Source organism: Trachypithecus francoisi, unplaced genomic scaffold (assembly GCF_009764315.1).
Source record: "Trachypithecus francoisi isolate TF-2019V2 unplaced genomic scaffold, Tfra_2.0 Contig01585, whole genome shotgun sequence".
Taxonomy (NCBI): domain Eukaryota; kingdom Metazoa; phylum Chordata; class Mammalia; order Primates; family Cercopithecidae; genus Trachypithecus; species Trachypithecus francoisi.
In genome coordinates, this window is record NW_022681444.1 from 8,029,566 (window position 1) to 8,311,111 (window position 281,546).

The window sequence follows — 281,546 nt, forward strand, 5'->3', positions numbered from 1 at the left end:
TGTATTAGTTTTCAGCACATGAATCCAGTATACACTTTGTTAGATTTATACCTAATATTTTATTTTGGGAGCTATTGCAAATTATACATTATAATAAATAAATTATATTATTAATATAATTAATTATAATTAATATTATGTTAAAAAATTTTGGATTTCCAATGGTTCCTTACTAGTGTATAGAAGTAAGATTAATTTTTGCAGGTTGACCTTGATCCTGCCACTTGCTAAACTCACTTATTGTGAGCTTTTTGAGGGGTAAATTCATTGGAATTTTCTATTCTGATAATCATTCACTGGAACACGAAAGGCTTTATTTCTTCCTTTTCAATCTATATGCCTTTTATTTTTCTTGCCTTACTGAGCTGACTAGAACATCCCGCATAATGTTAAATAGGAGTGAGGAGCGTAGACATCCTTATCTTGTTCCCAATTTTAGGGGGAAAGTGTTCTCCCACCAGCAGCTATGATGTTAGCTTAGCCTTTTTTTTTTTTTTTAAGATGCCATTTATCAAATTAAGTAGATTCCATTCCTTTCTTATTTGCTGAGAGTTTTTTCATGCATGGATATTGAATTTTGTAAAATGCTTTCTCTGAATCAATTGATATGATTGTATGGTTTTCTTCTTCAGGCTGTTCAGATGGTGAATTACACATTGATTGTTTTTGAAAATTGAGCTACTCTTTCCTTCCTGGGAAAAGCCCTACTTAGTCTCGGGTAGTATTCTTTTTATGTGTTTCTGAATTTGATTTTTATTTTCTAAGATTTTGTTGAGGATTTTTGCATCTATGTTCATCTGAAATATTGGTTTGTAGTTTTTGCTTATTATAGGTCTTTAGTTTTGGTGTCAAAATGAATTAGAAAGTGTTCTCTTCTCCTTTATTGAGTAGAATTGATTTTTTTTTTCTTTAAATATTTGGTAGAATTTAGCAATGATCCATCTTGGCATGAAACCTTCCTTTTTAAAAAGTTTTACAGATTCAATTTCTTTTCTCTCTACCTCCTCCCTCCCTTCTTCCCTCCTTCCCTCCCTCCTTTCCTCTTCCCTTCCCCTTCCCCTTCTTTCTTTTTTGAGACAGGTCTCACCCTGTTGCTCAGGCTGGAATACAGTGGCACCATCATGGCTCACTGCATCCTCAATCTCCCTGGGCTCAGGTGATCCTCCCACTTCAGCCTCCCGAGTAGCTGGGACTACAGGTGCATGCCACCACACCCAGTTAATTTTTTGTATTTTTTGTAGAGACAGGGTTTCACCATGTTGCCAAGGCTGGTCTCAAATTCCTGACCTCAATCTGACCACCTTGGCCTCCCAAAGTGCTAAGATTACAGGTGTGAGCCATTGTGCCTGGCCACAAATCCAATTTCTTTAGTAGTTACAGGATAATTCAGATGATCTATTTCATCTTGGGAGAGTTTCGGTATTTTGTAGTTTTGGAGGAATTCGTCCATTTCATCTAACCTGTTGGGTGTATGTTCTCAGTTGTTCAGACTATTCCCTTATTGTCCTTTTAGCGTCTGTGGGGCCTGTAGTTCTCTGCCTTCTTTCATTCCTGGTATTGATAATTTTTCTCTTTTTCTCTGTCAGTCTTTCTGGAAGTTTATCGATTTTAATGATCTTTTCAAAGAATCAGCTTTTGGTTTCATTGATTTTTTTCTAATTTCTACATTATTGATTTCATCTCTTTAATTCCTTCCTTCAGGTTTATATTTTTGTTTCTTTAGTTTATTAAAGTGGAAGTTTAGATAGATTTGAGGCTTCTTCTTTTCTAATGTGAACATTTAATGCTATGAATTTTCCCCAAACCCTGCCTTACCTGCGTCCTGAACATTTTAGTATTGTATTTTATTTTCCTTATTGATTTCTAGTCTAATTCCACTATAGTAGAAGAACATACTTTATACATCTTAATTATTTTGAATTTCTTAAAGTTTGTTATGACCCAGGATTTGTTCTATCTTGGTGACTGTTTCAGTTGCAATAAAAAAGAATGTGTATTCTGACATTGTTGGGTGGAATATTCTCTGAATGTCAACAAGAAACAGGTGGTTGGTGGTATGGTCATTCTGCATCCTTGCTGATTTTCTATCTACTAGTTTTATCAATAACTGAGAGAAGTTGAGCCACCATATGCAGAAATTGGTCAAGTAGAGGACAAAATGCTACTTCTGAAGGACAAGATGACTTGGTCACCCAGCAGTCTGAGTCAGAGCATGGTGCCGGGTCTTCATGGCAACACTGGGGTCATTAATTGCACCATCTTGGGAGAGAGACACACATTGGTTTAAATCTTGCCAGTCTTCTTGCTCCAATGCTTGAGTTTCAGGCATCACCTATGTATATCCAAACACACGTATGCTTTGTTTTTCTGTTGTTGTTGATTTTTTTTTTTCTTTGAGGTGGAGTCTCACTATGTCAGCCAGGCTAGAGTGCAGTGATGCCATCTTGGCTCACTGCAACCGCCGTCTCCCAGGTTTAAGTGATTATCCTGCCTCAGCCTCCCAAGTAGCTGGAAGTACAGGTGCACACCACCACACCCAGCTAACTTTTGTATTTTTAGTAGAGATGGAGTTTCACTATGTTGGCCAGGCTGGTCTCAAACCCCTGACCTCAGGTGATCCACCCGCCTCGGCCTCCCAAAGTGTTGGGATTACAGGTGTGACCCACCGCGCCCAGCCTGCTTTTTTTTTTGATGAGGGCTGGGTGCAGTCTGGGTAATCATTGCCTTTTCCTCCTGATCTCCTAATGAACATTTTGTTGTTTTCTTTGAAGCTTGGTGGGCTGAAGGAGGGTAATGGGTGGAGAAGTTGGGGCAAGTCTAAAGGGGCTAAATTTATTTGCATTTTAAAAAGAGCTCATTACTATTAGAAGGAGACAATTATATTTTATTTATTTATTTATTTATTATTTAGAGACGGAGTCTCGCTCTGTCACCCAAGCTGGAGTGCACTGGCCAGATCTCAGCTCACTGCAAGCTCCGCCTCCCGGGTTCATGCCATTTTCCTGCCTCAGCCTCCCGAGTAGCTGGGACTACAGGCGCCCGCCACCTCGCCCAGCTAATTTTTTGTATTTTTTAGTAGAGACGGGCTTTCACCGTGTTAGCCAGGATGGTCTCGATCTCCTGACCTTGTGATCCGCCCGCCTCGGCCTCCCAAAGTGCTGGGATTACAGGCTTGATCCACCGCGCCCGGCCTATTTATTTATTTTTTTAGAGACAGGATCTTGCTCTGTCACCCAGGCTGGAATGCAATGGTGTGATCATGGCTCACCATAACCTTGAACTCCTGGACTTAAGCAATCCTCTCACTTTAGCCTCCCAAATAGCTGGGACCACAAGTGCACACCACTATGCCTAGATGATTTTTAAATTTTTTTGTAGAAACAGGGTCTCACTATGTTATTCAGGGTGGTTTTAAACTCCTGGCCTCACATGATCCTCCCACCTCAGCCTCCCAAAGTGCTAGGATTACAGGTATGACCCACCGCACCTGGTTGGGAAAATCACAGATTTGGAAGGGAGAGGAGAGCTGAAGCAAGAGAAGGAGAAGAGAATTTAGAGGAGCAGCTGTAAGGATGACAGGCATTGCGGGGAGACGTGTTGAAAGGGGGTTTTTGGGAGGTTGAGCGGGTGCTTTTGAGGTGTGATTCTGCCTTTGCTAAGATTCCAAGAGTCTTCAATAGGGAACTACTTGACTCTGATGCCTTTGATTCTCACTTGTGTTTCTTTTGGCTATTATGTCTCACTGAGTGAGGCCTGAAGGTCAGATAGAGGCCAAGCCATCATGCTCAATGTGTTGATTTGAGGAACATCCTGCAGAAGCTTTGGGTGGGGGTCAGGGGGTGGGGGGTTAGTCTTTCTCTCATTACAGGCCTCTCAGAAGGTACAGATTTGAGCTCCCCAAGCCAGGAGGGGAGATTTGGCAAGAATGTTACAAGCTGGAATTCAGGGAACTCTTAAATGATTAAAGCACTGTATTTAAAGTGGATTGCTTTCTCCAAGAGCAGATCACCAACTCCCTCAGTGAGCGCGCTTTTCTGGTTACACCAAAAAATATGGCCAGGCGCGGTGGCTCACGGCTGTGATCCCAGCACTCTGGGAGGCTGAGGCAGGTGGATCACTGAGGTCAGGAGTTCGAGACCAGCCTGGCCAACATGGTGAAACCCTGTCTCTACTAAAAATACAAAAATTAGCTGGGTGTGATGGTGGGCGCGTGTAATCCCAGCTACTGGGAGGCTGAGGCAGAAGAATCACTTGAACCTGGGAGATGGAGGCTGCAGTGAGCTGAGATGGCACCATTGAACTCTAGCCTGGGTGACAAGAGCGAAACTCTGTCTCAAAACAAAAAAACACAAAAATATATCTTTCCCTTCTTGAAGTTCACAGAGCTAGAAGGAACCACTTGGGGTGGGGCCTTAGAGATGTTTGGAAAAAAAGGGGCCAAAACCCATCCCAAATCCTGAACCCACCCTTTCCATCCCCTCGTGCCTGACCTGTAAATGGAAACGAACGATTAGCACCAATGCTAATCATAGTTTGTTGTGCCCAGCAATTACTGAATGCTTGCTGGATGCCAGATTAGTTTTCATATGGTGCAAGTGCTTAGGCCAGGCCCTCGACTAAGGAAGATGTTCAGTTAATGTTTGCTGGCTGACTGATGTTGGCCTCTGCTCTGCCAAAGATGTTTTTGTTCACAGGGACTTCGTTTCGTTTAACTGTAAGTCAGTTGTCATCCCAAGAGAAAGGCCCATGAGGCCATGTCCTGAATAAAGCAACATTTCTCCACCTCCATTACTTAGGGCTTTTGTTACACATGGCAAAAATCCAATCCAAATGAGCCTAAGCAAGAAAAGGGAATGTATAGGGCCCAAGTGCAGTGGCTTACGCCTGTAATTCCAGCACTTTGGGAGGTCGAGGCAGGTGGATCACTTGAGTTCAGGAGTTTGAGACCAGCCTGGGCAACATAGTGAGACTCCCCCACCACCCACTCTACAAAAAAAAAAAAAAAAATTAGCTGGGCGTGGTGGTGTGTACGTGGTCCCAGGTACTCAGGAGGCCAAGGTGGGAGAATTGTTTGAGCCCAGGAGTTCAAGGCTGCAATGAACCTTTTTTTTTTTTTTTTTTTTTGAGATGGTGTCGCATTCTGCTGTCCAGGCTGGAATGCAATGGCACAATCTTGGCTCACTGCAACCTCTGCCTCCTGGGTTCAAGTGATTTTCCTGCTTCAGCCTCCTGAGTAGCTGGGATTACAGATGCCCACCACTATGGCCGGTTAATTTTTTGTATTTTTAGTAGAGATGGGGTTTCTCCATGTTGTCCAGGTTGGCCTCGAACTCCTGACCTCAAGTGATCTGCCTGCCTTGGCCTCCCAAAGTGCTGGGATTACAGACGTGAGCCATCGCGCCTGGCCTGCAGTGAGCCTTGACTGCACCACTGTACTCCAGCTTGGGTGGTGACAGAGGGAGATCTTGTCTCCAAAAAAAAAAAAAGGAACTAACAGATTTGCATAATCACACCACAGAAAGTATGGTGGGACCAGGGGCTCAAAGGATACCCGGCTTCTCTTCCTCTCTGCCTTCTTGTCCCTGTTGGCTTCACTCTCTCCTACTGCAGATGACCTCGTCCCTGAGGGTGGGGAACACGGCTGCTGGCCCCCGTGCCCCACTCCGCCCACTGCCCCACCCTTCCCTGTTTTATAGTCTTTGAGTTCCATGACCCCAGAGGGAAAGGGATTCTTCCATAGTACAACCATCCCAGGGAAAGATGTTGATTGGCTCTGTGTGGGTCACATGCCCAACTTTAGGCCAATCACTGTAACTGGAGGGATGAGACACTATGATTGGTTCAGGTTGGGTCGCATGACTACTCCTGCAGGGATTTGTTGGAAGCCACTACTAGAATGGGGATGAGACGCTTTTTTTTTTTTTTTTTTTTTTTTTAAGATAGCGTCTTGTTTTGTCACCCAGGCTGGAGTGCAGTCTTAACTCCTTGCAACCTAACTCACTGCAACCTCGACATCCCGGGCTCAGGCAGTCCTCCCATCTTAGCCCTTGAGTCAGTTGGGACTACAGGCGACCGCTTTTTGTATTTTTTGTAGCAATGGGGTTTTGCCATGCTGCCCAAGCTGGTCTCAAATTTCTGGGCTCAAGTGATCCACCCGCCTCCACCTCTGAAAGTGCTGAGATTGCAGGCTTGAGCGACTGCACCTGGGAACTGTGTTCTTAATTGCAGGCAATAGAAGCCAACTTCTGCTGATTTAAGCAGCACTATGAAGTGCTCACAGGTGAGCTACAAAATTCTGCTTGGCGCTGCCGAGGCAGAAACAAGCCCTTGAAGGCATCGGAGTCCTAGCCTGATGAATAGAGGCTGTGGCTCGCTCAACTGCCCCTACCACGCCAGGAACTTCTGCTTCTACTGCCACTGAGGGGCCATCAACTTCTTTGTGTCTCTGGTTCCAAATCCAAAGGACAGCTCGAGTGTATTTGGTGGACAGAGATTATGACAAGCCTCTGCCTCCGCTGCAGGAGAAGATGGGAAAGAAAGTAACCGTCATCTTAGCATCTGCAGTAGCAGGCAAGTTCTGCATTCCACTAAGCCTCATAAGCAGGGACATTCCCAAACTCGATGTTTGGGTGGCTGAAACTCAAGACAAATGTATATGTTGTATGTGTCTGTGCAGCAGCCACTAACCACTTTGTTTTTGATGCTTTTGTTCCTGGGATGTAGGCCTGTTTCTACTAAATGTCAAGTGAGATGTGATTACATCTCCTTTGCTCACGGAATCCACCCCATAAATCTTGGCCCTTGGCAAGCAGCTCCTCTTCAGGCTAAGAAGGTCACGGCTTGCTGTCTGGTCTGGGAACATTTCTTTCCTTCAGATTTTCCAAATGGCGTTTCTTGGGAAGCAGCTCCAGGCACCATTAATTAAACATCTTTAATCTAATTCCTTTTGCCATTCTCTGCTTTCATCAAAGGTCAACTGTCATGGCCCAATAGTTAGGATTGATCTTTTTACTTGATTGACATCATCTTGGTGACACTGTGGATTCCTTAGTGGAGACTTTACAAACCTAAATTGAATTGACAGGTACTTAAAGGAGACGAGTGGGGAGGGGTCCAAGGAGGTAAGAGAACTCTGGCCTGGGCTCGGAATCTATCACTCCCACTGCAGAGGCTGGGCTCAGCCTCACTTAGACGCAGAGGGTGGCCCCAGCCGGCCTCCCCAGGTCCCCTGGTCATTTGAGATCACCTTACTCTGGTTTTCTAGCCACCCTTCCCAGGCAGCCATACTATTTTTTTTAATGTGATAATTGTTATCCCAGTGCTTTGGGAGGCTAAGGCAGGAGGATAGTTTGAGACCAGGAGTTCAAGACCAGCCTGGGCAATATAGTGAGATCCCCTCTCTACAATTTTTTTTTTTTTTTTAATTAGCTGAGGCTGGGCGCAGTGGCTCATGCCTGTCATCCCAGCACTTTGGGAGGCTGAGGCGGATGGATCATTTGAGGTCAGGAGTCTAAGACCAGCCTGGCCAACATGGCAAAAACCCCATCTCTACTAAAAATACAAAAATTAGCCGGGCATGATGGTGCATGACTGTAGTTCCAGCTACTTGGGAGGCTGAGGCAGGAGAATCACTTGAGCCTGGGAAATGGAGGCTGCTGTAAGCTGTGATTATGCCACTGCTCTCCAGCCTGGGCGACAGGCTGAAACTCTGTCTCATAAAAACAAAACAAAACAAAAAAATTAGCTGACCATGGCGGTGCATGCCTGTAGTCCCAGCTACTCAGGAGATTGAAGTGGGAGGATCACTTGAGCCCAGGAGTTTGAGCCTGCAGTGAACCATGATCGTGCCACTGCACTCCAGCCTGGGTGACAGAGTGAGACCCTGTCTCAAAAAAAAAAAAAAAAAAAAAAAGAAATACGCATAACATAAAATTCATCATTGTAATTATTTTAAAGTATACAATTCAGCAGCATTGAGTACATTCATGATGTCTTGTGGCCATTACCACTATCTAGTTCCAGAACATTTCATCACCCCAAGAAGAAACCCTGTACCCATTTAGCAGTCACTCCTTATCTCTCCTATCCCCATCCCCTAGCAACCACTAAACTGTTTTCCGTCTTTGTGGAATTGCCTATTCTGGGTTCTTCCAGATTCTATTTATATGATTGTGTATAAATGGAATCACAAATTATGTGGCCTTTTACATCCAGCTTATTTTATTTAGCATAATGTTTTAAAGGTTCACCCATGTTGTAGCAGGGATCAGTACATCATTCCTTTTTATTGTTGAATCATATTCTGTTGTCTGGTTACTACTACATTTTGTTTATCCCTTTGTTCGTTAATGGACATTTGGGTTGTTTCTGCCTTTTGGCTGTCGTGAATAGTGTTGCTATGAACACTGTTGTACACATTTTTGTTTGAACACCTGTTTTCGATGCTTTTGGCTATATACCTAGTGGTGGAATTGCTGGGTCGTATAATAATTCCACGATTAATTTTTTTGATGAACCGCCAAACTGTTTTGCGCAGCGACTACACCATCTTTCATTTCCACTGCCCTCGCTCTTGACCTGGCATCTTTAAGTGCTTTGAAATGATTTTTCTTGGCTGTCATGCTTCCCTTCTACTCCCTTGAAGATAGCTTTCAGAATCTTCTGGTTGACAAGAGCTTATCTGTTGAACAGTCCAAGCTAATGTGCTGATGGGAAAAAGGAAGGGATGTCTTGTCTGATCCCAGTGCAGGATCACAGGGGCTTCTGGGGCAAATCTCTCCATTTTTGCTGTTTAACAAAGAGGAAATGGTGCTAATGATGGAAATGTGGGTGGAGGGGGACCATGGCTGTGACAGGAGGGGTCCGAATTTGGGAGCAGGTCAGGCTGTATGGAAATGCCCGTTTTGGCCAGGCACAGTGGCTCATATCTGTAATCCCAGCACTTTGGGAGGCAAAGGCAGGAGGATGCTTGAGCCCAGGAGTACAAGAAAAGCCTGGGCAACATAGTGAGACCCTGATATGGTTTGACTGTGTCCCCACCCAAATCTCATTGTGAATTGTAGCTCCCATAATTCCTACGTATTGTGGGAGGGACCCAGTGGGAGGTAATTGAATCATAGGGGTGGTTTACCCCATACTGTTCACATGGTAATGAATAAGTCTCATGAGATCTGATGGTTTTATTTATTTATTTATCTAGTTACTTATTTTTGAGACAGTGTTTCGCTCTGTCATCCAGGCTGAAGTGCAGTGGTGCCATCTCAGCTCACCGCAACCTCTGCCTCCCGGGTTCAAGTGATTCTCCTGCCTCAGCCTCTTGAGTAGCTGGGATTATAGGCATTTGCCACCACGCCTGGCTAATTTTTGTATTTTTAATAGAGATGGGGTTTCACCATGTTGGCCAGGTTGGTCTTGAACTCCCGACCTCAGGTGATCTGCCCACCTCAGCCTCCCAAAGTGTTGGGAATACAGGCGTGAGCCACAGCACCTGGCCAAGATCTCATGGTTTTATAAATGGGAGTTCCCCTGCACCAAGCTCTCTTTCCTTCCACCATGTAAGACGTACCTTTGCTTCTCCTTTGCCTTCCATCATGATTTTGAGGCTTCCCCAGCCATGTGGAACTGTGCATCCATTAAATTTCTTTCCTTTATAAATCACCCAGTTTTGGGTATATCTTTATTAGCAGTGTGAGAACGGAATAATACAGACCCTGTCTCAAAAAAAAAAAAAAAAAGCTAGGCATGGTAGTGTGTCCCAGCTACTTAGAAGGCTGAGGCAGGAGGATCGCTTAAGCCTAGGAGGTTGAGGCTGCAGCTGCAGTGAGCCATGATCATGCAACTGCACTCCACCCTGGGGACAGAACAAGACCCTGTCTCGAAAAAAAAGAAAAAGAGAGAGAAAGAAAGAAAAAGAAAAGAAGGAAGGGAGGGAGGGAGAAGAAATACCAGCTTTAATGGCCCTGTCCCCAACACAGTGACTGTTCAATTCTGATAACATTCTTCAAACACCTGGAGAACTTAAATAAAGAGAGAGTGTAAATTAAGGGGAGTTATTAAAGAAACTAAGATACCGTTTATGTATTTTAATTGTACTGCTCAAGCTTGCGAGCTTATAATACAATGAATGAAAGGGCTTGGAATTTTCTTGTGCTATCCATCCATTCGTACAACACTTACTTACTGAGCTCCTGCTGTGTTCCAGATGCTGTACTTGGGTTCAAGGGTATGAATGAGAATGAGTCAATTGTGGTCTCTGTACTTTGGAGACACTTTCCCTTGTGGGTCACTTTTGGCACTGCACAATCACAGCCCTTTCCTCAGGGTGCCTCAGCACCTGCCCCAGGGGTTGGATTCCAAAGTCAACACAGGACAAATCTAGGTACAGAAAAAAGTTTAGCAATCCTTAAATTCCACATGAAGGTCAATGTTCATGTATTGTGGGATCTGGTCAGCAGCCCACAATGCAACGGTGCTCTTTCTTTGTTCCCAGGTGGATCGGCAGGTTGAGAAATAATAGACACACACAAGATAGTGAAAGCTGGGTCTGGGGGGGGTCACCGCCTTCTGGTCCCGTGATGCCGCCAATGCACTGGATATACCAGCATTTATTATTAAGTTTAGTGAGGGCGGGGGTAGATTAGTGAGGGATTTAGGGTCATTTGATTATGAGGTGAGATGGTCACATGGGGATGAAGTAATTCTTTAACATAACATCTATATGCAGAAGTACAGTATACAGAGATAAGAATTTACAATATAGTGTGTGCATCAGTAATTTCTAACAGAGCCTTAAAACAGAAACACAGTCTTTCCATAACCTGTGATTAGCAAGATATTAATCAGCAGTAACAGTTGCAGCAAAATCTGGTTACAAACAATCCATAGAAACAGAACATGAAGCCAGACAACCGGTTAGACCAGAAGGGAGTATGCCTTAACCTTAAAGAGGCCTAGAAGAGCCGTGGCAAGATGAGGGCGTTTATAGCCCTATCTTATCCATATGGACAGGCTCCCCTCATGCATCCATTTATAGGCTCTCCACAAGGGTCGCATTCCATTCCCAGAGCTATGAACATCTGCTTTTCTGGGATAGGAATCTTGGTGATGTGAAACCTCCCTGACTGCACGTCTGTTCATAGGCTCTCTGCAGGGGGAAGCACATCACACACTGTTGGCTCATTCTGGCAGCCTGACCTGGCATTGTCTTTACACAATCCTGTATGCAATGTTGTGTTTACAATAATCAGAAGCATTTCCTCTTTTATTCTGTAGCAATAGTTTCAGGGGGTCTCCCTACATTCATGGTTTTGTGTTTATTGCCTGAACATAAATAGTTATGTAAAATTCTACACCATAGGAGGTGAAATGGAGGGAAAAAGAAAAGGACAGGTGTGTCTCAGTGGGAATGCTTTTGGCTGCAAGTAATGGAGAATGCAATGCAGTTAGCTTAACAATGAAGGAAAATGCATCATTGCACATAGCAAGAAAGCCACATGAAGGGCAGCTCTGAAGCTCTTTTCTCTTTCTATGCTGTCCATGGGCTGTGTCCACATGGTTCCAAGATGGCTGCACAGTTCCTCCCTTCCTATGCAGACATCACATCACTAAGTGGAAGAAGAGGGACTCCACTTTCTTTCTTCCTTGTGTCTTTTTTTTTTTTTTTTTTAATTTTCTAGATGCCTTCTAGTTTCATTTTTCCATGGAGGCCTGTAAATCATCTGCAATTAGTCTTTGTGTCTGGTGTGAGGCAGGGATCCAGGTTCATTGTTTTACCATACAGATATTCAACACCATTCATTGAAAAAGACTTTCCTTTCCTTCTTGGCACCTTCCTCAAAACTCAATTGATGGGGCCAGGCACAGTGGCTCGTGCTTGTAATCACAGCACTTTGGGAGACTGAGATGGGTGGATCACCTGAGGTTAGGAGTTCAAGACCAGCCTGGCCAACATGGTGAAACCCTGTCTCCACTAAAAATACAAAATTAGTTGGGCATGGTGGCAGGCACCTGTAATCCCAGCTACTCAGGAGGCTGAGGCAGGAGAATCACTTGAACCCTGGAAGCAGAGGTTGCAGTGAGCTGCGATCATGCCACTGCACTCCAGCCTGGGCAACAGAATGAGACTCCATCTCAAAAAAAAAAAAAAAAAAATCAGTTGACTGTAGTATTTGATAGCACAACAGGGTGACTATAGTCAATGATAGCTGTATATTCAAAAATGACTAAAAGTATAATTGGATTGTTTGTAACACAAAAAATAAATGCTTGAAGCTTGAGGGGATGGATACTCCATTTTCCATGATGTGATTATTACATATTGCCTGCATGTATCAAAACATCTCATGTGCCCCATAAATATATACACCTACTATGTACCCACACAAAAAAATGTCAATTGGTTGTCTGTGTGTAGATCTATTTCTGGACTCTGTCCTGTGCTATTGACTTATTTGTCTTTCCTCTTGCCTTTGTCGTGCTGTCTTAATTACTGTTGCTTTAGAATAAGACTTCAAGACTTCCAGGCAATAGAAGTCCTCTCACCTCGTTCTTTTGTGTCTCTTGCAGACACATGAGGATACATTCTTACATGGCCCATTGACCAAAATTGCATCAAATGCCCATTCCCAGCCCAGTCACTGGCAAGGGGAATGGGATTACAGGGTGACCTAGTCCATCAGGGTTTCCTTTGGGGAGGGGAAGGGGTTACCCTTCCTTAGGTCGTGTGGAGGAAGAATAGTTACCTGAGACAGAAAGCTAGAGGGAAAGCCAGGCTTTCCAGGAAGAAGGCAGGGAAGAATTTAGGGTAGGAAGCCAACCGTGTCTGCCAAAATACACAAAACGGTTAAATGGAATTTTTAATTATGAGACAGAGAGAGAGAGAGAGAGAGAGACAAAGAGGACAGAAGAATAAAAGGAGACAGGCCGGGCGCGGTGGGTCAAGCCTGTCATCCCAGCACTTTGGGAGGCCGAGACGGGCGGATCACGAGGTCAGGAGATCGAGACCATCTTGGCGAACACGGTGAAACCCCGTCTCTACTAAAAATACAAAAAAAAAAAAACTAGCCGGGCGAGGTGGCGGGCGCCTGTAGTCCCAGCTACTCGGGAGGCTGAGGCAGGGGAATGGCGTAAACCCGGGAGACGGAGCTTGCAGTGAGCTGAGATCCGGCCACTGCGCTCCAGTCCGGGCGACAGAGCAAGACTCTGCCTCAAAAAAAAAAAAAAAAAAAAAAGAATAAAAGGAGACAGTAAACTTCAACTCACTGTGGATATTCTTGCAAGCCACTGGTGACAATGATAAAGGTGACAAAATGGCCATAAATGACAACAAGGCTTAGTTTACTGCCCCAGCAGTGAGGAACAACCCCTGCCAATAAGGTGAGCTCCTTCTCCCCTGACTTTAGCATCAGGGGCTCAGTCGGGCATGAGCCCTGTCCAGGGGACACTGGGCTAGGCCTGGGTGGTGGGGAGCGAGTCTCAGAGCGCTTGACCCTGGTTTAGCTTTTACTTGTTTGTTCTTGAAACGTGGGGATGGGCAACAGTTTCTGCATTTCTTGAACTGCCTAAATATTTCTTGGGATGGTCTCAAACCATTCCTTACGGTCCATGTGACTTGGAGGCTGGTCCATAGAGGGGCTGGATTCAGCAGTAAATCATCTAGTGCTGGCTGCCTGGAGCACTTGGTGCAGGCTTGCAGATTCTAACTTCTTGGCTCCTGCAGCCCATCCTCGGTAGCTTCACCTTCCCAGTTGTTTGTCAGTTCCTCCGACTTCCTGCTAGCCTTGTTTTCCAGGCCCCTACTTAATTCTTTAATTTTTCCTAGGGGAACGAAACAAGGATTTGAAACTTTTTAATTCTCAGGCCCTGGGAGGGCAGAACCTCTGCTTTATTCCCGGGGTTATTTCTCTGCCTCCTCTTTTTGCCCAGGCCTTCTGGTGACATATGAGTAGGCTGTGACTTTCCAGCCTTTCAAAGATGCTTAATATCTGAAGCTTGAGTCTGAGTCCAGCGTGGGGAATTGCTCGAGAGGACTAAGGTGTCTGAGGAAGACACCAAGCTCCTGGTTAGTTCTAGAAGTTCTGTTTGCTGGGATTCCTGAACAAATCATTGCCCCATGTTTCTGGGGCAGCATGGAATGGTAGGGTGGGTCACAGGATTTGTGGGAAGGCACACGCCAACACACAGCCCACCCCAGACACAGGACTTCACCTCTCAGAGCCTCAGTTGTCTCATCTGTTCCATGAAGAGGAGATGTTGACATTAGAGGTTGTAGAGGGAGTGCATGAGGAGGGGGTCCTTACGGGGTCTGGCCTTCCTTGAGGCTCTGGCCAATCCTCTCCACTCTTAGTATTTTTACTCTCTCAGAGGAACAGAGAAGATTCTCCGAGGATGAGGGCTGGGGTGAGATGAAGTGAGTGGGGGATGTTAGAATTGCAGATTTATTTATTTTTATTCTTTGAGACGGAGTCTCGCTTTTTCACCCAGGCTGGAGTACAGTGGTGCGATCTCGGCTCACTGCAACCTCTGTCTTCCAGGTTTAAGCAATTCTTCTCCCTCAGCCTCCCAAGAAGCTGGGATTATGGACGCCTGCCACCATTTTTGCATTTTTAGTGGAGACGGAGTTTCACCATGTTGGCCAGGCTGGTCTCGAACTCCTGACCTCAGGTCGTCCGCCCACCTCAGCCTCCCAAAGTGCTGGGTTTACAGGCGTGAGTCACCGCGCCCAGCCTAGAATCACAGATTTAATGTGGCCAAGACTAGAAGGCATTTAGGGAGCAGGGAATCGGGAAGAGTAAGGAAGGCCTATTGGTAGGGAGGAGTCATTTTGCGCGCACTGGCCATGTATTCAGAGTCCAGGGTTTTGATGTGGCCCCTCTGCACATGGATCCCCAGTGCAGACACAGTGCACAGACCTGGGTTCATGAGCCAGGGCTGAACTCGGCAGGCTGAGCCATACCCATGCCTGTTTCCTTTAAGTGGATGGCCCACAGCGTATGTTTGCTCTCTATAGCTGTCTACAACAAATGTGCTATGTTAGGAAACAACTCCACTGAGACTGTGTCTTCTGGAAATAGAGGAAAAGTGTGGGGTTCCCAGGCAGCCTGCAGTCAAGTCAAGGTGGTGGGATGGAAATTGATTGATGAGATGCAGTTGTGTTTTCTCTGGGCCTGCTGCACTGCAGCCTTGCTCACTTTTGTTATCTGACCATGGTTACATTCTTGGGAAGTCCTGGGCACTCAGGGGATGGTGCTTGGGGCAGCACATCCAGCCATCCTGGATGGGCACTGGGGTCAGGTCAGACATTAGTCTTTGATGGAGCTACGACAGACAGGCGACAGGTGCCTGCTCAAGCCTCTCTTCCCTGGCAGTTGGGGGAAGCAGTGCCAAGATGAGCCTAGACTTCCCCTCGCATCCTTCCTCTGTCTCTGAGGGACCAGGGTGGTGGTTCCAGAGTGATAAGGCTGCAAGAAACATCAGAGATTATCTTGTTAGCTCCCTTCCATCTCAAAATCATTTTATGAATGAAGAGACCAAGCTCCCAAGAGGGGAAGGCCTTGCTCCAGGTAGCCAGGCTGCTTCAGGACCCAAATCCATGATTCCTTTTGCTCCTGGTGACCCACTCGGGGAGAGCCATCTTGCTTTTTTTCTTTGGGGCCAGCTCTGCCCTTACATCCTTGATGAGTAGATGTGTGTCTTCCTGGCATCTACAAGGTCCACCCTCTGAACTTCTATGCTGTGACCTCTCTGAAATGCACATCAAATCAGGTGGCTTCCTGGCCTGCATTCTTCAATAGCTCCCCAGTGTCCTCAGAAAAACCCCAAGTGCATTTCGAAGATAACAGAGGTCCTTTGCGATCCGGTCTTTGTTCTCAGCTCGACATCCCCTGACTGGTTACGCAGGGCTACCTGTCGGTGGATGTTTCAGATCTCCCTGCCTTCGCACATGCTCTTCTTGCTCCTCAAATACCCTTCCCTGCTTGTTCCTTAAGACTTCTCAGGCTCATTCTGTGGCCTTCTCTGACCTCTTAGGCTCAGCCACTCCTTCCTCTGAGCTCCCAGAGTGCTTGGTAATTCTTCTATTAGCACTTATCTCATTGACTTAGAATTATTTGTTTACATGTCTCTTCATCCCAGGCTGGGAAGCACGTCTTCTCCATCTTCATCCCCCCATGCCCCGCTGCTGCTCTCACTGCCTAGCAGAGTGCCTGACCGCAGCTTGGGCTCAGCAAATGCTTGTGGTGTGAACGACCGAAGGACCTTTGTCCCCAAATGTTCCCTGCACTGTGCCTGAAATGTCACCATTTGTGAGTCCTGCCTGGTTCCTGGCTCCTGTTGGCTTTTGCCTTCCCACAGCTGGGGCCTCTTCTCTCTCCAACAGCTGGCCCAGCCCTGCCCAGACTCTGGGGGTAATCACAGACTTAGCCCAGGGAGATTTAAAGAGCCAGCATTAAGAAGTGCAGGTGACTCAACTTCCTGTGAACTTGGTTGCAAGTTCCACTCCTTTGCTGGGTCTGGGCACCTGGCTGCACTATATTCCATGAGACTGGTAGCTCTGTAGGAGACCATTTCCCTAGGACCCCAGCTCTGGGCTAGAATGGAGTCCCTGGGGATGTCCCACTGTGGCCAATGCCCAGCTGCCAAGTTTCTCTGATGCCTGCTGGCCCATTCAGGTGGCAAACCTTCCTTGGGCACCTACCATGGCCAGGTGCAGGATCTCACAGCCAGAGTGGAAGGGGCAGGTTCACAGACATGACGTGGGCCATATGGTGTGGTCAGAGCCAGGACAGGGCTCAGAGAAATGTGGGTTGCAGGGCAAGGGTTCAGAAGCAGCCTCAGAAGTGGGGTCTGAGCTGAGACCGAAGGGGGAAGGAGAAGCATAGGGTGAGGGGCTTCCTGGCTGAGAACTCTGCAGGAACAGGGGCTCAAGAAAGCCCCTCCACCCCCCACCATCACTCACAGACCCAGAGCCCTCAGCCATGTCTCTGGGCGCATGGTGTTCTTGGAGGAGGGATTGAGGGGTTAGCTACCTTCTCACACATAACTCAAAACCAGGCATATCCACAAAAGCTGCTGTTTATTTATTCAGGTAACATTAGTGACTCCCCACCATGTGCTTGGATCTGGGCTGGGAACTGGGGGTTCATCCAGTGTAGACCAAGGCTTAGCCCGGCCCTCAAGTGACTTGGAGGCCAGCGGGGAGAGAGGCCTAGAAACAGGTCCTGAGAGCACAGCCTGAGATAAGCAGCCGTGCCTGAGCCCATCTGGATCTGCCGCGGAACAGGAGGCTGAACCCAGCCCCAGGCAGAACCCAGTCCCAGACAGCACCTCAGGTGAGAGCCAGCATCCCCACATACAGCCCATGGGACCGGGGAGATGGATAGGCAGGAGGGTAGCCCTCATCATCTGGAGTCACCAGGTGACCATGTGACAATGTCTTTTAACACAAGGGAGGCAGCAGAGCCCTGGGCCTTTGGAGTCTTTCTAGATCTGGCCTCTGATCTTGTCTTCATTGTTTGAGAACTGAGTGACCTGGGGCAAATGCCTTCACCTCTCTGAGCCTCAGTTTGCTGCTCTGTAAACTGGGTTTAGGGTTAGTATTTCATTCTAGGGTTGCAGCCAGTCTTCAAGCAAATAACTGAAAATGATTAGAACATGGTTAACAAGACTTATTGTTGATTATAATAATAGTAGTGCTTGCAATAACCGGGAAGCACAGAGCCCACCCAGCAGAAGGAAAAGGCATGGAGGAATTTGTGTGTGTGTTGGTGGGTGGGGGTGTAGGGGAGTGGTTGCAGCACTGGGTGGAGGGAGCTGCAGAAGCTAGGGTCCGCTTTGGCCAGGCAGGGATGGGGGGAGTTGGGGTTTGAGGGAGACTGGGGCCTTTGCGCCTACCCCTCCCTCTCTCCTGCCCCCGCAGCGCGGCGCGCCATCGGCTGGAGGCGCAGGTGTCCACTGCATCCTGCGCGTCCCCATCCCTCGCTGCCCTGGCCGGGGCCCCAGCTCCCTTCTGCCTTCCGCCCCGCGTCCTCCCCTAACCTCGGATCTGGACGGGCGAACAGAACAGTGGGGCTGGGAAAGTTTGAGTCACGGTGGGGGGAGCGGAGGAGGCGGGCCCGTGACCCTGAACGGGGTGGGCTCTAGGACCCGCTTCTGGCGCCCAGCAGGGGGACCCGAGGCGCGCCCCTATCCCTCGCGCACTGGCCACGGCCCGGCCCGACGGAGCAAGGCACTGCCTGCAGCCGCTGTGTGCACCGGGTCCACCAGCTCGCTCCGACCTGCACCTCCACCGCAGCACCCGCAGCCAGAGCCGCGCTCAGCATGATGCCCGGGGCGCCGCTCCTGCGGCTGCTGACCATGGTCTCTGCGGCAGCGGCGGTGGCCGGAGCGCCCGGGACGGTAATGCCCCCCACCACGGGGGACGCCACCCTGGCCTTCGTTTTCGACGTCACTGGCTCCATGTGGGACGACCTGATGCAGGTGATAGACGGCGCCTCGCGCATTCTGGAACGCAGTCTGAGCCGCCGCAGCCAGGCCATTGCCAACTACGCGCTGGTGCCCTTCCATGACCCAGGTAGCACCCCCACACCCCCGCCTGCCGGACGCCCCCTTTGCCGTGCACTCACCTGCCTGACCCCCTCAGTTGGCCCCGAACGCACCACAGCTTGGCGGGTGCGCCTTCTCTGCATATCCGCGCTGCGGGGACCCCGGGCACCTGGGCAGTCCTTGAGGCTGTCCCTTCCCTCCCTCCCCCTGGAGCATTCCCTCGCTCAAGGAACCTGCTCTCCCTGCTCTCCCGCGCCGTTGTGAGACTCCAGCAAGTGATCTCACCTTCCAGCGCCTTACCGGCCCCACCTGTGAAATGGTGAGGACGGCCTCCCAGACTTGCTGAGATGTTAAAATGAGGCAGTCCTCTCGAGGACTTGGACGCCACGAACCTTTGCAGGGTTCTTCCTTTGGCCAATTCTTAGAATTCGCTCCCAGCATAGGTTTGGAGACCAGAACAGCACCCAGAGGCAGGCCTTGGGACGAAATGGGGTCCACCACGGACCCTGCAGTGGGGAGCGAACTCACCCTTGCTGGTCTTGCCCCCTCGCCTGTCTTCCCTAGGGAAAGAGCAGCGCCTCTTGTGTGCTGGTCGTGGCCTCCACCTGCTGTATTCTCACAGCTGAGTTCCGCCCTAACTCCTTCTTCCCTGCATGCTGCACCTCTGCTTCCCCTTTAACCCCCTTCCTTGCAGCTCAGTGTTATGGGCGCCCTTTAAAGGGTCCCTGGGGCCGGGCGCGGTGGCTCAAGCCTGTAATCCCAGCACTTTGGGAGGCCGAGACGGGCGGATCACGAGGTCAGGAGATCGAGACCATCCTGGCTAACACGGTGAAACCCCGTCTCTACTAAAAAAATACAAAAAACTAGCCGGGCGAGGTGGCGGGCGCCTGTAGTCCCAGCTACTCCGGAGGCTGAGACAGGAGAATGGCGTAAACCCGGGAGGCGGAGCTTGCAGTGAGCTGAGATCCGCCACTGCACTCCAGCCTGGGTGGCAGAGCAAGACTCCGTCTCAAAAAAAAAAAAAAAAAAAAAAAAAAAAGGGTCCCTGGGCGCTCCACTGTAGAGTCCCAGGGAGAGTGGTTGCTGAGTGAGCTGTAGATTCCCAGTCGAGGAGCAGTACTGCTTTCCACACTCTTTTTTTTTTTTTTTTGAGACAAGGTCTGGCTCTGTCACCAGGCTGGAGTGCGGTGCTGTAATCACAGATCCCTGCAGCCTCAAACTCCTGGGCTCAGGCGATCCTCCCACCTCAGCCTCCCAAGTAACTGGGACTACAAGCATACACCACCATGCCTGGCTGATTTTTAAAATGTTTTGTAGACATGGAGTCTCTCTGTATTGCCCAGGCTAGTCTCAAACTCCAGGCCTCAGTGATCCTCCCACTTAGGCCTCCCAAAGTGTTGGGATTACAGGTATGAGCCACTGCACCCAGCCTCCCCAGCGTGTTTTAATGGAAAATTTGAAACTTACAGTAAAATGGGGAGAAACGTACATGGAACCGTCTACACCCACCACTGAGAGCCTCTGAGTCATGTTTTGCTTTATCACATCTATCATTCACCCCTCTGTCAAGGATAACTTTATAAAGCAAACACACACACACACACACACACACACACACACAGAGATTCCTTGCAAAATTGTACTGCAGAGTGTTCTTGTACTGAGGAAATAGACAGTGGCCATTGGCTGTATGAGCTAGCAAGTCCTTTCAGAAGGATTTGCATTTATGAATCACAATGCCATCACAGGTTCTTAAAAAATGGAGAAAACGGTGAGAAGATATAGTTCTCTACGTAGGCTTCAGGCTGAGTTTGTGGTCTAGGGGCTTGGAGGCCCCTCTGCTTCCAGGAGTTCTGGGCATCACCGGGTTCTGCAGCTCAAAGCTTGGAAACCAGGACTCTAAACAAAGATTTCTAGGAACATCAGATGGACAGCTTCCACCTTGGATTCAGGGGGCAACCAAACTGGGGGGCTGTGAGGAGGCGGGCTGTGAAGTGTGTTCTGGCACTTGAACTGGAACACAGGTCACCATCCATCTCCCCAACTCCCTCACCCACTTTCTGAATTGTTCCCGGGCTTCCGAAGACATCATACTGAAGGAGCTTAGAGATCGTCGAATCTACCCCTTTATCTTACAGTTGGAGAAACTGAGGCACAGGACACTGATGAGACTTCCCCAAGGCCCACCTGCCAGGGTGGCATCATTCCTGAATCATAACCCACATTTGTCTCTGAAATACGTGGCTCCAGTGGCCCAGCAGGATAGCAGCCTTTCGGAGCCACATGTCATGTCCCGAAGCCCAGACCAGGGTTCCTGAGGCCGTCCTCACTGCCCCATCTGTGGCCACCAGCCTCAGGAAGCCCCCCTCCCACCCCTGCCCTTCCCTCTCCTCTGTGGGCACTGAGCTGGCATGCAGTTCTCCAGCCTTCACCAGGCTCAGCCCCCTTACTCCATCCTCTATGAAACGAAAAACCAGTACTCTATCCTGGTTCCCCAAATTAGCTTCCAAGTGACACCCCCAGGTTCAGACATCAGGGAGACTTCAGCATCATAAAGCCCTTGATCTGTGTAGAGCCCAGGGAGGCTCACAGTGTGAAGGGAGCAGGGTTCATTCCTCAGGCTGGTAGCCCTCTGGGACAGGCCAGGTGGGGAATAGAAAGTGACATGTGGTGGCTCAGGTGCCAACTCCTGGCCATGGGCCAGTAAGCAAGGAAGGGGACTAAGGAAAGACCCCCCCGAGGAGGCAGCCTGTGAGTAGGGCTTGAAGAGCATCAGTGAATGTTTACTGGGTTTTGGCTGTTTGCCTGGCAGATGCCAGGTGCTGGGGACACAGCAGGAATAGAGAACTCCCTGGGGCGTGTGGAGCTGGCTGCATAAGGACTGGGGGATGGACAGGAGGGCTGATGTGGAGGGACAGGTGTGTGTGGGAGCTGGGTGTGCATGGGAGGAGTGGAGCGGGAAAGTGAGGAGGGGCAAGATTGGACGCAGCCATGACTGCAGGGCTGATTGATGCCTTGGCGGACTTGGATTTCCTTTTCTTTCTATGGGCTGTGAACAGCCACCGAAGGCTTCTGAGCAGCGTTTGGAGCTGTGATTTAGGCCTGGCTGTGCCTTTTGAATCAGCAAATAGAATCCCCTTTGGTGGAAGAGGAGCTTGAGAAATAGGGGTTTTAGCTGTTTGTTCCGGCTCCCAGAGCTGCATACTGGGAGGGTTTTCTTAAAGAAAGCCCCTCTCCTAAACCCCAAGAAGCTGGTGCAGGGCAAATAGCGGTAGTTCTGGACTGTTCGTGCTTGGAGACAAACTAAGAACCGTGCTTCAGAAATTTTACAATTTCTAAATTAAAAAGTTGTATGTTCCCAGAGTAGAAAAGTTAGAAATTTGCTAATCATTTCAAAAGAACCCTGGTTCCTTTTTTTTTTTTTTTTTGGAAAATAGTAGTAGAAACCAAGATCAAGTGCTAAAATTTAGGTTGTTTTCAGTTTTTCTATATTAAAATGTTACTAAAAAAACTCTCTTGTTAAAATCTTTGTCTGCATCTTTGACTGGTTTTTATGTAGGCTTCAGTTCCTCGAAGTGGAATTCCTAGCCATTTTTAACACAGCGAGTCGGGAGACGACTCTTCAAGTGGTTTTCCAGAATGTTTCAGGAGATTGAACTTCCACCAGAACCATTTTAGGGGCCTGTTTCAGCGCAGTCACCCCCAACACTGGAAATTAACATAAAAACATTTCTTTTCTAATTAAAAAATGGAAAATGATATCTTCTTGTTTCAGTTGCCAGTGAGATTCAATATGTCTTTCAAGCGTTCATTAGATAATTTTGGTGTGAATTTCTTGTTTTGTAAACTGTCAGTTTCTTTGCAAATTTTTTCACTGGGAGTTTTAGTGGTTTTATTTTTAGTTGGGATGAGGACTTTATGTTGATGATGTTATGTTTTGTTTTGTTTTGTTTTTTGAGATGGAGTCTCGCTGTGTTGCCCAGGCTGGAGTGCAGTGGCGTGATCTCTACTCACTGCAACCTCCACCTCCCAGGTTCAAGCGATTCTCCTGCCTCAGCCTCCTGAGTAGTTGGGACTACAGATGCACTCCACCACGTCTGGCTAATTTTTGTATTTTTAGTAGAGACGGGGTTTCACCATGTTGGCAAGGCTGGTCTTAAACTCCTGACTTCAAGTGATCCACCCATCTTGGCCTCCCAAAGTGCTGGGATTACAGGCATGAGCTACCATGCCTGGCCTTAACTTTTTTTTTTAAGTGTGCTTAGTATTTTTCCTGGTTGCTTGTCTTTTAGTATTTGTAATTATTGATGTTTTAAAGTTTTAAATGTTTATATAGAGAAATCTATTGTTTTTCTTTTTTCTTTGTGATTTCTTCACTTTGGTGCTTATAAAGTTTTTTTGTTTTTGTTTTTTTTTTCTATCACACAACCAGTTAGGTAGATTTTCTAGGGTTTGTGTATGTGTGTGTTTTGCTTTATTTTCCTCTCTTCACATTTAATTCTTTAACTTGAAATTTTAAAAATTGGTAGGCTGGGCTCAGTGGCTCACACTTGTAATTCCAGTACTTTGGGAGGCTGAGGTGTGAGAATTGCTTGAGCCCAGGAGTTCAAGGTTGCAGGGAGCTATGACTGTGCCACTGCCCTCCAGCCTGGGCAATAGAGCAAGACCCTGTCTCAAAAAGAAAACAACAACAACCAAAAGAAAAACAGAAAATCTCAATAAAGTGTGGACTTGGGTTAATAATTATGTATCAATATTTATTTATTAGTTGTGATAAATGTAGCGTAGTAATGTAAGATGTTAATAACATCAGCCTCCCGAGTAGCTGGGACTACAGGTGCACACCACCACACCTAGCTAATTTTTTGTAGAGATGGGATCTTGCTGTGTTGCCTAGGCCGGTGTCAAACTCCCGGCTTCAAGTGGTCTTCCTGCCTCTGCCTCCCAAAGCAGGGGAATTCCATACATGAACCAGGGCCCCCGGCCTTCCTCAGTTTTTCTTTAATGCCCTTTTTCTGCTCCAAGATCCCATCCAGGATACACTAATTGTCGTGTCTTCTTCGGCTCCTCAGGTTGTGAGTTTCTCAGGCTTACTTTCGTTTTGGTGAAGTTGACAGTTTTGAGGAATACTGGTCAGCTATTTTCCCTCAATCATTATTTGTCTAATGTTTTTCTCAAGCTAGACAGGGTCATGTTTCGGGAGGAAGACCCAGCGTTAAAATACCATGGTCATCATCGCATATCAAGAGCACACGTTATCACAGTGATGGAACGCTGTTGATGTTAAGCTTGATTGCCTGACTCGGGTAGTAGTTTTCAGCTTTCTCCACTGTGGAGTTACTCTTTTTCCCCTCTCTCTTTCCGTACTGTGCTCCCTGGAAGAGAGTCAGTCACTGTGCGCAGCCCACATTTAAAAAGCGGGGAGCTACGATCCACGTCCTTGGCGAGGGAGTATCTATCTCCACGGACTATTTGGAATTATTCTGCATGAGAATTGTCTCTTCTGCTGCATTAATTAATTAATTCAGTCACTTATCTACATCAGCATAGAATCATGGCTAGCTATTTTATACTTTGTGTTATGATCCTAAACCACTTTATTTTGCTCCTCAGATGTTTCTGGCTGTGGTCATCGGGAGCTCGTTCAGTTGGTTTTTGTGTGCCTTGGACACCCTCATGTTGTGTACATGTTTCTTTTCTTTTTTTTTCCACATTCCTACTTTCTGGCACTGGTAGAGGCTCCAGGCTCATTTTATGTATTTCCTGCCTCAGTCCTTGAATTCACTGTTTCTCCAAGGAGCCCTGGTTCCTGTGATTGGAAACCAGGATATCTGTGCTAAGTGTGTGTTTGTTGGTGCTGAGGTGCCATTACTTCTAAAACCTCCCTTAGCTGACAGGGTAAGGAGATGTGTGTTGTATACATAACCTGTCAATGTACTTGTATCTATAAATAGTTTTCTCTGTAATCATCTGTGTCTATATTAAGCTAAACATGAGTTCATGCTGAAAGCTTCAACTCTAATTTGTATTTGTTATTGGATTAGATATATTAGGTATATGGAGAGTCAAACCTCTTCCCGTGCCTTATCTGTAACCTCCACGTCTAACAGTGACAAACCTGCCTCCTGCTGTCCACCATCCCTTTACTTTACTGTTTAGTTCCAGTATACATTTTTTTTTTTTTTTTTTTTTGAGACGGAGTCTCGCTCTGTCGCCCAGGCTGGAGTGCAGTGGCCAGATCTCAGTTCACTGCAAGCTCCGCCTCCCGGGTTTACGCCATTCTCCTGCCTCAGCCTCCCACGTAGCTGGGACTACAGGCGCCTGCCACATCGCCCGGCTAGTTTTTTGTATTTTTTAGTAGAGACGGGGTTTCACCGTGTTAGCCAGAATGGACTCGATCTCCTGACCTCGTGATCCGCCCGTCTCGGCCTCCCAAAGTGCTGGGATTACAAGCTTGAGCCACCGCGCCCGGCCATCCAGTATACATTTATAGTGGTTTCAGAATTGTTGAGGGGGACCCCCGTGGGAAACAGCTTTATTAACTAGAATACAGTTCTTTTGCCTTTAGTCTTACAGACTCCATTCATTTCCAAAATTACTTAAGCCAACACCTTCTTCAGTTTCTTCTTTTTTTTAAAAAAAATTATTTTTATTTTATTTTTTTATTTTTTGAGATAGAGTCTCACCCTATCTCCCAGGCTGGAGGACAGTGGCTCAATCTTGGCTTACTGCAAATGCCACCTCCTAGGTTTAAGGAATCCTCCTGCCTCAGCCTCCTGAGTAGCTGGGATTACAGGCGTGCACCACCACACCTAGCTAATTTTTGTATTTTTAGTAGAGATGGGGTATCACCATGTTGGCCAGGCTGGTCTTGAACTCCTGACCTCAAATGATCCTCCTGCCTCGGCCTCCCAAAGTCTTGGGATTACAGGCGTGAGTCACCATGCCTGGCCTCTTCTTCTTCTTCTCCTTTTAAACTTTGAGACAGGATCTTATTCTGTTGCCCAGGCTGGATGGCTCACTGTAGCCTCGACATCCCCAAGCTCAGGGGATCCTCCCATTTCACCCCCAGAGAAGCTGGGACCGCAGGCACATGCCACCACGCCTGGCTAATTTCTGTGTGTGTACATAGATTTGGTAGAGGGTCTTGCCATGTTGCCCAGGTTGGTCTTGAACTCCTGGGCTCAAGTGGTCCACCCCCCTTGGCCTCCCAAAGTGCTGGGATTACAGGCCTAAACCACCGCGCCTGGCCGAGCATCTTCTTTTTATTCATATTCTTCATTTGCAAAACCTTCTTGAGAATTTTATCTTTCAGATGACATATAGGAAAACTTGTCAACTTCCAAAAATTTTTTTCTGCTGTGATTTTTCTTGGAATTGTGTTAAGTCTTGATTTTGGGGAAGAGTTATCATTTTCAAAAAACTCCATCGTTCTCATTCGTCAGACATGCCTCTTATTCTGTTCATATTTATTTCTTTTAGTAAAGATTCATAGTTTTGTTTTTTTTTCATAAAGATTCAGGTTTTTTTGTTTTTTTTTTTTTTCTCACAGGTTCCACCCATTTTTTAAAAGATTATTTTAAGATAGTTTGGGTTTTGTCACTATTTTGCCCAGGATTTTTTTTCCATTACATTTTTTACAAATGAGTATTGCTTATTGCTAGTATGTTGGAAAGGAATTTATTTCATATATTAATTTTCTTTCCAGCTTCTTTTACTAAAGTTTTTTTTAACTAGTTCTAAATTTTTGTTAATGTCTTCAGTTTTCTAGGTTGAGAGTCACAGCTTGTCCAAATTATAATAATGTCACTTCTTTTCCAATCAACTGTTTCACATACTTTAAGTGTTTTGTATTATTTATCAGCGAAAATTGTCAGAACAATACCAAATAATGGTGATGGCTGCAGTTATCTTGTCTTTCTTTTCTTTTCTTTTCTTTTTTTTTTTAGACTGAGTCTCGCTCTCTTGCCCAGGCTGGAGTGCGGTGGTGCAATCTCAGCCCGCTGCAACCTCCGTCCCTCAGGCTCAAGCAATTCTCTCGCCTCAGCCTCCCGAGTAGCTGGGATTACAGGCATGTGCCACCATGCCCAGCTAATTTTCATATTTTTGGTAGAGACAGGGTTTCACCATGTTGGCCAGGCTGTCCCAAACTCCTGACCTCAGGTGATTTGCCTGCCTCAGCCTCCCAAAGTGCTGGGATTACAGGTGTGCGCCACCGCCCCGGCCATCTTGTCTTGCTTTTGATTGTGCGCCACTCATCGTATGATGTTGATTCTCAGTTTGAGTTTTTGTTGTTACGTGAACGAAGATGCTTTCATTCCTAATTTTACTAAAAGAAAATAAACTCAAAAAACAAGCAAAAGCAAAAACAAAACAAAAAATCCAAACAAGGATGGGTGTTGAATTTTAGTAAGTGATTTTCTGCTTTGTTGCAATGTTTGTAAGATCCTTCTCCTGTTGATCTATTAATGTGATGCATTAATTTTTTTTTTTTTTTTGAGAGATGGAATCTCACTCTTGTCGCCCAGGCTGGAGTGCAATGGTGTGATCTTGACTCACTGCAGCTTCCATCTCCTGGGTTCAAGCGATTCTCCTATCTCAGCTTCCCAAAGCTGGGACTACAGATGTGCACTACCACGCCCAGCTAATTTTTTTTATTTTTTATTTTTTTATTTTTATTTTTTTTTTGAGATGGAGTCTTGCTCAGTTGCCCAGGCTGGAGTGCAGTGGCGCCATCTTGGCTCACTACAAGCTCCGCCTCCCGGGTTCACACCATTCTCCTGCCTCAGCCTCCCGAGTAGCTGGGACTACAGGCGCCCACCACCACGCCCGGCTAATTTTTTATATTTTTATTAGAGACAGGGTCTCACCGTGTTAGCCCGGATGGTCTCATCTCCTGACCTCGTGATCTGCCCGCCTCGGCCTCCCAAAGTGCTGGGATTCCAGGCGTGAGCCGCCATGCCCGGCCTTCATTGTTTTCGTTAGTTTGCTAGGTGGGAGATGGTGTCCTGCCTTCATCTGAATTTGTCGATCGTTGGTGACCTTCCAGTCTTCTGGAGTTTCTCCCTGGGTGTCTCTGGGGCTCCTGGGGCTCCATCATCCTTCGCAAGGGAAGAGGTGGTTTTCGCCTGTCAGCGGTGAGGATGCAGGCGGGCAGAGAGCAGATGTGTTTGGGCCACACACTTGCCTGGGAGCTGGAATGGCTGGGACTCTGGCTGCATGTTCTGGGTTGTGTGTGTGTACATGTGATTTTTATTGTCACCCTGAATGACATTGCTATTTTTATTTTTTTAATTTATTTTTGAGATGGAGTCTTGCTCTCTCACCTAGGCTGGAGGGCAGTGGCAAAATCTTGTCTCAGTGCAACCTCCATTTCCTGGGTTCAAGTGATTCTCCTGCCTCAGCCTCCTGAGTAGCTGGGATTACAGGTGCCTGCCACCATGCCTGGCTAATTGTTGTATTTTTAGTAGAGATAGGGTTTCACCATATTGGACAGGCTGGTCACGAACTCCTGACCTCAAGTGATCCCCCTGCCTCACCCTCCCAAAGTGCTGGGATTACAGGCGTGAGCCACGACGCTCAGCCGTGACTTTGCTATTAACCAGTCTCGCCTCATGAAATATAAACAATCAGTCCTTCTTCTGAGGGGAAGATTCACTCTCTTAACCTGGCCCTGGGCATATCCCTCCTTGAAGGCCTGGAGGTCTGAGCGGCCTGTGAGGTGTGAGCTGGACTAGGCACGTCCCTGTCATTCCGAGGGTGCCTGACAGTCAGCCAGGAGTGGCCTGGCTGGGCTAGATAACACCTCATCAAAGGGCTTTCCAGGCGAGGATCTGTGCAGGGGAGGGGTGCTACAGAGAGATGGCCCAGGGTACCTGCAGGAGGAGTACAAGAAGGGTGAGGAAGCCACGGGTCTGAGGGCAGGAGGTCCCTGGAGGGGCAGTGGGGGGTGGGTGGGTGTGTCAGGTCAGCCTGTACAGCCTGAGCTGGTCTGGTTCCCGGGGATCCCCCATGCACCCGTTAATCACTTACTCCATCTTCAATTCTCAAGGGGTCCCTGGGGGCCAGGCAGGGTGCTGGCTTGCCTTGGTACCTGCAGTCCAGCCAGAAAGCCCATGGCGAGTAGCCAAGTTCCTAGGCGTCTCATCACAGCTGTGGCTGCCCGCAATGACATTCCGGAGGGAGTGACGTTGAGCTGAGGTGGAGAGAAGCTGGGTAGGTAGGGGAGGATCAGAGCAGGACTGGGAACAGCACTCCAGGCAGAGGGAACAACAGGAACAATGGCTGTGAGGTTGCCGGAATATCTCCTTGATTGAACGTTAGCAGGTGGAGCTGACAGGGACACTCAGGGCGGAGCTAGGCTCCATCTCCGGGTGTTCAGGGAGAGACCCGGGGGTGGAGGTCCTGAGGAGAGTTGCTTTCTGGACTCCTGGACACTGAAGAGGAGGCAGATAAAGATTCTGGAGCCATTTTGGCCCTTTGAACAGAACCACCCACCCAGTTGGCTCTGCCATTGTGTCTGTCCCTTGAAGGTGTCTTCAAGGGAATCACATTTGCCCAGACTGGCTCAGGGGCTATCAGAATTCTAGCAGGCTTGACATCACTTTCTCCAACCCCTGCCCTTTAGAGATGGGATAGCTGAGCCCTGGGGAGGGGAGGTGGTTTGACGATGGTGGTGGCTGAGTGCGGGACCTGCCTGCGGTCACTGCAGCTGGAGGATGGGGATATGTGGATCCAGGGCTGGCTCCAAAATTCCAGCCCCACTTGGAGAGAGAAGCAGGGGCAAGGCAGGCCCCAGGAAGAGGCCTCAGCCTGAGATATTTCTGAGACTGGGTTCTGAGTGCCCGACTGCAGCCTTGATCGTGTCCACTGGGACACATGAAGCTGGGCGAGGGGGTGGGGCACGACGTGGGTGAGGGCTTGGGCTGTTCCACGCATGCGTGCTCCTCACATGTCTGAGACAGTTCATGGGGCTGGCCCCACACCCTCCTCTTGCCCAGTGGAAAAAACCCGGCCTGTGGAGTGATGGTTCCAGGCCAGGCTTCTGGGGCTCATGTGCTGGAAGGCGGCTTGAGTGGAGCCAAGGTCACGAGTTTAATCATCCCTGCAGCCGGCAGGCCTGCTCGGAGGGACTGCACGCCACATCTGCCCAGCTGTTTGGCAAGTGCCCACCCTCAGTCATGAACCTCCCTCCCTCTGCAGGCACAAGACAAGGGTCTGGGGAATGAGTTCTGAGTGTCTGCAGCCTCATGGGTGGTTGACAGCTTGCACTGGGGTCAGATTGACCTAGATGGACTCTCATTTCTACTGCTTCCTAGTTGTAATTCCTTGGGCAGCTCACTTTACCTCCCTGAGCCTCCATTTTCTCATCTACAAAATGGGGATAATAAATAGTAGACCTCATAGGTGTTGTAAGACTTTTCTGAGCAAATGCATGTCAAATGCTTAGCACAAAACTTGGTGCTTAGTAAACATCAAAACAATGGTAACATCACCATCACCACCATCGTCATCATCACCACCACCACCATCATCACTGTTTGTGGTGGCAGTATAGTCAGTGGCAAAGGGAACAGGCATTGGAATGAAACATTTGTGGATCTGGACATTGTACAACATTGAAAAGTGTTCTTCCAAAATCCATGTCCTTCCTGGGACTGCAGAATGAGACCCTATTTTCCTTTCTTTTCTTTTCTTTTTTTTTCTTTTTTGAGACGGAGTTTCACTCTTGTTGCCCAGGTTGGAGTGCAGTGGCGCGATCTCAGCTCACCTCAACCTCCACCTCCCGGGTTCAAGTGATTCTCCTGACTCAACCGCCTGAGTAGCTGGGATTTACTACTACTAATCCCATTTAGTAGTACCACCAAGGCATGTACCACCAAGCCCTGCTAATTTTGTATTTTAGTAGAGACGGGGTTTCTCCACGTTGGTCAGGCTGGTCTTGAACTCCCAACGTCAGGTGATCCACCTGCCTTGGCCTCCCAAAGTGCTGGGATTACAGGCGTGAGCCACCACACCTGGCCTGAGACCCTATTTTCTTTTTCTTTTCTTTTTTCTATTTTTTTGAGCCTGGGCAATAGAGTCTCAGGGCAATGGCGCAATCTCGACTCCTGCAACCTCCACCTCCTGGGTTCAAGTGATTCTCCTGTCTCAGCCTCCCGAGTAGCTGGGATTACAGGCGCATGCCACCAGGCCCAGCTAATTTTTGTATTTTTAGTAGAGACGGGGTTTCACCATGTTGGTCAGGTTGATGGTCTCGAACTCCTGACCTCGTGATCCACCCACCTTGGCCTCCCAAAGTGCTGGGATTACAGGCATGAGCCACCACACCCAGCAACCCTCTTTTCAAATAGGGTCATCTCAGATGTAATTAGCTAAGCCACGATGAGGTCATACTACCATAGGGTGGGCCCTTAATCCAATATGAATGATGTCCTTGTAAGAAGAAGAGAAGAGACAGACACCCAAGGAGAAGGCCATGCGATGATGGAGGCCGAGATCAGACTGAAGTGTCTGCAAGCCAAGGAGCACCAAGAGCTGCTGGTGTTACCAGAAGCCAAGAGAAACACACAGGGCACATTCTTCCTCCCAGCTTTCAGAGCAAGCACGGCAATGCTGACCCCTGGATTTGGGACTTCCAGCCTCTGTAACGGCGAGAGAAGAAATTTCTGTTGTTAAGCCACCCACCCAGTTTGTGGTACTTTGTTACAGCAGCTCCAAGAAACTAGTATAGACATTAACTAGCAATTACTAGCGGTTGGACTGTCACCAAGGGCATTGCTTCTGTACGTTCCAATCTTCAGTTGTAACAGGGAGACATTAATAGGACTGAGCTAAAGCTTGTAAAATAAGAAGTGCTCACTGCATAGAAGCAGTTGTTACCATCACCACCGCCACCACCATCATCATCGGTATCATCAACATCAGTATCGTCATCAACATCATCACTGTCAATATTATTGTCATTTTCATCGTCATCAACATCATCAGCAGCAGCAGCAGCAGCATCAACTTTGTGCTAGGAAGGGCAGCGTGTTAAGACCTAAGGTTTTTGGGACTTTTTGTCCAGGGCCAGCCCTGCCTGGATAGGGTAAAAGAGGGAGATAACAAACCTGCACGTTGTGCACATGTACCCTAGAACTTAAAGTATATTAAAAAAAAAAGGGACTCAGGGCCAGGCGTGGTGGCTCACGCCTGTAATCCCAGCACTTTGAGAGGCCAAGACGGGTGGATCACGAGGTCAGGAGATCGAGACCATCCTGGCTGACATGGTGAAACCTCGTCTCTACTAAAAAAATACAAAAAAACTAGCCAGGTGAGGTGGCGGGCACCTATAGTCCCAGCTACTTGGGAGGCTGAGGCAGAAGAATGGCGTAAACCCAGGAGGTGGAACTTGCAGTGAGCTGAGATCTGGCCACTGCACTCCAGCCTGGGCGACAGAGCGAGACTCTGTCTCAAAAAAAAAAAAAGGGGGGGGGACTCAGTTGACTCCTCTCATGGATGAGCCCCCATGGGGACAAGCCAAGCATCCTGCCCTGTTTGTCCCAGTACCTCACTCTCCATCCTGCTGGAAGATGGGGCTTGAAATGCCGCCCTTGCCAATAGCTAGCTCCCTGTCCCAGGGAAGCTTCGGGATGGTGATTGATAATGGTGCAGCAGGTCCCAGGGATGACAAATGAAGCCATGAGCCAGCCTTAATTAATGACAAGAAGACATCCATCTCTGTCTCGTTGCCTGGAGCTGCAGGTTGGAGGGTGGTAGGTGAGCAGCAAGGAGAACAGATAGGGAGTAAGCCTCCACATCCTCTCCCTTTCTTGCTATCTTGGAAGCTGGACCTGCCCTGGGAATGATGGGAATGGTCGGCAGGAGCTAGCTCCCAGGGCAGGTTTGGGGATTGTCTGTTCAGAGATTGCATGGGGATTGTGTGTGTGCGTGCGTGTATGTGCACGTGTCTGAGTGCACGTCGTGTGTGTGTGTACATGTGCATTCTCCTGAGAAAATTCTTTGTTCATAGCTTGGGGCAGACATCAAAAAGCTCTTGCCTTCCGTCTTTGCTGGGGCCTGCTCTCTATGTCCAGAGGAATCACAGACACCTTTGCCGATCTGGCCAGTGCCCCCTGAGCGTGGCCAATCTCTCCACATGTTCAAGGAAACCGCGTTTGTTTTCCTGCGTTGTTTCAGATCTGTTTCTCTGGGCAAGGGCAGCAACGTCCTGTGGTGGGAGGGCCTGGGGCTCGGGTGGGCCGGGCATTCAGCTGTATTTGTTGAGTGTTAACTGAATGCCTGGCATTGTGTTGGGCACGGAATATAAAGATAAGTGGAACTTGGGTCCCGACTTGTAGCTGCTCAAGCAGGATGGGATTCATTGAGAAGTTTTTCATTCATTCTTTGGACAATATTGATTCAATATTTATTTAAGCACTTACTGTGTGCCAGGCACAGAGCTCGGTATGAGGCCTGCCATGGTGAATGACAGAGATAGGGTCACTGCCTGTGTGATGTATCCAGCCAACTCTTGCCCCAGATCTTCCGCCCGACATGGAGGGGCTGTCTTCTCTCGGGGCCTCAGTTTCTACGTCTTTAAAAAGATGGGGGTCTTCAGATCTCTCCCTCCTCAACATTGTTGTTTTGTTTTTTTGAGATGGAGTCTCGCTCTATCACCCAGGCTGGAGTGCGGTGTCACAATCTCGGCTTCCTGCAATTGCTGCCTCCCAGGTTCAAGCAACTCTCCTGCCTCAGCCTTTTGAGTAGCCAGGATTATAAGCATATGCCACCACGCCCAGCTAATTTTTTTATTTTTAGTAGAGATGAGGTTTCACCATGTTGGCCAGGCTGGTCTTAAACTCCTGACCTCAAGTCATCCGCCTGCCTCGGCCTCCCAGAGTGCTGAGATTACAGGCATGAGCCACCACACCTGGCCCTCAACATTGTTATGTTTGGCACATAGGTTGTGGTCAAATTGGCTTTTCTGAAGTTGATTCTTGCTGAAGGCAAAATGGTGAAAGCCGTGGTAGGGTAGAATGATATCTTCCCAAAGATGTGCCTGTCCTGATACATAGAACCTGCAAATGTGTGACCTGCCATGGTGAAAGGGACTTTGCAGGTGTGACAAAGTCATGGCTCTCGAGATGGGAGATTGTCCTGGATTATCTGTGTGAGCCCTTTATAATTACAAGGGTACTCATAAGAGGGAGGCAGGGAGCTCGGAGTCAGAGAGGGAGCTGTGACAACAGCAGAACAGGAAAGAGACAGACACCCTGCTGCTGCTTTGAAGATGGAGGAAGGAGCCATGATCCAAGGCCTCTAGCAGCTGGAAAAGGCAGGGAAACTGATCCTCCCCTAGAATCCCCGGGAGAAACACAGACCTGCCAACACTTGGATTTAGGACTGCTGGCTTCCATAACTGTGTATTGTTTTAAGGCATGAAGTTTCTAGTAATTTGTCATAGAAGCAACAGGAAACTGAGACAGAGGCCAACCTTAAAATCCTTTCCAGGGCTCTCTGGTCCAGGGGATCCTTGCTATTAAAATGATGTGTGAGCAACTTTCTGGAAATTTGCTCCCACTTGTTCAATGAAAAGAATCAGGTTAGAAATAGTGTGTTATTTATACTTCAATAAAAATTCTGGTTAAAATAGTATGTATTTTTGTAAGTTATATTTATACATTTAAATATATGAATATAAAAATTGAAGATTATACACAAAAATGAAAATTATTATCTCTGGTTGGTAGAAATACAGCCAGTTGGCCGGGGGCGGTGGCTCACGCCTGTAATCCCAGCACTTTGAGAGCCCAAGGCAGGTGGATCACGAGATCAGGAGATCGAGACCATCCTGGCCAACATGGTGAAAACCCGTTTCTACTAAAAATACAAAAATTAGCTGGGCATGGTGGCAGGCGCCTGTAATCCCAGCTACTTGGGAGGCTGAGGCAAGAGCGTGGCTTGAACTCAGGAGGTGGAGGTTGCAGTGAGCAGAGATCGCGCCACTGCACTCCAACCTGGGTGACAGAACGAGACTCTGTCTCAAAAAAAAAAAAAAAAAAAAATACAGGCAGTTGTGCCCCTTCCCTTTTTTGTTTTGCTTTGTTTTGCCTGTCAGGAATTTCTATGTCTAGTTCCCTGAGAGCAGGAGTTAAGAACAGCTCTGTTCTTGAGGTTGTCCAGACCTGGGCTCATATCCCAACACTGCCACTTATTGGCTGTGTGTCATTGGACAAGTTACCATCTCTGGGCTTCCATATTCTCCTCTGTAAAAATGTGGGTAAGACTTGGACCCCGGCACTTTGGGAGACCGAGGTAGGTGGATCACATGAGGCCAAGAGTTTGAGACCAGCCTGGCCAACATGGCGAAACCCTGTCTCTACTAAAAATACAAACAAAATTAGGCAGGCATGGTGGTACACTTCTGTAATCCCAGCTACTTGGGAGACTGAGGCACAAGAACCACATGAGCCTGGGAACTGGAGGTTGCAATGAGCTAGGATCGTGCCACTGAACTCCAGCCTGGGTGATGGAGTGAGACTCCGTCTCAAAAGGAAAAAAAAAAAAGGTCTGGCGCAGTGGCTCATGCCTGCTGTAATCCCAGCACTTTGGGAGGCCGAGGTGGGCAGATCACCTGAGGTCAGGAGTTTGAGACCAGCCTGGCAAATATAGCGAAATCCCGCCTCTACTAAAAATATAAAAATCAGCCGGGTGTGGTGGCAGGGACCTGTAGTCCCAGCTACTAGGCTGGGGCGGGAGAATCACCTGGACCCGGGAGGCGGAGGCTGCAGTGAGCTGAGATTTCACCACTGTGCTCCAGCCTGAGTGACAGAACAAGACTCTGTCTCATAAAAAAAAAAAAGACTTGGGACCTACCAGGTGCTAGGAGGAATTCAGTGAGCTGATACACAGGAAGTATCTCAGGGCATGGCCTGGCGCTTACAAGGTATTTAGTGACTGTCCTTATCATTCATGTCATGTTAATTTCTTTTTACAATGAACACGTGTGATTACCTAACAATGAAATAACCAGCACTGAGTAAAATGATTGCTCTTCTTAGTCAAAGTAGAATTTGAGGACCTCATATTGAAGCGAGACTGTCTTTGACTGCACTGTGTGAGAACACCCGCTGGAGCCTGGCCAAGTGCACGCTCACGTCAGCACATCCTCTTCCCATTTGCTGAGCCTTTGCTCCACACCAAGCTGCGTGCTAAGCTCTGTGCCAGGGGTTTAGCTACCTGGCTTCACTGAATTCTCACAGCGATGGTTCTTGGTCAGGAGAAATGGTGGTGTTACATGCCTCGTTCTACAGATGAGGAAACTGAGGCTTGGGGCAGTGAAGTGAGCTCTGCCTGAGAGGCCCCATAGCCCAAAAAGGATAAATGAAGGATTCCAATCAGACCTGGCTGAGCTCCAAGGCTGAGGATTGAGCTGCTGCAGTCGGGCTGAATTTGTTACTGTGGAGTTCAGAGGAAAGGACGTGGTGGGGATGGCCCGGGCAGGCGAGGGAGGGCAGGGTGGGACGAGATGGAGAAACACAGGGCAGAGGGGCAGGGGCCCCGGGGAAAGCTGGCGTCAGCTCATCCTTGATCATTGTGAGACATGCTGGATAATTCTACAGGCTTTCCTTTCTAAGAAAGACTGAGATCTGCTGACTTGTTGCTGAGAATGAAAGTTTGTTTAGAGCCACTGGAACTTAGAATTGCTGAACCAAAAATAGTCTGTTATTAGAGTTCACTGAGGCTGGGCACAGTGGCTCACACCTGTAATCTCAGCACTTTGGGAGGCTGAGGTGGGTGGATCACTTGAGGTCAGGAGTTCAGTACCAGCCTGGCCAACATGGCGAAACCCCGTCTCTACTAAAAATACAAAAATCAGCCGGACATGGTGGCACGTGACTGTGGTCCCAGCTACTTGGGGGGCCGAGGCAAGAGAATCGCTTGAAACTGGGAGGTAGAGATTACAGTGAGCCGAGATCACGCCACTATACTGCAGCCTGGGTGACAGAGGGAGACTCTATCTCAGTAAATAAGTAAAATAAAATAAAATACATAGAGTTTACCGAGGACTCAAATATTTTCGTAAGAAACCTAATGTCCACACGACCTTGCACAATCCCCACTATGTGCTGATCCGCAAGGCTCTCCGGAACCCCAGCCCTGCTGTCCAGCGCTGGTAGTGTTGTCTTGTGTTGGCGTGGATCTCCATTACTGCTATTTAAAAAAAAAAAAAAAAACTATTAGAGAACATTTCAAATATATACAACATAAGTAGAAGAGAATAATGAATCTCCATGTACCCATCACCCAGCCTCACCAAATATTTAACAGCCCCGTCATTCTCGTCTCGCCTGTACCTCCTCCCACCCCCAACCCCCACTCAGTGATCATTTGTTCTAGTGCTTTGCTTATAGGGTAAATTTACATACATTGAAATGCTCCGATCTTAGCTGCACACTTTTGACAAATGATACACCGAGGAACCCACACTCCTATCACAATATAGAATGTTTCTGTCTCAGACAGTTCCTTCTAAGTCAAGCTCCTCAGGCAACCTCTGTTCTGTTTTTCTTCACCTTAGATTAATTTTGACTGTTCCAGAACTTACTATAAATGGAACCATACTGTATGTGCTGTTTTGCGTCTGGCTTCTCTCATGTGGGAGGCACCTCCGTTGTTGCCCGTATCGGTAGTTGTCCTGTCTTATTGCTGAGGACAACCTGGTTCTGTGAATTTACCAGTTTGTTTATCTCTCTACCAGATGATGGACATCTGGCTCGTGTCCAGTGTTGGACTATTGTGAACACAGCTGCTGTGAACCTTTGAGTACAAGCCTTTGTGTGAACATATGTTTTCATTTCTCTTGGGGACATACCTAGGTGTGGAATGGCTGGACCCATGGTAGGTGCATGTGTAACGTTTTAGAAACTTCCGTTGTCTTCCAAAGAGGTTAAACCGTGTTACATTCCCACAAGCAGTGAATGAAAGTTCCAGTTGCTCCACGTCCTTGCCAACCTCAAATGCAGTCAATCTTTGTCATTTTTATTGCTGTTCTTTTTAAAATGAGCTCATCCATAGATGGGGTTTCTGGAAGGTTTTTCTCTTGTTGAGCAGCTGGTGTTGGAGAGCTGCTGTGTGTCCCAAAATGGATTGTTTGTTTGCTTCTCGTGTCTTTGTCTTCCTGGAATTCCTTCCCCACTGAGTGGCAGCCGGCGGGATGGTGGAGGTGGGGGTTCTTAGGGGAGTCTTGGTGACCAAAGGTTGGGTGCTGCTGTCCGAGGTGCGGGGAGCTGCGGCTTGCCCTCTGCCTCACCTCTGCTTCCCTGGAGCTCGGTCTCTGCTTTGGCGCTGGGCACAGGGCAGAGTGGTCTGACCTCGCTTCCTGGTCTGATCCTGCAGCTCCTAGAGCTGCTTCCTAATCTCTCCCTGTCTTGTGAGCCAGCCTCAGCTCCTCCGAGCATCCATCCTCGTGTCACTGCCAAACCAGCCCACCGGGCTGTGTGTCTAGGAGTCCCAGCCCATCTGGGCATCCCTCTCTCTTCTCCACAGATATTGGCCCAGTGACCCTCACAGCGGACCCCATGATGTTTCAGAGGGAGCTGAGAGAACTCTATGTGCAGGTGGGCACTGTTCCCTGACCCTCTGTCCCACTCTGTGTCCCACCAAGAGGGTTTGGGGAGGTAGCTTCGAGTGACTCCCTCTTGCCCAGCCTCTACCTCTCCCTCCTCCTGGGCAAATGTATGGCTTCCTTAGGCCATCTGTTAGCTGCTCCCATGGCCCCCTCCATCCTTGCCGACTCAAAGTACTCAGCACGGTGCTGGGCTTATTGGTGTAGTGACTGCCTTCCGTGGGGGTGGGCCCGTGTCACTCTTGCATGGATGAATGAATGAATGAATGATGCTGCTTGTCTAGAGTTAAAGCAGGTTGGATGTTATATCATGTCCCTGGGAAGGAAGTGACTGAGTGGGCGGGTGACAGTTCAAGGTGACTCCCAACACCCAATGGTTTTGGAGGTATCCCTGGGTGGGTCTCATCTGGAGGAGGCAGGTGGCAGCTGCTGACACGTTCCTGCCCTCCAGGGAGGTGGTGACTGCCCGGAGATGAGTGTGGGGGCCATTAAGGCTGCCGTGGAGGTTGCCAACCCCGGCTCCTTCATCTACGTCTTCTCGGATGCCCGCGCCAAAGACTATCACAAGAAGGAAGAGCTGCTGCGTCTCCTGCAGCTCAAACAATCACAGGTGGGTGAGCCGGCTTTGGGGGCCTGAGTAGGGTCCCCCAGGGGGTCCTGAGGAAGTTGGGGTCTCTCACACCACCTGAGCCACCACCTGGAGAGAGAGCTGTGCACTTCTCTTCCACAGCCTTGGTCCAGCCTCTGCCATGCATGGCCAGAGCCTCGGAACCAAGTTGGCCCAGGAAGTGTGAGGGTACTCTCATGCTGTAGGCCCGGGCCAGGGTTCACACTTCCCTGGCGCAGCTTGTTCCTGATGGAGACCACACCACCTACTCCTTTCATCTCCATCAAAGTCCAGGCAACCCATCTTCCTCCTGGCATTGCCTGTGCTCCTGGTCTCTGCCATTCACGTCCCCTTTGCCATTGTCTTAGGGTTTGGAAGACCTGTCAGATCCCTTGCTTCTGGCTTTTGCAGTGAGGGCTGTGAGACGGGATGTGATCAAGGGAGGGAGAAGGGCAAGCTCTTTGGCATCCTTGGGCAAGATCCAAAGGGCCGAGACTGCTTCTCTGCCGCCGCGTCTAGAACTTGCTTGGGTTCTTCAAGGTTCTTCTAACTCTGCAGCCTCCAGGGGCCACTCTGAGATGAATCGACTTCCACACCCTTCTTTGTTGTTGACTCAATAGCAGTTCCCAATATGGAACACCTACTGTTTTCCTGGCCCTGTGCTGAGCACTTATCCTGCATCAGCTTCTGATCGCCGTGAGATGGGTACTTCTATTTTCCCTTCTATTCATGTGTCATGTGTCGTTCTATACATGTGCCAGAGAGAGGAAAGGGCCCACTCCAGGTCACTCCACCCTGGTCGAGGTCCTGCTGCTCACCCCTGAAGCAGCCGGCCAGGGAAGTTGAGAGCAGGCTGCATGTCCATCTTCCAGGTGGTCTTTGTGCTGACGGGGGACTGTGGCGACCGCACCCATCCTGGCTACCTGGCCTATGAGGAGATTGCTGCCACCAGCTCTGGGCAGGTGTTCCACCTGGACAAGCAGCAAGTGACAGAGGTGAGCACCGGGAGGAGGCACCATCCCAGAGCCCGTCACTTGGGCATGGTGAGGACATTGACCATCCCTGTGGCTCCAGATGGTTGAACGGCAACCAATCCTCCAGAGATGCAGGGATATGTAGATAGCTGAGCAGCGCTGGGTGCACGCCTGTGGCAGGCACAGGAAGCGCCGTGCTCAGGTACCACCATATCATCTCATCTCGTCAAACCCTTCCACCTGTCTCAAGGGCAGGTGCTTCCCTGTTTCCAGGGAAAATTGTGCAGGTAAAGAGGCTGAGGCTTGACGCAGCCCCTTGGGATGGCCTGGGTTCAGCAGTTAGTCCAGGCTGACAAGGTTGCCCCAGAAAGTGTGGCAGAAGTATGGGTATGGGGCATCTTCTGAGTGTCTCCCCAGAGTCAGGGAACCTGGGGTGGCTGGAGGAGCACAGGAGCTCTCAGGTTCAGGCAGTGGTGCTGGGCACTGGCCAGGGAGGGGCTGGCTTGCTGTGTGGCCTACGGTGCCGGGATCTGGGTTCACTCAGAGCCCAGTGTTCCGCAGGCACCTGCCGCCCAGTCTTGCTGCTGGACAGGGGTCTGTCCTTCCTCCCCTCAGGGCTCCCTGGTATCATCCTGTTCAGGGCTGTCCCTGCATTCCCTCCACCCCACACTCCCATCCCCTCCCAGGAGCACAGGGTCCTTCCAGGAGCCAGCTGGGAAATAATTAACAATGCTTTCTCTGGGAAGGACAAGCACGCCCATTTCCATGGTGTAAATACTCCCACCTCGGCTGATTCCAAGTCAGAGTTGGGAAGTGATGCGGACACGCTTTCCTGAGCCTACACCAGTGGCTCCCACACACCACTGGATCCCGCTCAGGCACACCTCACAACCAGGTCCCTCCTGCTTGTCCCCTGGAGAATATCCAGCCCCTTATCTAACCCCTCTGCCTTTCTGGTCCTCCTGTTATCCCCTTGCCCAAACTTGTTGCTGACCTGCTGGCTTCTCTGCTGTCTCTCCAATGTCCCACACTCCTCCCCACCCAGAGCCTTTGCTGGTGCGGCCCGTTCTTCCAGCTCTTCCTCCCCTGGCTCCTTCTCACCTTCCCAGTCTTGGCTTAAGCGCGCCTCCTCACAGAGACCCTCCTTGATTTCCTCTCTAGATTAAGTCTCCTATCTCTTGAACCTGGGAGGTGGAGGTCGCAGTGAGCCAAGATCACGCCATTGCACTCCAGCCTGGGCAACAAGAGCGAAACGCCGTCTGATTAAAAAAAAAAAAAAAAAAAAGATTAGGTCTCCTTCTGTGCCCCTCACAGCTCCCTGTGCTACTTTGCATAATCGTAACTTTATAACTGCGATTATTAAATGTCACTAGGCTGTGAAGTCTCCAGGGGCTGGACTGTGAGTCCCGATGGCCACGGCCTTCCCAGCACTTTACATTTCCCAGCTCAGAGCAAGTGCTGGGTAAATAGCTGGTGAATGGACAGGGTCCCTGGTGCCCAAGTCCCTGGTAAGAGGAAGGAGAGAGAGGCAGGGTGTCTGAGGCGGGCCTGGCTGTGGCCTCAAGCCAGTCCTGCTTTGTTGCCTCTGGGAGAGGGTTTTGTGTGTGTATATTTACGAGCTGCAGAGAGCTATCCCCAGGGATGTGTTGAGATTAGCGTGCCTTAACTGCCTGTTGACAGATGGCGTTTGTGGTTCTCTGCGACACTTTAGGCTTCATTTTTTGGCATATCAGCCTACCCTGGCACCGAGTCACCCAAGCAAGGGTGGGAGGCATTTCACAGTGGAGGCATGGGTTGGTTCTTGCTTTTGGGGAGAACTATCTGGCCAATTGCATGGGAACTGGGTTCCTGCCAGGGGCAAATCAGACACAGGGCAGCTGGGCAGGTTGATGGGGGCCACTCACCCAGGTGTGAGGCTGGGCTGTCGTAAGCCTCTTCCCTGAGTCTGGGAACCTGGATAAGTCCACTACTCCCGGTTGTGGTGCCAGCTTTCTGCTGTGAGAGTCTGGCCGGGCAGCACGCGCCTGACTCATTGGGACCACCAGTGGCTAGCATTGGCTGCCTCTGGGTAGGGGCCTGGATCCTTCTCCTTCCTGGACACGGAGCTCTGTCGTTCTTTAGCTTAATGCCTTGGACCTAGCCCCTTCCAGATGTTCCCAGACATTTGGCAAGCCTGGGAAGGTGCTGGGCAGCCAGGGCTGTGGTCACCCTCCCAGGAGAGATGAATGGTGTCTTCACCCTAGCCAAGGGGCCTCCAGCTGGGAGAACTCCCCAGAAGTTGCAAAAGGCTCTAAACAGTGCCTGTGTCGTTAATCCTTTTACCTCTTCAGAGCACATCCAGTGCAGCCCAAGAGGCGTCATGCACTCTTTTCCCCTTGTTTACTGAGCCCCAGGCCAGGTGCAGCTCTGAGTGCTGGTGCGGAGGTGGCCATCAGTCACAGCTGGGGCTTACTGCTTTGGAGCATTTCACTTTTTTCAATTGTGAAGTTGGCCTCACTAGTACCTGGATCACCCCTTGGGGTTCTAGGGTAACTAAAGGAAGGTGAAGATCTCTCCCTGGCAGGGGAAATTTGGAGCCTTTACAATCATTAAACAGGCAGGGGATCATGTCAGAGGCAGGTAACGTGGCCTCTTGAACCTGCCCCAAAGGTGTGCATTTTTTATTAAATCTTAGATAAGTCCAAGCACCTGCTGTGCCAGCGCAGCCTTCCCCAAGTTCCCCGGCAGACACACAGCCCAATACAGTCACTAGCCCCAAGAGTGGTGGGGGTGGAGGTGGCAGAGCTGGGCAAACCTGCCTGTCCTGCGGCTCCCCTGTGCCTGGGAAAACCCCTCCATCTTTTTTTCCGGGGAGGACATTGGGCCCCTTGCCCTCCTCTGCATCCCCCACCCCACAGCTCGCAACACACGTTTCAGCATGACCAGTTCTGTGGGCTGGGAGCCCTCCCATGTTCAGCACCAGCAGGCACAAAGGGTGAATTGCCCAGGTTCTGTGCATCTGCTAGGAGAGAGGTGTGCTTCTAAGACAGTAAGGGTGGGTGGAAGATGGGGGGAGTGAGGGGGAGCTGCTGGGGGAGCGTCTGACCAGGTGACTCTGATTAATTGATCAGCAGGAGCCCAGAGATGACCTCATCCTGGACCCCTCCCAGGGGGAGGTGGTTAGGGCTTGGACTCCAGGGCAAGAGGCCTGGCTTCAGGCCTTGCAGCCCTGCCACTTCTCTGCAGTGTGACCTCCAGCACAGTCCTCAACCTCTCTGGGCCGCACTTTCTTCTCGTGTGCAGTTGGGTTAACGAGAGCCTCCACCTGGTGAGATGGTAGCTAGGATGAGAGGAAGCCATGCACGGGAAGCCCTTGGTAAGATGGCTAAATGCCATCCCACCCCCCTGTGCTTCAGTGTGGAGCCCAGGATATGCCCCTCAGTTCCATCAACGCCCCCTGAAGAGTAGGAACTCTCTCTGGAAAAGATTCTCTGCTAGGGTGAGTGAGTGCCCAGGGTACGCAGCTGGCAAGGGGCAAAACCCCCAGACTAGGGTCTTCTCTCTGTCACTTCACCGTGAGCCTGCTGGCACAGGGCCTGGGACCCACAGCCCCATCCTCAGTGTTCTCATCTCTGCCTCGGGGGCCCATTCACCCCCTGGCTTTCTTTCCCTGCTTCCTCAGCCGCCCTGGCTGTCAAGTGTTCTGGGACGATCCTTGGGGATGATTTATCTGCTGTGAAGGGCCGAGCAGCAGCCATCTGGCTGGGGTAGCAGTGCCAGATTTTTCGTTCCTTCCCCATCGGTGACAGAGATGAGCCCCAGTGCCTTGCAGGCTCCCTGGCCCCCCAGACCCTCTAACGTCTGGAAGCCATTGCCTTTGCCAGCTAAACATTGAACTGGCTTAATGAAGGCTCTCTGCGCCGGAACCCTGGGGGCACCACAGGCAGAGAAGGCAATGCCCCCAGGCCTGGCCCTACAGGGGTTCTGGCCCTGCTGTGGGCAAGAGGGTCAACCCCCCAACTCCCAGGTGAGGTTGTGCTTACAGGGCAGGCCATCCTGTGGGTCACTGGCTTTCTGCCTTGTGTCCCAGCCTCCTCTGTGGTTCAGTAGCCTGAATTGCTGAGTATCTTCCCTCCATCAGAACATCCTAGAGCGAGCTTGTTACAGCAGTTATGACACAGTAGCGGGTGTCACTCCTCTGGGTAATTGTCAACTGGTGCTTTGCTCAGTGACACTTCCCTCCTGACCCCTGACAAGGCCTGGCTTGGGTGAAGGGGACGGTGGTCACGGACCTGCTTCTTTGCTGTTGGGGGAGTTGCCTCACGTGCTCGGCTGGCTTCTGTGGGTCTCTCCAGCGGGGAGTCCTCAGCCGCTTCTCCCTTCTGTCCACCCGCACATGGACGAAGAATCTTGTCCTCATTCCTTGGCTAAGACAGGTGGGACCTTTTCAAGAGACACATTACTTAGAAAGCAAAGCAAGACACAACAATGAAGTAGCTCCAATTATAAAAACAGATGCATTTTCAGAATACAGAATTCTTCTCACGTGATAGTTGAAATCTAGCCATAAACTTCTAGGCACATATCTTCTAGCTCAGTCTGAAAAAACAAAACAAAACTCTCATTTTCCAATTCTTTTGATTCCTTTCCCTTTTGTAGAAGATCACATGGTAAGCAGAGCTGAAGGACTATGATATTTAGAGCAAGAATGACCAATAAGTAGCATGCAAGACACCACTTTCAAAACCCACATTCGTGGCAGACATTGCTAATCAATCACAGAACTTTTTCTACTTGAAGCTGAATGTGGCTTTGCCTTTCTTCTTCAGACAGCTTTTCAGGAAGCGTTTCCAGTAGCTTGGAGTTGGCGAGCAACAGTATACCACTGTGATTGTTCAGGTGTATATTAAAGTCACAGCATACTTTTTTGTTGTTGTTGTTGTTGTTTGTTTGTTTGTTTGTTTTGAGATGGAGTTTTGCTCTTGTCACCCAGGCTGGAATGCAGTGGCACGATCTCAGCTCACTGCAAACTCTGCCTCCTGGGTTCAAGCGATTCCCCTGCCTCAGCCTCCCGAGTAGCTGGGATTACGGGCGCCTGCCACCATGCCTGGCTAATTTTTATATTTTTAGTAGAGATAGGATTTCACTGTATTGGCCAGGCTGATCTCGAACTCCTGACCTTAGGTGATCCGCCCACCTCAGCCTCCCAAAGTGCTGGGATTACAGGCGTGAGCTACCATGCCCGGCTGCATACTTGTTATTTTTAAATGACTTTACTTTAATAAAAAAGTACTATGAAGAATTTCCAAGGTACAGAAAAGTAAAAAGAAAACACCTACCAACTAGATTCACCAATTGTTTACATTTCTGCTCGACTTGCTTTATCTATCTCTTTATACTTTTTGCTGAATCATGACACCTTATCCATAAATAATTCAGCATGGATTTCTGAAAAAAGATAGTCTTCAACATAACCCACAATATCATCTAATAAAATTAATGAGTTTCCTAGTATCATCCCATACACAGCCCATGTTCAAATTTCCCTGTCTTCAAACTGTCTTTGATCACAGTTTTCATCAAATTAGGATTTCATCAAGGGCTGTGCGTTTCCTTTGGTTATGTCTATTAAGTCCTCTTTGGTCTGAAGCCATCAGCTCTTTTTTTTACGACACTAAGCTGTTGAAGAGGCATGGATTCGTACCCTGTCCCATGTTCTAGAGGCTTCTGATTATTTCCTCGTGGTGTCATTAACTTTTTTTTAATCCCCTGTGTTTCCCCCAAACTGGATGAGTCCAAAGGCCTGATTCGATGAAGGCTGACCTTTCTGGCAGGAATATATATTTCCTAGTTGGTGCTGAGTGTGTCTTCTGTTGTATCACACCAGGAAGCAAATGGTGTCTGAGCATCCCATTATTACTGATGATAAGTTTGATGACTGGGTGAGGGTAGCGACAGCCAGCTCTCTGCATGGTTGGGCCGTGTTTTTGCCTTTATGACTCAAGTGGTCTGTAGGGTAATGTTCTGGCTCTGTGTGGACATCTAGTTCCCATCAACCTTTCATCTAATAGTTTTAGCATCCACTGAGGACTCTTGCCTGAAATGATTATTTCATTAGGGGCTGCAAAATGATAATTTCCTAACTGCATCATTCCTCCCACATTTATGAGTGGGCATTCTTCCAAGAAGAAGAACTTTTATGCATCAAAAGTGATGGATGATTTGGTTGCTCTGAAGTACAATTTCTATTGAAAAGGCACGGAATCACACTTAATTATTTCTCTTCAATTAAGGAGTCACTTCAGTGGTGTCAGGGGAGGTTTTACTGTTTTGAATTTTGCTTTCTCTTTTTTGAGTACCATTATGTGCACATGGATTATATTATTCAATGTGTTTCAATTGAGTACAGTTATTATTCTCTTTTAGGTTCAAGTTGTCCCAAATTTAGCCAGTGGGGGCTCCTTCAAGCTGGTTCCTATGTCCTTTTGATATGTCCTTATTTGTCTTTGAGAACTTCTTTGTTTTATGGAATAACCCATCATCCCAGCCTCACCTTATAAATTGCCTGCCCCAGACCTGGAATCAGCCATTTCTCCAAGGAACCCTAGTGGGGAAAGGTATTTAGAAACCAAGATCTGGGTACTGGTGGTGATCACTGATATTGAGACTTTGGGCCATCATTGCTTCTGGATCAATTGCTCTATCTATCTATCTATCTATCTATCTATCTATCTATCTATCTGCCTACCTACCTACCTATCATCTATCTATATCTGGAGAACTTATACTGATATTTCCAATTCAAATTTCACATTGTGAATCTTTTGCTTAGCTCATTTGATTTTATACTTGCAGCTCTCTCTTATATTTGTTTATAAGAAAAAAATCTTGATTCTGAAAATATTAACATCTTTGCTTATTTGCTTTATATATCCAACAAGATACATAAAATGGTTTCAAAATCCCAATGCTGATAGTTCTTCCAAATTAAATCTATTAACTAAAGACTTTTTTGTATAGTTCTTGTCCTCCTACTGAGAAAGGATAGTTGAACCACCGGGTTCAGAATTCACTTGGAGTTTTTCTTTTCTTTCTGTGGTTGTGGTATCAATTTTATGGTTGAGATCATTGTGTTTCAGTTTTAGGGTCTGCACAGGATGGACGCTCTTTGAGATAACTTGGCCTGGAAAGAGAAGGTTCAGACTTGAAGGCGCCCCCTTCCTCTCCCTCTTTCTTGGTTTCCTTGCTGGAATCTAGGTGACTTGGCTATTGCAGAGGAGGAGGCGTGAGCTGGGGAAAGGAGGGATGTGGAGTGAGGTGCCTGAGAAGTGGACTTAAGGCCAGCCTGATGGCTCTGCCCAGGAGATGCATGTCCTACTGAACTCACACAGCCAGCAGATGCCTCCCGAGCACCCACTCTGTGCCTGGCAATGAGCTCAGGGCTGAGATACACATGGGTGCAGCAGAGGGTCTGCCCCCACAGAGCTCCCAGGCCAGTAGGGATGAGAAGCCCAAATCCAATACATGTGAGTGATTGGAGTGCAGATTGCTGCGAAATAGTATGTATCAGGGAACAGAACCTTTTCAGGATTAGAGAGGCCTCTTCAAGCAGTGAGCTGAAGAATAGCAAGGAGATGGTCGATGAGGAGGCAGGGCGTTCCTGCAAAGAGCACGGCATGTGTGGGTGGGGGCTGCCTGTGGGAGGAGTGGGGTCCAGCGTAGCAGGCAGGGAGAGGCAGTGGCACAGTGACCTTGGGTTGGCATAGATGCCTAGGACCATAGAACAGAGGGTCTTGAAGGCCATGGTCAGGATTTGGAGAAACTAAATAAGTCTGTGCTCAGTTTTCATAGGGGGAGTATCTCTGAGGGAGTTTGGGAACCTCCTAAAGTCATACCCTAAATGTGTACCTAAGGGATAGGATGGTATCTCAGGCAGAGGGTCCTTACCTTTTATCAGATTCTCAGTGGGACTTGTCCAAAGGATGTAAGATTTTAGAATGAATAATCAATTATAGAAACCAAGGATTTAGGATTTCTCAACATTGCAAAACTCCATCCAGCAATTCCTCACTTCTGTGGATTGGAAAGAGACATGAAGTCATTGCAGCAGTGCCTCTCAGTCCTGCTTAGGAAACATGGTGCCCTGGTGGGAGAACAGTTGGAGGCCCCTGGGATAATCAGTCATGAACTACATGAGTCTGGGGGAGTTTCCAGATCTCCAGGGTTCATTGTGTGTAAGAGGCACCTGGAGGAAGTATGGGTGCTGTGGGAGGAGGCCAGGTGGAGAAGTGGGGAAGAGTCTTCCCAACCAAGGGACACACCCTTGCTCCTTCTGCACTGAGTCCTCCGAATGCTTGAATTCAGGCTTCACAGCTTGGAGCCTATAGAAGCCAGGAGGGTCACATGTGTGAATCGGGCCTGGTGTTGGACATGGGGGAGTGGGGTGGCCTTGGGCAACCTGGAAAGTTTGTATGCTGCCTAAAATCCATGCGAGGGGGAAGGCAGTGTGGGCACCTGCTGGCATCAGCTCCTCATACTTGCCTCCAGGTGCTGAAGTGGGTGGAGTCAGCGATCCAGGCCTCCAAGGTGCACCTGCTGTCCGCAGACCACGAGGAGGAGGGGGAGCACACGTGGAAACTCCCCTTTGACCCCAGCCTGAAGGAGGTCACCATCTCATTGAGTGGGCCAGGGCCTGAGATTGAAGTCCAAGATCCACTGGGTATGGACCACCCCGGGATTGGCCTCCTCTTTGGCCCCAAGACTGAGCTGAAAGCCCAGGATGGAAAAAAGAAAGAGACCAAGGGTGGCCGGGCTTCAGACATGAGGCTCCAGGAATGAGGAAATGTGGGGTGGTGGGGCACGAAGTGGAGAGAGGGTGCCCATGGTGTGCGAGGAAGCAGGAGGGCCGTGGCAACTGACGATGGGAATTAACATAATGGCGGTCCCTGGATCGTGAGGCTCTCCCCAAGTCTTTTCCATGGTACCCCAGTGGATTCTCATGGTGGTGAGAACTCGTAGCACATCGTACAGATGGGAAGCTGGGGCTCCGGGTGCTGAGTGCTCATCAAGGTCAACAGAGTCAGGGGCAGTGTGATTCAGACGTGGTCACCTGGCCCCATGGCGCTCTGAGGATGTCATGAGCACCCAGGTCTAGAGGCCAGACACACAGCCCACCCCTGGGAATCCCTGAGGGTGGAGCGTGGAGTGAGGCAGCGGCTCAAGGCAAGACCCCTTGTCAGTTCTGGGAAGACTGAGGCTAGTGTTTGGTGCACTGTGGATTCCTGGAGACATGCGGGAATCCTGCCACCCCCAGGAAAGGGTTAGGGACTGAGCAGCCCTTGGGGCTTCCACAGGGAGGATCCTGCAGGAGGACGAGGGCCTCAAAGTGCTTCTCAACATCCCTGACTCGGCCAAGGTCGTAGCCTTTAAGCCTGAGCATCCCGGGCTGTGGTCCATCAAGGTAGGGGCACTGGGTTGCAGGAGAAGAGTGGACTAGCTTCACCGGGCTGGAACCATCTTCCTCCTGCTTGCCCTGGGGAGCCTGTGGCCTCAGGAAGCTGATGGCTAGAGTGTGGGTGGTGATATGGTCATATCAATAGAAGTAAAGGGTCAAGGATAGAGGAAGGGCATTCTGCCTTGTACCAGTAAGAAGAAATAGAGTGGTTTGGGGTTAGTTTGGGAACATTTAAGAAGGACTTGGAGAAATGGCTTCAGGGTTCAGAGGTGCATGACCAAGCTGTGAAGAATGTGTAAAAGAAGCAAGAGCAACTTTGCTGGGAGGGCTCAGTGGGACAGGGCTGGCAGGAAGAGGAGGGGCCTGCTGGAATATACAAGGTGCTGGGAGCGAGAATATACAAGCTGTGGGCCAGCTTGACTCCCAACAGAGCATCCTGGGATGGGCAGCTGCTGCCCTGGAAGAGTGGGGGTCTCTGCTGACCAGGCAAACATTTATTGAGCACCTTCTGCAGGCACTGTGCTAGGTGCTGCAGGTAAAGTGGCAGTACCACCACCTGCCTTTCAAACTCTGAGCACCTCTGAGCCAAGAGCTGTAATACCAGTGAGGAGGGCAAGGCAGGGAGTTAGACGTGCAGGGGGACAGACAGGGCCTGCAGGGGTTGAGGCGAGCTGAGGGGCAGCACAGCTTCAAGAGTGCTGCTCAGGTTGGGGTCATAAGCTGGGGCTTCAGCTCCTTCATTTGGGGACCATTGTGCTGGGCCCCTTGGGAGCAGGTAAGTTGCCCATGTGTCTACAAAAGCAGGATTCCAGCTGCTGATGCAGGGCTGGGTCAGGTTGGTCGCCTCCTGCCCTAAGCTGGAGTGCTGGGGTCCTATCCTCTGGTGATGTGAGACCTGGGCATGTGCTAGGTCTATAGCAGTGGCCGCCATTCCGTGAGGATCACAGGCGTCAGCAACATTGACTTCCGAGCGGGCTTCTCCACTCAGCCCTCGCTGGACCTCAACCGCACCCTCGAGTGGCCTTTGCAAGGTATAGTACCCCAACCCTACAGACAGTGCTGAGCTGCCTCTGAAGACCTGGGTCTTGGCTTTGGGAGGTAGGGGGGAAGTGACGGGGGAACACTTGGCTGTGTGTGACTGTGAAAGGGACCGTACAGGAGGCCAAGTGGGGCTGTGCCCCCAGACCACAGCGATGTAAACTGAGCTTCCAGGCCAGCATTCTTTCCATTAGCCCCAGCCAGGTGACATTGTGACATTTACCTTTAGAACATCCTTCCTGCCTCCAAAGTCAGTGTCCTGGAGGACACTTACACTGTGCCCTTTATTATTGAGTTCACACCTTCTCCTTTCTTTTTGTCAAAACAAATCTGCCTAGAGTCCTACTTCTTCAGTTTTCCAGTGAACAGCAGGCCAGTTCAATGAAAGAACATGTGCCAGCGAGTTGATGGCTTACCAAAAAGGAAGCAGTGCCTTACTCCAAAGGAAGGAATGTCCTGGGGGACATTTGGGTGTCCCAAGACTGAGGAAGGTTGGAGGAGCCTAGGGGGATATTGAGAGTGGAGGCACAGGCATCCAATTGGAAACCACCCACGAGGGTCCAACAATGCCTGCATGCTCACTAAGGTTCCACTGGGAGAAGCCTGGGCACTGAGGCAGGCTTCTGGTGCAGGCTGCCTGAGCTCCACGCCAGAAAATACCATCTGGTGGCCAGGTCAAAGGTCTCCATTTGTAGATGGGAAAATGTAGTCCCTGTCATGGGGCCATTTGGAGACTTTTACAGGGACCAGCTCAGCTCAGCTCCTTCTAGGAGGAGCCTGGATCAGGTCAGGCTGACTCTGGACCCTGAACAGTGACCAAAAATGGTGCAAGCCAGACCTTTAGTGCTTTCTTTCGAGTCTGTCTGTTCTAATGTTTGTTTTTCTTGTCAGCCCTTGTCAGTTTTCCTGCCAGGACTGGGAGCCATATCTTGAAAGTGAAAAGGGGCTGCTTGCTCAGTTTGTGTGTTTTGCTGATAGCAGAAAGGGAAGAAGCAGGGAAACTTTGATTCTACTGTTCAGTCAGGAGAGCCAAGATATCCTACGTGTATTGATGGTATGGGGACTGAAAACTGACCTGTCCCCAGGGCCTGTCCCCAATGGAAGTGGTTGCAGGAGGCCACATGTGACCTTGCTGGGTTTCTGCTTTTGATAAAGATGTACATCCAAGATCTTTTTTTTTTAGATGGAGTCTCACTCTGTCACCCAAGCTGGAGTGCAGTGGTTCAATCTCTGCTCACTGTAACCTCTGCCCCTGGATTCAAGCAATTCTCTTGCCTCAGCCTCCTGAGCAGCTGGGATTATAGGTGCACGCTACACACCTGGCTAATTTTTGTATTTTTAGTAGAGACAGGGTTTTGCCATGTTGGCCAGTTTGGTCTTGAACTCCTGACCTCAGGTGATCTGCCTGCCTCAGCCTCCCAAAGTGCTGGGATTACAGTCCTGAGCCACCATGCCAGGTCATGATAATTTTTTTAAAAGAGAAACATGTGGGAGGCCAAGGTAGGAGGATTGCTTAAGGCCAGGAGTTCAAGGCCAGCCTGGGCAACACAGGTAAGCAAGACCTCATCTCTACAAAATTTAAAAAATTAGCCAGGTATAGTGGTGCATACCTGTAGTCTCAGCTACTAGGGAGGCTGAGGTGGGAGTATTGCCGGAGCCCAAGAGTTTGAGGCTGCAGTGAGCTGTGATTACACCACTGCACTCCAGCCTGGATGACAGAAATTTTTAAAAGATATTATGAAATTGGCGTCCAGTTCTGCCTCTTCTGGGATAGTGTGAAAAGTACCACATTTCCATCAAGACAGTAAAGAAAACCAAAGAAAACCTGACCATGGGGAGAGTCTGGTCAGAAGTTGGAGTCCCCAGACTTGGTGTTTGCTTTATCTTAGACCATTCCCTGAAGCCTGTCTGATTATGACCCACACCAGAGCTAATGGGGTGGAGGACAGTTCTACTCCATGGGACTCCAAGTCAGTGCAGACAAAGGGGATGCAGCCATTGGGAAGCCGTGGTTGGACGACTGTGGTGTTTCAGCACCACGGACAGTAGCAAGGTCCCTCTCTACCTATCCACCCCCAGCGTTAGTCAGCACCAGGGTATGCAGGGAAGGAGGAACCAGGTAGGAAGGGCCAGGCAAGCAGGACCCTTGGGGTGTGGTTCAAGGGCCCCTACTTGAGGCAGATCACAGAACCAGACACTGACGCCAGCACTTTGTTCTTCACCTTCCCTCTGCAGGGGTCCCCGTCTCCCTGGTGATCAATTCCACGGGCCTGCAGGCACCCGGCCTCCTAGACTCGGTGGAGCTGGCACAGAGCTCAGGGAAGCCCCTCCTGACCCTGCCCATGAAGCCCCTCTCCAATGGCTCCACCCACCAGCTGTGGGGCGGGCCGCCCTTCCACACCCCCAAGGAGCGCTTCTATCTCAAGGTGAAGGGCAAGGACCATGAGGGAAACCCCCTCCTTCGTGTCTCTGGAGTGTCCTACAGTGGGGTGGCCCCAGGTGAGTGGTTGGCTCTTTTGTCCCCCAGCCCCCTGGCTCACTCCGAGTCCCATTTCTTCCTGGAGCCTTCCCTGATTGGATTAGATTAAATTAGATTAGAAAGTGTTTGTTCATTAAGCTTCTATGCACAGCTATTCCCTATAAGGCATTTTGTTAAATACTAAGATGCTTCAGATGTGGCTCTCGGCTCAAAGATTTAGAACAAAGTCATCCACTCATCCATCTACTCAGTACGCATTCATCCATCTACCCATTCATCCATGCATCCACCCATTCATTCATCCACTGACCCATTAACTTGCCTACCCATCTACCCACCCATTAATCCACTCATCCACCCACCCATTCATGCATCCATTGACTCACCTATTCATCCATCCACCCACCCATTCAATTACCCATCCACCCACCCATTCACTCACCTATCCATCTACCTACCCATTCATCCACTCATCCAACCACCCAGTCATGCATCCATTGACTCACCTATTCATCCACCCACTCACCCATTCACTCACACATCCACCCACCCATTCACTCATACATCCACCCACTCATTCACTCACCCATCCATCTACCCACCCATTCATCCACACATCCACCCACCCATTCATGCATCCATTGACTCACCTATTCATCCATCCACCCACCCATTCAATTACCCATCCACCCACCCATTCACTCACCTATCCATCTACCTACCCATTCATCCACTCATCCAACCACCCAATCATGCATCCATTGACTCACCTATTCATCCATCCACCCTCCCATTCACTCACCCATCCATTTACCCATTCATGCATCCATCCACTCACCCACTCATGCATTCACCCACCCACCCATCTATTCATTCATCCATCCACTCACCCATTCAGTCACCCATCCATCTACCCACCCATTCACTATTAATTCACTTATCTATCCATCTGTTTATCCATCTATCCACCCATTCATCCACCCACCTGTCCACCCACCCATCCACCCATCTATTCAGCATTCATCGTGAGTATCTACTATGTACCAGTCATGGTGCTAGGCACTGCAGACACAGCAATGGGCAGGGAGGACATGGGCATTTGCTCTTCCATAATCACAATCACTGTCATAATCACAATCATTTAAGTCACCATTTGGACACTTTCCATGGGGCAGTCCTGGGCCAGGCTCCTGCCATGTGCTAGCTCACTGATGCTTACAGCTTTTCTGAGGTGTGTCTCCACTTCATAGATAAGGAAACTGAGCCCACCTGGCTCATAGGGCTGCCCTGGGGGTGCCCAGGCTAATGCACACAACAAGACAGCATTTGGGTCCTCAGAGGCCACACTGAGAACGTATCCATTTGTGGGCAAGGGCCCTCCAGTGTGGTAGCTGCTGTTACTATTACATCATTGCAGGAACAGGTCGCTTTGTCCGCTAATCTTTGGCCATCGTCTGTTGGTTCCCATATGTGTGGCTTTTTGCTGGTTTCCTGAGTGTCCCTGAGGTCTCACTGTTCAGGCTGGAAGCTCCCAGGGAGAAGGGTGGATTTTTGGCCTTTCAGATCTGCCCCTGGTCCTAGCAGGGATGTCTAGGGCCACTGGCCATCTGGCCTGCTGGCTTCATTGCCTTTCTCCTGCTCACTGTCTCCCTGCACTGGAGGTGACCGGAGGGGAGCTTACAAAGGTGGATGTCACTAACATTCTAGCACTTCTTTGTGGGGGATCTCAGTGAGAGGCATCCTCCTCTGTCCACTTCAAATAGAGATGCAGGGAGGGGAAGAAGGGCCAGCTCTTGAGGCTGGCCATGGTGCCCCTCGTGCCCATGGTGCCCATGGTTGGTAGAGGACTTTGAGGACCTGGGTGGGGCAGGGCAGGGCTGGGCAGGAGAGCTGGAGACCTATTCTTTCCAGCCTCCCAGCTTCCACTCCCCTGCTGTGGTTCCGGGGCCTCTCTTCCCTTGGCCTTTGCAGCCTTGAGGAGGAACTTTCAGGAAGGAATTTCAGCAGGGGGAATAACAGCCTCTGTTTTCTTCCCCTGTTGTTTCAGATGTATCCAAGAGTTTGGAGTTTAGCTCTGGCTTTTGTTCTCTATCTCAGCTCTAGATTGGAGTTGGGGGAGGGATTTGGTTTGGATTTTTGTTTCCTTCCCTGCCCTCCAGGTCTGGAAGGCTGGGATTTCGCCTTGTAGCAGGTGACTCTGGGTTTGGCGAGATGAGGGCGGTCCCTTTTAGCTCATGGAAATGGAGAGCCCAAGCTGGCTTGGCAGAGGCTCCCAGGGTGCGTGGGTGAGCAGCGACGGCTTTGCACACAGCCGAGGACGTGGCTGGATGGTCGGACGCCCCTCCCCCCCGGGACAGATGTGGCAGGGAGCCTGGAGCATGATGTCACCGCTGCCTGCCCATCCCCAGCCTGGGCTCCAAGGAGGTCTAGTGCATTGTCTCACCCCCGGAGCATCTCTGCTGGGCTCCTCTGCTGGCGGGGATGGGGAGATGGTGACACAAAGATTGAGCCCTTGCCAGGGAGCACCCAGCTCTGATGGGCCACGGCCAACCCTGCGGGGCAGTTTCTCAGACTTCTCCATTGAAGTAATTCCAATAGCCAAGGGAAGGGACTGTGTCACTCCAAGACCAGGCTCAGGCCAGGGGGGCAGTGGCGTCTGATTGGGGTCCCATAGGGCTCATTACAAGCTATGAGATTTTATTGAAGTCTCTGGTTTTATCTCAAAAATGTGTGTGAATGTTGCATTTATACCCATCCTCTAGCTGTGCTTTTTTTTTTTTTTGTTTTGTTTTGAGATGGGGTCTCTCTCTGTAGCCCAGGCTGGAGTGTAGTGGTGCGATCTTGGCTCACTGCAACCTCCACCTCCCGGATCCCAGTTCAAACAATTCTCCTGCCTCAGCCTCCTGAGTAGTCGCTGGGATTACAGGAATATGCCACCATGCCCAGCTAAGTTTTGTATTTTTAGTAGAGACAAGGTTTCACCATGTTGGCCAGGCTGGTCTTGAACTCCTGACCTCGTGATCTGCCCACCTCCGCCTCCCAAAGTGCTGGGATTACAGGTATGAGCCACTGCGCCTGGACTGGTGGGCTAATTTTTAAATGAAAAGGCTTATTTCCAACAAAGTTGGGTAAAACTGATGTTCTAGGCAGAGAAGCTATTGCACAAACCCACCGTACCCTTGGGGAACCTAATCCTAGTTGGTAGCATTTCATCAGATTTCATACAATTGAGACGGTACAGCGGAAGGGCCTGGTCCGGGCTGGCCAGTCTTGAGTTGAATAGTCTAATCAACTGCAAAAGCCCCAGGAGCTGTGCCTAGGGAAACTGGTGATGCCACATGTATTGTGCCACGAGTTCTCCATGCACCACTTCTCACCAGCTCCTCAGGACAACGCAGTGAGGATGGTACCATGATCACCCCGTTTTGCAGAGGTGAAAACTGAGCTTAGAGAGGTGACCACCAAATGGTGGCGCCAGGGGTTGAATCCTGGCCTCCTGGCTGCTGGTACATCCCTACGGGTCTCTGTGTCACCGGGTGTGGTGACGGGGCGGTGGGGAGACATTCTGAGTTCTGGTCCCTGCCTACAGGCGCTCCCCTCGTCAGCATGGCCCCCAGGATCCATGGCTACCTGCACCAGCCCCTGCTGGTCTCCTGCTCGGTGCACAGCGCCCTTCCCTTCCGGCTGCAGCTGTGGCGAGGTGAAGCCAGGCTGGGCGAAGAGAGGCACTTTCAGTGAGTGGCCCATGGCAGCTGATTGTCCCCAGCCACAGGGTTCCTGGCTGCTGAGGCCCAGGAGGGATCTCAGGGGAGTGGGTGGCAGGAGAGAGACCTTGGTCTCTGTCACGGTCCTCTTGGGCAGCCCAGCCTGGGACTTCCAGTGCAGCCAGGGATGGAGAAGTTTGTCGTGAGACTCCCACCACTGCTGGGCCATCAGCTGGTGAAGAAGCCGGGGGCCTTCCTCAGCTCCTGGAAAATTCAGCCCATGCAGGGCCCAGCCGTGGGTGTCAGAGCAGGAAGGATGGAGCCCAGGACTCGGAGAGAGTAAGGCCCTGAGCCACACAGCATGTCATGGACTGTCCATGTACTTGGCGGTGTACATCTTCTTACCGTGTCTCACAGGGGAATTGGGGGCTCCCCTTTGGGCAGGATTCAGGGGACTGAAGTCCTGAGGGACAGATGAGGCCGAGGAGACCCTGACCGGTGATTGTGCGTCTCCTACTGTTCCCTGTTCACAGGCAGTCAGGAAACAGCAGCTGGGAGATCCCGCGGGCCTCCAAGGCCGAGGAGGGCATGTACGAGTGCACAGCCATCAGCAGGGCTGGGATCGGGCGAGCAAAGGCCCAGATTGTCGTCACAGGTCTGTCCCTTGGGGCCCCTCCATGTACCCCTTCCTTACCCTCTTCCTGGGTTCTTCCACCTAGGATTTCCTCCCGGTGAGTCTCCAGCCAACTGCCAGGACTGTTTGTCATCCCGTGTCTGGCTACCCAGGCTGCCACCTGCCTGCTGCCCCTCCTTTGTGGCTGTCTCACCCAGGAACGGCCTGTGGGTCTCAGCTGGAGGAAGGCTGAGGACGCGGCTTGGGTCTTCCTGCCCTGCCCAGCTTTGATCCCAGCTTTGACTTCTTGGGGCTCGGCTTTCAGGGGCCGCTGTCCATCTCGTGGTCAGGACAACCTTCGTGCCTCCAAGTCCTGGCCAGGATGGTGCCATTGAGCTGGGGAGGTTGGAAACACCACAGACTGTCTCCAAATGAAATTGGTTTTATTTTAAAAATTACTAATGCAAGCTGCTTTGTAGAGAAAAAAAAGGAACCCGTAAGTGTGGAAAGATCAGCCATTCTACATAGACAGCCAGAAACGACACATGCTCCTTGTAGGGAGGCTGGAAAAATATAAACAACCAAAGAGAAGATCAAAATAACTTGTAATCCCTCCATTCTGCCATTTGATTTACTTCCTTTCGGTTTTTTTCTATGTTCAGCAGTCTCTGATCTTGCCACTTCTTGTGGCTTTTTGCTATCCAGATAGCAGTTTGCTTAGTGCTTTCCTCCTTGGGGGCATATTTGGCTGCTATAAATAGCCCTGCCGTTGGTACAGAGAATCGTTTTGAACACATTGCTCTCTTCCCCTGGCTGGAGATTTCCAAGGCTTTATTCTTCAGCGTGGCATCTTCGACTCGGAGGCACGAAGATGGGCGTCCGGCTTGTTGCACATTGCACTGGCTGTTATTTGGAGAGCAGGCGTGTATCGTGCAGCCCCTGGCGGGTGTATAACGGTGATGGGAGAAATGACCTCCCACTGGGGTGATGCCTGACGGTGAGCAGATGCTGGTCACCCATGCTGCTGGCTGACACATCCTGAACGATCTGGTTCCGGCAGACCTGCACCTCAGCGTGGGGTCAGAGCAGGGTCCCAGGTCTAGGCAGCATCTGGGCTTACATGATGACCCCCGTCCTTGCCTCAGCTCCTCGGTTCCTCCTGTGCTCATGTCCCTGCAGATCCCCCGCCGCAGCTGGTCCCTGCTCCCAACGTGACTGTGTCCCCAGGGGAGACTGCCGTCCTATCCTGCCAGGTCCTAGGCGAGGCCCCCTACAACCTGACGTGGGTCCGGGACTGGCGAGTCCTGCCGGCCTCGACGGGCCGAGTCGCCCAGCTGGCTGACCTGTCCCTGGAGGTCAGCGGCATCATCCCCACAGATGGCGGGAGGTACCAGTGCATGGCCAGCAACGCCAATGGGGTCACAAGGGCATCTGTCTGGCTCCTGGTGCGAGGTGAGGCTCATTCTGCTGCTGCTGTTCCCTAGTTCAACACTTGACCTAGTGTTTACCCCAGAAGCCGTGACTCCCTCCCTCTGCTCAGACATTGTCTCTGGTAGGCGACAGAAGCCCTTTCAATGTTTTTTGAACTTTCAGCGAGAGAGAACTCTGTAGCCTCCTAGTCAAAGTCTAATGACTCTCACTGCTGGAAAGTTCCTCCTAATATCTAACTTAAATTTCTACTGCTGTAGGCCAAGCCAATTTCACTGTGTCTTGTCCTTTTTTCTGTGCCATCGAGCCCCTCCATTGTTCCCCACTCCCCACTGCACCCTGCCCAATAGGTAGGGCAGGGACTGAATACTGGAACCTTGTGGAAGCTCAGAAGTCAGATGTATTTGGCAGAGATCAGGCAGCACTGACTAGATGGGGGTGGAGGAGGCAGTGCCGAGAGCAACCATACGGGAGTTTTAAGATCCGGGTATGATCCTGGCTAACCCGGTGAAACCCCGTCTCTACTAAAAAATACAAAAAACTAACCAGGCGAGGTGGCAGCGCCTGTAGTCCCAGCTACTCTGGAGGCTGAGGCAGGAGAATGGCGTGAACCCGGGAGGCGGAGCTTGCAGTGAGCTGAGATCCGGCCACTGCACTCCAGCCTGGGCGACAGAGCCAGACTCCGTCTCAAAAAAAAAAAAAAAAAAAAGAAAGATCCGGGTATGGCCTCAGGTCTACCGAGAATCTAGACAGAGCCTCCTCCCCAAGTGTAAAAACAAGGATGTTGAACAAGTGTTCTCTCTTGTGCCAGTGGCTTTTGAGCGGCTGCTGGAGTGTGTTGGGCAGGATTCTGAGGCTGTGTCTAGGCTCTGCAGGAAGGAGGGGATCCACCAGCGGTGTCTGCCGCCAGTGTGGGAGGGCTGTGGTTGCTGTTTCTAGACGTGCGGGCCTGTGAGCTCTGTTTGAGTCTGACCAGCCTGTTGTTGGTAGTTTCCAAAAGGCCAGGTAAGAACCTAAGCTTGGCGCCAATAATAGGGCAGGCCTTGGGGTCAACCTCAAGGTCACTGGAGACAGGAGCCATTCACAGCCCGGGCAGCTGCCTGACATCTCCCTAAGGCTCCCCAGAGTGCTCAGCCTGGAGTGGATGTTCCAGGAGCACAGGGCTCCAGGCTGGGATTGTTGGAAAATCAGTCTCCATGTGGCCTGGGGATGTGCTTGGTGGCCACCTGGTCTACCCAGTTCCCAGAGAAGCCACCCCCGGGGGACTGAAGCCCTCTGGGGTCTTTGCTTTCTCTGTCTTGCCCATCTGTGACTGTGGGAGGGGAAGGGCCAGGGCTGGGTGCCTGGGAAGGCACGGCTGCGCTGATGGGCTCATCCTCACCCGTCCACTTTTTGGGTCATAGAGGCCCCACAGGTCAGCATCCACACCAGCTCCCAGTACTTCTCCCAAGGTGTGGAGGTGATGGTCAGCTGCTCAGCCTCTGGGTACCCCACACCCCACATCTCCTGGAGCCGTGAGGGCCAAACTCTACAAGAGGACAGCAGGTGAGGGGCAGGACTCCCAGGGGACCTCTCTGGGCCTTGGCCTTCCTACGTGTAAATGAAGGAGTAGCATTTGCCTTCCTTGCTCCTGGGATCATTTGAGACTCGGGAGTGAGATGACTTTGGAAACATGATGCCACCGTGTGGGCTCAGTGCTCGGGGACTCAGGCTGTGCGGACCTGCCCCCGAATCCTGCCCCCATCATTCAGGCCGTGCGGACCAGCGCCAGAGTCCCGCCCCCACCATTCAGGCTGTGCGGACCTGAGCCCAAATCCCGCCCCCGAATCCCGCCCCCACCATTCAGGCTGTGCGGACCTGCGCCGGAGTCCCGCCCCCGAATCCCGCCCCCACCATTCAGGCTGTGCGGACCTGCGCCGGAGTCCCGCCCCCACCATTCAGGCTCTGCAGAACTGTATCTGAATCCCGCCCCCACCATTCATGCTGTGCGGACCTACGCCCGAATCCCGCCCCCACCATTCAGGCTGTGTGACCTTGGGCAAGTGGTCTTACCTCTCTGAGCCTCGTGAATAAAATGTACATAAAGTGCTTAGCACAGGCCTAGAGCAAGCCATCAGTACAAAATGGTCGTCGCGAGTGGCAGTTAATTTGTTATTAATGATGACTGTGAAGCAACCCCTTGTGTGACCTGATGTGTTTCTATGGTGTGATTCCAGAATCCATGTGGATGCACAGGGAACCTTGATTATTCAGGGGATAGCCCCAGAAGATGCTGGAAATTACAGCTGCCAGGCGACTAATGAGGTTGGCACTGACCAGGAGACGGTCACCCTCTACTACACAGGTACCCGGGCCACGAGCATCACATTGCAGGAGAGGGGCCTCCTTCCCTCCCTCCCTCCCTCCCTGCCGTCCATCAGTATTTATGGAGCATTTATCTGTTACGTACCGTACTGGGGGCATAGCAGTGAACCATGGTCCCTGTCTGGGTGGAGCTGCTATTCTAAGGAGGAGGCACACACAGGCCAATGGGATGCTTCGTGATGCTGAAGGTGCTGTGAAGAACAGACAGCCTGCTGGTGCGAGGGAGGGATGTGTGCTGGGGGCGAGAGAGAAGCAGCTGCCACGCCCAGGACTCGGTCATGAACTCTCTGAGGCAGTGACCCTTGCCTTAGGGTCACTGTGGGAACAGGGTCGCAGGTGGAGGGACGGGGAGGAGGCATTGAACCTGCAGTGCTCCAGGGGCGGCAAGGAGGCTGGTGTGGCCAGAGTTGGGATGAGGGAGAGTGCTCCCTGAAGCTGTGGAAGATTTTCTTTATGACCTTTGAGGGTTGGTCCCAAATTCTGCATCTTTTCCCCACGCAGACCCACCATCGGTCTCTGCTGTAAATGCCGTGGTGCTGGTGGCCGTTGGGGAGGAGGCTGTGCTGGTGTGTGAGGTGTCCGGGGTCCCCCCACCCCGAGTCATCTGGTATAGAGGTGTGTTGGTGGGGAAGGGTCCTGAAGGAACAGCTTTCCAGAAAGCGGGGGGTTGGAGGGAGATGGGGGGTGTTCTGAATGAGGAGTCTGGGGAGAGCTGGCAGATTCCAGTCCCCCCACCCCGACCCACAGCCAGTGTCAGAGCTGGTGGGTTCCAGCTCCCCGACCCTCACCCCCAGCCTGTGTTGACACAGCTGTCGTAGGTATTCAGAGCAGCACTGAGCCAGACCCAGATTTGAATTCTGGCTTCCCTGGGTGACCTTGGGCCAGTGACTTGGCATCTCTGAGCCTCAGTTTCCTCATCTGGAAAATCAAAGATTGCGTGAGGATTAAATGAGTTCATATGTGCAAAGGTTTATTTTATTTTATTTTATTTTATTTTTTGTTTATTGATTGATTTTTTTGAGACAGAGTCTCACACTGGCTGGTGTGCAGTGGTGCAGTCTCGGCTCACTGCAGCCTCCACCTCCTGAGTTCAAGGATTCTTGTGCCTCAGCCTCTGGAGTAGCTGGAGTTACAGGCGTGTGCCACCAGGCCTGGCTAATTTTTGTATTTTTAGTAGAGATGGGGTTTTACCATGTTTGACAGGCTAGTCTGGAACTCCTGACCTCAGGTGATCCACTCGGTTTCCCAAAGTGCTGGAATGACAGGCGTGAGCCACTGTGCCCGACCATATGTGCAAAGATTTTAGAACAAGCCTGGCACATGTGCCGTGCTTGGCATTCTTAGTGATAGTGCTGACGATGATGTGATTATCTGGAAATGACAGTAATAATGACAGGGTTGTCCTGAGGCCCTGAGGTCATGGGCAGAGCATTTTCACGGTGCCTGCTGCCGGGCTGGAGTTTGACGGACAGGTGCTGGGGTTGCACTGGGTCTTTCTGGGAGCAGTACTCTGGGCTCCCTCTGAAAGGTCCACCGGGGTCAGCAATACTGTCCCCTCCCACCTGGTCGTGCTCCATTCCTTGCAGCAGCTGCTTGGGACCTCATCAGAGCCTCACCCTGACTCTGAGAAAGGCAGGGCAGGTGATACTAGCTCAGCGTCGAGCTTTTTTTTTCAGGGTCACAAGCAAGTGGGCGGCACAGGCTTCTGGATTCCTTCTTCACTGCGTATTCTGGCCAAGAGCCCTATCAACCCAGCCCTAGAGCCCCTCTTTAAAAGGTGACCTTACCATGAACTATTCTTACATCTTCAGAAGGAAGGAGATTCTGACACGTGCTACGTGGATGTCCTGCTAGGTGGACTCTATTCTAGGTGAAGTCAGCCAGACACAAAAAGACAAATACTGTCTGATTCCACTTATGTGAGTTACCTAGAGACGTCAAATTCATAGAGACGAAAAGATGGAGTGGTGTTCACCAGGGACTGGGGAGAGGAGAACACGGGGAGTTAGTGTCGAATAGGTATGGAGTTTCTGTTTAGAGAGATGCAAACAGTTCTGTGGAGGCCAGTGATGGCCACGCAACCGTGTGAATGTACTGGATGCTGCTGAGCTAAAAATGCACACCTAAAAATGGTTCAGATCGTCAATTTTATGTTATACATATTTTTCTACGATAAATAAAATAAAAATTAAATTAAATTTAAAAGGACGGTTAGGATCGGGGTATCCATTAGGCCTCAGGGGTGGATGGAAGTCAGGCAAGAAACATGAGGGAGGGGCCAGGCGCGGTGGCTCATGCCTCTAATCCCAGCACTTTGGGAGCACGAGGTGGGCGGATCACCTGAGGTCAGGAGTTTGAGACCAGCCTGGCCAAAATGGTGAAACCCTGTCTCTACCAAAAATATAAAAAATTAGGTGAGTGTGGTGGTGTGTGCCTATAATCCCAGCTACTTGGGAGACTGAAGTAGGATAATTGCTTGAATCCAGGAGGTGGAAGTTGCAGTGAGCCGAGATCATGCCACAGCACTCCAGCCTAGGCAACAGAAGAAGACTGTCTCAAAAAAAAAGAAAGAAAGAAAGAAAAAGAAAAATGAGGGAGGGCTCAGGGTTCCCCAGGCCCCTCCCAGAACTAACCCAGATCTCAGCCTGGACCTGGGGTGGAGGAGTGGACACCAGCGGGGAGGTCCAGACATGGAGTTCTTGGGCGATGAGCCTGTCATGCAGGGCCTGGCTTAGCCCCAACCCTGTTCAACAGAGAGAAGGCCCAAGACCCCTGCACGACTGGACCCAAGGGTCCAGACCTTGGGGCTTAAACCTGCCTCCACCCACTGTCCCCCAGGCCCCAACCTTGTGCAGCTGCAGGAGCCCAGGGTCAGGCTGGAGCAACCGCCCACCCTGGTCTCCATGGTAACAGGGACAGCGGCCTGATGCTTTATCCCCTTTGGTCCAGGGGATCTTGAAATGATCCTGGCCCCTGAGGGCTCCAGCTCTGGGAAGCTGCGGATCCCGGTGGCTCAGGAGAGAGATGCTGGCATCTACACCTGCCGGGCTGTCAATGAGTTGGGTGATGCCTCTGTAGAAATCCAGCTGGCGGTTGGACGTGAGTGTACACCTTGACTCCCCCTCCCCTGCCCATTCCCCTTTCCCAGCCTTCTGCCTGCTTCTGAGTAGGGAGGGGAAGCTCTCCCACACCAGTGGCCAGTGTGGATGGCATCATGTGGATCCTGAGCATGTGGGGACAGAGGAAGTCCAGGGGAGGTGGTGCATGCATCAGCTCTTGCTGGGTAACACATAGCCCCCAAATTGTGCGGCTTAAACAATAAGTATTTATTTCACAGTCTGAGGATCAAGAATCTGAAAGTGGCTTGGCTGGGTGATTCTGGCTCAAGGTCCATCCTGAGATTGAAATCAATATCTTGGCTAGGGCCGCAGTCATCTCAAGGTTTGCCTGAGCCTAGGGGATCCACTCCAGGCTCACTTATGGGGCTATTGACAGGAGGCTCCCAGAGAAAGAGAGAGAGAATCTCAGAGGGAAGCCACAGTCTTGGAAGTAACAAGCCATTGCTTCTGCCCTGTTCTATTGGTCCCACAGAGCAACCCTGGTGCAGTGTGTGTGGGAGGGGCTACCCACGGGTGTGAAGACCAGGAGGCAGGGATCACTGGGACCAGCTTGGAGGCCTACCACAGACAGTTTGGTTCAGCTCGGGATGAGACCTGAATTTGGGTCTCGTCTCTGTCCCCACCTATGTGCCTTGGTCATGTCATGGAGCCTCAGTTTCCCTCAGTTTCCCATCTGTAAAGTGAGGCTGACTGCACTACTCCCCTCTGTGGGTTGCTGTGAGGATTCAGTGAGGCTCTGTTAGCACAGGGTTGGGCCCATAGTGATAGCTTAGTAAATCGGGGGAGAGGGGTGATCATCCACTTGTTTCCAGATGTGGAGTCCAGATTCCTTGGTGACCAGTGCATGGCCTCAGCTGTGACTTCCGGGATGTCTCTGTTCCAGGTCAGAGTTCCTGGCACTGAGACTTGCTTGGAAGCTGTGGGTACAGCTCCTTGGCACACAGAGCTGGGACAGATCAGGCTCTAAGTGTTTGCTGAAGCTGTGGCGAGAGAGGCGGGTGCTGGAGTTCTAGGGAAGCGCAGAGAATCGAGAATGTGCTGGTCTGGGCTGAATGGGCCAGGCTGGGCCAGGGCTGGGTGGGGCAGCTGAGGAGCTCCCAAGACGGGCCAGGCTCTGGCTGGAGTAGGCATAGGTAGGAGGGTCTGACTTGGGGGAGGGAGTTGTGCTGTCTCAGGGTTGAGATCCTGTCAGTCTTGGGGTGCTCTTAGCCTTCGTTCGCTTGTTCTGTCTTTCATTCCTCCAACACAGAGTCACCAGGTGCTTGTGTGCCAGGCCCTGTGCTGGGGACACAGGGCAGGTGAGACATAGCACCAGCCTTTGTGTTGCTCATGAGCTCAGGCAGAGAGAACAGAGGACAGGCAATGAGCACGCACAGGGCACCAAGTGGCTGGAAGTTGCATCCTCAGGGGCTGTGGGTGCCCAGAGAAGGCTAATCCCAGGAAGACTTCTTGGAGGAGGCGATGTCTAAACTGAAACCAGAAGCACCCAGAAAGATGATGAGCTGGGAACAGTGTTCCAGGCAAAGGGAACAGCATGTGCAGCCCTCCCCATGGCAAGAGAAGTGAGGCAGAGAGAGGGTGGGGAGGGGGCGGCAGGACGGCTGCCACCTGATACCAGTCACTCCCCACCTGGGGAGCTGCAGAGAAGTTTGAGCTGTGCCCTGAGGGGGTTGGTGAGAGGTTTCCAGGAGGAGGGCAGTGTACTCAGACTTTTCCACTGTGGCTGGGTTCTCAGGTAGGCTAGGCAGGGCCATGGGCACAGGAGCCTGATAAGGACAGCCACAGAAACACAAGCTGGCACTTCTGGGGCATTTGCCTGGTGCTGGCGCTAGCCCAGAGCACATTTTGTTGCTGGCTTATGTAACCCTCACAACAACCCTTGGAGACAGAGCTATCATCATCCCCTTTACAGATGGGGAAAACAAGGCACAGGAAAGTTGCGTGCCTTCACCAAGATCACACAGCTGGTGAGTGGCAGAGGTAGGATCTGAACCAAGGGTCTTGCGCCTTCAGCCCCTGGCCTTGCGTCTGATGCTCACCAGCAGAGTGGGCCTGGGTGCTGCTTCACCTCTCCAAGTCTTGGGCTCCTGATTGCCAAAATGAGATGTTGTGTGAGCAAGAGAGAAGGAAGGCCTGTGGCACGTGAGCTGTGATCCAGCTGCTGACACTGGTATTAGAGGTTCTGGGTGAGCAGATAGGGTGCTCCCGGGAGGGCGCACCTAGTATTGTGATGGGCTTTGTCGTCTTTTGCTCAGCATCTGACTTATTTGAAGCAGAGCCATATTTCTTTCTTTTTCTTTTCCTTTCTTTCTTTTTTTTTTTTTTTGAGACGGAGTCTCGCTCTGTTGCCTGGGCTGGAGTGCAGTGCAGTGGCGCAATCTCGGCTCACTGCAACCTCTACCTCCTAGGTTCAAGTGATTCTCCCACCTTAGCCTCCTGAGTAGCTAGGATTAGAGGCATGCACCACCATGCCCAGCTAATTTTTGTATTTTTAGTAGAGACAGGGTTTCACCATGTTGTTCGGGCTGGTCTCAAACTCCTGACCTCAGGTGATCTAGCCGCCTCAACCTCCCAAAGTGCTGGGGTTATAGAGATGAGCCACTGTGCCTGGCCCAGAGTCGTATTTCTTTGGGATCCAAGCTGAGTGCCCGCCTAGACCTGTTCCTTTGCCTGTCTGCTGTTGACCTCAGAGCCATGTCCCTGTGGCAGAGTTTCTGGGCTAACTAGGTCAGGGAAAGGATGGACAATGGCCCAGCACCTGTAGGTCTGGGGTGAGCTGGTCTGGCAGCAGTGGTGGGAAATGAAATTTCCTGCCTATCTGGGTGGCAGCTGTGGTCCAGCCTTCCTGGCCAAGCTGGCAGAGGTCAGGAACGGGTGTGTACTGTGCCTGCTTCCTGCTGTTGAGCTGGGAGCTGGCTTCCTGGTAGTGTCTGGGGCATAGGAAGGGAGGCACTCTACTCTTCTGTGCCAGGAGGACCTGCAATTGTCAACCAGCCTGCAAGGCACTGGTGGATTATCTTCCAAGCCTGGCATCTGCCAGTCAGGAGTCCTAGGCGCCATGCCCAGGTCCACTGGTATTTGCCTGCCTTATTTACCTCTTGGAGCCTCACTTCTCTCGTCTGTGAAATGGGGAGGGTGGTAGCAGAGCTGTGCTCACAGGGCCCTCGAAAGGCTTCCTGAGAACGTGCTTCTCTCAGGGCTTGTATGGAATAAATAATCAATGCATGTGAGCACCCTCCCCCCAAAACCTGTGTCCAGGCTGGGTGAACTGACCAGCACTTGGTGAGGCGGGATGACTCGTCACATGGCTGGTTGCCTGACTGTGGGTGGCACCCCCTCCTGAGTTCAGTGCCCTGAGCTGTGGTGTGTGCTTTACTTGATTCCTCTCTAAATGAATGTGTGTCCTCTTTTTTTTTTTGAGATGGAATCTTATTCTGTCACCCAGACCGTAGTGCAATGGTGCGATCTTGGCTCACTGTAACCTCCGCCCCCCGGGTGCAAGTGATCCTCTTGCCTCAGCCTCCCGAGTAGCTGGGATTACGGGCATGCACCACCATGCCTGGCTAATTTTTGTATTTTTTGTAGAGATGGGGTTTCTCCATGTTGGCCAGGCTGGTCTTGAACTCCTGACCTCAGATGACCCGCCCACCTCGGGCTCCCAAAGTGCTGGGATTACAGGCGTGAGCCAGTGCACCCGGACTAAATGGATATGCCTCCTCTTTCTGTCCTCTCATTTCAGTCCCTGCTTCTTCGTCCCATCCTAGAAGCTCCTGGTTGCTGGGGGCTGAGCTGGGGAACAAGGAGATGTGCTGTTTTAGACACTAAAGACTCTCTGGCCAGCCTTGGGGGAGGGGAGTTGGGAAGAAATGGGCCGGGCTCTGTGATGAAGGGGCCATGGTGAGGTGACTTCTCCATCAGGCACAGCAGGTACTGGCAGAAGGCCCTGCACTTGTAGGGGTCCAGGATGCTTTTCTAATTTTGATTTCTTTTTGAAATCAGAAGAAAAAATGACCAATAGTGAATAAAGACAAATCCAGCCTGCATCGTTCATGTCTTTGTGCCAGTGCACAAAGACATATAATATAAAGAAATATCATTTCTTATATTATATGAATAGCATATAGAAATAGCATAAAGAAATATAATTTTCCATGTTTCTTTACGGAGGAAGAGGAGTAAAGGCATCTCGTGGCCCTGACCAGCAGAGCTGCCACCCTAGGTCCAGTCATAGGATTCTCTCTGTGGGAAAAGCGTTCCCCAAGTCCTCAGGAAAGGGGGCTGTGGAGACCCCTCCCCAGGGTCCACTTTGCCCATCTGCACAGTCTTCAGGCCTGAGACTCCTCCCTCCTCCTGGCAAACTGAGTCGCAGGGGCCCCTTCTGGAGCTGGCTGCACTCCCCCAGGCCTGCCCCCGCGCTCTGAGCCACAGCCCTGGGTGGGGGGCAGCAGCTAGGGGTGCGGGCTGTCCAGGCAGTGATAAGGAGTCCTACAGCTGTAAGGTACTGGGATCAAAGTGAAAATAGAGTTACCGCCTTCCAGATGGGTAAACTGAGGCCCAGAGTGAGGCTGGGGCTCATTCCCGCATGCCCAGTGAGGCAGAGGCAGAGTGGGGGACTTCAGGCCAGTGTCCCTTTCGCTGGGGGAGCAGCAGGGGCAGGGGAGTTACCACCTCTGTCATCTGACTTCACCAGGGCCTTTCCCCTGGAAAATCCCCAGGAGGGGAGTGTGGCCTGACCAGCTTGGTCTGTGCTCTCACCCTCAGCAGCTCTGAGAGCACCTCCTGCAGTTGGTCAGCAGCCTCACCTGCAAGCAGGAAGTTAGTTACCCCTTCCCTTTGAACCTGCCCTAGATGAGCTCCTCCCTTCCTCCCTCTCTCCCTCCCTCCCTCCCTCCTTCCCTCCCTCCCTCCCTCCCTTTCTTCCTTCTGCCCTAGATAAGCTCCTTCCTTCCTTCCTCCTTCCTTCCTTCCTTCCATCCATCCATCCATCCATCCTGGTGCTGGTCTTCATGCCTGTTACTTGGGGATGCCAAATGGTATCCTTTACACTTGAGCCTCAAGGCTGCAGTGAGCTATGATTGCGCCACTGTGCTCCAGTCTGGATGATAGAGCGAGACCCCACCATCTCTCTCTCTCTCTTTGTCTTTTTTTTGGAGACAGAGTCTTGCTCCGTCACTCAGGCTGGAGTGCAGTGGCACTATCTTGGCTCCCTCCAACCTCTGCCTGCTGGGTTCAAGCGATTCTTCTGCTTCAACCTCCTGGGTAGCTGGGATTACAGGTGCCCAACACCGTGCCTGGCTAATTAATGTATTTTTATTTTATTTTATTATTATTATACTTTAAGTTCTAGGGTACATGTGCATAACGTGCAGGTTTGTTACATATGTATTTTTTTTTTAGTAGAGACGGGGTTTCCCCATGTTGCACCCAGGAGGCAGAGGTCGCAGGGAGCCGAGATTGCGCTACTGCACTCCAGCCTGGGTGACAGAGCGAGACTCTGTCTCAAAACAAACAAAAACAAACAAACCAGAGTCAGGAGACAAAGCAGGGCTGTTCGGGGCTAAGGAGGGCAGGGAATTGAAAGTGATCTGGGAGGAGAGGGATCAGAGGCATGCTTGGAGCAGGAGGCTGGAGCTGGGTTCTGCGGTCGGGCTGGGTGCAGCTGGGGAAGGTAGGCTGTTGTGGTGTTCTGCTCGGGGTAGGTGAGGTGTGGCAAAGCTGTACCCCTGGTGGCCAGAGCTCTGCCGGAACAGTGACCTTGTCTAGGGCGGGCCCAAGCAAAGGCTTTCTGGGATTCTGGGATTCTGAGCTTCGGCGGCTGCCAGACCCCAGTGAGAAAGGGTGGTGTCTGAGGTCGGGTCCAAGACTGTCTTCCTCTCACAGTAACTTTCCAAGTTGTGTTTATATCTCCCTGGAACTCCTCTAATCCCTGAGGCCAGGAGGGAAATTTGCTGTCATGATTTGGATGGATGAAGGATATTTCTGGAGACAAATGGAAAGAACAAGGAGGTAGAGGCTTTTCCGTGGTGCCAGACTCAAAGGGTTAAAAAAAAAAAAAAAAAAAGGCCAGGGACCTCCCTGCTGCAGGGGCCTGGGACAAGGACCTGAGGACAGTGGCCAGAGGCTGCTGAGGGAAGGACCTGGACCCACTTGGCTTGGACCTGCTCCTGGCCTGCTGAAGGAGAGACAGGATCTTGAGTTTCTGTTTTGGGAAATAACTTCTTTTTTTTTTCTTCTCCTGATTATAAAAGTCAAATGATGCTTAGGGAAAAAAAAAAAAAAAAAGATGTGGAAGAAACACTGCAAGCTATTGACAGTGGTTACCTTAGGGAAGGGCGTGGGATTTGGGGTGTGTGGAGCAAGAATAAGGAGAATTTCTGCCCTTTGTGTATTATTAGAATGTCTTATACCTCCTGGTTTCCAGGACAGTTCTTGTTTAACCAGTTGTCCTGGGGTCACTATTAATGCAACCCCTTTTCACTCTCGAGTGGCTCAGTTCAGACCCTAATGTATAAGGTCACGTTATTTATAACAAGCAAGTTTAATTCTATATGCTCTTTACAAAAAAGTTCAGCCAACAGGGCAAGCTCTAGAGGAGAGGGCGAAGAAGACCCGTAATCCCCCACGACGCTGGCTGTTTGGGGTGGCGGCCACAGAACGGGCTATGGAAATGGCAGCTGAGTCCCGCCAGGCCCCCCAGGCCATGCTCCCCTCCACAGAAGTGGGCCTGGCTTAGGCCAGGGGGTTAAGCATCAGAGGGGAGCTCAGGACACCTCCAAGAGGAAGCCCCTCTGGCCCAGGAGGAGGCGAGGGGTAGGGGAGGGTAGGCAGGGGTAGAAGTGAAGGCTCACCCTCAGCTCCTGTGCCAGCAGGTCACAGTCAGACTCAGAAACACACCTTGCAGCCCCTCGGAAGGGCTTCCCGGGAGGTGTCGCAGTCAGGAGTGGGCCTGCTGCTCTCCTTAGCCTCTGGGGTAAAGCCAGGCCCCTGTAGACCCCACGAGTCACTCCCTCTGCCTCATCCCAAGAACTCTCCAGGGCTGGAGGCCACTCTGCTCAGGTTGACCCTGGAGCCTTGGACAGGAGTCGGCCCCCAGGTTCACAAGGGCAATAGTACAGGGGGAGGAGAGGGAGGCAGTTCCTTGGGGACCTGCCACTGAGCAGGTCCAGCCTCCGGGCATGGTTGACTGGTCACCTCCCTGCAGATGCGCCCCAGCTGACGGAGCTGCCCCGGGATGTCACTGTGGAACTGGGGAGGAGTGCCCTCTTGGCATGCCGGGCCACAGGCCGCCCGCCCCCGATGGTCACCTGGCGTCGTGGAGACGGCCAGCCTCTGGGACTCAGGCTGGGGGCCGGGCGAGGCAGCAGGTCTCGGCAGCCGGATTCGGGAGTGCTGTTCTTTGAAAGTAAGAGATTGGGGCTGGTGGGGGGTGGGCAGGGAGACAGGATGGCCTCTGACACCCCAAACCCCAAGGCCGGTGGCCGAGAGCAGGGCCCTGACCCCCAGCACTGACCATAAAGCGGAGGCTGATATGCCTTCACACTTCGGCTGGGTGGCTCTGGCCAAGTCATTCCGCTACGCTGACCCTGGTCATAATCGTGACCATGAAACCTACTAGCCACCTGGCTGATTGACAGCCCACTTTAAGGGGCTGTTGTGTGGATAATCTGTACTAAGTGCTTAGCACAGTTCTTGCCACATGCTGTCACACACGTGTACACTGCTATGGTTACCATAATTACTACTGCACCTACCCCACCACCCACTGTTTACTACACGCCAGGCCCGAGGGCAGGCACTGTGTCAACCCCTCCCAATCACACCACAAGATACAGGCCAATTACCCCCATTCCACAGATGAGCAAACTGAGGTTTCTCACCCTTCCAAGGTCTAGCCGTGTCCCTTACCCCTTCCCTCTCGGCCATCCCAGCCTTCCCTCCTGAACCTCTGTAAGGCCAGGCCATGCCCAGGGGCTGTCTCTGCACCTGGGGAACTGGAGCCCTTGGGGGTTGCAGCTGTGGTGTGCCTTGGCAGTCACACCTGCCTCTCTCGTGCCCCTCAGATGTAGCACCAGAAGACCAGGCGTCGTATGTCTGTGAAGCTCGAAACGTCTTTGGGAAGGTCCAAGCCAAGGCCCAGCTCATCGTCACTGGTCACGGTTTGCTGGTGGATCTGAGGGCCCGGGGAGGTGGGGGGCAGGTGCTCCCTGGGGGCACAGTAAGGCTGTGGGCACCTCCAGGGAGACTCTCCTGGCCCATCTGTTGGAATAAATGAATCCACAGCCAAATTCTCCAAGAGCAGCACCTGTGCCCCTGCATCCTGGGCAATGTCCTGGGGGTCCTGTGACCCTTTAGGATCCCCAATTCTGATGCCATCTCCCAGTTTCCTGGGGAGGGAGAGGGGAGCAGGTACCTCTGTCCCCCAGACAACCACCCAGGGCACCTATTGTGGCTGACACCGGCTCCTCTCCCGACAGCCCCGCCACAGATCGCCAGCAGCGCCCCCACCGTCCGGGTCCTGGAGGGGCAGCCTGTGTCCCTGCCCTGCATCGTCCTGGCTGGGCGGCCCCTCCCGGAAAGGCACTGGCTCAAGGGTGGCCGGCCTGTGAGTGCTGGTCTCCTCTGGGTGCGGTGGGCCATGGCACCTGGGGAAGCAGGGGGCTGTCACAGCCATGCCTCGGTCTCTGCTTAGCTGTTTCCCCTCCTGGGAGTGGCCTCTTCCTTCTGCCCTCTTTTTAGCCCCATTTCAGAACCTTCTCTGATAACGCACTGATGGTGTTTGCTGCCCTTTAAAGTCTTGCCGGCTGTCAGACGGGTCATGGCTGCTGGACCCCTGGGAACTCTGCAGGGGAATCGTGTGCCTCAGGAGTGCTGTGGGCCAGGGAGCAGGGATTTGGTGGAGGCCCAGTCTCAATGCAGTGGTCTCCCCGCTTCTTATGATTCCAGAACAGGGATGTGACCTGTGCAGTTTACTTTCTGCTCCAAATACCAGTGTGTGCCGAATGCACAGTGGTTGCCTTATCAATCAGTTCACGTCCATTTGATTTTCTTGGTGTTCTTCTGTTTGCTGTCTTCTATTGACTCTTTCATTACCTCTTCCCTTTCCTCAATTCTTCTGCCTGGTCTCAGACACACTGGGTCCCTGTGCCCTGCAGGCTACAAAGAGGTGCCTTCCCAACTCTGCATTCCCAGGAGAGACTCTCGTGGGCCCAGCTTGGGCCAGGCCCACCCTGGTCCAGTGGACAGAGGGAGAGGTGGGGTCAGGGTATGCAGGGGTCAGGCCCACCCAGCCCTGCAGGGTCTCTGGAGGGCTTGACTGGCCACTCGGCAGGGACTCAGAGCTCCTCAGACTTCTCTGAGCCCCCGGACTCTCAGTCCTGGCTGCTCCCTGCTGGCTTGATGGGCAGCATAGTTTCCCAAGGGTTCTCTCTCAGCTGCCTCTGAGTGAGGCCTGAGGCTAAGCTGGTGCTTCCTCGCCCCCACCAGCTCCCACCTGGTAGCCGGTATTCTATCCGAGCGGATGGCAGCCTCCACCTTGACCGAGCGTTGCAGGAGCACGCGGGGAGGTACCGGTGTGTGGCCACCAACACGGCCGGCTCTCAGCATCGGGACGTGGAGCTGGTGGTCCAGGGTGAGTCCTGGGGCCACCAAGGTGGTGGTCATGGGGCAGGGAACATGATGGGGTGGGGGAACGTGCAGAGGTAACTTGATCTTGAATGCATTTGCTTTAAAAAATCGCGCAAATGATATATATTCTCTGTGGAAAAATTAGGGATTTGACAAGTTAAAAAAATACTCTCATAATACCAGTAGCTAAGAATAACCAGATTTTGCATTTGGGCATGTATCTTTTCATACTCTATACACACACACTATATATATCACACACACCTATATGTAGTATATATACACTATGTATAGATAGAATATATATTATTTATACATGATTCATGCAGATTCTTTGTATGTTCTTATAAATTATATAAAAATTATCATCTATTTATCTATCTTTTTATCTATCATTTATCCATCTAATCTATCTGCCTGTTTACATACCTAGTTAAAAACCAAATAGGATCACACGCTGTCATTGTCTTGGCCCCTAAGTATTTCCATGACAAGATGTTATGGCTGTTCTGTTTTCTGTCAATTAAGATTCAGGCCGGGCACGGTGGCTCAAGCCTGTAATCCCAGCACTTTGGGAGGCCGAGACAGGCGGATCACGAGGTCAGGAGATTGAGACCATCCTGGCTAACACGGTGAAACCCCGTCTCTACTAAAAAATACAAAAAAACTAGCCTGGCGAGGTGGCGTGCGCCTGTAATCCCAGCTACTCCGGAGGCTGAGGCAGGAGAATAGCGTGAACCCGGGAGGCGGAGCTTGCAGTGAGCTGAGATCCGGCCACTGCACTCCAGCCTGGGCGACAGAGCAAGACTCCGTCTCAAAAAAAAAAAAAAGATTCAGAGGCATCAGTTTAATAAGGGGTTGACCATGCCCCCTGATTATCTAATTATCTGATTATCTGTACTCCCCCTCAACACCACCACATCCCCCACAACCCGGGAATGAACAGCCTCATACCTACACATTGTAGGTGACCTCGTACCTACGTGACCAATTCTTTCCTTAGGATAAACCCATTAATGTGGATTAAGTTTTGCATCACAGAGATGATACGTTTTTGGAATTTTTGGTGTTTTGCCCAGCTGCTCTCCTGCCCACAGCACTGGGTTCTTTTGTTCACCCAACTGGGAACCACTGTGCTTTTTAATGTAAGATGAGACATTTCAAACTAAATGTGGTTATGTTTTGTGATTTACCAAGTATGTTAATTTCATCTTCTTTCTTGTTGGTTGCATAAAGCCCCCAAGGGACTAGTGGGAAGAACGCTCGTTCCCCATTTTATAGGGGAGTGCAAAGTCAGAAGGGCTGGGTTGAGCACTCAGGTGTAATTCTAGGTGTCATCCCCTCATAATTCCAGATCCAAATCGCCATCCAAGGTTGAGTGTGTACCGCATGCCAGGCATCTGCTAGTTTCTATATATGATTCCACTCAGTTTCACCCCCTAACTTCCCACTGTGCCCTCACAGCGGCTTCTGCAGGGTTGACACGAACAGGCTCAGTCTCTCTTGGCTTAGTTCATTTCCATTCAGCAAATATTTCTGGGCCTCTGCTGGCTTTGGCCACCTGGGAGTCCAGAAGGCCGTTTTCTTCCCTAAAGGAGCTCCAAGTGCTAGCGTCAGAGCCCCTGGCTTCCGGATTCCTCTCCTGGCTTCTCCATGCCTAGTTGCCCCTCCCTCGCTCCCCTTAGAGACCCCGTTTTCAAGCCTGCCAATCTGAGTGGTGCCCAGGGTGGATGTGATACCTGTTTTTAAGCTCACTGTGTTCTGCAAACACGGCTCATCTATCCATTCCAGAAGGGATGACCAGGGAATTGGGGTTAAATTAGCTTTTGTGCTGATCAGGGCATGTGGGTACCAAAAGATTAAGTGGCTTATCCAGAGCCTCAGAGCAATGAATCAGCGCAGCTCATTCCCGAGCACATGCTGCCTTCTGTGCAGGGAAGGCAAAAAAGCTGACGATGGCAGGCAGTGGTGGCTCAGGTATTGTGCCAGTTTTACTTTCCGGTTGAAAGCTTTTATTTTTTAATTTTCATTTATTTATTTATTTCTGAGATGGAGTCACTCTGTTGCCCAGGCTGGAGTGCAGTGGCACGATCTCGGCTCACTGTCATCTCTGCCTCCCGGGTTCAAGCGATTCTCCTGCCTCAGCCTCCCGAGTAGCTGGGATCGCAGGCATGTGCCACCACACCCAGCTCGTTTTTGTATTTTTAGTAGAGATGAGTTTCACCACGTTGGCCAGGATGGTCTCAAACTCCTGACCTCAGGTGATCTGCCCACCTCGGCCTCCCAAAGTGCTGGGATTATAGGCATGAGCCACAGTGCCTGGCCTGAAAGCTTTGAAAATTGTCAAATATACATAACATATATCATTTTGACAATGTTTAGGTGTGCGGTGGTGTTAGTACATTCACACTGTTACAGGACTATCACCGCTATCCATCTCCAGGACTTTCTCACCATCCTGAACAGAACCTCTGTCCTCATTAAATGTTAGCTCCCCATTCCCAGCTCCCCTCAGCCCCCTAGGAGCCACCCTTCTACCTTCTATCGCTATGAACTTGCCTATCTAGGGACTTCATATAAGTGGAATCTTACAGTATGTGTCCTCCCGTGTCTGTGATTTCACTTAGCATGTTTTTAAGGTTCATCCGTGGTGTAGCATGTGTCAGAATTTTATTCCTTTTAAAAAAATAGCCTGGATTTTTAAGAGGAGTTTAAATTTACAGAAAAATTGAGCAGAAGGTACAGAGATTTCCCACGTACCTCCCGTTCCCGCCATGCGCAGCCGTCTTCACTGTCAGCATCCCCCAGAGCGGCCCATTGTTACCACTGAAGACACGCCATAATCACTCCAAATCCCAGAGTTTACACTGGGGTTCCTCTTGGTGGTGTTTATTTATTTTATTTTTTATTTATTTATTTTTTGAGATGGGTTCCCTCTTGGTGTTTTTTTTTAAATTATTTATTTATTTATTTTGAGATGGAGTCTCACTATATGGCCCAGGCTGGAGTGCAGTGGTGCAATCCCAGCTCACTGCAACCTCCACCTCCCAGGTTCAACTAATCCTTCTGCCTCAGCCTCCCAAGTAGCTGGGACTACAGGCGCCCACCACCACACCCAACTAATTTTTGTATTTTTAGTAGAGATGGGGTTTCACCCTCTTGGCCAGGGTGGTCTCGAACTCCTGACCTCAGGTGATCCACCTATCTTGGCCTCCCAAAGTGCCGGGATTACAGGCATGAGCCACCGCACCTGGCCCTTGGTGTTGTTTATTTTGTGGGTTTGGACAAATACATAGTGACATGGACCCATCACTGCAGTATCACCCAGAGTAGCTTCACTGCCCTAAAACTCCTCTGGGCTCTGCCTCTTCCTCCCTCCTTCCCGAAACCCTGGCAACCACTGATCTAGTTTTGTCTTTTTTTTTTATCCTTTTTTTTTCTTTTTTTGGAGACAAGAGTCTCACTCTGTCTCCCAGGCTGAAGTATAGTTGTGCAATCTCGGCTCACTGCAACCTCCGCCTTCCGGTTCAAGCAGTTCTCCTGCCTCAGCCTCCCAAGTAGCTGGGATTACAAGCATGCATCACCACGCCCAGCTAATTTTTGCATTTTTAGTAGAGACGGAGTTTTATCATGTTGGCCAGGCTGATCTCGAACTCCTGACCTCAAGTGATCTTCCCGCCTCAGCCTCCCAAAGTGCTGGGATTACAGGCGTGAGCTACCGCGTCCGACTGCTTTGCCTTTTACAGAATGTCGTATAGTTGGAATTAATTTCGTTCCTTTTTAAAGATGAATACTCTTCCGTCGTGTGCACACACCACATGTTGTGTCCATGCATCGCTGATGGACATTTGGCTGTTTCTACCTTTTGGCCACTGTGAATGATGCTGCAACGAACCTTGGCTTTGACACTGGTTTATTTATAACAGTGCCACCTAGAATCCATCCCACTGCCACCCACCACATCACCAATGAAGGGGTTCCGGCCTCTCTCCCCTGTGTTGCTTCAGGAGTTCCCGCCCCCACCATCACCTGGACCAAGGTGAGCAGTGCCTGTTACCAAGAGGGTAACCGGAGAGGTAGGCCCAGTGTGTCATGGGACAGAGGTATGGGCTTTGCTGATGTCACCTGTGTCTCTGCCCTAGGAAACCAATGCCCTGACCTCCAGAGGTCCCCACTACAATGTGAGTAAAGAGGGCACCCTGCTCATTGCCCAGCCATCCGCCCAGGATGCAGGGGCCTATGTCTGCACGGCCACCAACACCGTGGGCTTCTCCAGCCAGGAGATGCGGCTTTCTGTCAACAGTGAGTGATGCCAACCCTGTCCTGGGAGAGGGGACTCAGTGGATGTGGAGACAGAGAGTCCCACCTCAGCCCTGTGGAGCCTGAGGCGGGGAAGCTGTTGCATCAGCAAGCCCTGCAAAGACATGTGGCTCTCCACAGGACCCATGTCCCCAGCAGTCCTCTCACCCGCCTCTCTCTGCCCCAGACCCTCTGGTCTCCTTTCCGTTTCTGGAACGGTCCAACCTGCCTCAGGGCCTGTGCACATGCAATTCCTTCTGTTTGGAGTGCCATTCCCCCACCTCTGGGCCCAGCTGACTGCTCCCATCCGTCAGATCTCAGCTCTCCCTGATCTGCCAGGCTGGTCAGGTCACCTTGCTGTAAACTGTGCAATATCCCCTTCTTGGCACCCATCACAGCTGTGATTCAATAATTAATTGCATAGTGAGCTTTTTGGTACCAGTATTGCCAACGGACCCTAAAGGCTTTGAAGACGGAGCGGGACCTGTCTCCTTCGCTGCCATCCCCAGCATTCCCCACGGGGCTGGCACTCAGTAAATATGTCTGAGAGGAGTGAGCAAATGTATAAGCCAGGCTTTTTCTCTCATAGACCCTTACGGTCAACATTTTTATATTGCAAAAAAAAAGTCCTAATGGGGGAGCATTTCCTCTCTGAACTACAAATGTACAGGGAACACGGGAGGGCTAGATGGGTTCTGATGTCCCCAACTGGCTAACTTCTTTCATTGTTGCTGCTCAGACAGGTAGTGAGTGCCCTCCTTGTATGAGCTCCAAGGTAGAAGGGCGGGTACAGGGAGGGAGGAGGAAGGAAGGGTACCACGCAGTCTCTGCCATGGAGGAGTCTTCAGCTTAAGGTGAGAGAGAGAGGTGACATGCACAGATTGCCATCAATCCCTCACCAGGCTTCGAGAGGTCCAGAGGGAGGGTCTGTGCATTCTTTGGTGACTGATATCGTGGGACTAAGTGAATAAGCAAGGGGAGAAGGTAAAGAGAGAGGAGGACTTAAGAGCCTTTCAGAATGTCCCTGGGGAAGGGACGGCAGGATGAAGAGAAGCCAGAGGAGGCACAGACCCTGGGGCAGGAGGGACCTAGTCAGGGTCCTCAGAGCAAGGTGCTGGTGGGGAGATGGGTGGGGGAGGACTGAGCGAAAACCCTGGGACCTGAGTCCCACCCTCAACCTGCACTGTCCCCCTTCTGACAGCCACACCCACCTTCTGACCTCCTGAAGGTCGAGGGCGCAGTACCGGCTCTGCCTCCTGGGGGAGCTGCCCCACGGCCCAGGGCACTCATGGCCCCTAGTTCCCTCTGCCCTGCTGACAACCTCTGCTTACTCTCCCCACAGCCAAACCCAGGATCCACATGAATGGGTCACATAATGCAGATGTGCCCCTGAGAGTCACAGCGAAGGCTGGCGAAGAGGTGACCCTGGATTGTGAGGCCGAGGGCTCCCCACCCCCACTGGTCACCTGGACGAAGGACTCCCACCCTGTACCGCCCATCACCAACAGGTAACCCCAGTCCCATGGCCTCAGGCGACAGAGCTTAGGGCTGGAGGGAAGGCTGCCTCAGGTGACCAGTGACCCAGCGAGTGTCTTGGACCCTGCAGTCTCTCCCATAGGGTGCTCCTGGGCTTCCACACACAGGGCTATTGTCCACGGGCCCCCAGAAGCCTGCAAGGGGCCTCTGGAGGGTGCCTGGAAGCCCAGGGTGAGACTCCCCATCTGAAATAACATGCACGGGGCATTGCCTGCAGGATCCTGTTTAATCTGCACAGCCACCTTTGATCTCTGACAGGGTACTCAGCCAGGGAGTGAGCTGCTGGCCATCACCTGGCTAGAAAAGAGCAAAGCCAGGGCTGGGACCACATCCCCGCCATGACACACACCACCCCCACGCTGGCTCTGCAGACCAGGTGTCTGGCGGCTGGGCTGTCTGACTCAGCTGCTCCCGGTCTGGGATCCTGGGAGTGGGCGGATAGGGAGGAGGCTGGCTTGGGTGTCCTTCAAAGCCACGCCGTACCCCCCTAGGAAGGGATGTGGGGGATGCTAGGGCCTTTGCCCCTGGCTGCCTGGCTGGGGGGTTCTGTGGCTCAGTTTGGTGACATCAGCCCTGGCAGGGTCTTTGAGATGTTCCAGACCCAGAAGGTCTCCGAGCAGCCTGCTCTGTAATGTGACCCCCGCCCCACCATGTGTCAGTGCATCTCAGAACATCTGTTTGGTGAGTCCTGCCAATCCTTGCAGCCGGGCACCCCTAAAGGTGGCGGAGGCCCAGGGAGCTGGCCCTGGGCATCATCGGTGCCGTCCCCCGTGCCCTCTTGGCGTCGCTGCAGCTCTGTGTTGTGAGGTGGGGGTGTGGCAGGGGCCGCGGGGGCCCACAGCTCCCCTAGAAAGCCTGGTCCTAGCTCTGCGGCTGGGCGGTGGCCCTCAGCTGGAGGATGCGTGTTGATTTATGGCTTGTTACTGAAACGGGAACCGCATTCCCATTTGTTCTCCCCTCCTCGCCGGTGGTGCATTAATAGGTCAGCCGGGAGCTGTAAATTTGCGAAAGCCGCTTTTGCAATCCTAGAGTTGTCTTGTGTTCCCTCTCCCTTGCCCTCTTCACTTTGTGCTGGCGTACATTGTTTTATCTCCAAATTTGGGAGATTCCGAGAGTTTATCTAAATGAGGAGGAAAATGTGCTGGGAGGCGGGGGTGGGGTTAAGTGCTCAGGCCCTGGAGTTCCTCAGACCCTGTACGGAACCGCCTGCTCCCTTCTTAGTCGTGCGACCTTGGGTGGACAGTGGCTCCTCTTGGCCTGTTCCTCCATCTGCAAAGTGGACGTTATTTAAATAGCACCCTTGTGGGGTAATGACGGATGTGCCGTGCTTAGGAAGTCAGATGTGCTGAAAACTTGCTCCCTTTCGTATGATTTCCCTGCTGTTGCTGTTCACAAACTGAGACATCCTCTCCAGCTTTTACAAATTTATCCTCATCCGACCACACCTGTTATCTCAATTGTCACCTGCTTTTTAAATATAAAAGCTTTATTGAGATGTAATTCACATACTGTATCCTTCGCTTATTTAAAGGACACAATTCAGTCAGTTCAGTGTTTTTAGTATATTCAGACTGTGCAGCCGTTACCACAACCAATTTTAGAACATGTTCATCACCCTCCCCAAAAAACTTCATACTCATTGGCAGCCACCAGCCCCTCACCATTTCTGCTCCAGCCCCACTGCAGCCCCTGACAGCCACTGACCTGCTTTCGGCCTATTTTGGACATTTCGTGTAAACAAATTACATGGGGCCTTTCGTGTCTGGCTTCTATCACCTAACTTAATGTCTTCTTAACCAGATTAGTGCTTGCTTGCTTTTAATGGCTGAATAGCATCCCATCGTGTGGGTGGCTCACCTTTTGTGTGTCTACTCATCAGTTGATGTGCACTGGGGCTGTTTCCACCTTTTGGTGACTGTGAATAGCCTTACTTTTTTTTTTTTTTTTTTGAGAGAGGGAGTTTCGCTCTTGTTGCTCAGGCTGGAGTACAATGGTGCGATCTCGGCTCACTGCAACTTCACTTCCCTGGTTCCAGTGATTCTTCTGCCTCAGGCTCCAGTGTAGCTGGAACTACAGGCAACTGCCACCACGCCTGGCTAATTTTTGTATTTTTAGTAGAGACGGGGTTTCACCATGTTGGTCAGGCTGGTCTCGAACTCCTGGCTTCAGGTGATCCACACGCCTCGGCCTCCCAAGGTGCTGGGATTACAGGCATGAGCCACTGCTCCTGGCCATAGCCTCACTTTTGATTGTACTTGAAGCTTTGCTCGCAGGCTCTGGGTCCTCTGGTTCCCTCCCTGCCCCACACTGGTAGTGTCCACACACAGAACCAAGCTCAGCCTCTCACAGACACACCACATCACCTCCGTCCCTCGGTGACTCAACCAGAACACAGAGACTTAAAAAGCCCCTTGGAAAACACACAGCAAGACTTTCTGTCTGTCTGCTTCCCCCTCCCCTCCCCCCCTCCCCCTCCTCCCCTTCCCTACATCCTCTTCCTCTTCCCCTCCTGTCTCCCTCTTCCCTTTTCCTCCTCCTCCTCCCCTTCCCCTCCCTCCCCTTTGTCTTCCTTATTCTTTCTTCCCCAAGGACATTCCCAGGCTCAGCCTCAAAGCAGCGCTTCTGGAAACGGAGCACTTATCTGGCTGATGCGTCTGCTGAGTCGTAGGTGCTCATCTCTTGATGAGAGGAGACAGCTGCCCTCCACACCTGCTTCCCCCTTCCCCTGCTCCCTGGCTCCTCTTCCTTGCCGAGCCACCCCAAAGACAGGGCTCCACGGCAGCCCCTTCTCCTTCTGTGGTGTAGTCAGGGCTGAGAGTCAAGATGTGCTGAGCCTCTGAGGCCCCTCCATTCCGCCTTGTCCAGGGGTGGCCCTCTCCTGCCAGCGCCGTGGAGGTGGGTGGGGTGGATGGCACCATGCCCAGTGCACTGAGGAGGAAGCAGAAACGCATGGGGTGTGGGGACGTGGAGCCTGACCCTGCAGCTCCTGGGAGGGGGGCTCCAACATGCACAGACATGCAGACACACACAGACGCACGCACAGGGACAGGCGTATCAGGTGGGCCGCTGCTCTCTGAACTCCTAGGTATCTTCGACCCCCTGGGTCAGCAAGTCCTCACAGAGGAAGTATCCTAGGAACCCCAGAAGCCGTGAAGTTCCGAGCCACCCAGCTGCGTCCCCGTCCCTTTGGAGCAGCCCTTGTCCTTGTAGGGACTGTTCTAGAATTAAACCTCGGGCATCTTATATTCTGTCCTCATCGCGGATTCCTTTTCTCTTTTACCCGTTTTCTCGATTCATCCTGGCCCATGTCACTTGCTTTTCCTTTCAAAGGGCAAAATAGGCCGTGCGCGGTAGCTCATGCCTATAATCCCAGCACTTTGGGAGGCCAAGGAAGGCGGGTCACGAGGTCAGGAGATCAAGATCATCCTGGCCAACATGGTGAAACCCCATCTCTACTAAAATACAAAAAAAAAAAACCACACACACACAAATCAGCCAGGCGTGGTGGTGCGCACCTGTAGTCCCAGCTACTCGGGAGGCTGAGGCAGGGGAATCACTTGAACCTGGGAGGTGGAGGTTGCAGTGATCCAAGATCATGCAACTGCACTCCATCCTTGCAACAGAGCAAGACTCTGTCTCAAAAAAAAAAAAAAAAAAGAAAAGAAAAAAAAAGGGGCAAAATAACATTCCAGGGCGCTCGGCTCCCATCGTCGCTGAGCCATTGCTCTGTGTGGGGCACGGCCATGTTGCCAACTCTCGCGGTCATAAATGGGACTGTTGGAGCAGCTTTGCACAATGGTCCTCTTTATCTCCTGGGTCAGTTCCTTGGGGGATGGTCCCAAAAGCCAATGGTGAAGTCGAGGGTGGGAATGGTCATTGAGTGCTTCTTTCCCGTGGGACTTGTTTTTGAAAAAGACATCCAAGTGGCAAATTCAAAATTGAAGTCAGCAGCGTTGACAGAGCGACATCCTGTGCCCAGAATTGTGTCGCAGCCTCAGAGACAGAAGACATGGGCTTGGGCCGTGTGTGAGGTCAGGTGGCAGAAGACCTGGGGTCCCATCTCAGCTTCACCCCAGCTCGCCCAGTGACCTCAAACAAGACCTTTCCCCTCTCCCCTCCCTGGGCCTCAGCCTTTCCATTTGAGAAATGAAAGGGTTGGACAGGCGATGGTGGCCAGAGAGCATCTCAGGGCTCTGGTCCCATGATTCAGCCCAGGGATGCTGGGGCGAGGCAGTGTTTCCAGGCAACAATGTTTGTTTGGGATTCCGATGAGGAGATGGGACGGCTGTGAGCACTCCTGGCTCTGGCTCTGGCTCCCGGAGGCAGCAGGCCAGCATTCCACACAGGGCCAAATCCCTAATCCCAGCACGGTGTGGGGACAGTGAGAGGATGGTGCGCTTCTGTCTCATTCCTCCAGGTTTTCTTCCTTTGATACCCCACCACCCTCCTCTGCCCCTTCCCAAGCACACTGCAGGACAGGCTGCCCACCCACCCTTCTCCTGGAAGGAGGCCACTGGGCCGGCTCATTAGAGGCGAGAGGTGAGGCCTACAGCTGGGATCTGGTGACTTGTGGCAGTGAAAGCAGCTCACTGCTCTCTGGAAGCCAGTGGCATGCCTGGACTACCCAGGGTCCTGCATGGGGACTGTACCTTGGTGGAACCTCAAAGCCCTTGTTGGTTTCTGGCTTGGTGGCTCTGGAGTCCGTCTTGTCAGCCTGTGGGCAGTGGCTCTCTTTCTGGAGAACGTTTAAGTTTACTCACCTTCAGAGCTGGACGTTTAGATCACCGTGGCAGTTAGGAAGGAGCATGGTCACACAGTGTGAGGGTCAAGTCCTCGCTGTGCCCTGGCCAGCTGAGCAGCCATGGACACCAGGACCACACCTCCGGAGGCTCAGTCTTCTCCTCTGCAAAAGGGGGTGTGGCAGTGGGGTCTGCCTGCCTTGTAGGTCTGGCTGCTGGGATTCTAAGTGAGAGTGTGCTTAGTGGCATAGTGACACACAGGAAGCGCTCAATAGTTGACAGCTGTGGATGGCGTCAGCACCATCCTCGTTGGCACCACTAGCATCACAGGGCTTACGTTCTCCGGGCTCATATGATGACGCTGGCTCCATCTCCCCCGACCTATTTATTGTGCTTGGCCCCTTGGCGGGTCTCAAGCACCTCCTCCTGAATTTCTCCAGCATGACCTTCCCTCGTGTGGCCTCCTCACGGGTCTGTGATGCTGGTCAGACTACAGGAAGAAGATGCGAGATGGGGCAGTGGTTGCCGGGAAGGATGCTCTCCAGGCTGCCTGCCCAGGCTCAGACCCTGTCCTGGACCCAGCAGACACAGGGCTGGCGTCCACTAGTGCATAGTGGGCATCTGTTGAGTGTTGCCTGACTGTGCGCTCTGTGCTGGGTGACTCTGGCAGGAGTGCCGTTCATTCCACAGTCACTGGCCCTGCTCCTGGATGCTTTATAGACAGAGGCAGCAGGAACAGCAATGTGGGAGACAGCGGGGGTCTGGGGAGGGCAGGAGGGCAGTATTGAGATGGTGGAAGGTCTAGGGGGAGGGAGGGAGAGCGGGGACCAGGGTCAGTGAAGGAGGGGAAGGGAGTGTGTGGCATGGACAGGGAACAGCTGTAATTTGCCACGAAATATTGATCGAACACCCACTATGGGCCAGGCCAGGGCCCATGCTGAGCTGGGGACATGCCGGGGACCTGGGCAGACCTGGCTACTCCCCTCATGGAGCCATCAGACAGCATAATGACAGGCGTGGTAAACTGCATAATAGCATGGGAAGCATGCAGTGGGAAGCAGGGCATTGCCTGGGGCAGTGGGGAAGCCTTCCCTGAGTGCAGCAAAGGTGTGTGCTGGGGATGAGGCAGACAAGTGAGGCCTAGGAACTGACATTATTCCTGGCACTTTCTATCAGATGCCCTTTGGTCTCTCTGGGCAGCCCTCTGCCCCGCGGGCCCCCCTCGCTTCTCCCCACCACTCTGACATCTGCCTGCGCCTCACTGCAGGGGCTCAAGCCAGATGGATGTCATAAACAGGAAATTCCCTTCAAACCTCTCCACGCTCATCTGGGCGCCACACGGAGCCATCTGGCCGAGCACGCCGCGATGAAGTCTGCCCCGCCCATCACACCATGCGCCCAACAGCAGCCTGTTCCTCGGAGACTCTGTGGCCTCCTCCCTTTCTCTCATCTCTCCACTGCTGCCTCCACTTCCCTGCTGGGCTGCAGCCCCCAAACCTCCCACTGAGTCTCTTGGAATATGGTAGGAGAGTGGTGGCAGGCAGAAGGAGCAGGTGGTCGGCTGCCCTAGAAACCCCAGGCCCATATCTGCAGCTTCACCTTTTCCCTGAGTCTCTGCAGAGCATGCGCAGGGTCATGATAGAAGCAAGTCTCTATGCCAGATCTGAGCAGGTCCTGGAGATACCAAGGGAAATAAGACGGATGTCCCCTTGGAACCACAGGCAGGCAGGTGACAGGTGGTGACAAGGCAGTGTGGTGAAGGCTATGATGGCAGGATGTTCAGGCAGCTGTGGGAGCCTACAGGATAGACCTGTCAGCCTGGGGCATCAAGTCAGCCTTCCTGGAGGTGGTGATGTCTCCGTATTAGAAGATGAATCAAGTATCATCCAGGTGAGTGGGAAGTGCAGGTATGTCCCAGGTAGAAGGAATAGCATGTGCAAAGGAGGGCTGGTGAGATGGGCCTGGCCCCCTGGGGAGGAACAGAGGTCCAGTGCTCCCATGCAGGGATGCAGGGGAGTTGGGGGTGGTCTGCGTAGGTCCACACAGGCCATAGTACTGTGCTTGGATTTTGTCAGGGAGCAGTGCGCAGCCGCAGAGGGCTTGAGAGCAGGTGAGGATGTGGCCAGTTTGGCATTTAGAGCAGACACAGGCTCTGCTGGCAGGTCCTGGGTCCTTTGGCCTCAGCATGTCCGTCTGTAAAATGGATTCCCGCATTTCTTCCTTGGTGATGTAGCAAGCAGAATCCTCCTTCTAGGAAATGATCTGGGCTGCTCCTAAGAAAGATAAGATACTTACTTTTATTGGTGTGAATCGTTAACACTTTTGGAAGTTTTTTTTTTTTTTTTCCAGAAGCCCCCATTTCCTATCTTTTTAAGGGTTTGGTAAGGAGAGGAGCAGGTCCTTAAAGTTCTGGAAGGCAACTTACCAGATAATAGAGTCTGGAGCTACCTTCTCTCTCTCTCTCTCTCTCTCTCTCTCTCTCTCTCTCTCTCTCTCTCTCTGTCTCTGTCTCTCTGTCTCTCTCCTCCCCCGTCCCCCAACCTTTATTTTTCTTCACAGAGTCTTGCCCCATTGCCCAGGCTGGAGTACAGTGGCACAACCAGAGCTCTCAATCTGCTGGGCTTGAGTAATCCTCCCAGCCCAGCCTCTCAATTAGCTGGGACCACAGGCATGTGCCACCATGCCCACTTAATTTTTTATTTTTTGTAGAGACAAGGTCTCCTCATGTTGCCCAGACTTGGTGCTGCCTTTTCAAATATGAAATGGGGTTCAGAGATGTTGACTGCCCTGCACAGCATGTCTGAAGCACAGCTGGACCTCGGATCCAGAACTCCAGTTTCTAGCCCAGACCTCTTCCCACTGGCCCACATCGTCCCTGTTTGCCAGCCCAGGTGTTGCGATGAAGTCTAGGGAGGGAACTGCATCCCAGCCTGGAATGGGATTGAGTGTATAAGTTTCAACATCAAATGGATTTGGCCCTTGGTTAGTGGGTGTCAACATGTCAACATTATTTAATTTTTTAAAAAGCTGTAGAAGAGAAAATTCAAGCTGAAGTGGTAGACAGAGTAGAACTACCCAGGGGAAATGGGGACATGTTTACCCATTGCCAGGACACATACATATTTACGTGGTGTTTTCTCACGTTTTCCTTTGTCCTGTAAAGACTGAGCAACCTGTTCAGTGCTGCCCAGCTGATTGAAGACTGGGGAGAGATCCCAGACACTGGCTGGGGATTTGTGTCACACTAATAGCAAGGCAGTTTAGGTGACCTGGAGGAGGTGATGTCTCGATATTGGAAGATGAGCAGGTGTTATCCATATACTAGGTCCTGGGCACCTCAGGCTTTGTGTGCGTGATATCAGTTCATACTAGATAAGGACACTGAAACTCAGGGAGATGGCGTCCTTGGCCCAAGGTCAGCCTGTAAGAGGCAGAATGGTGGTTCTCACCAGGACACCTGCCGTCAAAGACCCACACCTATCTGCTCTGCCATGCTGCTTCTTGGGGAAGGCGCGCTTCTTCATGTCCCCAGGCAGTGGGTCCCTGGAGATGGTTCCCCAGCCACTTGTATCAGCTACCTAGGGCTTTTTAGTAAAACCCCAATTCCTACCTCCTCCATGGAATGAGTCTCTGGGCAGGGCCTGAGAATCAGCATGTGTCACATGCAACTAGGAGATTCTGATGAGAACCCCTGCCCTGCAAGGTGTGAGATCTTTGAGAGCAGAGGATGTGAGCCTGTAGCCCAGGAGACCTGCTCCAGTGCATGTGAGACACATACAGCAGTGTGAAACAGAGAGAGAGAGAGAGAGAGAAAGGAGAAAGGAAGGAAAGAAGGAGGAGATAAAGATCTAAATGTTTAAGTGTCCACTCAAAAGGGAGCGAGTTCATAAATTGTGGTGTGATCATACAAGGGAATATTACACAACAGTCAAAAATGAGTGAATAGACCTATATATGTATATACTCATGATGCCATTTATGTCGTGATATAGCTCATGATGCAGGCTTTAAAACATGCAAAACATTGTGTGTTATTTATGCATGTGCTCTTGTCTCCGTGGAAGCAGCTGACCTGGGTTGAGTGCCTCTGTGTTCCAGATGCCGTGCTATGAATTAGGCCATTCAGTTCTTTTGACAACCCTGTGAGCAATGAGCACAACTGATGGCTCTATTTTCCAAAAAGAGATGAATTAGGCACAGGAAGGTGAGGTGACTTGCCCAACCTCACACAGCAAGCACATGGCCCAGCAGGTTAGACCCAGGGAATCCAGCCCAGTGCCCAGGCTCTAGAGACCACCACCCACTGTGTCATCCACAGCCATCCTTAGAGAACTCGCCCCAAGGGGCTGCTGGATGCTCGGGACAAATGGATGGAGGGGATGGCTGGGAAGGGGCTGTCATTGACCTACTTTACAGATGGGGAGACAGAGTTCTCAGCTAGTAGCCCGAGAATTACCGACGGTATTGCCCTGTTTAATGACTGCACGGCCTGCACTTTGCTTGCCATGTCTCATGTGATCCTTGCAGCTGCCTGCGAGGTGGGGGCTATGAGGGCCTTAAGGGTTCTATAAGGGGCTCTGTAATCCCCGTTTTGCAGAGGAGGAAATTGAGGCTCAGCAGAAAGCAAGGTGGGGGCCAGGACTGGAGCATCCCAGGCCTGCTGGGTTCTAGAGCCCAGCTGGTGAGCGCAGGGCCAGCGACCGGGCCTTGGAGTCCCCCCCACCGGCCTGTGCTGGCTGCGTGCTCTCGGGGCCAGCCAGGGTCAGTGGCCGCAGCTGCCTTCCCTGTTTTATGGAGGCAGGAGCTGTGCAGAGCCAGCACATATGGGCCAGTGACATCATGTCTGCAGGGGGCCCTTGGGGTCCAGCCCAGCTGCAGGAGCCTGGCTGGGGGTCCTATATCCCTGTGGGATGGGGGTCATGTGACTTATCAAGCTAAGGCAGACTGGGGAGGATAACGATGGCAGTGGGGGTGGGGGCTCCGCAGCTTCCTCCTGAGGACCCTCAACACAGTTCTGGACTGAGAGCACCAAGCAACTGCAGTCAGAGTCAGGCCGGCCCTGGCACCAGACCAGAGGGCCTCTAGGGCTGCCAGCTTCTTCATGCCACACGCAGGGCAGGTGTGTGTGGCAGAGGAGGGGGAGTTGCCACCCGCAGTCAACAGGTGTCAAGCGGTGGGCAGGTTCCCGGCCCTGGGCTGAGCCTGTCATGGACTCCGTTTACCGGGTCTAGCCCAGACACAGGCCGTCTTAGGATGCCCATTTTATAGATGAGGCTCCGAGAAGTGAAGCAACGTGCCTGAGGGCCACACAGCTAGGAAGGATTTAGAGTTTAAACTCGAACCCAAGCCAGTGGGCTCCTAGTCGAGGGCTCTTCTTCTCTTACACCAGTAGGCATGGGACTGGCCCTGGCCTGGTGGTTCAGGGAGGGTGGAGGCGGGGGTGGGGGCTAGATGGTGGGTGCTGTTTCATTACCAGAAGGCTTCCTGGGGGAGGTGTCTGGTTCAAGTTGGGTCTTGAAGCCTTTCCATGTGTGTGGGGTCAGTAGAGATCTCACCAGTGCTCCTCATTCCCGCAGGCATGGCCTCCTCCCATCCGGCTCCCTGCGTCTGGCCCAGGTCCAGGTGGGTGACAGCGGCCACTATGAGTGTACAGCCAGTAACCCTGCGGGGTCCACCTCCCGGCGCTACGTCCTTGGGGTACAAGGTAGGACCAGTTGGCAGCCCCAGTCCCTCCCTGTCCCCCATCACCCTGCCTGTCCCTCAGGTCTCTCAGTGCCCCTCCTGCAGCCCACGCCCAGGTCTGTCAGGCTGTGTCACCTCTCCCTCCGTGTGCCTCTGCCACCTCCTCTTGCCACCCCCACTTCCTGTCTCTCTCAGGCCTGTGTCTTCTCCTCCACACTTTTTCTCCACCTCTCCCCATACCTCGTGGGGGGTCCTGGAGATGCTGTTCAGAGGCCCCCAAGAACACAGGGCAGAGAGCCGTGGGGACCTGGGTTTGGGAGGAAGGGGGTCAGAGGGGAACCCATGAAGGTGGGTCTGAGAGTGTCTCTGCCTGGTGCGCGAGGCCCAGCTGGGAGCCCAGGCCTGTGAGGTGCCACAGAGCCCCCTCCTGCTGAGAGCATCTTAATGTCCCCCAAGAGGCCCTTCTGAGCTCCTGCTCCCACCACTGCCATCAATGAGGCACTTTGTGCACCTATAACAAGAGGTGCCACTCTCTCTCCGTGCGTCCCTTCCTCTTGTCCGAGGTCCCCACGTACCCCACTGTGGTTCTGGTTCCCAGCCTGGTGGAGGGTCCCAGGAGGGGGCGTTCCCCTGTGAGTCCAGGGCTCATTCAAAGGGAGCCAGCCAGTGAGAGTCATACACTGAAAAGGGAGGGCACTCGTCATCCGAAAGAACCCTGAGAGGCATCCGAGACAGGCCCAACTATGACCCCAGGGCCCAATCCGCCCTCCTGTTTTCAGAGATCACGAGCTTTCACTTTTTAAAATAATTGGACACGCACAAAAAAAACAACCAAATAATGTTTCGTGACATTTCAAATTTATCTGAAATTCAAATTTCAGTGTTGGCCAGCCACGGTGGCTCATGCCTATAATCCCAGCACTCTGGGAGGCCTAAGTGGGAGGATGGCTTGGGCCCAGAAGTTCGAGACCAGCCTAGTCAGCATAGCAAGACCCCCATCTCTACAAAAAATAAAAAATTACCCACTCGCAATGGTCCACACCTGTAGTCCCAGCTACTCAGGAGGCCGAGGTGGGAAGATAGACTGAGCCTAGGAGGTTGAGGCTACAGTGAGCCGTGATCATGCCACTGTACTCCAGCCTGGGTAACAGTGCGAGATCCTGTCTCAAACAAAACAAAACAAAAATTCAGTGTTTATAAATACAAGTTTTATTGGAACACACCCACAGATGTTCATCTATGTGCTGCTGGTGGCGGCTTTACCCTCTGACGGCAGAGGTGAGAAGTGGAGAGAGCCTGCCTGGCCTCACAGCCCAGCATCCTGACCACCTGACTCTTTCCAGAAAAAGCGTGCTGCCCTGGATCTAAGCTCACACCCCATTTTACAGATGGACAGGCTGAGGCCCAGAGTGGGAGGGGTCACCAGGGTTCCCGTAGGTTTGCATGGGGGTGTGAGAGAGACATGGGAACAGGGAGGCAGGGTAATGAGCAGGGCCTCAATGTTGGCAGAGCTGGGTTTGAATCCCGACTCTGCTACCGACTGGCTGTGTGATCTTAGGCCAGTCACTTGGCCTCTCTGAGCTTTGCTTTCCTCCTCTTATAAAGTGAGGCCACAATAAAGCCCACCCCATTATGGGCATTGAATGCTCAGAACGGTGGAAGCTGTTATTGTTTTCAGCGGGTGTGTGTGAGAGAGAGATCGACGGGAGGGCGGGGCATCCATGCTCTCTGTGCTCCTGGGCAGGGAGCCCTCCTGGGCATCCAGGCCCTGGGCTAAGGGGCTGGTCTCCACCCAAAGACCAGGTTCCCATGGGTGGTCTTATATCCGGGCTCCTTCTCAGAAACTGCGTAGGGGGTGGGTGCACCTCAGCTTCCCTCGAGGGTCCAGGACACTTGTCCCAGTGTCCCTTGCAGTGCCTGGAGCAGGGTGGGCCCTGGGCTCTGAGAATTGTTTTATGCCCAAGCAGTCTGGTCCCGCAGGGGCCTGGACCCTTGGACACTCAGACCCAGGGTTGGTGCCAGCTCCTATCCACTGAGGGAGGGGGGCGACTCTGGCCAAGTCATATAACCTTTCTGAGCCTCAGTTTCCCCCTCTGCAAAATGTGCAGATGTGGATGGCATCACCTGCCATGTAGGAAGGACCGAGTGAGATGGAGGATGAGAAAGTGACTTGAAACCACAAATGTGAAAGAACGGGTAGCCACAGCCAGGGGGAGGGAAGGACAGGGCAGCGATGATGTCCAGCTGGAGTGACTCCAGCCACAGCATGCCAGGCACCAGGCTCTGTGCTGGCTGCTTTAGTGCTGCACCTCATTTCATCCCGCGGGGCGGGAGGGGTTGTGACAAGGGGGAACTGAGGCTCTGGCTGGAGCAGGGTCCCTTGGCTGAACTGGGATTGGAGCCACCTCTGCACATGCTGCCTCCCAACCTTGCTTGGCCATTATGAGTCAACCTCCCTCTGCCCTGCCTCAGTTTCCCCACTGTGCACTGAGCTGGATGAATCCCAAGTGGTGTTTTTTTTTTTTTTTTTTTTGAGACAGAGCCTCCCTCTGTCACACAGGCTGGAGTGCAGTGGCACGATCTCAGGTCACTGTAACCTCCGCCTCCCGGGTTCAAGCAATTCTTGTGCTTCAGCCTCTGAGTAGTTGGGATCCCAGGTGTGCGCCACCACACCCAGCTAATTTTTGTATTTTTAGTAGAGATGGCGTTTTGCCATGTTGGCTGGGCTGGTGTCAAATGCCTGACCTCAGGCGATCTGCCCACCTCGGCCTCCCAAAGTGCTGGGATTACATGCGTGAGCCACTGCTCCCAGCCCTGAATGGCAGTTCTTAAATGATGTCGGGCACATTGGTGGGGACAGAGGGAGGTACAAGCTCAGCCCTGAGGGTTGAGTCTTTCACGAGAGTGCGTGTGTTCAGGTGAAAGACCGGAGCTCACTCACTTTGGGGGAGTCCACGTGGGGTGTCCCAACGCCTTTTCCTGCCAGCCTTAGATTGTGCTCCATGACAATTTTGCTGGTTGGTGACATCTAAGATGTGGCTTGGGTCTGGGTTCTGGGACCCTCTCGCCTGAGTGCCCCCACCTTGATACCCCTCCTGTGGCCCCTCAGTCCCCCCTCAGGTGCAGCCAGGCCCTCGGGTTCTGAAGGTGCTGGTGGGAGAAGCCCTGGATCTGAACTGTGTGGCTGAGGGGAACCCAGGGCCCCAGCTGAGTTGGTCCAAGGATGGCGTGGTCCTGCGGGGCCGGGGGCCTGAGGGCTCCGTCCACTTCGCGGCCGTCAGAACCTCTGATGCCGGGAGGTACCGCTGTGAGGCCTCCAACAGCGCTGGGGTGGACGCCTGGGAGGTGGAGCTCAGGGTGCTGGGTGAGTCTCCCTGACCCCAGAACCTGCTTCTCCCCAGCTCTCCCAGCCGCAGCCTGGACTTGGGAGGTGCTCATCTCTGTTCCAGGCTCTGTGCCTGCCCGTTCCCTTCCTTCCTGGAACAGATAGAGCCCTGGCCCTTTCTTGGACCTTAGAGCTATCCTGTGTCCAGGAGCCTTTGTCAGCCCTTGGGTATGGACCAGGTGGTCCTCAGAGCTCCCAGCAGGGGTTCCCTGTACTCCTTCCCCTTGGGCGGTGACCTGTGGGGCCCCTGAGTACTTGGATGGACAGAGGCACCTGAGGCAGTAACTGGGAAGTGGCACTGGACACAGGGCCATCCGGACAACATAGGCCGGTCACCTACACTCTCTGACCCCAGTTGTGTGAAGCACCTGGCGCATAGAAAGTTCTGGATCAGTGGTGCTAGCAGTTTCACTATTAGGAATTTAAAACAAGCTTGGGGCTAAGTATGGTGGCTCATGCCTGTAATCCCAGCACTTTGGGAGGCCGAGGTGGGCGGATCGCTTGAGCCCAGGAGTTCGAGACCAGTCTGGCCAACATAGTGAAACCCCATCTCTTTAAATAAATAAATAAATAAATAAATAATAAATAAATAAATAAATAAAAGCTTGGAAAGCCACTGCTGAGGGGGACCACTCATGGCCCCTTGTGTTTGAGGGTACAGCTCAGCCTCCCCAGCCTGTGGGGCTCAGCCCTGGTGGCTGCGCCATGGGGCCTCCCTGCAGGGGTGAGTCAGTACCCCTGGGCCTGACTGGGCTTGCCAGGAGGCTAGGGGCCAGGATTCTGGTAGGGGACGCCCTCCCCATTGGCCCTGGGTTCCTTGGAAGCAGGGATTGAGGGGTCCCAGGCTTTGGGCTTGAGGTACGGGTGTGGTCATGTCGCCTTCCTACAGAGCCACCACACTGGGGTGCTGATGAGACCAGTGGCCTGCTGGAGCGAGTGGCCGGAGAGAACGCCAGCCTGCCGTGCCCTGCCAGAGGTGAAGCTGCGTCTGGGGTGGGCCTGGGGAGGTGGGGTGGGCTGGCCTAGGAAGGAGTCCCCACTCACATTCCAGTGCCCTGGGTTGTGCGTGGCAGGCAGAGCCCACAGGGCACGTGCTCCTTGTCAGCAGCATGCCAGACAGTTCATCCCATTGTCAACCCTGCAGGATGGTGTTAGCATTCACTCCTTTTTATTAGGGGCAATCCAGGTCCAAAGGGGTTAAGTGACTTGCCTGAAGTCACACAGCCGGGGTGTGACTCAGAGTATGGACAAGTGTGACCCCTGCCCTGCTCCCCTGTGCCCCTCAGCATCGGGGGTGTGATCTCCGGGGCTGAGGCAGCCCAGGGCCCTTGTGGGTTGGGGCTTTGTGGTCAGCCCGCCTCTCCCCATGCCCCTGACTTTCCCACGGAGGATGGAGTCAGTGGTTCTGGCCAAACCAGCTTTTCTGGGCTTGTCTTTGGGGCAGGAGCACAGTGCGGGGCCGATAGCCACCTTGGGTCAGCTGCCCAGCGCCAAACCCTGCCCTGGCCCTTCCTGGCTGTGTAACTCAGGACAGTTTCCATCTCCTTTCTGAGCCTCACTTTTTCTGTCTGTACAGTGGGGTTGTACCAGCCCTCTCTGTGCGGGGCTGCTGTGAGAACTCAGTGGGACCCCACGCATGTACGGGGCTGGCACCTTAGGAAGGCTCAGGAAATGTGCTGGATGCCTGGCTTCTGCCTTTTTGTGAACCCCACAGCCCCACCCAGAAGATCCCTCCTCAGCCCCCGCCACTTCCTCAGTTGCTTCTTTTGATGTTGGGCTCCTCCATGGCTGACAGCGCCGCCTCCCCTCTGTGGGGCTGAGGTTCTCTGGAGGATGCTGTCTGGTGTCTGGTAGCAAGTGGCAGGTCACCAAAGCCTGGCAGGAGCCTGGGGGGCATCTCTAGTCTCGGTCGTTCATCCGTGAGCTGCAGGGCACCCAGGAAGGCCCCAGAACGTACTCAGGGAGAGGCAGGTAGGGATGGCACCCACCTAGGCAGGGGGCAGGACCTGGGTGGGAGCTCTGAGAGCCCCTCCAGATCCCCACGCGCAGAGCTGCCCACCTGCCCACCTGGCCGCCTGCGCCCACTACCCCCCCACCCCCAGGTCCTGGGCCCTTGACTATGGCGCCACCTTGTGTTGGTCTCTGCTAACAGCAAGCAGCCGTTCTGAGCTTTCGAGAGGTGGGAGATAGTGGAAGGTGGGACCCACCCAGTCCCAGGACTCCTGCCCTGTCTGTGTCCCCTGACTGCCACATGCAGCCTTGATCAGTCAGGGGCCAGCCCTGAGCCTGTCAGCCTCACCCAAATCCCCTCTGATAGCACTGCCTCTCCCCACCGGGCCTGCCGCCTGGGCTGCCCTTGGCCTCCTTTTGGCTCAGGAGGGCCCTGTTTCACAGCCCTGTGGCCTTGGACTCGGAGCGCTCTTAGGGCTACAGGGATGGGACTGAGCCCAGCACTCTCATGGGGACTCCCTGGGCCCTGCAGTGACACCATCTGCCTCTTCCTCGTGGGGGTGGGGTGGGGCGTGAAGGCCCAGAGCCTGGACACCCACTTGGTGGTGTGTGTGTGGTGTGTGTGGTGTGTGTGGTGTGTGTGGTGTGTGGTGTGTGTGTGTGGTGTGTGTGGTGTGTGTGGTGTGTGTGGTGTGTGGTGTGTGTGTGTGGTGTGTGGGTGTGTGTGGTGTGGTGGTGTGTGGGTGTGTGGTGTGTGGTGTGTGTGGTGTGTGTGGGTGTGGTGTGTGTGGTGTGGTGTGTGTGGTGTGTGGTGTGTGTGGTGTGTGGTGTGTGTGTGGGTGTGTGTGGTGTGTGGTGTGTGTGGGGTTGTGTGGTGTGTGTGGTGTGTGGTGTGTGTGGTGTGTGTGGGTGTGGTGTGTGGTGGTGTGGTGTGTGGTGGTGTGTGTGGTGTGTGTGGTGTGTGGGTGTGTGGTGTGTGTGGGTGTGTGGTGTGTGGTGTGGTGGTGTGTGGTGTGGGGGGTGTGTGTGGGTGTGGTGTGGTGGTGGTGGTGTGTGGTGTGTGGTGTGTGTGGTGTGTTGGGTGGGTGTGTGTGGTGTGTGTGGTGTGTGTTGTGTGTGGTGTGTGTGGTGGGTGTGTTGGGGTGTGTGGTGTGTGTTGGTGTGTGGTGGTGTGGTGTGTGGTGTGTGGTGTGTGTGGTGTTGTGGTGTGTGTGTGTGTGGTGTGTGTGTGTGTGGGTGGTGTTGGTGTGTGTGTGGTGGTGTGTGTGGTGTGTGTGGTGTGTGGTGTGGTGTGTGTGGTGTGTGGTGTGTGTGGTGTGTGTGGTGTGTGGTGTGTGTGTGTGTGTGGTGTGTGGTGTGTGTGGTGTGTGTGGTGGTGTGTGGTGTGTGGTGTGTGTGGTGTGTGGTGTGTGGTGTGTGTGGTGTGTGTGTGGGTGTGTGTGGTGTGTGTGGTGTGTAGTGTGGTGTGTGTGGTGTGTGTGGTGTGTGGTGTGGTGGTGTGTGGTGTGGTGTGTGTGGGTGTGGTGTGTGTGGGTGTGTGTGGGTGTGGTGGTGTGTGTGGTGTGTGTGGTGTGTGGTGTGTGTGGTGTGTGTGGTGTGTGGTGTGTGGTGTGTGTGGTGTGTGGTGTGTGTGGTGTGTGTGGGTGTGTGGTGTGTGGTGTGGTGTGTGGTGTGTGTGGGACTCTGCACAGTGGGGAGGGGGCGATATGAGTGACTCTGGGCAGCAGGTGGTGCCCGGGGATCTCCTTGTCACAGAGCTTCAGGGCCGTCCTGCACTATGGAGCGCTTTAGGCTGAGATTGTCTGTGCTGAAGCAAGTTCCACAGCAGAAACCCATCACCCCTCCTGACCAGCAGCTCGGAAGGCCTGGCCCCCACGGTGGCGGGAAGTATGGGGGCTCTCTGGGAAAAGCTGAGGAAGATGAGAGGGGGGTGTGCATGTGTGTGAGTGTGTGAATGTGTCGTGTATGTGGTGTGTGTGTCATGTGTGGGATGTGTGTGCATGCATGTGTTCTGTGTGTATGTGGTGTGTGGTCTATGTATATGGTGTTTGGTGTATGTTGTATGTGTGGTGTGCACGGTGTTTTGTATAATGTGTAGTGTGTGGTGTGTATGTGGTACGTGGTGTTTGGTGTGTGTAGTGTGTGTGTGTGTGTGTATGGTGTTTGGTGTGTATGTTGTGTGTGGTGTGCATGGTATATGTATGTGGTGTGTGCGGTGTGTAGTGTGGTGTGGTGTGTATGTGGCATGTGGTGTTTGGCGTGTGCAGTGTGTGTATAGTGTTTGGTATGTATGTTGTGTGTATGTGTATGGTGTTTGTTGTGTGGAGTGTGGGATGTGTGGTGTGTGTATGGTGTTTGGTGTATATGTTTGTATGTGGTGTGTGTATGTTGTTTGATGTGTATGTAGTGTGTGTGTATGATGCATAGTGTGTGGTGTGTATGTGTGAATGTGTGGTGTGTGTATGGTGTTTTGTGTGCATGGTGTTTGCATGTACGGTGTGTAGCATGTGGTGTGTGTCTGGTGTTTGGTATATATGTTATGTGTATGGTATGTGTATGGTGTTTGGTGTCTGTAGTATGTGGTATGTGGTGTGTGTGTGTGGTGTTTGGCATGTATGTTGTGTGTGTGGTTTGGTGTGTGTAGTGTGTAGTGTTTGGTGTATATTTTGTGTATGTTGTGTGTGGTGTGTATAGTGTTTGGTGTGTGTGGTGTGTGCATGGTGTTTGGTGTGTATGTTGTGTGTGTGTGTGTAGTGTGTATTGCATGGTGTGTATGTGGTGTGTGGTATGTATTGTGTGTGTTGTGTGATGTGAGCATGGTATTTGGTGTGTATGTTGCATGTGCTGTGTGTATGGTGGTGTGTTTAGTGTGATGTGTGATATGTATGTAGTGTGTGGTGTTTGGTGTGTATGTTTGTGGTGTGTGCATGGTGTGGTGTGTATGTTGTGTTGTGGTATGTGTCTCATGTGTGGTGTGTGTAGTGTGTGGTGTGTATGTGGTGTGTGTGGTGTATGATATGTATGCTCTGTGTGTGGTGTGTATGTTGGTGTGTGGTGTGTAGTGTGTGTGGTGTGTGTATGTTGTGTGTGTGGTGTGTATGTAGTATGTGGTGTGTGTTTGGTATGTATGTCGTGTGTGGTGTGTGTAGTATGTTGTGTGTATGTGGTGTGTGGTGTGTGTGGTTTGGTATGTATGTCGTGTGTGGTATGCATATGGTGTTTGGTGTATGCAGTATGTGGTATGTGGTGTGTGTGTGTGGTGTTTGGCATGTATGTTGTGTGTGTGGTTTGGTATGTGTAGTGTGTAGTGTTTGGTGTATATTTTGTGTATGTTGTGTGTGGTGTGTATAGTGTTTGGTATGTGTGTGGTGTGTGCATGGTGTTTGGTGTGTATGTTTGTGGTGTGTGTAGTGTGTATTGCATGGTTTGTATGTGGTGTGTGGTATGTATTGTGTGTGGTGTGTGGTGTGAGCATGGTATTTGTTGTGTATGTTGTGTGTGGTGTGTGGTGGTGTGTTTAGTGTGATGTGTGATATGTATGTAATGTGTGGTGTTTGGTGTGTATGTTTGTGGTGTGTGCATGGTGTGTAGTGTGAATGTTGTGGTATGTGTATCATGTGTGGTGTGTGTAGTGTGTGGTGTGTGTAGTGTGTAGTATGTATGTGATATGTGGTGTGTACAGTGCTTGATATGTATGCTCTGTATGCGGTGTGTGTGTATGTTGGTGTGTGGTGTGTATGTGGTGTGTGTGGTGTGTGTATGTTGTGTGTGTGGTGCATGTAGTATGTGGTGTGTATATGGTGTGTTGTGTGTGTGTTGTTTGGTGTGTATGTCGTGTGTGGTGTATGCAGTGTGTGGCATATGTAGTATGTGGTGTGTATGTGGTGTGTGGTGTGTGTGTTTGGTATGTATGTCGTGTGTGGTGTGTGTAGTGTGGTGTATGTAGTATGTGGTGTGTGTGGTGTTTGGTATGTATGTCATGTGTGGTGTGTGTAGTGTGTGGTGTATGTAGTATGTGGTGTGTATGTGGTGTGTGGTGTGTGTGTTGTTTGGTATGTATGTCGTGTGTGGTGTGTGTAGTGTGGTGTATGTAGTATGTGGTGTGTGGTGTGTGTGGTGTTTGATATGTATGTCATGTGTGGTGTGTGTAGTGTGTGGGGTGTAGTGTGTGGTGTGTGTAGTGTGTGGTGTATGTAGTATGTGGTGTGTTGTGGTGTGTGTGGTGTGGTGTGTGTGTTGTTGGTATGTGTGTCGTGTGTGTGTGTGTGTGGTGTATGTAGTATGTGGTGTTGTGTGTGTGGTGTGTGTGTGTTGGTATGTGTGTCGTGTGTGGTGTGTGTAGTGTGTGGTGTATGTAGTATGTGGTGTGTATGTGGTATGTGGTGTGTGTGGTGTTTGGGATGTATGTCGTGTGTGGTGTGTGTAGTGTGTGGTGTATGTAGTATGTGGTGTGTATGTGGTATGTGGTGTGTGTGTTGTTTGGTATGTGTGTCGTGTGTGGTGTGTGTATGGTGTTTGGTGTGTAGTGTGTGGTGTGTGTAGTGCTTGGTGTGTATCTTTGTGTGTGGTATGTGTGTATGGTGTTTTGTGTATGTAGTGTGGTGTGTGGTGTGTGTATCGTGTTCTGTGTGTGTGGTGTGTATCCCCACGGTGGGGAGTAGGGGTAGCAGCCGCTGGTGATGGGACATTCTGGCCTGCGTTCTGGGCAGAGGATTCCAGGGGAAAACGGGCACAGAGGGATTCAATAAGTTGCCCAAGGACACGCAGAGTATGGGTGAACGTGGAGCAGGGCCCTGGGCCCTCCCTTTCCCTCATGCCAGCAGGGAGGGTCTTTGGCACTTTACAGTGGGCAGTCAGGGTAGGGCGGAGTGGGCAGGGCACCCTCCTGCAGAGATGATGCCAGTGTGCCTTCCACATGCCATCTCTTGCCCACCATCACGCTTACTGGTCCTTCAAAGGATGAAAGAGTGAGCGGCCCACAGTGTACCTGTCTACCGCTGGGCCCCCGCTGCCAGGGGCAGGCCTTTCTAATGATAATCAGTGTTAGCTACAACAGTCCTGATGACCAGTGGTGGCAGCAGAGGCAGTTGGGAGTGACGTGCCGATCTGCAAATGTGGGGACCCCACAGGCTTCCCTGAGTCGGCGCTGGCCGAGGTCGGGGGGCAGGTGAGAGCTATGGCCAGGAGAGCGGCAGCAGAGTGCGTGCCTGGGGCTCATGCTGCGACGTCTGGGCAGTGTGCCTCAAAGGGGTCACTTGGAGGACTGGGCTGTTAGCTTCGGCCCACACAGGACCCCCTCTGGGCAGGCCCTGTCCTTGGGGCCCGTGACTGACAGCTCCACTCCAGCCCAGTGGGCAGCTGTTTCTGGCACACCTACTGTGTAACCAGGCTGTGTGCACAGACCAACATGGGGTGTGTCCTAGAGGTCAAGGGGCTGGGGGTTGTGGCACTCATGGTGGGGCTGGGGGTGGTGGCTGGCAAAGTGACTGGCCCAGGCTTGTGGAGGGAGGAGCAGGAGCAGGCTGAGCAGAGTTGGGGCCTCCTGCAGGCCCTGACCCCAGGGCACAAAGCAGGGTGCTGGAGCACGGCAGGCTCGGCTCGTTCGTTGATTTAGTGCCTATTGAGTGCCAGGCACTGTGCTAGAGGCTGGCAGTCACACCACAGAAAAAAACAAAGAGCCTGGCCCTTGTGGGGTGGGGCACACAGATAAGAGGCAACAGAGACCTGAATCACAGATGCATCCTCCGGTCACTGGAGAGTGGAGGACAATGGCTGAAAAGCAGGGAGGGCAGGGGCTGGGGGTGCCAGTTGGGGTGCAGTTCTAAATGAGGGGACTGGATGGGGCCTTGCTCTGAAGAGAACCAGAAAACAGGCATGCAGTCCCCTGCCTTGGTCCCTCAGGCATCCTGGGAGGCCATATGGATGGACAGTGTGGGTAGGTGGCAGATGTGGGGGCGCCCACAGCTCCGAGTGAAATGCTCCTCCCAGCCTCAGGGGGACGGAGGTACCTGGAGTCATCCCTGGAGGGTCAGCCCCTTTTGCACAGAAGAAACGTGTGGGGGACAGTGCAGGTATGGAGGGGAAGGTGTCAGGGTGTACATACTGATGACTCTGTGCACCCTGCCAGGAACACCCAAGCCGCAGATCACATGGCGGAAGGGCCCGTCCTCAGAGCCCCTGCATGACCGGCCAGGTGTGGCGGTGCTGGAAGAGGGGTCTCTATTCCTGGCCTCCGTCTCACCCACGGACAGTGGAGACTACGAGTGCCAGGCCACCAACGAGGTGGGCTCCACGTCCAGGAGAGCCAAGCTGGTGGTCTATGGTGAGCAGGGAGCCAGAGCTGGGGGCAGGAGAGGAAAGCGGCAGGGACCCAGGGACGGGCCTGTCTTCCTCCCAGGACTGCATCCGGCCAGAGGCCCACAGTGATGCTGGGGGTCTGACAGTACCACTGGGTGGCCAGGTGTGGCAGTGCCAGTTCCCCAGGACCCGAGAGCTTCCTACACAGGAGGATCAGGTCCTGCCACCAGGTGCCAGTGACGGGGAGATCTTGAGGGGCTGGGAGAGTGGCAGGTTGTACTGGACACCCCACTTCCCTAGAGAGACCCCCACGGAGACAGTATGGGGGAAGCACCTGGAATTCCATCGGTGTCTTTGATACTGGCCTAGAGGTGAAGATAGTTTAAAATGACCCCTTGGCTGGGCGTGATGGCTCGGGCCTGTACTCCTAGCACTTTGGGAGGCTGAGGCAGGAGGATTGCTTGAGCCCAGGAGATCGAGACCAGTTTGGGAGAGAGAGATCCTGTCTCTACATAAAATAAACTTTAAAAATTACTTTTGAAAATGAGCATGGATGGCAGTGCAGAGCCCCAGAGCCCACCTCCGGGTTAAAACTGTTACCATTGGCCTATTCTCACATTCTCGTCCTCAGCAGGGAGCGTGCCCACCCCCACATCCAGGGTGCTATGTGCAGAGGAAGGGGACCCCCCTTAACACGGGCAGTGCGGGTGGGCTGGGGAGTAGTCTCTGCCAGCAGGCTGAACTGACCTCGCTTGGGCAGTTCTAACAGCTCCTAATGCCACCTGCTGCTTCTCCAGGACCAGTTGCCCTGTAATGACTTGCTTAAGACATTTGTTACAAAAGCATGGCCAGGCCTCACCTTCAGAGATTCTGACTCAGGGGGACCCTCCCTGGTCACTGTGACACCAGGTTGGGTGTAGAACCAGACGGATCCAAGGGGACTCAAGCACCCTGCAAAGCTGAGTGTGAGAAAGGGTGGCAGCTGGGCCTGGGCACGACTGGGGGTGTGTTGGTCCCAGGGCAAGGCTGCTGCGGCCATCTGCAGGTCCACAGGACCCTTTGTGGCTGGGCGGATGGGGATAGGCAGACCTCCTCCAACCCGAGTGATGAAGGGCAGGGAGTGGCCCAGACAGGGTCCCTTTGGCTGTGGCTCTAGGGGGGCAGGGAAGCAGCTCCTTGGCTCTCCTTGTCCCCAAGTGCCCCCTAGCATCCGGGAGGACGGGCGCAAGGCCAACGTGTCGGGCATGGTCGGGCAGTCCCTGACGCTGGAGTGTGATGCGAACGGCTTTCCAGTCCCTGAGATCGTGTGGCTGAAGGACGGGCAGCTGGTGGGTGTCCCCCCGGGGTGGGTGGGCTATGGGTGGGATTTGGGCTGGGGACAGGCCTTCTGGATGGGTGTTCCTGCATGTGCCACGGTGGGGCAGGGAGATGTGACAGGTGTCTTTGGGGGTGCTCTGAGGTTCAGGGCAGTGGAGGATGGTGGTCACGTGATGAAGCCTGGCAGGGGGCTGCGTGGCAGAGAGCATGGCACCATTCCGGCCACCGGCCACCTCTCGGGCCTCAGTTTCCTCATTACTGATGCTGGGGGTGGTGGCTGGATCCCCGCTTACTGGCTCCCTCTGGCCTCTCCTACCCAGATCCCTAAGGTGGGTGGCCACCGCCTCCTGAACGGGGGGCAGTCCCTCCACTTCCCCAGGATCCAGGAGGGTGATTCTGGGCTCTACTCCTGCCGGGCAGAGAACCAGGCTGGGACCGCCCAGAAGGACTTCAATCTCCTTGTGCTCAGTGAGTGAGGCCTGAGCCCCGCAACTCCCAACTCTTGTCTGACCTGTAGCCCCAACTCTTGCGGGCACACAGAGGGAGAGGGGAGACATTGCCTGCGGAGAGCAGGGGGCACAGACGGGCCCATGACAGACCCAACCCCCATCCTCACAGAGCTGTCTGTCTGACCCTGTAGCCCCAACTCTTGCAGGCACACAGAGGGAGAGGGAAGACATTGCTTGCGGAGAGGAGGGGGCACAGACGGGCCCATGACAGACCCAACCCCCATCCTCACAGAGCTGTCTGTCTGACCTGTAGCCCCAACTCTTGCAGGCACACAGAGGGAGAGGGAAGACATTGCTTGCGGAGAGGAGGGGGCACAGACGGGCCCATGACAGACCCAACCCCCATCCTCACAGAGCTGTCAGGCTCAGGGAACAGACATTAGACAGGTGATTAGCAAAGTCATTACTGCCACAAGTGCTACAAAAGGGCAGCCTGGGCGCTGAGGGCTCCAGGGCAAGCCCATCTGGCCAGGGTTCTAGGGGGCTTCCCAGGAAGGTCGGGTAGGAGAGGGTCCAGACTGGGGGTCTGCACAGACAAAGGCCCCGTGGTAGGCAGGGCTTGGAGGGTTTGAACAGTTTCCCACCCATCACCCCTTCTCACCTCCAGCCCCTCCTTCCGTGCTTGGAGCCGGGGCCGCTCAGGAGGTGCTGGGATTGGCTGGTGCAGATGTGGAGCTGCAGTGTTGGACCTCAGGGGTCCCCACGCCCCAGGTGGAGTGGACCAAGGACAGGCAGTGAGTGGCTCCCCCAGAGGATGTCGTGGGGTGGTGCCTAGACTGGGCCTGCTGGATGTGGGGGTTGGGGGAGGTTGAACTCTTCTGGGGGAGCTGATAGGCATGGCATGTGCCACCCAGGGCCCAGACTGAGGGCTGTAGGGGCGCCTCCCACCCAGTGGGAAATGAGCCAGGGAGACCCCACTCTTGCCTCAGCAAGGTCTTCGGGTCTTCTCGTCACTTAACCTTTCCATTGTTTTTTTTTTTTTTTTGAGACAGGTCTTGCTCAGTTGCTCAGGTTGGAGTGCAGTGGAATGATCTCAGCTCACTGCAGCCTCAAACTCCTGAGCTTCTTGGGCTCAAGAGATCATCCCATGTCAGCCCCCCAAATAGCTGGGACCACAGATGTGCACTACCAACAACGGGCTAATTTTTAAAAAATGTTTGTACAGATGAGGTCCTGCTTTGTTGCCTAGGCTGGTCTCAAACACCTGGCTTCAAGCAATCCTCCTGCCTTGGCCTCCCAAAGTGCCAGGATTACAGGCAGGAGCTACTGTGCCCAGCCTCTTTTTTTAAACTCACTTTTTCTCTAAGTAAAATTTACATAACAGGCTGGGCACGGTGGCTCACGTCTGTAATCCCAGCACTTTGGGAGGCCAAGGCGGGCAGATCACCTGAGGTCGGGAGCTATCAGCCTGCCCAACATAGCGAAACCCTGTCTCTACTAAAAATACAAAAAAAAAATTAGCCAGGCGTGGTGGCAGGCGCCTGTAATCCCAGCTGCCTGGGAGGCTGAGGCAAGAGAATCACTTGAACCTAGGAGGTGGAGCTTGCAGTGAGCCAAGATCAAGCCACTGCACTCCAACCTGGGCGACAGAGCGAGAACCCGTCTCAAAACAAAACAAAACAAACAAACAAAAAATATCCACATAGCATACAATTAGCCATTTTAAAGTGTACAGTGAGCCAGGTGCAGTGGCTCACGCCTATAATCCCCACACTTTGGGAGGCCGAGGCGGGCAGATCATGAGGTCAGGAGATCAAGACCATCCTGGCTAACATGGTGAAACCCCGTCTCTACTAAAAATACAAAAAAATTATTCGGGTGTGGTGGCGGGCTCCTGTAGTCCCAGCTACTTGGGAGGCTGAGGCGGAGAATCGCTTGAACCCGGGAGGCAGAGGGTGCAGTGAGCCATCGCGCCACTGCACTCCAGCCTGGACAACAGAGCAAGACTCAGTCTCAATAAAAAAAAAAAAAAAAAAGATGTGCAGTGTAGTGGCATTTAGTACATTTGCAGCATTGGGCAACTTTCACTTCTATTTAGTTCCTAACATTCCATCACCCCAAAAGGACTCCCCGGATCCATCAGCAGCCAGTCACTGTCCCCCTCTCCCCAGCGCCTGGCAACCACAGCCTGCTTTCCTTCCCTATGGACTTGCCTGTTCTGGGCACTTCATATCACTGACATCAAACATAGAGTGTGTGGCCTTTTGTGTCTGGCTTCTTCCACTCGGCATGTTTTCCAGGTTCATCCGTATTGTGGAGAGTATCAGAACTGCCTTCATTTCTGTGGCTGAATAATGCTCTGTGGCATGGACGGACCACACGTTGTTGATCCGTTCCTCCCTTACTGGGCCTTTGCGTTGCTCCCACTTCTTGGTGCTAATGAAGCCACACACTCCCTGTGTGCAGCCTGCCCCCATCAGCGCCTCGGCCTTACTGGCACTTTTCCCTTGCCCGTCTCTCCAGGCCTGTCCTTCCTGGAGGCCCTCACCTGCAGGTCCAGGAGGATGGCCAGGTTCTCAGGATCACCAGCAGTCACGTGGGGGATGAGGGACGATACCAGTGTGTGGCCTTCAGCCCAGCTGGTCAGCAGGCCAGGGACTTCCAGCTCCGAGTTCATGGTGAGCCCCAACGCCTTCCGGGACCCTGCCACAGGCTACACAGAAAGCTTCCTGCCCGGCTGCCTGCTGCCTTGGAGGGAGGGTGAGGGCTGAAATGGGGGACCTGGTAAGTGATCCCTGAGTCCAAGAAAGCTGGGGTCGGAGTGAGGGTCAGGGTCAGGGGATAGGGTATCTGGCCCAGCATTATCCAAACCCGTAGTTTCCATCCCAGCTCTAAAAATGTACTACTGTTTGTTTGTTTGTTTGAGATGGATTCTTTCTCTGTTGCCCACGCTGGAGTGCAGTGGCACCATCTCGGCTCACTGCAAGCTCCACCTCCCAGGTTCAAGCAATTCTCCTGCCTCAGACTCCTGAGTAGCTGGGATTACAGGCACCTGCCACCACACCCAGCTCATTTTTGTGTTTTTAGTACAGATGGACTTTCACCATGTTGGCCAGGCTGGTCTCAAACTTCTGACCTCAAGTGATCCTCCCGCCTTGGCCTCCCAAAGTGTTGGGATTACAGGCGTGAGCCACTGTACCTGGCCCAAATTTACTACTTTTGAACCTCTTGGAATGATGCTTTCTTTTACTTTTCTTTAAATGAGTCACACTTCCTTACGCTGAAACACATGTATTTAAATATAACTTACTCTTATAAAGGATATTTAATACCGAAACGATAAGCAGAAAACCAGTGCCGCTTGGCTAAGGAAGCTGAAAAAACAAACACACCCCATAAAGCAATGTTGTAAATCCTCGAGGCGTAGACTCCGCAGAGGGCACCCAGCCTGCATCTGCACTCTCTGTGCTAAAAAGCAGAGACTAGACAGTGCTAGAAAGTTCAGGGACGTGCATAGTAGCACCACATGCAGCCTTTCCTTGCTGTAACCAGGATAGAAGAAGATTTGGGAGGGGTGTAGCCGTTTCATTCTGAGATGCGGTTATTTCATGCTGTGCCCGTGCACCTCCCAGAATCGTTCTGGGTAGCGTCGGTGGTGGGTGACCAGCCCTGTGCGAAGTCCTCATCTAGTCCAGCCCCTCATTTCACAGATGGGGAGACTGAGACCCAGAGAGGGGAAGTGGCTTACCCCTGGTATTCCAGTGAGTTAGAGGCAGAGCGGGGCCCGGAATCCAAGCCTGTGGCCCCGCCCCCACCTCCTGCACCTTCCACACCAGCATGTCCCCATGCTGGCCTCTCCCATCTGTCCCCTGACCCTGCCCTCCTTGTCCCCCATGCATTCTCTGTCCCCACAATGGAAGCTTGTGGTGTGTCTTGTGGTCCAAAGGCATGAGTCTGCTGGCCTGGGGAAGATGCCAGTGGTCTCAGGGGCTGCCTGTGACCAGCCCCTACCACTTTCCTTCTCAGCACCCCCCACTATCTGGGGCTCCAACGAGACAGGTGAGGTGGCTGTCATGGAGGGCCACCTGGTGCAGCTTCTGTGCGAGGCCCGAGGAGTGCCCACCCCAGACATCACCTGGTTCAAGGACGGGGCCCTGCTCCCCTCCAGCACTGAGGTGGTCTACACTAGGGGCGGTCGGCAGTTGCAGCTGGGGAGGGCCCAGAGCTCAGATGCCGGCGTCTATACCTGCAAGGCCAGCAATGCTGTGGGGGCCGCAGAGAAGGCCACCAGGCTGGACGTTTACGGTGAGCAGCCAGGGGCCACGGCAGCTGGCATGGGCGGCAGTGGGAGGGACTCAGTCATGGTGGCTCCTGCCTGTCTCCAAAGGAAGGCGAGGTGGCCACTTGGAGTGGTCAGAGGCAAAAGGATAATGGGACCAAATCATTATCTAGGGAGAAGGGTCCTCCCAGCTCATGCAACTTCCCTCATACACGTAAGGAAACTGAGGCCGGGAGTGGAAAGGCTTGTCTGGGAGGCCACGGCGGAGCTAAGTGTAGAATCCAGGTCTCCTCTCATGGTGTGAGCGTTTTCACTAAACCATGCCCAGACCCCTGTGACCACCACAATAATTAACTGCCCTTCGTTAGTCACGTCTGTAAGTTAGACCAGAGGGGCACTTTGCAGCATCAGCTCATTTGATCAGCTGGCAAAGGGACTTGAGCTCTCGTGTCCCCAGTTACAGATGGTCATGGTGAAGCCCTGGAGCAGAGAGGTTTCTCCAGGTTCACACCACTAGGAGGTGGTGGGACCCGGTCCATATGTGGGCAGATCTGACTCCAGACCTCACGCTGGGAACCTCAGCATCAGCTCAGCCCTGAGGGGCTTGGCTCTGGGGACCTTCGAAGGAGAACTCAGAGGAAAGGGTGTCGGTGGCTCTGGATGGGTCTGAGCAGGCCCCAGTGAAGTGTGAGAGGGCGGCGTGCAAGCTGATAGGGGTCAGCCCGGCCCCCCGTGGGGAGTCAGTTCGGGAGCTGTGGCTTCCAAAGATGCAAAGGGCTTGGGTATCAGAGCCTCAGGGACCCCAGAGGGCAGTTGAGCTGCATGGGCTCCGTGGCAGCCTCTGAAGATGGCCCCACTGCTAGTTCAGGGACTCTTATTTTGGGACCCGCGGTCCCCCAGGAAATGAAATAGAAAATGTGTATGTCTATGCTTTTATTACATTTTCAAAGGGTCTTATGCCCAAATAAGGTTAAGAAGCATTTCCCAGGCCACAGTTGCCCCTTGTCCCCTGGTAATGGCTTCATCAGCTCAGCAACTTTAGAGGGTCCTTGAGGGTAAGAGAGAAATTCCCCCTCTGGCGTGGCCACCATGGGCTCCAAGCGTAGTTAACATCTGGTCCCCTTGGCCGTCGCTGGCTAAGTTAGGAGTGCCCCAAGCCAAGCTCTCTGGGTTCAGGTCTGCCCCGGTCTTCTGCCTCCTGAGATCAGGGAGGGAGGGGACTTCCAGGAGCAGAGCTCTGTCCCCGCCCTGGGGGTCTCATTTGAGTCCAGCAGGTACTGGACCTGCCGTGTGTAGACACGGGATGCAAGTAGGCCAGCCCTGGTCCCACTCATGCTGGGCTTGTCGGGGTAGCAGCAGGGATGGAGAGACAACAGTCAGCACCCAGGGGCGGGGTGGTGCACCCAGGGCCTGAGGAGGGTGAGAACGCTGCCCCGGGGTCTGAGCAGGGGGTTCAGTGGAGGTGAGGGAAGGAAGTGTTTCACATGGAGTGGGGTTGGTGAGGGGCTTCAGCGGGCCTATTGGGCTGAGATGAGAACAGGTGGGTGTCCGGCTGCGGTCCCCAAGCCACCCCCTGCCTCTTTTCCAGTCCCACCCACCATCGAGGGCGCCGGCGGAAGACCATACGTGGTGAAGGCTGTGGCTGGGAGGCCCGTGGCGCTGGAGTGCGTGGCCAGAGGCCACCCGCCCCCGACCCTCACCTGGCACCACGAGGGGCTGCCCGTGGCAGAGAGCAACGAGTCTCAGCTGGAGACAGGAGGCAGCGTGCTGAGGCTGGAGAGCCCTGGGGAGGCATCCACGGGCCTGTACAGCTGTGTGGCCAGCAGTCCTGCCGGGGAAGCCATGCTGCAGTACTCCGTGGAGGTGCAGGGTGAGCCTGGCCCACTCCATTCAGAGCTGCCTTGGCTGTGGACTCTGCCCAGGCCTGCTGCGTGTTTGTCCCGAGAGAGCTCCTGGAGTGGAGGGAGGGTGGGGAGAAGTAACCAGTGTCCCCATGTCGCATGACACAGATGAGGACACTGAGGCCTGGGCTGAGGGGCTGGCAGGGCTAGGAGTGGGCAGGGTGGAGCCTCAGGATCAAGGGTCCCTGACCGTGCCCAGGACCCTGGGTCGGGTCACCCAGGACGGAGAACCTCGTTCTGCCTTCTACCAATGGAGGGGCCCTTCGTGGAGACTTTCCTAAGGCCAGCTTGTGGGTGTGGTCCCAGCAGGGCGGGTAGGGCCTTCGCCTGCTCTTCCTTCCGTGGCTGAAGCATCTCAGGTACTGGTGCTATGCTGGCCCCGTGGAGCGCTGGAAATGAAGCTGGGAACAAGGCCACCCGGACTCCTGAGCCCTCAGTCTGCCAGGGAGGCAGATGTTAAATACTCAGGCCCGAGCCTTTCAGGAGCCCAGGGTGTCCCTTCACCCTCCTTGGGTGGCCCTGGAAGGCCTCCTGGGGAAGGGGCCACTGATAGGGAGACCTGAGGGTGAGGTGAGGCTGGGCCTCGCTCTGAAGGCGCTGAGGACTTGGGAGGGTTTGCGGCCAGTGGCTGCTCAGCTGCAAACACCCAGGAGTGTGTTCTGCCTGCAGTGCCCCCACAGCTCCTGGTGGCTGAAGGCTTGGGACAGGTGACTACCATCGTGGGACAGCCCCTGGAACTTCCCTGCCAGGCCTCAGGCTCCCCAGTACCCACTATCCAGTGAGTCTGGGGTGGTGGAGGCCAGGGTTGGGGGTGGGCAGAGAGCGTGTGCTTTGCAGGTTGTGGGGAAAGTGGACAGGAGAGAGGCTTCCTGTTCCCAGGACTGGGAAAGAGGCCTGGAGCTATGGCTGGTAAGAGCAGGTGGGAGGAGCTTCTAGGCTTCCCACTTGTCCTGCCTGGCCTGGCCTTCCCTGGCCTCAGGTTGACCCGCCCTCCTCCCTACTCACCTTAGGTGGCTGCAGAATGGTCGCCCAGCTGAGGAGCTGGCCGGGGTGCAGGTGGCCTCACAGGGGACCACACTGCACATTGACCATGTGGAGCTGGACCACTCAGGCCTCTTCGCCTGCCAGGCCACCAATGAGGCAGGCACTGCCGGGGCCGAGGTGGAGGTGTCTGTGCATGGTGAGTGGGCACCTGGGGTTCTGGGGCTGTGGGCAGCCTGAGATGCCAGGGGTGGGTGGAGCCAGAGGACTGTGGCAGGCCTGGAAGGACATGGGACTGGTCTTCTCTGGATGGCATTTCTGGGCTGGACTTCCCAGTTCCCTACAGAGACGCAGGTGTGAGAGGCTGGCTGGGCCACTTACCACACTTATCCTCTGTCCTGTCCAGCCCCTAGGCATCACTCCTGTCCCCCAGCTTCCTCTTTCTCCATCTGCTCTCTTCATGCTAACCACGCTGAACTTCACTTAGTTCTTTTAATACATCAACCCTCTTTCTCTCACCTTCAAGTCTACGTATGCTGTTCCTTCTGCTTCGAACATTCTCCCTCCTCTTTGCTTGCCTAGCTCCTTATCTTTCAGGCATATCCTGAAATACTCTTCCTCCAGGAAGACTTCCTTGATTCTACCATGTTTCTCATCTGCTCTACCCAACCTCTCAATGCCTTAGCCCTCCACCCACTACATTGGGATTACTTATTTGGTTGTCCATCTCCACTGTCCACCTCCGTGAGCTTTGAGAGGGCAGCATGGTAGCTGCCTTTCTCTGCTGTGTCTAGGGGCTGAGTATAGTTCTGGCCACAGAGTAGATGCTCAGCACACATAAGGATGCATGGATAGATCAGTGGGTGGATGGGTGGATGGGTAGGTGGGTGGGTAGATGAATGGGTGGGTGGATAAATGGGTGGATGGATAGATGGATGGATGGATGGATGGATGGATGGATGGATGGATGGAAGGAAAGGTGGATGGATGGGTAGATAGATGGAAGCATGGGTGGATAGAAGGGTGGATGGATAAATGGATGGATGGATGGGTAAATGGATGGATGGACGGACGGATGGATGGATGGATGGATGGATGGATGGATGGATGGAAGGGTGGCTAGATGGATGAATGGGTGGGTGGGTAGATGGATGGAAGGGTAGGTAGATGGATGGATGGGTGGGTGGGTGGATGGATGAGTGGATAGGTGGGTGGGTGGATGGAAGAGTGGGTAGATGGATGAATGGGTGGGTGGATAGATGGATGACTGGATGGGTGGATGGGTGGAGGGATGGATGGAAGGGTGAGTGGATGAATGAGTGGATTGATGGATGGGTGGGTGGATGGATGGAAGGGTGAGTGGGTGGATGGCTGGCTGGCTGGATTGATAGATGATAGATGGGTGGGTGGATGGATGGATGGATGGACAGACAGATAGGTAGATGAATAAATGCATGAATAGATGCGTGGGTGCATAGATGGATGGGAGAATTTTTAAAGGGAATAACTATTCTGCTGGCTCCCAGTCTAGAGCTCTTTCCCCTAAGCCATGTGTCTGGGGGATATGGTGGGCAGAAGCTAGATGCCACCCTTTGGCCAGCCCTTCAAGGCCACCTTCTCACCCCCAGGTATTGAGGGGGTTGCTGGGTGCCCACTGTACCCCTCCTGATTCTGACCCAGGCTCTTCCTGACTCTTTCCCTTACCAGAGTTCCCATCTGTCAGTATCATTGGGGGTGAGAACATCACAGCTCCTTTCCTGCAGCCTGTGACCCTCCAATGCATAGGGGATGGGGTGCCTACCCCAAGCCTCCGTTGGTGGAAGGATGGTGTAGCCCTGGCAGCTTTTGGGGGGAACCTGCAGGTACGTGCAGGGGTCCCAGGGCTGGCGAGCCAGCTGGGCACAGGTGGAGGGGCTGCTCTGGGGGCTTCCTGGAGACTCTGAGGAAAGCCCAGCAGCCTGGGGATAGGAAGGGCCCAGGGCCCTCTCTGCCTGAAAGGGTGAGCCTCAGCCTCTTCCCGGTCCTAGGAGCTTCAGTTGTCAGAGGGAGAAAATGTCGGCCGGGGGGGTCAGGGAATGGTATGCCTGGAGATCGGACGAATCCCTGGCATCTGAGTGCTTGGCTCAAAACCCGACCCCCAGAGCCAAAAGTGTCCCCATGCCTCACTGCTCCTGACCCCGGGCTCAGCAGCAGCCTGGCCACTCACTATGTCCTGTCATCACTCTGACAGCCCTGTGGCACATTCTCTGCCCCTTCCCCTCCAGATTGAGAAGGTGGACCTGAGGGATGAGGGCATCTACACTTGTGCCGCTACCAACCTGGCTGGGGAGAGCAAGAGGGAAGTGGCCCTGAAGGTTCTGGGTGAGGACGTGGGTGGCCAGCAGGGCCCAGGCCAAGGATGTTGGGTGATCCCTTGGGGACCCTTGGGGCTGGGATGTGTGGCTAGGAAGGGGGAGGAGGTTTTTCAGTCATAGTTGTGTACTTAACTTCAGAGGAAGTAGAAAGTCCTAAAATGAAAGCATTAGCAATAGCTCTGTAGTCCCTTTTGGCTGCTTTTGGTGGGATTTTTAGTAGCAGACCTTGCCCACATTCATATTTACCTTTGCTTATTTTGGGAGTTTATTTGCAGGGAAATCCCTGTCCTTGTCCCTTTCCCTGGCTGTGCTGGCTGTCGGCTGTCCTGGGGTAGGGGCTGGGTGCTGTATGATTGCCATAAGGGTGGCAGCCTGTTGCTCTTTGGTCTTGGGCTTGGTTCCAGGAGTGGTGTCGCTTAGTCTGAGGACGTGAGTTGTTTTAGAGCCCTGTTGTCTAGGATTTTCTATGGGGAACAGGGAGCAGCACTGCTGGGATGGCTGGGATTAGAGCTGCCCAGAGCTTACACCTACCAAGCTGGGTCTCTCCTTGTCTGCCCCTAGTGCCCCCCAACATCGAGCCAGGCCCAGTCAACAAGGCAGTGCTGGAAAATGCCTCAGTGACCTTGGAGTGTCTGGCTTCGGGCGTGCCCCCTCCTGGTAAGACCCCTCCTCTTGGCCAAAAGCTACTTCCAGCCCAATTCACTGTCTAATGAGGCTGGCGAGTGACCCAGGGACCCTCTGGACATAATGGGAAGAAATCAGCAGGTCTTTCCCCCCATTTCTCTCATTTTCCTCTCTTCCTCTTCAACAACGTCCTTCGGGCCAAGGCACTGCTAGGGTCCAGAGCCCGGAGTCTGAAACAGGCCTGCAGGGCACCTACTCACAGTCAACTTCACAGGGCTGTCCGGGGCTGGGGGCGAGGATCAGGACCTCAGAGTCATCATCCGGTCTGTAGGGTCCTCCCCTGTAGATCAGCAGTTGAGGAAAGGGCCGGGCGCTGGGGTCTGGCTGTGGGTGTTTGCACAGGGGACTGGGTGAGGCTTACAGGGACCCAGGAGGAGGGCCCCTCTCCGGTTCCCCTCTGAACTAGGCCCATCCTGCTTTGCTTGTGGCCTGTGAGCCCTGGGGATATTTGCCCCCTCTCCTGGGGACGCCTGCTGAGTTCCAGGGGGGTGCAGCCTGGCAGGATGAAGGGAAGCTGCAGATACAAGTGTTCCAGCCTGGCTTTGAGGCAGCTGCTTTGGGCTGGTCCACGTTCTCTAATGCTCCCTAGGCGAGGGAGTCTCCTGGTAGGGGGAGGGCAGGGCTGAGTTTGACTCTCTCTGCTCCTGGCTGCCTCAGCCTCTGCCCACAGGGCTTCTTCTTCACCGTTGGTCCTGTCTTGGGCAACATTGCCCGGTTCCACCCCGACTCCCTTTTGTGAATGAAGAACTCTGACCTCCAATGCCTGAACAAACAGTGTGGCCACCCTGCAAGGTTCTCTTGGGTGCCCACCACACCAGCAGACTCTGACGGGCTGGCAGCACCCTTGCACCTCTCTTCCATTCCCCCTTGCATCTCTCTTCCATTCCCCCTTGCATCTCTCTTCCATTCCCCCTTGCATCTCTCTTCCTTTCCCCAGATGTCTCCTGGTTCAAGGGCCACCAACCTATCTCTTCTTGGATGGGAGTGACAGTATCAGCGGATGGGAGAGTTCTCCGCATTGAGCAAGCCCAGCTTTCTGATGCTGGGAGCTACCGCTGTGTGGCATCCAATGTGGCAGGTAGCACAGAGCTGCAGTTTGGCCTACAGGTCAATGGTGAGCATCCCTGGGCCTCTAAGGGCCCTTGTCCAAAAAGTTGGCTTCTCATCCATTTGTCTGTTAGTCTGTCCATCCACCTGTCCACTCATCCATCCATCTACCACCCCATCCATCCATTACCCCATCCATCCATCATCGATCCATCCTTCCATCCATCCATGCACCCATCCACCCATCCACTCATCCACCTATCCACCCATCTGTCCATCAACTCATCCATCCATCCATCCATCCATCCATCCATCCATCCATCTACCCACCCAATCATCCTTTCATTCATTTATCTAGCCACCTGTCTGCTCACCCATCCACCTGTCCATTTGTCTACCTGTCCACCCACCCATCCATCAACCCATCTATCCATCCATCCATCTACCTACCCATCCACCCATTCACCATCCATCCACCCATTCAACTACCCATTCTTTCATTGATCCATTTTCTATCCAGCCACATTTATTGAGTCCATGCTCTGGGGCAGACACTGGACCTACAGCCCTAAATAAGACAGACCTGGGAGCTTTCAGTCAGTGGAGGACACAGCAATTAGATCATTCCCCAGAGTACTACTTGATGTCAATTGTGATAGCAGCTGGTAAACATGAGGTGCAACTGAGCACCTATAACAGGGCACTGACCTGGCCTGTGGAGTCCAGGAGGTATCTTTGACACTTGGATACCTACACTGAGGTCTCTGCCAAGGCCTGAGGTTGCAAAGACGTGGGGAATTTGAGAAACTGAAAGGAGGCAATGGGACCAGGATGGTGCTGGTGGCCGTATGGAGGCTGGACCACTCTTGGGCCTCATGGGCCATGGGAGAGGTTGGGTCTAAGAACAGTGGGTAGCTGGGCAGGGGCCTGGGACCCTGGGCATCATGACTGATGCCTCCCAGATACAATGGAATCTTCTGGCTATTTTCTGCCGAAAGGGGACTGCCTGTAATATGGTATTTAATCTCACACCCCTGAGTTAGGAAGTAGCACTGCCCAGGGTCCCTTGGTCCCCTCCCTGTTCCCATAAAAAATGACCTTCTGCTGACCACAGGCCTGCATGCGAGTGCTGCTTCCTGGCTGGTCAGCCTTGGGGCAGGTGACTTCCTCTCTGTAAGCCTCAGTTTCCCATCTATAGAAGGCTCGTGGTGGTGTTGAAAAGACAGAATGAGTAGCCTCAGGGGCAGTGGAGTGGCTCAGAGCCTGTCTGGATGGCTGTCCTTGTGCTTTTGCTGTGACTGTGTGCTCCTGCAGGGGTGCCTAGCCAGGGGCCCTGCCTGCTTTGCCCCAGTGGGGCTCAGCCTGTGCCCCATGTCACCCCTGCCCTGCAGTGCCCCCTCGAATCACGCTGGCGCCCAGCCTGCCAGGCCCTGTGTTGGTCAACACCCCTGTCCGGCTGACCTGCAATGCCACCGGTGCCCCCGGCCCCATACTGATGTGGCTGAAGGATGGAAACTCTGTGTCCCCTGCAGGGACCCCTGGCTTGCAGGTCAGTAGGGCTGGGTGACTCCGGCTCACCTCCCTGCACCTCCCGTGGATGCTGGGAACAGAGGTCAGGCCCTGGGAGCTTAGGGTGAGGGAGAAGCAGCGATAGCCCAGGGCCGAGGGCTGGAGGGAGGTAGGGCCGAACAGAGAGGCTGGAGCCACACTGCCCAATGGTAATGATGCATTCCATGAACGTGAACCATCTATGTCATTGTAAATGTTCTTGTAGCCATAGTAAACTGAGTAAAAAGAAACAGGTGAGATCAATGCTAATAATACACATTAGCTAATCCACTATATCCAAAATAGCTTCCTTTCATCATGAGATCAATAAAAAATAGTTATTGAGATATTTTATATTCTTTTCATATTAACTCTTTGTCGTCTGTGGCATATTTTGTACCTGGGGCCCATCTCAATTCGGCCTGGCCGAAGGGCTCACTGGCCATGTGTGACGAGTGGACAGAGGGGTTCTAGAAGACTCTTCCTGAGGTCCAATGTCATTGCCTGCCAGCTGGCAGAGGTCTAGAGGCCCAGATGCAATCCTCAGTTTCCCTGCATCATGAGGGGCTCTGAGGGTCTGGGGCAGTCTGTCCAGGCGTGCCCGGCAGCAGGGCCAGCTTGGGCAGGTGGGGTTCTGCCCCTTGGGGTATGCAACAGCAGGACAATTGACTAATTTGGGCTTCCCCCTGGGGTCACAGGTCTTCCCTGGGGGCCGGGTCCTCACCTTGACCAGCGCCCGGGCCTCCGACTCTGGGAGGTACTCCTGCGTGGCTGTGAGCGCGGTGGGCGAGGACCGCCGGGATGTCGTCCTGCAAGTCCACAGTGAGTCTCAGACTGGGAAAGGCACGTGGTTCAGAGCAGCAACTCCAAGGAGATGGGGTGGGGGGCAGTCCCAGTCACTTCCAAAGGGAGAGAGGCTGGGTGGATGGAGGAGTGCCCACCTGAGAACAGCTGCCTTCCAGAACGGATCAGTGAGCTCCAGACCTGCCCTGGAGTGTGAGCTCCCGCAACGGGTGGGAGGGTGGGCAGGTGGTCCCGCATAGCCAGGAGTTCTGCCCTGTGTTCAGGGAGAGGCGGAAGCGGTGTGAAGTAGCAGGAGCAGCATGGAGTGATGGTTAGGAAAGCTGGCTCTTGAGTGTCACCAACATGGGGTTCAAACCCTGCCTCTGTGACTTTGAGCTGGTCACTTTGCTTCTCTGAGCCACCATTTCTTCATCTGCAAAATGGGAAGAATAGCACTCACCTCAAAGGTCACCATGGGGACTCAGTAAGCCCCTGAGCTCACGAAGCTACTGCAACCACAGTAGCTTATTTTTAAATGTCCTCCTCTGGGTTTTTCTGGGGCTCTGTGGAGCTATAAGAAGGAACGCTGGGAGCTGGGTGCGGTGGCTCATGCCTGTAATCCCAGCACTTTGGGAAGTTGAGGTGGATGGATCACTTGAGGTCAGGAGTTCAAGACCAGCCTGACCAACATGATGAAACCCCATCGCCACTAAAAATAAAAAAAAATAAAAAAATAAAAAAAAAATAGCTGGGTGTGGTGGTGTGTGCCTGTAGTCCCAGCTACTTGAAAGGCTGAAGCAGGAGAATCACTTGAACCTGGGATATGAAGGTTGCAGTGAGCCGAGATCATGTCACTGCACTCCAGCCTGGGCAATAGAGCCAGACTCTGTCAAAAAAAAAAAAAAAAAAAGAAACAGAGAGAAAAAGAGAGAAGGAAGGAAGGAAGGAAGGAAGGAAAGAAAGAAAGAAAGAGGGAAGGAGGGAAGGAAGGAAAGAAGGAAAGAGAAAGCGAATGAACTTAGTCTTGGGTGGGAGGTGCTGGGAAGGATTCGATTCTAGCTCTTTCCCTTTGCTGGAGTGAAGATGGTTAACACATATCGTATGCCCAAGAACCCCACCTGTGCCATTGGATTTAACTTCATGGCAGCCCCACCAGGTGGAGATTTTCATTATCCCCACTTTACAGATGAGGAGACTAAGGCCCAGGAGAGTAAGTAGCATCCCAAGGGCCTTGCATGGTGAGCGAGTGCTGGAATAAGGATTCCACCCCAGGAGTTCTCCCCCTGGACCCTGCGTTCCTTCCTGCAAAGCTGCACTGGTTATTTTTGTTTCAGGGGCAAAAGGGGGTTCTGAGACCTGCTTTAAAAATTTTTTTTTAAACACAAATTTTAAATTTTAGAAAGTTTTGAGATAACTGTGGATAATTGTAGATTCACAGACATCTGTAAGAAATAACACAGGGAGACCCTGAGTTTCCTTCCCGAGTTTCCCTCCGTGGAAACGTGCTGCAGAAATCTGGGATGTGGATATCGCAACAATCTTACTCAGACTGGCTCCTCTGAAGCAGGACTGAAGGCAGGGGAAGGGTGGGCGCTCCTGGCTGCTGCGAGTAGCTAGGCCTGACCCAGGGTGTGGCCCCTCCTTGCCTGAGGGAGCCCCTCTCCTGCCTCCTCCCACAGTGCCCCCGAGTATCCTCGGAGAAGAGCTGAATGTGTCCGTCGTGGCCAATGACTCAGTGGCCCTGGAGTGCCAGAGTCACGCCATGCCCCCTCCTGTGCTGAGCTGGTGGAAGGACGGGCAGCCCCTGGAACCACGGCCTGGAGTCCACCTCTCTGCAGACAAAGCCTTGCTGCAGGTGTGCAGGTCCCCAGTCAGCCAAGCAGGCCTCCATCTCGGGTCACAGGCAGGATGGGGCCTGCAGGTGCCCCAGCTCAGTGACCTACAAGCCCTCTTCCTCCCAGGGGATGGGAGACAAAACCCCAGGACTGGGTCCTCAGGGCCTCCCTCAGGGCCCCTGAATCAGCTGAGTGGCGCCAGCTGTTGGGTTAGAACCTACCTCACCTGCCTGCTCCTCCTCCCACCCCTCCTACACCTTGTGATATGATCATTCCCAACTCAGAGCACTGCCATTTGGCTTCCCCTCCTTCCGTTCATTCTTCAAAGCCACAGCCTAGCCCCAGCACCCCATGTCAGGATCTGACCCCTGAGCACAGGTCCCCTGCACCCCACCAGCCTTCTTCCTCCACCTTCTCTTCGGGTCTGTTTTCTTGGGCTTTCCAAAGAGGCTGGGAGCAGATAAAAGGCAGGAGCAGGTCTGATCCAGTCACATGCCTTCCCCTTAGCAGATCTGGGCCATGGATGTGAAGGTGGGGAGGCTGGCAGGGCTGCCATCCAGGGGGCCCTTCTCAGGCCCACCGCAGGCACCGGCTTCTGGAAACTTCCTGGTGCAGCTGGTGGGGAGATGCTGTCCCTGCCCTGTGCTCCAGGTGGGGAACCTGGGGCTCAGCGAGGTCGCGTGATGTGCCTGCAGTCACACAGTCTGTCCAGGGCTCACCCGTCTCTGTGCTGTCCCTACCCATGGGGGGGGTCTCTGCTCTCGGCCAGGTGGACAGAGCCGACGTGTGGGATGCGGGCCGCTACACCTGTGAGGCACTGAATCAGGCCGGGCGCTCAGAGAAACACTACAATCTCAACGTCTGGGGTGAGGGTCTCCCGGGCTGGGCACGGGGAGGGGGCTGTTGCCTTGATTGGGTCCCAGGACACAGCCCTCCCCCAGCCTGCCCTCGCCTTGCTCATCCCCTCCCCATCCCAGTCCCACCCCCACTAACCCTCTCTCTACTCTGACTCAGTTGCTCCAGTGTTCCCCTCGAGGGAATCCCACACCCTGACTGTGATCGAGGGACATCGTACCAGGCTGTCCTGTGAATGCCGGGGCATCCCCTTCCCCAAGATCTCCTGGAGGAAGGACGGTAGGATTGCTGCCCTTGCCCAGCCCCACCTCATTGCCAGGCACAAGGAGGCTATGCCCAGCCCCCACTGGTTACCCCCACCCCAGAACCTAGCTGAGATGGGGGGGGCTTATGGCTCGAGGGGGTGGGGATGCTGGTTACAGAAGTGACGCTTCCCCCAGCTCCTCTCTCCTCAATCTGTGAGGCTGCAGGAGCCCCTGGTCCTGCTCTGCCAGTAAGAGCTGGATTGATCTTCAGGCCTCACTTCAGACGTCCCTTCTTCCAGGAAGCCCTCCCTGACTGCCAGGCTGGGACAGACCCTCCCTGATGCAGTCCCTGTCACTTGTCATGTGACCCACATTAGTCCTTCTGTGTGTGTTCTTCCATTAGTCTTTGACCCCTGTGAGGCACCACCTTGACCGCCGCTGAATTCCAAGTTCAGTGTATGTACAAAAAAGGTGCTCAAAAAACATTTGGAATTCACTTTACCAATTTTTTTTCTTTTTTGAGACAGCGTCTTGCTCTGTTGCCCAGGCTGCAGTGCAAAGGTACAAGCTCAGATCATTGCAACCTCCGCCTTCTAGGTTGGAGTGATTCTCCTGCCTCAGCCTCCCAAGTAGCTGGGATTACAGGCAGGTGCCACCATGCCCGGCTAATTTATATATTTTTAGTAGAGACAGGGTTTCGCTATGTTGGCCAGGCTGGTCTCGAACTCGTGACCTCAGGTGATCTGCCCACCTTGGTCTCCCAAAGTGCTGGGATTACAGGCATGAGCCACCACACTCAGCCAATTTAACCGATATTTATTGAGCGACTGTGCCAGGCCCTGTTCTGGGCACTGGAAATACAGCAGAGGATAAAACAGATCCCCACCCTCACAGTGTGGGCAGTCAGATAATAAACACACAGTTAGTACATGACTCAGTACCCTAAGTGATAAATGCTATGGAGAAAAATAAAGCTAGGAAGCCGGGGAAGATATCCTGTGGGGTTGTAGGATTTGCAGTTTTAAGTTGGGTGGCCAGGAATGCTTGACCAAGCAGACTTGAAAAGGTCAGGGCTGAACATGAGAATATCACAGGGAAACACAGCCCAGGCGGAGGTAAGGGTAAGTGCAAGGGTCCTGGGGCAGGAATGCTGCTTGGATGGAGGAATGAGAGGAGGTGGGGAATCAGGGATGATGGAAGAGAATGGAGCTGCCATTACCAGGATGGGAGACCCCAGGGGCAGGTACGGTAGAAAGACCTAGCATTTGGGGTGAATTAATCTTGAGACATCTGCTAAACGCCTAGTGAGGTGTCAAGTGGACAGTGAGAGACAGGTGTCTGGAGCTCAGAGGAGAGATCTGGGCTAGGAAGCAGCCTGGGAGTAGCAAGACAAGCTGAGGTCACCAGGACAGAGAGGGAGGAAGCAATGCCAGGTGGCCACTGGGTCTGCTTCCCTGCTGGGACATGCATATTGAGTCATGACCCAGTCCAGAGGTCTGCTCCTCTAGAAACAGAGGTGGAAGGGTTTAATCCAGTAGGTCAAGGTTGACAAATCCTCCTTCTACAAGGGGTCTTCTTGATGCCAGGTCTACCAGTTGCCTGGTCATCCTCCTCAGGCCACTATAGCTAAATGGATGGTCATTCTGTCAATAGCCTTTATTGAGCCCTGCTGTGTGCCAGGCCCTGGGGAGCCACTAAGGATCCCGGGGGGGGGGGGGGGGGGGAGGGCTGGTCGCGGTGGCTCATGCCTGTAATCCCAGCACTTTGGGAGGTTGAGGCAGTGGATCACCTGAGGTCAGGAGTTCAAGACCAGCCTAACATGGTGAAACCCCGTCTCTACTAAAAAATACAAAAATTAGCCGGGTGTGTTGGTGTGTACCTGTGATCCCAGCTACTCGGAATGCTGAGGCATGAGAATCACCTGAACTCAGGAGGCAGAAGTTGCAGTGAGCCGAGATCGTGGCACTGAACTCCAGCCTGGGCAACACAGCGAGTCTCTGTCTCAAAAAAAAAAAAAAAAAAAAAGGATCCCAGAAGGAAATTGAGGCAGGGTCTGCCATTCCAGAGGGCCCAGGCCAGGGTAAGATTCAGATGGGGCACTGTAGGCAGATCTGTGATGGGGAGAAGCCTAGGGGGATAGGGAGGAGCTCAGAAGAGGCACCAGGACCAGATATGGCACTCATGTAAGGCTTCCTGGAAGAGGTAGTGTCTAAATGGACACCTGAAGGATGAGCAAGAGTTGGCAAGAATGGATGGGAGGACGAACTTTGCAGGTGGAAAGACATCATGTCCTTGCAAATGCCCTGGACCAGGAGTTTCTTTTTCCCTACACCCAGGTCAACCCCTCCCAGGGGAGGGGGCTGGCCTCCAGCAGGTGTCAGCTGTGGGGAGGCTGCTGTACCTGGGACAGGCCCAGCTGGCTCAGGAAGGAACATACACCTGTGAGTGCAGCAACGTGGCAGGGAACAGCAGCCAGGACCTGCAGCTGGAGGTGCACGGTGGGTGAGCCGGGTGGGGGCTGGGAGGGTCTGGGATCGTGGGCTGACTGGGCAGGTACTGCCCTCAAATCGGAGCAAATACAGGGAAGTGATGGTGTGTGGTGCAGGCTTTCTCCTCCCTCAGATTCCTGGTGTGAGATTCCATTCTCACACCACTCTAAAGATACTACCTGAGACTGGGTAGTTCATAAACAAGAGGCTTAATTGACTCACAGTTCCACATGGCTGGGGAGGCCTCAGGAAACTTACAATTATGGCAGAAGGTGAAGGGGAAGGAAGGCACGCCTTCCATGTCGGCAGGAGAGAGAGTGCGAAAGGGGGAAGCACCAGACACTTATCAAACAAGCAGATCTCATGAGAACTGACTGACTCACTCACTACTACAAGAACAGCATAGAGGAAACCGCCCCCATGATCCAGTCACCTCCCGCCAGGTCCCTCCCTCCGCACGTGGGATTACAGTTTGAGATGAGATTTGGGTGGGGACACAGCCAAAACGTATCACCTGACATTTTGACTGCCCCTCCCACACAGCTTCTCACTAACCCAAGCATGGCAGGCAGGGGGGCTGTAGCACAATCCCTAAGGGCCCCCCAGTGGTCCGGAGGAGAAAAGCCACAACTGAAACAGCTGGAAACCCGGAGGAAGTGTGAGCGTTATGTGAAGCTCCTCTATGTGATGGAAACTTAAACCGTATCACCTGGTCCTGCAGTGAAGCAATGAAATCCCCCAGCCTTGTAAAACTCCTGCTGGAAAATAAAACCAGGAAAAGTGCTGTTCAACATCTTGAGGAGAAACCCACCCACAGAATAATTTTCCACCCCCAACCAGTCCCAACAACTGTTGAAGCTCCAGGAAGTCTCTGGTTTTTGAGGAAGAAAACCTGTCACACATGCCGAAAGGGTTGTTCCCCACATAGCAGGCCTGCCTGTGACTCCCAGGCTCTAGCAGTAGGGTGCTGTTATGACCCCATTGTTGGGAAGGAAAATGGAGGCCCAGAGAGGTGAGGTCACGAGGTCACACAATGGCAAGAGGAGAGGGTGTGTCCCTAGGGGGCCCGGGGCAAGTGTGTGGTGCCTGGTGGCCTCAGCAGCTTTCTCTGATGGGCTTTCTCTCCCCATCCCTACAGTTCCCCCTCAGATTGCCGGTCCCCGGGAGCTTCTCACACAGGTCTCCGTGATCCAGGGTGGAGTGACTACTCTGGAGTGCAACGCCACAGGGAAACCCCCTCCAACAGTGACATGGGAGCAGGACGGCCAGCCCGTGGGGGCCGAGCTGGGCCTGCAGCTGCAGAACCAGGGTCAGAGCCTGCATGTAGAGCGGGCCCGGGCTGCCCACGCCGGACACTACAGCTGTGTGGCCGAGAACCTGGCTGGGAGGGCAGAGAGGAGGTTTGAGCTCTCTGTGCTGGGTGAGGACCGGCAGCTGCTGGAGGAGGGTGGGTTGGGGCAGATGAGAGCAGGCAAGGCCGGTTCAATCTCCAGGCGCAGCCCTCGGGCTGTGATCCTTGGGTCACACCTGTTCTTGCTGGAGTCAGGGCTCTAATGAAAGCTGCTGCTGGGGGAAGCCACCAGCACTGTTCTCAACAATCAGGACTGGTCCCAAATGGCCCCAATTTCCCCCAGTTCACCTCTTCTCCCTCCCTGTCTCTCTCTCCTGGGTTCACTCTTCCCCTACTCTGTTCTGGGCACTGGGGAAGTAAGCAGTCCCTGTCCTGCGTGACTGGTATGTGATGGGGAGAATTCAGGGGCTTGTGAGAGACCAGGAAAACCTCGAATACTGTTGGGGCAGGTCAGGGCAGCCTCCCAGAGGAGGTCCCCTTTAAGCTGGACCATAGAAGGTAAGTAGGAGTTAGGCAACTGCTGGATGAGGGGAAGCACGTGCCAGGCAGAGGGTTGCTGAGGCAGCCTCATGCATTCCAATCATTTACTGAGCTCCTACTGTATGCCTGAAGGGATAATTCAGGGTGGAGACAGGGAATGGTAAGAGACAGAGTGGGAGAGGTGGGCAGGGATCAGTTTAGGGAGGACCCCCCTCACCGTTGCTGGGATCTTGAGCCTCACCCAGATATCCCCAACACCCCCATCTCCCTGGATAGAGAGTGGCTTCCTTCGGGAACAGGTTCTTTCAGAACTGCAGCATTGCCACTTAGCTTCTACATGTGGATTTAGGAAGCACATCTGGCCTCACCTTTACACTAATTCCAGTCCCACTGACTCAGTGCTTGCTCTGCCCAGGCGCTGGACTGGGTACTTTCACGTGTTCCTGTTGAATCCCCCAGCAGCCCACTGAGGGCTTGGGGAGACTGAGGCCCAAGGAGCCTGCCTGACTCAAGAGCCCAGCCTGTGGCGCCACTGGCTCCCTCCTAGGTGTCCTCGTTTTAGGGGGAGCAGCTCTGCTGTCATCACTTCTGTTCCTCAGACTCTCCCAATTGGTGGAGTGAGGGGACAGTCAATGGGGCTAGGGAAGGAGCGTGAAGCACCCAGCCCCAATCTGCACCCTGAATGTGGCTTCTTCTTTGTGTCCAGTGCCCCCAGAGCTCATTGGAGACTTGGACCCGCTGACCAACATCACTGCCGCCTTGCACAGCCCCTTAACTCTGCTCTGTGAAGCCACAGGGATCCCGTCCCCCGCCATCCGCTGGTTCCGAGGGGAGGAGCCTGTCAGCCCGGGGGAGGACACCTACCTGCTGGCAGGTGAGATACCAGTCAAGATTGGATCCTGGGAATCAGGCGGGCCCTCTGCCTCTGCCTCTATCCATTACACGCCCATGACCTCTGACCCTGAGCTGCCAGGCCTGGTTGGAATAATCATTCCAGCTGCTGGTCCCCAAAGAATGTAGCCCAAAACACTAGTCAGGTGAGGTGCTCCAGGAAAAAATCACGGATTTAGATAAATTTGGAAAAGGCTTCCTGCTCTGCTCACCTAGAGAACCACAGTGAACATTTGCATAGCAAAGGTTCTGATAAGTCCTGCAGAAAAAAACAAAACAAAACGTTGGCACTTACATATAACATCGCACAGAACAGTAGCAAGCTTTTGGATGTGCTGATCTAAGCACCTTCTCTGAATATTTATCCCCCTCATAAAATGGGTTTGCGAGGTTCTTGCTGGTATACAAATGAGGCACTGAGGCCCAGGAGTCTCTGTCCCATCCAAATCCTGCAAGGACTTCAAGGCCCCTGAGGCTATGCCTCAGTCACCCATCGGTTGTTCCACGCAGCCTGTGATGAGATGGCAAATACGTTTCCTCTTGGGCATCACTTCTGAGCACTTGGTAAGAATTGCCGGGTACATTCTGTGGATAGGAATTCAGAGACTGCATTGGGCCCAGTGGAAAGGAATGTGGCAATCAATTAGTAATGTCTGCTCTGGGTGCAGTAACAGCAGTGGTGGCCTGTGTCCTGTGTATCTGCCCTCCCCACACTGGTCTTGGGAGACCCTTGGGTTCCTCTGAGAGGAGCTGTCTCTCCCTGAGAGGTCCTTGGGAGGAGAAGATCTTTTACCAGGTCTGTCAGAGTAAAGCAGAGGTCTGCTGGGCCAGGACTACATAATCCATTGCTCTCCCTTCAGCTGCAGCCAATACCTAGAGCCAGGGGTGGCCGGGTGACAGATACTTCTTGCTAGAGCAGGGTCCTCAGATTTATTCTGGTACATGTCTAATCTCCAGGCAGCTCCATCCGCTTGTTTACCCTCCTGGGCCTCAGTTTCTGGATCTGAGGAACAGGACACAATGGGAGACAGACACGTACATGTCTAATTATAATGCCTCTTCCTGCTGGGCAGCAGGGGGCTCAGCTTGGGACAGAATACTGCTCAGAGTCATGCTTGGGGCCCACACCCCTCCCTCCCCAGGTGGCTGGATGCTGAAGATGACTCAGACACAGGAGCAAGACAGTGGCCTCTACTCATGCCTGGCAAGCAACGAGGCTGGAGAGGCAAGGAGGAACTTCAGTGTGGAGGTGCTGGGTGCGTTACAACTCCATTCTCATGGGTGCCCTATGAACTCTTCCCCACTGCCTGGGTGCTCCCAGAGGCAGGGCCCCAGACCCATGGCTCGTGCTGTAGCAGGAGTCCAGCAGAGAGAAAGAGGGAGAAGCTAAGCCTTGTACGCTTTGCCTCATCAAAAACGTTTGTTCAAGCCTGGGCAGTGTGGCGAAACCCCATCTCTACGAAATGTACAAAAATTAACTGGGCATGGTGGTACACACCTGTAGTCTCAGCTACTCAGGAGGCAGAAGCTGCAGTGATTGTGCCACTGCACTCCAGCCCAGGTGACAAGAAACCTCTGTTCTGAGGCTGCCATGGAACTTTCCAGAAACAGCAGGGACAATCCAAAGTGGAAGGGGCAAATATTTTTGACACCACTAAGACTGCCTGCCTCTCATCAGAGTCTTCTTCTGAGGCACTGGTACTTCCGTCAGCCAGCAGGAAATGTTTCTTAAACTCACCACCCTATGGAAACAGGCATGGGATGGGGAAACTGAGGCACAAGAAACGGTGGGCCCTTGGCTTCCTGTTCTGTGATTGTGTAGCCTGGGCGGGCCAGCCCCCCCAGTCACTAGCCATTTGTCTCTCTGCTTCTCCCAGTGCCTCCCAGTATTAAGAACGAGGACCTGGAGGAGGTGATCAAAGTCCCTGAGGGACAGACTGCCCATCTGATGTGCAACGTCACAGGTGAGGGCCACATGATGTGGTGGGCTGGGAGAAGGGGTGGGAAGGCAGCTTCAGAAAGGAGGGGATTGCTGGGGATCTGCCCACCTGCCCCAGTCCCACTCCTCCTGACTGGGGTCTCTCTACGTCTTGGACTCGGCATCAGGTCCCGGCTCATCTTTGCATGTGTTCTTCTGTCCCAAACACTCTTCCCTCTCCCCACCTCACTACAGACCTCAGCTTTCAGGACCCTCCACAGGGAGCCCTTGGCTGGCCCCTGAGGCCCAGTGGGCCACCTCCACTGGGCTCCCACAAGCACCCATGCTTCCCTGTCCTAGCACTGACCCACATTGGACCATAGTGGCCTTGTGGCATCTGAGCTTATTGAAGACCCAGCTGCTGCCTTGTCACCATAGTTCCCCAGTGCCTGGCAGAGTAGGCTCCCATTAATGCTTATGGGTTGAAGGATGGATGGATGGATGGATGGATGGATGGATGGATGGATAGGTAGGTGAATGGGTAGATAAATGAATGGGTGGATGAATGAATGAGGGTTGGATGGATGGATGTGTAGATGGGTGCATAGATGGATGGATGGATGGGTGGAGAGATTTATGGATGATTGGCTGAATAAAATGATAGGTGGGTAGGTAGGTGGATGGATGGTTGGACGGTTGGGTGGATGGGTGGTTGAATGGGTGGATGGATGAATGGAGAAATGAATGGATGATTGGTTGAATGGAGGGATAGTTGGGTAGGTAGGTGAATGGATGGTTGGATAGTTGGATGGGTGGGTGGATGGGTGGGTGGATGGGGGGTGGATGGTGGGTGGATGGGCGGGTGGGTGGGCGTGTGGATGAATGGAGACATGAATGGATGATTGATTGAATGGAAGGATAGGTGAGTAGGTAGATGAATGGATGGTTGGATGGATGGATGGGTGGGTGGTGTGTGGGTGGGTGGGTGGCTGAATGAATGGATGGAAGGAATAGCTTGTTTTTCTGTCTTGCCTGTCTGTACCAGGCGATCTCTACCCATTGCCCAGTAAGGAGAAGGCAGCCAAGTCACAGAGGAAGGGGCACAGTCTGCTGCTGCTGCTTCTTCTTGTGCTTCACGGGCCTCTGGGCCGGGATGGAGAATTCACATTCCCTGACCCATCCGGGACTAGCCTGTGACCCCTGTGCTGCCCTAGTCAAAGGCTGCCAAATTGTCTCATTCTCTGCTCTGCATACAGGCCACCCACAGCCCAAGCTCACATGGTTCAAAGATGGCCGGCCCCTGGCTGGTGGAGATGCCCACCACATCTCCCCAGACGGAGTCCTCCTGCAGGTCCTCCAGGCAAACCTGTCCAGTGCTGGCCACTACTCCTGCATTGCAGCCAACGCTGTTGGGGAGAAGACCAAACACTTCCAGCTCAGTGTCCTGTGTAAGTTTTGGACATCTGGCCACCGCAGGTGCTGGAGGGAGGGAGAAGCAAGGTGACTAGCTCCTTACAACTTCCCACAAACCATTCTACTATTTTTCTTCTAACTCTCCGAGTTTAACAACAAAAATCATATAGCGACTCTATTGACTGAACATTTACTATGGGCCAGGCATTTCAACGGGTCTGATTGATTGAATCTTCACAATGGCACTAGGAGGTAGGAGATGTGCTTGTCCCCATGTCACTGATGAAGCCCTGGGGATCAGAGAGGTGACAAAGTTATTGCCAGGCCCCAGGGTGGTGGGTTCACAACCAGGCGTCTCTCCATGTCCTGAGGACAATACATACCTACTATTCTGTTAGCCTGGAGAAACAGAGCATCTATCAAATGAGAGGGGCACAGACCAGCTTAGAAAAATCTGTTTCTAAAATGTTGGCAGTTAAAAGGAGAGTCCCCTGCAGGGGTTGAAAGAAGAAATCTTGGGACCAATGAAAGCATAGCTACTCTGCTCAGCGGGAACAAAGCCCCCCAACTCCCGCTCCCCTCTCAAATAGAATTGAGAAGACTCTGGTTAATTGGTAGAGAGGTTGGATGTTGAGAAGCTGTGGGGGAAATGGAGGCAGAAATTATTCAGCTTTCCCTTGTAGTATTGCTTAGTGTTTGGAGAGCCGGGCTCTGGGTCACCCAGGCCTGAGTTCAAGCCTGGCCACCCCGGGCATGGGCTTCTCTGAGCCTCAGTTTCCCATCTTGGTAATGTAAGTGACAGAAGAACCGAGGCCAAGCACCGGGGTCCGAGGCTTTCCTGGTCCTTAGCCTAGGGTCAGGGATCTCTGCTCACAAGTGCCCCCTGGCCCCCCATCACAGTGGCTCCCACCATCCTGGGAGTGACTGAGGACAGTGCAGACGAGGAGGTGACCGTGACCATCAACAACCCCATCTCTCTGATCTGCGAGGCGCTGGCCTTCCCTTCCCCCAACATCACCTGGATGAAGGACGGGGCCCCTTTTGAGGCCTCCAGGAACATCCAGCTGCTCCCAGGTGACGCCCTCTGGTGGGGAGGAGGGAGGGAGGGGACAGGTGACATGTCATCAGGGTTGGAGGAGAGGACCAGTGAGCCTGTCCTTATGCCTGGCATGAGGCTGCAGATTTGGGGTGACCCTGGCCACTGGCCCCCACACAGGTACCCACGGGCTGCAGATCCTGAATGCCCAGAAGGAAGATGCTGGTCAGTATACCTGCATGGTCACCAACGAGCTCGGGGAGGCTGTGAAAAACTACCATGTGGAAGTGCTCAGTGAGTCGGGGATCCTGGGGCACAGCCAGGTGGGCAGAAGACCATCTGGGAACCCAGGGGCCCGGGCACCTGAGCCACTCTTGGTGCTCCAGGGTGCCTCCATGTGGCATATGTCCTCTGACAGTCACCTGGCAGGTAGGGTTGGCTCCAGAGGACATGATGACGAGAGAACAGTGAGTTAGGACTTGGGCCATGTGGGCTCCCAGACCCACTGCAGTCCTAGCTTCCTCCTGCCACTTCTGCATCGGGGTATAACCAGAGGCTCTGCAGATTGAGACTTAGGACCCCCAAGGAGGGCCTCTGAGGTGACCCCAGAGATTCTCCTGCCTCAGACCTGCCCTGTCCTATAACCCTTACAGACAAATGCTCTCTCCCCTAGTGAACAGACAGGAGCAGGGTAGCTTCTGGGATCCCTGTGTCTCTCGGGCCAGCCCCAATTTCTGGGGCTACCCCCAAGACCAGGGTAAGCTCAGGGTCTCAGCACCCATCCCCCAGCTCTGCTCTCAGACCCCTCGTGCTTTTCAGTCCCCCCTTCCATCTCCAAAGACGACCCCTTGGGGGAGGTCGGTGTGAAGGAGGTGAAGACCAAGGTCAACAGCACCTTGACCCTGGAGTGTGAGAGCTGGGCTGCGCCCCCACCCACCATCCACTGGTACAAGGATGGACAGGTGAGTGTGGGACTCCCTGTGCAGCTTCTGGTTCTCACCTCTGCTTCCAGCTGGTTCTGCTTGGAACCTTCTAGAAAAGGCTTCCCTTAAAGCACCTGGCCCTAGAGCTGGTCTGGGCCCCACCCACCCTTTATTTTTATTTTTATTTTTTATTTTTTTGAGATGGAGTCTTGCTCTGTCACCCAGGCTGGAGTGCAGTGGTGCAATCTTGGCTCACTGCAACCTCTGCCTCCTGGGTTCAAGCAATTCTCCTGCCTCAGCCTCCTGAGTAGCTGGAATTACAGGTGCCCACCACCATGCTCAGCTAATTTTTGTAATTTTTGGTAGAGATGGGGTTTCACCATGTTGGCCAGGCTGCTCTCGCACTCCTGACCTCAGGTGATCTGCCCACCTTGGCCTCCCAAAGTGTTGGAATTACAGGCGTGAGGCACCCGACCCAGCCTTTATTTTATTTTATTTTTTTATTTTTATTTTTGAGACAGAGTCTCGCTCTGTCACCCAGGCTGGAGTACAGTTGCACAATCTTGGCTCACTGCAGCCTCCACCTCCTGGGTTCAAGTGATTCTCCTGCCTCAGCCTCCCAAGTAGCTGGGATTATAGGCACGCACCACCACGCCTTGCTAATTTTTTGTATTTTTAGTAGAGATGGGGCTTCTTCATGTTGGCCAGGCTGATCCCAAACTCCTAACCTTGTGATCCACCCACCTTGGCCTCCCAAAGTTCCAGGACTATAGGCCTGGCCACCACACACAGCTGTATTTTTTAATAAAAAGTTGAACTCTTTGTAAACTTTAAACTCTACTATTTTTACCCATGTGTAGCCCTTCTCATCTTTATACTCTATGGATTTGGTTTTATAAACTTCTCAGGGTGTTCTTGTCACTTTATGCTGCATTTTTGGAGAATGTATTGAGAAATAAGCACACTTGTTTTGCTGCTCTTGGCCCCTCATTTCTGATCTCCCTTCCCCCGACCCCCTCGTCTTCCTGGCAGCCCGTGACCCCCAGCCCGCGGCTGCATGTCCTGGGCGAAGGGCGACTGCTCCAGATCCAGCCCACGCAGGTCTCAGACTCAGGGCGGTACCTGTGTGTGGCCACCAACGTGGCTGGCGAGGATGACCAGGACTTCAATGTGCTCATCCAGGGTGCGTGGCACCAGTGGGCTGGGGGTGGGGCTTCGGCCAGTATGAGGACATTGCGGGGCTGGTCCTCCGCAGGCACCCACCCTGTGTCCTGCAGCTCACGTGCCGCCCACGGCATCTCCCACTGGCTCATCTTAGCAGCCCAGAGCAGCATCCCGCCCCAACCCCTCTGCCTGGAGGGACCAAAGCCAAAGACATGAGGACTCTGGCCCCAAACCACAGAATTGAGTGATGGAGCCTGGAATGGTCTGGTTGAGCCAGAACGCAACACTCGTAGCCCCTCTGCTAGATGCCTCTCGCGATGTTAGGGAAACCTGGGGATTTGCTTCAGAATCTCTGGTCGAGAGTAAGCTGAGTGGCCGCCTCAGTGGTTGAAACTCCTTGTGGGTGCCTGGGGCTCCTTATATTCTTCTCTCACTTTCGTCAGTGTTTGACATTTTCCTTTTTAAAAAGTGAAGGAAGGAAAGGAGGGAGCCGGGTGTCAGAGATGCTGGGAGGGAGAGGCTGGGAGGCTGGGAGCGGGGGCTGAGAGGCTAGAAAGAGGAAGCTAGGAGGGGGATGCTGGAAGGCTGCATGGGGGAGGCTGGGGAGAGGATGTGGAGACGGAGAGCGAGGCTAAGAGGTTGGGATGAGGAGGCTGGGAAGGGGAGGCTGGGAGCTGGGATGAAGAGGCTGGGAAGGGGAGTCTGGGAGGGGGAGGTTGGGAGGGGGAGGGTGGAAGGTAGGAAGGGGAGGCTGGAAGGCAGGGAGCTGGGAGTGGGAGCCTGGGAAGGGGAGGCTGGGAGCAGGAGGCTGGGAGGCTAGAAAGGGGAGGCAGGGAGGCAGGAGGCTTACAGGCAGGCTGGGCAATGGATAAGTGTTCAGAACCAGGTTTTGCTACACGATGCCAGAGGACTGTCCTGGCAGGAGGAACAACTGCTCCAGGCTGCCCTTTTTCATCTCCAGTGCTTCTGGCCACCAGTCCTCTAGCCCTGGCTCTGTCATGAGCTGGTTATGTTACCTGGGGACAACCTGGGGATGACATGGCCCCCTCCGGGCCTTAATTTGATCCTTTGTAAAATGCAGGTGATCAAAGCAGGTGACCTTGAGAGCCCCCCTCCATTTCTAAAGCTGATGATTTTGTGCTTCTGTGCTCTGATAAACAAACATTGGCTAAAGCTTAGTATCTGGCTTCCAACTGTGCAAAATATTTCCACATTACAGGGAGTCTTTAGTGTCCCTTAGACACGAGCTGCTTAGGGAAGGAGCCTTATCCTAGTGCCTAGCACATAGTAGTTGCTCAATAAACACTGTTTTAGGGAGTAAGGGAATTTAAGAAATGCCCTGACCTAAGGGAATGGCTCAAATAATGGATTTCCGCACCTGGGAGAGGCTGGGACGAGAATCTGTGTGAGCAAAGGTGCATTCCCCACCCCTCTGCTGTGCTTCCTAAGGGCTTTGTCTCCCCCACCTAGTGCCCCCCATGTTCCAGAAGGTGGGTGATGCCAGTGCAGCCTTCGAGATCCTGTCCTGGGAGCAGGAGGCCCGGGGCGGAGTAACGGAATACAGGGAGATTGTGGAGAACAACCCAGCCTACCTGTACTGTGACACCAACGCAATCCCACCCCCGGAGCTCACCTGGTACAAAGAGGATCGGCCCCTCTCGGCCGGGAATGGGGTGTCTGTGCTGCAAGGTGGGTCAGGGCTGCGTGAAGAAAGTGGGTGCTTTGAGCTCTCCTGTGTGCTGCCTGCTGTGTGACCTTAAGCAGAGCACACAATCACTCTGGACCTTAACTGCGATTTGTAAACTGGGGGTACAAGTGCTTTGCCTGTGTGAAGGCAAAGACTGGATTGCCTTTTGCCTCTGGTTTATAGAGCAGAGCCTCCTACCATGGGGCATGCGCTTCTGGGCTTCAAGATCCCTAATGTCCTTAAACGATTGGCAGAAGCTGCCACTTTCTCTGCAGAGACAGCTGACTCCTTCGTTAATCGTCAACAAAGCTCATGACCCCACACGCTGACGAAGCTCTGGCTGGACATTGAAGGCCACACTGTGGTGGCTGAACTCATGTCTTGTGCGTCTGGGTTTTTTTTTCTTTTTCTTTTTTCTATTTTTATTTTTTGAGATGGAGTTTCGCTCTTGTTGCCCAGGTTGGAGTGCAATGGTGTGACCTCGGCTCACTGCAACCTCCACCTCCTGGGTTCAAGCGATTCTCCTGCCTCAGCCTCCCAAGTAGCTGGGATTACAGGCATGCACCACCACGCCTGGCTACTTTTTGTATTTTTAGTACAGATGGGGTTTTTCCATGTTGGCCAGGCTGGTCTCAAACTCCCGAACTTAGGTGATCCGCCCGCCTCGGCCTCCCAACGTGCTGGGATTACAGGGGTGAGCCACCATGCTCAGCCAAGTTTTGTTTTTTTCTTTCACCATCTTAAGTGGTATTTGTTTATTTAAGGTAATTTAATTTTTTTAAGTAAATCTTTTATTTTAGAATAATTTTTTGTAGGTGATTTTGACTTAAAAGACTCCAGGACCACCCAGGGCTTAGAAATGCCCAGCCCACCTGGCTCATGGGGGAAGCCTGGGTGGTCTCTCTGTTTGAGATTTGAACTGTGTCCTGCCGGAGATGAACCAGCGGTGGGGTTGGTTTTGGGGAGAAGTGGTCAGTTGCACAGGTCTCCAGTGAGCAGAATCAGACCAGGGTTTCTACTTTGGTGCTTGCAAAAAACGGAGGTGGCTGGGCATGGTGGCTCATACCTGTAATCCCAACACTTTGGGAGGCCGAGGTGGGAGGATCGCTTGAGCCCGGGTATTCAAGACCAGCCTGGGCAACACTGTGAGACCCCATCTGTACAAACTATTTTAAAACTAGCTGGGCGTGATGGCGTGTACCTGTGGTCCCAGCTACTTGGGAGGCTGAAGAAGGAGGATCCCTTAAGCCCAGAAGGTCAAGGCTGCAGTGAGCCGTGGTCATACCACTGCACTCCAGCCTGAGTGACAGGTCAAGACCCTATCTCAAAAAAAGAAAAAAAGAAGGAGGCCTCTTGCCAATCCAGGAGTGCAACTCTTACTGAATGCTGTTAGTTCCTGTTAGAAATCTCTGGACGGACCCCTTAACCTGGCCACTGACCACCAATCCTGACCCCAAGTCCTGGGTGCACAGTAGGCTCTGTCACCTGCTGATCCCAGTCAGACTCTAACCATCAGCTAATCCCAACCAATAGCTGAACCCAGACCACAGCCACCAACTGCCCCCCAGTCCTACCCACTTACCTCCAACCCTACCACTCACCTCTCACCCTGGCAACTGACCTCTAACCTCTGTTCTCTAATCCTGAGAACATAGGCGTCATGGTCGCAGCTGACCTGAATTCTTACCCTGACCTTGCACTGACCTCAAACATCAGCTGACCCCTACAACGCCACTGCTGCCTCAATCCTGGCCATGGGGTTCTGCAGGCTCTTAACCTGGTCAAGCCACCCACAGCCCCGGGCCGGCCAGCCCCAACCTGGAATTCTGAGCATGCAATAACCCTAACCAGGCCCCCACTGGAGACCAACTCCAGCCCCCATAGATGCCAGGCTCTGGCCTTGGCTGGCTCTTTTTTTTTTTTTTTTTTCTGAGATAGAGTCTTATTCTGTTGCCCAGGCTGGAGTGCAATGGCGTGGATCTCAGCTCACTGCAACCTCTGCCTCCTGGGTTCAAGCAATTCTCCTGCCTCAGCCTCCTGAGTAGCTAGGATTACAGGTGTGCACCACCACACCCAGCGAATTTTTGTATTTTCAGTAGAGATGGGGTTTCGCCATGTTGGCCAGGTTGGTCTTGAACTACTGACCTCAGGTGATCCACCCGCCTTGGCCTCCCAAAGTGCTGGGATTGTAGGCATGAGCCACCGTGCCTGGCCCCTGGCTGGCTTTTGATCACAGAGTGTCCCAGGCAATGCCTCCCCTGCCCTGACCCCTACTTCTACCCCCAGCAACCATCACAGCCCCAGGAGCTGCCTCCCCTGCCTCCTGAGTCTCTGCTTGAACTCTGCCCATGCCGAGGAGCTGGGCTCAGCACAACAGCAAAGCTGAGCCAGCAACCACTGCCGTCACACCGAACACTGCCGTGAAGGCTCAGGTTTGCCATCTGTAAGATGGAGAGTGACAACAGCGTGTGCCCCACAGAGGCATTGTGGGACAGGCCCAGAATGTGCCGTCCAGGGCCTGGCGCACAGCAAGTGGTGGCTGTGCCCTGACTTGGCTCCACTCCACCTCTGAGCTGGGCAGGGCAGGCTGATTCTCTTCATTTCACAGATGAGGCAGGGGACAGTCACATGTTCCAGGTCCACTACAGAGGAGGGAGCAGCGTCCTTGCTCTTGGGGGTGACTTTTGTGCCTGAGCTCAGGTGTCTGTCCCATGTCCCTGCAGGAGGCCGGGTCCTGCAGATCCCCCTGGTGCGGGCGGAGGATGCCGGGAAGTACTCATGTAAAGCATCCAACGAGGTGGGCGAGGACTGGCTGCACTACGAGCTGCTGGTGCTGAGTGAGTGGCGGGGCCTGCAGGTGGTGATTCCCGGGACTGCAGGCGCCGTAAGGGCCTCCCTCGGAAGGGGCAGAGGCAAGGTGCGCACAGTTTTGCTGTGCTCAGAGGTTGAAATTGGAGTTACAAGCTCAACCTCAAAAATCATGCAGGACTGGGTACAGGTTCCAAGTCAGAAGCTTCCTGGCTGTGTGACATCGAGCAAATCACAACCCTTTCTGTGCCCCTGATTCCTTAGCTGTGTCAGGGATTGGGAGGGCTTGGAGAGAAGGGCATGAGAATCCCAGCCAGCGCCTGACACCAAGTGCCACCCTCGCCTCCACGGCCACCCCCACCCCCAGGGACCTGTGCCGGCCCCTCAGCCTCCTCTCCCCCACCCCCAGCCCCACCTGTGATCCTGGGCGCCACAGAGGAACTGGTGGAAGAGGTGACAGTGAACGCCAGCAGCACCGTCAGCCTGCAGTGCCCGGCCCTGGGAAACCCCATGCCCACCATCTCGTGGCTCCAGAATGGGTTGCCTGTCTCCCCGAGCCCACGGCTGCAGGTCCTGGACGACGGGCAAGTCTTGCAGGTCAGGGCAGCCCCCTGCACGTACTAGGGGCAGCGGCTGCTGAGGCCCGGCACCACTTGTCTGGGAGCCAGGGAGGGGTCGGCTATCTGCAAATGAGGCTCTTTGCTGGGACCCATGCTGGAGCCCAGCCACGAATCACCTGCGAGGCGCCATGCTGGGCCAGCACAGGCCTGTGCACAGCATCCAGAGATTCAGGAGACACCTAGCAAAGGATGCATATGAGTGCGGGACCCAGAGCCTAGCACCACACAGAGCAGCCTTCCCCGGACCACCAGCTGGCACATGCAGAGCCGTGCCCAGCACTCAGACATCAGACAGCCCCCTGAGTCATTCCATGTGCAGACACAGAGCTGCAGGGACCCCAGGAACCCAACACACACAGCATGGCCCTCCACAGGGGTGGGGGAGGCGCTTGTCACATATGGTTTGCTGCAGAGAACCACCCAACACCAACCTCACACGCCCACTCCTGAGCGCCACACAAGGCCCTGGATGGAGAAGGTTCCAGGTCTCCATGAGCTGCCTGGTGCCTGCCAGGGATGGGAGGGGATGGGATGGGAGGAAGGGAGGGAGGGAGTCCTCACAGTCATTCCTGGGGGGTGGTGTCCAAGGGACCTCAGGCATCACCCAGGCATGGCTCCCTGCACCCACAGGTTTCCACGGCAGAGGTGGCCGACGCCGCCAGCTACATGTGTGTGGCCGAGAACCAGGCGGGCTCCGCTGAGAAGCTCTTCACCCTCAGGGTTCAAGGTGAGCTGGACTGAGCAGGCAGCCCCTGTGGGTTCCTTTTCCCTCCCCAGGGGTCACTGCCTTGGGGCTTCCAGTATCCTGGGCTCTGGGACCCGCAGTCAGAGTCCAAGGATCCCAGCCTGGCCCCAGCCACATCCCGAGACAGAGAGCATTTGGGGGACCCTGATCGCTATTGGGCCAACCCCAGGTGGTTTTAAGCAACTTTGGAGGTGACCAGGGAACAGCTCTTGTGAGGCGTTACACCACGATTACTGAGCACCTACTGTGTACCTGACAGGAGGCAGAGCACTTTCCCTGGGCTGACTCCTTCCAGCAGAGCTAGGTTAGCCCAGATTTGCAGCTGTGGGAGCAGACTCAGGGAGGTCGCTCTCAGAGAGGAGTGGGGGGTCTCGCCACACCGGAGCCTGCGCTCCCAACCTCTGCAACTCATGACGTACACCGCACTGCAGTGGCTGTGAGCTCTGTCTCCAGACGCGGGGACAGCTGTGGTCTCGGAGATGGAGGAAGACAGTGTTGAGCCCTCAAGGTCATGGGCTCAAACCTGAGTTGATATCTTAGCTCTGCCACTGACCAGCTGTGTGGCCTTGGAACAGTGACTTTCCCTCTCTGATCCCCTACCCAGTGTCCTTCTGTGTAAGAGAGTCATGGCAAATTGGAGGTTTCTGAATTATTTGAAGTTGTGCCGAGAGGAAGCCCCAGGAGCTGGGTGAGGTTCAGGGTTTCTCTCAGGCTCCGTGCTCCCCTGCTCATGTGATTCTCATGCCTTTCTCTACCATGGTGACTGTGGGGATAGTCCCGCCACGAATCGCAGGCCTGGACTTGGAGCAGGTCACTGCCATCCTCAACAGCAGCGTCTCCCTCCCTTGCGATGTCCACGCTCACCCAAACCCCGAGGTCACATGGTACAAGGACAACCAGGCCCTCTCCCTGGGTGAAAAAGTCTTCCTCCTTCCTGGTGGGTAAACTGAGGTGTCCGGCCCAGCTCTAACGTTACATGGGGAGAGAGTTGCTCCCCTGACCTGGGACAGGGCTGTCAGTCGGGCAGGGATTTAGGACTGGGGGCTGGGCTAGAATGCTGGTGTGAGGGGCTGGCTCCGCCCACAGGCACCCACACGCTGCAGCTGGGGCGAGCACGGCTGTCGGACTCTGGGACATACACATGCGAAGCCCTCAACGCTGCCGGCCGAGACCAGAAGCTGGTGCAGCTCAGTGTTCTGGGTACGTCCATGTCTGTCCCCGACTCATACCGTCCCCCTCCTTCAGTCACCCTTCAGCCCACACTCCCCGGGGAACATAGCCAGGAGAGGGCCAGGAGGCACAGGGGGAGGTTGGGACGCCCGCACGGGTCAGCTCTGAGGAGGGGGAGCAGCGGGATGGGCCCCAAGAGCCTGGCTAGGGAAGGGGCCTCCCCAAGCCTTGTGTGATCGGGGAAAGCTTTTTCACGGTGGAGCCTGTTTCAAGGCTCATGGTCTTCAGAATCCTCTGGGGGAAAAGCTGGTCCAAGGCATCTTGAGCAAGGACTCTCTGGAAGGTTCTTTCTAGCCCCGGGACTGGTTCATTCACTTGCACGAGCACCAGCCAGACACTGCGCCAGGCCCTGTGGGCTCATAGTCGTGGGGAACGGGGACTTCTACATTGGTTCACTGGAGCCACAAGGGGCTGAAGGGGCCCCCACAGAGGGCTGTAACCCAGCTGGGGCTGCCCCCTGTAGGAAAAAGTCTGGGTGGGGGCAGGCGTCAGCATCTTCCCCATCTAGGAGGCTGAGGCTCAGAGAGGCAGGTGGCTGTCCCTGGTCACTCAGAGGGTCCTTGGCGTGCTGGCCTGGTTCTCTTCCTCCAACTCCTCTGGGTCTGTGCCAGCACCCGGGGCTGGGTCTGCTGTGTGACCCTGGTGGGTCTCCACTGGCATTTTCCCTGTGGCTGAGTGGGGAGGGCGCAGGGACAGCCACAACACCTCACTCTGCTATCTCCTGCCCCCAGTTCCCCCTGCCTTCAGGCAGGCTCCCAGCGGCCCCCATGGGGCGGTCCTGGTGAGGGTCGGGGACAGAGCTGTCCTGAGCTGCGAGACAGATGCGCTCCCTGAGCCAACTGTGACCTGGTACAAGGATGGGCAGCCCCTGGTCCTGGCACAGCAGACCCAGGCGCTGCAGGGTGGGCAGAGGCTGGAGATCCAGAAGGCCCAGGTGAGCAACCTTTGGGGCACGGGCAGCCATGGGCAGCTACAGGAAAATCGCTTCCCAGCCCTGGCGAGCTGTGGGGAGGAAGGTGGGCAGAATGTGCGTTGCTGCCTCCTTGGCCTGTGGGACCCCAAATCAAGTTGATTAGCAGCTTCCAGGGTGGGAGACGTGGGTGGAGCTCAGAGCTCTGGAGTCACGTTCCAGACCCAGCCTGCAGTCATGGCATGAGCCTTTCCTGCCTCAGTTTCCTCGGCATCTAGATGCTTTTATCTGGTCCGCTCTGGCTGACCGTCTGAGACTCCTGGGAGTCTGCCCTGCCCTCCTTCCCTCCCTCCCTGGTGTGGATTAGATGCTCACGGTGTTTGTTGGATGAATGTTTGCTGTTCCCCTGGAAATCCATTCCTGGTTAGGCTCTATCCCCACAGCAAGGGGGGCCTCTTCCTCCCAGCTTGGCCCAGGGAGGGAGGCCCCAGAGCCTGTGTATTCACTGTTGAGGGGCCCTCCTGCTTCTTGAGGCTCTTGGAAAAGGCCAGAGGGTCCTGTTTCCCTTTGGCTCCCCAGTCAGGACCAGCATATTTGGGAGGCCCCTGCTCTGTAAGTTTTGGGGGCCTAAATGCTTTTGGGGAGCCCTAGCACCCCACTTCCAGCTCCAGCACACAGCCACTGTGTGCTCTTCCTCTCTCAGGTGTCGGATAAAGGTTTATACAGCTGTAAAGTCAGCAACGTGGCTGGGGAGGCTGTGCGGACTTTCACCCTCACCGTCCAGGGTAAGCCGGGGACCAGCCTGGCCAACGTGACCATGGAACTCCTAGCAACACCTGGGGCTGCCGAGGAGGACAAAGACAATAGCTGCATAGAGGCAGTGCTGCCAAGTGCTGAGGGCACAATGACTAGAATTTGTGTACATATCTATATCTATATCTATATCTACATCTATAGATAGCTCTTTGCTTTTGTAGAGATGGGATCTCATTATGTTGCCCAGGCTGGTTTCAAACTCCTGGGCTCAAGCAATCCTCCTGCCTCAGCCTCCCAAAATGCTGACATTACAGGCACGAGCCACTGCGCCCAGCTAATTTCTAGAATTTAAAAGACTAGGGTTAGCAGGCTCCAAATAAAACTCTGCCAGTGACCTGCTTCATGGAGCTTGGCAGAATGACTTTGTCCCTCGGAGCCTAAGGTTTACCTTCAGTGAATGAGTCTAAAAGCAGTAGCTGCCTGCCAGGCACAGTGAACCTGGCTGATCCCATGGAAGCCACCAAAATGACAGTGTCTATAAATTGCTGGGCACAGGGCCTGGCATATGGGCACTAAGATGAAGGATCCCTATGAGATCAGACACACAGGAGGCCATGTCACCTGCATCTTGATCCCAGGGGGGGCCTGTCCCATCCACCCAAGGAGAGAGCACAGATGCTGTTTGATTGGACATGTGGCTCCAGCTGGGGTAAGGAGGAGCCTATTTATGCTGTCCAGGAAACTTGGCCAGATTTTCTGGGGCTCAGATGTCATGTCAGTTAGAATATAGACTTAGCCGTGCCACAAAGAGACCCCAAAATGTAGTTGAGTAAATGAGAGAGTTTAACTCTCATTCAAAAGCCCAGAGGTGGGTGTCTAGGCTGGTGGGTAGCTCAGCTCCATGCGGTAGTTAAGGGACCTGGGTTCCTTCCCTCCTGTTGATCTTCCATTTCTTAGGGTGTTGTTCTTGTGCGTATGGTTGAAACTGGGACACGGCATCCTGTCCTGGCCCACAGGAAGCAGAAAAGAGCAGAAGTGGTGGGCAAGCATTTATTTCCTGCAGAAGTTGCACCTGTCCCTCCTGCGTGTATTCCATTAATGAGCGCTCAGGCAGCTGACTGCAGGGGACACTGGGAAATGTAATTTCTGCTAGAGTGATTGTGGGCTCAGCTAAAACTCTGCTGTGCACAGTGGGAAGAATGGGCTGGGGGGACACCAGCCATCTGCCACAGATGCCAAAGCCAGTAGCCTCCCAACCAGGTGAGCGGTGGGCCCATGCGACACTGAGACATACGCAACACAATCGTTGAAAAGGACTGACAAGACGGAATGCAGGGGCTCATGCCTGTAATCCCAGCACTTTGAAAAACTGAGGCAGAGGCGTCACTTGAGCTCAGGAGTTTGAGATCAGACAGGGCAACATAGCGAGACCCTGTACCTACAAAAAATAAAAAATAAAGTAACAAGAAAAGGACTGACACCAGGCTTGCTGCTCAAAGCTCCCAGCCCATTCTGACGGCTACACTGATGAACAGTGGAAAGTGGGGGAATATCTGGTCCCTGAGGGCAAAGGCATTTCATCTTGAGCCTGGTTGACTCTGTTCCACTGGTGGTGGCTGCCTGGGGTGTGTGACTTCATCCTGGCAGATCAGGAGAGAGTGCTGGAATCAATTAGTGATGTCTGCCCTGGCACAGGTTAAGGACTGTGAGCCTTAAGGGTGAGTGAGCCTCCCATTTACCATCCTTGGGCTAAGTAGACCCTGCTGGAGCTTTGCTTTGTATGCTTTAAAATAGCCAGGCCCTGGTTCTATTTACATTTGTGAATGAAACATAAAATGGGAACTCCTAACTACAGGGAAGGGCTTTTTAGGCCTCCCTGATCTGCCTGAGGGGAAGGAAGTGGGGGAAGAGTCTCAGAATTCTGACAGTCTGGTTTTTTTCTGCAGTGCCCCCAACCTTTGAGAACCCCAAGACAGAGACAGTAAGTCAGGTGGCTGGGAGCCCCCTGGTCCTGACCTGTGATGTGTCCGGGATCCCTGCACCCACGGTCACTTGGCTGAAGGACAGGATGCCTGTGGGTAAGCACATCTGTCCTTGTCTGTTTCACGGAAAGCATTCCTTTTTGTAATAAGATGACAGCGGAGGTGGAGGAAGGGAGTTATTGGTTGTTGTTGATCTTGGCAAAACCAGAGACTGGTGGTGCTGTGTTGGCCCCGCCCCATTAGTGTTTGAGCGAAGCGTTATTTATTGGTCCTTGGAATCCAAACACAAGGAGCATCTCCTGTGGGAGTTTGAAAGCTCCTTTGCATCCACGCCCTCAATCAGCTCCCACGAGACAGCAGACGTGGGCTCTCCATTGTGCAGGGTGGGCACTGAGGGCTGTGGAAAGCCCACTGGCTGACACTGGGCTCAACATTGGCCCCCAGAGCTGCTCCTTGGTGGTGACTCAACTCTGTCCTAGCTGGGCCGTTGGTCACCCCCATCCCCCATGCAGGCCTCCCCATTCTGGCCACTGCTGTGCCCACTGTTCTTCCACATGAGGGCAGAAGCCCCACATGGTCTCCTGGGCCCACTGTGCGTCCTGTGCAGGCTCCACGTGGGGCAGACAGGTCTGAAGGTGCAGCTCGGAGCTGGTCCCTTGTCTGGTGGAAATCGGTCCACAGCGGGGGCTGGTGCTGCCAGCCACCTCTCCCTGCCCCTCCATGCAATAAATGTGGCTGTGCTGGCTCCTCCAACCTGCCCCTCTCTCTCAGTAACAGCTTTATTGGGATATAATTCACACACTATATAATCCACCCACTGAAAACATCCGATTCAGTGATTTGTAGTACAGTCAGAGTTGTGTGACCATCACCACAATCAAATTTAGAACATTTTTATCACCAAAAGGACACCCCATACCCATTAGCCATCAATCCCTATTTTCCCCCAATTTCTTCTTTCCCCAGAGCCAGGAAACCACAAATCTGCTTTCTGTCTCTGTGGATTGGCCTGTTATGGGCATTTCACATCAATGGCATCATAGAGTGTGTGGCCTTTTGTGTCTGGCTCCTTCCACTTAGCATGTTTTCAAGTTTCATCCATGTTGTAGCATGGATTAGCACTTCATTCTTTTTTTTTTTTTTTTGAGACGGAGTCTCTCTCTGTTACCCATGCTGGAGTGCAGTGCCACAATCTTGGCTCACTGCAACCTCCGCCTCCCGGATTCAAGCAATTCTCCTGCCTCAGCCTCCTGAGTAGCTGGGATTACAGGTGCGCACCACCACAGCCAGCTAATGTTTGTATTTTTTTTTTTTTTTTTTTGAGACGGGGTCTCACTCTGTCGCCCAGGCTGGAGTGCAGTGGCCGGATCTCAGCTTACTGCAAGCTCCGCCTCCTGGGTTCACGCCATTCTCCTGCCTCAGCCTCCCAAGTAGCTGGGACTACAGGCGCCCGCCACCTCACCCGGCTAGTTTTTTGTATTTTTTAGTAGAGACGGGGGTTTCACCAGGTTGGCCAGGCTGGTCTCGAACTCCTGACCTCAGGTGATCCACCTGCCTTGGCCTCCCACAGTGCTGGGATTATAGGCGTGAGCCACCATGCCTGGCCAGTGCTTCACTCTTTTTAAAAATTAAATTTTTCTCTTCATTCCCTTCTGTGGCTGAATATTCCATCGTGTGGCTGTGTCACGTTTTGTGCATCCACTGGTCAGTTGATGGGCATTTGGGGTGTCTGCATCTTTTGGCTGAGATGCTCAGTGCTGCTGTGAAGCTCCGTGTGCGTGTTTCTGCGTGGACCTGTGTTGTCGCCTCTCTTGGGTCAGGTGGCTGCAGGCCCCGCCCCCTCTCGTGTCCAGCTCTTGGCACATGTGTTCCCTGCCTGAAGTACCCACCCAGGCTCCCGTGGTCACCTCCGCTCCCCACTGGCTGATTCCTGCTCAACGTTCACGTCTCAGCGGAGACTCACCACCTCCGGGAGCCCTCCCCGACCCTTCCTGTGCCGCAGGTTCCCTGGCTCCATCAGGGGCTCACAGGGCTTGTCCGCACTGGGTCCCCTTGTTTTGTGGCCCCCGCCCCTGATACATTGTGAACTCCTTGAAGACAGGGACTGAGCTTCCCTCATCTTTGATTCTCAAGCTCCATGCTAGACACAGGGCAGTTGCTCGTGTTTTTGTGTTGAGAGGCTGGCTGGACCCATGAGTATTTGGGTGGGGAGATCGGCCTGGGCTGGAGCAGTTAGGGATGGCTTTGGGCAGGGGTGTGGCGGGAGAGAATGAAAGGGGAGGCCTGAGCTGGGCGTGATAGCTCAAGCCTGTAATCTCAGCACTTTGGGAGGCCAAGACTGGCGGATCACGAGGTCAGGAGATCGAGACCATCCTGGCTAACATGGTGAAACCCCGTCTCTACTAAAAAAAATAAAAATAAAAACTAGCCGGGTGAGGTGGCGGGCGCCCTATAGTCCCAGCTACTCGGGAGGCTGAGGCAGGAGAATGGTGTGAACCCGGGAGGCGGAGCTTGCAGTGAGCTGAGATCTGGCCACTGCACTCCAGCCTGGGCGACAGAGCGAGACTCCGTCTCAAAAAAAAAAAAAAAAGAAAAGAAAGAAAGAAAGGGGAGGCCTGAAGGCTGGGAGTGGGAGGAGCCCGAACAGAGGCCCAGGGGGAGGCCCCAGGGTGACCTGTGTGGGGTCAGTGAGGGGCTGGTTTGACTTGAGCAGAAACCTTGATAGATGGGATAGAGGGTCAGGGCGGAGAGGGAGACGATGGGAGGTGAGAGCTGGGCGCGAGAGCAAATCCTGGCTGCTGAAGGGAGAGGGTCCCTTGGGAAGAGCTGTCTCAAGTGGAAGGAAATGAGGGAGGATTCTAAGGAACAGAGACTGGGCTGGGGAAGGTGGGGACATATAAGAAGGAGCCTCTGCCTCTGTGGGGTTCAGTTTCCTAGGAGCACAAGAAGGGGCTGGGGGATTCAGGGGTCCCCCTCTGTCCCACAGAGAGCAGCGTGGTGCACGGTGTGGTCTCCCGGGGGGGACGCCTCCAACTGAGCCGCCTGCAACCGACCCAGGCAGGCACCTACACATGCGTGGCTGAGAACACCCAGGCCGAGGCCCGGAAGGACTTTGTGGTAGCAGTGCTGGGTAGGTCTGCGCCCTGCACCCTCCTGTCCCACTCCCATGGCAGCCCCTGCCGTCACCCAGGGCCTCACTGCCCCCCTACCTCAGTGGCCCCCCGGATCCGGAGCTCGGGCACCGCGCAGGAGCACCACATCTTGGAAGGGCAGGAGGTGCGGCTGGACTGTGAGGCCGACGGGCAGCCACTGCCAGACGTGGCCTGGCTGAAGGATGGCAGCCCGCTGGGCCAGGACATGGGCCCCCACCTCCGGTAAGACTCGGCCCATGCCCTCCCCAGAGGCGGCAGAGCCCACTTCCCCTTATGCCCCTGCTGTCGGCCCTCCCTCCCTGTGGCAGGTTCTACCTGGATGGCGGCTCCCTGGTGCTAAAAGGCCTGAGGGCCTCGGACGCGGGTGCCTACACCTGCGTGGCCCACAACCCAGCCGGGGAGGACGCCAGGCTGCACACGGTGAACGTGCTGGGTGAGGAGCCCAGGGGCATCTGGAGGGTGATGCGTGGGCCTGGGCGCGGGAGATAAGGTGACATGTGAGCAGAGCCCACACTGTGACCTGGGCCATGGGTCTCACTTCTCTGGGCTTCCATGCCCCATCCTCAAACTAGAGGACGATAATGCCAGCCCAGGGTACAGTGGAGATTCGGGAGGTGAGAAGAGAGTCAGGGAGTGGCTGTGGCCCCCATGCAGTGGGCCTCATCCCTCACGAGGGGCGGAGACCACTGTGGTTGCTGGCGGCAGAAGTCCAGGTCTCCACTTCTGGGATTTCCCTGGGAGGAGCCCCCTTTCCTCCCAAGACCTCCTCACTACCTCTCTTTTTTCTACCCACCCCCAGTTCCTCCCACCATTGAGCAGGGAGCAGACGGCTCAGGGGCCCTGGTGAGCAGGCCTGGGGAGCGGGTGACCATGGCATGCCCCGTACGGGGCTCCCCGCCCATCCATGTGAGCTGGCTCAAGGACGGCCTGCCCCTCCCGCTCTCCCAGCGCACCCTCCTCCATGGCTCTGGCCGCACCCTCAGGTAGGGCAGATGGCACACAGGCATTGGCTGTTCCACTCAGAGTGGACATGTGGGGATTGACAGCCAATGGGAGGTGCTGGAAACCACGACTGGCAGCAAAACCCACCCCCCATCCCAGAGCGAGTGTGGACTGCGCCCCAGCTGCTAATGTTAGGATGGGTCTCAGGGACCCAGGGAAGGGGAGGTGGTCAGGATAGGAGGAGATGCAGGAGAAGTCAGGTTTCAGGGAAGGACAGACCAACCGGGTCACTGGAGACGAGGCCTGAGGACGGACTGTTGGCTTTGGTGCTGTGGCTGTCAGTGGGGACTGGGCAAGAGCAGCTCCGGAGGGGTGGTTGAGGTGAAAGGGGTTGAAAGTGGGAGGACAGACAGTGAAGCCAGTGAGCTGAGATGACTCCAGTGAACTCTGGGGGCAAAGAGGGCTGCGTAGAGGAAGAGGAGCCAAGCTGTCTATGTGGGATGCGGAGCTCCCAGAATTTGGGAGCCAGGAGGTCTGGCTTCAGAATGAGATGGGTTGCAGCAGGCAGCAGGGGTGGAGGCAGCTGGAGGCTTTATCCTGGGGGCACCAGGAACCCAGGTAAAGAATGTAAGCAGGCCAGGTGTGGTGGCTCACGCCTGTAATCCCAGAACTTTGGGAGGCTAAGGCGGGCAGATCACGAGGTCAGGAGATCAAGACCATCCTGGCTAACACGGTGAAACCCCGTCTCTACTAAAAATACAAAAAAATTAGCCGGGCGTGGTAGCGGGCGCCTAGGAATCCCAGCTACTTGGGAGGCTGAGGCAGGAGAATGGCGTGAACCCAGGAGGCGGAGCTTGCAGTGAGCCAAGATCATGCCACTGCACTCCAGCCTGGGCAACATAGCGAGACACCATCTCAAAAAAAAAAGAGTTTAAGCAAAGGCTGGGCTCAGTCACTCTGCCCCCTCTGGCCAGCAAGTTCTTGGGAGACAAAGGATGGAAAAGGCAGGAAGTCTTTCCACACAGCCAGCCTCTCCTGTCTCTCTCCCTCTCTCTTCCTATCTCTTTCTCTCTCCCTTTCTCTTCTCTCCTTCTCCCTCTCCTCTCGGGAGATTCAGGATTTCCCAGGTGCAATTGGCAGATGCCGGCATCTTCACCTGCGTGGCTGCAAGCCCAGCTGGTGTGGCGGACAGGAACTTCACCTTGCAGGTGCAGGGTATGGAGCAGGGGGTGGGGCAAGGGGGTCTCTGGCATTGGTGGGTGAGAAGCAAGGCCCTTGGCCCCCCTGCCCATCTGGGTGGAACCAAGGATGGGCCCTGGGGGCATCAAGGAGAGTGGACACTGCGGCTCAGTCTCTGACGCACTAGATTGCCCATTCGCACCTCACAAGTAGCCATGGGCACTCTGATATGCCCAGGATAGGCGGGGGCAGAGAGGCCAGTGCAGGAAGCAGCTCTGTAAATAGACAATCACAATTCCAGGGAACTAGTGACACTGGGAGATGGAGAGGATGCTGTGGGAGGACAGAGGAGGGCACCTCACCTGGCCTTGGGGGACTAGGGCGGCTTCCTGGAGGAGGTGATGTCTAAGTTGAGTACTGGAGATAAGAGTCCTGGAATAAAATGGCTCCTGCCCACCTTTCTGCCCTCCACAGTGCCCCCTGTCCTGGAGCCGGTGGAGTTCCAGAATGAGGTGGTGGTGGTTCGTGGCTCCCCAGTGGAACTCCCGTGCGAGGCCCGGGGCGTTCCCCTGCCTCTCGTGTCATGGATGAAGGACGGGGAGCCCTTGTTGTCCCAGAGCCTTGAGCAGGGGCCCAGCTTGCAGCTGGAGACAGTGGGAGCTGGTGACTCGGGAACCTACTCCTGTGTGGCCGTGAGCGAGGCCGGGGAAGCCAGGAGGCATTTCCAGCTGACCGTCATGGGTGGGTCCTCTGGCCTCTGGCCAGCTTCTCTGGGCTCAGGGGAGAGGGTGAGACTCTGGGGGCAATGGGAAGGGCAGTGAGGGAGGTGAGTCCCCTGGAGGCCTGGGATTGCCACCTGGGAGCAGAACTCGGGGAACTTGGTTCCGGCTGGGATGCCTCTCGCCTTCCCTGCCTGCGGGGAGTGAGTGGCCGGGCTTTCATTCTCCCACGGCTGTGCTCTTGGGTTCTTCCCACCAAACCTTGGTGGCAGATGCAAGAACAAGAGCCACCAAAATGTGGGAGCAGAGCCCCCGGACTCAGCACGCGTTTTCAAGTGTGGTACCATCCTGGAAACGTGTGTCAATTGCGTGTTCCCCTCCATGGTGGCCTGCAGAGCCTCCTCACATTGAGGACTCAGGCCAGCCTACAGAGCTGTCGCTGACCCCCGGTGCCCCCATGGAGCTCCTCTGTGAGGCCCAGGGCATCCCCCAGCCCAACATCACCTGGCATAAGGACGGGCAGGCCCTGACCAGGCTGAAGAACAGCAGCAGAGCCACAGGGGTGCTCCGGGTGGAGAGTGTGCAGGTACCGGTGCTGCCACTGTGGGGTGAGGCTGGGGGTTGGGGGAGAGGGGAGGGACTGCAGGTTCCCCAGACCCAGTGGGCAGTTGACAAGGTTTGGCTGAAGCTCCTCCTCTGTGTGGGGTACGAGGGTGTGGAGGTGACCCATCTGAGCCGTGCCCTTGGGAGCTCCCAGCAGGGTCAGGGCCCAGGCTGATGCCAAAACCAGGTGACCCCATCTAGGCCAGAGGAGGGCTGGTGCAGTTAAGGGGGACTTCTGGGAAGAGGCAGGCATCGTACCAGCCCTAAAGCAACAGTGAGATGGAGGGAGAGGGCATGGGTTGGCTGGGAAGGTGGACAGCAGACCTCGCAGGGCTGAGTTTGAATTCTGGGTCCCTTGTGGCATAAGAAAGAAACCAGATTGGGAGGCAGGCAGACAGGGGCCAGGGGCAGCTGCTCAACCCGCTCCATCCCCAGGTTGGGGATGCCGGGCTGTACACTTGCCTGGCTGAAAGCCCTGCAGGTGCAGTCGAGAAGAGCTTCCGGGTCAGGGTTCGAGGTAGGTGGTGGGGGTGGGGTGGGGGCAGGGCTGGGAGGCAGGATGGGCTCGTGGCAGGGGTGAGTCCACCTCTCACGTCCTCTTGTGCCACCTGCTTCCCAGCCCCTCCAAACATTGTTGGGCCCCGAGGCCCCCGCTTTGTGGTCGGCCTGGCCCCGGGGCAGCTGGTCCTGGAGTGTTCGGTGGAGGCAGAGCCAGCGCCCGAGATCACGTGGCACCGAGATGGCATCGTGCTGCAGGTGGGCACCAGGCGGGGTCCCAGGGTGCTACCTTCTGTCCCTCTCAGGCCCCAGACCTGACCTGACCGGATCCAAGATCCAGAGCGGGTGCCAAGGGCCTGCTCTGAGCTGCACTTTGCACCCTGTTCCCCGGGTGTCCTACCCCCATTGTCATTGTCACTCCCATTTTATGGATGGGGACACTGAGGCAAGCTTCAGGTCACTCAGGGCTTCCGGGGCCCACCCAGTGTCCTCCCCCTGGTTCCTTGAAGCTATGCTTAGCGGCTGTGTGGCCTGGGCTGGTGACCAAGGTTCTCTGTGCCCACCCCTCAAATGGGGTCAGTTTGCGGCTATGGATTCAGGGTTGTGGGTGTTCTGACAGGAATTCCAGGGACAGGGGATGCATTTCCTCCCAGAGGAATGCATTTCCTTAGAGGGTCCTCAGGGGGTCACAGTCAGGGCCTGCGGTCAGGCTGGAAGGACAGAACCACTGTCCAGCTTTACCAGTTCCTCAGTCCTCCACGTCTGGTGCTGGGGGCTGGCCGGGAGCAGTTGGGCACTGATAAGGGTCTCTCCACCCTGGCGAGGCTCTCCAGGAGGACACCCACACACAGTTCCCAGAGCGGGGCAGGTTCCTCCAGCTGCAGGCCCTGAGCACGGCTGACAGTGGCGACTACAGCTGCACAGCCCGCAACGCTGCAGGCAGCACCAGCGTGGCCTTCCACGTGGAGATCCACAGTGAGTAGGGCCCGCCCCACCCTACCCTGCCCACCCCGTTAGAGCCACAGCTCCCAGCACGACTCCTTCTGTGCCCCTCCCCAGCGGTGCCCACCATCCGGTCGGGACCACCTGCAGTGAACGTCTCAGTGAACCAGACAGCCCTGCTGCCCTGCCAGGCCGACGGTGTGCCCACACCCCTTGTGAGCTGGCGGAAGGACGGGGTCCCCCTGGATCCCAGGAGCCCCAGGTGGGAGAGGGAAGGGGTGAGCCTTGGGGAGGCTCTCAGGTGCCACTTTGTGGATTGCAAACCAAACCCACTTGGGCAATTGGAGCAGAAAAGTGACTTTATCATCAGGACGTGGGGTGTCTCAGAACACAAGGACAGGCCTACCACTCATGAAGGTCTCTTGCTTGTTTGACTTGATCAGAAGCCTTGATAGATGGGGCAGGGTAGAGGGGCATGAGTGGGTCTCACGAGATCTGATGGTTTTAAAGCTTCTCTCAGCTTCTCTCTGTGTGGGCTTCATCTTTCTCTCTCTTGCCTTCTTCCTTGGTGAACGTGGGAGAAACACATGCCCTGACAACCCCATAGCCCCCAGCCTCACCCAGGTTTACAGCTCCTCAGCTCACTAGCAAGCTGTCTGTGAATCCCCACTCTAAATTCCCAGGGCACAGAATGCCATTGGCCCAGCCTGAGTGATATGTCCATCCCCCATCCAATCAACTGTGGCCAGGGGCGGGATTGCACGGTACAGACATGGCCCTTGGGAAAGGCACTTTTCAGATCTCAGGGCTGCTATCCAGAAGAGCAGGGTGCTGCTCCTTCTGCGTCTCAGGAGAGGCCAGGCCCAGGAGGGTGTCGGGGAGGCCCAAAGCAGCCCTTCTCTCCATCTTTCCAATGTTGGCTTGGGCTGTGGGGAGCTGCTCATGGCTCTGACCCCCTGACCTTGGCCTCATAGATGCAAGACTCTGACCTCCAAAGTTAGCATCTGTTATTAGTCCATTTTCACGTTGCTGATAAAGACATACCTGAAACTGGGCAATTTACAAAAGAAAGAGGTTTATCGGACTTACAGTTCCACACGGCTGGGGAGGCCTCCCAATCATGGTGGAAGGAAAGGAGGAACAAGTCACATGTTACGTGGATGGCTGCAGGCAAAAAGAGAACTTGTGCAGAGAAACTTATGTTTTTAAAACCATCAGATCTCATGAGACTATTACTATCACAAGAACAGCATGGGAAAGACCTGCCTCTCTGATTCCATCATCTCCCACCAGGTCCCTCCCACAGCATGTGGGAATTATGGGAGCTACAAGATGAGATTTGGGTGGGGACACAGAGTCAAACCATATCAGCATCCTCTCACTGGGAAAGGACGGACAGAGGGAAGGGTCTTGCTAGGGACAGCTCTGCTCCAGGCCCACTGGCCTGCCCATCTCCAGGGCAACCCCCTGTCCATTCCAGGTTCGAAGTTCTGCCTGAAGGTTCCCTGAGAATCCAGCCAGTCCTTGCCCAGGACGCCGGCCACTACCTCTGCCTGGTATCCAACTCTGCTGGATCCGATCGCCAAGGCCGCGACCTACGGGTCTTTGGTAGGTGGCCTGGGGAAGGCCTTCAGTGTCCAGTCCCTTTCGGGGTCCAGTCCTGCTTAGTTTCTGGGTCACCCCAGCTGTCAAAAGCCAAGAGCCAATGGTCTTCAAATGACCATGAAGCCCATTAGTAAAAGTTGTGATCATTGCACCCTCAAAGGACACAGATGTATTTTAGTGCATATATTACATAACAGAACAGTGATTCAATGAAGAAAGCATGCACAAAAGGTAAAACAAGTCTGGGAGGCCGTGGCAGGAGGATGACTTGATCCCAGGAGTTTGAGACCAACCTGGGCAACATAGTGAGACCCCATCTCTACAAAAAAAAAATGTTTAAATTAGCCAAGCATGGTGGCACATGCCTGTAGTCCCACCTACCTGGGAGGCTGAGGTGGGAAGATCACTTGAGCCCAGGAGTTTCAGGCTGTAGTGAGCCATGATCACGCCACTGCACTCCAGCCTGGGCAATAGAGTGAGACTCTGTCTACAAAAAAAAAAAAAAGGTAAAACATGTGAAAGGATAAAATTCAAAATCACTAGACTCAGATGTCCCAATCTCCTCCCCTTCCAACGGATCAGCTTGTGTGAGGCTGCTCTGGCGGGCCCTGGCCTCAGGTGGGGGGTTAAGGGAGTGGAGGCCTGGAGGCCTCAGTCAAGGAAAGGCAGCAAGGGGGTGCCAGGCTCAGGGATGTGGAAAGCCCAAAACACCCAGTTTTGGAAGCCTGTTGAAAGTGCTGTCTCGGGACTTTCTCCTGCCCTCTGTGCTGCCTCAGGGATGGGTGGAAGACAGTAGGCAGTGGCTTTGCCCCTGGCCACAGCCTCAGAGAGCCCCCAGCCCCTGTGCCCCCTGCACCTGTCTCCTGACCACTGCGCTCTCCCCAGAGCCTCCAGCCATCGCCCCCAGCCCCTCCAACCTGACCCTGACCGCCCACACCCCAGCCTTGCTGCCCTGCGAGGCCAGCGGCTCCCCTAAGCCCCTGGTGGTCTGGTGGAAGGACGGACAGAAGCTGGACTTCCGCCTGCAACAGGGCGCCTACCGGTAACGAGCTGGACCTTGCGGTGACTTCCTGAGACGCACGGGGTGGGGAGGCACTCTTGTCTCACAGGGGCATGGGACAGGGATGGGGCAGGGTGTGCTCAGGTCTCACCGGAGTCAGGACCAGAACTTGTGTCTCAACTTTGGGGATCAGAGAGTCTTCACACTGAGATAGGGGTGAGGGCACTGGGGACATACAGCTAAGCAGAGACATCTGGGCTTTATTTATATCCACCAGAGTCACTCTTTGTCTAAAAGCAAAACATGAACTGGGCGTGGTAGCTCACACCTGTAATCCCAGCACTTTGGGAGGCTGAGGTGGGAGGATTACTTGAGGCCAGGAGTTCAAGACCAGACTGGGCAACATAGTGAGACCCCATCTCTACAAAAAAATTTCAAAAATTAGCAGAGTATGGTGGTGGGTGTCTGAGGCTGAGATGAGAGGATCCCCTGAGCCTGAGAGGTTGACGCTGCAGTGAGCTGTGATTGTGCCAGTGCACTCTAGCCTGGACAACAGAACGAGACTCTGTCTCAAAAAAAAAAAAAAAATGTCAATTTTTAAAATTGGAAAACCAACATAACAAACCTAGACTTAGTGAAAATGAAATCAGTAACTAAGACTCTAAGCTGCTTTAAAGTCGTGGTTCTTACAGAAGTTATCGTAGATGGTTATTGTAACAAATGGGCAGGGTTACAGAGAAACAGGGATGAAAATGAAGATCACTCACAAATCCGCCAGCTAGACCTTTGGGGTAGAAACTTCTAGAAGATGTTTCTAGAGTCAGGGCTGGAGGTCAGGTACAGGAAATGGGCATGAGATCCCCACAACCAGAAAGGCACGGCTGGTCTGTCAGCCCAGCAGCCACTTGGCCGTCCATCTGTCCGCCCCAGGCTCCTGCCCTCCAACGCCCTGCTCCTTGCGGCCCCTGGCCCCCAGGACTCAGCCCAGTTTGAGTGCGTGGTGAGCAATGAGGTGGGCGAGGCCCGCAGGCTCTACCAGGTGACCGTCCATGGTGAGTCAGGGCGGAGGTGGAGGGGGACACCTGGGGTGGGGGCAGTGCCTTCCCGCCCTTGGGTGCTCTCCCTGCCTGCAGGAAATTGTGTGGCTTTTTCTTGCACTGCACTGGACACCTCCTCCAGGAAGGTCTCTCAGATCCTGCTGGGTCACTGCTGACATAACCCCAGCTCCAGCACAATTCCTGGCACACAGGAACTTACAGGAGAGGCCCCTCCCAAATCTACAGTGTTCTAAATTCAAATCTGACCTTGACATCACCCCCATTAAAAATCCCTCCCTCCGGCCGGGCGCGGTGACTCAAGCCTGTAATCTCAGCACTTTGGGAGGCCGAGACGGGTGGATCACGAGGTCAGGAGATCGAGACCATCCTGGCTAACACGGTGAAACCCCATCTCTACTAAAAAATATAAAAATGGGCCGGGCGCAGTGGCTCAAGCCTGTAATCCCAGCACTTTGGGAGGCTGAGACAGGCGGATCACGAGGTCAGGAGATCGAGACCATCCTGGCTAACACGGTGAAACTCTGTCTCTACTAAAAAATACAAAAAAAAAAAAAAAACTAGCCGGGCGAGGTGGCGGGCGCCTGTAGTCCCAGCTACTCGGGAGGCTGAGGCAGGAGAATGGCGTAAACCCGGGAGGTGGGGCTTGCAGTGAGCTGAGATCCAGTCACTGCACTCCAGCCCAGGCGACAGAGCAAGACTCCGTCTCAAGAAAAAAAAAAAACATATATATATATAAATGAGAATGGCGTAAACCCAGGAGGCGGAGCTTGCCGTGAGCTGAGATCCGGCCACTGTACTCCAGCCTGGGCAACTCCAGAGCGAGACTGTGTCTCAGAAAAAAAAAAAAATCCCTCCCTCCACAGCTGCCTGCTGCCCTCAGGACAGAATGCAAGAATTCAGCCGGGCACACCATGTCCTGTGTGGTCTGGCCCTGCCAAGCCCCCAGATTCAGTTCACGCCAGACCCGCCTCATTCCAGGGTCTAATCGAGCTGCTCAGTTTTTTGTTCCTTGCCTCAAGGGCTTTGTACATGCTGTTCCCTTTGCCAGGAACACTCTTCCCCTTACTCAGCAAACACCTGCTTTCCCTTCAGATCGCAGGTTAAATGACACTGCCCCTGGAGGTCTCCTCTGGCCTCCCCTACTTCAAGTGGGAAACCCACGAGTAAACACCTGTGAAGTTACTAGGCCAGGGTCTCTATAGAAAGCTGTATCCCACTGGGTGCAGTGGCACGTGCCTATAGTCCCAGCTACTCAGGAGGCTGAGGCGGGAGGATCGCTTGAGCCCAGGGAGTCCTGGACTGTAGTGCACTATGCTGATTGGGTGTTCACACTAAGTTCAGCATCAATATGGTGACCTCCCGGGAGCGGGGGACCACCAGGTTGCCTAAGGAAGGGTGAACCTGCCCAGATTGGAAACAGAGCAGGTCAAGACAGGTTGATCAGCAGTAGGATCACACTTGGGATTAGCCATGGCATTCCAGCCCGGGCAACATATTGAGACCCCATCTCTGAAAAAACACACTTTTTTTTTTAAAGAAAAAACTATAGCCCCGTGCCCAGAAGGATTTGCTGAGTGGACAAATGTGACTTCTCCATCTGTTGCCCCACCTCACTCCTTGGCCCTTTTCCACTAACGTCACCTTGTGTTCTGGCTTTACCCCCGGCCCCATGCTGTGACTTCCCCATGCACGCCGGCAGGGCCTCAAGCCTTGTCTTGGGTTTCAGTGCCTCCCACCATTGCCGACGACCAGACAGACTTCACCGTGACCATGATGGCACCCGTGGTCCTCACATGTCACAGCACGGGCGTACCAGCTCCGACCGTGTCCTGGAGCAAGGCAGGTGCTCAGCTAGGAGCTCGGGGGAGCGGCTATCGTGTGTCACCATCGGGTAAGTAAGGGTAATCCACAGACAGAGGCAGCTGAGGGGAGGCTGGGAGAGCAGGCAGAGGGGGTGAAAGAAGGTCACATGGTGGAACAGGATGGAACAATCTGGCCTGGCTCTGCCTCTCCTGGCTGTGTGACCTGGGAGGACCCTCTCGCCCTCTCTGAGCTCCATATTCTCCTCCATGCTCTGTAGTGTTGAGACCCATCAGTGGTTCCCCAAGACCCTGTGGCATACAAGTGCTATTTCATGGCAAAATAAGAAAAATAGGGCTGGGCACGGTGGCTCAAGCCTGTAATTCCAGCACTTTGGGAGGCTGAGACGGGCGGATCACGAGGTCAGGAGATCGAGACCATCCTGGCTAACACAGTGAAACCCCATCTCTACTAAAAATATAAAAAAAATTAGCCGGGCGCGGTGGCAGGCACCTGTAGTCCCAGCTACACGGGAGGCTGAGGCAGGAGAATGGCGGGAACCCGGGAGGCGGAGCTTGCAGTGAGCTGAGATCCGGCCACTGCACTCCAACCTGGGCGACAGAGCGAGACTTCCGTCTCAAAAGAAAAAAAAAAGAAAAAGAAAAATAACAGCTCCCTGGGAGTTTTTGTTAACCTAGTTTAATCCCATCAGAAAGATCCTCCTTTATTCTGAAATATCTTTTGATGTTGAAACTTCCTTTTCTTGATGATATTAAGATAATAGTACATGGTGTTTTTTTTTTTTTTTTTTTTTTTTTTTTGAGACAGAGTCTTGCTCTGTAGCCCGGGCTGGAGTGCAGTGGCCGGATCTCAGCTCACTGCAAGCTCCGCCTCCCGGGTTTACGCCATTCTCCTGCCTCAGCCTCCCGAGTAGCTGGGACTACAGGCGCCTGCCACCTCGCCCGGCTAGCTTTTTGTATTTTTCAGTGGAGATGGGGTTTCACCGTGTTAGCCAGGATGGTCTCAAACTCCTGACCTCGTGATCCGCCCGTCTCGGCCTCCCAAAGTGCTGGGATTACAGGCTTAAGCCACCGCGCCTGGCCTTTGGTGATTTTTTTTTAAGATGGAGTCTTGCTCTGTCTCCCAGTCTGGAGTGCAATGGCGCTATCTCCACTCACTGCTGCCTCCACCTCCCAGGTTCAAGGGATTCTCCTGACTCAGCTCCCCAGGTAGCTGAGATTACAGGAACCTGCCATCATGCCTGGCTGATTTTTGTATTTTTGCAGAGATGGGGTTTCACTATGTTGGCCAGGCTGGTCTTGAACTCCTGACCTCAGGTGATCTGCCCTTCTCAGCCTCCCAAAGTGCTGGAATTACAGGTGTGAGCCACCATGCCTGGCCTAACATGGTGATTTTTTTTTTTTTTTTGAGATGGAGTCTTGCTCTGTTGCCCAGGCTGGAGTGCAGTGGCATGATCTCGGCTCACTGCAAGCTCTGCCTCCCGGATTCACACCATTCTCCTGCCTCAGCCTCACGAGTAGCTTGGGCTACAGGTGCCCGCCACCACGCCCGGCTAATTTTTTATATTTTTAGTAGAGAAGGCTTGAGCGCGCCCGGCCAAATGTTGGAAGCTTTATGGAGAGTCTCCAAATTTATTTGTTAGTTGGTTAGCGAAATCCTAAAGTCTAGGAACCACTGGCCAGACCTGTGATTTTCAAACTCTTCTGAAGCAATAGAACTTCCTTCCAGGCCGGGCACAGGGACTCGCGCCTGTAATTCCAGCACTTTGGGAGGCTGAGGCAGGAGGACTGTTTGTAGCCAGGAGTTTGAGACCAGCCTGGGCAACACAGCAAGACCCCATCTCTACAAACACATTTTAAAAAATTAACCGGGTGTGGTGGTGCGTGCCTGTGGTCCTAGCTGCTTGGGAGGCTGAGGTGGGAGGATTGCTTGAGAGTAGGAGTTCAAGGATGCAGTGAGCTATGATTGCACCAGTGTACTGCAGCCTGGGCAACAGAGTGAGACCCTGTCTCAAAACAAAATACAAAACAAAAACTTCTTTCCAATAAGTATAAGTGGTAACAACAAAGTTCAACAGGTAAAACAAACCATAGTTCTGGTTCCAGCTGGGGCTGGGGCAGGCTGCGGGTGGGCCAGAGTGCTGTGGGCCTTGCTCCCTTCCCCCAACCAGCAGGCCCCCAGGGTTTCACGGAGCACAATTTACAACCCTCGTCACTTGACTGCCCAGGTGCAGCCTGCGGCCTGGGAAGGTTAAAATGGTGTTCACTGAGTAACCAAGGCTAAGGTTGGGAGGATAAAGGGAGGAGAGGAGGCAGTAATCCTGGGAGGCTTCCTAGAGGAGGTGAGTTTTTAGCAGAGCAAGGTGAGGATAGCAGGGTATGGAATTGTGAGCGGGGGATTACAGGCAGGGGAGTGGCAGATCCTGGAACTTCACAGCCAAAAGGGTCTAGAGACCATCTTGTCTGATTATTCATTGTGCACACAGGGAAACTGAGGCCCAGAGAGTGGAAGGAACTCGCCCATGTCTCTGCTTTGAACAGGGCACAGAGGCAAACCTAGACGCCAGTTTCCCGTGTAGTCACATCCCCAAGACTGTTTTTAAATGGGCAAAGGAGGCAGGTTGAGTGACCAGAGACAGAATGGGATTGTGTAGGAGCCCTGCCACCTCCATCCCTGGGGACCTCTGTCCTGACCCCCTCACCCTGATTCCGACCCGCAGGCGCCCTGGAGATCGGGCAGGCCCTCCCCATCCATGCGGGCCGCTACACCTGCTCAGCCCACAACTCTGCCGGCGTCGCCCACAAGCACGTCTTCCTCACCGTGCAAGGTAAGAGTCTATGGTCCACACCCCAGAGTTCCTAGGGCCAGGGGAGCAGGTGGAGAGGCAGAGGCAGGTGGGGCTCAGGATGGAGGTGAGGTCTCAGAGGCCCAGACATGTCTCTCATGGGATTCTTTGGGAGGAAAAGAATCAGCCATGGTGTCTTTGTTGCTGTGGCCGATGTTTCTAGAACCCCTGTCTTCCTTAGAGGCCTCTCTCTCTGATGCTCCGAGGCCCCTGGTTGGAGGAGCTCTGGACATTCTCAGGGCCCTCTGCACCCCTGTCCTTTGTAGCCTCCCCGGTGGTGAAGCCGCTGCCCAGCATGGTTCGGGCAGTGGCAGAGGAGGAGGTGCTGCTGCCCTGCGAGGCCTCAGGCATCCCCCGGCCGACCATCACCTGGCAGAAGGAAGGGCTCAACGTCCCTACGGGTGAGGGCCCCTGGCAGCCAGCCTGGGAAGGGAAGAGAAGAGTGTGGGCCTGGGGGGTTCCTGTTTCCTGCCCTGGGAGACCCCGCAGACCTGCTGAGAGGTCCTGGAAAGCCCCTGGTCTGCCCAGACATACCCCCACCCTTGCTCTGGCCTCCCCCTCCCCAACCCTTCTCCTGTCACCACGGCCTGAGATGCCATCTGAGCACTCGGTGGCTGAGTTGGGAGGTCGGGAGCAGGCAACTGGGTTGGGCTCGGGGTCAGGCTTCTTGGCTCTTTCTGTCCCTTGGTCACTCTGTGACCCCAGCAAGTCATTTGCTGCCTGTGAGACAGAATAGCCCAATCTACCCACCTCGGGGGTCCCCCACCCCAGCTCCCTGGCCCCCGATTTTCGTCTTCCTCATTCAGGAGTGAGTAACCACATCCTACCAGGCGGACAGCTGCGGATTGCCCATGCCAGCCCAGAGGATGCTGGAAACTATCTCTGCATCGCCAAGAACACTGCAGGCAGCGCCATGGGGAAGACACGGCTGGTGGTGCAAGGTGGGTGTGAGAACAGGGCCGAGGTGGGCCCTGGCAACTGAGGGGCTTTGAGGCTCCTACAGGCTTCTCCCTTCCCCACCTGGCAGGGCACACTGCTTATAGTTCTAGAATAAATTAAGGGGAACATCTCTCATTGTGCACCTGAGTTCTGGATTCAGACATAAACTCCCATCCCCTCTGCCTTCTCTCTGGCCCTATGGAACATGAGTCCAGCATCCCTCATTCATTCTGTTTCCAGTAGCTGTAGCCTCTCTGGCCCTGCTGTGGCACACACACAATTGCATGTGCCCTTCCCTTCGTTTGATTAATCATTGGCTTCAAAGATAAGGTGGCATCACTGGCCAAAAATCTGCAAAGTCTGCTGGGAATATTCAGTATGGACTGGTCGTGTCTTGGCCCCAGTGGCCTGCTTTGTGGTATCTCAGTGGCTGTTCCCGCCCGCAGCTGTGTAGGGCTAGAGTCGGACTCTGGCTGTGAACTCAGAGGGGCTCCTAGCTCCAGGCTTCCTCCACGCCTCCTTGTCCAGCGTGCTCCTCTCCCCTCGGATCTGGAGCATTGCTGGTTACCAGACAGGCCAGACACCAAGCCAGTGACCCTCACTCTGCCCAGCATAGCTCCTCTGCAGGGATGCTCTGTGATGGCTGCCATGCTTTTGTCCCCAGAGGTGGCCTAGTACAAGGAGTTTGTGCCCAAGGCCTCTGTCCTGTGGCTTTAGTCATCTGTGTGTGTGCATGTGCGTGTGCACGTGTGTGTGTACATGTGTGCACAGGTGCGATGGAATCGCCGTCACAGCTACACCAAATTCAGGGAGTCCCCCCATCATCCTGAGCACGGGCAATGGCCTATGACTAGGGAGTTGGAGGGGGCAGCTGATGGCCAGGGAGGGCTGAAGGGCTGGGCCAAAGGCCAGGGGCCCCGGGATGGGGTCAGCCGCCTCCCCCAGCCCCAGTTCCGAGTGGGCCTCTTCTGCCCACAGTCCCACCAGTGATCGAGAATGGCCTCCCAGACCTGTCTACCACCGAAGGCTCCCATGCATTCTTGCCTTGCAAGGCCAGGGGCAGTCCTGAGCCCAACATCACCTGGGACAAAGATGGCCAGCCTGTGTCAGGTGCCGAGGGGAAGTTCACCATCCAGCCTTCTGGGGAGTTGCTGGTGAAGAACTTGGAGGTGAGGCACGCCCCGAGGGGCACAGCAGGGTATAATGGCTGAGACCCCTGTTTGTCATGCTCTGCGCCAAGCACAGTGCAGCCTTTAACCCTGGGAGCCTGGGGAAATCAGCGTTACCATGCCGGGTACAGACGGCCAGAACTAAGGCTCGAAGTGTACCTAGTTGTCCACCATTGCCAAGAGGCAGAACCCAAATTTGAACCTAGACCTCAGCAGCCAGCTCCTGGGGAAGGGAGGAAACTCAGACTGGGGCTCAGGGAATTCGGACTGCCCAGTCTACCCAGTTGTTCTCAACCATGCATTGGCATTAACCATCCTCTGGGTTTTGGGGAGTATTGAGCCGGGAGTATGGGTGGGACTCCCGACCCCGACCCCCTTCCCCTCAGCACTCATCAGATTCTGCAATTTTGTGATGCGACCTTCTCCAGATGGGTTCAGTGGACACACGTGAACGGGTCAGGGGCATTGGACCCAGCTACCTGGGGAGCCTGGTGGAGCAGTGGCGAGCGCACCAGCCCTGCTTGAATGCACCACAAAACTCCGCCTCTTGGAGCCCCTGCTGGGCCCTCTATCAGGGCACCAAAAGCAAGGCCTGCAGTGCAGGTCAAGTTCTGAGCACAGGGCAGCACACCGTAGGTGTTTGGTAGACAGTAGCTGTTGCGATCATGCAGTCAGCGCTGGGGTTGTGAAGCAGCAGAGCGTGTGAACGCTACAGGGCAGGGCAAGGGTGCGGTAGTGATGCTGACCTGTTTGCTAGCTGTGTGACCTTGGGCAAGTCACTTCCCCTCTCTGGGCTGGATGCTTCATGAGAACCTTCAAGGGTTAGGGGCATCCTGACTTATGCCAAGGTGGGGGAAGTTCTCTGGCCAACCCCTTTCTTTGCCCACAGGGCCGGGATGCAGGCACCTATACCTGTACCGCTGAGAATGCTGTGGGCCAGGCCCGCCGCCACGTGCACCTCACCATCCTGGCACTGCCTGTGTTCACCACCCTGCCTGGGGACCGCAGCCTGCGCCTTGGGGACAGGCTGTGGCTTCGCTGTGCAGCCCGGGGCAGCCCCACCCCTCGCATTGGCTGGACTGTCAACGACCGGCCAGTCACAGGTCTGGGTCTGCTGGGCGTGGGTGGGACAGAGAACCAGGACCCCGGGAGGTCAAAAAGGGAGGGCAGGTGGGGAGACCCAACCTAGTGGAGAGGAAGAGGTTGTCAGCCAGCCCTGTTGGTTCTGGGTCTTTCAATGTGGCCCTATGTAGGCGGACGGGGCAAACCCAGCTGTGGCCATATGTGACAAGCTGTGGCCATATGTGACAAGCCATATATCAGAGCTGGCAAGAGGCCGCCTGAGAAGACTCAACCTAGACACCTCAGGGCCAGGAGGGGGAGGCCTGTGTTCTAGCCCAGAGCTACTGCTCCCATTGTGGGACCCTCAGCAAACCCCTTTTGCTGGGGGGCTGTGGGGGCTCTGTCCTCCTACTGGAAACCCAGGTGATGTCTAGGGAGACACAGGGCCTGTGGAATACCTGCTGGGTACTCAATGTCTGCTGAGTTGATAAATTGCTAAGTCCACTCCACTGCAAAATGATACTTTCCTATATTAGGATATGACATCACACATTCCTGACTCTGAGTCCCCAGGTGTGGAATACCCGTGCACGTGGTGAAGGCTTTGCTAGGCCCCACCACTTCCTGGGGAGTGACCTTGGGCAAGTATAATAGTTCGGCCTCTCTGAGCTCCGCTCTCCATCTGTCAAATGGACATAACCAGGGGTCTTGAGGACAGAATGACAGTGGAGGGGCCGTGCTCAGCACAGGCCTGGCCCAGAGTAGATGCCTAATTGATGGTGATGCTTGTCCATATTCCTCTCCTAGAGGCAATGGCCAACCCCAAAGGAAAAGTCCATTATTAGAATCCTTCTCTCGGCTGGGTGCAGTGGCTCATGCCTGTAATCCCAGCATTTTGGGGGGCCAAGGCGGGCGGATCACCTGAGGTCAGGAGTTCAAGACCAGCCTGGCCAACATGGTGAAACCCCATCTCTACTAAAAATACAACATTAGCTGGGCGTGGTGGCGCATGCCTGTAATGCCAGCTACTCAGGAGGCTGAGGCAGGAGAATTGGTTGAACCTGGGAGGTGGAGGTTGCAGTGAGCTGAGATCGTGCCATTGCACTCCAGCCTGGGCAACAAGAGCGAAACTGTCTCAAAAAAAAAAAAAAAAAAAAAGGAATCAAAGGAATCCTTTTCTCTAGAAATCATAGCAGTGTTTCAGTAAGTGCCCTGTGCTAAGAGGCCCCCAAAGACCTGCCCTTGACCGTTTATCAAACACACAGTGTGTGCTGGAAAATGGTAGAAGATGGGTTCATTAACTGCAGCCTCCAATGTGGCCTGTGCCTCCCAGGAATGGGTCTGACTTGATTAGCCTTCACCCAGGACTCCCATCTGTTTCTGCGTTTTTATTAAGTTCCTGCAGGTACCCACACACCAGGGAAGTGTTTAGGGCAGGAGTCCCCTGCACCTGACTCAGAGTCCCCCTCGGGCTTCTCTTTCTCCACCACAGAAGGGGTGTCTGAGCAGGATGGAGGCAGCACGCTGCAGCGGGCCTCTATCTCCAGAGAAGACAGCGGGACCTATGTCTGCTGGGCGGAGAACAGAGTGGGCCGCACGCAGGCAGTCAGCTTCGTCCACGTGAAGGGTAGGGTGCATTCCTCAGGTGGCTTCTCTCTCAAGACCTCCAGTCTACTGGGACCCAATCTATTGGTTTCCTGAGAACCTGGCCTCCTGTCCTCTGAACTAGTGGCTCCCCACCCCGACTGCATGTTAGAATCCCTGGGGGAACTTGAAATTCTAAAGCCCAGGTTCTACCTCCAACTCTGTAAACCAGCCTTTCTGGGGTGAGGCCTAAGCATCAGTATTTTTGACACTCCCAAGACGAACCTGGCTGCAGGTAGAATTGGAATCTGACCAATTGCCCTACAACACTACCTGCAGCTGGATGGTGCCAGGGTAGGAGAGCATGGGGGCCAGGGCACCCTGGCAGAAAAATGCCAGAAGCTTGCCAGCCAGCCGGCTGTCCTCTGTGACCTACTTATCTGCCAAGAGTAGCACAGGAGCCCTCGGTGATGCCATGACTTAGTTTGCACAACTTCGGGAAGGGTGGGGCCGGATGGAGGGAATCAGCAGCCCCAGGCACCAAAAGAGAACTGCAGCTTTTGGTAGATCCAACCTCAGGAAACCAGGAAGGATATAAGCCAGTCCAGAGCCTCCAAGAGTGTTTTGAGATTAGCATGAATCTCATAGTGTTGCTTTGTACAACAGAGGTGTCTAGGGTTCTTGTTTTTTTATAGTTATTGATTTCCAAAGTACCTGGCAGGTGCTCCACTGCTAGTGTCATCCATCTGTGAGAGAGAGTGTATGACACGCGTAGCACTGCGTCCCTGCCTGTGCCTGTCTCAGGCATCACTAATCAATCACAGCACTGTTTTCATTCAGCTTCAAATGCTTCTCAGCACAGTTCCTGGAAACCACTGCCAGTCTTTGTGACTTGACCCATGACATGGCCACTGTTTGCTGTCCCTGATGCACTGACTACACACAACCATGCTGGGCTAGGAGGAGCCTCTGGAGGCCCCTAGAGGCAGGAGTTGGGCAGACCTTTGGGGTTTATGGGAGGTTGAGCCTGTAGGGAGCCTCTTTTCTGACAGCTTGCTCCATGTCACCCCATGCAGAGGCTCCTGTCCTACAAGGGGAGGCTTTCTCCTACCTGGTGGAACCTGTAGGAGGCAGCATTCAGCTAGACTGTGTGGCGCGTGGAGACCCAGTGCCGGCTATCCGCTGGATCAAAGATGGCCTTCCACTGCGGGGCAGCCGCCTCCGGCACCAGCTGCAGAATGGCTCACTGACCATCCGCAGGACTGAGGCAAGTCGGGGCCTGGCACCTTGGGTGGGACCACCAAGGACAACTCTATGCTTTTTCTGATTGCTCAAGAGGGTTCTTCATGTTGCCCCCCTGCTTCTGCAGTCTACGAACCACCTCCCTGCCCATTCCCCAGACATCCTCCCACTACCACCAATATTGACCTCCGGCCACTGGGCTTTTCTGTTCCTTGGTCATCCACCCATTCAATGGAGCAAATTCGTTCTACCTCATAGGATTGTAATTAGAAGTCAGTGAGATGTCTCCTACACATTATTTAAGAGTGATCTGTGGGTAATGCTCCCAAAATGTTGTTATTAACAATCTCAGGGGGCAGGGTAGGCAGGTAATCATGCTCCCTGTTTACGGACGAAGGCACTGAAGTTCAGAGAGGCCCACAACCAATAAGTGCAGGAGGCAGTGCCCCCACCCCCAGGTCTCCTGCCTCAGGCTTCGTGCTGTTTCCAAAGCCTTGGGCCCTGGGGCAGCCCCTTAACTTCCATTTTGTGCCTCAAGTTCTGGTGATTGTGCAGAAATCTCCAAGTCAGTCCTGACTCAAGTTCATCTTAGAGGCCTTGATCTCACCCATTTGGGAGCCTTTCTCTGGGCAGTAATAATAATAGAACTAGTAATAAGAGTAGCGGTAAGAGCAGTGGTAATAATGACTCCTGTTGCCCAAGTACTAACTGTGGGCCAGGCACGGGGCCTCGCACTTAGCAAGCATTGTTCCATTTAATGCTTATAAGATCCTAGCAGTTATCATTCCTATTTTACAGAAGGGGAAACTGAGGCTCAGAAGCATGAAAATGTGCTAAGTAATGGGTTCAGGGCAGTAAGCAGTGGGTTGGGACTCAGTCCCACATTGGTCTGACCTCCAAACCCACACTCTTAACTTTGTGCCCTGCAGTCCCCCCGAGTCCTTTGGGTGTGGCCCACTAGATACCATCTTCTGGGAGTGGATGGTGTCCTCAGACTGCCCCAGCGCCATCTCACGGTGGTGCTGCCACTCAGAAGTGATGTGAGCCGGCCGGGCGCGGTGGCTCAAGCCTGTAATCCCAGCACTTTGGGAGGCTGAGACGGGTGGATCACGAGGTCAGGAGATCGAGACCATCCTGGCTAACACGGTGAAACCCCGTCTCTACTAAAAAAATACAAAAAATTAGCCGGGCGATGTGGCGGGCGCCTGTAGTCCCAGCTACTTGGGAGGCTGAGGCGAGAGAATGGCATAAACCCGGGAGGCGGAGCTTGCAGTGAGCTGAGATCCGGCCACTGCACTCCAGCCTGGGCGACAGAGCGAGACTCCGTCTCAAAAAAAAAAAAAAAAAAAAAAGAAGTGATGTGAGCCAGCGTGCCACCTGAGTTCCATCACATATCCGTTAGGGAAACACTGCAAACCGTCTCCCTTCTGGAAGACTCACTTTGCACACTGGCACAATAAATGCCCCGAGAGTCCTGCCATCCTGTTTATACAACAGAGGTGCCTAATGTTCTTGTTTTCCTATAGTTATTGATATCCAAAGTACCATAACACGTCATCTAACTCAGTGTGCGGAAATCCCCAAGTCAGTCCTGACTCCCAAACCTACTTCACCATGGAACCCTTTTTTCCAAGGAGTCTCAAATAATGTGCCATGGGACAGTAAGATTTCAACGTACACAGTTTGGAAGAGGTGGATGTACACCATGCTTTTCCAGCAAGTTGTTCCACCTAGGGCAACAAGGACCTTAGTCACAGACCCCCATTTTCGGGTGTGAAAAGGGGCTGGATTCTCTTTGCATGTCTGCTGACAAGTGGTCACAGAGGCCCTTCTGATGCTCCGTGGGGGATCAGGTGTCCCTGGCTGGTTCACAGCCTAAGCCCCTTGCTGGCTGGCTGGCCTCAGTCCCCTACCCAACTGTCTGAGCTGCTCGTCTTCTTCTCTGAGCACCGTGCCCCCTCTCCTGTGCCCACTTGCAGAGGGACGATGCGGGACAGTACCAGTGCCTGGCAGAGAACGAGATGGGCATGGTGAAGAAAGTGGTGATCCTCGTCCTGCAGAGTGAGTCTCGGTCTCAGCAGAGTGGGGACGTGGGGACTGTGCTTGGGGACAGCGGTGGTGTGAGTCGCCTAGAGGGCAGACAGGCAGGGCCAAGACTTGGAATTCTTTCATTAATGCTTATTTGGAACACACATTGAATCCTATCAAATGTTTCGCAAATGTAGGGTGAGTGAGACTCAGGACTGAGCTAAAGAAAACCTGGCAACGTGGGCCCAGGGGGAGCTGGGCATTTAAAACTCAGACCAGCCGTCAAGATCACCGCAACGGCTCTCGCAGGTGCCAAGCAGCTCGTAGTTTACCAGGCGCTGTTTGAGCCTCAGGATAACACTGTGAAGTTGTCTCAATAGGGATTCTGTAGAAAATGTTTTACTGAAGATGAATACCTGTGGAGAAGAGCGAGGATCCGAAGTGCAGAGCTCAGTGAATTTTTACAATGTGAACCCACCCAGTTAACCAGCAGCCAGATCAAAGAAATAGGACAGCGCCGGCTCCCATCCTCCAGCATGCCCACCTTTGTTCACTGCCCCCTGCCCAATAATTACTGTCCTGGATTCTGCCTCTTTAAAAAAAAAAAGAAATAAACTTTATTGAGTTATAATTTGCATACCATAAAATTCACCCATTCATTCAATGCAATATTATTTAACTTTAAAAAGGAGGGAAATTCTAGGGCTGGGCTCCGTGACTCACATCTGTAATCCCAGCACTTTGGGAGGCTGAGGCAGGTGGATCACCTGGAGTCTGGAATTCGAGAACAGCCTTTCCAACATAGTGAAACTCTGTCTCTACTAAAAATACAAAAATTAGCTGGACGTGGTGGGCGCCTGTACTCTCAGTTATTCAGGAAGCTGAGGCAGGAGAATCACTTGAACCCAGGAGGCAGAGGTTGCAGTGAGCCAAGATCGTTCCACCATACTCCAGCCTGGGTGACAGGCAATACTCAGTCTCAAAAAAAAAAAAAAAAAAAAAGAACAAAAGGAATGAAATTCTGACACAGGCTACAACATAGATGAATCTTGAGGTCGTTATGCAAAGTGGAAAAAGCCAGTCACAAAAAAAGAAACACTATACGATTCTGTTTCTATGAGGGGCCTAGAGTGGTCAAAAGCATAAAGACCCAAAGTAGTATGGAGCTTGCCAGGGGCTGCGGGGAGGGGAGAAGGGGGGGTTAGTGTTTAATGAGTCCGGAGTTTCAGTTTAGCCAGAGGAAAAAGTTCTGGAGATTGTACAACAGTGTCAAATACTCAACACTACTGAACTGTACCTTACAAGTGGTTCAATGATAAATTTTATGTAATGTATTTTTTACCACAGTTATTGTTACTAATATTTTTTGAGACAGGGTCTGGCTCTGTTGCTCAGGCCAGAGTGCAATGGCACCATCTCTGCTCACTGCAACCTCCGCCTCCCGGGTTCAAGCAATTCTCCTGTCTCACCCTCCTGAGTATCTGGGATTATAGATGCCCACCACCACGCCTGGCTAATTTTTGTATTTTTAGTAGAAACGGGGTTTCACCATGTTGGCCAGGCTGGTCTTGAACTTCTGACCCCAGGTGATCCACCAGCCTTGGCCTCCAAACGTGCTGAGATTACAGGAGTGAGCCACTGCACCCAGCGCTTGTGCGCATTCTTAAATGGAGTTGTTTATCTTACTAGTGATTTTCTACAGTTCTTTACATACCATGTGATATAGCCCTTTATCAGATATATGATTTGCAAATATTTCTCCCAGTCTGTGGCTTGTCTTTGCATTTTCTTAATGGTGACTTTGAAGAGCAAAAGTGTTAAAATTTGGTGAAGTCCAAATTCATCCATTTCATATTTTTTGAATCATGTATTTGGTGTTATACCTTTTAAAAATCTTTGCCTAACCTAAGGTCATCTTTTTCTTTTCTTTTCCTTTCCTTTCCTTTCCCATCTTTTTCCTTTCCTTTCCTTCTTCCTTCCTTTCTCTCTCTTTCTCTTTTTCTTTCTTTCTCTCTCTTTCTTTCTTTCTCTTTCTCTCTTTCTCTCTCTCTTTCTCTTTTTCTCTTTCTTTCTCTCTTTCTTTCGTTCATTCATTTTTTTCTTTTCTTTTTTTTTCTTTTTAATGTTTTTGAGACAGAGTCTCACTCTGGTACCCAGGCTGGAGTGCAGTGGCAAGATCTCAGCTCACTACAACTTCCACCCCCAAGGTTTAAGCATTCCTTGTGCCTCAACCTCCCAAGTAGCTGAGATTACAGGCACGCACCACCACACCTGGCTAATTTTTGTAATTTTAGTAGAGATGAGGTTTCATCGTGTTGCCCAGGCTGGTATCAAACTCCTGGCCTCAAGCAATCCACCTGCCTCAGCCTCCTAAAGTGCTGGGATTACAGGCATGAGCCACCATGCCCACACATTTTCTTATATAATTTTTGTAGTTTTAGTTCTCACATTTAGGTCTGTGATCCATTTTGAGTTAATTTTTGTGTGGGGTAAGGGTCTAACTTCCTTTCTTGCATATGGAGAGCCAATTGTTCTAGTACCATTTATGTTGATCTTTAGTTTCTTTCAGTGATGTTTTGTGGATTTCAGTGTACTGCTGTTGTATTTTTGTTAAATTGATTTTAAGACTTTTTATTATTGTTGATGCTATTTTGGGTGGAATTGTTTTCTTTGATTTTTGGATTTGTAATTGATCATATGTAGAGATACAGTTGAATCTGATATCATATCATCTATGAATAGGGACAGTTTGACTTCTTTCTATCAAATCTGTGTACCTTGAAGATTTTTGCTTTGCCTTATTGCCTTGGTTGAACCCTCTGGTACACAGTTGAAGCGGCGAGAGCAGCATCCTTGCCTGGTTCCCTGGTTCCCTGGTTTAGGTGGAAAGCAGTCGGTCTTTCACCATGGGGTGTGATGTTAGCTGTGAGATTTTGTGGACGTCCTTTCTCAGGCTGAGGAAGTTCCCCTTTTGCACCTAGTGTGTTGAGAGTTTGGGTCATGCGTGGAATAGGTTTGTGGTTCCAGACAAGATGGTATAGATGCACTTCTCCCTATTTGTCTTGCTAAGGGCAGCTGAACACCTTGGACTTTATCTAGAAGCAAACAGAAAGAGCCTCTGAAAAGTAGAGAAAAGAAGGAGGATAGACTCCCGATCTTGGGACCTGAGGAGCAATGTGGTGTTGAATGCCCGGGTGTTTCTTTTTGTCCCTTATATCCTGGGCTGTGTACTTGAGAAGCCAGCAACCTGGAACCACCAGTGGGCTCAGACACATGCATGTGCGCACATACACACACACACACACACACACACACACACACCCCTCAACAAGAGCCTGTCCTCACTTACAAAGGACTGGGAAAGGGACAACTTACTAATACTTGTAAATAACAACCCCTGGCCAGGCGTGTTGGCTCATGTCTGTAATCTCAGCATCTTGGGAGGCCAAGGCAGGCAGATTGCTTGAGCTCAGGAGTTCGAGACCAGCCTGGGTCATATAGTGAAACCCCATCTCTACCAAAAATATGAAAAAAAAAAAAAAAAAAAAAGCTAATCATGGTGGTACACACCCATAGTCCCAGCTACTTGGGAGGCTGAGGGAGGAGGATCGCTTGAACCTGGGAGACAGAGGTTGCAGTGAGTTGAGATCGCACCACTGCATTCCAGCCTGGGTAGCAGACACTGTCTCAAAATAATAATAATAATAATAATAATAATAATCCTCTAGCCAAACACCATGAAAAATACCCCAGCCCCATCATCAAATCAAGTGGGAGCCTGCATTTCCACCCTCACCCCCTGTGCCGAGGCACTGCTCTCCCCCCCGGAGCAGGATGGTGTCAGGTGACACCTAATGAAGAGACAGAATTGTCACCTATTGAGTGGGACGCTCCTCCCCCATCAGGCCAGGTGGGCAGCCAGGGTAGTGCCAGCAGTGGCCCAGTGTAGGCATGCCTCCACCCATGCCCAGCAGTAATGAGGCACCCCTCCCCGTTCCGGGATGTCCGTGGAGGCCTCATAGGGAACCTGGAATTCCACTCTGACCTGGCAGAAGTGAGCGACACCACTTTTTCTTGACAGTGTTCCAGCTCTTCCAAAAACCGAAGATTTAAATAAGAACCCGAGTCTTACAATACTGAAACTCACTTACATACCAGCAACAAGGAAACTCTCAACTTGAAGGAGAACAGGCAATCAACAGATGCCAACTGAGATAGTACAGATGTTAAGTCATCTGATAAGGACTTTTTTTTTTGAGACAGTGTCTGACTCTGTTGCCCTGGCTGGAGTGCAGTGACGTGATCACGGCTCATTGCAGCCTTGACCTCTCAGGCTCAGGTGATTATCCCACCTCAGCCTCGCAAGTAGCTGGGACTACAGGCATATGCCACCACGCCCAACTAATTTTTGTATTATTAGTAAAGCTGGGGTTCCGCCATGTTGGCCAGGCTAGTCTTGAACTCTTGACCTCAGGAGATCCACCTGCCTCAGCCTCCCAAAATGCTGGGATTACAAGCATGAGCCATAGCATCTGGCGTTTGTGTTCATTTTTAAATGGAGTTGTTTATCTTACTGGGCGAGTTCCAGGAGTTCTTTATATAGCATGGATATAAGCCCTTTATCAGATACATGATTTACAAATATTTCTCCCAGTCTGTGGGTTATCTTTGCATTTTCTTAATGCTGCCTTTGAAGAGCAAAAGTGTTAAAATTCGATGAAGTCCAAATTTATCCATTTTGTATTTTTCAAGTCGTGTGTTTGGTGTTACATCTTTTAAGAATCTTTGCCGGCCAGGCGTGGTGACTCACGCTTGTAATCTAAGTACGCTGGGAGGCAGAGGCGGGCAGATCACGAGGTCAAGAGATCGAGACCATCCTGGCCAACATGGTGAAACTCCGTCTTTACTAAAAATACAAAAATTAGCTGGGCATGGTGGCAGGCGCCTGTAGTCCCAGCTACTCGGGAGGCTGAGGCAGGAGAATCGCTTGAACCTGGCAGGCAGAGGTTGCAGTGAGCCGAGATCACGCTACTGCACTCCAGCCTGGCGACAGAGGGAGACTCTGTCTCAAAAAAAAAAATCTTTGCCTAACGTACAGTCACATTTTTTGTTTGCTTCCTTCCTCTTTTTTTTTTTTTTTTGAGACGGAGTCTTGCTGTGTCGCCCAGGCTAGAGTGCAGTGGCACGATCTTGGCTCACTGCAACCTCCACCTCCTGGGTTCAAGCGATCCTTGTGCCTCAGCCTCCCAAGTAGCTGGGAACACAGGTACCTGCCACCATGCCCAGCTAACTTTTGTAATTTTAGTGGAGATGAGGTTTCATCATGTTGCCCAGGATGGTCTTGAACTCCTGGCCTCAAGCAATCTACCCGCCTCAGCCTCCTAAATTTCTGGGATTACAGGCATGAACCACCATGCCCCACATTTTCTTATTTAATTTTTTTTTCTTTGAGAGGGAGTCTCGTTCTGTCTCCCAGCCTGGAGTGCAGTGGTGTGATCTCAACTCACTGCGGCCTCGGCCTCTGCCTCTCGGGTTTCAGTGATTCTCCTGCCTCAGCCTCCTGGGTAGCTGGGATTACAGGCACAGACCATCGCGCCCAGCTAATTTTTGAATTTTTAGTAGAGATGGGGTTTCATCATGTTGCCCAGGCTGGTGTCAAACGCCTGGCTCAAGCAATCCACCTGCCTCAGCCTCCTAATGTGCTGGGATTACAGGCATGAGCCACTGCACCCCACATTTTCTTTTCCTTTCTTTTCTTTTTTTTTCTTTCTTTTCTTTCTTTTCTTTTTTTTTTTTTTTTTTTTTTTTTTTTTTTTTTTTTGAGACAGAGTTTTGCTCTTTTTGCCCAGCTGGAGTGCAATGGCACAATCTCAGCTCACTGCAACATCCACCTAGGTTCAAGCAATTCTCTTGCCTCAGCTTCCCAAGTAGCTGGGATTACAGGTGCCCGTGGTCACATCGGGCTAATTTTTGTATATTTAGTAGAGTTGGGGTTTCACCACATTGGCCAGTCTGGTCTCGAAGTGCTGACCTCAGGTGATCCACGCACCTCGGCCTCCTAAAGTGCTGGGATTACAGGTATGAGCCACCATGCCCACACATTTTCTTATATAATTTTTGTAGTTTTGGTTCTCACATTTAGGTCTGTGATCCATTTTGAGTTAATTTTTGTGTGGGGTAAGGGTCTAACTTCCTTTTTTGCGTATGGAGAGCCAGTTGTTCTAGTACCATTTATGTTGATCTTTAGTTTCTTTCAGTAATGTTTTGTGGTTTTCAGTGTACTGCTGTTGTATTTTTGTTAAATAGATTTTAAGTCTTTTTATTATTGTTGATGCTATTTTGGGTGGAATTGTTTTCTTTGATTTTTGGATTTGTAATTGATAATATGTAGAGATACAGTTGATTCTAATATCATATCATCTATGAATAGGGACAATTTGACTTCTTTCTTTCAAATCTGTGTACCTTGAAGATTTTTGCTTTGCCTTATTGCCTTGGTTGAACCCTCTGGTACACAGTTGAAGCGGCGAGAGCAGCCATCCTTGCCTGGTTCCCTGGTTCCCTGGTTTAGGTGGAAAGCAGTCGGTCTTTCACCATGGGGTGTGATGTTAGCTGTGAGTTTTTGTGGACGTCCTTTCTCAGGCTGAGGAAGCTCCCCTTTTGTACCTAGTGTGTTGAGTTTGGGTCATGCGTGGAATAGGTTTGTGGTTCCAGACAAGATGGTATAGATGCACTTCTCCCTATTTGTCTTGCTAAGGACAGCTGAGCACCTTGGACTTTATCTAGAAGCAAACAGAAAGAGCCTCTGAAAAGTAGAGAAAAGGAGGAGGATAGACTACTGATCTTGGGACCTGAGGAGCAATGTGGTGTTGAATGCCCGGGTGTTGCTCTTTGTCCCTTATATCCTGGAACCACCAGTGGGCTCAGACATACAGACACACACACACACACGCGCGCGCGCGCGTGTGCGCGCGGGCATGTGTGCACCTCAACAAGAGCCTGTCCTCACTTGCAAGGGACTAAGATAGGGACAGCATAGTAAGAAAGAAAACTTGTAAATAACAACCCCCAACCGGGTATGGTGGCTCATGTCTGTAGTCCCAGCACTTTGGGAGGCTGAGGTAGCCAGATAGCTTGAGCTCAGGAATTTGAGATCAGCCTGGGGAATGCAGTGAAACCCCATCTCTACCAAAAATACAAAAAAAAAAAAAAGATGGGCATGGTGGCGCATGCCTGTAGTCCCAACTACTTGAGAGGCAAACACCATGAAAAACACCCCAGCCCCATCATCAAACTAACTGGGAGCCCACATTTCCACCCTCACCCCCTGTACTGAGGCACTGCTCTCCCCACACTGGAGCGGGATGCTGTCAGGTGACACCTAATGAAGAGGCAGAATTGTCACCACTGTCATTTGAGTGGGAAGCTCCTCCCCTATGAGACCAGGTATGCAGCCAGGGTAGTGCCACCAGAGGCCCAGAGTGGGCATGCCTCCACCCATGCCCAGCAGTAATGAGGCACCCCTCCCTGTTCCAGGATGTCCATGGAGGCCTCGTTGGGAACCTGGGCTTCCGCTGTGACCTGGCAGAAGTGAGTGGTACCGCTTTTTCTTGGCAGTGTTCCAGATCTGCCAAAAATGGAACATTTAAATAGAAATCCGAGTCTTACAATAATGAAACTCACTTACATGCCAGGAGCAAGGAAAATCTCAATTTACATACCAGGAACAAGGAAAATCTCAATGAAAGCAGACAACAGACATCAACTGAGATAGTAGGGATATTTGGTAATCTGATAAGGACCATTTTTTTTTTTTTTTTTTTTTTTTGAGACGGAGTCTTGCTCTGTCGCCCAGGCTGGAGTGCAGTGGCCGGATCTCAGCTCACTGCAACCTCTGCCTCCGGGGTTCACGCCTTTCTCCTGCCTCAGCCTCCCGAGCCTCCTGGGACCACAGGTGCCCGCCACCTTGCCCGGCTAGTTTTTTGTACTTTTAGTAGAGATGGGGTTTCACCGTGTTAGCCAGGATGGTCTGGATCTCCTGACCTCGTGATCCACCCGTCTCAGCCTCCCAAAGTGCTGGGATTACAGTCTTGAGCCACCGCGCCCGGCCCATTTTTTTTTTTTTTTTAGACAAGGTCTGACTCTGTTGCCCAGGCTGGAGTGCAGTGACATGATCATGGCTCACTGCAGCCTTGGCTCAGGTGGTCATCCCACCTCAGCCTCCCAAGTAACTGGGACTGCAGGCACGTGCCACCACACCTGGCTAATTTTTATTTTTATGTATTTATTTTTTTGTAGAGACGGGGTCTCCTTATGTTGCCTAAGCCAGTCTCAAACTCCTGGGCTCAAATGATCCACCTGCCTCAGCCTCCCAAAGTGGTGGGATTACAGGCATGAGCCGCTGCGCCTGACCAAGACTGAACTGTCACAACTGTCACCCACTGAGTGGGAAGCCCCTCGCCTACACAGGCCGAGTGGGGAGCAATAAGCAGTACCCCTCTCCCTTCCAACCAGGGTGATGCCAGCAGAGCCCCACTTGAAGCGTGAACTCCCACTTACACCCAGCAATAATGAGGCACCCTCCCCATTCCCGGGTGTCCATGGAGGCCACGTAGGGAACCCAGACTTCCACTTCCACTCTCATCTGGCAGAAGTGAGTGGCACCTCCTTTCCCTGGCAGTGTTCCAGGTCTGCTAAGATGGAAGATTTAAATAAGAACCCAAATCTTATCATACTGAAACTCACTTATCATACCGAGAACAAGGAAAAATCTCAACTTGAATGAGAACTGACATGCAACAGACACCAACTGAGATAACACAGATGTTTGCGTCATCTGATAAGGATTTCTTTTTAATTTTTTGACAGGGTCTTGCTCTGTCACCCAGACTGGAGTGCAGTGGCACAATCACAGCTCACTGCAGCTTTGACCTCCCGGACTCAAGCAATCCTCCCACTTCTCAGCCTCCCAAGTAGCTGGGACTGCAGGTGCACACCACCATGCCCGGCTACTTTATTTATTTTTTGTAGAGATGAGGTCTTTCTATGTTGCCCAGGCTAGCTGACAGGGATGGTTCTGTGAGCAGTTGTCAACATGCTTGAAACAATTAAAAAAAAAAAAAGGAAATCTCAGCAAAACACGGCTGTGGAGTAATTTGAAGTTCAGGCAGTTTTCAAGTCGGCCTCGGTTTGACTGTCCTTTGTACCCCTCAAGTCTCCCCTGCACAGGTGCATATTTCCCACGTTGGCCAGGGATTGTGGGGAGCCGATCCAGCCTGTCCATGGCTCCTTCATTTCCAGGTTCTCCCCATTAAGTTGCTGGCTGGGCCCCTGTTCTTCTCAGCCGGGGCCACGCCACAGGCCAGCGCAGCAGCCGTTTCTCTTTTGGTTCCTACCAGTTTTGCCCCTTTTCCTGATGATATTTCTCAGGGCATGCTTTCATCCTCTGCTGCACATCAAGACAGCCCTCAGGGGTGGCAAAAGCTGCTGTTTTTTTGTTTTGTTTTGAGACGGAGTGTCGCTCTGTCACCCAGGCAGGAGTGCAGTGGTGCAATCTCAGCTCGCTGCAAGCTCCGCCTCCCAGGTTCACGCCATTCTCCTGCCTCAGCCTCCGGAGTAGCTGGGACTACAGGCGCCCGCCACAACACCTGGCTAATTTTTGTATTTTTAAGAGAGACGGGGTTTCACCATGGTCTCGATCTCCTGACCTCGTGATCCGCCCACCTTGGCCTCCCAAAGTGCTGGGATTACAGGCGTGAGCCACTGCGCCTGGCCCCAAAGCTGCTGTTTTTGACAGTCATCCCTAATAAAATCACTGTGGTGGTCACAGTGGGATAAGGAAGGGCAGAGCCCTAGGCAGGAGGACCAAAGGTTTCGCTGTTCTTATCCAAAGTTCTAGAGGCTTTTTTTTTATTATTATTTTTTTGAGACAGAGTCTCACTCTGTCACCCAGGCTGGAGTGCAGTGGTGCGATCTCAGCTCACTGCAACCTCCACCACCCAGGTTCAAGAGATTCTCCTGCCTCAGCCTCCCGAATAGCTGGGATTACAGGCATGCACCACCTCGTCACAGCTAATTTTTGTAATTTTAGTTGAGATAGAGTTTCACCACGTTGGCCCAGCTGGTCTCGAACTCCTGACCACAGGCCATCCACCCACCTCAGCCTCCCAAAGGGCTGGAATTACAGGCGTGAGCCACTGTGCCCAGCCATAGAGGCTTTTTATGGATAAATGCTTCTCAAGACCTGGCACGACGGCTCACAGCTGTAATCCCAGCACTTTGGGAGGCCAAAGTGGGAGGATCACTTGAGTTCAGGAATTTGAGACCAGCCTGGGCAACACAGTGAAATCCCATCTCTACAAAAAATAAATAAATTAGCCAGGTGTGGTGGCACACACCTATAGCCCTAGCTACTCGGCAGGCTAAGGTGGGAGGATGGCTTGAGCCGGGAGATCAAGGCTGCAGTGAGCTGAGATCGCATTCCAGCCTGGGCGACAGAGCGAGACTCCGTCTCAAAAAAAAAACAAAAAATGTAAATGCTTCTCAATTTGTTGTGTGTCTTTGGTTGATTTTGGGAGCCCTGAAACTGTTATTTGGGACACACCCGGCTAATATTTGTATTTTTAGTAGAGACGGGGTTTCACCGTGTTGAACCTAGGAATTTGAGAAGAGTCTGGCAAACATGGTGAAACCCTATTTCTACTAAAAAAAAAATACAAAAATTAGCCAGGTGTGGTGGTCTGTGCCTGTAATCCTAGCTACTTGAGAGGCTGATGCAGGAGAATTGCTTGAACCTGGGAAGTTGGTCTCGAACTCCTGACTTAAGGTGATCCACCCACCTTGGCCTCCCAAAGTGTTGGGCTTACAGGCATGAGTCACCGTGCCTGGCCTCGACCTTCATTTAAATGGACTCACCCCACACGTGCTTTTGCATAGACTCTTCTTTTGCACATCATTATTTGTGGCATTCGTCCATACTGTTCACATGGAATTCGTTTATCGGTTCTCATTGCTGTATGTTTTTCTGCTACATGGATGTACTACAGTTTATTCATGTATTCCACTGTAGGTTAGTTTCCAGTGATGGGCAGTTTAGAAAAGGGCTGCTGTGACCTTCTTACGCACGCCCTCCGGTGAACGCGCACACACACTTGTGTTGGGGTATTTGTCCAGGAGCAGAAGCGCGAGGTCTCGTGGTACACATGTGTTCCACTTTAGGACACGTGGGCTGTGTAGTATCTGACAAATGGCTCCCAAAGATATGTCTAGGTCCTAGTCCCCAGGGCCTGCGAATGTTTCCTTACTTGGAAAAGGAATCTTTGCAAATGTAATTCAGTTAAGGATCTTAAAGTAGGCAGATTATCTCGGTGGCCCCTAAATGCTATCACAAGTGTTTTATTTTGGGGTGTTTTTTTTTTTTTTTTTTGGTTTTTTTTTTTTGAGATGGAATCTCGCTCTGTTGCTCAGGCTGGAGTGCAGTGGCGCAATCTCGGCTACTGTAACCTCTGCCTCCCAGGTTCAAGCAATTCTCCTGCATCAGCCTCTCAAGTAGCTAGGATTACCAGCACAGACCATCACACCTGGCTAATTATTGTTTTTTTTTTTTTTAGTAGAAATAGGGTTTCACCATGTTTGCCAGACTCTTCTCAAATTCCTAGGTTCAAGCAGTCCACCCACCTCAGCCTCCCAAAGTGCTGGGGTTACAGGCATGAGCCACCATACTCGGCTACAAGTATTCTTATAAAAGAGAGCCCGGGCCGGACGTGGTGGCTCACGACTATAATCCTAACACTTTAGGAGGCCGAGGAGGGCGGATCACCTGAGGCTGGGAGTTTGAGACCAGTGTGATCAATATGGTAAAAGCCCGTCTCTACCAAAAGTACAAAAATTGACCGGGCGTGGTGGCACACGCCTGTAATCCCAGCTACTTGGGAGGCGGAGGCAGGAGAATCGCTTGAAGCCAGAAGGCAGAGGTTGTAATGAGCTGAGATCGTACCACTGCACTCCAGCCTGGGTGACAGAGTGAGACTCCGTCTCCAAAAAAAAAAAGAGAGAGCTGGGGTGGTGTGGCAGGGGAGAGAGAGAGAGAGGAGAAGGTAAAGTGGAGATGGAGGCAGAGGATGGGTTGTTGCAGCCTTAGGCTAAGGAATGCTGGTGGGCGGAAGCTGGAAGAGGTGAGGAGTGGGCTGTCCCCCAGAACCTCTGGAGGGAGCAGGGCACCTGAACTTGGGCCCAGTGAGGCTGATGTGGGTCTCCTGGCCTCCACGGTTTCTCCCGTGTTTCTGCAACTTGCTGCAGCATCCGCAGGAAGTGAACACCCAGGCACACAGCAGCCCACCTTGGCTGAACCACGTTGCATTTCCACCGCAGTGTGTGCGAGTTCTGCTTGTTCTGCAGCCTCACCAGCACTGGGCCTTTCCCATCCTTTCCATGTTAGCCTTCCAGGAGGGTCTGTAATAGTAAGTGGACAGGAAGCATCATCCCCATATTTCAGATGGGAACACTGAGGGTCAGGGAGTGACTTGGTGAGAGTCACCCACAGTAGGTGACAGAGCCCTAGAGGCAGTTCTGACAGATGGCCCTGACTTCATTGGAAGCAGCCTAACTGTCCTGTAGGAGAAGCTTGGTTTAGCCAATCCCAGTAGAGCCGGGCAATAGAAGACTATCTAGCCACTAATAACAGATATGTAACTGCATGGAAAGGTAGTTACGATCTATTGGGAAGGAAAAATAAAAGCAGATGGTCAGGCATGGTGGCTTATGCCTGTAACCCCAGCACCTTGGGAGACTGAGGCGGGTGGATCATCTGAGGTCAGGAGTTTGAGACCAACCTGGCCAACATGACGAAACCATGTCTCTACTAAAAATACAAAAATCAGTGAGGCGTGGTGGCAGGCGCCTGTAAACCCAGCTACTCAGGAGGCTGAGATGGGAGGATCACTTGAACCCAGGAGGTGGAGGTTGCAATGAGCCAAGATCGCACCATTGCACTCCAGCCTGGGGGACAGAGCAAGACTCTATCTCAAAAAATAAAATAAAAAAAAAATAAAAGCAGATATGGCCATATGATCATATTTTCGTAAAGCAACAGTGTCTAGAGGGAAATATTCAGGAAAGATATTGGGTGGAAGAATCCTATGTAGTTCTTATTTTCTTCTTTCTGCCTCTCTGGATTTCCCAGTGTGTCTAAATGAACATATTCCACTTGAATATGCAAAAATAATTAAATGTTCCTAAAAGCCACCTGGGCCTCCCACAGGTGCTCCGGTGTTCCAGGTGGAGCCCCAGGACATGACAGTGAGATCCGGGGATGACGTGGCTCTGCGATGCCAGGCCACTGGAGAGCCCATACCCACCATTGAATGGTTGCGGGCAGGTCAACCCTTGCGGGCCAGCCGACAACTCCGGACCCTGCCCGATGGGAGCCTGTGGCTAGAGAATGTGGAGACTGGGGATGCAGGCTCCTACGACTGCGTCGCTCACAATCTCCTGGGCTCTGCCACAGCCCGGGCGTTCCTGGTCGTGAGAGGTACGGGGCAGCCCTGTCTGGACCTCTCTGGACAGAGGCAGGATCTCTTGCCTATGGGGATTGTGTGGTGCTTATGGGGGACCTGTCCCCTGCCTTGCCAGCTCCCCACCTCTTCCCTTTGCTTTGTCACAAGCCCAGAATGAACCTCTACCCTGCCCGTTTACAGTTGTGGAAACTGAGTCTTGGAGGTGCTAAGTGTTTGCCGCTCATCTTGGACAGGGAACACTGGCCTGGCTGTTCTCTCTTAACTGGCACAAATGCATGTCCTCTGTCTGGACACTGCACAGCCCCTGGAAGCAGGCAGAGGAAGCCAAGGGCATCCACGGTGCCCTCAGGGGCTGCTGCAAAAAGTCTGTGGGTCAGTGCGTGTCCCAGGTGTCACACATTGCCTGGCCATGGCAGGTGGTTGGAAAAGTGATGGCTTCCTGTTGGGATGGACCCCTGCCATCTCAGATTCCTCAATCAGCTCCCTTCTCCCTTGGGTCAGACCAACTTTAAAATTAAGAAAAGATCTATCCTGAGAAATCATAGTAAATGGATTCAGCCCTGCACAAAGGCAAGTCATAAGATATTATTTCTGTGGCCTGTGCCTCTGGAGGGAACACTCCATATGTGTGGCGATGCGTCCCCCTCCCTGTACCTGGCAGACATCACTAATCTATCACCACAAGGGAACACTCCCTATGTGTGGCAATGTATCTCCCTCCCTGTCCCTGGCAGACATCACTAATCTATCACCACATGCGCTGGCAGAATTTTTCTCCAATGAGCCCTCCCAGGCAGCAGCGCCTCTCAGCTAATTGGAATTGGGACTTGACACTTGACCCCCTGGAAATCCATGCGAAACCCACTGCCAACCAAATGTGGGACCCTTTCTGGCCTCTGCTCTCATCTCCCATAGGCTGGGACAGGGTACCAACCTATGCAGCTCTGAAAGTTCAGCAGTTCTCTGACCCCCCCAGCCGCAGATGCGGTCTTGGAGTTAGCCTTGGGTCTAAGCAGACGCCCCTCTGTTTCAGGGCTTTGTCCCACTTCTTACCCTCTCCTGTTGGCAGGCCCCAGTCCAAACCACGGAGCTATGTACGTGGCCTTTGTATTTGTTCTCTAGGGCTACAGTAAAAAAAAAAAAAAAAAACACCACAAACTGGAGGCTTAAGGCACACTGATTGTCTCACAGTTTTGGAGGCTGGAAATCCAGGATCACACTGTCAGCAGCCCTGGTTCCTGCTGAGCACTTTGGGGAGGAAATGGTCCGACCCTCTCTCCTAGGGTCTTGCTGGTGGTCCTCGGCATTCTGTGGCTTGTCGAAACATCACCCCCACCTCTGCCTTCATCTTCCCGCTGTGTGTCTACGCTTCCCTATTTATAAGGACACAGTCATGTTGGATTAGGCCTGCCCTAATGACCTCATTCTAACTTGGCTTACTCTATAAAGACCCTGTCTTCAAATAAGGTCACATTTTCAGGTTCTGGGGGTTAGGACTTCAACGTATGAATTTTGGGTGGGGTGGTACCATTCGATCCATAACCCAGCCTCCTTATTTTTTTTAATAGAAACAAGTATTCTTCTTTTATATATGTTACTTGTAGAAAGGCCAGATACTGTAGAAATCTGTGAAGAAGAAGGTCATTCTCTCCCATAATTCAATGACCCAAAGTAGCGTAAGCAATTATTTGGGGAGATACATGCTTCCACACTGTTTTCTCTGGATATAAGAGATACACTTCTCTTTTTACAAATGTCAAATTTACAACTTCTATAACCTGCCATTTTTACTTCCTCTATCTTGGAAGACATCCCATTATGATACACATCGGTCCATAGCTTGTTTATTGGCTTCATGTCATTCCATGGGAATGTTTTTATCTTCATTCCTGTCGGCTTTGTCAAATGAGCAACGTAGTTTATTTTTCTACTTTCCATTCCCCAAAACCACACCATGCTGTGCATCTTTGTGTGTGGCCCTGAATATTTCTATGGGACGATTTCCTTAAGGGGCATTGGTGGGTGAGGGGAGTTCAGGCTTTGGGAGTCTCTAACTGTAAACACATTTTCCCTCCTGACTAATTTTCCTCCTTGCCCCTCAGCCTGGCAGGTCCCAATCCTGGCCTTGTAGGGAGACAAGAGGCTGCTACGTCACTCCATGTCTGAGAGAGTTGGCGGTGGCTTGCCGTGCCTGGGTTCCATTTCCTGTCCCCTTCCAAAGCTGCCCGGGTCACGCTCCAGCCTTCTTGTCTGCAGCTCCTGATTCCTTCCTCACCCCCCTATTAAAAGGCCAGGGATAGGTTCATGGCCCGTCTCCTGTCCCTCCCATAGGCCCCAGAGCATCGGATACTGATGAGAAACATCCCAGATGAGCTTCAAATCTCATCAAACCCCAGCTATGGGCTGCAGGAAATGGCCCTGCTTCCTAGAACCCCAAATTAACCAGCCCCTTGATTCATCCACTTAGGATCCTAGCACTTGAGTGTTTTATGTTATTTTTTGACAGATCATGGGCAATTTGTTGTTAATTTCCCCTGAGAGCTGGTGAGTGGAGAGGCAGGCTAACTTCTGTCTCTCGCCCCCTGGAATGCCATCTGCCTAAACAAGACAGCTGGCCCATTAGTCAGAGGAAGCACCCCCCGGTGCCTGCACCATCCGTTTGATTAGCGCTAAGGAGCATCTGCTCACAGACGGCCTGGTGGACGGCCGCTAGGAAGCCAGACTACCCAGCCAGGCCAGCTGCAGGGCAGCCGGAGCCAGCAGCACTGATGGAATGGGGCTGTTCAGGTGACAGCACCCGGGTCTGGCTTGGTGCCCTGGCTCCTTCAGTGTGCCAGCCGCGCCATCGTGGGCTCCTGGCGTTCCACACACCCACAGGTCTTCTGTGAGTTTGTGGCCCCACCTCCTCATTTTACAGGTGAGCCAACTCAGGTGTGGCTTGGGGGCCTGACGTGGCCAGGTTTCAAGGAATGGTAGAGCCAGAATTAGAAGCCAGCTCCATGTGCCTCCCCCCACACCCCAGCCCAGGGTTCCTCCTAACAGCCCCCCTTCCCTTTTAGAACCAAGATCCCCTGGCCGTTGAGTCCATGACCCCCTAGCTGTGTGTCCTTGGACAAGTGGACAAGCCTCCATTTACTCCTTCATGAAATAGGAATGACAGCCTGCTTGTGCTGTGGGCCTCGGGGGTGGATAGTGAGTGGCACTGTCATTCTTTCCCTTCCTTACAGGGGAACCCCAGGGGAGCTGGGGCAGCATGATTGGGGTGATCAATGGCCGGAAATTTGGTGTGGCCACACTCAACACCAGCGTGATGCAGGAGGTGCACTCCGGGGTCAGCAACATCCGCAGCAGCATCCACCATGTCCCAGCAAACGTGGGTGAGTGGGAGGCAGAGCATCACCTGCATCTGGGCCATTGTCCCAGCCCAGCAAGGATCCTCCAGAACATGCTGGACCTAGGAGGGGGCAGAGCCTGTATCCTGAGACTTGCTCAGGGCCTGATGACCAGAGCATGTCTGACCACCTCTCAAAGCTGGGTGCAAGCCAAAGTGGACTCAGGTGCAGGCAACTTCCCATCCCCCTCACAGCCCCCTCAAAACAAAGTAACTGCATTTACAGTTAGACCAAAAGTGTGTGACATGGTCAGTGCTCTGTGGGTGTGGGTGGCTCAGACTGTGGTTTCCCAAGCCACCGATGGCTCCCTGAGGCTTTTCCCCATTTAAGTTAAGGCCCGGGCTGATGGAAGTGGAGGGATCTCCAGTCATGAGTGAGGGGTGCGGGCTGGAGGTGACGGGAAGCAGGAAACGTGGAGAATTGAATTGCCCAGAAAACCTAGAGGACTAAGAAGTGTCACCTGCACTCAGAGCTCTCATGCACGATGTCTGAGCGATGAATGCTCTGAGAGACTTGCAGAGCTTGTGACAGTGGATGTCACTGTCTCTCCCTTCCCAAGGAATCCCTGGCCCCTCGTGGGGGTCCAGGAGGGGCAGTGCTCATGGGGTCTTCACTAAAAGCAGCTCTTCTGAAGCTGCCCTTGGCCATGGTCCTGCATAAGCAGTGTGGGGTCAGGGGATTTTGCTGGGGAAGTCACTCTGAGCTGGCTGTCAACAGACAGCAGGTGAAGTGAGACACTGCCCAGACATGGCTGCTTATTCCAGCTGCAGGAGTGCGAGGCCTGGAGAAGCACCTGGCCCCAAGCCTGCGGGCCAGGCTCTGTTGCATGAAACAGGTGCACAGAGAGGCTGAAAGGTGGTGCCCATGCACAGGGGCCTGGCCGGCTCATGTGAACCTTGCAAAGCTGGCACCGTCCCTGACTCCAAGCAAGTAGGGAGTGGATGTGTTCCCCTTGCCCAGCCCATGGCCCCACCTGGCCCTACGTGGAGGGCGGGGCATCACATGAAGAAGATCTGAGAATCCACGTCCAGGGCCATTTTTTGGTTCTTTTTTCAAATGATTTGGAACAAACCTGGTCTTGTCCAGAAGGGATCTGCAAGTTAGAATAGTTGGTTGACTTCAACTCAGCAAATATGTAATGACAGTCCATGGAGTCCCTGGCTCCGTGGTGACCCAGGGGCCCTCAATTGGTATTTGTTGAACTGAGTTAAATATCAGCAAGGTACATGCATTTATTTCTTCTTTTTTTTCTTTTTGAGACTGTTTCTCGCTTTGTTGCCCAGGCTGGAGTGCAGTGGTACAATCACAGCTCAACCTCCCAGGCTCAAGCGATCCTCCTACCTCAGCCTCCCCAGCAGCTGGGACTATAGGCATATGCCACCACACCTGGCTAATGTTCTTAATATTTTTATTTTTTTAGAGGCAGAGTCTCACTATGTTGCTAAGCATTTCCTTGTATACATTTATTAATTTCACAGTTACTCCAGGAAATAGATTATTTGCCTCCACCAGGTCCCGGATTCTGGGTCAATAATTGGCATGGCAGTCACAAGGCTGAGTATGGGCGGCAAAGGAAGGGGCTGAGCTCTCCTGGGGGGAATGGGGAGCCATGACAGGACCTTGAGCGGGAGAGTGGCTGCCCTGAGGATCAGCTCTAACCTGGCCTCCACGCCCTGCCCCACCCAGGACCTCTGATGCGGGTGCTCCTGGTCACCATCACCCCCATCTACTGGGCCCTGGCCAGAGAGAGTGGGGAAGCCCTGAATGGCCACTCCCTGACCGGTGGCAGGTTCCGGCAGGAGTCACATGTGGAGTTTGCTACAGGTAAGCAGGGCCTCCCCCTAGGTGGGCCAGGTAGGACTGAAGCCTGCGCCCAGGACCTCCCGTAGTGACTCTGGGCTGGGTGGGGATGGATTGCAGGGGAGCTGCTCACAATGACCCAGGTGGCCCGGGGCCTGGATCCCAATGGCCTCCTGCTCCTCGATGTGGTGGTCAATGGCGTTGTCCCCGAGAGCCTGGCTGACGCAGATCTTCAAGTGCAGGTCAGAGGTCAAGCCCTGGGGTGTGCAGACAGGGTAGGTGAGAGAGACGGAGGCGCCTAGCTCTCAACCACCCCTGAGCAGCCAGGCCTATTGTCCCTCCTGACACCGCTGCAGGGCTGGGTCACAGTCTGGCCTTGGACTTAGGGTAGGATGAGCAGTTATTACAGGCTCAAGTTCGAGTCCTTGAGGGGATGCTCTGAGCCCTGCGACTCCAAATCAGACTATTCTTGTTCAAAAGCAAGAGTCCTGAAGAGAGGTGAGCTGCCCAGAGCAGCCCAGCTGGTTAGAAGAGGCTCTGGGAGGCTCACCCCATCTCCTCCCAGGGCGCACCCTATCTCCTCCCATGGCTCACCCCGTCTCCTCCCATGGCTCACCCCATCTCCTCCCAAGGCTCACCCCGTCTCCTCCCAAGGCTCACCCCATCTGCTCCCAAGGCTCACCCCGTCTCCTTCCATGGCTCGCCCCGTCTGCTCCCAAGGCTCACCCCATCTCCTCCCATGACTCGCCCCGTCTCCTCCCAAGGCTTACCCCGTCTCGTCCCAAGTCTCCTCAAGTCCCTGAGTTGAGGTGAAGGTCTCAGGCTGCTTGGGAGTTGAAATCTCAGCATTTTCCTCTTCCCCTTCCAACCCTGACCCCTTTCTCCCTCTCCCCCACCCTTCCTCCTCCTCCCCTCCTCTTCATCTTGCAGGACTTTGAGGAGCACTATGTGCAAACAGGGCCTGGCCAGCTCTTTGTAGGCTCCACACAGCACTTCTTCCAGGGCAGCCTCCCCTCATTCCTGCGCTGCAACCACAGCATCCAGTACAACGCAGCCCGGGGCCCCCAGCCCCAGCTGGTGCAACACCTGTGGGCCTCAGCTATCAGCTCGGCCTTTGACCCAGAGGCCGAGGCTCTGCGCTTCCAGCTCACTACAGCCCTGCAGGCGGGTGAGGCCCCCCTGCTTTGTCCCACCCCCACTGCCCCAGCTAAAACCTGCCAGGGGCCCAAATGCACATGGCTGGAATCCACCCCTGCCCCTAGCATCCACTGACCATGGGCCAGAGACTTCAGACTGAGACGGCCCACCTGGCCTGCTCACCTGGCCTGTCCCCACTCCCATCCATCCACCCACCCTCCTCACAGGGACACAGTTCTCTAAGCCACCCCTGCTCCAGCCTCTGGATCCTTTCCCCAGACCCCAAGGTGAAGGTCCAGCCACCCCAGGCTGATGTTCAGGAATTGAGTCATCCCACCCTCTTCTCCCAAGGGCACCTGCACCAAGACCCCACACAGGGAGCCAGGAACCACTGTTGGAACCCCTGGACACCTACAGAAACATGCTTTCTATTCTTATCCAGTGAATGCTAAAGATACACACGTTCACATTACTTGAGGTTCCAAAGTGTTTTGAACATTGAATGAGAGATAGTGATAAGAGCATCGCTTTGAGGTCAGGCAGACCCCAGTTCAAATCCCAAGTGCCCCACTTTCTGGCTGTGGGACCTTAGGGGCAATGTCCTGGTCCTCTCCAAGCTTCAGTGTTCCCATCTGCACAGCAGGCATGACATCTCCTGCCTTGCAGGCTGTCGCCGTACCGATGTTGTCTCTAAAATCCTAGCCTGGCACCACCTCATCAAGGGTAGCTGTCCCTACAATTATTTGGACCAAGCTTGTCCAGCCCGTGGCCCACAGGCCGCATGACACCTGGAACAGCTTTGAATGTGCCCCAACGCAAATTCGTAAACTTTCTTAAAAGATTATGAGATTTTTTGCAATTTTTTTTAGCTCATCAGCTATCCTCAGTGCTGGTGTATTTTCTGTGCGGCCCAAGACAATCCTTCTTCCAGCATGGCCCACAGAAGCCGAAAGATAGGACATCCTTGATTTAGACTGTCTTGTGTCCTTCCCGCCTCCAGAACCCAGCTCACCCCTGCCCTGCCTTTGTTTTTGCTGCCCGTGCGACGCTATCCTCTGCCCCTCTGCACGCTCTCTGTGCATTGCTGCTGTGGTCTCAAGAGAGCCGTTCTGCGCGTGTTGACCTCCTGTGTTTGATTTTAATGGTTTTCCTGGGGCTGCCTGACTCACTGCCCAGCCCCACTGGGAGCCCCTCAGGACACATTTCCTTGACTGGGTGTGCCCTGCAGTCATCACCTCCAACAGGCCTGGGCAGGAAATGGGCTCGCTGACTCTCTGGCACTGTCTTGGCTCTGCCTGGCTAAGCTGGCGGGGGGCGGGGGGCGGGGGGGAGCTGCGAGCCTGGGCTACGGCCAGGGTAGCCCTGGGAGAGGACACCCTCATGTCCTTAGAGTCTATCCTCTTTGCCTTGCAGAGGAGAACGAGGTCGGCTGCCCCGAGGGCTTTGAGCTGGACTCCCAGGGAGCATTTTGTGTGGGTGAGAGCCCCCTACCCTGGCATGGACGTGGGAGGCCTCTCAGCCTGGGATGGATGGCTTCTCCCAGCCAGCTGGCAGGAGGCTGGGAGCAGAGACCACCAGATCCTTTCCTGCCCCAGACAGGGACGAGTGCTCAGGAGGGCCCAGCCCCTGCTCCCACACCTGCCTTAACGCACCCGGCCGCTTCTCCTGCGCCTGCCCGGCTGGCTTCGCCCTGGCCTGGGATGACAGGAACTGCAGAGGTGAGGAGCCCCTGGGAGGAGAGGTGCTCCTCAGACCTGACCCACGTGTGTGGAAGGGTCCCCAGGGCCAGGACCCTGGCTGGGGACACAGACCTGCAGGGATGGCCCATTCTTGAGGGCATTTGATGTCAGCCTGGAGGTCCCAATGCCATGTCCCCACCAGGCTCCTTCCTGCTATGGGAGCTGCAGACGAGTGAGGCCCAGGTTTCAGGGGGTAATGGGCAGCCCAAGAGACACAGGGGCGGTTATCACATGCTCACGGCCTTCTGAACCTGAACAGGCCTCGGAGGCCTCCCCAACACTCAGCATCATTTCCATTTGACTGAGACTGGCAAGTGAGTTGTACCCCTCAGCAATGTTGCTGGATGACAAATCTGACCTTGGGTGACGGTGCTGATGCTGACCCCCAATCTGTATCTCTGCACTCCCACCAGGAGGGCCTGGTGCCGGCAAGTCTCCACGGGGCTCCAAGCCGGGTACCCAAGGGGACGTTGTCTGCAGCTTTGCATTAGAAGCTGCAGGCCCAAGCTCTTGGGTCCCTTGGAGTGGGTCCTGTGTTTTGGGGTAGGGAGCAGGACAATGGAAAGAGCTAGCAGAAGGGGTGGGGACCTTCCTGCCAGTGGCTCCTGGGCCTGCAGACGAAGCCTGTGTGGATAGGCTGGGCCAGGGTCAGGTGGCGAGGCAGGCCTGGGGATCGTGTTCACACAGCCGTCTGCCCTGATCTGCCCCCAGATGTGGACGAGTGTGTGGGGAATGCTCGCCTCTGCCGAGAGGGACAGCGCTGTGTGAACCTGCTCGGGTCCTACCGCTGCCTTCCCGACTGTGGGCCTGGCTTCCGGGTGGCTGCTGATGGAGCCAGCTGTGAAGGTGATGGGGACACAGTGTGTGGCCTGTCCATACTCCTGGAAACCCAGAGGTTGCCAGGGATCAGCTGAGAAGGGGCTGTGTGTCACTGGGCTCTGGGCTTCCAGGAAGACTGGGACTCTTGGCAGAAGGAGCACAGCAAGGCTGGGGATGAAGCCTGAGCCGGGCGCTGGAGGTCTGAGCCCTCCCCTGGCTCCTGGCAGCTGGCACCTTCTTTGACAGGGGTGTTTTCTTTCTGGACCTCAATGTCTTGTCTGCTTGATAAAGAGGCAGCCGGGTCAGGGATGGCAAACACACTCTGCTGCCGTCCGTTCTGTTCCCCCGCATGAATCCAGGCCCAGCTAGAGACCACCTCTGAATCCTTCTTGAGCCAGCAGCCCCTGCAGCCACCATGGGGCAGGTGCAGTCAGCCTTCGAGACAAAACCTAGGTGCCACCCCTGGACAGGTGACCTCAATGGTCCTTCCTGTTCTAGCTCTATGGCTGCAGGACCGTGGGTCCACCCGGCTCCTCTGAGAGACTGTCTGGTGGGGAGGGAAGCATGGTGGAGCCTGACTCAAGAGGAGCAGTCGTCGCACCTCTGTGGCCCCCAGGGCCCTTAGACTGCCCGACAACTCACCGGGCTCTCCTGCCTGCCGCCCTTCCTGCCGCCTTTCCTCCTTTCTCACCACTTTCTTAGCTCTTCCCACATGCCAGGCTCCCCTCCTCACCACGACCCCATGAAGAGGTCACATCTCTACCCGCTTTATGGATGAGGAAACTGAGACTCAGAGCGGGAGAGTTCCTTACCCAAGGGCTAGAATATGGCAGAGCTCAGCGGAACCCAGGACTCTGCCCGCAAAGCCCACCCTTTCACCCCCTTCCTTTCTTTGGGACCTGGAACCCTGTTGACCTCCAACCTGGTATAACTGGGGGAGGTGCTGCAAGGGCTGCCATGCAGCCTGATAGCACTGAAACTGGATAAGGGGACAGGGAGGAGGCCCAGATATGGAGGAGTTTGGTCTGTCCCTTGGGGAAGGGGCTCTGGGCTAGACCTCGCCTCCTGACCATGGCCCTGCCTCCCAGATGTGGACGAATGCCTGGAGGGGTTGGACGACTGTCACTACAACCAGCTCTGCGAGAACACCCCAGGTGGTCACCGCTGCAGCTGCCCCAGGGGCTACCGGATGCAAGGCCCCAGCCTGCCCTGCCTAGGTACGGGGAGACCCACCCTCTGGCCGGCACCCCCAGCTCAGGGGCTGAGGGTGTCTAAGGCGCCAGTGCTGGTGAGTTCTGAGAATAACCAAATGGCACCGACACATTGCCTCACTGTGTGCCTGCCTGTGCACCAAAACCTCAGCCTGACCCTAAGGAGTTATCTTCCGGGGAATTTCAGGAGGGGAAGGACTGTTCTCCAAAACCTCAGCCTGATCCTATGGGGTTATCTTCCAGGGAATTTCAGGAGGGGGAGGACTGTGGAAGCAAAAGGATGTATCTCAGAGAGGCTTAGGAGAGGGAATGGATCTAACTGGGGCACTGAAGGGCTGAGGGGGAGCTGGAGTCTGGGATGATGCTGAGAGCGGGGGAGGCTGCGCCTCTGGGAGCTGTAGGTGGAATCAGATTGGAGGCTGGGGCTGGTCCAGGAGAGGGAGATGCAGTGTGGCCCGCATACAGCATGGGAGTGGTGGGATTCTAGGGAGTGCCAGCAAAAGAGAAGGCAGGGCCAGGCAATGGCTGCAGGCTGCAGGGAACCCTGGCTCACCTGTGCACACGCCTGACCCCGTCCCCTCTACAGATGTCAATGAGTGCTTGCAGCTGCCCAAGGTCTGCGCCTACCAGTGCCACAACCTCCAGGGCAGCTACCGCTGCCTGTGCCCCCCAGGCCAGACCCTCCTTCGCGACGGCAAGGCCTGTACCTCACTGGAGCGGAATGGACAAAATGTGACCGCTGTCAGCCACCGAGGCCCTCTAGTGCCCTGGCTGCGGCCCCGGGCCTCGATCCCTGGTGGCTCCTACCATGCCTGGGTCTCTCTCCGGCCGGGTCCCGTGGCCCTGAGCAGTGTGGGCCGGGCCTGGTGCCCTCCTGGTTTCATCAGGCAGAACGGAGTCTGCACAGGTAAGGTCAGGCCCTGACCATCCACGGGACACTGCCCTTATGGGCTCTTGGGCCCCTAGGATGGGTGTGCAGGTGGCACCCACCGAGTCCAGAAACCCAGACCTTCCAGGCAAGTGGGGTGGGTAGTGTGGGATGGTGGTTTCTGTGATGCAGGGTGTCTCACAGCCTTGGCTGTGCTACTGGGCAGGGGACTTCCAAGATGGGGGTGGACTATTTTTTAAACCATTTGACTTCAGGACACTTTGCCCAGAAGAAGAGCATCCTAGGCAAGTGGTCCTGGGAACCCTCTTTGAGAAACACTCCTGTTAGCACTCAGAGGGAAAGCAGGGAGATTTTCAGGGGTGAAGGAAAATGTTCCAGGTAGACGTGAGAATGTGACAAGGGACTGCTGAGAAGAGAGGGCAGGGTGGGGGATGGCCCCTGGACCCTGCAGAGAGGGACAAAGAGGAGGGGACCTGCCCCAGGGCTGACGCCTCGGCATTCCTGCCTGGATGGAGGGGTCTGTGGGGCAGTGCTGCCTGCTCCCTCAATGCCTTGGCGAGCATGGGGTAGGTAAGGTGGGGATCCTCTCTCTCACCAAGCCCAGGGACTCCCCCTGCCCCTGAACCCGGGCTGGGAGGGGCAGGACAGGGAGAAGGAGCAGGGCAGCTCCAGAACCCAGTGGGCAGGTGTGGCCTTGTCAGTGTCTGTGGTTCAGCGTGTCTCTCTGCCCCCGTCCCCCACCTGCCCCACCCCGATGCCCCGGTCAGACCTCGACGAGTGCCGGGTGAGGAACTTGTGTCAGCACGCCTGCCGCAACACCGAGGGCAGCTACCAGTGCCTGTGCCCCGCCGGCTACCGCCTGCTCCCCAGCGGGAAGAACTGCCAGGGTGAGCCGGGCTCAGGCTGCCGCCCAGACACACCATGGGGGGCAGGCAGCGTGGGATGGGACATGTGGCATCTCACCTACTCCATTCACTCCAGCCCCTTCACAACTATCCCGTGAGGGTGGGGCGGGGAGGCAGGCTCAGAGGGGTTCCGTGAACACCCCCGGCTCTCACAGCCATGCCGGGGCCCCTGCTCCAGACAGAAGCTCTGAAAGCAGCCCTGCAAGGCCAATCCCAACTCTGCTGTGTGTCCCTAGGAAACTCACTTCACCTCTCTGAGCCTCCATTCTCCTGGTTAAATGGGGCTAGCACAGTCCCCCTCAAATAGCTGGGATGAGAGCTGTGGATGTTGAGCACAGAGCCGCACAGCTGCTACTGCTGGTAGAGTCAGGGTCTCTAACTCCCAAACCAGGCACAGTTTCCCTGGTGTGCACAAAAGGGGCTGGGGCCAGTCATGCTGCTTCCTCCAAAAGAACAGGAACCATGCCTGCCCTGCCTGTCTCCGTCCCTCACGCTGCCATGGAGGTCACCGAACATCCTCTGAGAAGGGTGGGGGTTCCACTGAGGCAGACAGGATCAGGTGCTCTGCCCGTGGGCAGTGGGCACTCTGGGTCTTCGGGCAAAGCAGCCACCCAGGGAAAGCCCTATCTCTCCCAGGCCCTCCTACCCAGCACTTGCTCAGGAAGCCCCCATGGTGCCCACCTACACACCCTGGAAAGCCCCGGCCCCCGGGGAAATGAGAAGGTGCTGGGGGCCTCCAGGCTGGGTGGTCACGGGTCAGACTGACTGGGGACAAAAGGAGAAAGGCTGCTTACCTCACTGGTCCCCCAAAGGTACTTCTCCCCACACACTCCCCCCTTCTCCTTTGCTCCATCTTTTCATCTCACTCCCCCACTTCACCAACCTCCCCCATCCAGACATCAACGAGTGCGAGGAGGAGAGCATCGAGTGTGGACCCGGCCAGATGTGCTTCAACACCCGCGGCAGCTACCAGTGTGTGGACACACCCTGTCCTGCCACCTACCGGCAGGGCCCCAGCCCTGGGTAAGGGCTGAGTTGGCAGGGCCTTGTGCCCTCAGGAAAAGCACATTTTTCAGTCACTCCAGGTTCAGGCTGGCCCTGTCACTGTCATTCCCCACACAAGTGATACAGGCAGGAGTGCAGGGAGCCCTGGGGACAGGGAGAGGCCAGAGTGGGAGAGAACGGGGACACAGGAGCACACACACCAAACCCCAGACACAGGAACACCATGCAGACTCACAACCCCAGGACAAAACTCAGACACGCCAGCACCAAACCCATCTCCTCCACGTCACTCACAGCGGCCATGGACACTTATCACCACGCACGGAGACATAGGGACCTTAGGGGTGACAGCACTGCCCTGGAAAGGTTTCTTGCGGCGGGTGACCTGCCCCGAGCCTTACAACTAGAAACCTAGGCTGGGGTTGGAAGCGGATGCGCCGGCCAAGGCTAAGCTCAGTCTCCACCTCCAATCCCACCCTGGCAGGGCAAATCCAGACTGGGTGACTCGGCCCAGGAACACATCAGTTCCCCTGTGTCTGCTGGGCTTCCCTGGGGCACGGACCTGGAAAGTCCGCTGGAGGGACCCTGAAAGGGCACGCTTCTGGCTTCTCTGGGCCTCAATTTGTTGATCTCTAAAACGGGCTAGCGGGGATGCCCGCAGAGAAGGCGTGTGGGGCTCTGCCAGAGAAGGACGGGCAGTGCGTGGGCGGAACTGCAAGGGCTGGCAGGGAGGTCTGATTACGCAGCCGGGCCACGCTCCGACCCACCCCCAGTCCGCCTGTCAGTGTGTCTGTCTGTGCCGCCCGCAGGACGTGCTTCCGGCGCTGCTCGCAGGACTGCGACACCGGCAGCCCCTCCACGCTGCAGTACCGGCTGCTGCCGCTGCCCCTGGGCGTTCGCGCCCACCACGACGTGGCCCGCCTGGCTGCCTTCTCCGAGGCCGGCGTCCCAGCCAACCGCACCGAGCTCAGCGTGCTGGAGTCGGACCCGCGCAGCCCCTTCGCGCTGCGCCCGCTGCGCGCGGGCCTGGCCGCGGTCTACACCCGTCGCGCGCTCACCCGCTCTGGCCTCTACCGGCTCACCGTGCGCGCCGCGGCTCCACGCCACCAAAGCGTCTTCGTCCTGCTCATCGCCGTGTCCCCCTACCCCTACTAAACGGGAGAGGGCATTGGCGGCTGCCCCGGCGTGACCCCCGAGGAAGGGGGCGAGGAGGAGCTTGGTCCACGCCACCTGCTGTGGCAAGCGGAGCGTCATCATCTCTCGCCCCGTGCGTCAGCGAGACCTTGGGTCAACACGACCCTGCGCGCAGCCTTGACCCCGGACAGCGAGGACCTGAGCTCACAGAGGGAGGCGTCCGGGGCGGTCCTTGGGTGGCCAGGCCCGCAGGCAGGGCCCGGGGAAGCCTCCAGGTCTGATACGCCCCTCAGTGGGAGCGGGACAGGGACACAGGGCACCTGGACGCCTGGGGGAGGAGGCAGACTCCGCGTTGGGGGTGGCAGCAGCTGTCGCCCGGCCACACCTGGCAGTGTCATTCTGAACCCTGTTGCAATATAAAAAGATTGCTTTTTTAACCAACATGGTTTCTTTGTCTAATTATTTTGCTTTGTAGGGAAGGGTTTTGACTGGGAAGGAGACCATGCCTTCTGTTCTGATCCAGGAGCACTGCAGTTTGAGTCCACCAGCCTCCTCTCCTTAGGAGTAGGGTTGCCTCAGGCACCTCCTGGCCTCAGTTTCCTAATCCATAAAATATTGCAATAGGGCCCTCCCTTCCCCCTCAGGGCTGTGGGGGCAATTAAATGAGGAGTAAATGTGTTGCATAGAGAGCAACAGCTGGTGGCAAAAAAAATCTTACTTTTTAGAGGCAGGATCTTGTCCCATCGCCCAAGCTGGAGTTGCAAATGACATGATGGTGACTCCCTGCAGCCTCGACCTGCTGGCCTCGCCATCCTCCTGCCTCAGCCTCCAGAGCAGCTGAAACTACAGGCACATAATACCGTGCCTGGCCTTTATATTAATTCTTCATGTTTTGTATATAGGTAAGGCCTACAACATGACGCTTTGATATGCATAATGAAATGGTTACTATAGTCAAACCAATTAACATAGCCAATAGGGATTTTGGGTGGGCTTGAAAAAAATAAAATTAAAACATACCCATCATCTCGTATATACTTATTTTTGTGGCAAGAACACCTAAAATCTACTCCCTTAGGAAAATCCCAATGTGATATGATCATTATTTTGAGATAGGATCTCGCTCTGTCACCCAGGCTGGAGTGCAGTGGTGTGATCTCTGCTCACCTCAATCTCTGCCTCCTGGGCTCAAGCAATCCTCTCACCTCAGCCTCCTGAGTAGCTGGGACTACAGACATGTACCACCACACCTGGCTCATTTTTTTTTTTTTTTTTTTTTTTTTTGAGATAGAGTTTCGCTCTTGTTGCCCAGACTGGAGTGCAATGGTGAGATCTCGGCTCATCGCAACCTCAGCCTCCTGGGTTCAAGTGATTCTTCTGCCTCGGCCTCCTGAATAGCTGGGATTACACCTGCCACCACGCTCAGCTAATTTTGTATTTTCAGTTGAGACGGAGTTTCTCCATGTTGGTCAGGCTAGTCTCAAACTCCTGACCTCAGGTGATTCGCCCGCCTCGACCTCCCAAAGTGCTGGGATTACAGGCGTGAGCCACCATGGCCTGCCTTATTTTTTAAATGTTTTGTAGAGATGAGGTTTCATTATGTTGTTCAGTCTGGTCTGGAACTCCTGGGCTCAAAGTAGCATCGCACCTCAGCCTCCCAAAGTGCTGGGATTACAGGCGTGTGCCACTGCACCCGGCTTACTCCAGCCTATTTTTATCAGCTAACTCTTGTTGTTTTCCAGTCATAGACTCCTACAGCGGGCTTTATGGCTTAGCTATTATCTTGTATCCTTTGCAGCTCGCCGCTGGGTTTCACTTGAGTCCTGTTCCAAGCTATCTTTTTCCTGATAGCATCTCCCCCTCTGGGGGACAGATTATTGAAGGCAAGGGCCATTTCTAGGTCCTGGCCTTAATAATTCATCTAATTCATCCACAGGAAGGGCCTTTGTTAGATGAATGGATGGGCGGAAGTTTAGTGCAACAATCCCTAAGTAGTCTTTTTTTTTTTTTTTGAGATGGAGTTTCGCTCTTGTTGCCCAGGCTGGAGTGCAATGGCGTGGTCTCAGCTCACTGCAACCTCTGCCTCCTGGGTTCAAGTGATTCTCCTGCCTCAGCCTCCCGAGTAGCTGGTATTACAGGCATGCGCCACCACACCCGGCTAATTTTGTATTTTTAGTAGAAACAGGATTTCTCGGGCCGGGTGCGGTGGCTCATACCTGTAATCCCAGCACTTTGGGAGGCCGAGGCGGGCAGATCATGAGGTCAAGATATGGAGACCATCCTGGCTAACACGGTGAAACCCTGTCTCTACTAAAAAAATATTTTAAAAATTAGCTGGGCATGGTGGCGGGCACCCATAGTCCCAGCTACTCGGGAGGTTAAGGCAGGAGAATGGCGTGAACCTGGGAGGTGGAGTTTGCAGTGAGCCGAGATTGCACCATTGCACTCCAACCTGGGCGACAGAGTGAGACTCCGTCTCAAAAAAAAAAAAAAAAAGAGAGAAACGGGGTTTCTCCATGTTAGTCAGGCTGGTCTCAGACTCCCGACCTCAGGTGATTTGCCTGCCTTGGCCTCCCAAAGTGCTGGGATTACATGCATGAGCCACCGCGCCTGGCCTAATTTTTGTATTTTCAGTAGAGATGGGATTTCACCATGTTGGCCAGGCTGATCTCAAACTCCTGACCTCAAGAGATTCACTTGCCTTGGCCTCCCAAAGTGCTGGAATTACAAATGTGAGCCACTGTGCCCGGACCCTGGGGTAGTTTTTAAAAGGCAGTCAGGGCAGGCCTCACTGAGCAGGTGGCACCTGAGAAGAGACCTGAAGAAGGTGAAGGAGAAGGTTACATGGCCATCGCAATAGAGGGGAAGGGTGTTCCAGAAGAGGGGACAGCAGGTGTCAGGGCCCTCAGGCAGGAGGATCCAGCCAGGAGGTTGAGGAGGCTGGAGATGAATGAGGTGGGAGAAAGGGAAGAGAGAAAGGTCAAGGGGGTGGGGTGGATCCTGTGGGGTCTTTGGGCCACCATAGAGACTTTGGCTTTGATGAGTGAGCTAGGGAGAGACAAGAGTAAATGTATAGCTAGGTGTGGTGGTGCACACCTGTAGTCCCAGCTACCTGGGAAGCTGAGGAGGGAAGATCCTTGAGCCCAGGAGTTTGGGGCTACAGTGAGCTATGATCTGGCCACTGCACTCCAGCCGGGGTAAGAGAGCAAGACCCCATCTCTTACGAAAATGGGTTTTTCAAAAGTCAATGCATATCTGCGTGTTGGCCTATCTCCAGTTGTGCTGGGTCTTGGGAGGAGTGCAGGTGAAACGGAGTTTGGCAGAAGCCCACGCTCCTGCTCCTCCTTCTCCTCCTGTTCCTGCCTTCTCCCTGGGCTGGTTGCAGCCCCCTGCCTGGGTGGCCTCTTTGTTGCCAGCTGCCTCGACACAGCCTCTGAGAGAGAGGTTGTCTTTTGCATATGGTTCCGAAGAAAAGAGTTCCTCTCTCCCTGCTCCTCTTATTCAGTGTGACATGGTCAGCTCCCCCTAAGTGTCCCCTCCCTCTCATCCAGGCAATGAGGAAAGTCGTCTGAGTTATTTCCTTCTAGAGATGAATGACAATCAGGCTGTCTAAGCCGAGCTGTTCTGGGTACACAGAGAAGAAATCGCTGTGTCCATTTTACAGATGGAGAAAGGCGGGTACAGGGAGGGAACATGATCCAGTCACTTGCCTGAGGTGTGACTGGTTAATAGTCAAACTGGGGGCAGTGGCCGGGCGCGGTGGCTCAAGCCTGTAATCCCAGCACTTTGGGAGGCCGAGACGGGCGGATCACGAGGTCAGGAGTTCGAGACCATCCTGGCTAACACGGTGAAACCCCGTCTCTACTAAAAAATACAAAAAGCTAGCCGGGCGAGGTGGCGGGCGCCTGTAGTCCCAGCTACTCGGGAGGCTGAGGCAGGAGAATGGCGTAAACCTGGGAGGTGGAGCTTGCAGTGAGCTGAGATCCGGCCACTGCACTCCAGCCCGGGCGACAGAGCGAGACTCCGTCTCAAAAAAAAAAAAAAATAGTCAAACTGGGACTCTTGATTCCCAGTTAACAGCCCCAATAAAACCTTCTCCAGGGAGCTTCTTTTTGCTGGTTTCCTTTCAACCAGTCTGCAAAGTTTTTCTGTTAGGACCAGATAGTAGTTACTTTCTGCTTTGCGGGACATTCAAGTTCTGTCAAAATGTCTTACCTTTGCCATTGCAGCGCAAAAGCAGCCCCGGAGAACCCATGAACAGATGGGCATGGCTGTGTTCCAATAAAACTTTATTTGTGGACACTTACCTTTCAAATTTATTATCATTTTCATGTGCCATGAAATCTTCTTCTTCTTTTGATGTTTCTCAACCATTTACGAATGTAAAAGCCATTCTTAGTTTGCACGCAGGCTTTACAAAACCAAGTTCAGACCAGAGTTTGCTGATCTCTGGTTTAAACCACAGAAATCACTGATGGTGGAAGTCCAGGCTGGGTGGAGAGATTAGAGGAGGCAGGAAGAAGTGGGGGAGAGGCTTCCTAGGCCCTCCTGTATCCTATTCGTCCAAGGCACACCTGCGAGGGCCTTCCTTGGGCCGAACGCCCCTCTCTGTGCAACTCCAGGGGTCAATGGGTCAGAATTGGAGCGCTGCTCTTTGCTAGGCTGTTAATTTTTTATGGAGCTGGGGACTTTGTGGAGGCAATGCAGAGGTGGAGACCCACAGAGGGGAGGTGCCACTCCTCCCTCACCCCTGCTGTCTCCTGCAGGCCACTCCCAGTCTCACCCAGGCTTTCCATGTTTGTAAAACTACTACTTGTTAAGTCTCTGTCCAGTGTCTCATAGACTCGAGTTGTGTGTGTGTGTGTTTGAGACAGAGTCTCACTCTGTCGCCCAGGCTGGAGTGCTGTTGCACTTCTTCCCCGCCCCCCAAAAGGATGGTTACCAAGCAGAGGAGGCCCCTCCCAAGCAAGCTGCAGCCAGAGCCAGAGAGTATTTTCCATCCAAGAAGGGTGTTTGCCATGTCTCTTTTTCTAACTGCTAGCTGTCATTGGCCAAGATTCTGTCCAAGCTGCCCAGCCCCCTGGCGCCACCTGACCTCCGCAAGTCTGTTTGCACCATCAGGGGTGGAAAACAGGCCTGCAGGTCACTCATTGACCTCCCTGAGGTGGATTTTCCATGAACCCAACAACTGGACTCTGCGTTCCTGTGGGCGGGGAATGGCAACCTAGGGTCTGGCCTGGAGGACACTCTCTTTTCCCAGGGCCAATGCCCAGACTTAGGCAATGGCAAAGTGGCTTCTGGTGCCAACCACGAGGAGGTTGCAGGGTAAGATCCTTGAAGTCTCTACACACCCAGGCCCCTTCATGCCCAGCAGGCATAGAGCCCTTGAGTGGCTGAGGCGAGAGAGGGAGGCAGCAGGAAGCCCACTCCAGGGCTCTGTGCACAGGCTAGATCTATGCCTTTAGGTGGCTGGGGGCATTTGACGAGAACATGTCCATTAAGCTTGCTCTGTAGACATTCAGACAAGTGGCCACAAAAGTTAGAGCTGAGGCCAGGCATGGTGACTCACGCCTGTAATCTCAGCACTTTGGGAGGCCGAGGTGGGCGGATCATCTGAAGTTAGGAGTTCGAGACCAGCCTGGCCAACATGGTAAAACCCCGTCTGTACTAAAAATACAAAAATTAGCCAGGTGCAGTGGTGGGTGCTTGTAAGCTATTCTGGAGGCTGAGGTAGAAGAATTGCTTGAACCTGGGAGGCAGAGATTGCAGTGAGCTGAGATTGTGCAACTGCACTCCAGCCTGGGTGATAGAGCGAGACTTATCTCAAAAAAAGAAAAAAAAAGGTCAGCGCTGACTCTTAGAAAAGCCCCCTGGCTGCAATGTGGAGCATGCAGCAGAGGGGATGGTGAGCACAGGCAGGAAGATAGGTGAGGTGTCTCCTGCAGAGGTGCATGCGAGAAGTCCTAGTCATCCAGGCTAAGACAACAGCTGTGAGGAGTGAAAGCAGGAACCAGAGCGCTCACATTCTTCCATTTTCTTGCTGGAGCCCTCAGCCCTCTGCTCTGTACCAGTATCAGAGCTTACGACAAGTGACTGATCTGGTAGCGGAGGAAAAGGATAAGAGAGGCATCACTAAGGAGCAGTGTGTGGAAAGACCACATGGCAAAAGGCGCTTGACACGTTGAAACAACCACAGCCAGGCCGGTAGCAGCAGTATAGTGGGTAAGGGCAGAAGAGGAAGTACAGGCATTGAGATTTGATCCTAAGAGTCACGGGGACCATCAAAACCTTGTTTCAGAAACCATTTTATTCATTAATATTGCAGTATATAGCTCTAAAACTTTACAAATGTTTCAATAAAAATGTAACTACAAGCTGGGTGCAGTGGATCATGCCTGTAATCCCAGCACTTTGGGAGGTCGAGGTAGGCAGATTGTTTGAGGCCACGAGTTCAAGAACAGCCTGGGCAACATGATGAAACCCATCTCCACTAAAAATACAAAAATTAGCCAGGAGTGGCACGTGCCTGTAGTCCCAGATACTAAGGAGGCTGAGGTGGGAGGATCACTTGAGCCCAGGAGGTGGAGGCTGCAGTGAGCCAAGATCATGCCACTGCATTCCAGCCTGGGAGACAAAGGAGACCTTGTCTCAAAAAAGAAAAGTAACTACAATATCATTATTATTACACCTAAAAAATCAATAGTAATTCTGTCTTGCTGTTATTGAATATCAGTGTTCAAACTTCCAATTGCTTATAAAAATATTTCTTTTGCACTAAAAAGAAATCAGGATCTAAATGAGATCTAAATGTTATGATTTATTTTATTTTATTTTATTTTTGAGACAGAACACATTTTGTGCCCAGGTTGGAGTGTGCAGTGGTGCAATCTTGGCTCACTGCAATCTCTGTCTTGGTTCATTGCAACCTCTGCTCCCCAGGTTCAAGCAATTCTTGTGCCTCAGCCACCTGAGTAGGTGGGATTACAGGTATATGCCATGACACCTGGTACATTTTTTGTATTTTGAGTAGAGACAGGGTTTCATTATGTTGCTCAGGCTGGTCTCAAAGTCCTGGCCTCAGCGATCTGCCCATTTCAACCTCCCAAAGTGGTGGGATTACATCCATGAGCCACCATCCAGCCTTGATTTTATCTTTTATAACTCTTTTAACCCAAAGATTCCCCTTCTGTTTCTTTTTTTTCTTAAAAATCAATTTAATTGAGGTATAATTTTTTCCAGGAATGCAAGATTGGTTCAACACCTGACAGCCAATCAATGTAACTCACCACATTTATAAAATAAAGGAGAAAATCATATGATCATTTCAATAGGTGTGGAAATAGCATTTGACACAATTTAGTACCTATTTTTCTAAAAATCTTTCAATAAATTAGGGAGAAAAGTGAACTTCTTCTGACAAAAAAAATAAAATCTATGAAAAGCCTACAGCTAACATCGTACTTAATGGTGAAAGACTGAACAAATGCCTGGGGCTTCTGCAGCTCCCAGAGCTGCATGTACTCCCAAAATATATATAACTAAGATATATCAGTGAAAAATGCAAAAAAAAAAAGAAAGAAAGAAATTGAGGACTTTTATACCACCTACCAAAGATGTCTCAACCTACCAGGTCTTCCTCTCCACTGAATGGAAGACTTAGGCCTTTGCCTGGGCACAGGCCTCCACCTGGCCAGTCATCCAAAGTATCCAATAAAATATTCATCTCAGAGCTGGACCCTGGAGTACCCATAGCTGTGACCTCAAGAAACTCTATCTCTTAAAACAGACAAACAAACAAACAAACAAAAACCTCTCTGGCTGTTGGGGAGGAAATGTTGGAGGGGCAACTAGGGGTCGTGGGGGAACCAGCAAAGAGACTTAAGTAAGAAATTATAAGGGTCTGAGTAAGAGAAGATGGTGGCCCTGTGTGGAGGAAGTGGAGGTGGAGAGAAAGGGGCAGACTTGATATATTTAGAAGATATGAATGTTGTTGGGCACGGTGGCTCATATCTGTAATCCCAGCACTTGGGGAGGCTGCGGTGGGTCAATCACCTGAGGTCAGGAGTTCAAGACCAGCCTGGCCAACATGGTGAAACCCATCTCTACTTAAAATACAAAAATTAGCCTGGTGTGGTGGCGGGCCTGTAGTCCCAGCTATTCAGGAGGCTGAGGCAGGAGAATCGCTTGAACCTGGGAGGCAGAGGTTGCAGTGATGGTGCCACTGTACTCCAGCCTGGGTGACAGAGCAAGACTCCAAATTAAAAAAAAAAAGAAGAAGAAGAGTGTCTGAGTGGCTCAGATCCCAGTGCCTTTGTTTCTCCACCTGCTCAGGCCTAGGTGCTGCTTTGTTTTTAGGAATGCCACGAAGAACGCTTACCTAGAAAGTGCAAAGACTCCTGGAGGACCCCTGACCTGGGTGTGGGCAGGGGGGTAGGATGAAAGACAAGGCCATGGTGCCCCAGCCTCAGGTGGGGGAATCCCTTTGGGCCACGCCCCACCTTGGCCCCCAGCTCTGCTCTGCAGGGTGAGGGCCAGGGCAGGATTGAAGGTCCACCTGGCCGATGGAGGGGTCCAGGTAGAATGCAGCTCATTCAGAAGCTGGCCAGTCCTCCCTCACCTTGGTCTCTGCCTCTGGGCAACCACTCACCCCACTGTTGGTGGCAGGAGGGCAGTGGGGGGGCGGGGGTTGCTGCTGGCAGTTTGGGCCCCTGTTTTCTTCTCAGGAGAGCTGTGACCTCACTGCCCCTCATGTCACTGGTGCCTGTGCATTAGGAAGGGTCTGTCCCCTAGGCTGGAACAATTTCTGAGGCAGGGAGTAAAGGTCCCAGCAGCCTGTGACCCTGGGACTGTGACTTCAGTTCAGCTCACACTGGAGCTAGAGCAGAGGGTTTGGGCCAGAGCTTCAGACACTGGATTCTGGCTCCACTCTGCCACTCACATGCTGTGTGGACTTGGAAAAGATACACCGTCTCTCTGTGCGGCAGGTTACCATGGGAATAAGAGTCACAGGTACTTCACACAGGGTAATCGTGAAGATGAAAACAGAATGCTTGCTCTCTCCAGAGTGGCCCTCCCAATGAGAAAACAGGCGCTGTGGGGAGTGACTGCCCCAAGGCCACACAGCTGCTGCAAGGATGTCATTTTGTGGACATTCCTCACTTGCCTCCTGCTAGTGTGGAAGGCCCAGAGACGCCATGAGGCCCCCAGCTGGTCCTGTGAGAGGGCCAAGGGGGGCCAATTGTGATTCCACCTCCTAGCTGGAAGGGGCCTCAAGCCATCTATGTACACCCAGCCCCAAGTGGCTCACCGGGAGCCCCTTTGCCATCAAGGGCCACATCTCAGGTTTAGCTTAAGAGAGAATAGAGCTGTGGCTTTGTTTGTGAATTGATTTGATCCTTTTCTCCTTCTCGAAGGACTCGCAGCTATTTTTGCTGGCCATGGGCTTGAGGCGGTGGTGGGGGCCGGCTGGCAGAGGGGCTGAGAGTGGATGGTGGTTAAAAGGAGTGCTGACTCCAGAGTAGCAGCTGGGCAAGGCTTGGGGCTCCCACCTCCCCCAGGTGCAGAGCCGGCTGAGGACCAGGAGTCCTCCCCTCTGGGGTCAGGGCTCACTATGGAACAACTGCGTTGGATGGGGTCCGGGAACCTGCTGTTTTACTGGGGCTGTGGTTGCGGTGATCAGGGCTTTGGAGCCGGGAGACCAAACTGGGAAACTCCTGATGTAGAGAAGTTTTTGAAGGCGGGCCTGGGGTCACAACTCCCAGCTGCTTTTTACGAGCAAGAGACTTCACCTCTCTAAACCTCAACCTTCCCTCCTGTCCAGTGGGTTCGCAGCCAGACAGTCTTTTACTCACTGCTTACTGGGTGCCCTCTGGAGTCTGGGCAGGTGCCAGACTCTGAGAAGACAGCCAGCAACCAGCCCTGGCCTGAGGGATGAAAGCCGGGCCTTCCAGCGCTGGCTCTCCTTAGGGTTTCTCATCCTTACTCAGCTCCCGGGGGCTACGGTGGGGAGAGGGGCTCTGGGAGCTGCAGAAGGCCCGGGCTGCCGGCACCCGCCCGATAGAAGTGAGCACGGAACTCTCTGCGCCAGTGGAACTTTTATCCCCGCTTCCACCTCGAAGGGTTTGAACGCTTCCCCAGGGCCAAGAGGCAAGTCTCTCGAAGGACGGCTGCGGCCACCCCCCGCCCCTAAGTTACATGGGTCGCAGCCACTGCCGCCCTCCTTGGCGCCGCCAGCCCGCGGGCCAGGGCCAGGAGCCGCGAGCCGCCTGCAGCCCCGCCGGCGCGCCCCTGGGAGGGTAAGCCGGCGCCGGGCCCGGGCGGGGACCTGGTGGGAGGCGGGTGGAGGTGGGGACGAGGCCGGGGGAGGCGGAACCCGCCCATCTGCAGGTGGCCGTAAACCCTGAGCGGCTCCAGGCGGGGGCCGGGCCTGGGGGCGGGGTCTGTGGCGCGCGTTCCCCCCACGTGTCCCTGGTCTCCGGCCCTGCCCCCCGGGCCCTGTGCTTATAACCTGGTATGAGCACCCCTGCCGGCCCTGCTCTGCCGTCTGCCACCGCTGCCCGAGCCCGGTAAGGAGCCCTCGGCCCCTCTCGCTGCCCACTCCCTAGCCTAGGGCGCCCCCTTTCCGGGCGCAGCCGAGGAGGCGGAGGAGACGCGTGTTCCCGGGCCCGCGGAGGCAGAGGGCGGACCCCCTATCGCCACTCGCCGGGGACTGGGACCCAGGCTGGAGGGAAGAGGCTCCCGATGCTCAGACGCCTGGCGTCGGATCCCAGGTTCCTGGAGCCTGCAGGACGCGGGGGGACGTGAGTCCCCGGGTCCGAGGAGCGGGTCTGGTTATTTGTTCCCTGCGCAGCCGGGTTCCTTCAGGACTCCTTCGCGGATCCGGCTTCCTCTGTGTCGTGAAGCCCCCACATGGAGACCTGGGGAGTCCGGAGCGTGTGGAGGGCTCCCGATTCTCTCTCCCTCTCTCCGACTCGCCGTCTGTCTCCACCTCTATTTCTCTGCGTAACACCAGGATTCCAGCCCCTCTGGGGCTTGGACGTATCGCTTTCCCCGCAGCCTCAGTTTACCCTGGACAGATGGGTATGGTGGCCCTGGCTCCCTTCCCTGCAGGGGGCGGCACCCGTCTCTCCCCGGTGGGGCTGGCAGTCTCGGGGCCTCGCGGCGGGTTTCCTGCTGGCCTGGACTGGGCTCTGTGGGAGGGGCGGTACCAGGAATATCCTCTATCCGGGCTGCTGTTGCCTTTGGCCCCTCTGCGACTGCGCCCTCCAGGGAGGCAGGGTCATTGTGAAAGAGAGGAAACTCCTCTCCCAGTCTGCCAGGGCTGTTCCTGAGGAGGGCTGGCCTGGCCTCAGGATTCTCTGAGAAGTGGAGAGTCCACTCCCAAGCAGCCGGGTCAGGCTGCAGGTCTCACGGCAGGAACAGACCTGTTCTCTCCCCAGGGGCAGATCAAGACCTAGGGGACCTGGGCTTTGATCCTCCGGCTCCCAGCAAGCACACACCCGGTGATGGGGAGAGCTGGTGAGGCCTTGGCTCAGACTCCAGATTCCCAAGCTTCCCTTTCATTTTCTTTTCTTTCTAAAAATTTATCAGAGATGTGGACTCATCATGTCGCCCAGGCTGGCCTCGAGCTCCAGGGCTCAAGCGATCCTCCTCCCTCTGGCCTCCTAAATTGCTGGGATTACAGGCTTGAGCCACCCAAGGCGCCTGGCCCCCAAACTTCAGTCTGTTAGAGCTGGCTGGGGCTGAGGGCTCAGGAAACATAGGCAGATAGTGTGAGGCTGCTAAGGGCTCTGTATAGACTGTTGGGCGCTGGGCCTGGGTCCAATTGCACAATAACTGTGCCTGGGGTTAGGTTCTGATGAGAAGGAGGGAGTAGCAGCCACACAGACTGGGAAGCTTGGCTAGGAGCAGGAACTGGAGGAGTCTCCTTTCCAAACTCCCTCTCCCTCCCAGACCCCTTTGGCCCAGGGCCTGGGGCAGGGAGCTTGGGGATGGGGGCCGGGCCCTGTCCTGGAGGGGCCATCTGTGCACCATGCTGAGGAGTAATTCTGGTTCTGCTCTGTGTGGGTGGATCAAGTGAATGAATAGTGACTCCTGCCTGCTGAGCGCCTGGGCAAGGGCAGGCACATGGTAAGAGGGAAGGGGAGGTCCCACTCTCAGCAGTCTCCTTGCTTGGGAAGCAGGCCCAGGGCCCCAGGAGCTTTGGGGTGGAGCCAGGTCCAGAACTGCCTGCTGCACACGCACTTCCCCCTCCCAACCCGGGCCCATCTCATCTTTGGCCTGTGGGTGCTGGAAGGCCAGCCAGGTCAACCAGATGCCTCATTTGAGCACTGAGTACACAGCCCCTGAAGTCAGTGGTTTGCCTGTGGGCACCGGGCACCCATGTAGAAAGAGGTAACTTCGCTGGAATTCAGAGTCTAAGGCTCTGTTTTCTGATGTAGCTTTGGGCAAAGTTGATCTTCCAGGGCGTGGCTCCCTCCCCAGAATTGGGGGAGACCAGGCACCCCCAGGCACTTTGATATGAGTTGAGTGAGTGAAGAATGTGCCCTTCCTCCATCACCAAAGACAAACCGAGCTCAGCTGAGTTAGAATGTCAGAGAGGGGTTGCAGGGGAACCTGCCACGGGGCAGTAGGCCTGAGCTGTAGCACACAGGCTCTCCGGACGAATAGTGGGCAGGTTGACTATGATGCACTGGGGGACTGGTTTTCTGGAAGGTGTGTAGAGCAAAGGGGAGAAGATCCGAGGTCTCCTAGGAGCCAGGGAGAGAAGGGACGAGTGCAGGGAAGAGCAAGTGGCCTGTAGTCAGGCTGGGTTTGAAGCCACTAGCCTGTGACTTTGGCGAGCCGCTTAGCCTCTGCCTCTGCCTCTGTAAATAGGTGGCAATGGTAGTCTCCACCTTAAGATGATGCACCTGTGACTCTGAACATAGTAGCTGCTCTTGTTGTCATTCCAGCTCTGACGTTTTCAAGCAGCACGAGTTTTCCTTAGTGTCAAGCGGGCGCCCAGGCTGGCCTGCTTGCTGGAAGCTGAACAGATGGCTGTGGCTGGGGCCACAGAGAACGCCATCCCAATGAAAGCCAGGTAGCTCTGGTACCTTGATGCAAGGCCACCTTCCCTCCTCCCAGGTGTCTCTTCTGGTGAAGGAGGGCTGGAGGGCAGTGGGCATTTGCCAAGGAGCTGGAAAAACCTGCTGTGGCCCTTTCTGGGGGATGTGGTGGGGGTGGAGCTGGGACTAAGGGAGGCTGAACTCAGCCAGGATCTGCCTGCCAGGCGCAGCTCCCAGGAAGAAAGCTCAATGTCCGGGAGGGTCAGAACCCAGAGGGCTGTTAGGTTGTACAGATGGGGAAATTGAGGCTTAGTAAGCCAGGAACTTGGCTGAGGTCAGCCATGACAGTGGTGCACAGAGCTTAGTGGACACATGCTTGGTGCCCAGCTCTGGGCTCCTTCCCCCAGCATCTCACCAAATCCTTACAGTCGCCCTGTGGGGAGCAGGCTGTTCGAACCCCCATTTTGCAGCTGAGCAGTTATGCTAGAGAGCTGGAGCCACTCAAACCCATGTCTGGTGGCCTTGACCTGTGTGCTATGCCTGGAGTGAGCACTCACTGAATTGCAGCTGCCATTCCTTCTCTCCCTGTCACTTCCTCCCTGACATCAAGCTTCAGTTAGTTTTTGCCTTGGGCTGCAAATGCAGCTTAGGGACCTGCTGAGGCTGAGGGAGGAGGGTGCCCCACCCGCTGCTGGGAGGGCAGGAGCAATGCTGCTGTCTGATTACATCATTTTCCCAAGCCCATCTGCCCAGCTCATTTCTCTGCATGCATACACAGGCCCCAACACCCACACACATGTGCATGCACACAGGCACACATGTGCAAGCCCAAACACATTACAAACACGCATGCAAGCACACACATTGTGTACTCTCAGGTACACACCCTTGGGTGAGTACACACACACACACACACACACACAGTCTCAGGTACACACACACACACACAGTCTCAGGTACACACGCCAAGTCCATGCATTGCTTCACAATGCCCAGCCCCAGAGGCTGAGGGCCTCGCTACAGCCCATACCTGCCCAGATACAGCCTGGCAGGCAGGAGGGGCTCACTGGTTTCATTTTGTTTATTTAAGACAGAATTTCACTCTGTCACCCAGGCTGGAGTGTGGTGGCACGATCTTGGCTCACTGCAACCTTTACCTCCCGGGTTCAAGTGATTCTTATACCTCAGCCTCCCGAGTAGCTGGGACTATAGGTGCATGCCACCACACTCAGCTAATTTTTGTATTTTTAGTAGAAATGGGGTTTTGCCATGTTGGCCAGGCTGGTCTGGAACTCCTGACCTCAAGTGATCCACCCACCTCGGCCGTCCAAAGTGCTTGGATTACAGGCGTGAGCCACCGTGCTCGGCCATGAGAGCGTGTATAGGACTCCGCAGCTTCGGGGCGCCCCAGCCCTCTTTTTGCAGTGAGGAGCTGACCTCCAGAGAGTGGAACTAGCAGCATTGTTCTAAGTGCCTGCCACAGGCATCTGGGAGATGGTCCCTGTTTCCATGGAGCTCGTAGTTGGGGAGAGGGCAGTTAGATTACAGCATGATGGCCAGATGTGGTGGCCCATGCCTGGAATCCCAGCACTTTGAGAGGCTGAGGCAGGCAGATCGTTTGAGTCCAGGAGTTCAAGACTAGCCTGGGCAAGGTGGTGAAACCTGATCTCTACAAAAAATACAAAAATGAGGCAGGTGTGGTGGCATGTGCCTGTAGTCCCAGCTACTTGGGGCTAGTGGCACTGAGCTGGGGTGGAAGGATCCCTTGAGCCCAGGAGGTCGAGGCTGTGGTGAGCTGAGATTGCATCACTGCACTCCAGTCTAGGTGACAGAATGAGACCCTGTCTGAAAAAAAAAAAAAAAAAAAAAGGAAGGAGGATAGAGCTCTGATAGGCAGGAGGCATGGCGGGTCACTGAGGCGATGCAGGTGTTTCTGCAGGGCTGCCCCTCCCTGTGCCTACCCTCTTGGCTCCAGGTGCCTCTGGGAGGGGGCAGGAGCAGGGGTGACTCTCAGAACTGGGTGAATCTTGGGCCAGCATCATCAGATCACACTTGCCCAGGACTTCCCTTCCTTGAGTCTGCCCGAGAGGGGTGGTGGTCTCGTACCTGCGAGCAGTGGGTTAAGGAGCTGAGCCGATGTGAGTTTGAGTCCTGACTCAAACAAGACGCAGGGCAAAGTTCCTTAGCCCAAGCCTCAGTTGTCCTGCCTCTAAAATGAAAAGAACCCCAAATGGAAGGGGTCGGCCTAAGACGGACATGTCCATTCCCTTGATTGTGGAGTTGGTGTCACAGGCGCATCCGCAGGCTGAAACTTGCTAAATTGGACACCAAAAACTATGCGATAATTTTTGTAGCTCATGAATGTGCTGATTGGGTATTCTCGTGTGTTTTCGAGGTGCCACCCTCAAACTTTGTTATGGTGTTGGCTCATTACCCATCTGATATTAAAAAAATGCAATTTATGATCTGTCAAGTAGACCTCAAGAGAGCTGTTTTAAAACATACAACAGAATTTCCCCCAACCCAACCACACCACCCACGCCATCACACACAAACAGGGGTAAGCTTGCACGCATTTCCTGAATGCCTTCTGGGGAGGGGGCAGGGGGCAGGACAGGTGGCTCTGGGGCTCCTGGGCTTCCCCCGCTCAGTGAGGCTGCTCACAGGAGATTGGGTGGCTGGGAGGTAAGGTTTACGCCCTCTGGGATGGCCCGGGCTGCTTGCAGGCAGCTGAGTAGCTTTGCTTTTGCAGAGTGGTTCACTGCACGGTGAAGACAGATTCCAGACACCAGGAACTCACGCCTTCAATCCCAGGTACTGCCCACCTTAAGCCCTCCCTGCCTCCCTTTCTCCCTCCTTCCCTCCAGCCTGCGTGGCCAATTGCCTGGCTGCAGTTGCCATGGATACCACCTGCTGGCTCCAGGGTCAGGGCCTGCTGAGTCACCGGCAACTCGGGGACAGGGGGTTGGATGCCCAGTAGGGACGTTGTGGGCACCGACCAGAACCACCTCCTCTCCCCTAGCTGCGTGGCTCGTGAGGTGCTTCCCCTTCTAAGTCCAAAGGGCAGCACAGGCGTGTGAGCCCCGGCTGACTGGCGGGTGGGACCGCGCAACAAGACGCGACTGAATACTCATGTGACGGGGCTCCGAAGTCCACCTGGCTACACGGCTGCGCACTGCGGCACAGGCCGGGAGGCTTGGGAGAGCCACTTCCTCTCCCTGAGCTTCCAGGCACATGGACAGTGCTCAGGATAGCGATGCCTGCATCACTGCAATGTTGATGGCCGGGTGAGCCTTCGGGGCTCCACTTCCCCAGTAGTGTCTAATAAAGACCCTGGGTGACTCTGACCTTGTGACGTTGGTCAGACTCAGCTGGAAACATTCCCATGCACAGCAAACATGCCCTGTACATTCAGGAAACGTGGGATGCTAGGGCCAGGTGTCCACAGAGGCTGGAACCAGGAGGCCTGGGCCCACATCTGCCCCTGCTGCTTGTTGATCGGATGACCTAGGGCACGTGACCTCGTCTCGCTAACCCTGGTTTCCTATTCAGCACATTGGACACAGTAAAGGCACCCAAGCCCAGGACCACAGGAGGCATGTGGGGGAGGCAGAGTGAGCCCAAGGGCAGCCCAGGATTCAGGGAGAGCCCTCGGGGAAGAAGCATGGCTGCAAAGACCTAGGAGACAGGAGGCCGTGGTGCCTTCAGGACGCTTCATTGTGGCGGAGGGTGGAGCAGGATGGGAGACCGCAAGCACTTAGGGCCTGGCTGCAGAGGGCTCCATCTGTCCCCCTCCTGGGAAGGGTCGCTGGTTGCAGAGGTTTTAGGCCTCTGCCTATCTATCGCCTTCCCTCCCTGGGCCTCAGTTTCTCTGCCTGCACACTGGGGGAGTTGGTCTCTGAGTCGCTGCAAACTGGGCATTGGCAGAGTTGAATTCAGAGGTGCTCACATTTGGAGAGACACCATGTCTAAAATTCCAACCAGTGAAGGTTCCATGGGGTTCCAGGTAGGAGAGGGACTGGGGCTGGGCACCTGCCCCACAGCATCCTGCTCCACCTGCAGGTGGGTGGCGTCACTGCACACTGGGGAAGCACGGATTCGTGTGCCCTCTGTGACCCTGAGCCTACCACTGACCTCTCTGAGCCCTGCTGTCTGCCTCCCCAGTAGGGATGACGACTGCTACTTCATGGGGTTGTACTGGAGGCTCAGGGGCACAGGGAGATCCAGCTGAGGCTCCCAGGGCCCTGCCAGTGCTTGGCAAGGAGCAGTTCTGATGGGGGATGTGTCAGCTGCCAGAGGCTCAGAGCCAAGGCCCCTCCCACATCTGTCTGCGTGCATTCTTCACATCCTGGCCTTGGGCCAAACTGCTCAGCTTCAGCCGCCTTACCTCCCTGCTGGGGGATCAGGTCCAAGAGATGCCTCTCCCCGGCCAGCCTAGGACGGCAGTCAGCATTCCCAGGCCCCAGCGTGGTCCGTGGGGGTGTGTGCAGACTGTGCAAGGTCAGGGTCCCCAGGGGTGGCAGGCGCTGAAGGTGAACATCCTGTTCCCGACCTCCAGTGGCAGCTTGCCCGGGAGACAAGGCTGTCCAGGGCCAAGGCTGGGGTGGGGCCATCTGCAGGGGCTGGCGGGGGGCACTGGTTGTCTCAGGGTCACTCAGGTTCTTCCTCGACTCCCACCAGACACTATGTCCAGCAAAGGCTCCGTGGTTCTGGCCTACAGTGGCGGCCTGGACACCTCGTGCATCCTCGTGTGGCTGAAGGAACAAGGCTACGACGTCATTGCCTATCTGGTGAGGGAGCAACCTGGGTGTCTGTCTTCCTGCGTGTCCCGCAGCCTGTTCTGTCTGCCCCCTGCCAGCCTCTGTCCGGGTTGTCAGCCTGTCTGCTCACCGTCACTCACCCAAGCCTGGCCTCTTCTCTCTAAGCCTGTCTTGAACTGGAACTAGGAAAATAGCTTCTCGTTGTACTGCCTCACTTTCTCTATATGCAAATCGGCCATCCTTGAGATGCCTTCCAGAGCCAGGTGATGGGGGCGCAGGGAGGGCACAGCAGTGACCTTGGCAGTGCTGCTGGTCAGCCTGCTTGCAGAGAGACGGTGGGCTGGGACCTGCTGCCAGCCCTGGGAAGGCACACAGTCTTCCCATCTCCAGAGGACGCTGTCAGCCTGCAGTAATTCCACAAAGATTGTGGAAACCCGAGCTGGAAGGACGCTGGGGGTCCCCTGGTTCTGGGATGGGAAATCGGTCACGGGTAATGGCTTATGTGTGATGCCACTTCCCTATCCAGGGCCCAAAGGAGTCATTCCTCTCAAACCAGCTCCTGTCCGACTGAACCTGGCCACAGCTCTGAGTTCTTATCTGTGTGACTGTGCCATTCAGGACTGTTGCGTGTAAATTTTAGAAACTCAACTCAAACCAACTTATGCGAAAAGGAAAGGGAAAAGACAATTCTTGGCTCACATAACGGAGAAGTCCAGGGGTAGGATGGCTTCAGGCAGGGCTGGATCCAGGTGCTTCTAAGATCCGTCTCCAACTCTACTTGGCTTCATTCTTGGCCTCTCCACAGGGCAGGCAAGGTTCATGGTCACCCTCATAGCCCACCTTTCCCAAAAAGGAGGGCTTACTCCCAGTAGGGCCCATGGGAACCCACTGTGCATTAGTCACTACGACTGCATCATGGGGTGCGAGGTTTGGGCCATGAGCCTGCTCCTACAATGGGCAGGATTTGTTTCTCTCCATCCCTGTGGAATGTGGTCCACCCAGGAAAGAAGGTTCTGTTTCCAGAGGAAGTGAGGCTGGGTCTCTGGACAGACAAAACTGAGCTCTTGCCAAAAGTGACTTGTTTGCTGGCATATCGGCGTGTCTAACCGCACCCAATGCCCTTGTCATTCAGGTTGGGGAAAGTGAGGCCCAGGGGAAGAAATACTTCGCTCACAGTCACCTGGTGGGTGAGAGCACAGCTTTGAGGGGCTGCAAAGAGCCCAGGGTGTATCCATCTCACTGTAGGCAGCACAGCGGGGCAATCCGAGCAGGAGCTGGCCGTATAGAGCCCTGGGATACCACCTGGGGGATTTAAAAGCTGAATGTGATTCAGAGAAGCACCTGCAGCTGGGCTTTGGCAACATTCCAGTGTCTGGTGAGCAGAATAAAGGGCGTGAGGGCTGAGGCCAGGATCTGGGCAGCAGGCCAGAGTCCAGGCAGCAGGAAGCATGGCAGTGTCTAGACAGGGGCCGTCGGACCCCGAGGTCAGGGCACCAGCCGCAGGGACAGGGCTGGAAGTTCCTGAGCACAGGCTTCTCTGCCTCCCGCCTCTTCAGCTGCCTTAGGATGGCCCAGTCTTTGACTGGGGAGGAGAACTGGAGGCTAGGAAGGCCCTGACAAGCTAATCTTTGCACTGGCCGAGAAAGAGTTTTCTGGAAAAGACAGATAAGTTTCAGGAGAACCCTAGACCTTCCAGCAATGACTGCAGCCTGTGTGGCCGGGGCCAGGGTCAGCCAGTGCTCCAACCCACGGAAGCCGCCGGCCAGCACCACGTTGCAATCCAGCTCCCTATCTCACCTCCTGGAAGAATCTCACCTCTCCAAGCCTTGGACTTTGTCCTTTTTCCTTCTTACTGTGACTTGGCCATGGAATGGAAGCTGTCTCTGTAGCAGGGGATGGGGGGCTGCTGTATGTGGACGGTGCGAACCCAGGGCTCCCCACAGGCGCTGATAGGACCTCTCTGCTTCTGCTCCTCAGGCCAACATTGGCCAGAAGGAAGACTTCGAGGAAGCCAGGAAGAAGGCACTGAAGCTTGGGGCCAAAAAGGTACCAGGTGGGAGGCAGGGGTTTGGGCTGGGAGTGGGGCAGTGATGTGGAGGAACAGTGGTGGATGGTTCTGCTCCAGGGATCCCATCCCTTCCAATGTGTCTTCTTGCTTCTAAGAGTATGAGATCTGCTCTCAGGTGTGTGAATACTCTTGTTTTTCTGCCTCCCCCAGGCCCTCTTCCACCCACTCACCTTCCCATGCAGGTGGAGTGTCTCTTCCCCACCCACCTACCTACCCTTCTCTTTTATCTCTCTGTCCATCTATGCACCCACTCACCCTCTTTTATCTCTGTTTATCCACTCATCCACATATCCATCCATCATTCATCCCTCCATTAGCTATCCATCCATCATCCATCCATCCATCCATCATCCATCTACCCATTCATCATCCATTCATTCATCCATTATTCATCATACATCATTCATCCATCCATTACCCATCCATCCATCTACCCAGTCATCCATCATCTGTCCATCACCCGTCCATCCATTCACCCATCATCCATCCATCCATCTGTCCATCCATCCATCCATCCATTCATCCATCATCCATCATCCACCCATCCATCCATCATCCATCCATCCATCCATCATTCATCATCCATTCATTCATCCATTATTCATCGTACATCGTTCATCCATCCATTACCCATCCATCCATCTACCCAGTCATCCATCATCCATCCATCACCCGTCCATCCATTCACCCATCATCCATCCATCCATCTTTCCATCCATCCATCCATCCATTCATCCATCATCCATCCATCCACCCATCCATCATCCATCCATCCATCCATCCATCCATCATCCATCCATTCATCCATCATCCACCCATCTATCCATCCATTCATCCATCATCCATCCACCTATCCATCCATCACCCATCCACCCATCCATCATCCATCATTCATCCATCCATTACCCATCCACCCATCACCCATCATCCATTCATCATCCGTCCATCCATTCACCCATCATCCATCCATCTATCCATCCATCTCCATCCATTCATCCATAGTCCATCCATCCATTCACACATCATCCATCCACCCATCCATCCATCCATCATCCATCTATCCATCCATCATCCATCCATTCATCCATCATCCATCCATCCATTCATCCATCCACCCATCATCCATCCATCCATCATCCATCCATCCATCATCCATCCATTCATCCATCATCCATCCATTCATCCATCATCCATCCATCCACCCATCCATTCACCCATCATCCATTCATCCATCATCCATCTATCCATCCATCATCCATTTATTCATCCATCATCCATCCATCCATCCACCATTCATCATCCTTCCATGCATCATCCATTCATCCATCCATCATCTACCCAGTCATCCATCCATCATCCATCCATCCATTCCACTATCCATCCATCCATCCACATATCCATCTGTCATTAATCCCTCCACTTTCTTTTTTTTTTTTTTTTAATTTTTTTTTGAGACGGAGTCTCGCTCTGTCGCCCAGGCTGGAGTGTAGTGGCCGGATCTCAGCTCACTGCAAGCTCCGCCTCCCAGGTTCACGTCATTCTCCTGCCTCAGCCTCCCGAGTAGCTGGGACTACAGGCGCCCGCCACCTCACCCGGCTAGTTTTTTGTATTTTTTAGTAGAGATGGGGTTTCACCATGTTCGCCAGGATGGTCTGGATCTCCTGACCTCGTGATCCACCCGTCTCGGCCTCCCAAAGTACTGGGATTACAGGCTTGAGCCACCGCGCCCGGCCCAATCCCTCCATTTTCTATCCATCTATTCATCCAGACAGCCATTCGTCTATCCATCCCCCATCCATCCATCCCTCCATCCTTCATCCATCCACCATTTTTCCATCCATCCATTCATCCATCCATCCAACTGTCGTCCATCATCCATCCATCTGTCCATCATCCCCCTACATATCCTTCCCTCTTTTATCTCTCTGTCTACCCATTCTTCCATTCATTCAACGGAATCAGAAAACTCATTGAGTCTGGTGCATTGATTGTGAATCCAGGCATATGGCAGGCAGACCCCTGTCCCATACGGGGCATACATGGTGAACAGGGTCATCAGGACCCCTGCTCACATGTGCTCACTCCGCATGGAGAAGCCCTTGCCACTCGTGCCCCTTCATTTGGGGGAGTGAGCAGGGGACATAACAGGGATGATGTGCAAGACCACCAGCCCACCTGCCGGGTCAGAACTGATCCCCTCTGTGGGGTGCTTCTGCAGGGTTGCCAGGGTAATTAGCATGTTAAAATGGACATGTTAAAATTAGCATGTTAAAATGAGGGAGTGGATGCCCCAGTTCCAAGTCACCTACTGGCCACAGGACTGGAACTAGAATGTCCCTCCTTGGTTCTGTGTCTCCCAAGTGCTGGAGAGAAGAGGGGTTGTCTGAGCAGTAGCCCAGGATGGGGAGAAAGAGCCCTGAGTGTTGAAGATTCAAGTGCACTTTCAGCAGCGCAGAAGCAGGGCTTTGTGCACAGCTTCAGCTTTTGTCCTTTACTCTAAATGAGCAGTTCTCAAACCTTTGGGTCTTGGGAACCCTCTACACTCTAATTTACATGGAGTTTTTCCATATTTATTTTCTTGCATATAACATTAGGATGGGCCAGGAGCAGTGGCTCATGCCTGTAATCCCAGCACTTTGAGAGGCCGAGGCGGGTGGATCACCTGAGGTCAGGAGTTCAAGCCCAGCCTAGCCAACATGGTGAAACCCCGTCTCTACTAAAAATACAAAAGTTAGCTGGGCGTGATGGTGGGTGCCGTAATCCCAGCTACTCGGGAAGCTGAGGCAGGAGAATCACTTGAACCCGGGAGGCGGAGGTTGCAGTGAGCCGAGATCACACCATTGCACTCCAGCCTGGGCAACAACAGCGAAACTCCGTCTCAAAAAAAAAAAAAAAAACCAACCAACCAAACAAACAAACAAAACACACTTATCCTAATGTTTTTTATATATCCTTAGTCCCAATTGCTTTCTTTTCTTTGCCTTTTATTTCATTTTTTTAAAAGGATTTTTTCAAAATAATTATAGACACAGGAAGTTGCAAAAGCAGTACTAAGAATTTCTCGGCTCTTAAAAATTATTGAAGGGCTTGGCTGGGTGCAGTGGCTCACACTTGTAATCCTAGCACTTTGGGAGGCTGAAGTGGGCAGATCTCTTGAGGTCAGGAGTTCGAGATCAGCCTGGCCAACCAGCCTGGTTTCTTTAGTAGGGAAACCCCACATGCCTGTAGTCCCAGCCACTTGGGAGGCTGAGGCAGCAGGAACCTGGAAGGCAGAGGTTGCAATGAGCCAAGATTGCACCTCTGCACTCCAGTCTGGATGACAGAGTGAGAGTCCATTTCAAAAAAAAAAAAATTATTGAAGGCCTTAGAGAACTTTTGTGGATAATATCTGTTGATATTTATCATATTAGAAATAAAAGCTGAAATTTTTTAAATAAACAGTACATGTTAACATAAGTAACATTATGCTTATGAAAAATAACTATTTTCTCAAACAAAAAATTTTAGTAAGAATCTTATTGGCTTCCATTTTTGCAAATCTCTTTAATGTCTGGCTTAACAGAAAACAGATGGACTCTTGTAGTGGTTTTCTGCATTAACCTGTTATTGTTGGCTTGTTTCTTTGTTTTTCTCTTTTAGCCTCCCAGGGCCTCCTTGCTATGTGATCCCTTGTTTTATTGAAGTCTATGAAGAAAACTGGGCAACATAGTGAGACCCCATCTCCACAAAAAATAAAATATTTAGCCGGGCATGGTAACATATGCCTGTAGTCCCAGGCTGAGGTGGGAGGATTGCTTGAACCCAGGAGGTTGAGGCTACAGTGAGCTAGGATCACATCACTACACTCCAGTCTGGGTGACAGAGAAAGACCCTGTCTCAAAAAAAAAAAAAAAAAAATTTCACTCAGCATCTACCTGAAAAGTCACTGGGAACGCCTGGGGGTCTACATTTCAAGAACCATTCCTCCAGATCGAGGTTTCTCAGTCTTGGCACTGTTTCCATGTGGCTGACCGTCCTGTGCACGGGAGGATTTTAGCAGCATCCCTAGCCTTTACCCACTAGCTACCAGAATTACCCCCAACCCTGACCTGGCAGTTGTGGCAACCAAAAATATATCCAGATATTTCCAGATGCCTCCCCTACTCCCACTTCCCATAGGGACAAAACCATCTCTGGTTGGGAACTACTGCTGTGAGATCTTAGGTGACAACTAAGTCTCATCTTGTTGGGGCGGATTTAGAAGCCACATCCAGTTTCACAGAATAGTGCATCAGGATTGATGAGCAGGCCAGCCGCGGTGGCTCACGCCTGTAATCCCAGCACTTTGAGAGGCTGAGGCAGGTGGATCACCTGAGGTCAGGGGTTCGAGAGCAACCTGGCCAACATGGTGAAACCCCATCTCTACCAAAAATACAAAAATTAGCAGGGCATAGTGGCACATGCCTGTAATCCCAGCTACTCAGGAGGCTGAGGCAGGGGAGTTGCTTGAACCTGGGAGACAGAGGTTGCAATGAGCCGAGACTGAGCCACTGCACACTCCAACCTGGGCAACAGAGTGAGACTTCAACTCAAAAAAAAAAAACAAGCTATTGATTAGCAATGTCTGCCATGAGTGCAGGAGGGACAGTAACAGTACAGTGTGCTGAAACAAGCTATTGATTAGCAATGTCTGCCATGAGTGCAGGAGGGACAGTAACAGTACAGTGTGCTGGGGTTGATGAATGATGTCTACTGCAGATGCAGAAGGAGAAGTACCAGGCACAGCCTGGGTAGCCCCTTGTAGTTCTCAGCTAGCTGAGGCCCCTGGGGCTCTGGATGCCAGTTGGCCCCGTCCTTGCTGACTTCTTCCTTCCGGGCTTCTCTTCCTGTAGGTGTTCATTGAGGATGTCAGCAGGGAGTTTGTAGAGGAGTTCATCTGGCCGGCCATCCAGTCCAGCGCACTGTATGAGGACCGCTACCTCCTGGGCACCTCTCTCGCCAGGCCTTGCATCGCCCGCAAACAAGTGGAAATTGCCCAGCGGGAGGGGGCCAAGTATGTGTCCCATGGTGCCACGGGAAAGGTGAGGCACCTGGGAAGGGCCGGGCAGAGGGAGATGCGGAGGGGTGTGGGAAGGAGATGAGCACCTCTCGAGCGGTTTCCTGGTGTGCCTCAGGGGCAGACTTGGTGCAAGGCGGCTGCATGGCTTTGTTTAGACCCCAGTGAGATGGGTAACCGCTCGCCCCTGTGATCCGTGCACTGTGGCACCTGAATGCCCATTTTGAGTCCTCACCTCCACCCTTTGCTGTGGGAGCAATGTCATCCCACTTGGCAGACTTGCTGCTGAGGTCTGGGGACATTGTCCAAGGTTGCACTGACCAAGGTCACTGCGTGAGTCCCCCAGAGGACACACAGGAAAGTGTTGAAAAGCCTGAGTTGGCAGAGTGGAGTTCAAAGGCAAGCTCTGCTGCCGGCTCGCCGCGTATCCTCAGCCAGGGCCCTTCCCCACTTCCTGAACCTCAGTTTCTTTATTTGCAAGATGGGGGTCACGCCTTGTCTTAGTTTCCCAGGGCTGGGGTAACAAAATGTCTCAAATTGGTGGCTTAGAGCACAGAACTGTTCTGCCTCAGGGTTCTGGAACCCTGAGGTCCATAGTGAGGGTGTGGGCAGGGCCACGCAGCCTCTGAGGGTGCCAGGAAGCCTCCAGCTCAGGCCTCTCTCCAGCTTCCGGTGGCCTCTGGTGTCCCTTAGCGTGTGGCTGCGTCACTCCTGTCCTCCGTCTTCCCAAGCTGTCTTCTTCCTGTCTTCGCATCTTCTTTCCTCTGCTTGTCTGTTTACCTGCCCCTTGCTACAGGAACCCTAGTCTTGGATTAGGGCCCTGCAATGACCTCTGGAGTACAGTGGCTCGATCTCGGCTCACTGTAACCTCTGCCTCCCAGACTGAAGCAATTCCCCTGCCTCAGCCTCCTGAGTAGCTGGGATTACAGGCGTGTACCCCACCACACCCGGCTAATATTTGTATTTTTAGTAGAGACAGGGTTTCCCCATGTTGGGCAGGCTGGTCTTGAACTCCTGACCTCAAATGATCCACCAGCCTTGGCCTCCCAAAGCACTGGGATTACAGGCGTGAGCCACCATGCCCAGCCTTAACTTGGTTATTTCTGTCAAGACCAAACGAAGCCACCTTCAGAGGGACTGGGGTTAGGACTTGAACCCATCATTTTGTGGAAACACAAATCAACCCATCCCACACCCCTTCCCTCCGGGCCGTGTGTCCCAGTGCAGACTGCAGGGCCCCCGTGGGTTGCAAGACAGGAAACCCCCTGCCTGCTGCCCTTCAGAAGGCGATCCTTGAGAAACCAGATTCCTGACAATGTTGGCAACTGTCAGCCAATGTTTTTATAAAGACTCAAGTCATGAGCTGTTACAGTCAGTGGACAGCATGCCAAGAGCCTGGTACAGGAATTGACTGCTTACCAACCCCACAGTCAGAAGGCTCAGAAACTCCCCAGTGACGGGGAGCTCACCCTGACCCGGGCTGGTCAGGGTGCTGATGGTGGGAACAGGTCCTGGCTCACTGTGGTGCAGGGACACACACACAGCTAAGATGATGATGGAGGAGACACGGTTGATTTGAGGGTGGCCTTGGAGACAGCCACCCTCCAGGATGGCACCTGTCATGTCTTTGAAAGTCCAAGTGTTCATTTCTTCACTGGAGCACTAGTTCAGCAAGCTTGCACTAGGTGTCTGCTGGGATTGGGCTCTTGCTGGCGCTGGCACAGTGCTGAACTCATTGGGCTCATTGCCTACCCTCAGAGAGCCCATTTCCTGGCAAAAGAAGAGAAAACGGATGTGTGATGAGGAATGGGGACAGGGCCAGGGGTCTGTGCCAGGGAGCTGCAGGGGCAGCAGGCAGGGGCTAAGGATGAGTCTAGAGGAGTGAATAATGGTATGGAAGAGTGTGAGAGGCAGAGGGAACAGCCTGTGCAAAGGCTTAGAGCCAAGAGGCCCTGAAGGACAGTCTGTCTGGGGCTGTGGAGCAGGAGCTGTTGCCGTGGGGGAGGCAATAGGGCCAGGACCGGGCCGAGGCCATGCCTGGAGGTTTGGCTTCATCCTGAGGGCAACTGACGAGGGGGCGGAAGGAGGTCTCAGGGGGCGGAAGGAGGTCTCCCGGGGCGGAACGAGGTCTCTGGTTGGATGGAGGTGGCCAGTGATTCTCCCGGCGAGATGTTGGGGAAGAGACAGGGAAGAGCTTCTCACACAAACTGTGGCCTTGGTTTTCACTGTCACTCCAGCTGTGGGTGATGGGATGGTAGGAAACCAGGCAAGGAGGGTTGGGCGGGCCTGGGCTGTTGGGCAGGGACGTGTGTGTGCTGCCATCCATGAAAAGCTGGTGCCAGAGAAGGAATGCACAGGAGGGAGAACCCAGAGGATCAGGACTGGGCTACAGAGCGAGACTCTGTCTCAAAAAAAAAAAAAAAGTTCCCGACCCACCTGCCTTAATGCAATGAGCTGGATCGTGAGCTCCCCGTCCCAGGAGGCATACAAGCCGAGGGCAGGGGATCAGAATTCTAGGAGGGGTCCTGCCCTCAGGTCTTTCCAGCGGTACCATTAAGGTTCAGTAGGGCGGCACTCAGGGCTTGTGGAGTGCATGGGTGGGTGGGTGAGTGTGGGTGGGTCGGCTCTGGCTCGGGTATCTCCCAAGTCCACGCGGAGACCCCCAGCCCAGACCAGCCGACATTTAGCCGGGAACAGCCTCCCGCAGCCGTGTGCACCCCTCCTCCCTATGGCCACCAGAGGGCGCCAGAGGCTTGGGTTTGAGGCCTTGGGCGCCAACCAAGGCGGGAGGAGTTGGCGGCACAACCGGAGTCCTCTTTCCCACCCCGGTCCTGCAGGGCGTGGTTCTGAGAAGAACGCCCCCCGAAGTAGTGCTGTGGCCACTCGGGACTTGGGGGCGTCCTTGCATTCACACTCAGAGGAACCAAGAGGGACGGACTCCAGGGATGCCCGGAGCAGGTGCTACCTGGCACAGCCACCTCTTTCCTGGGGTTGACAGGCAAGGCCTACTTCTGTGCCTCAGTGTCCCTTTATGACAGTACCCAGGAAACCCCCAACAGCCTCTGGAGACAATGTCCAAGAACTAGGGTGTGAGTGGGGAACCAGGAAGGCTGGGAGCTGGGGGATCCAAGGCCTTGGAGGTGCTGGTCCAGCCTTCAGGTATTTACCCACTGAGTATCCACCCAGCACTGCCCCGGGTACCATCACAGGGACAGGCCAGGCACAGGCCCTCGGGTCTTTGGGCTCAGGGAAGGTGACAGTGAAATGTCGGGGGGAGCACACATTGGCCTGGGATGTGAGGGGGAAGGGCATCAGGGCATCCTGTTTGCAGGAACTGCCAGAGCCCAGCCCTGGAGGCAGAGGCGGAGGCAGCCTCCCCCGCAACACCCCGTCCAGACGGCACCTGGTACAGAAATTGAGCCTCACTCTCCCCTCCCATACCCTGCTGCCAGCCCCACCCCTGCCCACCCAGAGAGCTGCACCAAAGCTGGGGTGGCCCTTGCAGGGCTCCTCTCTCCCCCTAGTTTTGGAAGAGGGGCCTGGAAATACGATTCTGAGACTGACTGGAGAGCAAGAGTTTTGTAAATGGCACCATCTGTATGGCTGCCCCAGGGCAGATGGGAGACCCCAGGACCCCCCCGCGTCCCCGTGGGCCCGTGTTTACACGCATGTTTACACACGTGTGCACTAATATCAGCATGCAGACACTCGTGTGTGAGACCCTACATCCCCCTTCTCCCGGGAAAGCTGCCAGGAGCTGCCCTGGTGCTGGGGTCTTGGGGTTCAGAAGGGGAAGGACTGGACTGGCCTCCTTGGCTCTTGCCTGAGACCAGGGCAGAGTTTGAACCAAGGAAGTGTTTGTTTGGCCTCTTTGAGAGTCTCTGGCTCCTGAACAGATGGGTGTCCCCATGGCAGCATCTGGATGGGCAGACAGCAGCTCGGCCGTGCCTGGCTGGTGAGGCACAAGCCGTCTTTGTGTTGGGGAAACATGAAGCCGTTGGGGGGGAAATAGCTGGGCCATGCCACATGGGACCGTGCCTTACCATCTAAAATGAGGCTGTCTTTTAGTTGCTCCAGGAACGGGGCCGGCCGGGGGTCCACAGGCAAATGTGGCCACCCCCACCTCAGTGTCCCCATCTGTAAGATGGGACTAACAGAACCTGCCTCCTGGGGCTGCTCGAAGGATTCAGTGAGTTAATTACACATGGAGCTTAGCCCCGCTGCCTGAGTGTGAACTATTAGGATGAGCGTGTTTGCTGTGTGGCCCTGGGCAAGTGGCTGCACCTCTCTGAGCTTCACTTTCCTCATCCATGAAACAGGGCTAAAAATCTCCCTGGCCCTGGGCCTCTCTGAGTGACAGCACACAGTGGGTGCTCACTAAAGGGCCCGCTTGGAGGCTGAGTGAGGCCAGCCCGAGGCCTGTGCCACGCACACAGCTCCCAGCTCTGCAGAGGCTGAACCCTGGATTCTGTGCCACCTGACGAGAGTCTGGAAAATAGCATGTAATTCCCACCGCTGCCTGGCTGCGCCCATGCAGTTTTCACAGTAGGCGAAAGGTCCCTCTGTCATTTCCACAGCGCTTAAGTCTTCCTCCGGGCCGCCGAGCCCATGGGGAAGCAGGAGACGTGGGCAGCCATTTTCTCTCTGGGAATAGAGCTGGGCTGGCAGCTCCTGCGCCGACCCCGGTCTCCTCCTCCTCGGCGTCAGTGTGGACGGCAGTCCCAGCTGTGTCGGGGGTAGCGTTCAGGGCTCAGTGGGGGTGTTGGGGTGTCTCCATTTGCCCACAGAAGATGCAGGAGAGGCAGCCTGCCCGAGGGAGTGGCCATGGTGCTGGGGACCTGGGCTTGGCACCCGGGCCTACCCTGGCTGTGTGTCCTTGAACTGGTTCCTTTCCCTTTCTGGGCCTCAGTTTCCCTCTCTGTGCAGAGAAGAGCTGTGGAGCAAAAGGCCTTCAGTGGTCGCCTCATTCCACCTCCTCCCTGAAACCAGCCATTGAAGAGATGGGGAAACTGAGGCTCAGAGAGGTGACAGGGTTCCCAAATGTATGGGTATGGGGGAGTCCGAGCACCCTGATGCCCCAGCCCTGAAGTGAGCTTGATTTGGGCAGGGCAGGGTCAGCAACGTGGGAGCCCTGAGGAAGAGACTGTAGTGTGAGCTCTGGGGCTGCGGGAACAGGGCCTGGCTCCCCAGGTCTTGACAGTGGCTGGGCCTCCAGCCCCAAGGGGTCAGACGTGCCCTGCACCTACCCACGTGACATGTGTGCCCTCTCCTGTACTCTGCCATGTCCCCAGATGTGCACATCTCCCTCCTGCCACATGCCCACACATACGTGACCTACACTGCATGACCCCACATGTGTACGTGCTCTGCCCAGCTCTGTCTCTGCCATGGACTGTCCTTGTCCTCACTTCCTCCCCTAGACCCCAGAACCCCCATCCTGTGGCTCCTGACAGCCCTCTGTTCTGCATTGCAGGGGAATGATCAGGTCCGGTTTGAACTCACCTGCTACTCGCTGGCCCCCCAGATAAAGGTATGATGTGGCTCCTCCCCTTAGCGCCAGCGCTGGCAGCTGCAGCCCTTGGTGGGGAGGAGGGCGCAGGGTTCTGGGAGATTCCAGGAAGATCACAGGATCTTCTCCGTGGCAGGGGTGCCCATCAGGTGGACAGCCTGCTGGTGAGGCTCCCTTCGCTGCGGCCAGCTCCAGGGCACACACTTTCTCCCCCGCCATTCATTCTTCCTGGAGGTGCTGTCCAGGTGCCGGGGCATGGGATAGAGAGTCCCTGCCACTCTTCAGCCACGTCCCTGGCATTCCCCAGGTGCAGGCAGATGGCTCTGGCACCCCAGGTGCGGGCAGGGATGGCTCTGGCACCCCAGGTGTGGGCAGGGATGGCTCTGGCATCCCCAGGTGCAGGCAGGGATAGCTCTGAGATGTGGTTGCTGGTGTCTGGGATGCTCAGAGCCCTCCGAGCCCCAGTCAGAGTCCCCAGCTATGCCCGGCTCCTCCCCAGGATGCCTGCACCTGGTCCCCAGCATCTCTGAGCCTTTCCTAGGGTGGGAATCACCAGGATCTCAGGGCATCAACCACCCTGGCCTGTGGCATGTCACCCAGGCAGGAGGGCACCTGTGGGTATTGCCCAGCCTGCTACTACCACCCCCACCCCTCCAGCTTGACCTTGGACCTGGCCTGTGTCTGTGCATGAATGAATGGACATGTTCATTCCTTCACTCAGCTCCAGGAGTGCCATGTGCAGGGCCCGGGGCAGGGCTGAGCAGTGAGAGTTTGATGCATACTACCACTGCAAGCTGCCCAATTTTTCTAGTAGCCACATATATAAAAATATATGAGAGAGAGAGGTGTGTGTGTATATATATATATTTTTTTTTTTTTTTTTTCTTTTTTTCTTTTGGAGACTCACTCTGTCACCCAGGCTGGAGGGCAGCAGCGCAATCTCACTGCAACCTCTGCCTCCCAAGTTCAAGCGATTCTCCCTGACTCAGCTCCTGAGTAGCTGGGACTATAGGCACGTGCCACCACACCTGGGGTTTCTCCATGTTGGCCAGGCTGGTCTCGAACTCCTGACCTCGTGATCCGCCCTCCTTGGCCTCCCAAAGTGCTGGGATTACAGGCGCGAGCCACTGTGCCCAGCTCTAGTAGCCATATTAAAAAATAGAAAAACCAAACAAGGAACATGATTTTAATAACATATTTTACCAAAACCCATATATCCAAAATGTTATCATTCCTCGTGTCATCAATGGAAAAAAAATTTATTAATGAGATGTTTACCATCTTTTTTGTGTGTGTGTTGAGTCTTCAAGACCCAGAATGTGCTGCGTGCGGGCGTATCTCGCTAGTTGGCCGGATTTCAGGTGTTCTGAATGGCCACCCGTGGATTGTGGCCACCTGTGAACAGCACAGGCCGAGAATGAGCTCTTTTGAGGCCACTTTGGGCTAAAGCTCCGGACGAGTTGCCCCTCCTAAGCCCCCAAGGGGTTCGCAGGAGTTTCCACTTTGTTCTTTCTAAGAGGAATCTCTTTCCCCGTGCCTTTAACCAGCTGGTAGCTGCCTGGGCTGCGTGGCCTGGAGGTGAGCTGTAATGAGCTCTAATGATCTGTTTTGACCCCAGACACCAGGCAGCTGAGTGGCCGGGACAGTAGCTGCTTATTGACTTGCTGCCGGCGAGGCCGCAGGACGGGGCCCTCCCTCCGTTCCCACAGCAGCTTGGGGGGCCAGGGTGTCTAGTTTCGAGGTCTTTGTCTGCAGAAGCCAAGCCCAGGCACTGAGATGGGATTGGGGCAGGGGCCAAGCTGCTCCAGGAGCTGGGAGTAGGGCTGTGGTCTTCCCATGGCTGCTCGGAGGGGCTGAGGAGGTGGCGGGCCTCTTCCATCGCCCTGCATCACCATCAGCTCCACGGCCCAGCAACCAAATGGTGTCTCCATCCATACACACATGCCCCCGAGTCCTGCTCAGAGGCAGGGGCCTGGTGAGCTCCAGGGCTGAGTGGGGGGCTCTTTTTACCAGCGCAGGCTGAGGGGCTCAGGTGGAATGAGATTGGTCCCTCAGCCAGTCTGAGTCTTCCTGCACTTCTTTCCCTTCCACACCCAGAGAAGGGGGCTGGGGGCAGCCTATGCCTCTCCAGGCCCCCGACCACACGGGGAGCCAGGCCAGCAGCAGTATCTCTGTGGACTCTCCCTGGGTCATGGCAGTGGCCCTGTGGCTGAAGGTGCTGGCAAGGACCATGAACCCCGTCTATTTCAAACTCAGGTCTCGGTTGGGGAGACTGAGCCCCAGGGAACAGGGACCCCCTTCTCCCCTCAACACACCACCATTCTGCCATGGAATGCAGGCTCCGTCCAGCCGGCCCCAGTGCAGGAGTCTGTGTCCTTCTCCTCCTTCATGGGGCTCCCTGCTCACCCTCCACCACGGTATCCTCTCTGGGGACGTGCCAGAGACCCCCCCCCATGGGCCCCTCGCAGGAGAGGTCAGCTCTGCAGCCTGCAGGCCAGAGGAATCCCACAGCTCGGCCCTCCCAGCTCTGACCCCTTGTCCTATGTCCAGGTCATTGCCCCCTGGAGGATGCCCGAATTCTACAACCGGTTCAAGGGCCGCAGTGACCTGATGGAATACGCAAAGGTATGGCCGAGTCTCCCCACCACCCCCAACCTTTCCCTGCAGCCCCCTCCCCGGGCACATCCCTCCTGGGGGCTGTCTGAGCCAGTGGCCTAGGCCGGGACTGACCCCATGTGATGGGGGACTGGACTTCCACCCCGGCTGCCTACACACGTGGCCTCTGTCCCTGGGGCCGACCCCACAGAGGTGTGGTCATCTGCCAGGCCCGTTGCCGGGGCGGAGCCTCTCTGAGGCCATTTCCCAGTCCCCCGAGTCAGAGGACACAGGGCTCACTCTCCTGCTCCCTGGGAGGCGGAGACCAGAGCTCTGCTTGCCACCTCCGCAGTGTGTCCCCCTTGGTGTGTCTCTTGGGGGGATGGCTGGGGGATGTGATCGGGAGCTGTTCTCCCAATTCCCTGGATACTAATGGCCCCTAGCTCTTTCCCAGGAACAGGTAGGCGCTCCAAGGGACAGGTCACAGACAATACCTTTTTACGGCACCAGCCCTTTTTGAAGTACAAGTTGCAATAAAACATATTAGAAGTTTTGCATCAAGAATCTTAGCCGCTCCCCAGGGCACCTTTCTTTTTAGCGACTCGATGGCAGCCCTTGACAAACAGCCTCAATCAATCAGGCCGGGGAAAAGCAACTCAGTGCACACACCAGAAAATTGCTCAGGTTTTTAAATAGCAGTCGCCAAGGCTGGCTGTGAGCTCTGGCTGCAGCCAAGGTGCCGCGTGGTAGGGGACGCGGCAGGGACGCAGCCCTGCCCCCGCCGCCAGCATCCCATTAAGACCTGGAGTGCTGGGAGGGAAGACCTTCTCCACCATCTGTTGTTTTATTATTAAGAGGGGAGTTTACAAGAGCAAAGCCCATATGTTGCCAAACAAATTGTCAAATAGCAGACCTATTAAGGGAGCTGGGTTGGCGAGGTTTCTCCCGCTTGTCTCCTTGATGATGTAGAATATGAAGCATGTTTCATCTTTAAGAATAATGAATTGGAGCCCCCACCCAGCTCTACCCTCATGCCTCGAGTCCTGGAGAGACAGGGGCAGGGCTGACCCCTACGTTGCCCTTTCTTTCCGTTATGTCCCCAGACAAAAGCGGCTTCTGGTTTTTCTAGCATAGATGAGTCTCAGGAGCACTGCTGTCCTTCCTTCTCAGGTTTTGGGGAGAAGCTGCTGAGCTCAGCTTCCATCCCAAATAACCTTTTGAGCAGGAAAAGTTTGCCAGGGAAAGATGAGCATGGCCCGCTCGGCCACCTACCCTCTCCTGGAGACGGGTTTCATCAGAAGTGACTGTGGAGAATCTGAGCACCTTCTAGAAGGAGGCAGAGGCAGTGTTTCTGCACCCAGGAAATGTCAGAATGACTGAGCAGCGATGAGGCCTCCTCCAAAATTCCAAGCCAGGCAGGATCTGAGCTGGATGACACAAAAATCAATGGGGCTTTGAAAATCGCTGCTTTCAAGACCCTTCGGTAGCCAAGGCCAGATTGTGCCAGAGGACTCATAGAAAACACACATTTGCTTCACTGGCCATCCTCTGCCCACCCATCGTCCAACAGAAAAACACTCAGAACCACCCTATCCTTGTCATTGTCACCATAATTTTTAAAAAAAATTTTAGAGACACTGTGTCACTCTGTCACCCAGGTTGGAGTGCAGTGGCACAATCCTACCTCACTGTAGCCTCAACCTCCTGGGCTCATCTGACCCTCCGACCTCAGCCTCCTGAGTAGCTGGAACTACAAACGTGCAATAGTACATCTGGCTCATTTTTGGTTTGTTTGTTTGTTTGTTTATTTATTTATTTATTACAGACAGGGTCTCACCATGTTGTCCAGGCTGGTCTTGAACTCCTGGACTCAAGTAATCCACCCTCCTTGGCCTCCCAAAGTATTGGGATTGCAGGTGTGAGCCAACGCACCCAGCTTTGGCTAATTTGTAAATTTTTTTTGTAGAGACAGGGTCTTGCGATGCTGCCCAGCCTGGCTATAATTATTATTTTTAAAGCCAGACCACAAGGTGGGAGCTAGAAACAGGATGGTCTCACGTTGTCTACATGTTGGAGATGGTTTTGTTTTCTCTCCTCAATTACAATGAGAGTATGAGGGGGGACACCTTGGGACAGAGAGAGGCTGGAAAACACAGATCTCTTTGGTCTTGGGAGGGCCGTTGTCGTTGGCACCTGTTCCTTTCCTCCCCACCCTTTCGCCTCTCCTTGCACCTGGAGGGAGGTCCGCTGAGAAGGGAGGCAGGGGTGTTTCCACACCACCCCCCAAAAACAGAGGCTCCATGGAGCCTGGCCAGCTGCTTTTCTTAGCACCCAGCAGCTGAGCTGAGTGAGGAGCGAGGACGGAGCCCAGCAAGCCACCAGGACATCTCCGCTGGTGAGTCCAGCCTTGCCTTGCACTAGGTCCAGGTGCCCATGCCTGGCCAAGGGCACAGGGCGAGTGTGTGAGCTAAAGAGTCCTCAAATTCTAGAGTCGATCGTGGGCTGTGTTTTGTTTTGTTAAATTTCAGTTTTTATGTGTAATATGGTAACTATTGAGGAGATGACCTACACAAGCTAAGGCTCTTAGGGGCCCTCAGTGATTTTTTTTCTTTTTCTTCTTCTTTTTTTTTTTTTTTTTTTCTTTTTTGAAATAGAGTCTCACTCTGTCGCCCAAGCTGCAGTGCACTGGCACTATCTCAGCTCACTGCAACCTCAGCCTCCCAAGTTTAAGTGATTCTCCTGCCTCAGTCTCCAAAGTAGCGGGGACTACAGGCGCCTGCCACCATGCCAGGCTAATTTTTGTATCTTTAGTAGAGATAGGGTTTCACCATATTGGCCAGGCTGGTCTTGAACTCCTGACCTCAAGTGAGCCACCGCACCCGGCCTTGTAGGCTGTTTTAAAGTGAGTCTCCTGGCTTTCTAGAAAACCCCAAACCCAGAGCATTTAGCCTGATTTTAATGTTAAGGTGGTGACGGGGAAACAGCTGCTCCTTGGAGGAGGCCTCTAGAATCTCACCATCTTGGGAATAAGCCTGAGTGGGGTGGACGCCATCAGGAGAGAGATGGGGGGTGACCCGGTGGGGGCTGCCTATGGTTCCCATGGGGACCCACTGGGGCCGAGGGGCTGAAGGGGGTCAGAGGCAGAGCATCCAGTCTCGCTGGCTTCGAGGGGCTGGGTGGAGCTCCTTCACTGCCCCCTGTGCCCAGTAAGCCGTGGGGACCAGGAGAGCAGTGCCAGGTGTCCGAGTGCAGGAGGAGGCTGGAGTGCACGCGCTGGATTCCCAGTCGGGCATCATCAAGGGACCAAGGGCAGTGGGGGTCACCAGGGCAACCAGCCTCATCTTCCTCCTCCTCTTAAGGCTGAGTCAGGTGGGCCTTCCATGCATGACCTGCAGCCCTCCTAGCCTGGGCATCCTGGGTGGAGGTGGGTGTCCTCCTGTAACAACAGACTGGGCCATTTAGGAAGCAAAATAGAGCCAGAGCTGGGAGACGGGATCTGCTGGGTGTTCCCCATCTAGGGTCTGCAGAGTGATGTGTGCAGCTGTTGTGCCAGGCCCAAGGAGAGGTGCCCCTGGGAGGTGCGGGCCATGAGCTAAAAGCTCTCCCTGCATCCCACCTGTCATTGGGTCCACAGGAAGCACCGCATGGGATCTGGTGCCAGGTGCCCTGGTCCACAGTGTGAGTGGGTTCACGCAAGCCCCAGCTCACAGAGTGATAGCGGGGCTGGTTGGCTGGTGCTGGGAGACCTGGGCATGGCACCTGCGCGCTTGCTCAGTGCTTCAGGTGTCCTTGAAGTGTAGACTCCAAGTCTTCTGGAAGGAACCGCCAAGGTCAGCATCGCAGACACACGGTCCTGCAGTTTCTCTGGGCATGTCCAGCAATAGGGTCCCCCCAGGGAGGTGACCGTGACCAACACTAGGCGGTAGCTGGGGTCTTGTCTGAATGGGGGCCAGAGTTTGGGGCTCTCTGAAAAAGCAGGGCCCCTGGGACAGACCTCACGCCTCCTTCCAGCTGCCTTACCTCCGCCTGTGCTGTCTCCTTCCTGCAGCAACATGGGATTCCCATCCCGGTCACCCCTAAGAGCCCATGGAGCATGGACGAGAACCTCATGCACATCAGGTAAATGCCCGCCCTCCACCCATCCTTGGTCCTCCTGGGCTCATTCCAAAGGATGGCCATGTGCTGCCCCAGGACGTGCTGGTGACCCCCACACCAGTGGTCCCTGCCCTCGGGGAGCTGAGAGGCTCAGGCAGGACAGAGGTCAAAGCGCCCAGCTCATGCGCTGCCCTCATTGCAGTTCTGCTGAGTGTTGTTGGGGAGATAGATCCTGGGGATGCGGCCTCATCAGGAGTATCAAGGAGGGCTTCTTAGAGGAGGTGGTATTGAAGGTTAAAACCTCAAGGATGGAGAACAGGCCCAGATGGGGCACAGGGGAAGTGTTGAGGCAGAGGCCCCCTCACCAATGTGCAGAGCCCTGGGGCAGTCCCCAGAAGACTCAGGGAAAGGCCCCAGCTCTTTCTTACAACCTGCAGCTCCACGGGTGACTGTGGTGGGCCCAGAATGTTTCAGGCAGGTTGGCAGCAGATGCTCTGGCAGAGAGTAAAAGGCAGACCGGGCTCATGGGCACAATGGGGGGTATGTGTTGGGGGATGGGGGCATGCCATGTCCCTCCCCAGCTGACCCTGTCTTTCCTCTCCCCTCTACAGCTACGAGGCTGGAATCCTGGAGAACCCCAAGGTAATCCCCCCAACCCCGTCTCCTCCCAGCCGGCCACCTTTGGTGGTAGCTGCTCCATGCTGATGCTGTCTGATGTATTTGTAGCCTAATTTGAAATTTCACGGGGAACAGCCATGGGGCTGGGGCCAAGCCCTGCCTGTGTTCCCCGACCCCCCGACCGGCCCCCCTCTGCCCGCCTTCTCCTCACTGCATTGGAAGACCTCCCCCCACCGCCCTTCCTCTTCTAATTGCCGCTGGGATGAACAGGGGAAGGAAATATCTCAGGGCAGCATAGAGAGAGTGTGTGATTGTGAGACAATAAAGAAGTAATTAGGCAGATGAGACACTTGGGGGTGGGCCCAGCCTGTGCCCACCAGCTCCCAGGCTGTGCTGCTGGAGTTTTGGTTGTGGGGGGCGGGGGGAGGCATGGCTGAGAGCCCCAGGCCCCATTTGTCTGGATCCGTGTTGCACACCCGCCACCACCGGCCACCCTGATCCCATCCCAAGCCTCCCGGGCGGGCCAGGCTGGGCCCTCAGCTCTGTTTGAAGTTTCGGGTTTCTCTCCCGGGGGGGTAGGGCGCTTCTTTGTGTCTCCCCCTGCCCACTGTGGGAGGTGGGGGAGGCAGGGCCAAATCTATCATGGGAAGAGGAAAATCTCTTTGTCTCTGAGGGAATGTGTCTTAGTTCTCGAGCCCAGCCCCACACCCCGGGGAGGCTGGTTTGGGGTGGGAAAAGTGTGCTTTTTGAGGGGGTGCAGCTGGGCCTGGGGGAACCAAGAAGGCCAGCTGGATGGGAGGGTGCCCAGGGAGGTTTGGTGAAATTGGGGAGTGCCAGAACCCCGCCCAGGATCCCCCAGGGCCTGGGCATCTGTCACTCTCACGCCCGCATGCCGCCCCCTGGTCGGTGTTGGCTGTAATATCACATGGCAGCCACCATGTCTGGGGCGCGGGCCGGGGGTGGCATCGCCCTGGCTCAGTTCCTAGGACACCGGCTGGGAGCAGCCTCACTTTATGGGTGAGGAAACTGAGGCCCGGAGCCGTGACACGCCCCAGGGTGCCAGCTGCTTGGGGTGAGGGAACGGGCCCTGGGGCTGGTGCCCTCCAGCTATTGGCTCCCCTACTGCCCATGACCCCCTTCCTGTCCAAACCTGTCACTCAGGAGAGCCGCCACCCTTGCCCGCTGGGGGCTGATGGCCCCTGTGTGTGGCTGCTGCCTGCTGGTCACAGGTTTTTCTAGTTCATGCTCTGCTGACCCCACAACACTCAGGCCAGCCACCCTAATTAGCCAGTCAGTCAGCTCCAAGGGGGGCAGGGAGGCCGAGCCTGCGGAGTGGCTTCCAGGCAGGGCATCCTCTCAGGCCCGTGGGCCCCAAGCATGCCGGGCAGCCACTCCTGGCCGTTCTCCAAGCAGCCTATGGCCTCTGCAAGCAGCTTATGGGGCAGAGAGGAGGCCCCCCAGAATAGAGGACCTCAGGATTGAGAGAGAGAGCAAGGCCAGAAGGAAATCACCCCTCGGACCGCGCAGGAGGGCCCCCGGGCCTGAAATAGGTTACTGAGCTACTGTGGGCAGGTCCTGCGCCCTCCCAGGCCTCCTGTCTCATGAGGGTATCAGGTGGAGAAGTCTGTGCTAAAGAGAATCTGGATTAAGGATCCTGCTACCTCACCCACACTTGGGTCCCAGAGACAGGAAACCTGAATCTAAATCCCAACTTTTCTTCTTATTGCTGTGCAACCTCGGGCAAGTTGCCCAACCTCTCTGAGCCTCCAGTACCCCTTGCCCAAAGTGGGAAAACACAGCACCTCCCTCCTGGGGCATCTAAAGCGCTTGGCCTGGCACAGGGCAAGCCCTCAGTCATGGAGCTGGGGGTCCCATGCTCCCTCCTCACGGGAAGAAGGGTCCAAGGTCTTCTCAGGGACCCCTCTCAAGAAAGGCTGGGCTGGGCTGCGCTGGGTGTGAGTCAAGGGGAAACGCAATTCCTGTTGAGAGGCTTGGGGCACCCAGGCACCCAGAGGCCAGCTGCTCTGGAAGGGAGTTTGCGCCAGCCATGCAGACTCTCCAGGGCCTTTGTGCTGGGGACAGGGCTCAACGTCAGGACGCACCCTTGCATCCCTAGACCTGGCAGCCCTGTCCCCCTCAGGATGAGCTCAGGGGGACAGAGCTTGGGGAACCCATGCCCCTCCCCCTCTCCAAAAAAAGCCAGGAGACCTGCGGAAGGGAGGGCTTGAAGGCAGATGGCTGAGCCATTTTCTGCCTCCGTGAGGGCTGATTGAAGGGCAATGAGGCAGCTAATGTGAAGAAAGATAGAAATTTACTTGCTTTAACTTCATACGGTCCACAGTGAAAGAGTTCATTCAGTCGCCGGCCCGCCATAGCTGATGGATGAATAAACCATTTGCGGCATCGATCATGCCTCTACATCATGGTTTAGTTCATGGGCCATTTGCTTCCAATTTCTCCTTCTCGGGGCCTGTTTCATGCTTTCTTTCGCCCTCTCCCCCCACCCCCCACCCCGACTCTCTCTCTCTCTCCTTTTCTTCACTCTCTTCCCTCCCCTGCCCCCCCACAGATGACATTGGAAGTGAGCCCTCCCACTGGGAGGGATAAATAGATGGCATTGATACTCGGCAACAAACTATTTGTCATTTGAACTGGGCTTTTAGGAAGGAGAGTAAAAAGAAGGCAGGCGCTTGAGCCACCGCGGAATGCAAAGCAAATGTCATTTTATTTCTATTTAGTTATTTTATTTAATCGGCGCTGTCAGGTGCCCGCCCGACAGCTGCCTCTGACTTCCGCTGCAGTCTGCAGAGACTCATCCTCCAGTCTTCCCATCCCCTCTCCTTCCAAATGCACGCACTGTCAGCCTCCACTTCAGTCTGGGGCTCCCTTAGGAAGTGTGGCGGGAGAGGAAGTGACAAGCAACGCATTGAAAACAGTTGCAGTCCAGCCCAGTGCAGGTGGAGGTGGGAGACAGCTGGGCTTGGATGGGAGTAGGGCTCTCGTACGGGCACTCTGGTTGGAGGCTTGGGGGAGTCCCAGGCAGCTGGAGATGGGACTGTGGAGTTGTGTGATCACCCCAAGATCCAGTCCAGTTGCTTTACCTTTTTGCTGAGGATGAGCCTTGGGGCCCATCTGTGCCCAGGGAATGCTGCAGTTGGCAGGGCCCAGTGGGCCAGCCCTGATGCCTGCCTGTGGCTGTGATGCTGGCTGGCTCTGGCCACAGGCCTCACCCTGCTTCTCAGCCCAGGTTACTACAGCAGCTGGGAACCAGCATAAGGTGGCGGAAAGAGTCCCTATGTTTAGCTTCCAAAGCATGGTTTGGAGAAGCCACTTCTCAGCCTTGGCTTTCCCTGTGGTCCATAGAGGCATCAGGCTGGGGGTCCTTCGGGGCCCCTCCTACCGCCTGGCGTCTGCCTTTAGGGAAAGTTCTGGGTTCTTGTTCCTGCCCCACAAATGGGCACTGACGTGGGGATACAGCTGGTCCTGAGTCACGTTGTCCCTTGGAGGTGGGGGTGGAGGATCCACCACGGTCCTTGTCTGAACTTAGAAGGATCAATTGTCCTGGTTTGCCCAAGACTAAGAGGTTTCTGGGGACAAAGGACGTTCAGTGCTAAAACCAGGAGAAACCAGGGCACTTGGTCACTCGAACATAGAGTCACAGGTGAATGACCACGGGTGAGCTTCCAGGGTACTTATGTAGCCCCATCCCATGCAGAAGGGGGCTGGGCCGAGCAAGTACCCCCATGAGTGAATTCCAGCTGCAGAGCACACTCCAGTTTGTACCAGGCCTTCCCTGACATTTTCTTGTGTGTTTTCATTTCCAGTTATATATCTATATTTATATATATATTTTAAATATATGTAATAGTATATATACACTTAAATTATATATATATTAAATATATATTTTTTATTTATATAAATATATTTATATATTTTTAATATATTTATTTTTAATATATATTACATAAAATATATTTTATTAAATATAAATATATATACATAAAATATAAATACATATAAATAAAATAAAAATATATTTTATTAAATATATTTTTAATATATATATTACAATTTAAGTATATATACACACACACTTAAATTGTAAGATGGCCAAGGGCAGGTATCATTTTTCCCCATTTTACAGATGAGGAAACTGAGGCTGGAGGAAGTAAAGCCTCCCCAAGGCCTCACAGCCTGAGATCTTGATCCTGGCATGGGGGTATTGCCCATCACTGTAAAATCCAACGTGTATTTGGTGAAGACCTCACGGGGCTCCTGTCCTGAGTGCCAGGGAATAAGTCCCACGTGGTCTCTGCCTGCACAGATCTCACAGTTGCAGCTCCAGTCCCTCCCGCTCAGCCTCGATTTCTTCATCTGTAGATGGGGTAAGAGCGCTTGACCTTCTTACCAAATGGAGCTGCTGAGAACTCAGACTGCAGATGGGGAGTGATACGTGAATGTGTGCAAGGTGTTTGTTTTGTTTTGTTTGCGGAGGAGGGGACGGAGTCTCACTCTGTCGCCCAGGCTGGGTGCAGTGGTGCAATCTCGGCTCACTGCAACCTCCGCCTCCTGGGTTCAAGCAATTCTGCCTCAGCCTCCCGAGTAGCTGGGACTACAGGCACATGCCGCCACGCCCGGATAATTTCTTTTGTATTTTAGTAGAGATGGGGTTTCAACGTGTTGCCCAGGCTAGTGTTGAACTCCTGAGCTCAGCCAATCCACCCGCCTCGGCGTCCCAAAGCACTAGGATTACAGGCGTGAGCCACCACGCCTGGCCGTCTGCAAAGTTTTTAAAGCAAAAATGAGACAGCATTTCCTAGATGTCAGCAGGTGAACAAGAACCCCGGGCACAGGATGCCCACAGGAGGGACCTGAGCAGTCAGGCCCAAGAGGCCCCAGTCCCCACAGTGGCAAGTGTCCAAGCCACAGCCTGGGGGAGCTGGGGCCCCTGAAGGTGGGAGGGAATTTCGAGAGTTCCAGGCAACACGCAGCCCCTCCACCACTGCATCAGATGAGAGGCCCATTTTCCAACACGCCCAGGAAAAAATATACATAAAGGTTGATGTGTTTTCAAATGGGTTTTTGCTTTGCTCTTCTCTTTTCTCCCTGTGAGTATTAACCTTGGGGACCCCGGGGATGGCTCGGCTTGCCAGAGCACCTGCTGGGGTCACACGCAGTCATTAGCTTTGCGGTCACAGAATAAACCCCAATTCCCGAGCCGGTGAGAGTGTGCGTACTGCTCCCGGGAAGCCCTCGGAACGCCGCCTCGCTCCTCCAAAGTCACACTTTTTCCTGCCTGACTTGTTCCTCTCCTGCTATTCTACCTCCAGCTGTGGGGGCGTCGAAGAAAAAGATGAGATCAAGTTGAGGGGAAAAATTGTCTGATTTCTCAAGCCCTTTGTTTCCCAGGCCCCTGGCAAGCGGGACTGATGCTAGGCTGAAGGCTGGAGACCAGGGGATCTGCTGGACCCCACCAGCTGGTGGGGAAGTGGATGGAGGAGAGGGGTGCAGATCCCTGCGGGAGGTGGACTGTAGGGTGTCCGGGGACCGGCATGTCATCCTCCACCTCTTTCTGTCTTTTGTCAGAACCAAGCGCCTCCAGGTCTCTACACGAAGACCCAGGACCCGGCCAAAGCCCCCAACACCCCTGACATTCTCGAGATCGAGTTCAAAAAAGGTATGTTTTTTGAACGTCCCACCTGTTGGGACTCGAAAGGGGTCGAAAGGGGTTGACTCTTGGGGCCCTGGCTCCTTTCCCCTCCCTGCCTGGGAACCTAGGCCCTCTTTACCCCCATCCTGCATCCCTGGAAGCCAGAGTTCAGGCAGGGGCTTCAAGGGTGCTGCACAGCCCACCTCCCTGGACAGTACGGGAGGAACATGATGCCCTCGGCCACCCATCACTTGGGTTCATGGGCACCAGGTCTGGAATGAGAGAGCTCTAGTCCCTGAACAGCCACTCAACTTTCCTGGGCCTCAGTTTCCTCACCTGAGGATGAAAGAGTGCCTGCTGTTTTCCCGGGGTAGAATGAGGCCTGCAAGGGAGCGTCCAGCCCCAGGCCCTGATCCCAGAAGGTCCTCAGTAAACAGTGAGTGTTGGTGAGCTGGCCTCAGGGACCCCTGGGACCCCACGTGGAAAGCCTTCGCCAGTCCTCACTGAGCCGCTCTGGGCCTCACCCTTCCGACCCCACGTTCAAAGTTGTGGCCACTCTTGCTCCCCCCGGCAGTGGAGCCTGTCCCGTTCACTGCCTCCTCCTCACTGCTGTCAACAAGAAGCGTTTGGTGGCCTGGCCCGAGTGCCTGGGTGCCTGAGCTTGGGAGAGGGCATCTCTTGGCCTGGAGGAAGGACAAGGCAGCAAGGCATACCTGCTGGGCTCAGAGGGAGGGCTCAGAAGGCCTGAAGGGGTACCTTTTCAGGAGGCTAGAGAGATCAGGGAGGCTTCCTGGAGGAGGTGGTGCTGGGCACAAGGGCACCCCAGGACCAGGCGGGGGCTGGCCCATTTGTCCACAAAGTGGCTGCCCACACTGGAGCTGGGATGAGAGGGAGACAGGCTCATGGAGAGGCCTGGCCCGGCTCTGACGCTCGGCCCTTACCCTGAGTACCACAGAGAGGAGGATTGGGTGGGGAAGGCTCAGGCCGGTGGGGAAGCAGAGCTGCAGACCCCACTCTCCTCCCTCTTGCTGGTGTGACCTTGACAGCCAGCTTCACCTTGCTGGACCTTGGGTGTACTCATCTAAAAACAGGCCACAGGCGTGATGCTCACAGATGCCCAGCATGGTGTGTGGAATGGGGTGTCGGAGGCTGAGTGCTTTAATAATCTGCCTCTTCTGGGCCTTTCCCAAGAGCCTGGCCAAGTCAGTGAGTGTCTTCCTTGCTCCCCTCCATCTGTCCCAACCCACTGGGGGTCAAAGAGGCCCCCAAAGGCAGCCGGGCCCCCAGGCCTGTTTGCAGGCACACAGCCTCCCTTGAGGATCATCTCTGAGGAGATGGTGGGAGTGGCCCCAGCAGCACCTCCTGGCTCCCTGCACGGGGCCCCCAGGAGCCCGGAGACCCGTGAGGGTGGGAGGCAGGCGGCAGGCTGCAGAGGGTCCCGGGCACCAGGCTCCGGCAGCCCTGCCCAAGGACCAGGGCGGCTTCGCGGGCTGAGCTGGAGAAGAAACGTGACCTGTTGTCATGGTTTGGGGGCTGTCTGGAAGAAGAAAAAAAGACGGGAGGAACCCTCCCCTGGCCAGTGCCCATTCACTCTCTAGTTAATTTATTTGAAGTTTTAATCTAATTATTAACTATTTTAAAGGCTAAGAGGCTTTCTCCGGCAGCAGCACCAACAATGTCACCTCTTCTCCCGGGCAGGCCCCATCTAAGGCCCCAGCGAAGGCCAATAAAAGGACCGGGGAGGGACAGAAAGGGAGAGGGGAGAGGCGGGGGGTGGCGAGAGGGGCTTAAGGTTCATTATTGGGCAGACTTACATTTAATAGCAATTTACAACCAAGTTATAAAACCCCTGGAAATGGGGGTTAAGAATGGCGAGGCTGACAGCGCCTTGAGCGAAGCCCCTCCAAGCGGCGCCTGGCTAATAAAGCCTCGAAAGCCGCTATTGAGGCCTGATTGGCACCCGATGGCTCGCTCCATGGTAATGAGCCGGGCAGATGGGTGGGGGATTAGCCGCCAACTTTGAACAGCTTTTCTTTGTCACTGTTTCAGCTCTCTTGTTAGCCCCAATACATTTATTGCTCATTTCACACCGCTCGAGAAAGTGCCCCTTGCTATTCAAAGTCAACCCCGAACCCACCCACTGCCCCCCCCCACCCCTTCCCTCCTGCCCTCCTGCCACCTCAGACCCAGCTCCTTGGATTCAGGGACGCTGCCGGCACCTCGCCTGCTGGAGCGGGCACCGTGTCACCCCCATCAATCAGATGGCTGCGTGTGGGTCTGGGGTACAGGGTCGGGGCGCGGGGTCCGCCTGACGTGGCAGGGGGCTGTGTGTGTGTGTGTGTGAGCGAGTGTGTGCGTGCTTGAGCCCAGCCACACCTCGGCCAGGCGGCCCCTGGGTGACTGGTGGGACAGAAGGTGCTCCCGGCGTAAGACAATGGTGGAGCGTGAAATTCAATTAGTTCAGGGCCTGGTTCCAATTTCACAGCCCCTAAATGCAAAAGGGGCAAAGAGAATGGGAGGGTGGGGGAGAGCGTTTTTATTACATTTTCCCTTTCATTCTGGGGGGCTTTCTCGCCCTTTCTCTCCCTGCAGCAGGCCTCAACCTGCACAGGGCTTTTGAAGGAGTCATTTGGAGTCCATATCTGTCACATCCATTTAAGGCGTTGCGGGAGGAGGGAGAGGGCGGGGTGGCGGGTGCAGGCTCCTCTGCTGAGCCAGGCCCAGAGGCCCACTGCCTTCTCTTCCCACCCTAGGGGTCCCTGTGAAGGTGACCAACGTTGAGGATGGCACCACCCACCAGACCTCCTTGGAGCTCTTCATGTACCTGAACGAAGTCGCGTGAGTGTCTGCAGCCCTGTCCGGCCTCCTGGGCACCGCTGTCTCGGGCGAGCACGGACCTGGACCGTTGCAGCTAATGGTTGTGGCTGAGGCTCAGGGGCGCAGAGGACAGGCTGTGTCCCTTCCCCATAGCCACAGAGTTTCCCGGACTAGGGGGACCCGTTTGGCAGGAGAGGCTCCGTGGTCCTTAGCTTTGGAAGATAACCCCAGGGGTTCTTCTGCCTCCAAGGGATCATTAAGCTGGGGCTCCCAGGCCCTTGGCTGGATGGGAGGCCAGGATAGAAGGAAAGGGAGCGGTAGTTAGCTCTGGTGCTAGGCAGGGCCCCAGGACACAGGTAACAGAAGGAACAATTTGAACTCACACCTGGGCAATCCCTTTTCTCTCTGGGCCTCAGTTTCCCCACCTGTCCAGTGGGCACTTGGACTAGGTGACCCGGCTCAGATGTCTTCTGAGTCTTAGATCCTGAAATGCTGCCTAACCTGTGGCCTAAGCTGCACCCACCCTGGGGCAGCCCAGCTGGGTGGGTGAGTCTGAGCCTTGCGGTAGTGCCTGAATCTAATGGACCGGTTCTTCCCACAGGGGCAAGCACGGTGTGGGCCGTATTGACATCGTGGAGAACCGCTTCATTGGAATGAAGTCCCGAGGTGAGTCTGCTCAGCCCTGCTCAGAGCCCGCCTCAGGGCCCAGCAAACTCAGAGAGCCCTGAGACCTGTCCCATTTGGACGCTACTACCCCTATGCTACGTGGGCGACCTTGGGCGCGTCCTTTCACCACAGCCTCCTGCCAAGTGGGGCTCATGGGCCCTTTGCCACTGACTTTCAGGGTGTTAGGAGAAGGGCTGTCCAAGGGCTGAGAGAGGCCCAAGAGGGCCTGGGGAGTCCCCGAGGAGCAGGCAGTCCAGGGCCAGGCCTGGAGGTCAGGCTGTCTTGTGTCTGGGGCGGGCAGGCCAGGTTTGGAGGCAGACCGTGCAGGCCCGATTTCGTGGTCATTAAGGCCGCATGGAGGCCGTCGGCCAGGCAGGGCAAAAATCCTGCCAGAGGTGGGCGCTGTGGCTGCACAGGCGCTGGGAGCCAGCCAGAGCCTAAGGTCCTGTCCCAGCATCAGGCCCGGCTCATGGGGCCCTTTTTCCAGGGATGGTTGGGGCTGTGCTGCAGTTGGGGTTGAGCCTCAGTGTGGCATGCCTGCCACCTCGGCTGGCCTCTAGCCTGCCTAGCCCCGTATCCGCCTCTGGCTGGGCCCAGGAGCAGGGCAGTTGGTCCCCAGGCAGGTGCCTCTGTCTTCTCTTAGTAGCCAAAGCCTGTGATTCCCTTTGTCGGTCACTCACCATTTCATCTTGACCACATCCTCCTCTCCAGGACTCAGTTTCCCCATTCATACACCAAGGGGATCTCAGGTCCCTGAGGGTCTGCCAGTGTGTGATAAAGCGATGCTGTGTTCCTTCTGGGGGGTCCTAAGAGGGAGAGGACAAGGTTTCAGTAGTTGGATCCCCTGAATTGGGCACCTGAATTTTTAATACTGGTGGTGGGGTCAGGGGTCCCCACTTTGGTAAGTGTTCAGATCTCTTTGCTTAGGGTCGATTTGAAAAGATACCGGCCAGGCGCGTTGGCTCAAGCCTGTAATCCCAGCACTTTGGGAGGCCAAGACGGGCGGATCATGAGGTCAGGAGATCGAGACCATCCTGGCGAACACGGTGAAACCCCGTCTCTACTAAAAAATACAAAAAACTAGCCGGGCGAGGTGGCGGGCGCCTGTAGTCCCAGCTACCCGGGAGGCTGAGGCAGGAGAATGGTGGGAACCCGGGAGGCGGAGCTTGCAGTGAGCTGAGATCCGGCCACTGCACTCCAGCCTGGGCGACAGAGCAAGACTCCATCTCAAAAAAAAAAAAAAAGATACCAAGCCAAATAAAACCTGACCACGGTATAGTCACGGCCCCATGTCCCTCAGGCTATTTTCACTAAGATTCTAAAATCCAAAGACAGCTGATCACCTCATGTGGGACAGAAGAAAAGGGTGGTGGTGCAGAGGGCAGGAGGCCTGTTTCTGGTCCCAGGTTTGCCCTGCCTTGCCCAACGACCTTGGACTTGTCATCTATCGCTAGGCCTCAGTTTCCCCAAGTGTAATCTGGTAAGCGTCGGGAGTTGCATCACTCTGGTTCTGACCTGTTTGCATTTACCTCAAAAGACATGGTAGCACGGAAAGGGGAGGCGAGTTTGCCTCTTTCTTGTGGTTTAGCTCCTTGCTTGCTGTTATTCAGGAGAAACAACCTAATTGAAGCTCTGGAAAGGCCTTGAGAACAATGTTACTAATTAGCTGCTCCTTTTTATCCTGGCTTACCTTTGTCTCTCACCTATATTAACATGTGATTAGATGTCCCTTTGTCGCAGCCTGCCCTTGGGAGCCAGCGCAGTGTGCACCCTCCAGGGAGAGCTGGGAGGGACCTTGGGGAGCCACAGACCAGCACCCCATTTACAGATGGGGAAGCCAGGGCTGGGGAGGGGTGGGATAGAGGCCTTGCTTGAAGTACCAGGCACTTTAGTGGCAGGACCAGGACTGCCATCTGGACCCAGAGTGGCATGGAGTAGAGGGCTAAGAGCTTCGACTGGAGTTGGACAGGTCTGGGTTCAAACTCACATATGGGGGCAGGAACTGGTACACTGGAAGTGCTCCATAAATAGCCATCAGTCCCCAGGGCATGTGGAATGGGGACAGAAGTAGCCCCCACACTCTGGGAGCTGTCAGTGTGGCGGGGGATGGGGAGGGTTCCAGTACTGCACCTGTTATTATGCCCTTGCCATGCCTGTGGCAGGCATCACCAGTCGATGCTGGCACTATTCTGTTACCTCCAGAGGTGTCTCAGGGCTGCTTGCAGGCACTACCAAATGATCAGGATTGGCACACGTGATGAAAATGCATTGCCTTCCCTATTGAAAAGATAAGGACTGGCCTGAAGTCACTGTGAAATGGCATCCTGCTGGGTGGGGCAAGTCAAGCAGACTTGAGCAAAAGTGAACCGAAGGAGGTGGTTAGTGATGAAGACCTGGACTGCACTATTCTGAATGTGGAATGGTAGCTGAGAGCATTCCAGAGAGGCTGGACCTTTTTCCCAGAATAGGGGCCTCGTCCCCACAGAAGGTCAGAGCCATGAGATTAACAGTCTGTTCCAACCCCCATGGCTCCTTACCACCACCTGGGGAAAGGTTCCTGGAGCCCAGCCTTCACTCTGCCCTGGTACTTTGTGTGTACTCTTGGAGGCTGTCCCCAAAAGCGCAGAATTGAGTCAGCATTGTACAGGAAAGACAATTGGGATTCTGACGGCAAGAACTTGCTGTGTGATCTTAGACAAGTCTCTCCCTCTGCAACTCCAATTGTCAGGGGACCAGATGAGGAGGTCGTATCATCTCCCTCTGAAGGTCCTCACTCGCCTATTTTATTGCTTTGGGTTGGGGAGAGAAGAGAAAGTTGCTAGGTAATTTTAGGGTGGTATCTTGTTTTTATTTCTCTACTCCAAATATTTCGTGTGAGAAGGGAAGAGGAGAGACGGTAAATTAGGGCGCTGTGGATTCTCCCATAACAAGGTTTTTATTAAGTGTACAGTAATGAGAGAAGCTGTTAATCGTCAATTATATGGAGGGCAGAGCAGAAAGATGCTATTGTCTGTATCTCGGTGTACAAGGGGAAAATGTCATTTGTATTGATTTTACAAAGCTCGTAATTGAAATTCGTTAAGGGCTGATTTTTTTCTCTGGGGGGGATGAGAGCGGGTAGGAAGTTGGGCAGCTCCTGTGCCCTGGGTCTGGGGTGGCCTAGTCAGTGGCACTCAGGGTCAGGGACAGGGGGCTGGGGAAGCTTCGGCTGGAGGCTGGAGTAGCCTTCTCTGTATTGTGGCTGTTCACATGTCATTATCACATTATCTTTTTAACTCTGGAGGGGGGCTAATTAAGTGAAGTAAATGAAATCAGTGGGGAGGAGAAGGGGGGCAAGGCAGGCCGGAGGGAAGCCGAGGGAGGCCAGGAAGGAGCCAGCACACGTCCTTGTGCTCAGCTTCTTTCTCTCTCTCTTCTGTGGCCTCAGACTTTTCCAGCTGCTCTCCCGCCTCTGCTCTCCTCCCAGCCCTGCCTGCCTCACCTCTGCCTGCCGCCGCCGCGCTCCTCCTCCTCGCCTTCCTTTCCTCCTCCCTCTCTCCCTTTCCTCCTCCCTCTCTCCCTTTCCTCTTCCTTCCCCTCTTCCCTCCCTTGCCCTTCCCTCTTTGCCCATTCTCCTCCCCTTCCCCACTGTCTCCTCCTATCTCCCTTCCTCCTTCCTCCTCCACTTTCTGGCCCAGAAGGAACAAGGGCTGCCACCCACTTGCCCAACCTGCCCACCCACCATCTGGAACATTCCAGATGGAGAATGGAGGGAGACCTGTGAAGCAAAGAGGTTTTCAGTCCGAGAGGCCCACACAGCATGGGGCCCGCCAGGCACCAGGAACATAGAGGATGGCTAGAGTCCTACCCTGACTGACCTGCCTCCCATCACCATGGCAACTGCCTCTCACCTTGGCCCTGGTACCTAAGAGGTACCCCCATGCCCCACCTTTTCCAAATCACTTCTTCTGCTTTCCCAAAGGACCACAGTCTTTAGTCCAGGTGCCCTCACCCCCAGCCTGGGCCCCAGCTGAGCTGGCAGATCCCATTCAATTCTGCAAAATTGCTCATTCCAGGCTAACCTGGCAGCCTCAGGGACAGACGAGAAGAATTTCAGCCACAGCAGCTGTTTGGTTCCCACCTCTTTCTGCTTGGTCCACTCTCCCCCCCGCCACCCCTGGCCACCCCTAGCTCCTTGCCCTTCTCCCCACTCCCTGCCGCACCCTTCTTGGCAGTAATTATGGTGTGATTGAAGCTGCTCCAGAGAGAACTGCTGACACCTCTGTCTTTTTCCTGTAAACACGGGGAGATGAAAATAGACACTTGGAGCTGCTGTGCGTGTCACTCCAAAGATGTCTGTTGTCTCTTCCACGGCAACACAGAGGCTCAGCTGTCATTTCCTCCTCCTCTCTGCACGGTGGTTTGTATGCCGACTGTCAAAAGCCCCAAATCTATAGTCTTTTAGCATCAGGTTTCTGTCACTTTTTTTTTAAGTCTTTTTTTTCCCAGAAGAAACACACACAAATCATCTGTACCCCCTACCCCTGCAGAGACGAGAGGGAAGAGCTTTAAAATGCACGCGCACACACACATACGCGCGCGCGTGACCGCAGCAACCTAAAAACAAGCTTTTTGATCAGTCACAGTTAACTTTAACACCTTCTAAGAAAAGGAGCAGGAATATTAATGGTGCTGGTGTGTTTTGTGTCTGCAGCCTTTCCCCTTGCCCATGAGCCCTCCGGAGGCTGCCTGGGAGGGTGGCAGCCAGGAAGCCAGTGCTGGGGGCTCAGGAAGAGGAGGGTTCTGCCTTCCCTCTGCCCACCAGACACTCTCTGCTCCCAGTGGCACTGGCCTCATTTTCCTGGGGACACCTGTGATGGGCCAGTAGCTGGAGCAAGTCAGAGCTCTTCCTCGAGCCCTGAACCTCACCTGCGTCCTCCCCTCTCTGGACTGATGGGAGGTGATGCTTCGGCCTAGAGTGTTCTCGAGACAAGACTGTCAGTAAATAGGGCACACCTGGAGGACGCTCTGAACAAAGGAAGTTGGAATGTCAGAGCAGCAGGAACTTGCAGCCTTCCTGTTTTCCAGCCTTCTTGTTGCCTGGATCTAAGAGAGGGGGCTGAGACCGGCCAAAGTCACATAGCAAAGCCAAGCTGAGCACTTTCTGTAAAGACATGGTTGCAGGACTCCTGGTGCCCAGCTCCAGCCCTGCAAATATAGTTTGGACTGCCCCGCAGTTGGCCCAGCTGAGGACAGAAAAGCAGCGAGGCGGGCCTGGGTGTCTAGGAGTTGAAAATGAGGAGGGCTCCTGCTACTGGCCTGCCCAGGATGGCGCTATTACGACTCTGTGGCCAGTGTAAGGATGGCCTTTGCAAGTTTCTAGAATATTCCCAAATGTACCCAAACTCATCACTAGAAGGCCTGTTTCCAACCCAATATGTATCGAGTTCGAGGATGTACCAGGATGGGAGGACCAGCAGGACTTTGTCAGTGTCGTGCTCTTGGTGGCTCTTGGGAAATTGCTTTATTTCTGGTAATAAGGTTTCTAGGCTAATTGAAAACTTGCTCCTCCAACATTATCGTTGTATCTGCCATTTTGGAGACAGAGATTTCCCAAGGTTCTGCACGTACTGATCTTTCTAAACACACTGCTCAGCCATTCCCCTTTCTGGTGGCTTGGCGCCGTCGTGTTTGTTTGGGGTCGTCTGTTTTGTGTTGTGTTTCTTTCAGGCAGGGTCTTGCCTGTCACCGAGGCTGTAGTGCAGTGGTGCAATCATGACTCACGGTAGCCTCGACCTCCTGGGCTCAAGCAATCCTCCCACAAAGCACACACCACCACACCCACCCAGCTTATTTACCATTTTTTTGTAGAGACGGGTCTCCCTACATTGCCCAGGCTGGCCTTCAACTCCTGGGCCGAAATGATCCTCCCACCTCGGCCTCCCAAGTAGCTGGGACCACAGGCACATGCCACCACACCCAGCTCATTTTTTAATTTTCTGGTAGAGATGGGGTCTCACTATGTTGCCCAGGCTGGTCTTGAACTCAGCTCAAGCAGTCCTCCTGCCTTGGCCTCCCAAAGTTCTGGGATTACAGGTATGAGCCCCCGCACACCTGGCCTGTGCTAAGTTCTATGTCCCTGTTCTCCAGGCTGTCTATAATGACTTTTCTCAGTCACTCCTCTGTTTCTGCCGCCATCAGCCTTTTTACCCCTTCCTGGTTTGTGGCTCTGAGCTGCTCTGCAGAAAATGATGACGGACCCATTTGAACTGTGTTTACAAGAGTCACGGTGAGGCCTGAGGAACTCCCGAGGGATGTGAGGGCTTGGGCCTCTGCATAAACTTGGAGAGAGGCCATTTCCTGCTCAGCCGTCACAACTAAATTCAGACGGTGGAGACTGCCGAAGGCTACAGCCCCCACCAATGAAGCGGGATGGGCTCTTTTGTGGCACGCCATACTGCGATACTTGTATTTGCACCTGGTTGCTGTGAGGGGCTTTCACAAGCATGTCACCTGACACCAGTATATCAGGGGTTTACAGATGAGAGAACCAAGCGCCTGGAGAGGTTCCCTTCTGCCCAGGAACACAGAGCCATGGTGAGCACTCAAGCTTTTCCTCCACAGCAACAGCCCGGACTTGGGCTTTCTCTCATGCTCTGGTTAGCAGTTGGTCCCTTTGCCAAAGGCCCTTCGAGGCCACCTGGAGCCGAATGGGAGACCCCCGTGCTGGGCCCATTCCCCCTCCAGTTGGCTGGGTAGTATTAGGCAAGCCACTCCCTCCCCAGGCCTCAGGTTCTCATTTGTAAAACTGATGTGTGGGACTAGATTTAAGGTGAGTCCAGAGTTTGCAGAGGGGCCTCCATTCCTCCCAGCACAGCCTCTGCCATCTCTTCTATATGCTGGGCTCCTGCCACAGGCTGTTGGAATACTAGGTTGGCAGTTAACAGTCGGGGGAACACGGTACCCAACTGATCCTAATGCAAGCTCTGACATTTCCGTGATTCTAAGACTTAAAGATCAAAGATTGGAGGAGTTCTCCGAGGAGGAAACTTCTGGTTAATGCACGAGGGCTCAGCAGACTCAGCTTCCCCAGATCCCTGGTGGGCTTCAGAGTCAAAACCAATATCCTTCATGGTTTTTATATTTTTTTATTTTTTATTTTTTTTAATTTTAAACTTGTGGTAAAATACACGTAACATAAAATGAACCATTTTAAAATGCGTTAAGTGTGCCACTCAGCGGCATTTGGTCCGTTCCCAGGGCTGTGCCACCATGTTAGGTCCGTTCCCAGGGTCTGTGCCACTCAATGGCATTAGGTCCGTTCCCAGGGCTGTGCCGCCGTGACCACCATCCACCTCCAGAACATTTTCGTTTTGCAAAGCTGAGACGCTGGCCCCATGAAACACTCCCCATTTTCCCTCCCCCAGCCCCTGGCAGACACCATTTCTGTCTGTATGATTTTGACGACTCGAGGGGCCTCCCATGAGTGGAACATACAGTGTTTGTTTTTCTGCCTGGCCTTTGCACTTAGAGTCATGGCCTTATGTTGATGCTGTGGCATGTGTCAGGATTTCCTTCCTTTTTTCTTTTAGGAGTCTTGCTTTGTCACCCAGGCTAGAGTGCAGTGGTGTGAAATCAGCTCACTGCAACCTCTACCTCCCGGGTTCCAGTGATCCTCCTGCCTCAGCCTCCCAAGTAGCTGGAGCTACAAGCATGCAGCACACAGCAGCACGCCCAGCTCAAGTTTTTTGTATGGTTAGTAGAGACAGGGTTTCACCGTGTTGGCCAGGCTGGTCTTGAATTCCTGACCTCAGGTCATCCGCCTGCCTCGGCCTCCCAAAGCGCTGGGATTATTACAGGCAAAAGCCACTGCGCCCGGCCTCCTTCCTTCTTAAGGCTGAATAATATTCCACCCTGCATTTTGCTTCTGCACTCCTCCCTTGATGGACACCTGGGTTGCTTCCGCCTCTTGGCTATTGTGATTCATGCTGCTATGAACATGAGTTGGGTCTTTTTCAAGCAGCCACTGTAGAAAGATGTTAGTAAATTCCCAGGATCATTGAGAACCTGCCCCCTTTAGTGATGTAACGCGTGGTGGAAGAAAGGAAGTTCTCGGGGTAGAATTCCTGGAGATGGGGGAGCTATGGCCCCTGCTCTACCCAGACAGCAGCGGCAGGACAGGCTTGCCCAAGGCCAGGTCTTTGAAGTTGATGAGAGAGGTTGCACTCGGGGGGGCAAGAGGGAGCCTGGGCTGTGTGGTATGGGCGGTCCTGCCTCTTGGTGCCTCACTGTCCTCCGGTGCAGTAGGGCCTCACCCCAGACCCAGCTCAGCCCAGGGCCAGGCACTCCCGTGTCACTCAGAGATCATCTGTTCCAAGCAGGTTGTTTTCCAAATGGAGGGACTGGGCCTGAGGTTGCAAGAGAGGACTTGAGCCATCCCGTCTCCCCTGACCTTCCAGGGTTGGGCCTCCATGGCCACTTGACTTACAGGGCAGCAGACAGCACTGGTGAGGGACGCGGGGAGTCTACATTTAGTTCCCAGCTCCACCTAGAGCAAGTCCCTGCTCCTCCTGGCCTCAGTTTCCCCATCTGTACGGTGGGGTCAGCCTAGGTGACTGCCCAAGCCCTCTGCCACCCAGTGGTCTCTGGAAAGACCTGGCCACAGGGGCCCCACAGGCTGAAGGTGGCATGTGTGTACACATGTGTACATGTATGTGCACAGCCGTCCCCCTCCCCTGGCTCCCTGGTGGAAGGGAGGAAGGGATATTTGGGGCTCTGGGCTCTATCGTAGTCGCTTTAATTACAGGCTTTCAACCTCGGGCCGGTGGGCACGCATGGGGAGGGAGGGGTTGCTGCTCCGAAACCCTGTCATTTTCTAGCGTCGGAGGGCCCCTTCAAAGGGGGCATCTAGACATTTTCTCCGCAAGCCGCAGAGTGGACTGTCGTGGCCCCAGCATGAACATAATGACAGATGCATTTTGCAGCAAGCTGGGAGTGAATGGGTCCGACTGGCTTGTCTCCTGTCAGACGAGTCATTATTATTATTATTTTTTTTTTGTCATTTGCTGACAGTTTGGGTTTCATGCGTCTCTCTCTTTTTTTCTCCTTTTCCCCCTGCCTGGAAAAATGGCTAGGTATCTACGAGACCCCAGCAGGCACCATCCTGTACCACGCTCATTTAGACATCGAGGCCTTCACCATGGACCGAGAAGTGCGCAAAATCAAACAAGGCCTGGGCTTGAAATTTGCTGAGCTGGTGTATACTGGTGCGTAAGACTCTATAACTGTCCCCTCTAACCACCCCACAAGGGATCCCAAATCACCGTCAGGCCCTCAGGCCTGGCCCTCCCCTCTATATCAGCACCTTCCTCCCCTGCCACCCACTGCCATCCTCGTGTGAGACCCCAAAAGGTGCAGGCCAAAGGGGGTTGAGGGAAAGTGCAGGACATGAGGGAGCAAGGGGATGCTGGAAGCTGCCTTGACATGGGGTGCGTCCAGAGAGATGCACCGGCCTCCCAAGGTGTCCAGCAGCCTCCACCGCCTACAGTTTGCATGACTCCAGCACGTGCTAGGCACTGGGGTGCACGTCACCCCACATGGTCCTCACAACTTTCCCAGAAGGTCTGCGGCTCCCTGTACACATGAGGAAACGGAGGCTCAGAAGGAAAGCATAAAACCAGAAGTGGCCTAGCTGGGTTTGACTCCCAAGTCAGGCTGTCTCCAGGCAGAACCTGGACCTATTCCATGAACTTGAGGGAGAGGCTCTGTGGACCAGGAACTCAGCCCCAGACCCCAGTACTGCAGGAGCCAGATCTTGACCATGAAACCACTGGGGTGCCCACAGGGCCTGAGCCTTGCCACACACCCAGCCAATGTGTGGAAGGACCAGTGGGTGATATGAGCACCTGAGGCGGGGGTGTCCCTATTTTGCAGGTGAGGAGCCCGGATTTCCATGCCTTGCCTGGATTCCAGCCTTGGAATCCTGACTCCAAAATCCAACCCTCATATGGTATAACAGGGGTCCCCAAACTACAGTCCCTGGGTCAAATCCAGCCTGTCACCTGTTTTTGTTCAGCCCGTGAGCTAAGAATAGTTTTTACGTTCTTATTTTATCTATTTATTTGAGGCAGACTTTCACTCTTGTTGCCTGGGCTGGGGTGCAATGGTGCAATCTTGGCCCACTGCAACCTCCGCCTCCCTGGTTCAAGTGATTCTCCTGCCTAAGCCTGCTGAGTAACTGGGATTACAGGCATGCGCCACCATGCCTGCCTAGTTTTTGTATTTTTAGTAGAATTGGGGTTTCACCATATTGGCCAGGCTGGAGATCCACCCGCCTTGGCCTCCCAAAGTGCTAGGATTACAGGCATGAGCCACTGCATCTGGCCAGTTTTTACATTTTTAAATGATTGGGAGGAAAAAAAAAAAATGCTATTTCATGACAAATTATATAAAATTCAAGTGTTGCTGGGCATGGGGGCTCAGGCCGAGCGAGGTGGCTATTTGTTTCTGCATTGTCTGTGGCTCCCCTGGAGTGGCAAGGGTAGGTTGAGCCATTTTGAGAGAGACCGTAAGACCCGAAGAGCCTAAAATATTGACTCTCTGGCCCTCCCCACCCCCACTCCATAACATACACATACCCCTGATTTGGGCATTGCTGCACTGAGCTGTGGGAGGACAGGCTGCTGCCTGAGGCCGACCCTCACATCTTTGGGGGCCCGGATGTCAGGGGACCTGTGCAAAGTTAGTATTAATCAATCTAATAGCTACTTGGGCTAAGCTCTCCTCCCCTCTTCCCCTCCACTCCCAGATTTTGTTTCCTTTTAAGCCTCCTAATCACTGTAACTCATCTCAGGATTTCAAGAGGGCTCGGTGGTTATTGGCTGGCGTTATTTCTCCCTGCCATTGTTCCTGGCAGCTTTGAAGCCGAGTTCTGCCCCCCTTCCCAGGTACAGACAGGTGCTTAAATACCATTGTCTCCTGTGGGCTTTCCAGCCTGGTGGGATTGCAACCCTGAAAGAAGGATTTTAGTTACAAAGTGAAAGAGTCATTAAGATGTGGCAGAGGAGAGAGCACCTGGCTGGGCTGCTCCAGGGCCTCCACAGAGGCTGATCCCACCATGGCTGTGGCCATGGCTGCTACTTACCCTGCTGTCCCGTTGCCAGGCTCTGAGCTGGGCACCTGATGGGGTATTATCTAATATTAGCTGTGCAGAGGTGAGGAAACGGGGGCCCCCAGGTGAAGACACTTGCCCAGGCTCTCCTGGCTGGTGATAGGCAGCTTTGAGCTGGGGACAGGCCAGCTGTAGCGGCCAAGTTCCCAGTTATTCCAACAGATTCCAGGACGCTCATGATCAAGGGGCACAGACAGGGGAACCCTGGGTGTAGGGCAGTTTGGCTCCTGGCTGCGGTCACGATGCCTCTACCCTGGACTGGCTGGGTTGAGTCCCTGCTCTGCCAGCCAGCGACAAGCCCTCTACATCCCAAACTGAGGTACAATGATTAGGAGACTTAAAAGGAAACCAAACCTCAGAGTGGAGGTGAGGGACAGTAGGGGCTGCTTCTTGGCGGTTATCACTAATATTAACTTTGCCCTGGTCCGCTGACATCCAGGCCTCCACAAACATCAAGGTCAGCAGGCTGACCCCCACAGCTCAGAGGGGCTGTTTGATGCGATTTTCCCCGTGAGGGATACAGAAATGGTACAGACCAGGGCTTTGCTTGATCATGGCACTTAACCTCCCTAGGCCTCAGTTTTCCCATCCGAAGAGTGGGAATAACAGTTCTACCTGTCTGGTGGTGAGGACTAAAAGCATGAGTATCTGTGAAGCCCCTGGAACGATATCTGGCAGACGAGTGGTTATTCCAGTGCGTGAAATAACTGCGAGCGCCTGGCGTGGTTTCCCAATGTGGAGGCAGGGCACTTGGAGTCTTGCCTCTGGCTGGGTTAATGGTCTTGAGCAGGTCTGTCACTTCCCTGAGCCTCCGTTTCCCCTCCTGTCAAATAAAGGGCACCAGGCTGAGGGCACGTCAGGGTCTCTTCCCAGTCCCGTCTAGCTCCTGGGTGGAAAGCCCACCATTCTGCTGTAATGCTTGGCTCCCTCAGAGCCCCTGTGGTCTCGGCACAGATAGGGAGACTGAGGCACGGGGAAGCCCTGTTGCCCCAGCCTCACTCCTAGAGGCCCTGGGTTCTGTGACCACTGCCACCCTGCATCTGTGTGTCTGTCTGTGGCTGGCTGGCTGGCTCCCTCTCCTCTCCTCTCCCACCATTCCCAAATTTCCTGGTCTGGCTGTGTGGGCTTCAGGCAGACTACCTCCAGGAATGGTATCCAGGGTTAGCCTGGCAGGACCCCAGCTTCAAGACCCTGGCAGGGCCCAGTGGAGCTATCTCATCTAGGGGGTATAGCTCACCTCTTCTTCCCTCGCCTCCATTTCTTCAGCAATACAATGGGTATAAGGTGCAAGGCACACAGAATTGCTCCAGTTAGAAAGGGTCGCATGTGTTTGGTTGGGCCTAGCAGTATGGGGGAGGGGTCCCTCTCCAGCTCAGCCCTATGCCCCACCCACAGTGTATCTGCAGGTCTAGGGGGTGCAGGGTCTCCCCCGATGCAGCTTAAGCCAGGCTCGCTGTCCCCCAACCCAGGCTGGGTCTGCTGGGAAAAGAAATCTGAGCAGAAGACCCCCGTGGGGCAGAGGTAGAAAATTCTGAGATAAAGCCCAGGCCAGTTGCTCCCACGGAGATCTCTGTCCTATATCTGGCTCCATCTCCTGCCTGTCTTCCAGCCTGGAAACTTAATGGGCTAATTATCCCCGCTCCGTCAGAAAGATGGCCAAGCCCGGGACACCAGGGCATGGGGGCTGGGAGAACATCAGTGGCCCCCTCCACAAGGGTCTCGGGGTGTGTTGGAAAAAGCCCTGGGCCAGAGTTAGGAGTGCTTCATCAGACCTGGGCTCTTCCACAGTCTTGCTGTGTGGCCTTTCACAGGCTGTTTCCCTCTCTGGGCCTCTCTCCCTGTGTACAGTGAGGGCTGGCACACAGCGTGGTGTTCAAACTGCAAATGCAAAACGCTTTGCACTCTGCGTTCTCTCACTGAATCCACACCACCTCTGGTTAGTAATGCTTTCTCACTATGCAAATGAGGAAACTGAGGCACAGGGAGGTTACATCACTTTGTCCAGGTGTGGCTGGGATGTGGACTCAAAGAATGGGACACTGGAGAGCAAGGGCTCAACCTCTACTCTCCCTGCTTGGCCCTCCCCCGCCTCTGCAAGCCCCAGGACCCCATCCCAGAGGCCTGTCCCCTTTCCCACGGAGGCCCTCAGCAGGTGCCCCCAGGGGCCTGGGCCTCCCACAATAGCCGCAGCCCCTGGGCTGACCCAGCCCTTTATCAGGGCAAGAGATCACCCGCCATCTGGCCCCGCAGCTGCCCAGGTGGGCTCACCTTCCCGGCTCCGTTTCAGGAAACCCTAGCCTTGCTCTGTCCCTCCCCCAAGCCATGGCCTGCCTGCCTCCATCAGAAGAGGCTAGAGAGAGGCCCGGGCAGACTGGGGTCTCAGCGCTACCCCTCCCTGGCCTTTAGGGCTCTGGGGGAGAGGGGAGGGAGCATGTTTCTCAGGCACCTCCTGCCCCCACCTACACACCAAGGGATGTTCTGACCATAGAGAAAGCTCCGAGTTTATCATAGGAAGCAGAGTTGTTACAACTTGGGCCAACAGAAGTCAAATGGAGGCTCCCCACTTCCAGCCTGTGTGATCCTGGAGAAGTTTCTTAACTTCCCTGAGCCTCCCTTCCTCACCCAGAAAGGCGAAAGGCTAAGAGAGTTTCTCTCAGAGGGCTGTCTATGAGGATTCAGGGAGCTAGCCCAGATGAAAGCCTGAGCACAGCGCTGCTGCTTATCTATGCAGAAATATTCTATCTGCCCAGGAAAACAGTAGCAGGTGCAGAAAACAGCCCACTGATTCCAAGGGGCCGGCCCACCCCGAGGGGTGGGCTCCAGCCAGGACTCCAGTTCACGGTAGCCCCTAAGGCCGGTGCGGCTCAGTGCTAGGGACTGCACACGAAATATTACTGTGACATCCCCACTCAACAGATGGGGAAACAGAGGCACAGAGAGGGGAAGGTTATGCATGGCCATGGTCTGAACCACCACCCAGCTGCCTGCACGGGACACCCACATCACCAAGCCCCAGGCAGCACGTGCCTCTCAGTACTGTCTGAGGTCTTCTGCTTCCCCCGGAAGATTAGAGTGTCCGTTGGGCCAGGGATGGGGGCCCTTTACCCTTGTGTCCCCAGGTGCTGGCTTGTGGCACTTCCTGAATGCCTACAGCATGAAGCATGGGTCACTTCCCTCCTCCTGACCCACAGGCCCTTTGCAAGATTAGAGACCAAGGCTATGAAAGCATGGTCCTCAACTCAGCCGCTGGCAAGCACACATTGTACCAGACTCATGGGAGGCAGTCATGGTCTGCATGGCGGGGTAAAGCATGCGGCACCCGTCCTGTGCCCTTGCGGTGCAGGAGGCCTCCCTAGTGATATCCCGTTTTCCTCCCCGCAGGTTTCTGGCACAGCCCTGAGTGTGAATTTGTCCGTCACTGCATTGCCAAGTCCCAGGAGCGAGTGGAAGGGAAAGTGCAGGTGTCCGTCCTCAAGGGCCAGGTGTACATCCTTGGCCGGGAGTCCCCACTGTCTCTCTACAACGAGGAGCTGGTGAGGTAGGCGCCCCACACCTCATCCTGACCCCGACTTGGGCACAGAGCCTGTCTTTTGACTGGATCCTCAAGACATCTGTGCCTGAGCACATGTCAGGCACCATGCAGAGGATAGAGCAATGGTCACAGAGGATAGAGACACCACTATGCTTCCGTGGAACTTACAGGCTAGCTGGGAGAAAGGCATGGATCAAACCATCACCACAATGTAGAATTCAACAAGGTGGCAGTGGGCTATGTGGAATGCAGGATAGTCTGGCTGGGTATAATAACTGGGATTGGCTAGGAGGGGTGATGCATGCTTGTAATTTCAGCTGAAATTAGGAGCCTTAGGGGGCCAAGGTGGGAGGATTGCTTGAGCCCAGGAGTTCAAGACCAGCCTGGGCAACATAGAAAGACCTTGTCTCAAAAAAAATATATATGTATATATATAATAATTGGGGTTGTAGAGAATCTCCTTTGCTATTCAAATAGCAGAAAGAGTTAACAGGTGAATAGCAGGGAGGGGTGGGAGGGCAAAAGAGGCCGGGGGAGGGAGCCGAAGCTAGATCTTAAAGGGAAAAGCAAGATCAGATCTGTGCATTTAGAGGGTCCTCCTGGCTGCTCTGGAGAACGGATTTGAGTAGGTGGGAGGTGGGAGGGCACCTGTGGAAATGTGGTAGCTTGGACCAGGCTGATGACTCCCAGACTAGATAGCAGCAGGTGAAGGTGACACATATCTAGGAGGAGGGATTGAAACGACTTGGATGTGGAGGGAGATGGAGGATCCAGAATCACTCTAGCGTCTGGGGTCGTGAGCAGCTGGGTACAGTCCCTGGGTTGAGGAAATGCTCTTGAGGAAGGATCATGCATTTGGATTTAGGTGTCATGAGCATGAGTTTCTTTTGAGATAGCTGGGAAAACTACCTAGCAGGCCATCGGACACTTGGGTCTAGAGTTGAGGAGAACCTAGGCTGACGACCCTGGAGCATCATAGGCATTTTGATGTTCTCTGAAGCCCTGGGCCAAGAGAGACTGCCTAGGGGAAAGTGTGGAGTGAGACAAGAAGGGAACTAGCTGGGCAAGATGGCGTACACCTGTAATCCCAACTCTTTGGGAGGCCGAGGCAGGAGGATCACTTGAGGCCAGGAGTTCAAGACCAACCTGGGCAACATTGTGAGACCTCATCTCTACTAAAAATAAAAAAATTAGCTAAGCGTGGTGGCATGTGCTTGTGGTCCCAACTATTTGGGAGGCTGAAGTGGGAGTGTCTCTTAAGCCTGAGAGATCAAGGGTGCAGTGAACCAAGACCATGCCACAGTACTCCAGCCTGGGCAACAGAGCAAAACCCTGTCTCCAAAAAATAAATACATAAAATATTAGCCAGGTATGGTGGCATGCACCTGTAGTCCTAGCTACTCAGGAGGCTGAGGCAGGAGGATCACTTGAGCCCAAGAGTTGGAGGCTGCAGCGAGCCAGGATCGCACCACTGCACTCCAGCCTTAGTAACAAAGCTAGTCACTGTCTCTTAAAAAAAAAAAAAAAAAAAAGGCCGGGCGCGGTGGCTCAAGCCTGTAATCCCAGCACTTTGGGAGGCCGAGACGGGTGGATCACGAGGTCAGGAGATCGAGACCATCCTGGCTAACACGGTGAAACCCCGTCTCTACTAAAAAATACAAAAAACTAGCCGGGCGAAGTGGTGGGCGCCTGTAGTCCCAGCTACTCGGGAGGCTGAGGCGGGAGAATGGCGTAAACCCATGAGGCGGAGCTTGCAGTGAGCTGAGATCCGGCCACTGTACTCCAGCCCGGGCGACAGAGAGAGACTCCGTCTCAAAAAAAAAAAAAAAAAGTTAACACAAGTGGAACCATGAGGAGATTTCTCATTGATGGACCAGGCAGAAGGTGGCCAAGGAGGAGCCCCTGGATAGGCAGGAGGGCCCTGGTGAGCCAGGGCCAAGGTGGCAGCTAATGACTGGCCACTCCTGTGTCCGCCCCGTGGATGAGAGTGACCTGCACCAAGGGATGAGGTGTCACCTCCAGAGATCACCGGGCCAAACTAGAGATGGGGCAGGCCCCTGTGGGACAGACAGCCCCCACTGGACGAGGGTCCCCCAAGGCCCAGCTTAGCTCAGGCCGAGGCCAGCCCCTCCCTCCTGGAGGCTGGTTGGGAATTAAAGTACAAGCCTTGCTTGCCAGTCAATATTTTTTTTCTTTCCCTTCTCCTTGCCATGTTGAGTTTCTCCCCCCTTCAATCTTTCTAAACACGTTATAAGCCATAAATACAACCGAATCAGTTTAGATCAGTCGGGGTAAATGTCAAATTATCTTCTCTCTTTCTCTCTCTGGCTCTTTCTTCCCTCCCCCTCCAAATCAACAGCCTCTAATAATCTGTCCAACCCTTCATTAAGCCTTACAGTCTCACTCAGGGAGATTAAATGAATAAAGTAAAAAGGGAAAGGGGAAAAAAAGAGAGAAAAGCAGGAGCATTTATTCTCACTGTGTCTCCGACCATTTCCCTTTTCTTTTTGATTTCTACATCGCTGACTTGAAAGCCCTTGAGTGACAGCGTCACAGGGCCCAGCGAGGAAGCCGCGAGTGGCAGCAGAGCTGGAAATGCCGCGGCACAGTCGGTAGAAAGTAACGTAATTATAGAGCAGGTCAGAGCCACTCGAATGAGCAAAAATAAAAGCACAGAGGTTTTCTGTAGACCATCAGGGGAGGTAAAAAAAAAAAAAAAAAAAAATACTCATTGTAAACTCTTTTTCCACCTCCCCTCTCACTTCAAACCACAATTTTAAAAAGAGGTTTTTTTAGTTTCTGAGAAACCCCTCTTGGAACTCCCAGCAGCCTCATGGGACGCTTGTCCCTGGATGTGGGCCCTCTTTGCAGGGGCTGCCAGGGCAGTTGGGAAGGTCCCACCTTGGGGAACGGGATGGGGAGAGTTTGTTGTGACTTGTGAGAGATGGAGGTGAAGGGACAGATGGTCACGGAGGTGGGGGGACTCTGTCTCCTGCATTCTCCCTGCGCTGAGTACAGGGGCCAGTGGGGCTGAGGCTTGCTTTCCAAAACAAGGTCTGTTAAAGGGATCTGAAGAGGTTGGTGGTCTAGTGTGGTCCGACCCTTCCTAAGCACTGACTCTGCACAGAAAGGGGTGGCCAGCACGTCTGGCATCTTCTCCTCTTCCAGGGAATGCAAGCTCCTAGTGGTTTCAGTGCCTGAGCCCTGGAGGGGCCGTGGAGGTACAGAGGAGGGAGGAAGGGAGATCAAGGAGGTGCAGGAGTACGGGAGTGACTTTGCAGAGAGTTCCACGCGCCCACCGGCTTCAAGGCCTGGTGAAGGTCAGGGCCCGGGTCCTGAACAACTGGGGCCAGGCAGATGCAGAGACCTCATTTGTTCTTGTAAAAAGTCCACAGTCTACAAAGAACCAGTCAGAGGTCCAGCCTCAGGGTCTCAAAGCAGCAGATCCTCCTGCCTCCCAACACCAAACCCCCCCCCACCCCCACCAATCTCACCTCTCTAGAGAGGGCCCCTGAGGGGACAGGCCGCCTCCTTGCCACTGGGAACCTTGAATCAGCTTTGTCCCAGGGCTGGAATTCTGCAGAGGAGGGGCTGATTCAGAGCAGGACGTGACCCCATCCTCTCAGAGGCGTGTAGAGTAGGAGGCATCTGAGTCCACGTGCCCTAAGTGCGTAGCACAACCATAATTAACGAAGGCAATGGGTGACTGATTGCTTATATCTGGCCCCTCCCTGTGGACACCACTCTTACTCTTCCTTCCTTGGCACCTGGCCCAGCACCTGGCAGGCAGCAAAGCCTTAATAAATGCCTGAACAAATGAATGCGTGAATGAATAGTGTTAGGACTACTGGGTGCTCACCGTGTGCCAGGCACCAGCTACATTATTTCATGTGGAACCAAGTGACGTTGAGAGCTAACCACGCATTTGACAAGTGCGAGGCCGAGGCTCCGAGTGCAGGAATACTGGCCTGGGCTCTCTGGTGGTGTGTGGCGGAGCCAGGACGCAAACCCCAGTCGGCCGGCTGGAGTGACTGCCATGGTGAGGAAGGTTGGGAGGAGCAGCTAAGGGTGGAGAGCCCCAAAGCAGAAGGCTGGTGAGTCTGGGAGATGGAAACTGTACAGAGGTAAAATCTGCTCTGCTGAGTATAGCAGCAATCAACCCAGCATTTTCCACGACACACTGGCGGTGGGTACCCAGGTTTCAGAATGGATTAGGTGAAGTCTAACTGGTTGGACAAATGAGGGGAAAGGTGACTTCGTGGACCAATCTTGCTGTGAATGCTGGAGGCCTCCCTGCAGCTTGCAAAATGCCTTTGTGCTGTTGCAAGTCACACCCTAAGGCCTTCTGAGCCTTCAGGTCAGTGGATGCCATCCACACAGTCCCGAAGGCACAGCTGGCTTGGACTTGTGCTCCATTTACAGACAGAGTGCTCTGGTTGGTAGGATTTCATAGGGCTAGTTCTGGGGCGGCTGCTCCTAGCCTCCTGCCACATTGTATAGCAGGGAAGAGGCTACTGTGTGCTCCACTAGGGCTCTCCAACCTTTGGGTTGGTGCCTGGCCCAGAATAGGGTTCCCAGAGTTGTACAGAAATTAAATGGAAAGCCGACGTGCAGGGAGGGTTTGGACCCACGCAGGGGAAGTGCCCTGGTATCTGGGAGGTGGGCTGCCTCTGGCCCCAGCAGTCCTCCCTTCAAGCAGAGGCCAGGGCCAGGCTGAGCTGACAAGCTTCTACTCTCCTTACAGCATGAACGTGCAGGGTGATTATGAGCCAATTGATGCCACCGGGTTCATCAACATCAATTCCCTCAGGTGAGCAGCTCAGGGCCCTGACGGGCCTTCAAAGCCCCCAGGTGTAAAGGATAGGCTTTGATGGGACCTTTCTGCTGCCCTGCCCTAGACAAACCTCACTTTCCTGTCCATCTGGCCATAGCATCCTCAGAGGCATGCTTTGATAGCCAACAGTAACAGACAGTCCTAGGCATTGGGGTCCTAGGTTCCTGTGTCCCACCTGGTGCCTCTGATACCTGCCCTCCCCTCCCCCTAAGCCACCGGGACTCCACTATGCGCTCCTTTGCAGAGCAGGTTAAACAAGGAAATAGCGTAGAGGTGGAGAGAAGCCTTTGTTTTCTGTCACCATACCTGAGCTATAGGTCTAGCTGGAAGCCATCCTAGCCACGTGGATCCCCATGGCCCAGGAGGGTGGTGCACATCATCTGAAGTCACTCAGACCTTTGATCCTCTGGGAGTCACCAGTAAGGGTGTCAGCTGTACGTGCCGCACAGATGCAGTGAAGGTTCAATATGAGCCTGTGGAAATCAAGCATGCCGCTTGGGCTCAGACCCTGGCATGCGGGAAGAGCCAGGGGGCAGTGCCAGCAGCAAGCACTCTCAGCCCAGGGCTGATGTGCTCAAGGGCAAACAGGGTCGTTTGTCACCAGCAGCTAACATAGACTAAGCTGCTCTGAGGCACTCTCCTAGGATGTCTCATTTAATTCTTAGGCAAAATTTGCAACTCCCCGGAAACAGGCTGAGTGGTTAAGTAACTGTCCAAGGGTCACGCAGCTAGGAGGTGGTGGAGCTGAGTCCAGAGGGCCTGTCCTGCTGTGGGTTCTCCATCACCAGCTCCCTTCTCATGGGGATTGGAATCTAGAAGAAGATGCAAGTCTGTCTCCTCTTGCTAACAATATGCCCTGGGCACAGAGCCACCATTTTCTCCCAGAGCCAGTTTCTTGTCCCTGGAGGCAGCTCATGCCTGGAGAGATGTTGAATCCCGCCCATCTGCCCAGGGTCCTCTCCCTTGCCCTCAGTCACCTCCACCTCCCCTGCCTCCTGCGCCCTCTGTTTGTATTTTATGACTCTATAAACCCTTTTAAATGGCCCAGAACACACAGGGCTTACATAATGGCCTCTTCATTTCTCCCATTGCCAGTTAAACGCTTTGTCTTCAACAATGACAAACAATGTTTTCCCCCTAAGATAAATTAATTACATTATCCTGATTGGAGGGCAGGAGGGGCCAGGGCGGGAGAGGGAATAGAAAAAAAGACAACTTCACACACATCTTAACAAACAGCTGCCCCCGCCACCCCAGTTCTGCCTGAATTAATTGAACCCAGTGTGTGTTGTTATTGTTAATTTACATTTTTCTTTGTTTTGAATCTGGTTTACAGGCTGAAGGAATATCATCGTCTCCAGAGCAAGGTCACTGCCAAATAGACCCCTGTACAATGAGGAGCTGGGGCCTCCTCAATTTGCAGATCCCCCAAGTACAGGCGCTAATTGTTGTGATAATTGGTAATTGTGACTTGCTCTCCCTGGCTGGCAGCGTAGTGGGGCTGCCAGGCCCCAGCTTTGTTCCCTGGTCCCCCTGAAGCCTGCAGACGTGTTGTCACCGAAGGGAAGGGTGGGGGGCAGCTGCGGTGGGGAGCTATAAAATGACAATTAAAAGATACACTAGTCTTTTGTTTCTTTATTTCTACAGAGTGTGTGTGTGTGTAGTTAATCATGCTTTTCTTAGCCCAACCTTTGTGTTTTCGGACCTAAGTGCTGCCAAAGGCCACCATTTGCCAGACAGACACAGCCTGTTAATCTGGGAGTCAACCCCTCTCCAGCAAAAACTAGGAATCCAGAAGTGCCGCCTGGGTCAGATCCTAGCCAGCAGACTGGGAATCAGTCACCAACTGTGGTCCTGTTGCAAATGTCAGGAAACCGAAGAAAATTTAGGGGATGCCCTTTGGGGGCGTCAACCCACACCCCTTTCTCTGGGGATCACCTTTACTCACAGGCCACAGGGAGCTTCTACACAGGGCGGCCATGAGTGACCCCAGGACACTTACTACAGCTGTATGGCCTAGAGCAGCCTAACTCATGAAGGAGGAGGGAGAGGCCTGAGCAGAGAGGAGAAAAGAGCAGGCCCGGAACTTGGCAGCACTTCCCACTGTCCACAAACCAGGCCCCAAAGCAGCCATGTTTCCAGTGTGGCCCCCTCCCCCCTTGGTCATATCTGATTGGACCGTGGATGGACACCTGACTAGAGCTGGCCAATCAGAAACCCCAGGAATTGGGCCTCAGCACATGGCCGGAAGTGAGGACATGTAACGCAGGCACTCACCATGGAATGCTGTGGACCTGGGGCGCAGAGCAGGTGTAGAAGGAAACGAGAGGGATGGGAAGAGAGGGTATATTGGGGTCCGTATTCCTATCCTGGTGCTTCATGAAAGCTGGTGGCATCTCTTGGCCTGGTTTCCCTGACACCTGATATCGTAATGAATTCAGGACTCCAGCTGAGTGAGGGAGTTTCTGCTCCTTGCAACCAAAAGTATCTTCACTGGGAAGACCTGAGTGCTGCTTGCTCTGTGCTTTGCTCTGGTTCTGAACTCAGAACCTGACCTCAGGGATTGCCTCACCACTCCACTGCCACTGTCCTGTGTTATTTTCCTCTGATTATTAATGTCCGTGGTAATAATAAGTGACTCAATATTAGCTTTGTGCCAAACACTTCGCTATACACTCTATTCACATTAGCTCGTTGAATCTTCAAAATCACACTTGGAGGTGAACACTTTCATCTCCATTATGTAGAGGTAGCAACGAAGCTGCAGATAAATTGACTTGCCAAAAGCCACTCAGCTAGCAAGTGACAGAACCAAGAACCAAACCCCGGCCCGACTGAGCCCCCAAATCTTGTGCATTTGTCTTTTTGTTATTGTTGTTGTCGAGATGGAGTATCGCTCTGTTACCCAGGCTGAAGCACAGTCTCAGCTCACTGCAACTTCCGCCTCCCAGGTTCAAGCGATTCGCCTGCCTCAGCCGTCTGAGTAGCTGGGATTACAGATGCCCACCACCACGTCTGGCTAATTTTTGTGTTTTTAGTAGAGATGGGGTTTCACCATGTCCGTCAGGCTGGTCTCGAACTCCTGACGTAAGGTGATTCACCCACCTCCCGCCTCCCAGAGTGCTGGGATTACAGGCCTGAGCCACCACCCCCGACCATTACGTCTTTTACCATAGTGATAAACTGCATCTTTAAGAAAAGAAATAACGGCCGGGCTCAAGCCTGTAATCCCAGCACTTTGGGAGGCCAAGACGGGTGGATCACGAGGTCAGGAGATCGAGACCATCCTGGCTAACAGGGTGAAACCCCGTCTCTACTAAAAAAAAAAAAAAATACAAAAAACTAGCCGGGCGTGCTGGCGGGCGCCTGTAGTCCCAGCTACTCCGGAGGATGAGGCAGGAGAATGGGGTAAACCCAGGAGGTGGAGCTTGCAGTGAGCTGAGATCTGGCCACTGCACTCCAGCCCGGCGACAGAGCAAGACTCCGTCTCAAAAAAAAAAAAAAAAAAAGAAAAGAAAAGAAAAGAAAAGAAATAACTAGCCAGGTGCAGTGACTGTCACCTGTAATCCCAGCACTTTGGGAGGCTGAGGCAGGTGGATCACGAGGTCACGAGGTCGAGATCAGCCCGTTTGAGACCAGCCTGGCCTCAGCCTCCCAGAGTGCTGGGATTACAGGCATGAGCCACCACGCCCGACCACATTTGGTATATTATCAGTCATATTTTGTCTGTCTTTTCTTGTTTTTTTGCTAAGCATCCTATAATGCACATATATTTTTTCCTATGCTTACAATATTTTTGCAGTTATTTAGGCTAAAGTATAAATGCTTTATATTTTATAGTTATAAATGTATAGCTTACACTTTAAAGTATAAATTGTATATATTTATGCTTTGATATACTTTGCCCCCTATTTTTAAAATTTTAACATATCGTAAATACTTTCCTATAACATTAAAAACTCAATCCTTAAGCCTGGGCACAGTGGTTCATGCCTCTAATCCCAGCACTTTGGGAGGCTGAGGTGGGTGAATCGCTTGAGTGCAGGAGTTTAAGACCAGCCTGACCAACATAGCGAGACCCCATCTCCATAAAATAAATAAATAAATAAATAAAATTTTAAAACTCCTTAAACATTTTCAGCAATTACATAATATTTTGTTACATTGACACTCCCTAACTTAACCTTTCCCTATTTATATATTTAGTTCTTTCCATATTCTAAATTATTTTTCTGCCTTTTGTTGAACTTATTTTTTATGTTTTAAATAAATAGAGATGGAGTCTCACTATGTTGCCCAGGCTGGTCTCAAACTCCTGGGCTCAAGTGATTCTACCGCCTCAGCCTCCCAAAGTGCTGGGATTACAGGTGTGAGCCACCATGCCCAGCCCTTTCGTTGAATTTAATGGAATGTTTTTAATAGTTGGTTATTAGCTATACTTAATTATTAGTTATTGCTTTTTTAGTAGCCTCTCTGAGAGTTATTTTATATATCTTTAACTTACCACAGTCTACCTTCAATTAATAGTATGACACCTCAAGTGTAACATAAGAACTTGGTAACAGTACAACCCTAGAACATTTCACTTTATGCTTTTGTTGTCATAGATATGCTACAAAATCCCATAATACATTGCTATTATTTTTGCTTTAGACAGTCAAATATCACTTTTAAAAGATTAAAAATAAAAATTAAAAAATGAAGATTTTAAAAGATGAAAAATAATGGCGGGCCATGCCTATAATCTTAGCACTTTGGGAGGCCAAGGTAGGAGGATTGCTTATGCCCAGGGATTAAAGGCCAACCTAGGCAACATAGAGAGACCCCCATCTTTACAAAAAAATTTAAAATTAGCCAAGTGTGGTAGCACATGCCTGTGGTTCCAGCTTCTCAGGAGACTGAGGTGGGAGAATTGCATGAGCCTGGGAAGTAGAGACTGCAGTAAGGAGTGATCACAGCACTGTACCCTAGCCTGGGCAACATCTCAAGACTCTGTCTCAAAAAATAAAAATAAACAGCTGACATTGCACCACTGCACTCCAGCCTGGGTGACAGAATGAGACTCTGCCTCAAAAAATCATAATAATAATAAAAAAAGATCTAAAATAAGAAAAGAGTGTATCTTACATTTATCCATATATTTTTTCTGATGCCCTTCATTCCATTGAATAGATCAAAGTTTCTATATAAATCATTTTCCTTCTGTTGAAGAACTTTCAAAGGTATTTCTTCTAGTGCAGTGATTATTTTTTATTTATTTATTTATTTTTTGAAACAGAGTCTCACTCTGTCACCCAGGCTGGAGTGCAGTGGCGTGATCTCCACTCACCCCAACTTCTGCCTCTCGGGTTCAAGCAATTCCCCTGCCTCTGCTTCCCAAGTAGCTGGGATTACAGGTGCCCCGACACCATGCTGGCTAATTTTTGTATTTTTTAGTCGAGACTGACTTTCACCATTTGGCCAGGCTGGTATCAAACTCCTGACCTCAAACGATCCACCCATCTCAGCCTCCCAAAGTGCTGGGATTATAGGCATGAGCCACTGCACCCGGTCCAGCTTTTATTTCTTTGAAAAAATTTTATTTAACATTTACAAGTAGATCCTTGCTCCATTTTGAGTTCATTACTGTGTAGGTCGTGATTCAGGATTAAAATTTATTTTTGAAAATACTGATATTTTGCTGTTCCAGCACCATTTCTTAAAAAGTCTTTCTCCTATTATATTACCTTAGCATCTTTGTCAAAAATTGATTAGGCCAGTCATGGTGGCTCACGCCTGTAATCCCAGCACTTTCGGAGGCCAACGTAGGCGGATCACTTGAGGTCAAGAGTTGGAGACCAGCCTGGCCAACATGGTGAAACCCCATCTCTATTGAAAATATAAAAATTAGCTGGCCGTGGTGGTGCAAGCCTGTAATGCTAGCTGCTTGGGAGGCTGAGGCATGAGAATCGCTTGAACCCGAAAGGCAGAGGTTGCAGTGAGCCAAGATCACATCACTGCACTCCATCCTGGGCAACAGAGCAAGAATCTGTCTCAAAAAAAAAAAAAAAAAAAAATCAATTGATGGATACAGGTCTACTTCTGGACTCTCAATTCTGCTTCATTAATGTTATGTGTCTAGCCTTATGCCAAAAACTCTCTGACTGGCTTATTATAGCTTATAGTAAATCTTAAACCTCATTCTTTTAAGATTGTTTTGGCTATTCTTTAGCTATTCTATTCTTTGGCTATTTGGGTCCTTTACTTTTCCATATACTTTTTTTTTTTTTTGAGACAGAGTCTCGATCTGTCACCCAGGCTGGAGTGCAGCAGTGGTGCATCTTGCCTCACTGCAGCCTCCGCCTTTTGGATTCAATCAGTTCTCCAGCCTCAGCCTCCTGAGTAGCTGGGATTACAGGCATGCACCACCACATCCAGCTAATTTTTGTATTTTTAGTAAAGTTTCACCACGTTGGCCAGGCTGGTCTTGAGCTCCTGATCTCAAGTAATCCGCTCACCTCAGCCTCCTAAAGTGCTGGGATTACAGGCGTGAGCCACCTGCCCAGCCCACATACCTTTTTTTTTTTTTTTTGTCGCCTAGACTGGAGTGCAATGGCATGATCTTGGCTCACTGCAACCTCCGCCTTCCAGGTCAAGCGATTCTCTTGCCTCAGCCTCCTGAGTAGCTGGGATTACAGATGCCCCCCACCTCCCCCACCTAATTTTTGTACTTTTAGTAGAGATGGGGTTTTGCCATGTTGGGCAGGCTAGTCTCGAACTCCTGACCTCAGCCTCCACCACTTCCCAAAGTGCTGGGATTATAGGCGTGAGACACTGCGCCTGGCCCATATACATTTTTTAAACAAATTATTCATTTCTTCAAAAAGTCTGCTACGATTTCATTAGAATTGCATTAAAACAACGGATTCATTTGAAGAGAATTGTCATCTGAGTTAGTCCATTACCATTGCTATAAAAGATTGTCTGAGACTATTTATAAAGAAAAGAAGTTTATTTTGGTTTATGCAGGCTCTACAGGAAGCATAGTGCTGGGATCTACTCCTGGTGAGACCTCAGGAGGCTTCCAATCATGATTCCTGGAAGCTTCCAATTACTGTAGAAGTTGAAGGGGGATACAGAAGGTTGTATCACATGGCAAGAGAGGGAGCAAGAGAAGAGGGACAGGTTCCAAGCTCCTTTTTAAACAACCAGATCCCAGGCACAGTGGCTCACACCTGTAATCCCAGCACTTTGGGAGGCCAAGGTGCTTGCGGTGAGGAGTTAGAGACCAGCCTGGCAACATGGCGAAGCTAAAAATACAAAAATCAGCCGGGTACGGTGGCACACAACTGTAATTCCAGCTACTCAGCAGGCTGAGGCATGAAAATCGCTTGAACCTGGGAGGCAGAGGTTGCAGTGAGTTCAGATCATACCACTGCACTCCAGCCTGGGCAAAAGAGCAAGATTCTGTCTCAAAAAAATTAAAAATAAACAACCAGATCTGCTTGAGCCCTCAGGAACGAGATGGCGGTTGTCTGGAGGCTGAGTGCCCTTTGCGGTGCCCAAGGAGGCCGAGCTCTGTTGCTGCGAACCCCAGTAGTCAGACCTGCTCATATCTCAGCATTTCTTCAGGACCGACCTATCCCAGAATGGTGTGGAGTGCAGCACATTCACTTGTCACCCAGCCACCATTCTGGTTCCAAGGCTGCGTCTCTCCACTGGACTAGCGAGAGGGTTGTCAGTGTTTTGCTCCTGGGTCTGCTTCCGGCTGCTTATTTGAATCCTTGCTCTGCGATGGACTATTCCCTGGCTGCAGCCCTCACTCTTCATGGTCCCTGGGGCCTTGGACAAGTTGTTACTGACTATGTTCATGGGGATGCCTCGCAGAAAGCTGCCAAGGCAGGGCTTTTGGCACTTTCAGCTTTAACCTTTGCTGGGCTTTGCTATTTCAACTATCACGACGTGGGCATCTGCAAAGCTGTTGCCATGCTGTGGAAGCTCTGACCTTTTTGACTTCATACTTTGAAGAATTGATGTATGCCTCTTTGCCTCTGCTTTGTCATGCCATTCAGCTCACAGTAAGGAAGAAATAACAGATAAGTCCATTTGTGGACAGCCTTTTTCTCTTAATAATCTTAAGATTATTTTCAGAATTTAATCTTTGAGGAAAAGGTTTGAGAGGAATTGTGTCTAAGAAATTGTGAGACTGAGTTCTGTATTCTGGTGAGTTAATGGGGTTGCCTCCCAGCTTCTCATAAGACTCACAGTATAACTAAACATGATATATGAGCTTTTGCCTTTTAATTTATCAATCTCTTGAAGATAATCCAGCTTTATTACCATTAGTATATGATCAAGCTTCCATATTTGCACTGGGAATAATGGACAAAGGGAAATACTCATAATTCATGAATAAAAACTTTGCAGAAAATTAGACAGTGTTTAATTTTTGAAAACTACCCTCTCTAGTCAGTAGATACCACCTACTGATGGTTACATATACTAGGGAAATTTTAAAATTAGGAAATGCTGACATCTCACATTATAAATTTCTAAATCCTAGGAAGAAATGCTTGGAGTGCTTCTGAATATAGAGAAGTTCCATTTAAGGGCAAGTTTCCCCTTGTAGAGCTATCAAAATATTTCCAATTCTAAACTGAGATTTAATTCTCAAATGTGTTCTACTTGTTCTAAAACAAATATAAAACTATAAGTAATAAATTGTTATTTTCGCACAATGGGAATCTCTAATGTGAAAATGTATTCTATGAAGATAATTTTTTTAAATAAAATATTGTATAATAAAAATAAAGATAAAAAAATAAACAACCAGATCTTTTGTGAACTTATTACTGTGGTTAATTTTTTTGCATATGTATATATTTCTCTCTCAAAATTAGAAGTTGAATTTTGTCAAATGTTTCTCAACATCCTTTGAGGTGTTTTCTCCTGTATTCTGTTAATACAATGAATTACATTAATTGATTTTTGAATGTTAAACCAATTTTATAATCACAGGAAAAATACCATTTGGTATTGCTGGATTTAATTTGCTGAAATTTTGCCAGAGATTTTTTGTGTCTATATTCACATGGGATGTGGATCTGTAGTTCTCTTGTGGTTCTTTGGTTTTTGTGTCAGGGAGAGAGTGGCCCCCCAAAAAATACATTCAGAAGTGTCTCTCCACCTCTTCTGTTTTCTAAAACAGCTTTTGTGTAGGATTGGTAATATTCTTTCATAAATGTTTCATAGAATTCACCAGTGGAAAGCCAGGCATGGTGGCTCATGTCTGTAATCCCAGCACTTTGGAAGGCTGAGGTGGGAGGATTGCTTGAGCCCAGGAGTTCAAGACAATCCTGGGCAACATAGCAAGACCCCCATCTCTGCAAGGAAACAAAAAGAAAAAAGAATTCACCAGTGAAACCATCTGAGCCTGGAATTTTGTATGTGTGTGAGGCTTTTATTCTTTTATTTTTATTTTTTATTTTTTTCTTGAGATGGAGTCTTGGTCTTGTCTCCCAGTCTGGAGTGCAATGGCATGATCTTGGATCACTGCAACCTCTGCCTCCCAGGTTCAAGTGATTCTCCTGCCTCAACCTCCCAAGTAGCTGGGATTACAGGCACCTGCCACCATGCCCAGCTAATTTTTTGTATTTTTAGTAGAAACAGGGTTTCACCATGTTGGCCGAGCTGGTCTTAAACTCCTGACCTCAGGTGATCCACCCACCTCCGCCTCCCAAAGTGCTGGGATTACAGGCATGAGCCACTGTTCCCAGCCTGAGGCTTTTAAAAAATAAATTTGGCCAGGTGCAGTGGCTCACGCCTGTAATTCCAGCACTTTGGGAGGCCAACGCAGGCAGATCACTTGAGTCCAGGTGCTCAAGACCAGCCTGGCCAACATGGCAAAACCCCATCTCTACTAAAAATACAAAAAGCCAGGTGTGGTGTTGCATGCCTGCAATCTCAGCTACTCGGGAGGCTGAGGTTGCAGTGAGTTGAGATTCTGCTAGTCCACACCAGCCTGGGTGACAGAGTGAGACTCTGTCTGGGACAGGACGGGACGGGATGGGATGGAATATTCCGTTTCTTTGATTTATGTAACGCTATTTAAGTTGTCTATTTCCTCTTGGATCAATTTTGGTAATTTGTTTCTTTTGAGGGATTTAACCATTTCATCTTGGTTTTCAATTTTATTAGCAGAAAGTATTTTTTATAGTTTTCCTGACCTCAAGTGATCCACCTGTCTAGGCCTCCCAAAGTGCTGGGATTGCAGGCATGAGCGACCACACCTGGCCCCTGCTAGGTTTTGTGCTTAATGATTCTTATATTCAGTGAAGTGTGTCTACTCTGACTGGGGGAAACTCAAAACGATTCTCAGTCCTGTATGAGATTCTCAGTAATTGTTTTTTCCCTCAAAAGTTGCTCTTGGCCGGGCACGGTGGCTCATGCCTGTAATCCCAGCACTTTGGGAGGCCGAAGCAGCAGATCATGAGGTCAGGAGTTCGAGACCAGGCTGGCCAACATGATGAAACCCCATCTCCACTGAAAAATACAAAAATTAGCCAGGTGTGGTGGTGCATGCCTATAATCCCAGCTTCTTGGGAGGCTGAAGCAGAAGTATTGCTTGAACCTGGGAGGCAGAGGTTGCAGTGAGCCGAAATCAGGCCACTTTATTCCAGCCTGGGCAACAGAGTAAGACTCCGTCTTGGGGGGGGAAAAAAAAAGTTGCTCTTGTTTGGTTTCATGGGGTTTTACTCTATACATGAGGAGATTGGCATCCACCAGAGACTCAAATGGACACTTAACAGATTGTTGGAGGTCTTTCTCCTGTAGTGCCTTCCTTGCTGGTTGTCAGTCCCACAGATTTCAGCTGTGTTGGCTTCCCCACACCCCATCTGTCTTCTCAGCTTTGCATGATCACTGGACTCTGTGTCTCCTCCCCATTTGGCAGTTTTAGAATTACCTGCAAGCAGAAAGCTAGGTGATGACAGTGCTTGCCTTGTTAAGTTTCCTTTGTCTCAGGAATCACAGCCCTGTGCTACCTGTTGTTGAGTGTCTGGAAATAGTTGTTCCTTGTGTTTTGTACAATTCTCTGTTGTTTACAGTGGGAGTATAATTCTGGACCATCTCAGTCTTTTGTGGACAGAAATGAAAGTTGATTTTTTTTTTTTTCTGAGACGGAGTCTTGCTCTGTTACTCAGGCTAGAGTGCACTGTGATCTCAGCTGAGACCTCAAAATCTAGGGCTCAAGTCATCCCCCCACCTCAGCCTCATAAGTAGCTGGGACTACAGGCACCCACCATGACACCCAGCTAATTTTTGTATTCTTCATAGAGACATGAAAAATGGCTCACTGCAACCTCCACCTCCCAGGTTCAAGCAATTCTTGTGCCTCAGCCACCTGAGTAGCTGGAATTACAAGTGCACACCACCATGCCCAGCTAATTTTTGTATTCTTCATAGAGACATGAAAAATGGCTCACTGCAACCTCCACCTCCCAGGTTCAAGCAATTCTTGTGCCTCAGCCACCTGAGTAGCTGGAATTACAAGTGCACACCACCATGCCCAGCTAATTTTTGTATTTTTAGCAGAGACAGGTTTTGCCATATTGCCCAGATGGTCTCAAACTCCTGGCCTCAAGTGATCCACCTGCCATGTTGCCCAGGCTGGTCTTATACTCCTGTGCTCAAGCGATCCCCCCATCTTGGCCTCTCGAAGTGCTGGGATTACAGGCATGAGCCACTGCACCTGGCCTGATGTTTTTCAATATAACAATAATATAATCTAAATGCCTATAGGCCAGCCTGGCCTGAGAGCACACTTAATATCTTGCTGACATGAATAGTGTAGTTTCTCATCCTAACTAACATTCTACCCCTCATTGGCTCTCATCTCACTCAACATAAAACCCAAAGTCCTTACTACAGCCAGCACCAACACATGGGAACTTCCCTCCGCAGACAAGCCTGATAGCAGCTGCCTGAACAATCCCACATGAGACTAGCAATAGAATACCCTAGGCTGCTCACCTACAAGCTCATGAGAAAAAATAAATAAGGTTTTATTTTTATTATTTTTTTATTTCAATATTTTTTGGGGTACAGAGTTATTGCTTACATGGATAAGTTCTTTAGTGGTGATTTATGAGATTTTAGTGTACCATTACCCAAACCGTGTACATTGCATCCAATGTAGGCACTAAGTTTTATGGTTGTTTATGATGCAGCAACAGATAATTGATGCATTTATTATGGCCTACCAACCCTTTCATGATCTGGCTCCCACCTGCTTTCCTTCCTCCCCTCCCTCCTGCTCCCTGTCATTCTGCTACAGCCCACTGTCTTCAAACAATCCAAGCTCCGCCTGGAACATCTTCCCCCAAATAGCCTCAAGACTCACTCATTACAGCCCCACTGTGGCACTGACTGTACCTTTATCCTGCCTCCCTCTTCTCCACAGCACATACCACCACCAAACATATGCATTGGTTTGCTTTGTGTATCTAGTAATTTTTTATTGAATGCTGGACATTGTTGAGTATCTCTCCCAGTAGATAGGAAGTTTCATGTGGGCAGAGACTGTCTGCCTTATTTGCAGCTGTGTACCAGATGCTAAAACCATGCCTGATCCATAATAGGTGTTCAATTAATATTTGTTGAATGAGTTGAATACTCATCCTCAAGTGGGCTCAGAACCCCACTTGAGGAGCATCAGGAATACATACTTCCTCCCTTGCTCCAGGAGCCCATAAAATGGTGCCTGAGCATTCAGAAGCTATTCCAATCCAGTCCTCATGCCACAGCCCAGGCTGCCCTCATTCACCTCTTTGTCCCTCCTATCACTCTTCTCCAGTCACTGCCTACACTCTTGACATGCAGTTGCCCCTGCTGTCAACACAATTGAGCCCAGCTCCACTGAGAAGTGGGTAGGAAACCACCACCTTAGGGAAGCTATGGTAGGTTTGCTTGGACACGGAGATGTTAGAACTCTTAGCTCTTCAGATATGCAGCCTCTCTCCACCTGGGCGTGCCAGTGTGGCCAAATTATCTTGATTAGCTATAGTTTCAACAAACAGCCTCCAGCTGTTACCAGAACCACCTTGTCCTCCAGCTCTTATATCCTATTGTGGGGATTAGCTTATTGGGACTGACTCTGCCTTCTCTCAGAGTAAATTCTGTCTTTGGTAGACCCTCAATCCTCCTACCCCCAGCTATAAGGCTTCCACGGAGTTGCCCCCAGACTGCCACTGAAGACTGGGTATGTCTGAATCCAGGTCACTACCAACATTGAAAATATTTTCTAGGAACGTCCTTAGTCCTCAAGTCATTCTAGAAATACAAATCAATACTAGGATGTAAATACGATTGTTGGTATCTAACAACCATTGTTTAGTGGTTGTTTATGATGCAGCAACTTATCCATGTAAACAATAACCCTGTACCCCAAAAACTATTGAAATAAAAATAAAATAAAATAAAATAAAATAAAATAAAATAATAATTAAAATAAAATCTTATTTATTCTTTCTCAGAGTGTCCAAATAGAATAATATTGAAAATTAAAGACTCAGAAAAATAGTTAAATTTTTTGTGTTGTTTTGTGAAACAATCTCACTCTGTTGCCCAGGCTGGAGCGCAGTGGCATTATCTTGGCTCACTGCAACCTCCACCTCCCGGTTTCAAGCAATTCTTATACCTCAGCCACCTGAGTAGCTGGGATAACAAGCGCACACCACCATGCCCAGCTAATTTTTGTATTTTTAGCAAAGACGGGTTTTGCCATATTGCCCAGGATAGTCTCAAACTCCTGGCCTCAAGTGATCCACCCACCTTGGCCTCCCGAAGTGCTAGGATTACAGGCATGAGCCACCATGCGTGGCCCAGAAAAAAAAATTTATTTCTGATTCCAACATCTTCACCAAAATATTTTGGTTAATATTCATTTGCATTTCCTGCCAGTCATTCTTTCATATGCACATTTGTTTACAGGCATGTCATGTAGTCTGTTTACACTGTGTACCTGTGCATTTGGTTTTTTGTTTTTTGGGGGTTTTGAGACGAGTCTCACTGTCACCCAGGCTGAAGTGCAGCAGCATGATCTCGGCTTACTGCAACTTCCGCCTCCCAGGTTCAAGCGATTCTCCCGCCTCAGCCTCCCGAGTAGCTAGGATTACAGGCACGCACCACCACGCCTGACTAATTTTTGTTTAGTAGAGACGGGGTTTCACCGTGTTGGTCAGGCTGGTCTCAAACTGCTGACCTCATGATCCACCTGCCTAGGCCTCCCAAAGTGTTGGGATTACAGGCATGAGCCACCATGCCCGGCCTCTGCACATTTATTTCATTTAACATAATAGCAGAATTAATTTTCCACGTTGTTGATAGGCTCCAGAACCAACTTGAATTGTACACTTAAAATTGGCCTATTTTGTATGATGTGTAAGTCACACATCGATAAAGCTATTAAAAGCCAGGCTCAGTGGCTCACCTCTGCAGTCCCAGTGCTTTGCGAGGTAGAGACGGCAGGATCGCTTGAGGCCAGGAGTTTGAGACCAGCCTGGGCAACATAGTACAAACCCATCTCTGCCAAAAAAAAAAAAAAAAGAAGGCCAGGTATGGTGACTCACACCTGTAATCCCAGCAGTTTGGGAGGCCAAGGGAGGTGGATCACTTGAGGTCGGGAGTTCAAGATCAACCTAGCCAACATGGCGAAACCCTATCTCTGCTAAAAATTACAAAAATTAGCCAAGCATGCACCTGTAATCCCAGCTACTTGGGAGGCTGAAGCAAAAGAATCACTTGAACCAGGGAGGCAGATGTTGCAGTGAGCTGAGGTCATGCCACCATACTCCAGCCTGGGCAACAGAGCAAGACTCAAAAAAAAAAAAAAAAAAAAGAAAGAAAGAAAAATTACCTGGGTGTGGTGATGCACAACTGTAGTCCCTACTGAGGAGGCTGAAATGGGAGGTTTGCTTCAGCCCAGGAGATTAAGGCTATGGTGATCACACCACTGCACTCCAGCCTTAGTGACAGAGAAAGACTCCCTCTCAAATAAATAAATAAATCTGTTAAAAATAAATACAAGTGTATTTTTGAGACAGGGTCTCACTCTATCACCCAGGCCGGAGTCCAGTGGTACCATCACAGCTCACTGAAGCCTCATGCTCCTGGGCTTAAGTGATCCATCTCAGCCTCCTGAGTAGCAGCGACTACAGGTGTGTGTCAACACACCCAGCTAACTTTTTTTTTTTTTTTTTTTAAGAGATGGGTTTTTCACTATGTTGCCCAGGCTGGTCTCAAACTCCTGGGCTCAAGCAATCCCCCCACCTTGGCCTCCCAAAGTCTTGGGATTACAGGGGTGAGCCACCACACCCAGCCAAAAACGTAAATAAATAATTTTTTAATATAAGCAGGAGAAAGATGGCCAATGTTAAAGAAAGGCATTGAGAAGAGCTTGGGCTAGCACAGTGCTGGGCTGGAGCAGAAGGGGGAGGAGAGGAGGCATCTGGTCAGAGTGGAGCCGAGGATCCTCCAAGGCAACTATGGGCAAGGCAGCTGGGATGAGGGGAGGGGCAGGATGCTGGACAGGCAGTTTGGCCTTTAAGGAAGGTGATGTGGGGTGCAGAGTGAAAAAGGAGAGCCCCAGCTCAAGGACCAGGCTTAGGTTACACAGATTAAATCCCGGTTCCTTCCTCTTTCACGGTGAGAACTTGGGCCAGGACTTTACCTCCTTGAACCTCAGTTTCTCCATCTGTAGGATGGGATTGTAATGGCCCTTCCTTCCAGGGCTATTGGAGGATCCAGGAGGCCCACAGTGGACCATCAGGAACAGGAGCCTGGTCTCAGTCACTATGCCACGAGGACGTTCCACAGCATCAAGGAAGCTAGTCAAGGCACATAAAAACTGCCTGACTGGCTGGGCGTGGTGGCTCACACCTGGAATCCCAGTACTTTGGAAGGCCGAGGTGGGCAGATCACCTGAGGTCAGGAGTTCGAGACCACCCTGGCCAACATGGTGAAACCCTGTCTCTACTAAAAATACAAAAATTATCTGGGCGTGGTGGCGGGCGCCTATAATCCCAACTACTCGGGAGGCTGAGGCAAGAGAATCACTTGAACTCGGCAGGTAGAGGTTGCAGTGAGTCAAGATCATGCCACTGCACTCCAGCCTGGGCAACAGAGCAAGAATCCGTCTCTAAATAAATAAATAAATACTGCCTGATCTTGCCAGGCTTACACCTGTAATCCCAGTACTTTGGGAGTCCAAGGCCAGTGGATCACTTGAGCCCAGGAGTTCAAAACCAGCCTGGCCAACATAGTGAAACTCCATCTCTTCCAAAAATATAAAAATTAGCCAGCCGTGGTGGCACACACCTGTGGTCCCAGCTACTCAGGAGGCTGAGGCAGGAGGATCATTTGAGCCTGGGAGGTCCAGGCTGCAGTGAGCCATGATTGTGCCACTGCACTTCAGCCTAGACAACAGACTGAAACCCTGTCTCAAAAAATAAAAATCCTGGCCACGCACGGTGGCTCATACCTGTAACCCCAGCATTTAGGGAGGCTGAGGTGGGTAGATCACCTGAGGTCAGGAGTTCGAGACAAGCCGGGCCAACATGGTGAAATCCCATCTCTAAAATGTGTAAAATTTGTAAAAATACAAAAATTAGCCAGGCGAGGTGGCACATGCCTGTAATCCCAGCTACTTGGGAGGCTAAGGCAGGAGAATTCCTTGAACCTAGGAGGCGGAGGTTGTAGTGAGCCGAGATCGTGCTGCTTCACTCTAGCCTTGCAACAAAAGCGAGACTCCTTCTCAAAATAAATAAATGAATAGGCCAAGCATGGTGGCTCACACCTGTAATCCCAGCACTTTGGGAGGCCGAGGCGGGCAGATCACGAGGTCAGGAGTTCAAGACCAGCCTAGCCAACATGGTGAAACCCCGTCTCTACTAAAACTACAAAAATTATCTGGGCGTGGTGGCGCATGTGTGTAATCCCAGCTACTCAGGAGGATGAGGCAGGAGAATTGCTTGAACCCACAAGTCAGGGATTGCAGTGAGCCGAGATCCCGCCACTGCGCTCTAGCCTGGGTGACAGAGCAAGACTCTCAGAAAATTAAATTAAAATTAGAAAAATAAAAATTAAAAACCTGCCTTGACGTGTGCATGGGGTTGACAGCTCAGAAGTCGCCCTCTCCTCCTTACTTATGCCGTTGGAGCCTCACACCCATCACGGAGAGGAAAGGAGGTAGAATGAGCAACCCGTTTCTCAGGTGAGGCAGCACAGGCCTGCATCCGAATCGTGGCGCTGTCACTTCCTAACCCCTGACTCGGAGTGACTTCCTTAGCATCTGACTAGCCTCCATGTCCTCGGCTATAAAACCAGTATAACATTAGGGCTCACCTTACTTGTGAATGTCAAGAGGAATACATGCTATGCATGGTTTTGTGCTAGAACCAGTATTCAGTAAGGTCTCAGTAAATACCCAGGGTTGGGGAGGGGAGGGGAGGGGAGGGGAGGAGGGAGCAGTTCCCGATAGCCGGAGTCCAGGTGAATTCAGACGCTGCTGGTACCCACCCTCTCCCCTCTGCCCCCGAAGTTCACCAGCGGCTGCAGTAGAAAGTTTCCAGCAGGCTGACAGTATCTTCCCTCTAGCCCCTCTTATACTTACCATGTTTGCTATTTCCTGTATTTTATGATACTTTCACATCCTGGGGCCTTGCTAATCCTGGAGAGACTGCTCCTCCCGGGGCTGGCTAATCCCTAGAGCTAGCAAACAATGTGCCTGCAAACCTGCCTTTCAGGTACAAACCAATCCAGAGCCTGTGTACCCAAGCATCTCCTTCCGCTAACTCTTACACCTCAAGTCAGTATTTCCCCTGCCCTAAATCAATCCAGGGCCATTTCCCAGACAACTAGAGGCCACCCCTACAGCCCAGAGCCTGCCAGAATTCTCAAACTAGCCATCCCAAACTTGCTGAAATGCACCTACCCTCCCTTAGCCACACACACACACACACACACACACAAACTTGGATCAGTCCCCACCTGCTCATGGAGAACTCCCTATCCAACTCCAGCAGCTATCAATACTCCCAGAAAATCCAATTTCCTACCCAAGTGGAAGAATGAGGAGCTACTAACTCTGAAAGCTGAAAAAATGGCTTACATTTGTCCCCATTTATTCTCCTTAAGAAATACATTATCGGCTGGGTGAGGTAGCTCACCCGTAATCCCAGCACTTTGGGAGGCCTAGGCGGGAGGATTGATTGAGACTGGCCTGGGAGACATGGCGAAACCCCATCTCTACAGAAAACACACACACACACACACACACACACAAACTTGGATCAGTCCCCACCTGCTCATGGAGAACTCCCTATCCAACTCCAGCAGCTATCAATACTCCAGAAAATCCAATTTCCTACCCAAGTGGAAGAATGAGGAGCTACTAACTCTGAAAGCTGAAAAAATGGCTTACATTTGTCCCCATTTATTCTCCTTAAGAAATACATTTATCGGCTGGGTGAGGTAGCTCACCCGTAATCCCAGCACTTTGGGAGGCCTAGGCGGGAGGATTGATTGAGACTGGCCTGGGAGACATGGCGAAACCCCATCTCTACAGAAAACACACACACACACACTAGCCTGGTGTGGTGGTGCATGCCTGTGGTCTCAGCTACTCAGGAGGCTGAGGCAGGAGGATGACTTAAGCCTAGGAGGTCGAGGCTGCAGTGAACCCAGAATTGTGCCACTGCACCTCAGCCTGGGTGAAAGAGAGACCTTGTCTCAAAAAAAAGAGAAATGCATTTATAATAACATTTTACTTTTTGTGTTTAATAATCCTTTATCTAAATTTGCCTGATTAGGGAGTCGCAGATGACCTAGGAGCTGCCAGCAGGCAGGGGTGCCTGGGAAGGAGGCCTAAAGCACAGGAGGACAAAGGGGGTGTTAAGGTCCTGTTGCCTCCTGGCCCCAAAGCTTCCACTGTCCTCCCGAGTGCCAAGTGCTGGCATCAGGCCGTCCCCAGTCTGAGACAGCCTCCTTTCCACTCCCCACAACCCAGCCAGGCGTCTCCTCCTGCAGCTCAATACAGACTCAGCCAGACGCAGCTTACCTTCCATCTTCACCCTTTTGCTGCCACCCCCTGAAACATCCCCTGCCCATCTCCGATCTTGAAAGCAAAGAGCATGGGGAACACAGGCTCAGAGCCCAGGACTCAGCCTGCTCTGACCCTCAGGACGCCAGCCCAAACCAGCCCACCTGGTGCGGCTGCTATCAGCTCCACCTGGATCCAGAAGCTCCTGGCTGCATGGAGGAGGCCAGAGGGCCTTGGCCGCCTGAAGCCAGGAGCCACGGGCTGCCAGCCGGGTGCTGAGCTGATCTGCACGCCTCTCAGGCTGGGGAAAGGGCTCGTCTGGGGTCAGTGCAATCGATATCTCATCTGCAGCTCTCCTAGCGGAAGTGATGGCTATTGGAACATGGTAATGGGTGTTGTCTAGTGGAAGAGACTAATCTTCCCAGCTGTGGAGGGCTCTGCAGGTGGCCCACGCGCCAGCAGGCTCCACTCAGCGACTCACTGCTGTCACTGCCACTGCTGATGGGGCTATCGAGGCAGGTTTTTTCTTTTTTTTAAGCCCATATCCAGTGACGTATCAAATCAAGGCATATTTAAAGCCACAGCAGCCTTGTGTCACACTGGTGTCCACCCCGGTCTTCCTGGCACCTTCCTGGCACAAAGCCTCAGAGCTGATCCTGACCCATTCCTTCTGAGCACAGGTGGGGATACTAAGGTCAGTGATTTGCCCAAGCCCATGGAATCAACTGGAAGAAGGCCAGGATGAAACTCTAGTCTCCAGACTCCCCAACCAGCATCACACAGAACACTGACTATGACCAACCCATGGCCAGCGGCCTAACTTGACCCTTAGGTATGCCAGGGTTTCTATTGGCCGGCTCAATGCTTCTTGAAAAAAACTAGAATGCAAATGCCATCGATATATTGGCCACAGTCCTCACCACTCCCTAATGTCTCACACTCAGCCAGCTTCACTCACTCTGTCATCTATCTGATCTTGGATCAGTAAAACTGAGGTCTCCACATAATGGGGTGAGGAGAAAGGGAATCAGCCCCCTCCCCTGGAGAGTGGGACTCCAGATCTGGTCTCCTTGTCCTGGCTCACAGGCCACAGAGCCTGGCAGGCTGTGTGCCCTGCTGCCCACTGCTGTGGATGATGCTCATTGCACATTTCGGTAAATATTAACTGAGCAGCTGCTATATGCCAGGCCCCAGGACTCATCAGCTCAGCTAGCCAAAGCCCTTTATTTTTTACTTCATTTTGAGACAGGTTGTCACTCTGTCACTCAGGCTGGAGCACAGTGGCACGATCATAGCTCACTGCAGCTTCGAACTCCCAGATTCAAATGATCCTCCTGCCTCAGCCTCCCAAGTAGCTGGGACTACAGGTGTACACCACCATGCCTGGCTAGAAGCCCTTTATTTCAACGGCTTCATGTGCTGCTCCTTTATGGAGCCCTCCCAGAAGTTAGCAGTAAGCACTACCCTCTCGTGGTGGAATTCCAAACACCTGTTACCCTGAGCAGCTTGATGTCACGGGAAGTGACAGAACTGACTCTGCCACGAGCTTGCAGGGTTTCTTAGGCCAGAACCTTGGGCAGGGCTCTGAACATTTCTGGGCCTAGCTCTCTCCAAATGTAAAACAAAAGACTTGAACTCCATGACCCCTTAAGAAGGTAGGTTCCCATAGGCCGGGCGCGGTGGCTCAAGCCTGTAATCCCAACACTTTGGGAGGCCGAGACGGGTGGATCACGAGGTCAGGAGATCGAGACCATCCTGGCTAACACGGTGAAACCCCGTCTCTACTAAAAAAAAATACAAAAAACTAGCCGGGCGTGATGGCGGGCGCCTGTAGTCCCAGCTACTCGGGAGCCTGAGGCAGGAGAATGGCGTAAACCCGGGAGGCAGAGCTTGCAGTGAGCTGAGATCCGGCCACTGCACTCCAGCCTGGGCGACAGAGCGAGACTCCGTCTCATAGAATTTGTGCAATTTTGAAAGCCCCTCCAGTATTCCCCTCTGTGAGGTTTCCGGGGGCGGGGAGGGGTGGGACCCTGCTGGTAAGACTCCATGGGAGGGTT

The 281,546-nt window shown here is 53.1% G+C and overlaps 3 protein-coding genes and 1 non-coding gene across 12 annotated transcripts; all 4 read left to right on the forward strand.

The window, feature by feature from the left end:
- Positions 1 to 18,121: 18,121 nt before the first annotated feature.
- On the forward strand, positions 18,122 to 194,478 carry HMCN2 (hemicentin 2). Of its 6 annotated transcripts, none has more exons than XM_033193925.1 (98): positions 18,137 to 18,568; positions 38,074 to 38,144; positions 38,604 to 38,762; positions 39,632 to 39,754; positions 48,260 to 48,431; positions 49,066 to 49,172; positions 50,077 to 50,197; positions 52,440 to 52,703; positions 56,273 to 56,417; positions 56,921 to 57,042; positions 58,180 to 58,452; positions 59,832 to 59,973; positions 60,645 to 60,772; positions 61,294 to 61,407; positions 63,742 to 63,891; positions 71,113 to 71,313; positions 71,972 to 72,067; positions 72,386 to 72,513; positions 73,395 to 73,539; positions 77,462 to 77,574; positions 77,678 to 77,837; positions 79,177 to 79,342; positions 89,686 to 89,813; positions 92,901 to 93,155; positions 94,066 to 94,152; positions 101,254 to 101,448; positions 102,621 to 102,751; positions 103,061 to 103,208; positions 103,857 to 103,983; positions 105,713 to 105,867; positions 107,216 to 107,494; positions 109,057 to 109,338; positions 110,039 to 110,147; positions 110,380 to 110,549; positions 112,058 to 112,212; positions 112,615 to 112,711; positions 113,266 to 113,361; positions 114,326 to 114,502; positions 115,827 to 115,984; positions 116,682 to 116,805; positions 118,446 to 118,621; positions 119,371 to 119,467; positions 119,616 to 119,735; positions 122,038 to 122,199; positions 123,329 to 123,610; positions 124,728 to 124,895; positions 126,055 to 126,168; positions 126,790 to 126,876; positions 128,087 to 128,278; positions 129,144 to 129,317; positions 129,460 to 129,573; positions 130,099 to 130,241; positions 131,235 to 131,385; positions 132,837 to 133,055; positions 135,777 to 135,890; positions 136,271 to 136,458; positions 137,112 to 137,208; positions 138,002 to 138,163; positions 138,313 to 138,426; positions 139,188 to 139,390; positions 140,070 to 140,151; positions 142,069 to 142,200; positions 145,091 to 145,234; positions 145,319 to 145,478; positions 145,565 to 145,689; positions 146,056 to 146,239; positions 147,310 to 147,413; positions 147,852 to 148,118; positions 148,492 to 148,682; positions 149,135 to 149,216; positions 149,319 to 149,455; positions 150,022 to 150,172; positions 150,257 to 150,401; positions 151,620 to 151,747; positions 152,630 to 152,786; positions 153,675 to 153,796; positions 155,529 to 155,693; positions 158,343 to 158,450; positions 158,735 to 158,869; positions 159,275 to 159,409; positions 160,386 to 160,576; positions 161,466 to 161,679; positions 163,131 to 163,265; positions 164,299 to 164,489; positions 166,444 to 166,525; positions 179,751 to 180,020; positions 183,234 to 183,383; positions 185,085 to 185,222; positions 185,319 to 185,440; positions 186,129 to 186,366; positions 187,749 to 187,811; positions 187,931 to 188,053; positions 188,786 to 188,920; positions 189,982 to 190,110; positions 190,691 to 191,011; positions 191,761 to 191,880; positions 192,795 to 192,921; positions 193,713 to 194,478. In XM_033193925.1, the coding sequence occupies exons 1-98, from the start codon at positions 18,316 to 18,318 to the stop codon at positions 194,056 to 194,058; spliced, it is 15,252 nt and encodes a 5,083-aa protein (XP_033049816.1). In that variant the 5' UTR covers positions 18,137 to 18,315; the 3' UTR covers positions 194,059 to 194,478. The 6 variants fall into 6 exon arrangements, 5 of the variants coding, with proteins under 5 accessions (XP_033049816.1, XP_033049823.1, XP_033049855.1 ...); XM_033193932.1 differs by having other exon boundaries at positions 147,316 to 147,413; XM_033193943.1 differs by having other exon boundaries at positions 18,138 to 18,568; positions 150,031 to 150,172.
- Positions 194,479 to 204,312: 9,834 nt separating this feature from the next.
- Positions 204,313 to 262,049, forward strand: ASS1 (argininosuccinate synthase 1). Of its 2 annotated transcripts, XM_033193981.1 has the most exons (16): positions 204,313 to 204,602; positions 209,836 to 209,897; positions 211,764 to 211,873; positions 213,821 to 213,889; positions 218,783 to 218,971; positions 224,420 to 224,476; positions 227,006 to 227,080; positions 231,099 to 231,169; positions 231,757 to 231,787; positions 237,353 to 237,443; positions 240,170 to 240,254; positions 240,835 to 240,899; positions 250,013 to 250,144; positions 255,430 to 255,586; positions 260,325 to 260,390; positions 261,751 to 262,049. In XM_033193981.1, the coding sequence occupies exons 1-16, from the start codon at positions 204,550 to 204,552 to the stop codon at positions 261,794 to 261,796; spliced, it is 1,359 nt and encodes a 452-aa protein (XP_033049872.1). In that variant the 5' UTR covers positions 204,313 to 204,549; the 3' UTR covers positions 261,797 to 262,049. The 2 variants fall into 2 exon arrangements, with proteins under 2 accessions (XP_033049872.1, XP_033049882.1); XM_033193991.1 differs by lacking the exon at positions 209,836 to 209,897 and having other exon boundaries at positions 204,475 to 204,602.
- On the forward strand, positions 209,428 to 209,527 carry LOC117074031. The gene has a single exon (XR_004433505.1). It is a non-coding gene; the product is annotated as a small nucleolar RNA U13 (small nucleolar RNA).
- Positions 262,050 to 267,897: 5,848 nt separating the features above from the next.
- Positions 267,898 to 274,491, forward strand: SDHD (succinate dehydrogenase complex subunit D). 3 transcript variants are annotated; one of them, XM_033194012.1, is made up of 3 exons: positions 267,898 to 268,232; positions 269,917 to 269,971; positions 274,487 to 274,491. In XM_033194012.1, the coding sequence occupies exons 1-3, from the start codon at positions 267,918 to 267,920 to the stop codon at positions 274,489 to 274,491; spliced, it is 375 nt and encodes a 124-aa protein (XP_033049903.1). In that variant the 5' UTR covers positions 267,898 to 267,917. The 3 variants fall into 3 exon arrangements, with proteins under 3 accessions (XP_033049903.1, XP_033049913.1, XP_033049895.1); XM_033194022.1 differs by lacking the exons at positions 269,917 to 269,971; positions 274,487 to 274,491 and having other exon boundaries at positions 267,898 to 268,086; positions 268,232 to 268,320; XM_033194004.1 differs by lacking the exons at positions 269,917 to 269,971; positions 274,487 to 274,491 and having other exon boundaries at positions 267,898 to 269,205.
- Positions 274,492 to 281,546: the final 7,055 nt, after the last annotated feature.

Coding starts and splice junctions, on each gene's coding strand:
- SDHD (XM_033194004.1), top strand. CDS start 267,918: ATGGCGGTTGTCTGGAGGCTGAGTGCCCTTTGCGGTGCCCAAGGAGGC.
- ASS1 (XM_033193981.1), top strand. CDS start 204,550: ATGAGCACCCCTGCCGGCCCTGCTCTGCCGTCTGCCACCGCTGCCCGA. Junction 240,255..240,834: donor ATGTACCTGAACGAAGTCGC/GTGAGTGTCTGC, acceptor TTCTTCCCACAG/GGGCAAGCACGGTGTGGGCC. Junction 240,900..250,012: donor CATTGGAATGAAGTCCCGAG/GTGAGTCTGCTC, acceptor AAAAATGGCTAG/GTATCTACGAGACCCCAGCA.
- HMCN2 (XM_033193925.1), top strand. CDS start 18,316: ATGATGCCCGGGGCGCCGCTCCTGCGGCTGCTGACCATGGTCTCTGCG. Junction 63,892..71,112: donor AATCCAGCTGGCGGTTGGAC/GTGAGTGTACAC, acceptor ACCTCCCTGCAG/ATGCGCCCCAGCTGACGGAG. Junction 160,577..161,465: donor TGCTGGTGAAGAACTTGGAG/GTGAGGCACGCC, acceptor CTTTGCCCACAG/GGCCGGGATGCAGGCACCTA.